General features: G+C 42.7%; 2 protein-coding genes and 1 non-coding gene across 6 annotated transcripts; 1 reads left to right on the forward strand and 2 right to left on the reverse strand.

Moving 5' to 3' along the window:
• The first annotated feature begins 52,082 nt into the window (after positions 1–52,082).
• trnav-uac (transfer RNA valine (anticodon UAC)) lies at positions 52,083–52,155 on the forward strand. The gene has a single exon. It is a non-coding gene; the product is annotated as a tRNA-Val (tRNA).
• An 11,909-nt stretch (positions 52,156–64,064) lies between these two features.
• LOC140192979 (BCLAF1 and THRAP3 family member 3-like) lies at positions 64,065–142,006 on the reverse strand. 4 transcript variants are annotated; one of them, XM_072250448.1, is made up of 11 exons: positions 141,774–142,006; positions 139,947–139,992; positions 101,769–102,494; positions 100,668–101,408; positions 95,684–95,862; positions 91,817–91,925; positions 91,671–91,731; positions 86,841–86,968; positions 75,131–75,239; positions 72,509–72,664; positions 64,065–64,699 (listed from the first exon to the last, which is right to left on the reverse strand). In XM_072250448.1, the coding sequence occupies exons 2-11, from the start codon at positions 139,988–139,990 to the stop codon at positions 64,670–64,672; spliced, it is 2,283 nt and encodes a 760-aa protein (XP_072106549.1). In that variant the 5' UTR covers positions 139,991–139,992; positions 141,774–142,006; the 3' UTR covers positions 64,065–64,669. The 4 variants fall into 4 exon arrangements, with proteins under 4 accessions (XP_072106549.1, XP_072106547.1, XP_072106548.1 ...); XM_072250446.1 differs by having other exon boundaries at positions 139,947–140,007; XM_072250447.1 differs by lacking the exon at positions 141,774–142,006 and adding an exon at positions 141,666–141,689 and having other exon boundaries at positions 139,947–140,007.
• A 21,534-nt stretch (positions 142,007–163,540) lies between these two features.
• On the reverse strand, positions 163,541–219,306 carry LOC140192980 (BCLAF1 and THRAP3 family member 3-like). Its single transcript, XM_072250451.1, has 11 exons — positions 219,194–219,306; positions 217,567–217,628; positions 199,184–199,909; positions 198,083–198,823; positions 193,101–193,279; positions 183,505–183,613; positions 183,359–183,419; positions 173,421–173,548; positions 170,066–170,189; positions 165,532–165,687; positions 163,541–163,800 (listed from the first exon to the last, which is right to left on the reverse strand). The coding sequence occupies exons 2-11, from the start codon at positions 217,608–217,610 to the stop codon at positions 163,771–163,773; spliced, it is 2,298 nt and encodes a 765-aa protein (XP_072106552.1). The 5' UTR covers positions 217,611–217,628; positions 219,194–219,306; the 3' UTR covers positions 163,541–163,770.
• Between the last annotated feature and the right edge of the window lie 42,118 nt (positions 219,307–261,424).

Here is a 261,424-nt window from a genome sequence, read left to right on the forward strand (position 1 = left end):
CAGCCTGGGGAATATTCCGTCAGGCCCGGGGGACTTATCCGTCCTAATGTATTTTAACAACTCCAACACTTTCTCTCCCTTAATATCAACATGCTCCAGAACATCATCCTCACTCATATTGTCCTCACCATCATCAAGTTCCCTCTCATTGGTGAATACTGAAGAGAAGTATTCATTGAGGACCTCGCTCACTTCCACAGCCTCCAGGCACATCTTCCCACCTTTATCTCTGATCGGTCCTACCTTCACTGCTGTCATCCTTTTGTTCTTCACATAATTGAAGAATGCCTTGGGGTTTTCCTTTACCCTACTCGCCAAGGCCTTCTCATGCCCCCTTCTTGCTCTTCTCAGCCCCTTCTTAAGCTCCTTTCTTGCTTCCCTATATTCCTCAATAGACCCAACTGATCCTTGCTTCCTAAACCTCACGTATGCTGCCTTCTTCCACCTGACTAGATTTTCCACCTCACTTGTCACCCACGGTTTCTTCACTCTACCATTCTTTACCTTCCTCACCGGGACAAATTTATCCCTCATATTCTGCAAGAGATCTCTAAACATCGACCACATGCCCATAGTACATTTCCCTGCAAAAACATCATCCCAATTCACACCCGCAAGTTCTAGCCTTATAACCTCATAATTTGCCCTTCCCCAATTAAAAACTTTCCTGTCCTCTCTGATTCTATCCTTTTCCATGATAATGCTAAAGACCAGGGAGCGGTGGTCACTGTCCCCTAGATGCTCACCCACTGAGAGATCTGTGACCTGACCCGGTTCATTACCTAGTACTAGATCTAGTGTGGCATTCCCGCTAGTCGGCCTGTCCACATACTGTGACAGGAATCCATCCTGGACACACTTAACAAACCTTGCCCCATCTAAACCCTTGGAACTAATCAGGTGCCAATCAATATTAGGGAAGTTAAAGTCACCCATGATAACAACCCTGTTACTTTTGCATCTTTCCAAAATCTGCCTCCCAATCTGCTCCTCTATCTCTGCTGCTACCAGGGGGCCTATAGAATACCCCCAGTAGAGTAACTGCTCCCTTCCTGTTCCTGACTTCCACCCATACTGACTCAAAAGAGGAACCTGCTGCATTACCCACCCTTTCTGTAGCTGTAATATTATCCCTGACCAGCAATGCCACCCCTCCTCCCCTCTTCCCCCCTACTATTCCTTTTAAAGCACTGAAATCCAGGAATATTGAGAATCCATTTCTGCCCTGGTGCCAGCCAAGTCTCTGTAATGGCCACTACATCATAATTCCATGTATGTATCCAAGCTCTCAGTTCATCACCTTTGTTCCTGATGCTTCTTGCATTGAGGTACACACATTTCAGCCCTTCTACCTTACTGTCTTTATACCATTTATTCTGCTTCTCTTTCCTCAAAGCCTCTCTGTTAGATCTGGCTGTACTCCGTGAGTGTGTGGAGCTCACATTCTGGGTGGTAGAGGCATTTAAAAACTCATCAACAGGCACGTGGATGATAGAAAAGTGCAGAGCTGTGCAGCAAGGAAGGGTTACAATATATTAAAAGGTCATTGTGGACTGAAGGGCCTGTACTGTACTGTTGTGTTCTATGTACAAGCCACATAGTTCAGAGTTCAGAGTTCAATTCCAATGTCATCTATAAGGAGTCTGTTTGCCCTCCCTGTGGAATGTGTGGGTTTCCTCTGGGTGCTCCAGTTTCCTCCCACACTCCAAAGCTGTAGCAGCTAGTAGTTAATTGTAAATTGTCCCGTAATGAGGGGTTACTGGGCAGTGCGGCTCGAGAGGACGCAGGGCCCACTCTGCACTGTTTCTCAATAATAAAGAGGCTCTTTGTGCTGCTAGTGTGACTGGGTGCAGGGTTTGTGGATGGGGGGAGTAAGGACCAGAAAGAAAATCGATTGCAGGGGGCATTGACTGGGCCAGCATCAGCTTTCCTGAGCAAAGACCAATCTGTTGGAGGAAGTCAGCTGCTCAGGCAGCTTTTGTGGAGGCAGAGAGATAGTTGATACAGGTTTATGGCCCTGTATCGTAACTGAGATGTGAAGGGGAGATAGTCAGCATAAAGAGGTGGGGTGGGGGGCTGGAGGGGGGGACATGATTAATGAACACAGGTAGAGAGTGGGATATAGGACAGATGGTGCCAGGAAGGGGTAGAGACAGTGAAAGGGACTGGTGGTAATTGGTGGAGACAGTGAAAGGGACTGGTGGTAATTGGTGGAGACAGTGAAAGGGGCTGGTGGTAATTGGTGGAGACAGTGAAAGGGGTGGTGGTAATTGGTAGAGACAGTGAAAGGGACTGGTGGTAATTGGTAGAGACAGTGAAAGGGGCTGGTGGTAATTGGTAGAGACAGTGAAAGGGACTGGTGGTAATTGGTGGAGACAGTGAAAGGGGCTGGTGGTAATTGGTGGAGACAGTGAAAGAGCTGGTGGTAATTGGTGGAGACAGTGAAAGGGACTGGTGGTAATTGGTAGAGACAGTGAAAGGGACTGGTGGTAATTGGTGGAGACAGTGAAAGGGGCTGGTGGTAATTGGTGGAGACAGTGAAAGAGCTGGTGGTAATTGGTGGAGACAGTGAAAGACCTGGTGGTAATTGGTGGAGACAGTGAAAGACCTGGTGGTAATTGGTAGAGACAGTGAAAGGGGCTGGTAGTAATCGGTGGAGACAGTGAAAGGGACTGGTGGTAATTGGTGGAGACAGTGAAAGGGGCTGTTGGTAATTGGTGGAGACAGTGAAAGACCTGCTGATAATTGGTAGAGACAGTGAAAGGGACTGGTAGTAATTGGTGGAGACAGTGAAAGGGACTGGTGGTAATTGGTGGAGACAGTGAAAGGGGCTGGTGGTAATTGGTGGAGACAGCGAAAGACCTGGTGGTAATTGGTAGAGACAGTGAAAGGGACTGGTAGTAATTGGTGGAGACAGTGAAAGGGGCTGGTGGTTATTGGTGGAGACAGTGAAAGGGGCTGGTAGTAATTGGTGGAGACAGTGAAAGGGCGGGTGGTAATTGGTAGAGACAGTGAAAGGGACTGGTGGTAATTGGTAGAGACAGTGAAAGGGGCTGGTAGTAATCGGTGGAGACAGTGAAAGGGACTGGTGGTAATTGGTGGAGACAGTGAAAGGGGCTGGTGGTAATTGGTGGAGACAGTGAAAGACCTGGTGGTAATTGGTAGAGACAGTGAAAGGGACTGGTAGTAATTGGTGGAGACAGTGAAAGGGGCTGGTGGTAATTGGTGGAGACAGTGAAAGGGGTGGTGGTAATTGGTAGAGACAGTGAAAGGGACTGGTGGTAATTGGTGGAGAGTGAAAGGGGCTGGTGGTAATTGGTAGAGACAGTGAAAGGGGCTGGTGGTAATTGGTGGAGACAGTGAAAGGGGCTGGTGGTAATTGGTGGAGACAGTGAAAGGGCGGGTGGTAATTGGTAGAGACAGTGAAAGGGACTGGTGGTAATTGGTAGAGACAGTGAAAGGGACTGGTGGTAATTGGTGGAGACAGTGAAAGGGGCTGGTGGTAATTGGTAGAGACAGTGAAAGGGGCTGGTGGTAATTGGTGGAGACAGTGAAAGGGGCTGGTGGTAATTGGTGGAGACAGTGAAAGGGCGGGTGGTAATTGGTGGAGACAGTGAAAGGGGCTGGTGGTAATTGGTAGAGACAGTGAAAGGGGCTGGTGGTAATTGGTAGAGACAGTGAAAGGGCTGGTGGTAATTGGTAGAGAAAGTGAAAGGGACTGGTGGTAATTGGTGGAGATAACAAGGGACTGCAGATGATGGAATCTGATGAGAAAGGAAGGCAGAGGTAAGGGGAAGGGAGAGGGGAGGGGAGGGGGGTCTGAGTAATAGGCAGGTGGGGGAAGGAAAAGGAAATAGCTAGGGTTGGAAATGAGGGTGAATATAAGCACCTGGTGGGGAGAGAAGGGATCAGAAGAGTTGTGGGTTCCCTGAAACTGGACAATTCAACATTCATAGATGGATGTAATGCCTCACTGGAGGAGCTGAGGACAGGTCAGTGTGGAAAGAGGGAGTGGAGTTGAAACAGCTCGTAATCCAGATGACCAAGGCAGCTGCTTGCCAAAGCAGTGCCCATTCTGCCCTTAGTCTCACTGATGTGGAGGAGCTGGAGAACCAATAAGACCGCCAATCTAGACAGACACTTATTTACAGTTCTGACTGAGCATTGTGTGTACTGTGGGATGATATGGTGTTAAAATCACAGTCTGCTTGGCAGACGTTAGCGATGTAGGTGTCCTGGCCATTACTTATCTCAATCAACATTGACAAAGACATTATTAAACATTATCACTTTGCTTCTCATAGATACACTAATGACCAATGATGGTATTTCTAAGTTTTAAGCTGCTTTTTAATTATCTATATGAAGAAGATGCTACATAGAAGGTACTATCCTTCCCTTTGAGAGAGAAGATATTACCAAAACTAAAATGGAGTCTACCAAGAACTTAATGGCTTAATTATGCTCAAAAGAAGCCAAGAAGGCTGGTACTCTTCACATGTGAGTGTCACTATTTTGGATTGGATGCTGAGGGAGGTAAAGGAAGAGAGTCACAATACTCCAATCCAGGCCTGGCTGGGTCACTTGAGCTCTGTGTCAAAGGCTACAGGTCTGTCTTACCGCAGTTGTGGGTCGTGTGACCCTCCGGCTATACTGCTGCTTGAGGAATCAATTCTCACTGCAGGCGTGGGCAGTGTGACCCTCCAGTTATACTGCTGCTCGGAAGGCCGATTCTCACTGCAGACACAAGTAGTGTGACCCTCCAGTTATACTGCTGCTCGGATGGCCAATTCTCACTGCAGGCGTGGGCAGTGTGACCCTTCAGTTATACTGTTGCTCGGATGGCCGATTCTCACTGCAGGCGTGGGCAGTGTGACCCTCCAGTTATACTGCTGCTCAGAGAGTCAGTGCTAGAGCTGGGAAACTCTGTTTTACTCTCGGGTGATCAGATGTACAGACTTGAACCTTCTTCCCATGCTGCTCCATCCACAATCTGACCTGTGGCTTGATCTTTTAGGATACAGAGGTAGCCAAGGCAAGGAGGTAAAAGATGAGAAGATGGGACAGCTTATAGTCAACTTGGGGTTCCCCTGGCACCTTCAAACTGCTTAAGCAAATGAAGTGTCTGAGGAACCCAACATATTATACCAAATGCAAACTGCTGAAGGAACTCAGTGGGCCAGCAGCAGCTGTGACGCCAAACGATGGGACTGCTGAGTTTCTCCAGAAGTTTGTTTTCTCACCAGATTACAGCAATCTCCTTTAAATAACATATCTGCCTTGAACAGTTTGCTTTGAAATCCTGTTTCTCATTGAGTGATAACAATCTCTGTTAGGCAAAAAAACAATTCTCAGTCTCCCTTAAAATGAGTGTGGCACAATCGGCAATTTTGTTCTGCTTTCACCACCAGACAATCTTTCTGTTGTATGTTGGATTTGGTATATTACGAAAGGCTGTGGCAAAGTTCTACAGATGTACCGTGGAGAGCATTCTGACTCATCTGGTGTGGAGGTTCTAATGCACAGGATTATAGACTCAGCCAGCTTCCTCACCATCCAGGACATCCTCACATGTTGCTGCCTCAGAAAGGCAGCATCCATCATTAAGGACCCTCACCAACCAGGACATCCCCCTTCTCATTATTACTATCGGGAAGGAGGTACAGGATCCCGAGGACCTAAACTCAATGCTCTAGAAACAGCTCCTTCCCCTCCTCCATCAGATATCTGAATGATCCATGAACCCATGAACTTTATCTCACTAGTTTGCTCCTGGTATGCACTATTATTTTTAAATATTTTTTATTGTAATTTACAGTAATTGCATGGTACTGCTGTCACAAAACCACAAATTACACCACATATATCAGTGATAGTAAACCTGATTTATGATTTGATTCCGAAAGGCTGGGGTGGATTTCATGGATTCCACAAAGACCACATTTTTACAATTATTGCAAAATCATTAAAAAATAGTCAATATTTAAAAGCTATGTTGCATCATTTCATTGTTGCTGTTCCTGCAGATAATTAATATATGCACTGCTTTGTTAATACGTGCATTCAATAGCCTCTCACCTTTAAAAAAAACAATCTGTTTTTGTATCCTTCTCACAACGATGATAATTGTACACATCTCACCATGACAGCACTTGTTCATGGGTGTTCATTAAACTGTGGCCTGGCCTGCTGGCTTGGAGGCATCGATGTCCAGACCCATCCAGCATTATTCAGTCAGCTGAAGTAATAAGCAGCAAAGAGCTCACCAAGGAATGTTCTTCATAGCAATGTTCTGATTATCTTCAGCAAGTCAATAATTCAATCAGTTCACCTCAGTGAGAGATGGAACAAAGAAATGAAATGAGCCCCCGTTGTTGAGACCAACAGGGTAGCTCTCCAGGTAAATAATCGTCACGATGTTTCTTCCATGCCTTTCGTTACAGTTCTGAGCCAGCTTGTGTAAGAAGGTACATCTTCTTGCCTTGAGTTCTATTTCATTCAATAAAGCTCACCCTTCCTCTTCAAGAAGGGTTTGGATGAACAACAAATGAAAATAATTCACAAGACAGCTCAAATCAAAGGAGACTATAATACCTGACTTGAACTGGTTGATCTAGTTGACTCACTGTAACATAACCTTGTAGAAATCAGATACATAGTCCACATAGAGAGTAACAGAAACCCCTCATCATATGCCTCCAATTTGAACAAGCAGATATTTTATTAAATAGCACAACTTCTGATCAGTCCAGGCATTACCCATCTTGGCAACTCCAGGGAGGTACACTTCTGCGCAGTATTTTTGGTTGCAAACCCTCACTTACAAACAAAGCATATTCTCAGTTGTCATTCATACAATATAATCACATACACACTTTAGATTCATCCTTAAATAAATAATGGGCTTAAAGATGTCACACATAATGCTAAATGTGATTAGGCGTTGGTAAACATATATGGCTAATATGTCATGATCCATGCAAACAGATGAGGGGCACTGGATTGGGTTTCAGCTTATAAGCAGGTCACTGAAAATGTTGTTTGACAAACTACATTTTAACTTCGACTATTACTGATGAATACGACGTTACTAATGGAAGTAGCAGAGACTACAGATGCTGGAATCCAAAGCAACAGACAATCTGCTGGAGGAATTCAAAGGGTAGAAGAGCATCTGCGAGGGAAAGGAATTGTCATTGGTTCAGGTCAAAATCTGCATCAGGGTTCTCAGGATGTCTCAAATTTTCTCAGTTAATAAAAGACATCTTGATGAGTAATTGTGATGTGGACAACTCAAACCCAGGAGATTCCCTCCCACAATAATAACCAGATGTCATGGTCCGGTCTGTGAAGTCTGTATTCTGGTTCACGGTCCGGTCCATCGATTCTTGATCCAGGTTTTCCTGTCTACCCTGTTTCTGTTCTTGTTGAACACTAATTGAGGCAGCTGATGCTCGTTGGGGCTGGCTGCATAAATACCTTCAGAGACCAGGGTGTGGCTGCTGGATTGTTCTTGTCCTTACTCCTTGTATCCCTTCCCCTGCCTTCTGTTTCCTCGCCTGAAGCCCTGCCTTGTCTTGCCAGTAACTCCCACCTCGCCTGAACTTCTGTCTTGCGTTGCATTGCCTGAAGCCTTGCCTTGTCTTGCCAGTAACTCTCGCCTTGTCTCGCCTGCTGTCTTGTCCTGGAGCCACCCTGTACCTAGCTCCCTTCCTGTCCCCTGCCTCCGCCCAGGTAAGCCAGGCCGTCTTGCCGTTACCTGTGGTTGGTTCTGTCCCTTCCTGTACCTTGCCTCCGTCGGGTAAGCCAGGCCGTCTTGCCATTACCTGCGGTTGGTTCTATCCCTTCCTGTCCCTTGCCTCCATTGGGTAAGCCAGGCCACCTTGCCATTACCTGCGGTGGGTTCTGTCCCTTCCTGGCCCATGCCTCTGTTGGGTGGTGATCCGCGTCCTGCCCAGGAGTACCGCGCCCTGCCCAGGTGAACCATGCCCTGCCCAGGAGGAGACTGCCTAGCCTCAAGCCTGGAGACTCCAGCCTCTTGCCTCCTGCTAAGTCTCTAGCCTCAAGTTTCTGGCCTCTAGCCTCTAGCCTCCTGCCAAGCTTCACCTCTAGCCTCAAGCCTGAAGACTCCAGCCTCCTGCCTCCTGCCAAGCCTTGCCTCTAGCCTCAAGCCTGAAGACTCCAGCCTTGTCCTGCCTGCCTGCCAAGCCTCGTCCTTGCCTAATTCTGGGGTCCAAGCCAGAGGCAAGACCCAGGTACTGGGTCCTTGTCCAGTCTCTGGCTCGGAGTCCAAGCCCGGGCTCCTAGCTCTCTTGTCCAGTCCTATTCCAGGTTCCCAGTTTTTGTGTCCATGTCCTTGCCCTCAGCCTGTATCCTAGTCCTGTCCCTAATCCTTCAGTGTCTGTGTCTTGCACTTGGGTCCGTTCCCAGCCACCACTTTATGACACCAGATCACTTTGGCTATGTTGCAATATGCTGAGTGAATAGATAAATTAAATGATGGCATTAGTTGAGCCAGTGCAGGGTTGAGTTAACAGAAGACTGACGAACAGGAGGAATGGGAAACAGGTTGGAACCAAGATTAGTCTAAATTATTGCATTTGAATCAAAAAACAGTGCAGCACGTGTCTCTTGGGAGAGAGAGAACATGATTGAGTTAAAAAAGGCAGAAAACAGAAGAATTCATGAGCTCATAAACAATGAGTTAATGATGATAATAATAATAATATATTTTTTAAAAAGCAGAAATGGCCAACTACATTGGGAAGATTGATGTGTTTGATTGCACAGAATATGCTGGAATATGTACACTGAGTGAATTGAGCAGTATTTTGAAGCAAATGAATTGTCAATGAGAAGCGAGTGCCAATTTTGTAGAGTGCATTGGGCTTAAAGGTAGACAGTTTGCTTAGAAGTTTAACTGCTTCAAACAAACCAGTTGAAATGAGCTTTGCTGATATCATGAAAGTGATGCAGGAACATTTGGAATGGAAATTGTAGAACCAATTAGGTTTAATAAGCAGAATCAAAAGGAAGGGGAGTCTATTTCAGCATACGTAGCTAAATTGAAGAGATTGCCTGAGTATTGTCAATTCAATGATGAGCTTAATGATGCTCTGAGAGATCGTTTATTTTGAGGAATCTTATAAGAAAGTGTTCAAAAGTAGCTCCTAACCGAAGCATAACTTACATTTGAAAGAGCAGTTGAAACAGCTGTATCACTGAAAACAGCAGAGATGCAATTGAAAACACAAAATACGCTGCAGATGCTGGGGTCAAAGCAACACTCACAACATGCTGGAGGAACTCAGCAGGTCGGGCAGCATCCGTGGAAACGATCAGTCAATGTCTCGGGCCATGATGAAGGGTTCTGGCCTGAAACATTGACTGATCGTTTCCATGGATGCTGCCCGACCTGCTGAGTTCCTCCAGCATGTTGTGAGTGTTGCAGAGATGCAATTGAGTTGCAGTCAGGAATCAAATTGCAAAGTCTAAACAGAAAACTTACTGGCTGAACAAATTGTATTACTGTTATGGCAGGGGCTCTCATACATCAGACCAACGCAGATTTAAAGGTGAAACTTGCAGAAAATGCAACAAAGTAGGACATGTACAAACAGCATGTCAAGCAGACTAAAATAAATGGACACAACATGGAAGAGAAAAAGATAAAAAGTCCATAAGACAATAAGACCATAAGATAGGGGAGCAGAATTAGGCCATTAGGCCCATCGAGTCTGCTCTGCCATTTCATCATGGCTGATTCAATTTTCCTCTCAGGCCCAATCTCTTGCTTTCTCCCTGTATCCCTTCATGCCCTGACCAAACAAGAATCTATCAACCTCTGCCTTAAATATACATAAAGACTTGGCCTCCACAGCTGCCTGTGGCAAAGAATTCCAGATTCACCACCCTCTGGCTAAAGAAATTCCTCCACATTACCATTCTGGAAGGGTGCCCCTCTATTCTGAGTCTATGTCCTCTGGTCTTAGACTCTCCCACCACAGGAAACATCCTCTCCACATCCACTCTATCAAGGCTTTCACCATTCAATAGGTTTCAATTAGATCACCCTTCATTCTTCTGAATTTCTGTGAATACAGGCCCAGAGCCATCAAACTCTCTTCATATGATAACTTATTCATCCTGGAATCATTTTTGTGAACTTCCTTTGAACCCTCTCCAGTTTCAGCACATCTTTTCTTAGATAAGGTACCAAAACTGCTCACAATACTCCAAGTGAGGCCTCACCGGTGCCTTATAAAGTTTCAACATTACATCCTTGCTTTTATATTCTAGTCCTCTTGAAATGAATGCTAACAATGCATTTGCCTTCCTCACCACAGACTCAACCTGCAAATTAACCTTTAGGGAATCCTGCACAAGGACTTTCAAATTCCTTTGCACTTCAGATTTTTTGTATTTTCTTTCCATTTAGACAATAGACATCCCTTTCATTTCTTCTACCAAAGTGCATGACCATACACTTCCCAACACTATATTCCATTTGCTATTCCTATGCTCATTATCCTAATCTGTCAAAGTCCTTCTGTATCCTCTCTACTTCCTCAAACTATCTACCCTCTATCTATCTTCATATCATCTGTAAACTGGCAAGAAAGCCATTAATTCCATCATCCAAATCATTGACATATAACATAAAAGCAACACAACTAGTCACCGGCAGCCAGTCAGAAAAGGTTACCTTTATTCCCAGTCTTTGCCTTGTGAGTATCTCGTGAATGTGATGTAATTGTCTTATGCTGTTGGAATGATGTAATTGTCTTGTGACAGTGGGGTGATGTGATGTCACGTGATGGCATGTTCCAACTGGTATATAAGGGGTTGTGCATAGTTCGTTTTGTTGGGAGTCCACCGTTGGTAGTTACGCCATCAGAGAAGAAGAAAGAGTGAGAGTGAAGAATCTACAGCTCTGAACGAACCCCAAAAGGATTGGGGTTAACCAGCAGCATTTGGTGCATTACGGGTGTGACTGACATTTGGAACCGTCCATACGTGACACGTACATTTTGTTAACCCTGATATGGTTTGGGTATTGTGTGATGATCACTTTGTTAAAAAGTCAGTTACTTTGAGAAATCGTATTCTGCGTCATAACTCTGGATAAGGCATTTTGGCTGGGAGCTGCATCAGCAGTGACGTCTTTACTGCGGGGACTGGTCCAAAGCTGGTTTGGGAAGTCTCTCCTCTTGATTATTTCAGGAATCATTTGGACTTATTAAATTACCACCTTAAGACTGTGCTTAAATAAAACCTGTTAAGAATTGTCTTTAAGTTCAACTGTTTGATAACTATAGATGCATAACGCTGTTAACATCGGTTTAAGTTAATCGTTTGTTTACTGTTCCATATTTATTTGAGTAGAGGTTAATAAATATCATTGTTTATTTTATAAAAACCTGACTCAAATTCGTCTCTATTGCTGCTGGTTCATAACAGCCTCCTGCCAATCAGCCACGACTTTATCAATGCTAGAAGCTTTCCTGTAATACCATGGGCTCATAGCTTGTTATTCAGCCTCAAGTGTGGCAACTTGTCAAAGACCTTCAGAAAGTCCAAGTACACAACATCTACTGATTCTCCTTTATTTGTCCTGCTTGTTATTTCTTCAAAGAACTCCAACAGATTTGTCAGGCAAGATTTTCCCTTGTGGAAACCATTCTGACTATAGCTTATTTTATCATGTACCTTCAAGTACTCTGAAACCTCATCCTTAATTATCGACTCCAACATCTTCCCAACCACTGAGGTCAGGCTAGCCTATAACTTCCTTTCTTCTTAAAGAGTGGAGTGACATTTGCAATTTTCTAGTCTTCCGGAACCATTCCAGAATCAAGTGATCATTACTACTGCCTTCACAATTTCTTCAGCCACCTCCTTCAGAACTCTAGGGTGTACACCATCTGGTCCAGGTGACTTATCTACCTTCAGACCTTTCAGTTTCCCAAGAATCTTCACTCTAGTTATGGTAACTTCACACACTCCATGCCCCCTGACTCTCAGAACTTCCACCATACTGCTAGCATCTTCCACAGTGAAGACTGATGCAAAACACTTCTTCAGTTCATCCACCATTTCATTGTCCCCCATTACTACCACTCCAGCATCATTTTCCCACAGTCCGGTATCTACTCTTGCCTCTCTTTTACATGGAATCTGAAGAACTTTTGATATCCTCTTTAATATTATTGGCAAGTTTACTCTTGTATTCCATCTTTACCTTCTTAATGAGTTTTTAGTTGCCTTCTGTTGGTTTTTAAAGGCTTCCCAATCCACTAACCTCCCACTTAGTTTTGCTCAATTATATGCCCCCTCTTTGGCTTTTATGTTGGCTTTGACTTCTCTTGTTAGCAATGCTTGTATCATCTTTCCTTTAGAATACTTCTTCCACTTTGGGATGTGCATCCCCTATACCTTCTGAATTACTTCCTGAAATTCCAGCCATTGCTGCTCTGTCATTATCCCTGCCTGTGTTCTTTTCCAATCGATTTTTGCCAATTCCTCTCTCATGCCTCTGTAATTCCCTTTACTCCACTGTATTACTGATATGTCTGACTTTAGCTTCACCTTCTCAAAGTTCAGGGTGAATTCAATCATATTATGATCACTTGTCCCCAAAGGGTTCTTTTACTTTAAGCTCTCCAGTCAATTCTGGTTCATTGCACAATACCCAATCCAGAATAAACGGTCCTCCAGTGGGCTCAACCACAAGCTGCCCTAAGAAGCCATCTCGTAGGCACTCTAGAAAATCTCCCTCCTATAATCCAGCACCAACTTGATTTCCCAATCTATCTGCACATTGACTGATGTAGTATTGCTCTTTCGGCATTCATTTTCTATCTCCCACTGTAATTTGCAGGCCACATCCTTACGACTGCTTGGGGGTCTGGATACAACTCTCATCAGGGTCTTTTTACCTTTGTAGTTTCTGAGGTCTATCTACAATGATTCAACACCTTCTGACCCTATGTCACCTTTTCTAATGATTTGATTTCATTTTTTGCCAACGTTTCACAATGTCCGTCCGGTTCATAGAAACATAGAAAACCTACAGCACAATACAGGCCCAAACAAGAGGAATTCTGCAGGTGCTGGAAATTCAAGCAACACACTTTATCAAAGTTGCTGGTGAACGCAGCAGGCCAGGCAGCATCTCTAGGAAGAGGTACAATTGACGTCTCGGGCCAAGACCCTTCGTCAGGACTAACTGAAAGAAGAGCTAGTAAGAGATTTGAAAGCGGGAGGGGGAGGGGGAGGTCTGAAATGATAGGAGAAGACAGGAGGGGGAGGGATGGAGCCAAGGGCTGGACAGGGTGATTGGCAAAAGGGATATGAGAGGATCATGGGACAGGAGGCCCAGGGAGAAGGAAAAGTGGGGTGGGGGGAAACCCAGAGGATGGGCAAGGGGTATAGTCAGAGGGGCAGAGGAAGAAAAAGGAGAGAGAGAGAAAGAATGTGTGTATACAAATACATAACAGATGGGGTACAAGGGGGAGGTGGGGCATTAGCGGAAGTTAGAGAAGTCAATGTTCATGCCATCAGGTTGGAGGCTACCCAGACGGAATATAAGGTGTTGTTACTCCAACCTGAGTGTGGCTGCATCTTTACAGTAGAGCAGGCCGTGGATAGACATGTCAGAATGGGAATGGGATGTGGAATTAAAATGTGTGGCCACTGGGAGATCCTGCTTTCTGCGGTGGACAGAGCGTAGGTGTTCAGCAAAGCGGTCTCCCAGTCTGCATCGGGTCTCGCCAATATATAGAAGGCCACATCGGGAGCTCCGGATGCAGTATATCACCCCAGCCGACTCACAGGTGAACTGTCGCCTCACCTGGAAGGACTGTCTGGGGCCCTGAATGGTGGTAAGGGAGGAAGTGTAAGGGCATGTGTAGCACTTGTTCCGCTTACACGGATAAGTGCCAGGAGGGAGATCAGTGGGGAGGGATGAGGGGGACGAATGGACAAGGGAGTCGTGTAGGGAGCGATCCCTGCGGAAAGCAGAGAGATGGGGGGAGGGAAAGATGTACTTAGAAAGCCCTCTTGTAGCAACCATTTTAGCCCTGGGAAAAAGCCTCTGACTATCCACACAATCAATGCCTCTTATCATCTTATACACCTCTATCAGGTCACCCCTCATCCTCCATCGCTCCAAGGAGAAAAGGCCAAGTTCATTCAACCTATTCTCATAAGGCATGCTCCCCAATCCAGGCAACATCCTTGCAAATCACCTCTGCACCCTTTCTATGGTTTCCACGCCCTTCCTTGCACCCTTTCTATGGTTTCCACACCCTTCCTATAGTGAAGCAACCAGAACTAAGCACAGTACTCCAACTGAGGTCTGACCAAGGTCCTATATAGCTGCAAAATTACCTCTCGGCTCCTAAATTCAATTCCACGATTGATGAAGGCCAATACACCGTACGCCTTCTTAACCACAGCGTCAACCTGTGCAGCTGCTTTAAGCATCCTATGGACTCAGACCCCAGGATCCCTCTGATCCTCCACACTGCTAACAGTCTTACCATTAATACTATATTCTGCCATCAGGATGGTTCCTTATACCTCTTGGATCGGGACTACTGAACGGTGTGGGAGCTGAATTCTGAAGGAAGGCAGTTTTTTAAAAAACCTCTTCGAGTGCAAGAAGGACGAGACTGCGCAGCCGCGTGACGTAACAGGACAGTGCAGAGAGTTTAAAAAGGAGACGATCCTATACAGCGGGCAGCGGAGTGAGTGGTAGCAGAGTGTAGGGCTTTGGCTTCAATGGGCTTAGGCGGTAAACATGAAGAGGCGAGAGCGAAGCACCAACTCTTTTTTTTCTCCCCTCCCCCTTTGCGAATCGGCCCAGACAGACAGGAGTAGCAGGGCTCTCACAACTAATGGTACGAGCTAAAGGTTTAAAAAGTTCATCTGTTTGGCGAGGTAAGTGGGTAAGTAGACTTATTTTTCCTGTTTCATTCAACGGACAGGAGATTCTGTGAGCCTGATAGAGATAACCGCATGGTGTGTTGCTCCCAGGTGCCAGGGTACGAGATGTCTCGGATCAGGTCCAGAATATTCTGAAGGTGGAGGGTGAGCAAGCCAGTTGTCTTGGTACATGTTGGTACCAATGACATAGATAGTACAAGGGAGGAGGTCCTGAAGAGTAATTTCCAGGAGTTAGGAAGGAAGCTGAGAAGCAGGACCTCCAGGGTAGTAATCTCGGGATTGCTACCTGTGCCACGTGCTAGCGAGGGCAAGAATAGTAGGATCAGGCAGATGAATGCGTGACTGAGAGATTGGTGCAGGGGGCAGGGCTTCAGATTCTTGGATAATTGGGATCTCTTCTGGGGGAAGTATGACTTGTTCAAAATGGACAGGTTACACCTGAACCCGAAGGGGACCAATATCCTGGCGGGAAGGTTTAATAGAGCTGTTAGGGAGGGTTTAAACTAATTTGGCAGGGGGATGGGAACCGGAATGATATAGCGGAGGAAGGAGAAAACAGAAATAAATCTAAGATAGTGAGCAGTAAAGATGTCAGGAAAGACAGGCAGGTGATGGGGCAAATTTGTAGCCATTGGGATGAGTTACAGTGCAATAAAGTTGCAGTGAACTCAAAGTGAAAAGTACCAAATACTGGTCTTAAGGTGTTATATTTAAAAGCACGCAACATAAGGAATAAGGTGGATGATCTTGTCGTACAGCTACAGATTGGCAGGTATGATATTGTGGCCATCACTGAGACGTGGCTAAAGGATACATGTCTCTGGGAGCTGAACGTCCAAGGATACACGGTGTATCGGAAGGATAGGAAGGTAGGCAGAGGGGGAGGCGTGGCTTTATTGGTAAGAAATGATATTAAATCATTAGAAAGAGGTGATATAGGATCGGAAGGTGCAGAATCTTTATGGGTTGAGCTAAGGAATAGCAGGGGTAAAAGGACCCTGATGGCAGTTATTTATAGGCCTCCAAACAGCTGCAGGGATGTGGACTACAAATTACAACTGGAAATAGAAAGGCTTGTCAGAAGGGCAGTGTTATGATAATTGTGGGGGATTTTAACATGCGAGTGGATTGGAGAAATCAGGTCGGCAATGGATCTCAAGAGAGAGAATTTGTAGAATGTCTGCGAGATGGCTTTTTAGAACAGCTTGTTGTTGAGCCCACCAGGGGATCGGCTGTACTGGATTGGGTATTGCGTAATGAACCAGAGGTGATTAGAGAGATTGAGGTGAAGGAACCCTTAGGAGGCAGTGATCATAACATGATCATAACTGTGAAATTTGAAAAAGAGAAGCCGAAATCTGATGTGTCGGTATTTCAGTGGAGTAAAGGAAATTACAGTGGCATGAGAGAGGAACTGGCCAAAGTTGACTGGAAAGGGACACTGGCGGGAAAGGTGGCAGAGCAGCAGTGGCTGGAGTTTATGTGAGAAGTGAGGAATGTGCAAGACAGGTATATTCCAAAAAAGAAGAAATTTTCGAATGGAAAAAGGATGCAACCGTGGCTGACAAGAGAAGTCAAAGCCAAAGTTAAAACAAAGGAGAGGGCATACAAGGAAGCAAAAATTAGTGGGATTGGGAAGTTTTTAAAAGCTTACAAAAGGAAACTAAGAAGGTCATTAAGAGGGAAAAGATTAACTATGAAAGGAAGCTAGCAAATAATACCAAAGAGGATACTAAAAGCTTTTTCAGGTATATAAAGAGTAAAAGACAGGTGAGAGTAGATATAGGACCGATAGAAAATGATGCTGGAGAAATTGTAATGGGAGATAAGGAGATGGCGGAGGAAGTGAACGAGTATTTTGCATCAGTCTTCACTGAGGAAGACATCAGCAGTATACCGGACACTCAAGGGTGGCAGGGAAGAGAAGTGTGCGCTGTCAAAATTACGACAGAGATAGTACTCAGGAAGCTGAATAGTCTAAAGGTAGATAAATCACCCGGACCAGATGGAATGCACCCTCATGTTCTGAAGGAAGTAGCCGTGGAGATTGCGGAGGCATTAGCGATGATCTTTCAAAAGTCGACAGATTCTGGCATGGTTCCGGACGACTGGAAGATTGCAAATGTCACTCCGCTATTTAAGAAGGGGGCAAGGAAGCAAAAAGGAAATTATAGACCTGTTAGCTTGACATCGGTGGTTGGGAATTTGTTGGAGTCAATTGTCAAGGATGAGGTTACAGAGTACCTGGAGGCATATGACAAGATAGGCAGAACTCAGTATGGATTCCTTAAAGGAAAATCCTGCCTGACAAACCTATTACAATTTTTTGAGGAAATTACAAGTAGGCTAGACAAGGGAGATGCAGTGGATGTTGTATATTTGGATTTTCAGAAGGCCTTTGACAAGGTGCCACACATGAGGCTACTTAACAAGATAAGAGCCCATTGAATTATGGGAAAGTTACATACATGGATAGAGCGTTGTCTGATTGGCAGGAAACAGAGAGTGGGAATAAAGGGATCCTATTCTGGTTGGCTGCCGGTTATCGGTGGTTTTACACAAGAGTCCGTGTTGTGGCCGCTTCTTTTTACATTGTACATCAATGATTTGGATTATGGAATAGATGGTTTTGTGGCTAAGTTTGCTGACGATATGAAGATAGGTGGAGGGGCCAGTAGTGCTGAGGAAACGGAGAGTCTGCAGAGAGATTTGGATAGATTGGAAGAATGGGCAAAGAAATGGCAAATGAAATACAATGTTGGAAAGTGTATGGTTATGCACTTTGGCAGAAGAAATAAACGGGCAGACTATTATTTAAATGGGGAGAAAATTCAAAGTTCTGAGATGCAATGGGAGTTGGGAGCCTTTGTGCAGGATACCCTTAAGGTTAACCTCCAGGTTGAGTTGGTGGTGAAGAAGGCGAATGCAGCAATGTTGGCATTCATTTCCAGAGGAATAGAGTCTAGGAGCAGGGTTGTGATGTTGAGGCTCTATAAGGCACTGGTGAGACCTCACTTGGAGTACTGTGGGCAGTTTTGGGCTCCTTATTTAAGAAAGGATGTGCTGATGTTGGAGAGGGTACAGAGAAGGTTCACTAGAATGATTCCGGGAATGAGAGGGTTAACATATGAGAAATGTTTGTCCGCTCTTGGACTGTATTTCTTGGAGTTTAGAAGAGTGAGGGGAGACCTCATAGAAACATTTTGAATGTTGAAAGGCATGGACAGAGTGGATGTGGCAAAGTTGTTTCCCATGATGGGGGAGTCTAGTACGAGAGGGCATGACTTAGATAGATAGATAGATAGATAGATAGATAGATAGATAGATATACCATATTAATCCCCAGGGAAATTTGGTTTTGTTACAGCCGCACCAACCAAGAAGAGTGTAAATATAGCAATACAAAAAACCTCAACAATCAAACAACAGAATGCAAACTATGCCAGATGGAAAATAAGTCCAGGACCAGTCTATTGGCTCAGGGTGTCTGACCCTCCATGGGAGGAGCTGAACGTTCGATGGCCACAGGCAGGAACGACCTCTCGTGCCGCCACGTGTTGTATCACGGCGGAATGTGGCCGAAGTCCAACAGTTAAAAAGTTCAGTATCCAGTCTGCAAACACATTCCTCGATCGTAATGTAGCCCGGATTGCACCATCCGTTGTTAGCCAGAACAGTAAGCACCGACCTCCTTTACGCTTACCGCTCTCAGTGCACTTCCGGTCAGCCAGAACGGTATTAACCACTGAACTCCTCTTCTCCAAAGGTCTCTGTTGTCTTGGCCCGGTCCTCTTTCCTTGGCTTTGTGACCCCCCTCTGCATCCTCTGTGTGTTTTCCTCCGGATTTCAGCAGGGGTGTCCGCCGCTCTGCTCGCTAAACCGGCCTGTATTTGCTGGTCCATGGAATACACAATGCGACCTTGCTTCTGTCCCGCGTGTCGGGATGTAACCATTTCCAGCGCTAAAGAAAACCCAAATAAAACTCTCTCTACCAGCATGTTAGAGAGGGTGCAGCTTCGACATGTTACCGTGAGAAAAAAAATAACGTAAATTAAAAAGTAAGAAGAAGAAAGTAAGAATAGATTGGAACGGCTGTACCAGGCTGCATGCACGACCGGCGCATGTGCACTAGTTATTGAAGGGCACCCATTCAGAACAGAAATGCAAATAAATTTTTTTAGTCAGAGGGTGGTGAATATATGGAATTTGTTGTCACTGGCAGCAGTGGAAGCCAAGTCATTGGGTGTATTTAAGGCAGAGATTGATAGGTATCTGAGTAGCCAGGGCATCGAAGGTTATGGTGAGAAGGCGGGGGAGTGGGACTAAATGGGAGAATGGATCAGCTCATGATAAAATGGCGGAGCAGACTCGATGGGCCGAATGGCTGACTTCTGCTCCTTTTTCTTATTGTCTTATGGTCTTATACCATCCATGATAAAGTAGCCAGTGAGTAGATTGCACGGAGGCTGAAGAGATTCTCTCTAAGGTTTAGTGAATCCATGTGCAGCATCAATGGTCCCAGTATCCAAGAAGGATGAGTCTGTCTGGATCTGTGATAATTTTAGAATCATCATCAACCCAGCACTAAAAGTAGATCAATACACTCTGCCCAGGGTAGAGGATACTATTACAAACCCTTCTGGAGGGAAACACTTCAGCAAAGTGGACTTAGCTGAACCCTGCCTACAGGTGGGGATGGAAGAAGGGTTTAAAGTTGTCCTCACCATAAACACTCACAGAGGGCTTTATCACTATAATAGGCTTATTTTTTGGAGGGGCATTTGCACCTGCACTCTAGCAGAAGGCAATCGACCAGGTGCTGCCAGGCTTCCCAGGCAACTCAGTGTTACTTGGAGGACATCATTGTTATTGGTGAAGATGGCAAGAAACAGCTCTAAAGTATCAAGATAGTCTTAAAAATTAGAAGATTATGAGCTCAGAGCACAATGCAACAAATGTGAATTTTTTAAATCAAACATCACTTACTGTGGTCACACCATTGATGCACAAGATTTACACAAGTGTGATGAGAAAATTCAAGCGGTGGTGGATGACCCAAGGTCAAAGGACGTGTCACAGTGGTGTTCCTTTTTATGATTTGTTGGTTACTATAACAGGTCCCTGCCAAACCTGGCTACTGTGCTCTACCCCTTGAATTCATTACTATAGAGTGGGAAGGAAAAGCAATGGACAAAGCAGTGTGAGGTGGCTTTCCAAAAAGAAAAGGAAATTGTGATGTCAGACACTGTACTCACACATTGTGATCTACATCATCCAGTGAAGCTTGCCATGTACTGTTTGGGATGCCAACATGTCCAAAAGCAAAGTGTCTAGAGCCATCAGAACCATATCCTGTAATGCCAGATCCAACTCCTACAACCACCATGGAGGGGACTCCAGAATCTAAGACTGTTTCACAGCCACAAGCCTTTCCTGCCAAGCAGAAGGACCCACCTTTTCAGGAAAGACATTATCCTACAAGAGTAAGAAATCCTCCACAGTGATTAAATCTTTAGGCCTGAATAGGACAACTTAAAATTTACTATGATGTGAATGTCTGTACATAGTAGGTATATTAAAAAGTATACTATGAGTTCTATGTAACTGTAAAATGTCATCACACCCTCATGTCATACGTGCACACCTCCCTTAAAGTAAAAATAAAGTTAGACTCATATTCCCGGTTCCCTTGATTTCCTTTCAATTAATTCTTATCTTGCAGAGTTACAAAGCATAACACCTACTATACCTTTGACACAACCTGCAAAGTAATCTTCAGGGAATCCTGCACAAGGATTCCCATGTCCCTTAGCAACTCTGAATTTTGAACTTTCACCCTTTTTAGAAAATAATTTTCACCTTTATCCCTTCTACCAAAGTGCATGACCATACACTTCCTGGCACTTCTTTACCTAATCTCCCAAACTGTCCAAGTCTTTCTGCAGACTCCTTGCCTATCCCTCCATCTTTCTTTGTTTCATCTGCAAAGTTGGCCACAAAGCCATCAATGCTATCATCCCAATTAGTGACATACAACGTGAAAAGAAGCGGCCCCAATAGTGATCACTTTGGAACACCACTTGTCACCAGCATTCAACCAAAATATTCCTTCTATTTCCATTCTTTGCCTCCTGCCATTCAGCCCATCTTCTATCCATGCTAGTACCTGTCCTACAATACCATGGGCTCTTATCTCATTAAGCAGCCTCATGTGTGGCATCTTGTCAAAGGCCTTCTAAAAATCCAAATGCATAACATCCATTGACTCTCCTTTGTCTATTTTGCCTGTTATTTCCACACAGAATTCCAGTCATAGAGTCATAGAAGAGTACAGCAGAGAAAAAAGGCCCTTCAGCCCATCAAGTCCATGCTGAACCATTTAAACTGCCCACTCCCATCGATCTGCAATGGTCCACATAGCCCTCCATACCCCTACCATCCATGTACCTATCCAAACTTCTCTTAAAGATTGGAATCAAGCTTGCATGCACCACTTGTGCTGGCAGTTCATTCCATACTTTCCTGACCCTCTGAGAAGAAGTTTCTCTTCATGTTCCCCTTAAATCTTTTACCTTTCTCCCTTAGCCCAGGACCTCTGCTTGTAGTCCCACCCAGCTTCAGTGGAAAGAGTCTGCTTGCATTTACCCAATCTATACCCCTCATCATTTGTATACCACTAACAACTCACCTTTCAGTCTTCTACATTCCGAGAAATACAGTCCTAACCTATCCAATCTTTCCTGTAGTTAGGTGACCAGAACTACACACAATGCCCCAAATTTGGCCTCACCAATGTCTTATACAACTTCAACATAACATCCCATATCCTGGACTCAATACATTGATTTATGAAAGCCAATGTGCCAAAAGCTTTCTTTATGACCCTGTCTATGACCCTGTCTACCTGTGATGCCACTGTCAATGAATTATGTACCAGTATTCCCAGATCCCTGTGCCCTACCACACTCCTCAGTGTCCTACTGCTCACTGTGTAAGACCTACCCTGACTGGTCCTACCGAAGTGCAAAACCTCGCACCTGTCTGCAGTAAATTCCATCTGCCACTTTTCTGCCCATTTTTCCAGCTGGTCCAGATTCCACTGTAAACCATGTTCCTCACAGTCACTGAACCCCCAAACTTGGCGTCATCCACAAATGTGCTGATCCAGCTAATCTCCTTATCATCCAGATGGTTGATATAGAAGACAAACAACAGACCTAGCACCGATCCCTGCAACACTCCACTAGTCACAGGCCTCCAGTCAGAGAGGCAACCATCTACTACCATTCTCTGGCTTTTCCACAAAACCATTGTCTCATCGAATTTACTACCTCATCTTGAATGCTGACTGAGTGAACCTTCTTGACCAACTTTCCATGCAGGACCTTGTTAAATGCCTTGCTAAAGTCCATATAGACAACATCCACTGCCTTGCCTTCATCCACTTTCCTGCTAACTTCCTCGTAAAACTCTATAAGATTGGTTAGACATGTCCTACCATGCAGGAAGCCATGCTGACCAACCTAAATCTGTCATGGTCCGGTCCGTGAAGTCTGCATTCCAGATCACGGACCGGTCCATCGATCCTTATTCCAGGTTTTCCGGTTTTCCCTTGTTCTGTTGCTGCCTTAATTGAAGACATGATTCTCATTTTGGGGCTGGCTACATAAACAGCTCCTGGGTTCAGCTTCAGTTGCTGGACTGTTCCCTTTCCTTCCCCTTGCTTGCTACCTTTCGCCTGAAGCCTCGCCTATTCTTGCCATCAAGTTCTACTGCCGGAGCAAGACCAGAGCCTTGCTGTGTCTAGATAAGGAACTGTCTTTTGTTGTTTGGAACTGTCTCTGTGTCCACGCCTTTGCTAGGTAGGTCTGGCCGTTTGCCACTACCTAGTGTTGGGAAACATCTCTGTGTCCACGCCTTTGTTAGGTAGGTCTGGCCGTTTGCCACTACCTAGTGTTGGGAATCGTCTCTGTGTCCATGCCTTCGCTAGGTAGGTCCGGCTGTTTGCTGCTACCTTGTGTTGGGAACTGTCTCATCGTGTTCATCATTCTGTGTATGAGTCCCAGCCCTACGTTCTGTTCCCAAGGAGGGGTCCCGGCTCTATGTTCTGCGTTTCTGTCTCCCAAGATTACCAAGGCTCTGTGTTCTGCATTCCTTTTCAAAGCTTGCACAGAGATTTAGACCAGTTAGAAGAGTGGGCTGAAAGATGGTAGATGGAGTTTAATACTGGAAAATGTGAGGTGCTACATTTTAGTAGAACTAATCAAAATAGGACATACATCGTAAATGGTAGGGCATTGAAGAATGCTATAGAACAGAGGGATCTAGGAATAATGGCGCATAGTTCCCTGAAGGTGGAATCTCATGTGGATAGGGTAGTGAAGAAAGCTTTTGGTATGCTGGCCTTTATCAATCAGAGCATTGAGTATCGGAGTTGGGATGTAATGTTGAAATTGTATAAGGCATTGGTAAGGCCAAATTTGGAGTATTGTGTACAGTTCTGGTCACCGAATTATAGGAAAGAAGTCAATAAAATTGAGAGAGTACAGAGGAGGTTTACTAAAATGTTGCCTGGGTTTCATCTCCTAAGTTACAGAGAAAGGTTGAACAAGTTGGGTCTTTATTCTTTGGAGCATAGAAGGTTGAGGGGGGACTTGATAGAGGTGTTTAAAATTATGAGGGGGATTGATAGAGTTGACATGGATAGGCTTTTCCCATTGAGAATCTCCCCCGATTCAAAAAAGAGGACATGAGTTGAGAATTAAGGGGCAAAAGTTTAGGGGTAACATGAGGGGGAATTTCCTTACTCAGAGAGTGGTAGCTGTGTGGAACGAGCTTCCAGCAGAAGTGGTTGAGGCAGGTTCGATGTTGTCGTTTAAAGTTAAATTGGATAGATATATGGACAGGAAAGGAATGGAGGGTTATGGGCTGAGTGCAGGTCGGTGGGACTAGGTGAGACTAAGAGTTCGGCACAGACTAGAAGGGCCGAGATGGCCTGTTTCCGTGCTGTAATTGTTATATGGTTATATGGTTATTCCTGTCTCCCAAGACTACCAAGGCTCTGTGTTCTGCGTTCCTGTCTCCCAAGTCCAAGTCTTAGCTTCGTGTTCTCATCCAGTTCTTGTCCCGCGTCCTGCCACCACGTCCAGTTCTGTTGCCTTGCCATGTCTTGTCTTCGCCTAGATCCAGAGTCCGAGCCCGATTCAAGACCCAGGTTCCAGGTCCCTGTCCAGTCTCTGGCTTCCTCGTCCAGGTCCCGCTTTCCTAGTCTAGTCCTAGCCCAGGCCCTGTATCCTAGTCTCCTCCAGGTCCTGTGTCTTGTCCAGCATCATTTCTTCCCTACTTCCCTTGCTTGCTTGACACACCTAGTCCTGTTCCTTGTACCTCAGTGTCTGTGTCTTGCATTTGGGTCTGCCTTCAGCACCCCCTTATGACAAAATCAGTCCATGTCTATCCAAATACCTGTATATCTGGCCCATCAGAATACCATCCAATAACTTTCCCATTCCTGATGTCAGGCTCACCAGCCTATAATTTCCTGGTTTATTTTTAGAGCCTTTCTTGAACAGTGGAACAACACTGGCCATCTTCCACTCCTCTGGTACCTCACCTGTCACTAAGGATTGTCACTAGGGCAATCTCTGCACTTGCCCCCCCGCAGGGTCCGAGGGAACACCTTGCCAGACTCTGGGGATTTATCCACTCTAATTTGCCTCAGGATAACAAGCACCCCCTCCTCTGTAATCTGTATAGGGTCCAAGAAGTTGATGTCACTTTGCTTCATTTCTATGGACTCTGTGTCCATCCCCTGAGACTGAAATAAATTATTTAAGATCTCTCCTGTCTCTTTTGGCTCGATACATGGATTACCACTCTGATCTTTCAGAGAAATAATTTTGTCCCTTGCGATCCTCTTGCTCTTAACATATCTGTAAAATCCCTTAGGATTCTCCTTCACCTTGTCTGCTAGGGCAACCATATGCTTTCTTTCCCTCTTGGTCTTCTTTCTTACCTAAATGTTCTCTTGCATTTCTTGGATTCCATAAGCACCTCATTTGTTCCCACCTGCCTGTACTGCTATGCACCTCCATTGTTTCTTAACCAGGACCTCAATATCTCTTGAAAACCAAGGTTCCCCACACCTTTGCCTTTTATTCTGACAGACACATATAAGCTTTGCAATCTCAAAATTTTAGTTTGAGAGAAGGGAATTTCACTCAAGCCTACTGCCCGAGTAGAAAAGGACAGCAGTGAGATGTGCAGTGAAATTGAGCTTTGACCAGCAACCTATCGGCGTTTGGGATTGATTAGCAAGAATAAATTAAAAGAAGTTACAGTGCAGGAGATTCTAATTAAAAGCTACTGCGAAAAGAAAAGTTTTATGCCTCGATTTAACAGAACACAAAATTGGGGCAGACTTCAGATCCTCAGGAAGGTTATTCTAGATATGTGGAGCAGTCCCACCCCAGATGACCTGAGCACTCAGAAGGTTCATAATGCAGCAAGAGATGGGAGATGTATTTTGACCCTCAACCATTCAGTGCTTTATAAACCAGTAATAATATTTTAAAGTCAGTCCTCTGATGGACAGGAAGCCAGTGTACTGATCTGAGAGCTGGAGTGATGTGTTCTACTTCCTTGGTCTTCGTGAGGATTCTAGCTGCAGTGTCCTGAATGAGCTGCAGCCTGTCTGAGGGATTTTTTTACAGAGACCTGTGAAAACGCCATTACAGTAGTCAAGCCCACTTAAATTAAATACATGGATGAGAGTTTCTAGATCTCGCTGAGACATACATAAGCCCTTTAACTCTCACCATATTTTTAAGGTGGTAGTAGGCTGACTTTGTAATTGTCTTGATGTGGCAGTTAAAATTTAAGTCAGAGTCCATCACAACACAAAGGATTCTAAGTGAGCACTGACTTCTAGCTTTCTGCTTTGTACGTAGAAGTCTCGACGAGAGAGTGCGATACTGGATCTGCTGTTAGGGAGTAAGACAGGGCAGGTGAATAATGAAGTTTGTGTAGGGGAACACTTTGCATATGGTGACCACAATGTCATTAGTTTCAAAGTAAATATGCGAAGAGACAGGTCTGGTCTGCATGTTGAGATTCTAAACTGGAGAAAAGCCAATTATGATGGTATCAGAAATGATCTGGCAAGTGTGGATTGGGACAGGCTGTTTTCTGGCAAAGGTGTACTTGGTAAATGGGAGGTCTTCAAAAATGAAATTTTGAGAATATGATGCTTGTATGTGTCTGTCAGAATAAAAGGTAAAGATAGCAGGTGTGGGGGACCTTGGTTTTCAAGAGATATTGAGGCCCTGGTTTAGAGAAAAAAGGAGATGCATAGCAGGTAGGAACAATGAGGTGCTTATGGAGTATAAGAAATGCAAGAGAACACTTCAGAAAGAAATCAGGAGGGCTAAGAGAAGGCATGAGGTTGCCCTGGCAGACAAGATAAAGGAGAATCCTAAGGGATTCTACAGATATGTTGACAGCAAAAGGATTGCAAGGGACAAAATTGGTCCTCTGGAAGATCAGAATGGTAATCCATGTGTGGAGCAAAAAGAGATGGGGGAGATCTTAAATGAATTCTTTGCATCTGTATTTACCTGGGAGACAGATACAGTGTCTATAGAAGTGAGGCAAAGTGGCATCAACTTCCCAGACTTTGTATGGATTACAGAAGAGGAGGTGTTTGCTACCCTCGGACATTACAAGGTGTTCCCTCAGACTCTACGGGGGGCAAGTGCGGAAATTGTTGAGACTGCAGATCGGGTAAAAAGTGGCTCAACATGAGACAAAGATATAAACCATATCTCCTGTCTATCATTATGCTGGCAAATAAAATGGAGGAACTGGCAGTGCTCACAAGGGCACAGAATGAATATCGGGAATGTAGTGTTATGTGTTTCACTGAAACATGGTTACATGAGCAAATCCTGGATTCCAACGTAACTGCGAATGGGTTTTCAATGGCTCAAGCAGACAGAGTTTACCACCAGTGTGGTAGCAGGAAGGGAGGTGGGCTCGCTGTGCTTGTGAACAACAGATGGTGTAATCTCGGTCATATTTCTGTGAAAGAACAAATCTGCAAACACCAGTTGGGTGCTAGTTAAGAAGGGCATCTCTGTTTAGTCTACCAGGGTGAACCGTGTGTCATAGAGATACAGCACACAAAGTTTGCACCAACTATCAAGCATCTATATTTCCAGCAGTCATAGAAACCATAGAAACTACAGCACAGAAACAGGCCTTTTGGCCCTTCTTGGCTGTGCCGAACCATTTTCTGCCTAGTCCCACTGACCTGCACACGGACCATATCCCTCCATACACCTCCCATCCATGTATCTGTCCAATTTATTCTTAAATGTTAAAAAAGAACCCGCATTTACCACCTCATCTGGCTGCTCATTCCATACTCCCACCACTCTCTGTGTGGAAAAAGCCCCCCCCTAATGTTCGCTTTAAACTTTTCCCCCCTCACCCTTAACTCATGTCCTCTGGTTTTTTTTCTCCCCTTGCCTCAGTGGAAAAAGCCTGCTTGCATTCATTCTATCTATACCCATCATAATTTTATATACCTCTATCAAATCTCCCCTTATTCTTCTACGCTCCAGGGAATAAAGTCCTAACCTATTCAACCTTTCTCTGTAACTGAGTTTCTCAAGTCCCGGCAACATCCTTCTAAACCTTCTCTGCACTCTTTCAACCTTATTAATATCCTTCCTGTAATTTGGTGACCAAAACTGAACACAATACTCCAGATTCGGCCTCACCAATGCCTTATACAACCTCATCATAACATTCCAGCTCTTATACTCAATACTTAGATTAATAAAGGCCAATGTAACAAAAGCTCTCTTTACGACCCTATCTACCTGTGATGCTACTCTTAGGGAATTTTGTATCTGTACTCCCAGATCCCTCTGTTCCACTGCACTCCTCAGTGCCTTACCATTAACCCTGGATGTTCAACCTTGGTTTGTCCTTCCAACGTGCAATACCTCACACTTGTCTGTATTAAACTCCATCTGCCATTTTTCAGCCCATTTTTCCAGCTGGTCCAAGTCCCTCTGCAGGCTCTGAAAACCTTCCTCACTGTCTACTACACCTCCAATCTTTGTATCATCAGCAAATTTGCTGATCCAATTTACCACATTATCATCCAGATCATTGATACAGATGACAAATAACAATGGACCCAGCACTGATCCCTCTAGCACACCACTAGTCACAGGCCTCCACTCGGAGAAGCAATTCTCTGCTACCACTCTTTGGCTTCTTCCATTGAGCCAATGTCTAATCCAATTTACCACCTCTCCATGTATAACTAGCAATTGAATTTTCCTAACTAACCTCCCATGCAGGACCTTGTCAAAGGCCTTACTGAAGTCCATGTAGACAATATCCACCGCATTCCCTTCATCCACTTTCCTGGTAACCTCCTCGAAAAACTCCAATAGATTGGTCAAACATGACCTACCACGCACAAAGCCATGTTGACTCTCCCTAATAAGTCCCTGTCTATCCAAATGCTTGTAGATTCTGTCTCTTAGTACTCCCTCCAATAACTTACCTACTACCAACGTTAAACTTACTGGCCTATAATTTCCCGGATTACTTTTCGATCCTTTTTTAAACAAGGGAACAACATGAGCCACTCTCCAATCCTCCAGCACCTCACCTGTAGAGAGCGACAATTTAAATATTTCTGCCAGGGCCCCTGCAATTTCAACACCAGTCTCCTTCAAGGTCCGAGGGAACACCCTGTCAGATCCCGGGGATTTATTATCTTTAATTTTCCTCAAGACAGAAAGCACCTCCTCCTTTTCGATCTGTACAGTTTCCATGATCTCACTACTTATTTCCCTTAATTCCATAGACTTCATGCCAGTTTCCTTAGTAAATATAGACGCAAAAAACCTATTTAAGATCTCCCCCATTTCCTTTGGTTCCACACATAGCCGACCACTCTGATCTTCAAGAGGACCAATTTTATCCCTTACAATCCTTTTGCGCTTAATATACCTGTAAAAGCTCTTTGGATTATCCTTCACTTTGACTGCCAAGGCTACCTCATGTCCTCTTTTAGCCCTCCTGATTTCTTTCTGAAGTATTTTCTTCCACTTCTTATACTCCTCAAGCACCTTATTTACTCCCTGCTTCCTATACATCTCATATAACTCCCTCTTCTTCTTTATCAGAGTTGCAATATCCCTTGAGAATCAAGGTTCCTTATTCCTATTCACTTTGCCTTTAATCCTGACAGGAACATACAAATTCTGCACTCTCAAAATTTCTCCTTTGAAGGCTTCCCACCTACCGATCACATCCTTGCCAGAGAACAATCTGTCCCAATCCATGCTTTTTAGATCCTTTCTCATTTCTTCAAATTTGGCCTTCTTCCAGTTAAGAACCTCAACCCTAGGACCAGATCTATCCTTGTCCATAATCAAATTGAAACTAATGGTGTTATGATCACTGGAACCAAAGTGCTCCCCTACACAGACTTCCGTCACTTGTCCTAACTTGTTTCCTAACAGGACATCCAATATTGCATCCCCTCTAGTTGGTCCCTCTATATATTGATTTAGAAAACTTTCCTGAACACATTTTACAAACTGTAAACCATCTAGAGCCCTAACAGCATGGGAGTCCCAATCAATATATGGAAAATTAAAATCCCCTACCACCACAACTTTATGTTTCCTGCAGTTGCCTGCTCTCTCTGCAGATTTGCTCTTCCAATTCTCATTGACTATTGGGTGGTCTGTAATACAATCCCACTAATGTGGCCATACCTTTCTTGTTTCTCAGCTCCACCCATAAGGACTCAGTAGACAAGCCCTCTAATCTGTCCTGCCTGAGCACTGCTGTAATATTTTCCCTAACAAGCAATGCTACTCTCCCACTTTTCATTCCTCTGCCTGGATCACATCTGAAACATTGGAACCCTGGAATATTAAGCTGCCAGTCCTGCCCCTCCTGTAGCCAATTCACTAATTGCTATAACGTCATAATTCCACGTGTCAATCCATGCCCTCAACTCATCCGCCTTCCCGCAATACTCCGAGCATTGAAATATATACACCTCAGAAGATTTTTACCACCACTCACAACCTTTCTATTAGCGGATTTGCTTGAACTTTTAACATCATTTATTTTCACCCCAGCCACACTGTCAGCTCTGGCACTCTGGTTCCCATCCACCTGCAAATCTAATTTAAAGCCTCCCCAATAGCACTAACAAACCTCCCTGAAAGGATATTGGTCCCCCTGTAGTTCAAGTGTAACCCGTCTCTCTTGTACAGGACCCACCTGCCCCAGAAGAAGTCCCAATTATCCTGAAATCTGAAACCCTGCTCCCTACACCAGTTCCTCAGCCACTTGTTCATCCTCCAGGGCATCCTATTCCTACCCTCACTGGTATGTAGCACAGGTAGCAATCCTGAGATTACCACCCTTGAGGTCCTGCTTTTCAACTTCCTACCAAGTTCCCTATACTCACTCTCCAGGACCTCCTCACTCTTCCTTGCTATGTCATTGGTACCGATGTGCACCACAACATCTGGCTGATCACCCTCCCACTTCAGAATGTCATGCAATCGATCAGAGACATCCTTGAACCTGGCATTCGGGAGGCAACAAACCATCCTGGATTCTCTGTCACGACCACAGATCCTCCTATCTGTACCTCTAACTATCGAGTCCCCTATCACTACTGCTCTCCTCTTTTCCCCCCTCCCTTCTGCACTGCAGAACCAGATTCAGTGCCAGAGATCCGGCTACTGCAGCTTGTCCCAGGTAAGTCATCCCCCCCAACAGTATCCAATGCGGTATACTTGTTGTTGAGGGGAATGGCCACAGGGGAACCCTGCTCTGCCTGCCCTTTCCTCTTCCCTCGCCTGACAGTGACCCAATTTCCTGTGCTCTGCTCCTTTGGCGTAACTACCTCCCTGTAGCTACTATCTATAATCTCCTCATTCTCCCGAATGATCCAGAGGTCATCCAGCTCCTGCTCCAGTTCCCTAACGCGGTTTGTTAGGAGCTGCAGCTGGATGCACTTCTTGCAGGTGTCATTGTCAGGGACACCGGAGGGCTCCCTGACTTCCCACATCCTGCAAGAGGAGCATTCCAACATCCTGCCTGGCATTCTCTCTACGCTAGACAATCTGAATAAACAACTTACCGGAACCTACCCTAGCCTCTGCCTGTTCTTGCCGAAGCCTGTTGAGCCAAAGCCGTCCCACTCTGACTCAGTCCACTCCGACGATGGCCGCTGTATATGGTGGTCTGTTTTTAAACCTTGGCGCGCTACATCACGCGCCTGCGCAGTGCAGACCCTTCTCCCCGAGCAGTGTTTAAAACAAAAATGACTTTTTCTACCCGATTTCTTCCACTCCCTTCTTCAGCTGCTTGCTCCGACTGAAACAAGAACCGTTGAAATTTTCTCTTTTTAAACCTTGGCGCGCTACGTTCACGCTACGTCGTGTTGAAACCTATTCATTCTTCCCACATACCCATCAATTACGCTCCACTCCAAATTCTACTAGTAATCTATGCACAAGAGGCAATTTACTGTGGTTGTTTAATCTATCAGCCCATGTACTATTTGGGTGTGGGAAGAAATTGGAGTACTAAGAAAGACAGTATGTCACTACTTCCTCAGAAGGCTGAAGGATATTCAGTAAGTCCCCGCTGACCCTCACCAATTTATCCAGATGTACCACAGACAGTATCCTATCTGGATGTATCACAGCTTGTTACAGCAAATGTACTGCAAGAAACTGCAAGAAAAAGACTGCAAGGAACTTCAAAGAGTTGTGAACTCAGAACAGACTATCACTTAAACCAGCCTCCCTTCTATCAACTCTGTCAACACTTCCTACTGCCTCTATAAAGCCACCAACATAATCAAAGATCCTCCCACTCTGGTCATTTTCTCTTCTCCCCTCTCCTGTTAGGAAGAAGACATAGACATTTGAGAATACATACCACCCAGGTTTAAGGATAGCCTCTACCCTGTCGTTAGACTCTTGAACTGACCTCTCATGTACCAAGAGATGAACTCTTGATCTCCAAATCTACCCGGTTGCGACCCTTGCACTTTATTTGTCTACCTGCACTGCATTTTCTCTATAAGCGTAAGACTATGCTCTGCATTCTGTTTTCCCTCTGTGCTACTGCAGTGTACTCAGTTCCAATGTAGGGAATGGTCTTAGAGGATAGCACACAAACAAAACCTTTTCATTGCTTCTCAGTACTTGTGATAAAAGTAAGCTGATTCCAGTCCCAGGGAAACGCAGTCATTGTGCAAACTGCACACAAGCAACAGCTGAGGTCTGGATCAAAGGTGAGTCCCTGGAGCTGTAAGTCAGCAGCTCTACCATTCCCTGTGCTTCTGGAGGTACAAAGGCAAGGCACCGTACGAGGACTGCAGTATGTGGGAGTTTACATAAAAACATAGAAAACCTACAGCACAATACAGGCCCTTCGGCCCACAATGCTGTGCCGAACATGTGCTTACTTCGGAAATTACCTAAAGTTACCCACAGCCCTCTGTTTATTACCAAGGAGGCTCTGTCCTGGATTCCCAAATTTGCAGGAAATCCTTCTACTTTCAGTTTCTCTGTGTTATTGAGTCCAAAATAAATTAGCAACACTTCAAAACATAATGGAAGGGGAGGAATTTCTAGATAATTTTATGTACAAACCCGGTCACATTCCATGGAGACCAAGGCATGGCCGTTACAGAGTTAAACAGCAGCCAACGATTGGAAGATGGATTTTCACCACAGACTCACCACCTGTAAAGCCAGGGGGGAAAGACTGAGAAATTGTTTCATTTTCCCATTCCACCCCTTCAACCATAGTCAAATATCACCATCATTGGTTGTCAGCTTGTAGTTTCTATGGAATTTTAACACATATATTGTGAATGATGATTGATCTCGCAAATAAGGAATTTGAACATATACAAGGTAACCATTTGGTCAACATCTATAACTGCTGGTGAATTCTGGATAAAAATGGCATTTCTCTGCTCAGACTTCAGAATAGTGTGGTGACACGGGCCACACTGTTCTCATTGTGCACAAGTAAACTAAAGTGTGGTTGAGAAACTAGTGTGAATTTTCAGAATCCAGTTGATACTCAACGGTACAGCAGTCTATTCAGATCCACTATGATTACATAGTTTCATAATGTCACACAATCCTACGTCAGAGAGACAGGGACTTCAACCTGCTGGCAACAAAGCATCTAATCCCACTAATTTGCAATTGGTCCATAGCTTTCAATGCCTTAGGAGGCATAGTGATCTGCATTCCTGCATATCTAACCGGAATGTCAATGAAACAGGAAAGTGGACTGAAGGTGGCTTATTCACTGCTCATCTGCTAACTGAACCACTGTCCATAGAAAGTTATACTTCTGGCTGTATCCGAAGGGAGCTGGTGCTCTTCTCCCCAGTTGAATGCCTATCACTGTGATCATGTGTGGCTATGTTTTCAGATGGTACAAAGATAGGTGGAGAGGCAGCTGGCGTTGAGGAAGCAGGGAGCCCGCAGAAGGACTTGGACAGGTTGGGAGAATGAGCAAAGAAGTGGCAGATAGAATATAATGTATGGAAGGGTGTGGTCATGCATTTTGGTAGAAGGAATAAAATCATAGACTATTTTCTAAACAGGGAGAAAATTCCAAAATTGTGCAGGATTTCCTAAAGGTTACCTTGTAGGATGAGTCAGTGGTAAGGAAGGGAAATACAATGTTAGCATTCATTTTGAGAGGACTAGAATATAAGAGCAAAGATGTGATGCTGAGGCTAAGGCGTCAATACCATCATCCAAGCCATTGACAGAATGCAAAAAGAAGCGGTCACTATAATGACTGCTGCAGAACACCACTGGTCACAAGCAGCCAACCAGGAGGTCCTTTTTATTCTCACTCTTTGCCTCCCTCCTGCCAGTCAGCCAATCTTCTACTCATGCTAGCATCTTCCTTGTAATTCCATGGGCACTTACCTTGTGAAGGAGCCTCATGTGTGGCACCTTGTCAAAGCCCTTCTGAAAATCCAAGTAAACAACATCCACTGACTCTCCTGTCTGTCTTCCCTGATATTTCCTCAAATAATTTATCAGACAAGATTTCCTCTTAAGGAAACCATGCTGACTTTGGCTTACTTTATCCAAGTACCCCGAAACCTCATCCTTAATAATGGACCCAACATCTTCGCAATCACTGATGTCAGGCTGACTGGCCTATAATTTTCCTTCTTCTGCCTCCCTCCCATCTTAAAGAGTGAAGTGACATTTGGTAATTTTCCAGTTCTCCAGAACCATTCCAGGATCTAGTGATTAATCAAAGATCATTACTAATACTTCCACAATCTCTTTAGCCCCCTTTTTCAAAACCCTGGTGTGTAGTCCATCAGGTCAGGTGATTTACCTGCCTTCAGACCTTTCAGCTTCCCAAGCACTTTCTCCTTAGTAATAGCAACTTCACTCACTTCTGCCCCCACCCACGACACTCTCAAAATTCTGGCATACTGCTCATTTCTTCCACATCAAAGACTGATGCAAAATAGTTATTAAGATCACCCACCATTTATTTGTCCCCCATTACTACCTCTCCAGCATCACTTTCCAGTGGTCCAATATCCACTCTTGCTTCGCTTTTACTCTTTGTATATCTGAATAAACTTATGGTATCCTCTTTTATAATATAAAAGTAGTTTTACTTTTAAGCTCTCCTTAGCTGCCTTCTGGTGGTTATTAAAAGCTTCCCAATCCTCTAACTTCCCACTAATTGTTACTCTATTATATGAACCCTCTTTTGCTTTTACACTGTTCTTAATGTCCGTTGTCAGTCACGGTTGTCTCACCCTCTCTTTATAATACTTCTTCATCTATTCTGTGCCTTCCGAGTTGCCCCAAAAACCAGAGCATTGTTACTCTGCTGTCATGTCTACTACTGGTCCCTTCCAATCAACTTTGGCCAGCTCCTCTCTCATGCCTCTGTAATTCCCTTTACTCCACTGTAATACTGATACATCTGACTTTATCTTCTCCCTCTCAAACTGCAGGGTGAATTCCATCATATTATGATCACTGTCTCCCAAGGGTTCCTTTACCTTAGGCTTCCTAATCAAATCTGGTTCATTAACAACACCCAGTCTAGATTTTCCTTTCCCCAAGTAAACTCAACAAGCTGCTCTAAAAGTCATCGCATAGGCATTCTGAAAATTCCCTCTCTAGGGATCTTTCACTTTTCAAAAGAGGTAATCAGTGAACTTTAAACGACATACACTGAAAGTTCAATATAAATGCAAATCATTGTTTCAATTCAACTTATGTGAATTGTTCTTGCTGTGTGTTTATTCCTTTCAACGTTTGTTAAATTACAAACCTTCCCTTACTAAACACATTCAGAAGCCATAGATTCCCTCTCTTGGTAAACAATACCACCCATTACCTGACAAGTGATGCCCAAACTGGGTCAGCAAGAGTTGATGTCCTGGCTGTGTTTATTACAACCTTTTCAGCTTCGTTCCAAGCAGCTTTCAAAACAACAGTAGCTGTAGCTGCAGCTGCTAACAACACATGTATGTTGCAATGCTGCCCACTGGTCAACCTCACAGGCAATTCCAAAGCAATGCATATTACTCTGGCCAACTGTACAATTGAAGCTGCTGTGGACTCAGTCCACAGGAGCTGGCTTCCGTGCTATGTGCAGCCTGCACCGATGTGCTCTTTATCTAGTTTCAGTATGCACTCACGTGACCAGGATTCAGCAGGCTGACGGTGGAAGCCTTCAAAGGAAATCCTATTTTCCTTTTCAGTGACAGATACAATAACTTAAGTAATATCAGATTCCTATTTTCCATAACTCCACCAACACAACTGCAGGGTGAGGTAGATTTGTTCGGAACACTGGGAGTATTGGTGAATGTCTCTTACGCAGAACATAAAACACAGGCCAGGAACACTCTCTTGGGCCACAATGTTGTGCTGAACTACTGAAGCTAATGACACATAATCCCTATGGTCCGTATCCCTCTCCTCTCTGCATAATCATATGCCTATCTAAGAACTTCTTAAATACCTCTGTCATATCTGCTTCCACCACTGGCTGTGCACCCACCACTCTCAGGAACCTGCCCCACACAAATCCTCTGAGCATTACCAACCAATACACCCACCAAATCCTTAAATGCATGCTCTCTAGTATTAGGCTTTTCGACATGAAGAAAACTCAACTCTATCTGTGCCTCTCAGAATTTTAAAACTTCTATTAGTCTCTGCTGCTGCAGAGAAAACAACCCTAATTTGTCCATCCTCTTCTGAAAGCACATACCCATTAGTCCAAGCAGCATCCTGATAAACCACTTCTAAACCCTCTCCAGAGCCTCCACATCCTTCCTGGCAGTACTCTGGATGGGCGCTAACCAGAGTTATAAAGCTACAACATAACTTCCAATAGCTTGACTAGTAAAGGATGCCTTCTTTGCCACCCTTTCCTATCAACTCGGAGCCTAAGATCACTCTCACAGAGCCCAAGATCCCTCTGTACATTAACACTGTTAAGGGTCCGCCTGACATTATACAAATGCTATTAGATTCAGTGAATGATCTTCGGGTTGTTGGAAGTCATTGCAGTTAAGTTTTATTTAGGAAAGGTGGAGAGCCATGCAGTAGCTTTTCATGGTTCCAGAATGCTGGAAAGCTCTTTAAGCATTTTGAACTTCGGTTAGCATATACCCATTACTGTAAATTTGTGCACGGCAAGACTCAGCAAAAATAATCCCTTTTTTTTGTTATGTCAATTGAAAGGTGAAATTCAAGTGTAAGTAAAACCAGAAAAGCCCTGAAAGACAGCCGGTCAGGCAGCATCTGTGTTAAGAGAATATTTAACACTGGTGCCAAGCTGTATGGGTCCTAATGCCCTTCCCTTGGACAACATTGGTGTCGTGGAGAGGGGAGACTTGCAGCATGAGCAACTGCTGGTCTTCCATACAAACTTGCCCAGGCCTGTGCCCTGGAGAGTGAAGACTTTCCAGGCACAGATCCATGGTCTCCCAAGACTAACGGATGCCTTTAACATTTCAGGTCCAGGCGCTTTGTCAGAGCAGAGAAGGAGAGAAACAAGATAGTTTTCGGAAGCAGAGAATTTGGAAGAGGAATGGCTAAAACAAAGAGAATTTCCCTGATGGGATGAGCAGGAATGGGAGCAGGCCAAGTGGCCTGTCAAGCATGTTCTGCCATTCATTAATAAGATGGTTGATCAGGCTGTGGGTTTGGTTCGAATCAGATTATACTCTCTGTTTGTGTTGCACATAACTAATAGCAGTCTGCAACAGATAAATTACTTCTTCTTGAACTTCCATGAGCAGAGTAGTATCATGGGATATCTGATGAAGCATATCTTTCAGCTGAATGCCACACCTTCAAGAGTATGGGATTGTCTGGTCAATTCTTAACATTGGGACTAGAAGCCACAATATCAACCCAGTGCAGTGGAAAGGAACAAATCCAGAGGCAAAGACAAAAGAATGCAGATGCTGGAATCTGGACCAACAAACACTGGTAAACACAAAATAATCTGCAGATGCTGGGGTCAAAGCAACACTCACAACACACTGGAGGAACTCAGCAGGTCAGGCAGCATCCGTGGAAAAGATCGGTCGACGTTTTGGGTCGGAACCTTTCATCAGGACTGTAGGGGGAAGGGGCAGAGGCCCTATAAAGAGGGTGGGGGGAGGGTGGGAAAGAGAAGGCTGGTAGGTTCCAGGTGAAAAACCAGTAAGGGGAAAGATAAAGGGGTGGGGGAGGGGAGGCAGGGAGGTGATAGGCAGGAAAGGTCAAGAAGGAATAGGGGAAATCACAATGGGTAGTAGAAGGAGGTGGAACCATGAGGGAGGTGATAGGCAGCTGGGGGAGGGGGCAGAGTGAAATAGGAATAGGGGAAGGGACGGGGAGGGAATTACCGAAAGTTGGAGAATTCTATGTTCATACCAAGGGGCTGGAGACTACAAACACTGGAGCGGCTCAGTGGGTCAGGCAGCATCAATGGAGGGAAAAGGACAGTCGAGTTGGACTTCACCTTGACTGAAAGATTAAAGAGGAGATGGCAAGTGTAAAGAGCTGAAGGGAAGAGTGGAGAAGGGGTATCAGGTGATAGGTGGATCCAGTGAGGGGGGAGGACAGGCAGATGGAAGAGGTGGGAGTGGAAATAATGAGAGAGGCTGAGAGATGACAGATGGAAAGCAGAAATGGCTGAATTTGATGGAATCAGAGAGGAGAGAAAGGCAGAGCACAGAAGCAAATGAGGAAAGTGGCCACTCAGATAATGGCATGGTCCCTGCCAAAATGCTAAAGTTAGGCTAAAATAGCTTTGAGCAAAAAATGAACCATCCTGCATGGCAATCAGAAAGTGAAACCAGAAGGGTTGGAAAATGAAGGCCATGTTGTCCACTTAAATCATTCTTTTCTGGTGGTGTGCCCAAAATAAGCAATTCAATTACTGGGTCATCCATAATTCATAGCAGCCATCAAAGTGTTTTTAGTCTTCACCCCAAGCTTTTTATAAGATGAAAAGTGAAATGGAAAGCTCTATTAAAGGCCAGCAAACAATAAAAGGTGGCGGCTCACAAAAGCAACAGAAGTGACATGATTAGCATTCTCTCTTCTATCTCATTTGCAAAGGCTTATTTTAATACATACTGCTCATGAAAATTAGGTACCTTAGCAACAATGCATGTTTTAATAAAATTATATGCATATTCCAAACAAGTCATTTTCTGCTCTGTTTGTTCAGTCGTCACATAACGATGCAGATATCAAGAGTAAGCTTTTTGAAATATTTCATTTTACTCAATTAAAAAAATAATTTTAAATGTAATCACTTTACAACACATTATAAAGAATATTTTAACTGCAGCATGCTTTGTTGGGAATATTTCTCTAATGTTTGAGAAACTAAATAACTTCAGTATTTTAACTTTAAATAACAAAATCTCTTCTAGAAAGCCACTTACAGACAGCATTTTCCTTTTGTGGCGAAAACAAAAGAACTTCTTTATAAATAGAACAGGAAATACTGCAAGTACCTGGCGGTTGGCATAGACATAGTGAACCAAATGAAATGTTCTGTATGACCCTAAATATAATGATTCTGAAAAACTGGGAGCTAACAATGTCACACTATTCCTTGATTCATAGCATAATCACTGTCTTGCAGGGTCATACAAAACTATCCCACTATGCTGAAAGTCCGATTTATTCATTTTTTGGGGTACGAGTGTTGCTGGCAAGACCAGGGTTTAATGCCCAATCCTGACTGCCCTGGAGGAGGCGGTAGAGAGCCATGTGAGTTAGCTAAATCAGTGGGTAAGTAGATCTAGTAAATGGGGTATTTTGTGGAAAAATGTAAGAAAGAATGAAAAATATATGCAGAGGATTACGGTTCATTGGAGCAGTACATTTTGGCCTAGTTAGGCAGTTTCTCCAATTAGCCGAAGTTTCATGGAAATAGTTAAAAGATATAAAAAAAGTAAAACAACCTTTAAGCCAAGTAATAATTTATGTATTTAAATGAAGCACAGACCAAATTAGAACACTACCAAATCCCCCTACAGTACTATGTATATTAGTCCTTATTAGTTATTGCCATGGTCTTCTGATTGACAGTACATGAACAAACCAAGTGCAGACTCCTAGTGCAGATATTGGATGGTCTTCATACAATGCTTTCCATCATTGCTTCCTGCAAGTTTTCATTTTCATTGTAAGACTCAAAGTGATTGTTGATACCTTCAAATTCCTAACTTGTTCAAGTAGTGAAGTAGTGCCATCTGCTTTCTGAATGGACATTGAACCCATGAACACTACCTCACTACTTTTTAATTTCCTATTTTCTGCACTACTTTTAACTATTTTTTGTATCTTTTTCTCTCACCCATTATGAGTGGTGTGTGTGTGTATTATTCCCTCAGTCTTGGGTGCTCTACCAGAGGCCTGGGATCTTGAGTGCTCTGCACAGTATCCTTGCTGTTCCGAGTAGTTCTCTCTTCTGGACCAAGATCTCAGATGCTGTTTCCGGGATTTGTTGGAGCCACTCTCCCTGTCCAGTTGTCACAGCTCCCAGTGCTCCTATCATCAGCAGGATTACTTTGGTTTTAATCTTCCACATCCTTTCTATCTGCTCTTTCAAGCCCTGCTATTTCTCCAGCTTCTCGTGTTCTTTGTTACTGTCTGTCATTTGGGATTGCCACATCTATTACTATTGCTTTCTTCTGTTCCTTGTCCATTATTCCTACATCTGGTTACTTAGACTGGACAACATGCATGGAATTAACAGTATATATATTGCATACATTTACTGTAATTCACAATTTTTTCTCTCTATTATCACTGAACTCCCACATGGCTTTCAACAAAAGGGAGGCCAGCACCCTGCCACCTCACATTCTCCACCATCTGAAGCCCTCTGGACCTTTTGTCGTAGATGTGGACACATCTGACATGGGGGGTGGTTCGGTCTTCTCCTAGCAAGCACCAGATGGGAAGACACACCCTCATGCCTTCCTCTTGTACAAGTTCAACTCCAGAGTCAAACGTACAACACAGAAACAGGCCCATTGGCCCATCTAGTTTGTGTCAAGCTATTTAAACTGCCTACTCTCATCGACCTGCACTAGGTCCATAGCCCTACTGACTATATACCGGAAGACCAGAAAAGATAAGACCATAAGACCATAAGACAAAGGAGCAGAAGTCGGCCATTTGGCCCATCGAGTCTGCTCCACCATTTTGTCATGAACTGATTCATTCTCCCATTTAGTCCCAATCCCCCGCCTTCTCACCATAACCTTTGATGTCCTGGCTACTCAGATACCTATCAATCTCTGCCTTAAATACACCCAATGACTTGGCCTCCACTGCTGCCCGTGGCATCAGATTCGACAGATTCACCACCCTCTGGCTAAAAAAATTTCTTCGCATCTCTGTTCTGAATGGGCGCCCTTCAATCCTTAAGTCATGCCCTCTCATACTAGACTCCCCCACCCTGGGAAACAACTTTGCCACATCAACCTTTCAACATTCAAAATGTTTCTATGAGGTCGCCCCTTATTCTTCTAAACTCCAAGGAATACAGTCCAAGAGCGGTCAAACGTTCCTTATATATTAACCCTCTCATTCCCGGAATCATTCTAGTGAATCTTCTCTGAACCCTCCCCTACGTCAGCACATCCTTCCTTAAATAAGGAGCCCAAAACTGCACACAGTACTCCAAGTGAGGTCTTACCAGCGCCTTATAGAGCCTCAACATCACATCCCTGCTCCTATACTCTATTCCTCTAGAAATGAATGCCAACATTGCATTCGCCTTCTTCACCACCGACTCAAACTGGAGGTTAAACTTAAGGGTATCCTGCACGAGGACTCCCAAGTCCCGTTGCATCTCAGAACTTTGAATTCTCTCCTCATTTAAATAATAATCTGCCCATTTATTATTTCTGCCAAAGTGCATAACCATACACTTTCCAACATTGTATTTCATTTGCCACTTCTTTGCCCATTCTTCCAATCTATCCAAGTCTCTCTGCGGACTCTCTGTTTCCTCAGCACTACCAGCCCCTCCACCTATCTTTGTATCATCAGTAAACTTAGCCACAAAGCCATCTATTCCATAATCCAAATCGTTGATGTACAATGTAAAAAGAAGCGGCCCCAACACGGACCCCTGTGGAATACCACTGGTAACCGGCAGCCAATCAGAATGGGATCCCTTTATTCCCACTCTCTGCTTCCTGCCAATCAGCCAACGCTCTATCCACGTATGTAACTTTCCCATAATTCCATGGGCTCTTATCTTGTTAAGCAGCCTCATGTGTGGCACCTTGTCAAAGGCCTTCTGAAAATCCAAATATACAACATCCACTGCATCTCCCTTATCTAGCCTACTTGTAATTTCCTCAAAAAATTGCAATAGGTTTGTCAGGCAGGATTTTCCTTTAAGGAAACCATGCTGAGTTCTGCCCAATTTGTCATATGCCTCCAGGTACTCTGTAACCTCATCCTTGACAATTGACTCCAACAACTTCCCAACCACCGATGTCAAGCTAACAGGTCTATAAATCCCTTTTTGTTTCCTTGCCCCCTTCTTAAATAGCGGAGTGACATTTGCAATCTTCCAGTCCCCTGGAACCATGCCAGAATCTATTGACTTTTGAAAGATCATTGCTAATGCCTCTGCAATCTCCACAGCTACTTCCTTCAGAACACAAGGGTGCATTCCATCTGGTCCAGGAGATTTATCTACCCTGAGACTATTCAGCTTCCTGAGTACTTGCTCTGTCGTAATTGTGACTGCGCACACTTCTCTTCGCTGACACCCAAGTGTCCGGTATACTGCTGATGTCTTCCTCAGTGAAGGCTGATGCAAAGTACTCGTTCAGTTCCTCCGCCATCTCCTTATCTCCCATTACAATTTCTCCAGCATCATTTTCTATTGGTCCTTTATCTACTCTCACCTATCTTTTACTCTTTATATACTTAAAAAAAGCTTTTAGTATCCTCTTTGATATTATTTGCTAGCTTCCTTTCATAGTTCATCTTTTCCCTCTTAATGACCTTCTTAGTTTCCTTTTGTAAGCTTTTAAGCATATAACCATATAACAATTACAGCACGGAAACAGGCCATCTCGGCACTTCTAGTCCGTGTTGAACTCTTACTCTCACCTAGTCCCACTGATCTGCACTCAGCCCATAACCGTCCATTCCTTTCTTGTCCACATATAGCTATCCAATTTAACTTTAAATGACAACATCGAACCTGCCTCAACCACTTCTGCTGGAAGCTCGTTCCACACAGCTACCACTCTCTGAGTAAAGAAGTTCCCCCTCATGTTACCCCTAAACTTTTGCCCCTTAACTCTCAACTCATGTAATCTTGTTTGAGTCTCCCCCACTCTCAATGGAAAAAGCCTATACATGTCAACTCTATCAATCCCCCTTCCTCTGCCTTCCCACTAATTTTTGCTTCCTTGTATGCCCTCTCCTTTGCTTTGACTTTGGCTTTGACTTCTCTTGTCAGCCACGGTTGCATCCTTTTTCCATTAGAAAATTTCTCCTTTTTTGGAATATATCTGTTTTGCACCTTCTTCCTTGCATAAATTCCAGCCACTGCTAGTGTCCCTTTCCAGTCAACTTTGGCCAGTTCCTCTTTCATGCCACTGTAATTTCCTTTACTCCACTGAAGTACCTATCTGAACTTCTCTTAAATGTTGAAATCGAGCTCACGTGCACCATTTGTGTTGGCAGCTCATTCCACACTCCCATGACCCTCTGAGTGAAGAAATTTCGCTCATGTTCCCCTTAAACTTTTCACCTTTCACCCTTAACCTGTGACCTCTAGCCTGTTTGCATTTATTCTATCTACACCCCTCATAATTTTGTATACCTCTATCAAATCTCCCCTTAATCTTTTATGTTCCAAAGAATAAAATCCTAACTTATTCAATCTCTCCTGATAGCTCTGGTCCTCCAGTCCCGGCGACATCCTTGTAAATTTTCTCTGTACTCTTTCAACCTTTTTTACATGTTTCCTGTAGATAGGTGACCAAAACTGCACACCATAGCCCAAATTAGGCCTCACCACTGTCTTAAAGAACTTCAACATAATATCCCATCTCCTGTACTCAATGTTTTGATTGATAAAGGTCAGTGTGTGAAAAGCATTCTTTATGACCCTATCTACCTGTGACGCCATTTCAAAGCATTATAGACCTGTACTCCCAGATCCCTTTGTTTGACAGCACTCCTCAGTGCTGTGTCAGACCTACCCTGGTTGGTCCTACCGAAGTGCAACACCTCACACTTAACTGCATTAAATTTTATCTACCAATTTCAGCCCATTTTTCCAACTAGTTCAGATCCCTTTGCAAGTCATGTTAGTCTTCCTCACTGTCCACTACACTCCCAATCTTGGTGTCATCTACAAATTTGCTGACCCAGTTATCCACATTATGACCTAGATTGTTGGTACAGATGACAAACAACAACGGATGCAGCACCAATCCCTACAGCATAGCGCCAGTGTGGAGTAGGAGACAAGGAGCCACAAACGGGCTATGGAGGAATGGAGATATTGACTGACGGGAAACATCGAGTCCTTCCTGAACCTGATCAGGACTGATCACCAGAACCTCACACCTATTCAACCATCCCGCCAATTCAACCTACCTCAGGCTCGTGGGGCCCTCTGCTTTCAGCAATTCCACTTCACCATCTCCTGCCAACCTGGCTCCCAAGAACACAAAGGCTTATGCCCTATCAGTACAGTTTACCCCAGCTGAAATGGGCTTGACTGACAGCCTTTCATTCCATTTCCCAGATTCTTGCCTGATCATCTGGGACATTGAGAACCAGATCCACCAGGCCATACATCTTGAGCCTGCTCTGGCTGACACAGCTGACAACCACATGGCCACGCACTCCGAAGTAATAATAATAATAATAATAAACAGATTTTTATTGATCCCGAGTGGGAAATTCTTTCATTACAGCAGCAACATTTAAAAACACACTTGTGCAGAGTGTGCAGACTTAACTAATAATACAGTATAGAATAATAATATACACAATAATAATTTCCCAATGTGCAATACTGTGCAATAATAATGTACAAAAATATAAAACAGAGACTATTGTACTAAGATGTGTGTTCTCCTGTTGCACAGAGATGAACTGTTGTATATGCTTATTGCATTTGATAGGAAAGATTTTCTATGATGATCCTTGTGACAGTGGAGCTGAATGAGCCTGTTTGAAAGGGTGCTCCACTGCTTATTCAGCAGGTCATGGAGAGGATGTGCCAGATTGTCCATAATGGATAACAGTTTGTTTAGTGACCTCCTCTCCACCACTATCTCAAGACAGCACTCCAGTGGGCCCACTCTTAATCCCTCTCCAGCCATCCAAGCAAACAATGGAATCTGGATTTTCTGCAACGGCAGATCCAGTGAGCCAGTGATCAAAAACGTACATCATTTCGTCGCTACCTGCGTTCAATGTGCTCAGTCCAATTCCTCCAACCAGCAGTGTCTGTCTCGATGCCCATGGTCCCACATTACTCAGGATTTCACCATGGGTTTGCCACCTTTCGATGGACCCATGATGATCATGACAGTGGTGTACTGGTTCTCCAAAGTGGTCTATTTCAATCACTTCCCCAAACTTCTGTCAGCTGCTGAGACAGCAGAACTGGTTCTCAACATCTATGTAGCTCATCTCCACAGGACATTTGTCAGAACAGGGCCCAGAATTTGTCTTCCACTTCAGGTGAGCCTTCTGCTCCCTTCTCTGCACCTCAGTGAGTTTGTCCTTAGGCTATCATCAGCAGACCACTGGACAGCCATTAAGCCAATCAGCAAGCGGAGAAGTTTCTGTGATTCTTGAACCCTTCCACATGGAAGAAATATCTGCTCTGGGACAAGCTGCCTGAACATCTCCTCAGCCACAGGTACGTCACCCTTTTAAGTGCTCCATGGCTACCAACCCTTGTTGGTTCGCACAGAGGAGATAACAGTGGAGGACCTTCCACCAAGGCTCTATTTCATTGCTGCTGGAATGCTTGAAAGAGAACACAGGAAACCATCCCAGCTGCCACCTGTGCCTACTGCCACTAGACCAACCACCAAATGCGCCCAGCTAGACCACTCCGGAGGACCATGTCTGGCTGTCCACCTGAGATCTGCCTCTGTGCACCAACTTCCGCAAGATCTTACCCCAGTTCATTGCTCCTTTCAAGATTACCCATCGTATCAATCCGGTCACTTACTGTCAGTAGCTGCTGCCACCATCCCTCTGGGTCATACCTAACTTCCAGGTATCCAGCCACAAGCCCATTATCTATGTAACCCTCAACCCACCGGATCCTGACCTCTGGAACCTAGAGTGCCAGAAGGATTTCCAGCGTATATGGTTCACCAGTTGTTCATCGTGGGCGGGGTGTTCAGACTTGGTCTGGGAAGAGCACAAACTGGAGGAGGGGTCTTCAGTGCTATCCAGTTTCATCTTGGATTTATCACACACCAAGGAGGTCCATCAGACCCATCGAGATCACCCAGGGCCATCTGCAGGAAGGGGGTCCTGTTAGGCCTGTACAGACAGGCACCTCCCAGTCTCCATCCAGCTAACAGGAGTCACCTGCCATTCATGACCTGCAGCCTATTTAAACCCAGTTCTCATGTACAATCCTTAATCACCCATATGAACCAGCTAGCCTCAAACTTTTGCCCCAGCATTCGGATACCTTCTTGACTTATTGTGTTTAGTATCTGTTCTCTCTGGGTTTGTAGTCCTTTGTGGCTTGTAACTTTGAAGTTTATTATTAAAGTTATTTCTTACCGCTATATCATCTCTGCTGCTCTGTGTTTGGGTCAAGCTTCCTGAAGGATGAGTGAACTAGCAATTGACCCAGCAGAGTTTGCTTGTCTAAAGGAAGACCCCTGTTGACAGGAGCACACAATCCAGAAACAGCAGGGAACCACTGACCATCTGCTTACCACTCTCAGCCAGCTTTCCATCTCGACAAGGCAACCCCAAGCCCGTCAACCTCCTCCCTTGGAGCCCCTGGAGGTCTGTGGAATTCCAGCAGAGTTTGAGCATATCCTTACAGCTTTTCACTTGTCTGACTGGTAACCTGTTCACCTGATAAAGCACAGAAGAAGAAGTCTGTTTCAGGAGTCTGATGTCTGGCATGTGAACAACGTGACTGGGGTTCCCAACCTGGGGTCCATGGCCCCCTTGGTTAATGGTCGAGGTCCATGGCTGTAGTGTAATGACTGGATGTATTTGAATCCTCAGTGCTGGGAGATATTAGCCTGGAAGAAGTTTGCTTATCCTTTCTGTGTGTTTAAAGGATCTTGTGGAGAAAATTCGAAATCAGAGGTGCAAAGGGACTTGGGAGTCCTTGTGAAGGATCTCCTGAAGGTTACCTTGCAGGTTGAGTCAGTGGTGAGGAAGGCAAATGTAATGTCAGCATTCATTTTGAGAGGACGAGAATATAAAAGCAAGGATGTAATGCTGAGGCTTTATAAGGCTTTCGTCACAACGCATTTGGAGTATCATGAGCAGTTTTGGACACCAAGTCCCTTTGCACCTCTGATTTTTGAATTTTCTCCCCATTTAGAAAAGAATCTACAACTTTATTTTTTCTACCAAAGTGCATGACCATACACTACACCTACACTATATTCCATTTGCCACTTCTTTGCCCATTCTCCCAATCTGTCCAAGTGCTCCTGTAGACTCCCTGCTTCCACAACACTACCTGCCCCTCCACTTATCTTCGTATCATCTGCAACAATGCCTTCAATCCCTTCGTCCAAATTATTGACACATAACGTGAAAAGAAGCAGTCCCAACACTGACCCCAGCAGAACATCACTCGTCACTGGCAGTCAATCAGAAAAGGCCCCCTTTTTTCCCACTCCCTGCCTCCTGCCAGTCAGCCAATTTTCTATCCCTGTAATACCATGGGCTCTTAACTTGTTAAGCAGCCTCATGTGTGATACCTTGTCAAAGATCATCTGAAAATCCAGATAAACAACATCCACTGACTCTCCTTTATCCACGCTGCCTGTTATTTCTTCAAAAAATTCCAACATATTTGTCAGGGAAGATTTTCATTTTAGAAAACCGTGCTGACTTTGGTCTATTTTATAATGTGCTTCCAAAATACCTGAAACCTCATCCTTCATAATAGACTCCAACAACTTCCTAACCACTCAAGTCAAAGTAATTGGCCTATAGATTTCTTTCTTCTGCTTCCCTCCCTTCTTAAAGAGTGAAGTGACATTTGCAATTTTCCAGTCCTGTGGAACCATTCCAGAACATAGTGATTCTTGAAAGATTACTACTACTAATAATAATAATAATAACTTGGATTTTTATTACATATTTCAAACATTCAAATACAGGCTCAATGACCTTTTTAAATCTTTCATCTCTTACCTTAAACCTATATCATCAAGTTATTAGTTCCCCTTAATTGGAATAGATACTGTGCTCACCCTACCCTCATGATTTTATACACCTCTATTAAACTCCTGAGTTTGCGATGTTCCCTAGCTTACCCAACCTCTCCCTGTAACTCAGTCCTTCAGTTCGTGGCAACATCCTTGTAAATCTTCTCTGGACCGTTTACAGGTTTGCGATTTCTTTCCTATAAAAGTGCAGAGCTGTATACAAGACTTCATTCAAGCGTAGTCTCAACAACATTTTGTACAACTGCAAAATGACATTCCAATTCCTATACTCAGTGCTGTGACTGAAGAAGGCCAGCATGCTAAATGCCTTCTTCACTGCCCTGCTTACCTGTGACACCACTTTCAGTAACGTTTCTCTGATCGACAACACTGCCAAGGCTCAAACATCCAGCGTACAAATCTTACCCAGTTTTGACTGTCTAAAATGCAACACTTTGTGCTTATCTGAATTGAACCCATTTGCCCGTGTACCTAGCTGATCAAGATCTCCCTGTTATTTTTATAACCTTCTTCTATTATTGCCAATAGCAACCCATGCAGCACACCACGAGTCGTCACAGGTCTCCAGCCCAAGAAACAACCCTCAACCATAAATTTCTGCTTTCTATCATCAAAGCAATTATGAATCCATTCCACTATCTCTTGATCCCATGTGACATAATCATCCAGACTAGCTTACCATGTGGGACCTTGTCAAAGGCCTTGGTAAAGTCCATACATATATCTGGGACACTGTCTTACCCTCATTTATCCTCTTGGTTACCTCTTCAAAAAACCTCCAAAAGATGTGTCAAGTACAACTTTCCATAGATACAAATGTATCCTCCTAATCAGGATTATTACCTGCACTCTGCCCAGCTGGAAGCACCAGGCCATTGTCTCTCACACCATCACCGACTTTATCTGCTCAGGGGATCTCCCATCCACTGCTACCAACCTTATAGTTCCCACACCTCGCAATTCCCGTTTCTACCTCCTACAAGATCCACAAACCTGCCTGTCCTGGCAGACCTATTGTCTCAGCTTGCTTCTGCCCCACTGAACTCGTTTCTGCTTACCTCGACACGGTTTTATCCCCCCCTTGTTCAATCCCTTCCTACCTATGCTCGTGACACTTCTCACGCTCTGAATTTTTTCGATGATTTTAAGTTCCCTGGCCCCCACTGCTTTATTTTCACCATGGATGTCCAGTACCTATATACTTCCATTCCCCCCCGCCCCCGAAGGTCTCAAAGCTTCCTGCTTCTTTTTGGATTCCAGACCTAACCAGTTCCCCTCTACCACTCCTCTTCTCCGTCTAGCGGAATTAGTCCTTACTCTTAATAATTTCTCCTTTGGCTCCTCCCACTTCCTCCAAACTGACTAAGTGGGTCCCAGCTATACCTGCCTTTTCATTGGCTTTGTGGAACAATCCATGTTCCAAGCCTATACTGGTATCTGTCCCCCACTTTTCCTTCGCTGCATCGACAATTGCATTGGTGCTGCTTCCTGCACGCACGCTGAGCTCGTTGACTTCATGAACTTTGCCTCCAACTTTCACCCTGCCCTCACGTTTACCTGGTCCATTTCCGACACCTCCCTCCCCTTTCTTGATCTTTCTGTCTCTGTCTCAGGAGACAGCTTATCTACTGATGTCTACTATAAGCCGACAGACTCTCACAGCTACCTGGACTATTCCTCTTTCCACCCTGTCTCTTGCAAAAATGCCCTCCCCTTCTCACAATTCCTCCGTCTCCGCTGCATCTGCTCTCAGGATGAGGCTTTTCATTCCAGGACGAAGGAGATGTCCTCCTTTTTTAAAGAAAGGGGCTTCCCTTTCTCCACTATCAACTCAGCTCTCAAACGCGTCTCCCCCATTTCACGCACATCTGCTCTCACTCCATCCTCCCGCTACCCCATTAGGAATACGGTTCCCCTGGTCCTCACCTACCACCCCACCAGCCTCCGGGTCCAACATGTAATTCTCCATAACTTCTGCCACCTCCAACGGATCCCACCACTAAGCACATCTTTCCCTCCCCTCTCTCTGCTTTCCACAGGGATCGCTCCCTACGCGACTCCCTTGTCCATTCGTCCCCCCCATCCCTCCCCACTGATCTCCTTCCTGGCACTTATCCTTGTAAGCGGAACAAGTGCTACACATGCCCTTACACTTCCTCCCTTACCACCATTCAGGGCCCCAGACAGTCCTTCCAGGTGAGGCAACACTTCACCTGTGAGTCGACTGGGGTGATATACTGCGTCCAGTGCTCCCGATGTGGCCTTCTATATATTGGCGAGACCCGACGCAGACTGGGAGACTGCTTTGCTGAACACCTACGCTCTGTCCGCCAGAGAAAGCAGGATCTCCCAGTGGCCACACATTTTAATTCCACGTCCCATTCCCATTCTGACATGTCTATCCACGGCCTCCTCTACTGTAAAGATGAAGCCACACTCAGGTTGGAGGAACAACACCTTATATTCCGTCTGGGTAGCCTCCAACCTGATGGCATGAACATCGACTTCTCAAACTTCCGCTAATGCCCCACCTCCCCATCGTACCCCATCCGTTATTTATTTATTTATATACACACATTCTTTTTCTTTCTCTCCTTTTTCTTCCTCTGTCCTTCTAACTATACCCTTGCCCATCCTCTGGGTTCCCCCCCCCCCGCCCCGTCTTTCTCCCCGGACCTCCTGTCCCATGACCCTCTCGTATCCCCTTTTGCCATCACCTGTCCAGCTCTTGGCTCCATCCCTCCCCCTCCTGTCTTCTCCTATCATTTTAGACGTGCTAGCTAGGAGGGAAATCACTCCTTTTGTAACTGAGTGGTGGAAGGATGAATGAGCCTGGGATAGGGAATAGTTACTGGGATATGAGTGGGGGAATGAGATTGAAGGGACTGCTAGACAGAGTGCAAAATACTTACAAGATGTTGCCAAGAATAAGGCCCAACTTGTCCTTGCCATCTGAATTGCCGACTTGAGCAAATCCGATTTCCCTGAATTTTGACCCATTTTCTTTTTCATCTTTCCCACCCATGTACTTGCCCAAATGTTTCTGAACATTGTAATTGTATCCATTTCTACCATTTCCTCTGGAAGCTCATAGTATATACCCACCCTCATCTTTGTAGAAGAAGTTGTTCCTCAGGTCTCCTTTAAATCTTTCCCCTCTCCACTTTAACCTTTAGCCACACACATCAAAGTTGCTGGTGAACGCAGCAGGCCAGGCAGCATCTCTAGGAAGAGGTACAGTCGACGTTTCAGGCCGAGACCCTTCGTCAGGACTAACTGAAGGAAGAAACTAACTGAAAGATGAGGCCACACTCAGATTGGAGGAACAACACCTTATATTCCGTCTGGGTAGCCTCCAACCTGATGGCATGAACATTGACTTCTCTAACTTCCGCTAATGCCCCACCTCCCCCTCGTACCCCATCCGTTATTTATTTTTATACACACATTCTTTCTCTCACTCTCCTTTTTCTCCCTCTGTCCCTCTGACTATACCCTCTTGCCCATCTTCTGGTTCCACCCCCCCCCGTCTTTTTCCCTAGGCCTCCTGTCCCATGATCCTCTCATATCCCCTTTGCCAATCACCTGTCCAGCTCTTGGCTCCATCCCTCCCCCTCCTGTCTTCTCCTATCATTTTGGATCTCCCCCTCCCCCTCCCACTTTCAAATCTCTTACTAGCTCTTCTTTCAGTTAGTCCTGACGAAGGGACTTGGCCTGAAACGTCGACTGTACCTCTTCCTGTAGATGCTGCCTGGCCTGCTGCGTTCACCAGCACTTTTTATGTGTGTTGGATGCCCCAGTTGCTAACCTTTTAAATTTTCCTCCCAATTGATACACGAATATGTATACCTCTGTCTATATCTGTCTGGAGCAACACACAACTCACACGCACAATGATCGAGGAAATCAATGATTCAGACAGCATCTCTGAAGGGGAATAAACAGTCGGGCTAAGACCCTTCATTAGTCCCGTACGAAGGATCTCTACCGAAAACATCAATGGGTAGATTTCAGCGCCGGGAGCATCGAACTCAGATGGTTGTATGTGTGGATTGCCGGCGACCCGTTGGTTCCGTATGGTTCCATAGTGTAGTGGTTATCACGTCTGCTTTACACGCAGAAGGTCCTGGGTTCGAGCCCCAGTGAAACCACTGTTTACTTCCCAGTCCTCATTTTCTCATTTCACATTCCTAATCGAAGTTTCAATTAATTGCTTAATTAATTTCAATCATGATAGTATTAAACACCAGCAATTGTACAAAATCTTATACTTTTAAACCATTCAAAGGGGCATGAGTTTAAGCAAAAAACAGTCCTGCTGAATTGTTCTTTTTTCCATAGATGCTGAGTTCCTCCAGCTTTGTGTGTGTTGCTTGGATTTCCAGCATCTGCAGACTTTCTCTTGTTTGCAAAAACAAGGGGTAAAGTGTTTCTGATCCTTTTAGCTCGGTTTTTGTGCGGGGTGAGGGATTTGGGGTTGATGATCCTGCTGCCTTTCATTTCTTTCTTGGTTTCGTTGCTACACGGAGAATTGAAGAATTTCAGAGTTGTATACTTTGATAATAAAATGAACCTTTGAATTCTTGTTCCCACCGATGAAATTGCATTACCAGCCGTAAGAGGGAGCAAAGAAATTAAACTGCCCGTAAGAATTTACTCCAACGAGTTGCTGTGCTGTTCCAGTTTTATTAAAGAGACTAATGCAGTGAGGTTGGCATTCTTCATTTCCCGTCAAGACGATGGCGACGATGAGCAAATGATAGGTACAAATCCCATGCAAATAACAAACTCAGGCAGCATCTGAGGGAGGGTCTGTCCATTTCATTCCACAGATTCCTCCAGCTGGTTGTTTTTCTTTCGCTCCAGTTCTTACAGGCACAGTATATACAATCTCTTGTCCTTTTGTGTGGCTGCTATGACAAATTAACTTCTTGACCATGTCTGTGGGCTGTTTTTTGCATTGGGTTGCTGCCATGATTGGCTGATGAGTTACTGAGCAGGTGTACCTAATAGAGTAGCTGCTGAGTGGATGTGTGGAGCCAGATGGAGTGGGTGTGGGTACTTCATAATAGTTTTCACAAAGGAGAAGTTCGTGGAGGAAAGTCAGATAATGGAAGGGTACGTTGGCATTCTAGGACAGGTCGATATTAAGGAATAAAAGGCATTGGGCATCTTCAAAAATATTAAGGAGATCGCTGGGGTCTTGACAAAAATCTTTGCATCGTCTTTAGTAATGGGCAAGGTGCCAGGAGACTGGAGAATAATCATTGTTGCTCCTTTGTTTGAGAAGGGCAATCGGGTAAAACCAAGAAATTTTAAGCTGGTGAGCCTTACATCAGAGATAGGGAAATAATTGATGATTCTTTGGGAGAGGGTGCACTTGTAAAAGCTTATTGAGGACATGATTTTTGATGTGGGAAGGACATGTCTCAAGTATGAATTAGTGTTTTGAGGCAGTGACAGATGATGGATGTGTATGACTATCTACATGGATTTGGTAAGGTTCCTCATGGTAGACTGGTCCCGAGGTTAAGACACATGGAATTCACACTGAGTTAGCAAATTGGACACAAAATTGACTTGGTCATTGAAGACAGCAGTAGTGGTAGAGGCATGTTTTCCTGACTTGAGTTCTGTGACCAGTAGTATTCATCAAGGATCAGTACTGGGATTCTTCTGTGTTGTAATATAAATCACCTGGATGAAAATATGCGTGTTGTGAATAGTGAGTTTGCAAATAACACTAAAAGTGGCAGAGCTGTGGATAGTGTGGAAGGTTGTCAAAAGACACAGCTAGATGTACATCACTTGGACATTTGGGCAGAAAAATAGCAGATGAAGTTTAGAGGCTTATACATTTCAATGAGAATGTAAAGCTTTAAAGATTTGCAGTGCTGAATGGAATCACACCATGAAATATTGACTGTCCAGATGTGCTGTCAAGATGGTGGTAGAGCACAACAACAAAGAAAAAGCTGGTCTCTGTAGGTCTGTTCATTACCTCAATTTTAATCATTCTACACTTTTAAATCTAAAATCTTTGTTGTTGTGCAATCACTCAAGAGAGTATGCTGTTCCCTTGAGGTGTTATTCCCTTAATGGAGAATGCCTCTACATGAATAATGGGGGAAGACTGATGCAAGTTCAACCAACACATAGTCCTTGACAGATCGGGGTCAGGGTGCAGACTGGAGACTCTTCACTGCTGTTGTGATGTGTCATCATCCACCAGCTCCACCGTTAAGGTCTTGGTTGGATCGCTCTTTGTATAGATTCACCCCTTTACCTTACCATCATGGGTGACCCCACCAAGCACTTAGCTCCAGCTGTCATCACTGTCAGGATCAGAGCAACTCAAAAGCCTCTTCATCACAAGGTGACAATCCTCAAAGGAGAATTCCCCTTGTACTACCTCAATGTACTTTTGTCAAAGTAATCTGTATGGGCAGCATGCAAAACAAAGTTTTCACTGCATCTTGGTGCATATGGCAATGATAAACCTATTTGCCAAATGTTTATTGACACTACAAGTAGAATCTATTGCCAGGGGATGTAGGGGAAGCAGATACAATAACATTTAAGAGAACTTTAGAAAGGCACATAAACAGACAGGGAATAGAGGGTTATGGCCATGTCCAGGTAGATAGAATTGGTTTGATTTGGCATCATGGTCATAGCAGGCATACAAATGGCCTGTCCTTGTCCTGTACTGTATTGTTTCATTCCACATGACTCCATCAACTTCTAAAGTTGAGCATACCATGCAACTACACTGCTTAATTGCCAACTGGCTACAGAATTTTCTTTTATTTCAGATTTCCAGCATCTGGCTTTTTTGAATCAGATTTTTTTTGAGCTACACTCTGCAAGGTTTTACAGGCCAATATTGAGTTGGTTCTTTCAGAAACTTTGTAAAACACTTTTATAAAAAATTGTATAAACTCTGAACATTGTTGTGCACTTCCATCATTTTGAAGTTGCCCACACTGATCTCTACCTGCAATTACACGAGAGAAAGGATCACAACAGGAGTCAACGTTACCAGAGGCCACATCTTAAAACAGAACATGCAACAAGACTGTTGATCTTCCAAATTCTTGTGACGTTCATAGGACCCTGTCCTCAAACATTCTTGAATCCACAGGTCAGGAAGGCACTGCTTTTGAGGCTGGATGACATAATCTTTACATCGGAAAAAATGTTAAAAAAACACTTTTGATGCCTTGACCTATGTGAAGATGACTTTAAAATGCAGTTACTACTGCAGTTGTCTACTGTGCAGTCCACAACATTGTGCATTAGTAATACGTAAACACAAAATACTCTGCAGATGCTGGGGTCAAAGCAACACTCACAACACACTGGAGGAACTCAGCAGGTCGGGCAGCATCTCTGGAAATGGTCAGTCAACGTTTCGGGCCGGAACCCTTCATCAGGACTGAAGAGGGAAGGGGCAGAGGCCCTATAAAGAAGGTGGGGGGAGGGTGGGAAGGAGAAGGCTGGGAGGTTCCAGGTGAAAAACCAGTAAGGGGTAAGATAAAGTGGAGGGGGTGGGGAGGCAGGGAGGGGATAGGCAGGAAAGGTGAAGAAGGAATAGGGGAAAACACAATGGGTAGTAGAAGGAGGCGGAACCATGAGGGAGGTGTTAGGCAGCTGGGGGGGGGGGCAGAGTGACATAGGGATAGGGGAAGGGAGGGGGAGGGAATTAGCGGAAGTTGGAGAATTCAATGTTCATACCAAGGGGCTGGAGACTACCTAGACGGTATATGGGGTGTTGCTCCTCCAAGCTGAGTTTAGCCTCATCATGACAGTTGAGGAGGCCATGTATGGGCATATCTGAATGGGAATGTGAAGCAGAGTTGAAGTGGGTGGCTACCGGGAGATCCTGTCTGTTGTGGCGGACGGAGCGGAGGTGCTCGACGAAGCGATCCCCCAATCTGCGTCGGGTTTCACCGATGTAGAGGAGGCCGCACCGGGAGCACCGGATGTAATAGATGACCCCAACAGACTCACAAGTGAAGTGTTGCCTCACCTGGATGGACTGTTTGGGGCCCTGAATGATGGCAAGAGAGGAGGTGTAGGGACAGGTGTAGCACTTACACTTACAGGGGTAAGTGCCGGGTGGGAGATCCGTGGGGAGGGACGTGTGGACCAGGGAGTCGCGGAGGGACCGATCCCTGCGGAAAGCGGAGAGGCGTGGAGAGGGAAAGATGTGCTCAGTAGTGGGGTCCTGTTGAAGGTGGCGGAAGTTGTGGAGGATAACGTGCTGAATCTGGAGGCTGGTGGGTTGGTAGGTGAGGACAAGGGGAACTCCGTCCCTGTTGTGGTGGCAGGAGGATGGGGTGAGGGCCGAAGTGTGAGAAATGGAGGAGATGCGGGTGAGGGCATCATTGATGTCAGCAGAAGGGAAACCACGATCCTTAAAGAAAGAGGACATTTGAGATGTCCTGGAACGGAAAGCCTCATCCTGGGAGCAGATGCGGCAGAGATGGAGGAACTGGGAGTGGCATTTTTTCATGTGGCAGGGTGGGAAGAGGTATAGTCGAGGTAGTTATGAGACTCAGTGGGCTTGTAGAAGATGTCAGCGGAAAGTCTGTCTCCAGAGATGGAGAACGAGAGATCAAGAAAGGGGAGAGAAGTGTCCGAGTTAGACCAAGTGAATTTGAGGGCTGGGTGGAAGTTTGAAGTAAAGTCGATGAAATTGAAGAGCTCAGCGTGGGTGCAAGAAGCAGCACCAATGTAGTCCTCAATGTAGCGAAGGAAAAGTTGGGGAGCAGTACCAGAATAGGTTTGGAGCACAGACTGTTCCACATAACTAACGAAGAGGCAAGCATAGCTAGGGCCCATGCGAGTGCCCATAGATACACCCTTGGTCTGAAGAAAGTAGGAAGAGCCAAAAGAGAAGTTATTAAGTGTGAGTACCAGTTCTGCCAACCGGAGGAGGGTAGTCCTGCCTGTCACCTCCCTGCTTCCCCTCCCCCACCCCCTTATCTTTCCCCTTACTGGTTTTTCACTTGGAACCTACCAGCCTTCTCCTTCCCACCCTCCCCATACCTTCTTTATAGGGCCTCTTCCCCTTAGCTCTTCAGTCCTGACGAAGGGTTCCGGCCCGAAACATTGACTGATTGTTTCCATGGATGCTGCCCGACCTGCTGAGTTCCTTCAGTGTGTTGTGAGTGGTGCATTAATAATGACTGCTTTGATTAAGCAACAAGAGAGCAAACGAGGATGCAGACTGGTAGAAAGAAGGACAGCAACTGCAGAGTTCAGAGTCTTTGTGTAATAGGGTTTGTGGGGGTGTAAAAGGGACAGAGGCAATGCAATATTAATGAGTCCATTCCTACAGCAATAAAATACGTCCCAGAAGGCTAGGATAAAACTCACAATGCCGCGGCTATATTAAAGAACTCCTAAAAGCAAGATAGAGGAGCAGTTATATGGTCAAACCAGAGTGGTTAGCAGTAGGGAGTTTTTAAGTCTTTCCCAATATTATGTGTTAATTGCTCAGAAGGGATAGTACTTGGCCTGACCTTCACAACAGAGCTGGACTGTCAAGAGGAACGATATTTTGTGTTAATGACCAGAACTAAGTTTCCAGGTAGTTATAAATAACAATGGTGCTGAATTGGGGAAAGTCCGGTTACAACATTGTGCGTCACGATCTGGTGTAACTCGACATGAATCACTTACATGCAGACAATTCTACATCCAATTACAACCGTCATGACTGATTTATTATCTCCCTCAATTCTATTCTCCTGCCTATTCCCCATAACCTTTGATGCCCTTATTAATCAAGAAACTATCAACTTCTGTTTTAAATATACCAAATCAGTTGGCCTCCACAGACATCTGTGGCAATAAATTCCACAAAACCATCAATTCCATCATCCAAACCACTGACAAACACTCCGTGGCCACTTCATTAGGTACACCTGCTTGTTAATGCAAATACCTAATCAGCCAATCATGCGGCAGCAGCTCAACACATGAAAGCACGAAGACATGGTCAAGGTATATGATTGTTTAATGCAAACATCAGAATAGGTGAATGTCATCTAAGTGATCTAAATAATTGTTGATGCCAGGCAATTTAAACATCTCAGAAATGGCAGATCCAGGATTTTCATGCACAAGACTCTAGAGTTTATATGGAATGGTGTGAAAAACAAAACATCCAGTGAGCAGCTGTTCTGTGGGTTAATGGAGAGGTTAGAGGAGAATGACCAGACTGGTTCAAGTTGACGGAAATGTTCAAACAACCACACATTATCACAGTGGTGTGCAGAAGAACATCTCTGAATGCCGAACGTCTCGAACCTTGAAGGAGATGGGCTAAAGCAGCGGAATATCATGAAAACACCCCATGCAAGGCTTATTGAGAAAGTAAGGAGGCATGGGATCCGAGGGTACCTTGCTTTGTGGATCCAGAATTGGCTTGCCCACAGAAGGCAAAGAGTGGTTGTAGATGGGTCATATTCTGCATGGAGGCCGGTGACCAGTGGTGTGCCTCAGGGATCTGTTCTAGGACCCTTACTCTTCGTGATTTTTATAAATGACCTGGATAAGGAAGTGGAGGGATGGGTTGGTAAATTTGTTGATGACACAAAGGTTGGGGGTGTTGTGGATAGTGTGGAGGGCTGTCAGAGGTTACATCAGGGCATCGATAAGATGCAAAACTGAGCTGAGAAGTGGCAGATGGAGTTCAACCCAGATAAGTGTGAGGTGGTTCATTTTGGTAAGGTCAAATATAATGGCAGAATATAGTATTAATGGTAAGACTCTTGACAGTGTGGAGGATCAGAGGGATCTTGGGGTCCGAGTCCACAGGACACTCAAAGCTGCTGCGCAGGTTGACTCTGTGGTTAAGACGACATATGATGCATTGGCTTTCATCAATCATAGGATTGAGTTCAAAAGCTGAGAGGTAATGTTACAGCTATATAGGACCTTGGTCAGACTCCACTTGGAGTACTGTGCTCAGTTCTAGTCACCTCACTATACGAAGATTGTGGAAACTATAGAAAGGGTGCAGAGAAGATTTACAAGGATGTTGCCTGGATTGGGGAGCTTCTGAGAATAGGTTGAGTGAACTTGGCCTTTTCTCCTTGGAGCGATGGAGGATGAGATGACCTGATAGAGGTGTATAAGATAATGAGAGACATTGATCGTGTGGATAGTCAGAGGCTTTATCCCAGGGCTGAAATGGCTAACATGAGAGGGCACAGTTTAAGGTGCTGGAAGTAGGTACAGAGGAGATGTCGGGGAAAATTATTTTATATAAACACAAAGTGGTGAGTGTGTGGAATGGGCCGCCAGTAACTGTAGAGGAGGCGGATATGATAGGGACTCCTGGATAGGTACATGGAGCTTAGAAAAATAGAGGGCTATGGGTAACCCTTTCTAAAGTACGTACATGTTTGGCACAGCATTGTGGGCTGAAGGGCCTGTATTGTGCTGTAGTTTTTCTGTTTCTAATACTTATTGCTTTTGTCTGCCATTATTTATTTTCCAGCAGTCTGATATCCACTTGCCTCACCTTTACTCTCTCTCTATATTAATATATACACAAATAAAAAAAATATAGTGCTGTCTTGGACTACAGTTCAGCATTCAACACCACAATTCCCTCCGGCTTGACAAGAAGCTCAGAGACTTGGCCTTCACCCTGCCTTGTGTAGCTGGATCCTGGACTTCCTGTCAGATCGCCAGCAGGTAGTAAGAGTGGGCTCCCTCACCTCCAAACCTCAGGAATGTGTACCAAGTCCCCTCCTTTACTCTCTGTATACCCATGACTGTATCGCCACCCACAGCTCCAATCTGCTAATTAAATTTGAAGATTTGCCTAATTTCAAATAATAATGAGGCAGCCTATAGAGCGGAAGTCATCACCCTGACACAGTGGTGTCAAGAAAGCAACCTCTTCCTCAATGTTGCAAAAGCAAGGGAGCTGGTTGTGGACTACAGGAGGAATGGAGACATACCAGCCCCTATTCCTCAGCATTAACATCACCGAGAACCTCATGTGGTCTGTAGACACCAGCTGTGTGGTGAAAAAGAAACAACAGCGCCTCTTCCACCTCAGACAGTTGAGGAAGTTTGGTATGGGCCCCCAGGTCACAAGAACTTTCTACGGGGACACAATTGAGAGCATCCTGTCTGCATCAGTGCCTGGTATGGGAACTGTACTTCCCTCAATCGCAAGACTCTGCAGAGAGTGGTGCAGACAGCCCAGCACATCTGTAGTTGTGAACTTCCCACTGTTCAGGACATTTACAAAGACAGCTGTGTAAAAAGGTACCCGAGTACTGATCACTGGGGACTCGAGTCATCCCAACCACAAACTGCTGCAGCCGCTACCATTCGGGAAGTGGTACCGCAGCATAACAGCCAGGACCAACAGGCTCCGGGACAGCTTCTTCCACCAGGCCATCAGACTGATGAAACTGTATTTCTGTTACAGTATCTATCCTGTAGTACATATTTATTATAAATTACCATAAGACATAACGTGAAGTTTTTATTCCTCATACATATGAAGGATGTGTAATAAAGTCAATTCAAAAAAATATATACACATACACACAAACTATTAGTATCCTCTTATGTTAACTTACCTTGGTATTTAATCTCTCTTGTTATTGCTTTTTTTTCCCTTAAGTGCCTTCTGTTGGTTTTTAAAAGCTTCCCAATCCTCCACCTTCCCACTAGATTTTGCTTTTATGCTTCCTTTGAGTTCTTTCATCAGTTATGGTTGGATCTTCCTCCCTTTCGTATGATTATTTGAGATGTATCTATCCTATCTACCCTATGTTCTCCCAAATTGTTCCCAGAAATTCCAACCAACAGGGTCTTTTTACCCTTGCAGTTTCTTAACTCTGCCCACAAAGAATCGACATTAGCCCTATCACTCCAGTTCCCAACCCCTCGCCAAATTAGTTCAAACTTTCCCCAACAGATCCAGCAAACCTGGCTGCAAGGTGCACTGGTCCTTTTCAGGTTCAGGTATAACCTGCTGCTCTCGTACAGGTCATACATTCCCCTGAAGACATCCAAATCATCCAGAAATCTGAAACCATATCCCATCCACCAGTTCCTCAGTCTCACATTCATCTGCCAAATTATCCTATTTATACACACTGGCCCATGGCACAGGCAACAATCCAGAGATCGCTACCCTGGAGGTCCTACTTTTTCTGTCTAGCTCCCTAAATATTCCTCAGGACCTCCTCCCTTATCCTACCCTAATCATTAATGCCAATATATACCAACACTTCAGGCTGCTCACCATCCCCCTTTAGAATGCTGTGGACCCAATCCAAGTTGTCCCCGACCCTGGCACCTGGGAGGCAACATAACATCCTGGAGTCTCCCATGCGTTCACAGTATCTCGTGTCTACTCCTCTAACCATGGAATCTGTTATCAATACCGTAGTCCTTTTCTCCCCCAACCCCTTCCCTACTGAGCTACAGTGCCAGAGACCTGGTCTGCAGTTCTTTCCCCACCACCCTCAAACCTGAAAGGTTGCCCCTCCCCCCCCAAAGTATCCAAAACTATATTTAGAACTGAGGGGAACAGCCACAGGGCTACCCATTTATCCACCTTCTGCAACTTAGGGGAAACTATCTCCCTGTAGTTCCTATCTATCATCTCCTCAGTTACCTCTATGAATCAAAGGTCATCAAGCTGCAGCTCAGCACAGATGTGGTTATCCGGGAGACTAGTGGTCTCTCAGAATTCCCACATCTCACACAAAGAACACAGCACAGCCCCTGGTGCCATTCTCACAATCCTATGTACTAACAGATGAAGAATGAATAATGAAGAAACTTAACAAAGCAATCAACTGGTACAAGTGGAAAATCTGATCCAAGGAACAATTCCTATTTCTCAGTTTTTTTTGCCTGAGCCCAAATGACTTGCCCTTTCATGATATTTGTTGCAATGTACACCAAACTTGTTGGATTAGCAGTCTTGTTTCTATCACTTTTTTGCTGTCTCCAATCTCATCATATTCTTGATTGAATTATTTGCTAATCCTACATACAGAGAGGACAATTCATGTTACAATAAAATGATAAATAGCTACAAAGTGCAAGTAACAATATCTCTTAAATAATTAAGTTTATTTGCACATGTGACACTGCATGATCAAATGAAAAGCCAACAAAACATTGTTTATCATTCTCACTGCCAACAAAAGCTAGCAAAGGAATATGCATAAAGAGATACAAGAAGTGATTCTCCCCAATAAGAGTCATGTATTAGCCAAATGGGTAGATTATGGTTGAAATTTCAGTGTCACTCACCTACTTATACACGTATGGAAAACAACTGAGCAGTTAGAATTTCTAAACTGCTTCACTGTTACATGACTATTTAAACTGTTGGGTAATCAACCAGTAAACTTTCTGAAGCCAATCCCAGCATATAGAAGAGCTTAAACAGACCTTTCATAAATGGTTTGATAAGTTTCAGCATCACCCAGAAGTATGAAGCTGATACTCTTGACACACAATCAATGTGTATTTTTTAAAAAAGGGGTTATGGATGAAAGGTCAGAACATTTCCAAAAAGGCCATATTGCAGTTTTCCCAAACAGGTTCCACAAATGGTTGCAATGCTTACTTAACAATTAAAATTAAAGCTAACAAAACCTAAAGCAGTTCATAAAATAGGTGGTTCAATCAACTGGTGGAAAAAACATAAGTGAAATCGTTCCAAGGACAAAATAGCAAATTCAAAGTATTGTATAGTCAGTCAAATTTTTAAAAAGGTTGTTTAATTCTGATATTTTAGTCTGTTGAAAAATGTATGTAATTTTAACATGAACAAGTGCTTTCAAGTGACTCATTACTGAACTTGTTGCCAACTATGTTTACGTAAACTTTAACAATGGTGTCCAAATAAAGAGATCAGAACCAATCTGAGAATGGGTACAAGAACTTAGATCACAAATATCTCCCGGTTTATATTCTCCCATAAATATTCTCGCCCTTTTATGATATTTGATGCAATTGTGACGAAAGAGGGTTACAAAAGTACACACAGACTAAGATGTTAACTGTCCTGTGCTAGCACCAGTGGGATCAACAGTTGATCTGCCACCTGTCTTCAGGAGAGAGAAATAAGTAGGACAATGGAGCAGCATTTGGAAATGTTAATGAAGAGACGAGAGAGTTTAACGGAAGGAGACACCGGTCTGAGTATTGCCAAGACCGGCTCCTTTTGAACCCTGAACTGTTTGAAGTGTGATGGACAAGCGATACCCCAGCAGGGGGATAAAAAGGGGCAGGTTCGCTAAGACAACACATACGACACCACGAGGTGACGAGACCCCGGAAGCGGTGCGCCCCCACAAGTCGGTGGGAGTTTTGGAGGTCTGATCGCGGGACCAGCCATAGACACACAGGGTGGAAGGGTACGGTCGGCGGGAACCTGGTGTGTGTCCGCCCTTGCCTGGGTGCCGGGTTCACTGCTGAAGAACAATCGTGTCTGGACGGAGGGGTCACAGTCGGTGACCTCAGAAGACATTACAAAAGGCTCGCCCGAAAGCTGACTGCAAGGAATATCGAAGGTCTGTTTGGAATCCAATTTGAATATTCATTCGTTCTCTCTCTCCCCCCCCCCCGCCCCCAACGGCACAACAGTGATTACTGTGAACTGAGCTGAACTCAATTGAACTAAACTTTGATAGAGCTTGATTGATCCTATTATCCTAGTTCTGTGTACATGTGTGTTTATCATTGCTGAACTGTTGCATTTATTATCCTTTTGATTAGAGTACTGTGTTGCTTATTTCTTTAATAAAACTTTCTTAGTTCCAGTAATCCAGACTCCGACTGAGTGGTCCATTTCTGCTGGTTTGGCAACCCAGTTACGGGGTACGTAACAATGTTTTTGCTGGATTAGCAGTCTTGTTTCGATCACTTTTTTGGCATCTCCAATCTCATCCAAATTTTTGATTGAATTATTTGCTAATTATGCATATAATTGTACTGAGAGGACAATTCCCATTTCAATAAAATAGGAAAGAACTGAAGTACAAGCAACAATATCTCAAATAAATATCAACAGTTTATTTGCACGTGAAACTGCATAATCAAATGAAAAGCACAACCATGAGAGCATAACCAGCCAAAAAAATTGATATAAAAAACTTTTATTCAGACAACTACATCAATAATCAACAAGCATTTTTATGTTCAGTCCACTGTAGCCAAGTGGAAAGTACACAAAGATCCACATTTAATTTTCAACTATGACCTGCAACTCCACACACCAATTATTGATTAGTTGTCGATCAACCCTAGCACTCCAAACACAAATGTAGCTATTTTTAACTCTTGATTACATTTGATTAAATTGATATTTCATCACAATATTTATTGTTTTTAAACAACGTGCAGCTCACACCAACTTAACCTGCAGCAGTGGGGGGAAATAATTAGAATACATTAACTCGTACTATTAAACTATTTTCACTAATGTCCAGATTACTCAGTGTACTTTAAGTGTTGTAAGTTCCACTAACTACTGTGAAATAAGATGAACAAATAGGATTCACAGCAAGCTGCTCGGGGCATCAGGATTTAATCTAACTGAAGTCAGCCCCTGGAGATTTTCTTCATAAGTGTAATTGAACTCCTCCACTTCCTGGTCAATTACTTGTCCGTGGTACTGCTGGGTAATTCCTGAGATCAAAAAGGAAACAAAAAATCAACAGTTAGTTAGAATCAAAAAGTCCTTCAATTTCTTGATGTCATTTTTTTGAGGGGGGGGGAGGAGGAGAGGGAAAGGATAGTAAGTGTTATCTTCCCTGCACTTTTGTGCAGAATTACAAAACGTCATTCTAGAACTTATGTGAAATAGAGGCTGACAGGCTGTTGGTGTCACTGCATTTACGTTTGTACACTGGTGAATATATGGACTGCATAGTTAGATATGGCCCTTGTGGCTACGGGGGTCAGGGGGTATGGAGGGAAGGCTGGGGCGGTGTTCTGAGTTGGATGATCAGCCATGATCATAATAAATGGCGATGCAGGCTCGAAGGGCTGAATGGCCTACTCCTGCACCTATTTTCTATGTTTCTATGTTTCTGTATGTGAAGACATACAGAATTTGTGTGTCAGTACACTATGAGGTTTTAGAAAAACATAAAACATAGAATAGCACTAGTACAGGCCCTTCAGCCCACAATGTTCTGCCGACCCTCAAATCCTGTCTCCCATATAACCCCCCACGTTAAATTCCTCCATTTATCTGTCTAGTAGTCTCTCAAATTTCACCAGTGTATCTGCCTCTGATAAAGTTCAAGGGAAAGGGGGATTCTCAAGATTCCTGTAAAACAATGGATTCAGTACTGACTACGTCTGTGACTGCAGTGTGTTTGAATAATGTCTCACAGCTGCCTTCTTTGGAGCAAGATAATTCAAGTTTGCCCAGATGCACATCAGATGTCTCTGGGCTTTTCACACCTTTTGATTTTGACAAAAAACAATACCTAATGGAAATTAGACAGAACATTCCTTTCTTAATTAAAGCATAAATTTGACGGATGTTATCATCTTTGTAATTAAGTTGTGGCTCCAGAAAACCAGGTAGGACATTCTTTCTTTAATTAAGATGGCTGGAGTGTCTAACAAATTGATTGTACTTTTGTATCAATAGTCCATTGACTTGACCGGCAAAGTTATCAAACTGATTGTTCTTCTGTATCGGTGGCCTTATAACTTCTGACAATTCTGACATCGGGCAGTGAACTTGTAAAACCGCCGGGGAGATGAGAAAGGTTCTTTCCCTGATGTCAGGTCCAAGTTCACTTGACAGCTGAGCTCAAAGAAATAAATGGGTGAAAGGATAAGTAACGATCTTTTTGTGCTGTCATTATTTGATCTAGCAAAGTTACGTTTACACCTCTACCACTGACTCAGGCAGTGCATTCCATGCACCAACCACTCTCTGAGTAAAAAGCCTTTCTCTAATATCCCCCTTGAACTTCCCACCTCTTACCTTAAAGCCATGTCCTCTTGTAATGAGCAGTGGTGCCCTAGGGAAGAGGCGCTGGCTGTCCATGCTATCTATTCCTCTCAATATCTTGTACACATCTATCACATCTCCTCTCATCCCCCTTCTCTCCAAAGAGAGAAGCCCTAGCTCCCTTAATCTCTGATCATAATGCATACTCTCTAAACCAGGCAGAATCCTGCTAAATCTCCTCTGTACCCTTTCCAATACTTGCACATCCTTCCTATAGTGAGGCGACCAGAACCGGACACAGTACTCCAAGTGTGGGCTCAACAGGGTTTTAGAGAGCTGCATCATTACCCTGTGACTCTTAAACTCTATCCCCCAACTTATGAAAGCTAACACTCCATAAGCTTTCTTAACTACCCTATCGACCTGTGAGGCAACTTTCAGGGATCTGTGGACATGTACCCCCAGATCCCTCTGCTCTTCCACACTAGCAAGTATCCTGCCATTTACTTTGTACTCTGCCTTGGAGTTTGTCCTTCCAAAGTGTACCATCTCACACTTCTCCAGGTTGAACTCCATCTGCCACTTCTCAGTCCACTTCTGCATCCTATTGCAATCTTCGACAATCCTCCACACTATCCACAACACCACCAACCTTTGTGTCCTCTGCAAACTTGCCAAGCCACCCTTCTACCCCCATTTTTATTCATTAATAAAAATCACGCGAAGTAGAGGTCCCAGAACTGATCCTGTGGGACACCACTAGTCACAACCCTCCAATCCGAATGTACTCTCTTCACCACCACCCCGTGCCTTCTGCAGGCAAGCCAATTCTGAATCCACCTGGCCAAACTTCCCTGGATCCCAAGCCTTCTGACTTTCTGAATAAGCATACCATGTGGAACCTTGTCAAATGCCTTACTAAGATCCAGAAAGATCACATCCACTACACTACCCTCATCTATATGCCTGGTCACCTCCTCGAAGAACTCTATCAGGCTTGTTAGACATGATCTGCCCTTCACAAAGCCATGCTGACTGTCCCTGATCAGACCATAATTCTCTAAATGCCCACAGATCCTATCTCTAAGAATCTTTTCCATCAGCTTTCCCACCACAGACGTAAGGCTCACTGGTCTATAATTGTCGAGGAACTAACTAGACAGCAGGCTATTCTAGACTGGGTATTGAGCAATGAGGAAGGGTTAATTAGCAATCTTGTCGTGAGAGGGCCCTTGGGTAAGAGTGACCATAATATGGTGGAATTCTTCATTAAGATGGAGAGTGACATAGTTAATTCAGAAACAAAGGTTCTGAACTTAAAGAAGGGTAACTTTGAAGGTATGACACGTGAATTAGCTAAGATAGACTGGCAAATGACACTTAAAGGGTTGACGGTGGATATGCAATGGCAAGTATTTAAAGATCGCATGGATGAACTACAACAATTGTTCATCCCAGTTTGGCAAAAGAATAAATCAAGGAAGGTAGTGCACCCATGGCTGACAAGGGAAATTAGGGATAGTATCAATTCCAAAGAAGAAGCATACAAATTACCCAGAAAAAATGGCTCACCTGAGGACTGAGAGAAATTCAGAGTTTAGCAGAGGAGGACAAAGGGCTTAATTAGGAAGGGGAAAAAAGATTATGAGAGAAAACTGGCAGGGAACATAAAAACTGACTGTAAAAGCTTTTATAGATATGTGAAAAGAAAGAGATTGATTAAGACAAATGTCGGTCCCCTACAGACAGAAACAGGTGAATTGATTATGGGGAGCAAGGACATGGCAGACCAATTGAATAATTACTTTGGTTCTGTCTTCACTGAGGAGGACATAAATAATCTTCCAGAAATAGTAGGGGACAGAGGGTCCAGTGAGATGGAGGAACTGAGGGAAATACATGTTAGCAGGGAAGTGGTGTTAGGTAAATTGAAGGGATTAAAGGCAGATAAATCCCCAGGGCCAGATGGTCTGCATCCCAGAGTGCTTAAGGAAGTAGCCCAAGAAATAATGGATGCATCAGTGATAATTTTTCAAAACGCTTTAGATTCTGGACTAGTTCCTGAGGATTGGAGGGTGGCTAATGTAACCCCACTTTTTAAAAAAGGAGGGAGAGAGAAACCAGGGAATTATAGACTGGTTAGCCTAACATCAGTGGTGGGAAAACTGCTAGAGTCAGTTATCAAAGATGTGATAACAGCACATTTGGAAAGCGGTGAAATCATTGGACAAAGTCAGCATGGATTTGTGAAAGGAAAATCATGTCTGACGAATTTCATAGAATTTTTTGAGGATGTAACTAGTAGTGTGTATAGGGGAGAACCAGTGGATGTGGTATATTTGGATTTTCAAAAGGCTTTTGACAAGGTCCCACACAGGAGATTAGTGTGCAAACTTAAAGCACACGGTATTGGGGGTAAGGTGTTGATGTGGATAGAGAATTGGTTGGCAGACAGGAAGCAAAGAGTGGGAATAAACGGGACCTTTTCAGAATGGCAGGCACTGACTAGTGGGGTACCGCAAGGCTCAGTGCTGGGACCCCAGTTGTTTACAATATATATTAATGACTTGGATGAGGGAATTAAATGCAGCATCTCCAAGTTTGCGGATGACACGAAGCTGGGCGGCAGTGTTAGCTGTGAGGAGGATGCAGGGTGACTTGGATAGGTTGGGTGAGTGGGCAAATTCATGGCAGATGCAATTTAATGTGGACAAATGTGAAGTTATCCACTTTGGTGGCAAAAACAGGAAAACATATTATTATCTGAATGGTGGCCGATTAGGAAAAGGGGAGGTGCAACGAGACCTGGGTGTCATTATACACCAGTCATTGAAAGTGGGCATGCAGGTACAGCAGGCGGTGAAAAAGGCGAATGGTATGCTGGCATTTATAGCAAGAGGATTCGAGTACAGGAGCAGGGAGGTACTACTGCAGTTGTACAAGGCCTTGGTGAGACCACACCTGGAGTATTGTGTGCAGTTTTGCTCCCCTAATCTGAGGAAAGACATCCTTGCCATAGAGGGAGGACAAAGAAGGTTCACCAGATTGATTCCTGGGATGGCAGGACTTTCATAAGATGAAAGACTGGATGAACTAGGCTTATACTCGTTGGAATTCAGAAGATTGAGGGAGGATCCGATTGAAACGTATAAAATCCTAAAGGGATTGGACAGGCTAGATGCAGGAAGCTTGTTCCCGATGTTGGGGAAGTCCAGAACGAGGGGTCACAGTTTGAGGATAAAGGGGAAGCCTTTTAGGACCAAGATTAGGAAAAACTTCTTCACACAGAGAGTGGTGAATCTGTGGAATTCTCTGCCACAGGAAACAGTTGAGGCCAGTTCATTGGCTATATTTAAGAGGGAGTTAGATATGGCCCTTGTGACTAAAGGGATCAGGGGGTATGGAGGGAAGGCTGGTGCAGGGTTCTGAGTTGATCAGCCATGATCATACTGAATGGCGGTGCAGGCTCAAAGGGCTGAATGGCCTACTCCTGCATCTATTTTCTATGTCTCTATGTTTCTATAATTACCTGGACTATCCCTACTACCTTTTTTGAACAAGGCGACAACATTCGACTCCCTCCAATCCTCCGGTACCATTCCCGTGGACAACCAGGACATAGAGATCCTAGCCAGAGGCTCAGCAATCTCTTCCCTTGCCTCGTGGAGCAGCCTGGGGAATACTCCGTCAGGCCCCGGGGACTTACCCGTCCTAATGTATTTTAACAACGCCAACACCTCCTCTCCCTTAATATCAACATGCTCCAGAACATCAATCTCACTCATATTGTCCTCACCTTCATCAAGTTCCCTCTTATTGGTGAATACCGAAGAGAAGTATTCATTGAGGACCTCGCTCACTTCCACAGCCTCCAGGCACATCTTCCCACCTTTATCTCTAATTGGTCCTACCTTCACTCCTGTCATCATTTTGTTCTTCACATAACTGAAGAATGCCTTGGGGTTTTCCTTTACCCTACTCGCCAAGGCCTTCTCATGCCACCTTCTTGCTCTCCTCAGCCCCTTCTTAAGCTCCTTTCTTGCTCCCCTATATTGCTCAATAGACCCATCTGATCCTTGCTTCTTAAACCTCATGTATGCTGCCTTCTTCCACCTGACTGGATTGTCCACCTCAATAGTCACCCATGGTTCCTTCACCCTACCATTCTTTATCTTCCTCACCGGGACAAATTTATCTCTAACATCCTGCAAGAGATCCCTAAACATTGACCACATGTCCATAGTACATTTCCCTGCAAAAACATCATCCCAATTCACACCCGCAAGTTCTAGCCTTACAGCCTCATAATTTGCCCTTCCCCAATTAAAAATTTCCATGATAATGTTAAAGGCCAGGGAGCAGTGGTTATTGCCCCCAGATGCTCACCCACTGAGAGATCTGTGACCTGACCCAGTTTGTTACTTAATACTAGATCTAGTATGGCATTCCCCCTAGTCGGCCTGTCAACATATTGTGACAGGAATCTGTACTGGACACATTTAATAAACTCTGCCCCGTCCACACCATTGGAACTAGTCAGGTTAAATAATTACAAAATAAATCCAGGACATTTAAACAATTCTGGAAATCACAGAAAAATTTCAAGCACAAGCAAATTAAACTGAACCCATCCTGAAGATATATCACAGGGAACAACTGCTCCATTTAAAACACACTTTAGAGGCAAGAAGTCAGTTAATGGTGCATGCAGCTCTCAATCCGAGCATCAACTAAAAATTAACACCATTACAGAGAAAGAAGAAAAAACATTTGACTGTCCTGCAAAGTTCTGAACATTTACAAGTCATCATTATTCTTGCCATTAGCCGTGGGCACAAAAGAGAAGGTAATTCACTAGTGTTACGCTGTTCAAACTGCTCCCTTCAGATACAACCAAAGATTCAAAGGATTGTGTTACTGACTTATCTCACAGAATTGAATAATATCCAAAATTAAAAGTTTCCATCAGTGCAGAAACCTCAAACCCACCAGATTATTACAAGTCTCAAATTCACTAGTTTTTTTGGGAAGGAAATCTGCTATCTGTATCTTGTGATCCCAGATCAATCAATGTTACTGTTTAATGCATGGTTAATTAGAAATGCACAGAAGGTGCCAATAATGTCCATATCCAGTGAATATATTTTTTCAAATCTAATTTTCATATTCTCAATTAAGTTTCACCAATATTCCAGTGATGGTCACAAGTAGTTGACCACCACATAACCAGACTGGATTTACCTACAAAAAAAAAGCACAGCAATACAGAGAAGCCCAAAAGGCTACCAGATACAGGAAAGTTATGAGAGAATGAAGCTGAAGTACTGAAATTTTAAAGGAGAAACATGTAAAACTTGTTCTCAACATTTGCGATTATATTCTGCATTATTTCTGCGGTCAAAATGCACTTGAAAGCTCATTTGTGCTTTGTTCTGAAGACACAAGTACTAAGAAATGACAAACACAAACACAAGAAAATCTGTAGATGCTGGAAATTCAAGCAACACACACAAAGTACTGGCGGAACGCAGCAGGCCAGGCAGCATCTATAGGAAGAAGTACAGTCGACGTTTCGGGCCGAGACCCTTCGTCCGGACTAACTGAAAGTAAGAGATTTGAAAGTGGGAGGGGGAAGGGGGAGATCTAAAATGATAGGAGAAGACAGGAGTGGTGGGAAGCTAAGAGCAGGGAGGTTGATTGGTAAAAGGGATACAGAGTTGGAGAAGGGGGAGGATCATGGGACAGGAGGCCTAGGGAGAAAGAAAGGGGGAGGGGAGCCCAGAGGAAGATGGAGAGCAGGCAAGGGGTGATTGTGAGAGGGACAGAGAGAAGGAAAAAAAAAAGGGGAGGGAATAAAAATAATTAAGGGGTGGGGTAAGAAGGGGAGGTGGGGTGTTAACGGAAGTTAGAGAAATCAATGTTCATGCCATCAGGATGGAGGCTACCCAGATGGAATATAAGGTGTTGTTCTCCAACCTGAGTGTGGCTTCATCTTGACAGTAGAGGAGGCCATGGATTGACATTATCAGAATGGGAATGAGACGTGGAATTAAAATGGGTGGCCACTGGGAGATCCTGCTTTCTCTGGCAGACAGAGCGTGGATATTCAGCGAAAAGGTCTCCCAGTCTGTATCAGGTCTCACCAATATATAGAAGGCCATACTGGGAGCACCGGCCACAGTATATCACACCAGCTGACTCACAGGTGAAGTATCGCCTCACCTGGAAGGACTGTCTAGGGCCCTGGATGGTAGTGAGGGAGGAAGTATAAGGAAGATGAGAAAGTACAGTCTAGATTCACTTGAACCTTATGGATCTTTAAAAACAAAACAAGCCCAATGAGAAATGGATTATTGATCCAAGATTTTATTTTGGGAAAGGTATGTCAAAAGATAGAAAAAAGAAATTAGTACACAAAGATATGAAAAGTATGTGGCAAATATATCAACAGATTGGAAATATCAATTAATTAGGAAACATTTTGATCAGGTTAAAAAAAATACAAAATCAGAAGAAATCCTTACTCTTTCATATCTTCTTTTTCTCAGTATCCCTTCTTTGAAGTGCTTGGTGAATACCCTTGGATTAGTACGTCCGAAACCAACACCATATAGACGTCGATACTTCGACTCAATATTGTAAAACTTCTTTCGCCCAGATGTATACTCCTTTGAGAAATTCTATATAAACCAATGATACTGTGAGCTCAACAAAATCAAATTGATACTATAAAGGAAACTGACAAAGGATAATCTAAACAAGTAAATATGTTTGAACAAGCTAATTACATGCCAACACTGAGAAAAATTATTTAATATGGTTTCAAAACATGGGAAATTTTGTTTTGTTTCCAATCTAACTGAATGCTTTTCAGAGGACTTCAACAAAAGGTCCTGGCTTTATTTCTCAAAGATCTTATGCAATTCCAGAATCATGCTTTAAAATTGTGAGGTAATGGTGAGAAATGAAATGTCACATAAATTATAGCTAAATCCTGAAGATTTAAAGTAAATTCAGGAAAGAATGAATTTCTGAAAGGTTTGAAGTTGTAGGTATGAAGTTGTATTCAAAATGTTTGTTGATGAAAATATTACAAATTAAATCAGAAACACAAATTATAATGCTGATTATTCCCAATGAATTTCAGCAAATTACCTAAAATTTCCAAAAAGGTCCAGATAAAGGTTGATCCATTAATATTAAATCTTTGTGGCTGTTTAAAATAATTGCTTTGGACATTTTGTAGTTAACTACCAAATGTTCTTTATAAAAAAGAATAAAAATGGTTCCTATTTATTCATTGAAAAATAGCACAGAACAGGCCCTTCCAGTCAGGCCACCCAGCAATCCCCCAGTTTAATCCTAGCCTAATTACAGGACAGTTAATTTACCAAACCGTACATCTTTGGACTGAGAGAGGAAACCGGAGCACCCAGTGGAAACCTACACAGTTACGGGGAGAAAGTACAAACTCCTTTCAGGCAGCAACGGGAATTGAACCTGAGTCACTGGTACTGTAAAGCATTGTCCTAATCACTGTTTAAGTTTCTTTTTGGTCATTTTTGAATATCTGATTTTTATCTTCTGTTTCCCTCATCCCATCTACAATTTTATACTGACCACACATTAACTTTTGATTCTGGAGTTGAAAGAGACTTGGTACTTGAAAAAGTATTGTTAATCTGCAAAAGGCACACTCCATTTACCATGTCCTTTGCTAGACAAATGACTTTGAAAATGCATAGGGAAAAAAAGCAGAAAATGTCATTTTTCTTAACATAATAGTACACCAAATGAGATTGGAGTTCAAATTACATGTTCTACACAAATCACTATTTAGTGATGACTACAAATTTATCCAAATGACCGAAATATCAAACAAGCAAAATTTGTGTTATGTAACTCAAGCAGAACTCAAAGGGATTGAACTCTCTCCCTCTCTCTCTCTGATCAGGATCTCAGGTTTATACCATGGCATTTCATTTGTAATGGTGTTCACAAGAAGAATGATGCAAGATTAAATGAGAAAATAAATCCTCTGAACCTTGCTAGAACAAGTCACAGGTTTTTATACTGTACGGAAACAAGCACTGATCCTACCATATCCATGCTGACTATTGTACTTAACTATACTTGTCCCATTTTGCTGCATTATATACATCACCTTCTTGTCTTTGATGATTAAAATGGTTATCAAGATTTTGAGAGAGGTCCTGCCACTTCAGCCAGTGAGTTCAAGGTTCTGAGTAAAATACTTCCTCCTGGTGCCCTTTAAAATGTTCTACCTGTCACCTTATACCTATGCCTTCTTATTTTAGACACCCACGACTTAGCAAAAAAGATCTAGCCCCCTCAACGTTCTGTATCCTTAGGTCTAGTCCCCTCATAGTTCTGTACCCCTCTATTAGGCCACCCTTCAGCTTCTCTACATATTCACTCTGTAAAACAAACCCAGCCTATCCAATCTCTCCTTAAAACAAAATATTCCAATATAGGCAACATCTCAATAGATCTCTTCTGGACCTTCTTTAATGAAAATATACCCTTTAATGTGGTGGCCAAACCTGTACACAATGCAACATCTAACCAATGCTCTATATAAAGTTGTGACATGATGTCCTTGCTCTTGTATTCAATACCATGGGATGCTTTCATTAGCCATATGCCTTTCTCATTACCCTATCTACCAGTACTACAACTTTTAAGGATCTATGAACTTGTACCCAAAAGACCCGCTGCTCATTAACACTCCCTTAGGGGCCACCAATTGACTGTTTTTGTGCTATTCTTAATTTTCCCAAATGCATCACTTTACACCTGACAGATGGAATTTAATTCTGACGTTGCTCTGCCCAACATTCCAGCTCATGCTGAGGCCTCAGGACAACCGTCCACACTACAATCAGGTTAGGTATAATGTTTTATCTAATTCCTCATTAGATCTAGGGCACATTAATAGGGCACAGGATGCATGTTAATTGAGCACAATTTATAGAAACATCATAAAGACTAAAGTTACAAGATGCTTTCAACTGTGCAGCAACAATACATGGAACATAGCTCTAATCTAATACCTTATGTTATCTGTCAATTGAACACAGAAACTACCAAATGGTTAATCCATTGGGAGAAAAAAAATTACTGACCGCAGTAGGCTTTCTTGTTACTCTCATTCGATGTTCCACAAACTCAGTTGTCGGCTTTCTTGATGTTTTTACTCGAGCGGAGGAGTGAGATTTTTCACTCCTTGCAGATCTGTATTTTAAATATAGAGTACTAAATTTTGGAAACTAATTCATATGTAAGTATTAGCATTAACTATACAATAAAACAAAAGGCCAAGTTTAAATTACTTACAGAAAACCGCATTAGTAAAAATAATGCTTAACAGTCCAAATAGATCAGTCTCTGGTTTTGAATATCAAAGTTACCTATTTCTAATGGAGACTCCCTCAGCCCCCAATGACCCTGTAATTTCAGTCTTTGAGGCCAATGTGAGAGCATCCTTCAGAAGGGTGAATCCACGGAAGTGTCTGACCCAGACAGAGTAACTGACAAAGTAACCTGTGCCAATCAACTGGTTGAAGTCTTCACTATATCTTTAACATCTCCTTTCAGCAGTCTGAGGTACCCACCTGCTTCAAAATCCAGGCCTCAATATCTCCTTGTGCAACTGGATGCTCAAATTCCCTTGCATGCAGACCCCAGCCAGTTCAGATTGGCTAAAACATCTCCTCCACAATCACTATCATGTGAAGGTGCACCAAAAGGTTTTGTGCATAGCCCCCTGCTCCACTCACTTCATACTTATGACTATGAGGCTAAGCACAGCTCCAATGCTATTATTTAAGTCTGTTGACTGAATCAAAGATGGCAACGAGTCAGCGTGCAGGAGAGATTGAAAATCTGGCCGAGTGGTGCCACAACAACAATCTCATTCAATTTCAGCAAATACAGGAAGCTAATTATTGGCTACAGGAGAAGGAAACCAGAGGACCATGAGCCAGTCCTCACCAAAGGTGAGCAACTCGGTGTTATAATTTCAGAGGATCTGGCCTGGGCCCAGCATGTATAGTTGCAAGAAAAAGTCTGTGAACCCTTTGCAATTACTCGGTTTTCTGCATTAATTACTCATAAAAAGTATCACCAAGTACAACAGGTAAAACCCTCCCCACCATTGAGCACATCTACAAGGAGTGCTGTTGCAGGAACAGCATCTATCAAGGACCCCCAGCATCTGGTTGAAGTGCTCTTCTCACTGCACCCATCACAGTGGTGGCACAGGAGCTTCAGGACCCACACCACCAGATTCAGGAATAGTTATTAGCCCTCAACTCTCAGGCTCTTTAAACAGAGGGGATAACAACTTCACTCACCCCATCAATGAGTTGTCCCACAACTTATAGACTTGCTTTCAAGCACTCTTCATTTCATGTTCTCAATATTTATTGCTTATTCACTATTATTACTTTCTGTATTTGGCAGTTTGCTTTCCCCCCCCCCCCCCCCCCCACACCTTGGTTGTTTATCCAGCTTGGTAGGTGTGGTCTTTCACTGGTTCTTTTATGTTTCTTTGACTTATGTGCACAAGTAAATGAATCTCAAGGTTGTATATGGTGGTATACAAGTGCTATGATATTAAATTTACATTGAAATTTGAACTAGTTGGTCACATGCACATAAAAAGAAGCGGTTCCAACAATGACCCCTGCGGAACAATACTAGTCACTGGCAGCCAAATGGAAAAGGATCCCTTTATTCCCACTCGCTGCCTCCTAATGCTCTAACCATGCTAGTAAATCTCATGTAATATCATGGGTTCTTAACTTGGTAAAAAAACTTCATCAGACTCCATTTTGCAGCGAATGGAGAGAGATGTGTTTTTCACCACGGCTCTACTTTTTATATCTTACTGATAGATCCGTTTTAAGTTTAAAGATTCACTATTTTTGTTGAAGGACTTATGACTTAACTACGATGGCAGGAAGTCGATCCGGTATTGAATTGAGAGGCGGCAAGACCCTTCCCGAAACGGAACAAACAAAGCAATCAGAGGAACTTTCTACTTTAGAAAGAATACTCTCTTCGATACAAGATATGAAACTTGAACTTGGTTCGCTTAACACTAAGATTGATAAACTGACGGATGCTAATGGAAAGCTTGAAAAATCCATCTCTACTGTTTGAAGAATCTTTGAAGAATTTGGATTTTCAATTTCAGACGCTCAAACAGACTACCCAACAAATTGAGAGGGAACAGGAGCTATTCAGGCAAACTATTAACGAGCAAGAATTGAAGATGTCATCTTTGGAAAAGAAAATTAATGGAGTTACTTTGGAAGTATCAAGAACAAAGAAAAAATGATTGATTTAGATAGCAGGATGCACAGGAGGAATTTACAGGAGGCTTGCCTGAAAATACTGAAACTGGTGACCTGTTAAAAGTTCTTTTCAGATATGCTGTATTCACTTTTTAGCGAGATTCTTAAAGCAAACCCTGTACTCGATAGAGCTCATGGAATCCAACAATCTAAGCCCTCACCCGAACTACGTCCACGACCATTGGTACTATGCCTGAACTAGTTTACAACCAAAGAAGCTATACTCTGAGAGGCAAGAGAAAAAGGGGTAAGCTAATCTCCAATGAAACAGAAATTCGTATAGTGGAGGACTTCGCTCCGGAGATTTTTGCCGAAATAAGGAAATACCAGGAACTGATGGTTGAATTATACAAAATAAAATGTCGCCCGTCGCTCCGTTATCTGGCATGTTTGATAATGTTTCTGCCTGACTCTCGGCCACAAAAGATTAACTCTCCAGATGAAAGTTGGGAATTTATTAAGGGGTTTAAGTCTATGTTGAATGCAACTTGAATAGGCAATCCCGGGCTGGGAGATGTTTATAGATGCCTTGAGGAAAGTCTGTTCTGTGTTTTATGGATGTCCGTACAGGACTTGGCTGATTTAATTTTTTTTTATTTGTTAATAGTGAATATATATCTATAGTTGCTTTGAAGAAAGCCTGTTCCACATTTTATGGATGTCCGCACAGGACCTGGTTCATTTAATTATTTTTCTTGTTTGCCTCAATATTAATATAGTTCTGGGTTAGAGATATATATTTACTTCTTTTTTATGATTTGTAAGTTTTTTTTTAATTTCAGTTGTAACTCAGTTATTTGCTTGGATTTATCCTTTTCTGAATACATGATTAATCTACTTTAGATGAATTTCAGATGGCCGTCGCCAACTACGTTTTAACTATTGTTAGACATAACATTACAATATTTGAAATTTGTTCATTTCATTTATTATGTCTACAATCAGTGGTGTAAACATATAACTTTGTTAATATAGCTACAAAATGGAGGTTGGGGTTAGAGTCACAGGTTAGCATGATATCCTTCTATTGGATGGCTTTTTGGTCTTTGGGGGAGAGAGGTGGGACTATTAGAGTAGTTTTTTTTCCCCTCGACTGGGTAGTTCTGAGAAGTTCTATCTTGTATCAATCATGTTGTCACTTCTGGTCAAGTCAGTGCTGTTTTCTTCCTTTGGATCTAGTTTGCACTTGTGCAATAGCTTTCTTTACAAAATTTTAAATTAAATCTTAAACATGGATGCTCATAAAATTAATACAATTTCTTGGAATTTGAACAGCATGAATCATCCTATTACTCGTAAAAAGATTTTTAAGAAATTAAAAACACTACATGCAGATATTATTTTCGCGCAAGAAACTCATGAACGGAGACCGGGAGAAAATCGCTTTTTTAAATTCTGGAAGGGACCTTTATATCATTCTTTATCAATAAATAAAATTAGAGGGGTATTTAGTTTTGTTACCTCTAAAATCCCTTTTGTACATTTTAATACTGTTACTGATTTGATTGAAAGATATTTAATTGTCACTGGTTTGCTATGTGGTCAAAAGATGGCTTTGGTGTGTGTTTATGCACCTAATCTAGACAGTCCTGAATTTTTTAAGAAGCTATTTTCCATGCTCCCAAATCTAAATAAATACAAGTTGACTATAGGCGGTGACTTTAACTGTCGTCTTAACCCATCGATTGACAGGTCATCAACCAATCAGTTGCTTCCTAATAAAGACCATAAGACAAAGGAGCAGAAGTTGGCCATTCGGCCCATCGAGTCTGCTCCACCATTTTGTCATGAGCTGATCCATTCTCCCATTTAGTCCCACTCCCCCGCCTTCTCACCATAACCTTTGATGCCCTGGCTACTCAGATACCTATCAATCTCTGCCTTAAATACACCCAATGACTTGGCCTCCACTGCTGCCCGTGGCAACAAATTCCATAGATTTACCACCCTCTGGCTAAAAAAATTGCTTCGCATCTCTGTTCTGAATGGGCGCCCTTCAATCATGCCCTCTCATACTAGACTCCCCCATCATGGGAAACAACTACTCTGTCCATGCCTTTCAACATTCGAAATGTTTCTATGAGGTCCCCCCTCATTCTTATAAACTCCAAGGAATACAGTCCAAGAGCGGACACACACTCCTCATATGTTAACCCTCTCATTCCCAGAATCATTTTAGTGAATCTTCTCTGTACCCTCTCCAATGTCAGCACATCCTTTCTTAAATAAGGAGCCCAAAACTGCCCACAGTACTCCAAGTGAGGTCTTACCAGCGCCTCAACATCAACATCCCTGCTCCTATACTCTATTCCTCCAGAAATGAATGCCAACATTGCATTCGCCTTCTTCACCACCGTCTCAACCTGGAGGTTAACCTTAAGGGTATCCTGCACAAGGACTCCCAAGTCCTGTTGCATCGACTTGTATTAATTATTTTCTATTAGAATATGGTTTGGTTGATATTTGGAGATATAAGCACCCTAATGATAAAGATTTTTCTTTTTTTTCCCCCATATGTACATCATAAATATTCAAGAATTGATTATTTTTTTCTTGATACACGATTGCTGTATTCTGTTGCTGATTGAGCGTATGACGTCATTGCGTTGTCGGATCATGCACCTATGAAATTAACCTTGAGGCTTTCTGATAATATTTTGAAAATGTCACAGTGGAGACTGAATACCATATTGTTACAAGATCCAACTTTTGTTAGTTTTATCAAGGAGCAAATTTATTTATTTTTTGAACTTAATATAACTGAAGGTATGTCAAATTTGGTCATATGGGATATGATGAAATCCTTTTTTGGGGGACAGATAATTTCATATTCAGCAGGTTTAAGAAGGAAAACCAAAGCAGAACTTTTAGTGCTTACTAATAAAATTAAAGAGATAGATAAAGCAGATTCAGTAAGACCTCGTGAAGATTTATATAAGGAAAGGGTTGAACTCCAAACACAGCATGATCTGCTTTTGACCTTCCCCATTCAGCAGCAACTTTTAAAATCCAAAAGTCAATTTTATATACATGGTGATAAATCAGGTAAATTCTGGCTGGTCAGTTGAAGGCAAATATGGTCAGAAGACAGATTTTGAAAATACATAGACCAGATAGAACTGAAACATTAGATCCTCATGAAATTAATAAGATATTTATGGATTTCTATTCTAATCTTTATAAATCTGAACTCTCTGATAATACTCTCTTTATGAATAGGTTTTTCCAAAAATTAAATATACCTAAAATTTCTATCCAAGATATTAACACATTAGATGCGCCTATTAAACAAGAGGAAATAGCTAGGGCTATATCCTCTATGCAACTAAAGAAAGCTCCGGGACCAGATGGATATACAGTGGAATTTTATAAGACTTTTACTGAAATGCTTACATCATATCTATGTCAAACTTCCACTGATTCTATATCCTCTGGGAATCTCCCGAAAACTTTTTATGAGGCATCAATCTCATTGATTCCTAAAAAAAAGGAAACGATCTATCTGAATGTGCCTCCTATAGGCCAATTTCCATATTGAATGTGGGCTTTAAAGTTCTCTCTAAGATTCTAGCTAATAGGCTTGAGAATATTTTGCCAACTGTTATTTCAAATGATCAAACTGGATTTATTAAAAATAGGTATTCACATTTTAATATTTGAAGATTGTTAAATATTATTTATTCTCTGTCAGTTAAAGAATCTGAATGTATTGTCTTTCTTGATGCAGAGAAAGCCTTCGATAGGGTGGAATGGCCTTATTTATTTCAGGTTTTGGAGAGATTTAATTTTGGGCCGGGATTTATTTCCTGGATCAAACTGATCTATCAAGCCTCGATGGCTGCAGTTATAACTAACAATCAAAAATCTCCTTATTTTAGACTATATAGAGGAACCCATCAGGGTTGTCCTCTTAGTCCTCTATTATTTAATTTGGCTTTAGAACCACTTGCTATCGCTCTCAGGGATTCCAACTCTGTTCAGGGTATTAAGAGAGGGGATAAAGTACATAAGGTTTTGTTATACGCAGATGATTCACTAGTTTACATTTCAGACCCTAGGAAATCTATTCCTTCTATGTTATCCGTATTTACTGAATTTAGTACTTTCTCTGAATACAAGTTAAATCTACATAAAAGTGAATTATTTCCTATTAATAATTATTTGGATCAATATGACCTTTTAATATTGCTAAAAATTATTTTACCTATCTTGGTATTAAAATTACTGAAAATTTTAAAGATTTATATAAATATAATTTTCCTTTAATTGGATATACACAACAAACACTTTCCAAACGGTCGCCTATGACGATGTCATTAATTGGTCAAATAAAACCTATAAAAATGACAATTTTACCGAAATTTTTATACACGTTTCAAGCTGTTCCATCCTTTGTCCTGAAAATGTTTTTTGATAGAATAGATTCTATGATCTTGTCATATATCTGGATTAATAAAAGCTCTGGAGTGAGTAAACCTTTATCGCAAAAATTAGAAAAAGATGTTGACTTGGCTTTACCAAACTTTAGATTCTATTACTGGGCAATTAATATTCATTATATTACTTTTCGGATTCACTGTATAGATATACAGGACTGTCCTTTATGGTTGGACTTTGAGGAGAACTCGGTAAAGGGGTTCTCTTTGGCTTCTTTACTGGGAGCTCCTCTTCCCTTTTTGTCTTCTAAGATTGGTAGACAAGATCTTAGTCCCATTGTTAAGACATACAATAAAAATTTGGTTTCAGTTTTGCAGATCTTTTGACTTAAGTAACTTTGTTCTTTCTAGTAATATACATTTTAACTATTTTTTTTAAACCATCAATTTTAGATAAGGCCTTTTTAACATGGAAAACTAAGGGAATAAAAACTTTTCCAGATTTGTTTTTAGAGGATTGTTTAATGTCTTTTTCGCAGCTAGTGGACAAACATGATTTATCTAGTGCACAAACAACAGGAATTCTGCAGATGCTGGAAATTCAAGCAACACACATCAAAGTTGCTGGTGAACGCAGCAGGCCAGGCAGCATCTCTAGGAAGAGGTACAGTCGATGTTTCAGGCTGAGACTCTTCGTCAGGACTAACTTCGTCGACTGTACCTCTTCCTGGAGATGCTGCCTGGCCTGCTGTGTTCACCAGCAACTTTGATGTGTGTTGCTTATCTAACGCACAATTTTTTTTAAAGATATTTACAAGTTAGGAACTTAGTTATCTTTTTTACGCGATTTGTTACCGAATTACCCATTTACTCATTTACCAAATATGATAGATGTTATCTTTCAGCTTAGACCATTCCAAAAACGATTGATAGCCATCATATATAAACGGCTACTGAATTTACTAATGATGTCTAACGATAAGGTTAAACGTGCTTGGGAATTGGAACTTCAAGAGTCACTTTCAGATAATCAATGGAATAAAATTTGTCATTTATTTAATAACTCATCTATCTGTGCCCGTCACTCCTTGATTTAGTTCAAGGTAGTGCACGTGTCAAAAGATAAACTAGCGCATAGTTTTTCTAATATAAATCCTACCTGTGACAGATGTAACACTGAGGTGGCCACTTTAACTCATACGTTTTGGTCCTGCATAAAGTTAAATAATTTTTGGAGAGATGTTTTTAGAACGTTATCAAAAGATATAGGTCTGGACCTACAACCTAATTCACTTACGGCAATCTTTGGGATTATTCCAACGGAAGCAGGAAACATTCCATTCCATGATAGCTTTCTCAACTTGATTGGCTAGGAGAGCTATTCTATTGTACTGGAAGGATCTCAATCCACCTACTGTTTTTTTTGGCTCTCCTTTATTATGTCTTGTTTAAGTTTGGAGAAAATAAGGAGTCAGACATTTGAGACATCTTTTAAACTTGAGCAAACTTGTAGGCGATCTTTTATTCAATATTTTCATATATCTAATTCTTTTTACTTTTCCAGTTATTTTTTTCTTCTCTGCTGTTTTAGATTTGACCAGAAGGATTTTCCCTTTTTTTAAAACTATCCTCAAAATGGCCTGCCCAGTCCCCTTTTTTTTGTTTTAGGTTAGTTTAGTGTTTTTTTTCTCTCAATAACAAGAAATCTTGAGTCTTTTTTTCTATGAAATGTTAAGAGGAGAAGTGGTTCTTTACTCTCTTTATATTAGCTTAATACTATATATGATTTTGACAGTGTATATTCCTTTGTTTGTACTATTATTGAAATATGTATTTGAGATAACCTCTCCTCTTGCTTGTATTTATCCTTATTCTTTTAAATCAATAAAAAAAGATTGGAAGAGAAAAAGCCTCATGTCTGACACCTTGTCAAAGGCCTTCTGATAGTCCAAATATACAACATCCACTGAATCCCCTTTATCTATCCTACTTGTAATCTCCTCAAAGAATTTCAACAGGTTTGTCAGGCAAGATTTTCCCTTAAGGAAACCATGCTGACTTTGTCCTATCCTGTCCTGGTCATCAAGTACTCCATAACCTCATCCTTAAAAATTGACTCCAACAACTTCCAAACTACTGAGGTCAGGCTAACTGGCCTATAATTTCCTTCCTGCTGCCTTCCTCCTTTCTTAAAGAGTGGAGTGACATTTGCACGATTAAAAATAGGCTGAAGGACTTACATTAGGAGCTATGTTCCCTCTAAGCTGTGTGCGCGCGCACACGTTTCTCAACCAGCGCACAAAGGAAATTAGTGTGCACATAAAAAGTTAGTTACCTAAATAATGTAGTAATTAATAATTATACTTATTGAAAATAATCTTTTAGCTGTTTCTGTTAACTAGTTAGTTGGTTTTTCAAATACCACAATGCACATCACTAACTTACGTCACCTCACCTTTCCTGTTCCGGTTTGTACAGCTGCATCACGGCGGCAGCCATGTTTGGCGGACAGTGTTCATATCATAAAGCAGCAGTCCCCAACCACCGGGCTGCGGACCCGTAACGGGCCGCAAGGAAACAATACGAGTCAGCTGCATCTTTCCTCGTTCCCTGTCACACACTGTTGAACTTGAACATAGGGTTGCCAACTGTCCCGTATTTGCCAGGACATCCCGTATATTGGGCTAAATTGGTTTGTCCCATACAGGACCGCCCTTGTCCTGTATTTCCCCTGCTAAGGTAAAGCGTTCCTATGAAACCTTTCACGCTGAAATGGCGTAAAGCACAGAAGCAATTACCATTAATATGTATGGGAAAAATTTCTGAGAGTTCCCAGACCCAAAAAATAACCTACCAAATCACAAATAAACCTAAAATAATACTAACATATAGTAAAAGCAGGAATGATATGATAAATACACAGCCTATATAAAGTAGAAATAACGTATGTACAGTATAGTCAGGAAGATTAAGCCAAAACCCATTTGTGGGGAAATAAAATCGTCACGCATGCGCACACTGGTGCCCACGCAAGGCTTCATGGTCATAGTAGTCTTTCCTGGGGTAAACACAAGTGTCCCAGGATTTGACTGATACTTTTGTCTCTTATTTGGGAGTGAGAAAGTTGGGAACCCTAACTGTAAAAGACACGTTGAGGTGAGCTTAACCCTATTTTAACAGCACCACCAACCCCCCCCCCCCCCCCCCGCGACCCTGGTCCGCAAGAATATTGTCAATATTAAACTGGTCCATGGTGCCAAAAAGGTTGGGGACCCCTGTTGTAAAGTTTACAAAGATCTGGGAGACAATGTTTCGTGGAGTGACAAAGTTAAAAGTTTTGCTAAGCCAACGTGAAGAAAATGTCACAGTAGGTAGAAGTTCGCTGTTGACCTTTATAAATGGTCTTTGTGTTCATTTGGAAGAAAGGGTTCCTGAAGATGAGGTACAAGAATGGTCAGCGTTTGATTTCTCCACAATTGCAGATTGTGACTTCACATTTGGCGATGAACAAGTTAATGCCTTATGTCTAAAATATCATGATTTTCTAGCTGAAAATACTGTAATAGTTACAGTTTAATGATTTCAAATTTTCCGTGCAAGAAAAAATTAAATCCAAACTGATTTCAAACTTTGCTCAAATGGTGGCATTTGTACTTCAAAATGAACAGTTTTGCAACCTTGCGCAGTTGATGGACATTGGGGGGACCTTTCTTGCGCCTAGTGTGGACTGTGAGCGAGGTTTTAGCCTAATCAATCAACTCAAAAACAATTTGAGAAACCGTTTAGGTGAATGTCATTTGGATGTGCTAATGAGAATCAAAAGCTATCAATTGGATAGAAGTTCTATTAGACTAAATAGAGTTTACAAAGAATGGGTAAATGCCAAAGACAGGAGAGAGGAAAAAAACTGAGTGACTTAAATATGTATGTTATTTTGTTGTTATTCCGTGCAGTTTTACGTCAAATATTTTGTAAACTGACATAAACTGTGCCATGTATGCATTCAATGCGCAAATATTTCTGACACAGGAAAAAATCTGCACAACATAAGATTTTTGCATACACTGACTACTAAAAATTAGAGGGAACATTGATTAGGAGAATGGGCAAGAAAGTGACAAATGAAATACAATGTTGGAAAAAGCATTGTCATGTACTTTGGTAGTAGAAATAAATGTGCAGACTATTTTCTAAAAAGGGGAGGAAATCCAAAAATCTGGGATGCAAAGGGATTTGGGAGTCCTCGTGCAGAGCAACCCAAAGTTTAACTTGCAGGTAGAGTCCGTGGTGAGGAAGACAAATGCAATGTTAGCATCTTTTTCAAGAGGTCTAGAATCCAAGAGCAGGGATGTGATGCTGAGGCTTTATAAGGCACTGGTGAGGCTTCACCTTGTGTATTGTGAACAGTTTTAGGCTCTTCGTCTAAGAAGAGGTGTGCTGGCATTGGAGAGGGTCCAGAGACAGTTAACAATGATGATTCTGGAAATGAAAGGGTTATCATATGAGGAAAGTTTGATAGCTCTGGGTTTGTACTCACTGGAATTTAGAAGAAGCTCTATGTCAAACCACTGAAATTTCCCAATACACAGACAGCAGGTTATCCAAGTTTTACCTTGCTGTTAATTCATGGCAGGGTTTGTGGGTGATAAAAGTCAGGAAATAGGCAAATACAAAATGCAGTGCAGCTGTTAAAAATCCTTAACGTGTCTGAGAAGGAAATATAGCATACCAGTTCTACCAAGTCGACCATTACCAAATTTAATAGAGCATACAGTTCAGGTCCTTCAACTCTGCTATCTTGTGCTGGCATGTTCCATGCTCATTGTCCCAAGTGTAGACAGTATCAGCTCTACCACTGGGGAGGCCCTGAAACTAAAAATGCACTATCTTTGGCATTTCAGGGGCAATTCACAGAATGACCTCAGACAGTACATTTCCACTGCAAGGCTAAGCCTTAACAGAGTAAATAACTATACTTGAATGGGAATTCACTAAAAACAAAAATCTGTACAGTAAATAGACTAAAAGGGAAATATTAAATTTCTGGCTTCAAGGGTGGAAGAGGAAATAAGTATCTGGAAAAGACTAATCCATGTCACCTGTGAGACAGCAACTTGTGCTCCACATTTTGAAAGGACTCCTCATACTTGCCACGTAACTTTTCCTTTCTCCTCCTCTCTATGTCATGGCGAAGATCATCTGGATTTACTGCGACCCATGTGCTTGTCTGAATATTAAAAGGCAAACACAAGTTAAAATACAATCAGCCACAGAAAACAATCATTCATAGGTATAAAGATTTTTTTAAACAGGCCCTTAAATTCTAAACTAGGATTTTCTAGGAAATGGACTAAAATTGTTGCAGACTATTTGGTTTAAAACCACAACAGCATCTAATTACTTAGCACAGGTGGTCTTTAAGGTCACAAATTGGTAGGACACAAACCACAAAAAGGAGCAGTTAAACAAAGTGAAGGGGTCAACATGAGGAGATTTTGGCAGCTTTGGGCCTGTACTCATTGGAATTTAGAAGAATGCAGGGAGTGATCTCATTGAAACATACTGAATGTTGAAAGGACTTGATAGGGTGGATGTTTCCTATGGTGGGTGTACTCAGACCTAGAGGACATAGCCTCAAAATTGAGGGGCGACCTTATGGAACAGAGGTAAACAAGGATTTTTTAAAGCCAGAGAATCCGTGGAATGCTCTACCATGACTGCGATGGAGGCCAAGTCCATGGGCCAAGGCCAAGTCTAAGACAGAAGTTGATCGTTTCCTGATCGGTCAGCGCATCAAAGGATAAGGTGAGAAGGCAGGTGCAAGGGGTTGAGTGGGATCCGGGATGAGCTATGATGGAATGGCGGAGCAGACTCGAAGGGCTGCATGGCCTAATTCTGCTCCTATGTCTTGTGGTCTAAAATGAAGGGAGAGGATCAGTGTTGTTAGGGAGGGAACGCAGCTTAGACCACAAGACTAAGAGCTTAGAAATAGCTAATTTCTTTACAAGGCATAGGCTTCTGAGAGGAGCAAAGGATGCATAACGTCTTGCTTTGTCCACTGCCTCAAGCACAGCAACATCAGGGTGGTAAGTAGGCGGTCCTAATGGTTCCTAAACAGGAAGCTCATAACCAAACATTGGGTTAAATTGCTGTGTTTTAAATTTACTGAACTCAAATTGTAAATATGTGCATATTTGATTGATCAGAATCAGATTATCAACAACATGACAAGAAACTTGTTGCATGGTAGCAGTACAATGCTTATAATAAAATATAAAAAAATAAAAATAAGTTACAAAAAAAAATAAATAGTGCGAAAGACTAATAGTGAGGTAGTGTTCGTGAACAATGAGAAATCTGTGGCAGAGTAAGAGGCGGTTCCTAAAAAGTTGAGTGTGCATCTTCAGCCTCCTGTACCAACTCCTCGATGGTGGCAATGAGAAGGCTACATGCCCTGGATAGTGAGGATGCTTAATAATGGATGCATCAAGGCATTGCCTTTTGACGATGCCCTCAATTATAGGGAGGCTTGTGACCATAATATGCCTGGCTGTGTCCACAACCTTCTGCTCAACTATGCTGCTGCATGATTTGTTATTTCTGGGCTATTGATAACTCTGTTTGGACAGTACTTACACAGCTTTCGCTCAACTTGAGCTGTTCTTTTAAAAATCGGAACATCCCAACGTTTCTGTTTCATTGAACCCCAAATCATACTGACCCAAGATGCATATTGCTTATGAGAGATGGCCTTTTCACCACTGAGTCACGTGGCTGTTAGCAGAGTTAGCTACCGAGCCAAGCTGATGTACAAGCACCGGCGAGAAAATTACAGTTACAATAAGAAATAAAATAATTAATGCAAATAGACTAACAGTGAGGTAGAGACCATTGAGAAATCTGCAGCAGAGGGGAAGAACTGTTCCTAAAATGTTGAGTGTACATCTTCAGGCTCCTGTACCTCCTCCTGGATGGTAGACTACATGCCCTGGATGGTGAGGATGTTTAATAATGTCCATAACCTTCTGCAGCCTTTTGCAATCCTGTGTACTGGAGAATCCATACAAGGCAGTCATGCAACCAGTCAGAACATTCTCTGTAGAATTTTAAGCTAGAGTTTTTGCTGATATACCAAATCTCCTCAAACTCCTAATAGAGTATATAGACTGGCGTGCCTTCTTTGTCACTAATTCAATATGTTGGTCCAGGACAGATCCTCTGAGATGTTGATACTCAACTACTTGAAACTGCTCATTCTTTCCACTGCTGAATGAGGTCTGGTGTAAGTTTTTTCACAACTTCCTTTCCTGAAGCCCACAATCAATTCCTTGATCTCACTGTCACTGAGAGTGCAAGGTTGTTATTGCAACAAACCTCAACCAACCAATCTACCCTACACCTGTATGCCTCCTTGTTGCCACTTGAGATTCTGTGGTGTTATCGGCAAATTTATAGATGGCATTTGACCACAGTCAAAAGTGTAGAGAGAGTAGAGCAGTGAGCTAAGCATGCATCCTTGAGGCACGCTTGTATTGACTATCAGTAAGGAAGAGGTGTTGTTACTGATTGGCACTGACTATGGTCTCCCAACGAGGAAGTCAAGGATTCAGTTGCAGGTGCAGCTACAAAGGACCAGGGTTTAAATCAAAGGTCAAGTGGAGAGGAAGTGAGATTTCATCTTCTGTAGGCCTATTACGGCAGTAGGCAAACTGCAGCAGGTTCAGGTCCTAGTTCAGGCAGAAGTTGATTCTAGCAACAAACACAAAATGCTGAAGGGACTCAGCAGGTCAGGAGGCATCTATGGAAATGAGTATACAGTCAACGTTTCAGGCCAAAACCCTGCATCAGGATTGCTATCAAGCACAGTCACTTAGGTAGCTCACCCTGCTCTTCTTGGGAACCAGTATATTCTAACTGATGCCCCCTTGAAGCGGTCAGTCTCCCTGTCACAGTTGTGCATCCGATTTGTGTCTAACTTCACAGTGTATTTTTGCTCTTATGATGCCCCTCCACAAAATGTACCCTGACTTCTTGTAGGGTTCTGGATCACTGCTCTTGAATGCCACAGATTTAGCTCTCAGTAGACTGACAAGCTCCTTCTTTCACCCATGACTTCTGGTTTCATTTTTCATCTCTGCCAAATTATTTGCAAATTCACTTCAGGAAACAACTCTGTAATGAAAGACTTAACGAACGTAGACTTGAGAAATTACTGGAAACCTCAACTGAGTAAAGGTCTTCAACTTGAAAAGTTAATGTGTGATGAGGAGTGATTTCAATTATCAATTTGACCTGACAGGAACACCAATAGTATTGTCAAGGATGCTAGCCAAGGGGCTCTTTTCCTTTTCTCTCTTTTACCTTCTGGGAGAATATACAAATTATTCCAGTATTGTCACTTCAGAATTTTTCTTTGTATCATTTTGAATTTTCTTTATTTTCTGCCATTTCACACTTGTCATAATATTACGGTGTTTTCTGTTTACTCCGTGTGCTTCATGCAAACAACACATTCATTGCCCCTCAGTGTATATGACAATAAACTACTCTAAGCCAATCCACAAATTTGTGCAACAGTAGAATAAAAACATTGTACTCAAAAGTCATTATTTGAGGTACAAAGATGACATTTTCATGGAATGGATCTTGGAGAAAACCAAGTGATAAAGAAAGATTCCCACTAACAAGAGAAAATCTACAGATGCTGGAAATCCAAGCGACACACACAAAATGCTCGAGGAACCCAGCAGGCTAAGCAGCATCTATGGGATAGAGTACAATTGACGTTTTGGGACAAGACCTTCAGCAGGACTAAAGGGATATCATGTTGGAACATTTAAAACATTTTCTTTTTGAAGTCACTTCTTTCACGACTTTAGCAGTCAAACAACAAAACAACAAAAAGAGAATCTTAATTTTGCTTATCTAATCTAACTAACAGATTTCTTGAATGCAATAGGTCCAGTGAATGGGATAATCACTCAATACTCTGCAATATTCATGTGAAGACTGCATTTTAATACAAAAGTTGTACCAAATTCTTCTTCAGGGGTAATGTATTGATTAGAGGCAATGGTAAAGAACCTAGTCATTAGAATAGTATTGCTAAAACCGACAGAGTATTGGCAGTATTGGTAGACTGCCAATAATAAAAATATTAAGCTTTGGACTGGAGTCAGCCAATTGAGCCACTTCTCACAATACAGAACACACTTCACCAGACTAACAACCCTAACGACGACATTTACTCAAAACCTGTTAACACACACGTCAGGTTCAAGCCTTCTGCAACCCCAAGCAGAACAACTGCTAAGGGACGATTCCAAGGGCACATGGAAACTTCCCTCTCTCAGGTGGATGAAAAGATTCCATAAATATTACTGGAAGAGATAGCATTATTTTATTGGCTTTCTTTTTTGGATTCAGATTTAGTTTGCCAGTTTTTCATGATTACTGCATAGGATCAGCTTTTAGACTTTTGCAAGATATCATTCTGTAAGTATGAAAGATACTGCAAAACCACTTACAGAAAATCATAACCTACTTTCTATACCCAAGTACTAAGAATTAAATTTCCAAAAATGTTTTTAAAGATACTTTTTGTTAGAAAATCCATTTGTCTCATGCTATTTTTTTTTCATACCACACATTACTGTCCTCGGTTTGTTAATGCTTAGATTTACTGTCCCAATTATTTTAAACTGCAAGGATTCCTGCCAAATTTTTTTTTTAAAAAGTTCATAAGGCATCCAAAGATGTACCTGGCTGCTTGGAGCCGGGCATAACTTTTGCCTAATCAAACTTGTGTAAGGTACAAAATTTGCACAATGGAAAAAAGTGTACACAATTGTATAACCTTACATCTTAATCAGAGAAATATAACGTCAGGTAAAGCTCAAATGGTTTAGAAGATAAATGATGCACAGTACCTTTCTTCCAATAGGTTTCCGTTCTTGGTTGTGCAAGTCTGCCAATGACATGTCAATCCGTCTTTTTTGAGAAACAAAAAATAAATCATGTCTCTGAGGAATAAAACAAATTTGTTTTACAAACTAAAATTGTTTCATGGCAATACCTGTGAATCTCGGGACCAAGATGTCTCCCCTCTTTTTGTGGACTTTGTGCATTTTGTAACTTTGAAAAGCGGTCATGTAAAGTTATCTCAGAAGACTTAAAATGATCTTCTGTAATAGAGATGAATCATTATAATCAATAAAAGTGGAAAACTCAAATTTTAGCATTAACAAGACATTTACATAAAATAATTAAGATCATGACATAGCTCAATCCTGCATTGTTTTACTTCATTAAAAAATTAATAATGCAAGGTTCTTACAATCAAGTTAACCATCTCCAAACAATACAAATATGAAATGAGTCTAATGTATATGCTTGCCAACAATGTAAAACCAGATAGGTAAGCAACTATTCAAATTCCATTTCATTCCCATCCCACGAACTCCTCTTCTGCCACAATCAGGCCACTCTCAGGTTGGAGAAGCACATCTCATATCCCGCCAAGGTAGCCTCCATCCTGATGGCATGAACATAAGATTTCTCCAACTTTGGGTAATTTTTTCTCCACTCCTGCTTCACTGGCACAGGATTGAAATAAACTGCAGAGTTGTAAACTTAGTCAGCTTCATCGTGGGCATCAGATTCTGTAGTATCCAGAACATCTTCTTGCCTCACAAAAGGCGGTGTCGATCATTAAGGATCCCCAATGCTACCATCTGGCAGGATGTACAACCTGAAAGTACTCACTCAACGATTCAGGAACAGTTTCTTCCCCTTTATCAATATATAGTGTAACTTACATTTTCTCTCTATTATAACGTATTGCATTGTGCTGCTGCCACAAAGATAACAAACTTCACGACATACAACTGTAATTCTGATTCTTCATTTCTCCACTCTGGCCTCTCACCTCATCTCCTCACCAGCCTATCACCTCGCCCAGTGCCCCTCCTCCTACACTTTCTCCCAAGATCCACTCTTCTCTCTCATCAAATTCCTTCTTCTCTAGCCCTTTGCCTTTTCTGCTAATCACCTCCCTGCTTCTAACATCACAATCCAACCTCCACCTACCTAGCTACACCCATCAGCTTCTAGCTGTCCTCTCCCTACTTCTTCCTCCTTTCTAATGAAGGATCTCAAGCTGAAACATCAGTTGTTTATTCTTTTCCATTCATTTGCCTGGCCTGCTGAGATCAGATAGCTTTTTGTGTGTTGCTCTGGATTTCCAGCATCTGCAGAACCTCTTGTGTTTATGATTTGCTGCTTCACTGTGAAGTCTCTTTGAGGGATACCTATCCTGAAAGAATTTACACCTTCTCTTCAACTGGAGTTGAGTGAGATACTAGTCAGTCAGTCACTACTCTTTGATCATGTGCTCACCCAGACTCACTACCACAGTTCAAAATGGACCATAAGTACATGTATAAATTGAGACCAAGATTCAGTGAAATATAGGAAAACTAGTCAGACCAAAAGGCAAAACAAACATGGGCACATGAAGACAGAGAGTGGGATTGGAAGGCTAAGTTGTGCCTGTTTTAATGCAAGAGAACTGATTGGAAAGGATGGTGAACTTAGAGCACTAATCAGCACATAGGAATATAATATTGCTGCAATAATGGTCAAAGGCACAGAATTGACGTTAGCATTCCACCATGGAGACCACTCCTGCAGTAACGAGGGAGGATATCTCAAAGGTGGCACGAATTCATGGGAATTAGCATTAGCAAAAGAGTGACCTAGGACAGGGGTCTCCATCCTTTTTTGTACTGCGGACTGGCTTAATATTGACAATATTCTTGCAGGCCGGCCGATGGGGGGGGGGGGGGGGGGAGGTGCCAATGGACAAGAGTAGCAGTCAAATACGTTGGGTTTACCCCAAGAAAGACTACAATGACCACTAAGCCTTGCGCATGTGCATACGTGCCGACTTTTTTCTACAAATCGTTTGTGGCGATTCTGTTCGGGGGGGGGTGTTAATCATGACTGGAATATCGGTGATAAGTGGCTAATACACTCAATTTCGTTTCTAAAAGGGTTTATCTAACTAATTTAATATTAAACACATAGCGCACATTTTCCTCGCATGAATATAGTGATAAGTCAATTATCAGGGGAAGACAGGGGAGCTTGAAGTAAGTGTTGAACGAACTTCTAGTAGAAGTGGTAGAGGCAGGTTCGATATTATCATTTAAAGAAAAATAGGATAGCTATATGAACAGGAAAGGAATGGAAGGTTATGGGCTGAGTGCAGGTCGGTGGGACTAGGTGAGAGTAGGTGAGACTAGAAGGGCCAAGATGGCCTGTTTCTGTGCTGTAATTGTTATATGATTATACAAGTCACTTATAAGTCAAAAGCATCATAACATTTTAAGTAACATTTGGATATTAACCACACAGCATGTATTTTCCCCATATGAACATATAAAATCATTGCAACACACCAATATCGCTGAATCAGTGGGAGCCCTGGGCTTGTTTCCCTGCAACAAGACGGGAGACAGCGATTCTCAAAGGGGGTTCCTTATGTCCAGTCTATTCTGCAATTTAGTTTTCGTTGCATTCATTGCAAAAAACTCTGCTTTGCAGCGATATGATGTTGGAAATGGAAGCAACGTTTTCAGTGCTTTCGTGGCTAGCTCAGGGTATTCAGCCTTGACTTTGATCCGGAAAGCCGGCAGAGATGTTATGTCAAACATACTTTTCAGCCCACCGTCATTTGCAAGCTCGAGGAGTTGATCTCCTTCCCGCGCTGACATGGATGACGCGCGGGTCATGACTTCGCGTGTGTTCAAACTCAACAGTGGGCGTGACAGGGAATGAGGAAAGGTGTGACTCACATCGTCAAATCATATTGTTTCCTCGTGGACCGGTAGCACATGCTTTGCGGCCCGGTGGTTGGGGACCGCTGACCTAGGAGAAGCAAATCGCAAGTAAACCCATATTTGTAGAGTCTTTCAAAAAGAAATTTGTGAGATTCCAGGGCCAATGGACACCTGTAAGGGTCAAAGTATACCCATGCAGTCCTGACATGCCAAGGGACAGAGGGTTTCCTTTCAAATAAAGAACATTCCGAAGGCCTTCATGAATATAGAGGGGTGGGTAGTGATGGAGTGATAAGGGAGTAGGCCTTCCAGAAATACTCACAAATGCTCAAGGCAGATAAAGAGAATTGAGAGCAAGGAATGGGGAATTGCCCTATTTGTTCTTAAAGACAGTGAAATGAGAATATTGGGCCAGAACAAGCACCTCAATAAAATAATTTTATTCTTCTATGTACTATTGCCATCCATTTACTAAATATTTGCAGCGTACAGAAAATATTACTTATTGTAGTCTGCAGTAGATTTTTTATAATGTAATGATTTGCAGGACTGTCAAGATAGGAGTCAAGACTTACATCTAAAATGTATGCTCAAACTGCAGTGTTTATTATTGGCAGAGCAACATTTAAATAAAATCACCATCATAATTTTGGTGAATCTCCTCTGCAGCCTTGACAGCGCAATGGACATAGACAGCATAGATCCAAAAGATTAGGCATTATTCACTTTACTCTCTACTCTTTGAACAAATCAATGAAAAAAAGATCCACCTAAAATCTGCCATTCAGAAATACACTTCAATTGCTCCAAGTTTCCGTTGGATTGGTGCCTACGGGAACGGGATTAAAGCGCCAGCTCTAATCTGTTTCACCTAGCAGTATTCAATCACCAACCAGGACCAAAACTAAAATGCAATTTTATAACAATTCTGAAGAACACACACATTATGATGAAAGAATAATTTCTATTATGCAGTATCTTAAGGATTTAATCAGTAATGCCATCAATTACCAACAGTTGTGCCACCATTAAATGGAACTGTCTCAATACCACTTCTTGCAAACAAATTTTTAAAAACGATGCAATAATGCATGTCCGACCTTTAATTTGGTGCACCAAAGTGATTATCTCCTGGGCAAATTCTCCTGAAGAGATATTCGGGTTAGCCTTCAATGATGAACCCATATGCTCAAACACATGATGAAACTCATCTCGTTTCTTGCCAACACTAACCAAATCCCGAGACATTAGTCTCTCTGAAGAATGGCTTGACGCAGGCCTGGAGGAATCCCAAATACAAATTCACAGCTAAATATTTACGACTGACCAAGGGCAGCCATACAAATATATATATACACACACACAAATATAAAAATTCATAATTAATTTATAAGTTTCAGGAGGTGCTACTTGTTTGAAGAATGCACATGACTATTTCAAACTTCAATATTTCTTAACCAAGTTAATCGCCTAGTTAAGGATTATTTCAGTAATCACTGACGGAGAAGAGCCACTAGCATGCGATCGAGGCCCTTAAATTTTACTCTATCAGTGTCTTCTACAGAGCAGCCCAGAAATTGCTTATTTCTGGAAAAAATAATGATTTACCAAGCAGCCTGGAGCTGACTCAGCTAAATCAGCTGCCTGGACCACCTTAACTTGTCTCTTCTTATTCCTACAGCTAGCATCGAGAAAAATGTTGTCAACAATAAAGGCTCAATAAAATTGGCAAGAAGTTAGTGCCAAAAGAAAAAGGATAAGTTAAGCAGCTAAAATACAGGCCAACCTGTGTAACATCCTTTTTATAGGATGCACAGGTAGAAAACCTTTACAATATTCTGCTTATTGCAAGTTTAAATTTCTCAACTTGATAGCTTTGGGATTCCAATTAAAATTCTTACCATCTCACTGATTAACTTAAATAAATTTAGTTTTTCTTTAATCAAGCACTTTGTGCAACTTCTTGCACAAAATCTATAATTTGTCAAACACTGTCACTCATTTATATTCAAAGCAAGTCAAAAAGTAGCAAATGCAAACTTTAAGAATCATTTTCGTACCTTGTATAGTGATCTGGACTTGGTTTCCTTAAAGTCTTCTTCTCAGACAACTCCTGCACATACTACATAATTTAACATGACTACACAAACAAGCCATTTAAAGAAGAGTTTCTACTTATTTTCAAATTGATTGTGCAAGAAAATAAGAACATTGATTTTATTAGTTTAGCCTGTTTCAGAAAATGCCACTATTTAATATGTAAAACTGAGGCTGAATATAAAGAAATTTCACACTGAATACTCCATTGAATAGGAATTAAAATTCAACTTTCATGTGCTACTAATGTTTTTGAATGTTCCTCAGAACAGCTTTGATTAATTCAGTAATCTTCCATTTTAAACTGGTGTTCATCTGCTTCTTTCCTCTGTAACAAAGTTAATGTGACAAAAATGCAGGCTCGTTTTCCATTAACTGGGTAGAATTTTCAGACGTTCACTTTGTATTTAACAATGAATCCTCCTGTAAACACTGACACATAGGCAGCTAGGATTAATGTATAACAGCTTTATCCAGATGACAGAATCCAACGGCATGATGTACAAGTGCAGAGAGGTCATCTGCTGAAACATTACTTCAGTATTTGACTGGTAAATCATTAAAACAGGCTTTAGGAAAGTTTGTTTGAATCATTCAAATGAAAAGTTGATTTCTTTTGGAATATTTTAAGATAAAATAGTATTTTGAAAAAAAAACTATTGCTGGCTTGGGAGAAACAGGTGACCTTAGATCCCATGTTATCCAAATTTCTCTACTGCTGGTGTTTTGATCAACCATGGTTGCACAAGGTAGGTTCATCTCGAAAATCAACAGGCATGCGATCCACGGAAGAATGGGTGCATAGATTCAGTGAAGGCCTGCCCGCAGAAGGCAGCGTCGCAGCAGATGAAGCTAATGCATGCTGAATGTTGGTGACTAGTAGTGGTGTTCCATAGGGATCTGTTCTGGGACGCCTCCTCTGAGTTTCAAAATGACTTGGATGAAGAAATGAAGAGCTGGGTTATTAAGTCTGCAAATTGTGCAGGAACAAGAGGCATCTTGGGGCCCAAGTACATATATCCCTCAAAGTTGCTGCACAAGTAGACAAGGTGGTTACATTATACGGCAAGTTCATTAGACAGAGGATTGTGTTCAAGACCTGCAAGGTAATGCTGCAAATCTATAAAAACCTCTGGTTAGACCATACCAAGAGGATTGTGTTCAGTTTTGATCACTTCGTTACAGCAAGGATGCAGAGCAATAATGAGGGTGTAGAGGAGATTTAGCAGGATGCTGCCTGGATTGGACAGCATACCTAATGGAGAAATGTTAAATGAGCTTTGTCTTTTGAGCGATGAAGGATGACCGACAACTTGATGGTGGTGTATGAGACTGTGGGAGAAACAGACAGAGTGAACAGCCAGCACTTTTTTCCTCAGGGCACCAATGGCCAATACCAGAGGATATTTGTTCAAGATGAATGGAGGAAAGTTCAGGAAAGATGTCAAAGGTAAGGTTTTCATTTTGAACAGAGAGTGGTAGGTGCCTGGAATGCATTGCTGAGGGTGATGGTAGAGGCTGATACAATAAGGATATTAGGTAACCAGATAGATATCAGAAAATGGAGGGTTGTGGGCTGTGTAGGAAGGAAGATTCGTTGTGGAGTAGGTTTATATTGCTTGGCACAAGTGGAAGGGTCCGTGCTGTGCTAAATTGTTCAATGTTTTATCATCACATACGAGTCCGGTGGTGGAAAGTTTGACATAAATGGCTAAGATTGATCAACAATTTAACTGTTATTCTGTGCACCCACCACAATGGTATCAGGAAGGCAAGTTGTTCTTTCACTGAATTCTTCTGGTGCATGCCCTTGCTGTGTAAGACATTTTAATTTTCTTCTTCAAAATGTTTTGCAATTCCATTAACAAGAGTACAGTACACAAATCTGATGAAGTAAGCGAGAGAATACGGAAGCGATAGCCAGAATTTCACTTCAGAGGTATAGCATAGCATGGGTAGTGGAACATATAAAGCCAACATTAGTTTCTTCATGTACAGTGCAAATCATATGCCTTCCACCTTCCTGCTTTTTTTTTTAAGTTCCAAAATCAGCTGGATACGTTCTTCAATTCGTCTGCCATTGTGCTTTACATCTGTACATTCAGCGGTGAACTGAAACTTCAGTTAAATATGATTCACCATTCTGAATTTGGAGGCTTCACTTTGAAATACCTAGCTCCTATCATCTTGCTTGCTTTGACAATACTTCAGTAAACGATAGCTTGAAATCTGGGTAAGGAGCAGACACCAGAAGTTATCTTTAAAGAAACAGGTTTCATGCTGTGATCCACATCAAGAGAAACAACTATGCAATCCTGACTCAAGGCATTGATGCTGAATATGAACTCTTGATCAGTAGTACGGTTTTGGATTTATTTTCTGAACTGCATAAAATACCAGTTGATTTACAAAGTCAAAGAAAAAATTTCCTCAATTTTCTCAATTGCTGGAGTCTTGAAGGTTGTTATTATGATGCGTCTGAGAAATGCAAGTTCCATTTAGTACTTCCGTTTGAATAAAACAATTCATAGGTTGCTCCTTTCTCTCACAAATAATTTCACAATATAAATTCTGGTTTAAGTAAAGAACTATTATTTGTTGAAAGTGCCATTTCGTTGGCAAAATTAAGGTTTATTAATTTTACTGTATCCTCGTACAAGTCCATTGTAATGCATGGCAAGGGGGATGTTGCACTAGACTGCTACACAAATTTGCTGTCTGTTCCAGAAGTTTTTCAAAATAGGCTTCCCCTTTGTAGCCTTCATTTGGATCATGACAAAACTAAATTTATCCAACATCACGCAGTTTCTTTGATAACCAATCCAACCAAAATAGATCACGAGGAGAAATAGAAAGATCAAACATAGAACGTAATTCAGGCAACATTAAAAATTCTTTGCTTTGAAGAGATTTGTCTCTTTACAGGCAGCCACAAAACAAAGAAACTCAAAAGAACCCACAAAAAGACCAACAAACACCCAATGTGCAAGAGAAAAAAAACGAACCATGCAGGCAATAAAGTAAGCAAGTAGCATTTAGAATGAAAATAAGCCCTCAGACACGAAGCCTGGAGCAGGCCACAGCCTCAGCTTAGCACACAGCGGAGTAAATGTTGTGGAGCCTGGGGCAGGCCACAGCCTCAGTGCAGTGAAGAGTGAAGTAAACATCACAGTAGAGTGTGCAGAACTGACCCGACCTTTGCCTCTGGTCTTGACACCCTGCTTTTTCAATCCATCTGGCACTATCTTCAGATTGTCCAAACATTTGGGTCGTTCCTCGTTCTGGGCCCAGTTGCATCGATATGCTCTGGACAGAGTATTTAGCTCGAAACCAAATATCTGCTATTTTAAGAGCACAGATTTTTGATTTATTTTGTAAGTTGGACAGAGCTGTTGCCCAATCTATCAAAATCTGTAGAAGCAAAACTGCTTGATATTCAAGAGATCTTCAGTTACTTTTTATAATGAGTTGGGCTTCTTTATCCAAAAGGGCTGCCATTATGCAAGGAGAGCCTGGAAGAAGCCAAATATATATCTTATCCTTTGGTGTTTTTCATTGCTTGATTGCACAACAATTATGTTTTCTGTATGCAAATAAAATTCTTAGTGCTTAGAATCCAACTGCTTGGTAAACATTCAGGAAAAGGCAACATGCTGATGTTCCTTATTATGCATGAATTTCTTCCGACTTTTCTCTTTTGCTGGAGAATAACGGCTTCTGTAGAACTTTTTTGGAATTAAAAAAATGAGAGTTTCTAGCGTCCCAATTAGAAAAATCAATTACGGTATGATAAGTTTTCCTGTATCAAGTACAGTCGAAGGCATAGTTTGCATTCTGATTTTCCATTTCAATTTTCACTTGCTAACAGTCTGCTTTCTGTGAGGAAAGAAAGGTACTTAGAAAAAATTCAAGCCATTAGACAGGTACTAAAAGGAGCATGAAATTTCTCTATTCAGCCTCATGTGATCAAAGAATGTAGAACAATACCTGTATTTGTTCACAGTCTTCTTCATGTCTAACTTGATGGTCAAGGATTCAGTTGTATGGTCTTTCTCATTATTAGCAACACAATGTGAAGCTTCCATGTGATAAGACCCATGGTTTGATCGCTTAGGAGTACGAGTATCATCACGCTGGTCCTTAGGACGGCTTCCAAACTCCTTTCTCCTTTCCACTCGCCCCCTGGTGGCCGAGGTTGCAGTATATCTAGGGCTCACTTCTTTCTTGCCTGCTCGTGGAAACCTGTCGGAGTAATGCTCAGGAACAAGATACTTGCTCGACGCAGAGTAGTGACCCTCTTTGTTTGCATCAGTACCCAACCTCCGGCTGCTACTGTGAAAACGACTCACCTCTTTAGCACTCAAGGAGCCAGTCGTATATTCTTTATCTTTACTTGAGTATCTTTGCTGTCTTTCACTAGAAAAGCTATGGTGGTGCTCAGAAGATGAGTGCATTTCAGGATACTTCTGTGAATGTGCAAACCCACTCTTTACTTGCACAAACTCTTCAAAGCGATCACTGTCACTATACCAGTTTCTTGACACATCTTTAATACGTGCATTTTCAGAGTCATTGTATAATGCAGAAGTGTAGGGTTTTTTATTATGAGGCATTTTCTCTCCTCTCCATTTTAAATCTTGCTCATGATCTACTGCCTCAAGCTTTCCTGGCACCCAGCCTCTTCCAGATGCTTCTCTGTACCCTTTGACATCATTATCCTCAGGATACCTGTGTTGACATAAAGCAGTTTACACTTGCAGTAGAGAAGAGAAGGAGAATTACATTCTGATTATTTGAAGTACATTTGGGAGCAATGGCTTGAAAGCAGTGAATTGCCAGGTTACAAGTTTAACCCTTTATCCTTCTGAAAGCCACACTGCGCTATGCCAAGGCATAGCTTGTAGCCACCAATTTGCTCTATTTCAAAACAACTAAAGAGTTGATCATTTATATAAACCTATGCTCTTACTTTCAGATTAGGACAAAGGGTTTTCCCAATTTCAAACCCTCAACTAAAAATGAAAAACAATTTATAACGTTGAAGCTCTATATCAAAACATAATATCCTTAATGGTTCAATCCCAATACCTCTTCTGGTAGGAGCTCCTTTCCAGAAACTCTTCAGACCGTCTTCCAAGAGACCGTAATGAACTTGAGTGCCTTTCCTCATGTAAACTGTGACTTCTAAAGCCTTCAGGGTCACGCCACTTTTCTGCACCGGCATAAGAGGTGGTACTAGGTCGATCATAACAATTGGATTGTGAATCACCTCTAACAGTCTTTGACTTTTCATCAGACAATTTGTAACGAGTCAAGATTTCTGCACTCTGATTATAATGCTGGTCGTCGTGGTCATTACGCCATACATCACGATCATGGTGACGTTCACTGTGGCCATGGTGACGATCGCTGTGACCATGATGCCATTCATGGTGCCAGTCACTGCTCTCATGACGCTCATCATGATCATGGTATGGATTTTCTTCAGCAGATCTTGAAAGAAGGGTATGAGATCGATTTTCTTCTCTCTCCTCTGGGTAAAAGTTTCTCCCTAACGCATGATCAGATTCCATTCTTCTTGTAATTGGGGAAGGCTGTCTATACTCAAAAACTTTATAGTGAATGTTACCATATTGTGCAACTTCTGATCTTGATTCTGCAGTGCCTGCTTCATTCCATTTATCCTGTTGTCCCCTCCACTGTGCAGGTCTTCCTGAGCTTTGACTGAATCCTCTTGACTCACTATTATGCGACGGATAAAATGGTCTCACAACATTGTATTCTTGGCTCCGTCCACAGTCTGGCGAGATTAACCTACAATGATTTGGAGAAGATGGGATATTTTGGTACAACTTAAAAATACAACAAAAATGAAGTCCCTCACTCCATTTTTAAGTTCTTTTTAGCAGAAAGATTAATTCTCACTTTTGGATTATACTATACAATCACATACCAAAAATGATAATGATGCAATTGAAATCCAGAAACATTAAAACAAGGTAATAGGTTTTATTGGAAATACCAACAGCACAAAATAATTTTAAGGACTATGATCCTTGACTTGGATTTGATAATTGGTCAAATGTCTGCAATTTTCATACCCAGATGGTTATTGTCAATCAAGTCTGCACATTTTTACTGGGCAGCATTACTTAACTTGATGTTGCAATCACTGGGAAGAATATATTCAATAATAATAGTTACTGCCATTAAAAGTGGAATAATCAAAACACTTTTTCTGCTCCACTCAAAAGAGAAAAATTCTAATGCTTCTTCTGAATACATGTCATGTGTTTAAACATATAATTCAAAGTTGGAGCCACCGGCTAACACACAAAATAAACTGCCACGACAGGAAATTAGAGCACATGATCAAAGGTGCCAAACTCTGAGGCTGAAATTTTTGTTTCACACCAACCACACAGACAAGATCCAAAAATATTGTCGCACTATTTCTTCAGAGAAAAATAACAGCTGAACCAACAAAGGATTTGCCATTGAATTTTAACACTTTCAATTTTGAGAGTTCTCAAACAGCAATTACAGAAACAAGCATGGAGATATCTACTTCACTTGCAACTTTCGAATTTGTGCAATGTTAGTGCAACTTAAATATAAAAGGTTGCCTTCATTTGAGGATGCAACTTCAAGTTGAAGTTTAATTGTTAATCAACCATGCACATGAACACAGCCAAACAGCCAACACAGCCTGTTCCTCCAGGGCCTAGGTGCAAACACAACACCAACAGTCACACGAAGCACATATAGTTACGATAGTAGTAAAACACAATCACAAAAAAATATCTTCCAAGTCCCTGAGTGTCATAGTGGTGCATGGGGTGCTGTCCCAGAACCTCAATTCTGCAAGTACACGTGATGTTAATGCAGCTGCAGACTAATGCAATCCAGTTTGTGTTCCACCAAGAGAACATTGGATGGTAGCACTGATGAGAAGGGCCAATCCCCACCTGCGCCACACTGCCTCTGGCATCTGCAATAGACGACGCTGCAGCAGGTGGGCCCAGTCAGTGCAATTCACGAACCCATGCCATTGCTCTCGCCAACAGACAGTGAACCAGACTTGCAATATTCTTCATTGATAATGTCCAACAGGGTCTTACATTTATAAGAATAACACCCAAGACAATTGTAACCCTCAGGTCCTCAGGTTCGGCCAGCCCGTGGTCATTTAGGGGAAAACAGCCTCTGACCCCGCTAAACTGAGAAATCCCATTTGTGTGGATGCTGTGTGATGTGTTGCCCAGTTACAAACCCGCACCGCAAAATATCAAACAGTACACAATATGCAATTAAACGACTGAGTTTTATAATTCTTAATTTGACTATATGGTTAGTAAAGAAACAAAAAAAAAAAGGGCCCATTCTCATGAAACAGTCTATTGCGCATCGTTGGAGCTCACTGTTCGTTCATTTGTTCCCATCGACCTCCAAGTGTAGCCGGCCCTCGGACCCTCGCTCCTCAGATTACTCTGCCCGGTAGACTACCAACTCTCTCCATTCGTGTCCTCTCTCTCTCTCCAGCGCTCCCCGACGAAAAACCATGAAATCCCGGCTCCCAGACACACAAGAAAGAACAACATCCCCTCATTGGCTAACGTGCCTCGTTATCTCTAGTCATAACCCAAAATTGCTGCTACAGAGAAACCATTACCTCAGCAGTGGAACATTACATAGAAGCCATTACATTAGCCTTAGCAGTGAAACCTTACAGCATGTTACACTTTGTTGGACAGCGCATCACTATCGCCACCACTACCACACACTGTGTGAAACCTTCCTCCTTGGGTGGATTAGCAGTCAATATGGTTCACAGCAAGTCTGGTTCTGCCACTATCCATCGGCTCACCGATGGGGTGGACGCTGTACCTGCTGTACCTGAAATCCAGCAGCATCTTGCAATCGCAAAAACCTTTGTTTGAGGAAGAAATGACAGCCAAGTCTCATATTTTCCCTTCATTTATGCTGTCTCTCCTGGGATTCCAGAAATAATCATCCCACAAAGTACCTATTATTTTATAGAGGAGTTGAATTAATGTGCCGGCTATTCAATCCTCAGAAAGCACAGGGAAGAGCATCTTATCCTTTAAATTTATCTTTGGAACATCTATTTTTGTCAATGAAATCATCATTCAGAGCCCTTGTGAAGATGCTGCTTTCTTGAACTGTGAATTTGTTCCTATATAGTGCAACAAGATGTATTCAATAACAAAGAAAGGAAGATGCATATCGCTAGCTGGGTGAATACTCCTTTTCCCATTTGTCCTTTGGTGTGGAAGACGACGCTGATTTAATCAAACATTGGAATCTTTCTGCAGTACATCTTCTAGTCCAGAACTTCAATGAAAGAGAAGGGACACATTTAGGTTTACACATTGTCCCACACCGATGCTTTGCACCTCAGATTTGCTTTGGCTACAGCCAATGAAACTAGCAGAGAGTATTCCATTCAAGGTATGAAGCATTAAGTCATTGGAGAGGTTTTTCAGAAACAGGAGGCAAATTTCATGCTGCTGAATGTGTTCTGGAAGCTGTGAAGTTGGTCCAGTTGAGTTTTTGATCTGTGACGGCCTCTACAATGGCACCAACTGTTGGGAAGAGGCTGATTGGGTTCTTTTGATTGCCATTTCCTGACACTTAAATCGCAGGTACACCTACCCAAATCTTAGAATAAAAAGGCACATCATGAGGTTTCAGTCTCACACTAGAGGGAAGTTTACTGACAAAGCAGTTGAAGAATGTAGAGCTGAAAAGTGTGTCTTGGAAAGTTTCACCAGCCCATCCAGAGAACCTGGAGGCAGAATGACTGCCTTTCAAAAGCACACAAGCCTCTGCTAACACCTGATAATCATGCAAAATCATTTCTCGTAATCAACAATGAGAACCTTGACCTATTTTCCTACCTCAAACTTAATCAAGTAGCAAAGTATATCTGCAACAAACCATCACCTAATACCACGTACGATGGAGATGAAAACTTGGGCCAATGTTTGCATTACTTGGCTACCTTCTGCACCCAGTGTTTCTTTAAAGATTACGGAATTTTATATGCAATCAAGCACAGACAACATGCAATACAGCTATGTAAATGTAGACTTGCAATACAGCTATGTAAATGTAGACTTACAATACTGTCAGGGACCAAACCTCAGACAAGCCCCAAAGGTAGATTCTTCAATCACAGGGGAAGATCAATTACATAACTAAGTGACTAAGGCAAGGCATTATATATTGATAAACGTCAATGACGATTGAGCTTTACAATAGCAAACTTGGTCCTCTTAACCTGCACCATCCTCTGAGACACCCCAGTAGCTATAACCTCAACAAAAAAATGAATTTTATTCCATCCATTATATTTGTCAATCTCAACGCAGAGAGAGGGCTGTAATGTTCAGATGTTAATGTTAAGAGAGAACAAAGTTAATGCCAGAGATTAAATGGAATTAGTAAATTCACAGTGGAAGTGGGAAATCAAAAAGAGAAAGGAAACATCACACACACGTAAAATTAAGTTAACTGACTCATGTTTATTCTTCATTAAGTAATTTACTGACCATTCTCTTATCTCCAGATGTGGTTCTACCAAGACCCAACTTAATTTTAGAGACATCGTCACCACAATTCTTCGGCAATATTGGGAAAGCAGCGCCTCACCAATTATTTGCTGCACTTACACACCAACTTTCTGAAATGCATGCGTTTGAATACCAGCATTTGACTTTTACAATATTGTTTTTTTCCCTCCTGCTTCTATAGCAGCAACAAAGCAGGTAGAGCTGCTGGCATACAGCTCTAGCAATGCAGGTTCAATCCTGGCTACCAGTGTCTGTATGGAGTTGCATGCTGTACAGTCAAAACAACTTCAGCCCACGACATGCATGCTGACATTTCCTTTTAAACCACTTAATAAGCTCAGGACTTCACCAGAAAGAACATGACCATTTGCTACAACTGTCAGGGAACCTGTCAACAACACACACAAAATGTTGGTGGAACGCAGCAGGCCAGGCAGCATCCCTAGGAAGAGGTACAGTCGATGTTTCGGGTCGAGACCCTTCGTCAGGACTAACGGAAAAAAGGGATAGTAAGAGATTTGAAAGTGGGAGGGGGAGGGGGAGACCCAAAATGATAGGAGAAGACAGGAGGGGGAGGGATGAAGCCAAGAGCTGGGAAGTTGACTGGCAAAAGGGATCCAAGGCTGGAGAAGGGTGAGTATCATGGGACGGAAGGCCTTAGAAGAAAGAAAGGGGGAGGGGAGCACCAGAGGAAGATGGAGAACAGGCAAGGAGTTATTGTGAGAGGGAAAGAAAGAAAGAAAAATAAATAAATTAGGGATGGGGTAAGAAGGGGAGGAGGGGCATTAACGGAAGTTGAGAAATCAATGTTCATGCCATCAGGTTGAAGGCTACCCAGACGGAATATAAGGTGCTGTTCCTCCATCCTGAGTGTGGCTTCGTCTTGACAGTAGAGGAGGCAGTGGATAGACATATCAGAATGGGAATGGGACGTGGAATTAAGATGTGTGGCCACTGGGAGATCCTCCTTCCTCTGGCGGACAGAGCATAGGTGTTCAGCGAAGCGGTCTCCCCAATATATAGAAGGCCGCACTGGGAGCACCGGACACAGTATATCACCCCAACCGACTCACAGGTGAAGTGTCGCCTCACCTGGAAGGACTGTCCGGGGCCCTGAATGGTGGTGATGAAGGAAGTGTAAGGGCATGTGTAGCACTTGTTCTGCTTACGAGGATAAGTGCCAGGAGGGAAATCGGTGGGAAGGGATGGGGGGGAAACGAATGCACAAGGAAATCACGTAGGGAGCGATCCCTGCAGAAAGCAGAAAGTGGGGGGGGGGGGGAAGAGGAGGAAGGAAAGATGTCCTTGGTGGTGGGATCCTGTTGCAGATGGCGGAAGTTACAGAAAATTATATGTTGGACACAGAGGCTGGTGGGGTGGTAGGTGAGGACAAGAGGAACCCTATCCCTAGCGGGGTGGTGGGAGGATGGGGTGAGAGCAGACATATGTGAAATGGGAAAGATGCATTTGAGGGAAGACATCTAAAAAAAGGAAGACATCTCCCTCATCCTGGAATGAAAAGGCTCATCCTGAGAGCAGATGCGGCGGAGACGGAGGAATTGAGAGAAGGGGATGGCATTTTTACAAGTAAAGGGTGGGAAGAGGAATAGTCCAGGTAGCTGTGAGAGTGAGAGCCTGTCGACAATTCAGGGATAGCTTCTACCCCATCATAGGACTTCTGAATACTCCATGAACACTACCTCATTATTCCTTTTCTTTTGCACTATTCATGATGTAATTTATAGCAGTTGTGTTTCTGCACTGTACTTCTGCGGCAAAATAACAATATTCACATCAGTATGGCCTCCACTACTTCAGAGAAACCAAATACAAATTGGTTAATTGCTTTGTGAAACACCTGGGGTTTGTCTGCAGGGCAACCCAGAACTTCTGTTGCCTGCCACTAATCCTACTCCCCCTCTGATCATTGGCTTCCTGCAATGTAGGAGCCCCAAAACAAGTTTGAGGAACAGCATCAAATCTACTGCCTGCATGTTGAAGTGTTCTGGACTTACTGAACGCACCAACTTCCTGAAATTGAATTTCAGTTTGTATCAGCCACCCATCTGTGATATTGGCTCAGCTTGTTTGTTAGGTCCTCCTCTCTCCCGTCTTCCCCTTATGGCAGCAATAAACCCAGCCTGATCACTGGGTTACGTTTGCCTACTCTGCATTTCACAACTCTTTACCATGTGTATTTTCATTCTCTTGGTGCTCCCAAACACTCAGTGGCCAGATAAATCTGGTTTACAGCTCATCCCTATAGGCAACCTGATTTTAGCCCATCAGAGACTGCCGCCTCCCCCACTTCCCTGTGCTTCTTTGAACAAACTGTTTTCTTACTAGCTCTGAAAAATGGTTTCTAAATCAAAAATGGCAGTTTTTTCTTTTACCATGTATGAAGCCAGACCTGCTCAATATTTTCAACTTTCTATTTTTATTTTACATTTCCACGTTCATACCTTTTTATCTGATTTAAGTTCACAAGACATAGGGGTAGAATTAGATCATCAAATCTACTCTACCATTCAATCACGGTTGATCCTTAACCCCCTCCTCAGCCCTACTCCCTGTCCCTGGCCACCTCCTCGAAACCTCTGATGCCATGTCCAATCAAGAACCTATCAACCTCTCCCTCAAATACACCCGTCAACCTGGTTCTATCCAGGAGCCTCTATCCTGAGGTTGTGCCCTCTTGTCCTAGACTCCCCCACTATGGGAAACATCCTTTCCACAGCTACTTTGTCTAGGTCATTCGAAAGGTTTCAATGAGATCTCCTCTCATCCTTATAATTTCCAGCAAGTAGACCCAGAGCCATCAAACGTTCCTCATATGATAAACCTTTCATTCCCAGAATCATCCTTGCGAGCCTCCTCTAAACCCTCTCCTGTAAACATAACTTTGCTGGATCAAATAACGACAGCACAAAAAGATCATTACTTATCTTTTCGCCCGTTTATTTCTTCGAGCTCAGCCGGCAAGCGAACTTGGACCCGACATCAGGGAAAGAACCTTTCTCATCTCCCCAGAGGTTCTACAAGTTCACTGCCCAATGTCAGAATTGTCAGAAGTTATAAGGCCACCAATACAAAAGAACGATCAGTTTGATAACCATTTTGGTCAAGTCAACGGACTATTGATACAAAAGTACAATCAATTTGTTAGACACTCCAGACATCTTAATTAAAGAAAAGAATGTCCTACCTGGTTTGCTGGAGCCACAACTTAATTACAAAGATAAGAACATCTGTCAAATTTATGCTTTAATTAAAAAAGGAATGTTCTGTCTAATTTCCATCAGGTACTGCTTTTTGTCAAAATCAAAAGGTGTGAAAAGCCCAGAGACATCTGATGTGGATCTGGGCAAACTATAATTATCTTGCTCCAAAGAAGGCAGCTGTGAGGAATTATTCAAACACACTGCAGTCACAGACATAATCAGTATAGGTTTCCCCCGCCATCCGAAGGTAGACCGTTCCTATGAAACAGTTCGTAAGCTGGAATGTTGTAAAGTGAAGAAGCAATTACCATTTATTTATATGGGAAAATTTTCAGAGCATTCGCAGACCCAAAAATAACCTACCAAATCATGCCAAATAACACATAAAACCTAAAATAACAGTAACATATAGTAAAAGCAGGAATGATATGATAAATACACAGCCTATATAAAGTAGAAATACTTTTCCACAATCATTGCCTGAACTGTTCTCTGTAGCGAAAATCTCACGCAAGCGCCATCAGCAAAAACACGCACAAGCGCTGTCCAGTAACCTTTAAGCTATGAAGCTGCCAAATCATACCAAATAACACGGAAAAATACACAGCCGCTATAAAGTAGAAATAATGTATGTACAATGTAGTATCACTTACTGGAATCGGGAAGACATGGAGCACGCTGATGATGGTGTGTTAGGCTGAGTCGTTGCAGGTTGGGGTGGTGCAGTGGCCCCACCTTCCAGGCAGCAAACCGATACCCATCCGCAAAGAATGCTGGGCTACAGTGGTAGCCGGGACACACCGAACACATCTTTAAGAAAAAAGCCCAAATAAACAAGCTAGTTAAATAGGTGCCACCCGATACATAAATGTCGACCCAGATCAGAGGCAACGCAATCAGCAATCGCCTCTGATCTGGGCCAACATTTACGTGCCAGGTGGCACCTAATTAATTAGCATGTTTATTTCGGCTTTTACCTTAAAGATATGCTGTGTGCCTCCCGGCTACCGCTGCATTCTCCGCGAATCGGTATCTGTCTGCGGCCTGGGGGTTGGGGTGGTGGGACACTGTGTTGTCATCTCATCATCGTCTGTTTCCATTAGGGTAGGCAGGTCACCTTCTCCTATGACTGCCTGCCTCGATGTCGAAGGTCGAGGTTCGTCGTCTGCTGTGGCTGATGTGGAAGGCTTGAAAAACGACACTATGCTTGACTGCTGAGCCTCATGCATTTTTCTATCATACAGTTCTTTGTAAGGACTCAAACCATCTTGCAAATTTGCCCTAAACCGACGTACCCTTTCAAAATTAAAGTCGTACTTTATCATTACTCATTCGGTTTCGATTGTTACCCTTTCCTCTTCATCTATCAGTTCTTGGTCATGGGATGCCAAAACCTCCAAAACATCATCTTCGTCAACTTCCACAAGTTGTCCTTACTTCGTTCACCACGATTGAAACGCTTCATTATGTCCAGTTTTACGCTAAGTGTAACACCTTTACCAGCTCTTTCAAGCTTTTCTGATACCTTAGAACTCATCTTGCAAACAGCTGCTCACAGGCATGTGTTTAAGCAATGCCGGCTAGAATGCCATTCCAAACCCGGGGGAGAGCGGCTGATTTTTTCGCGCGCTGCTTTAACAGTGAAAACACCTTCTGTTAGCGAAAACAGGGAACAAATGTAGGTCTTTCGTAACAGTGAGGTTTCGTAAAGCAAACGTTCGAAAAGCAGGGGACAGCTGTATTTAATTCATTGTTTACAGGGATCTTGAGAACCCCCCATTCCCTTAAACTTTATAAGACACTGTTGAGGCTTCGCCTTAAGTATTGTGAACACTTTTGGGCTCCTTGTCTAAGAAAAGATGTGCTAGCATTGGAGTGATAAAGCCTCAGCATCACATCCCTGCTCTTGTCTTCTAGAGCTCTTGAAATGAATGCTAACGTTTCTGTTGCCTTCCTCACCACTGACTCTACTTGCAAGGTAACCTTTAGGGCAGGGGTCCTCAACCTTTTTTGCACCATGGACCAGTTTAATATCGACGGGGGGGGGGGGGGGGAGTAGGGTTGCCCACTTTCTCACTGTGTTTACCCTGAGAAAGACTACAATGACCATGAAGCCTTGCGCGGGGCACCTGTGTGTGCATGCGTGACCGCGCATACATGCCGTACGCATGCGTGTGCGTGTATTTTTTTCTACAAATCGGTTTTGTCGATGCTGCTCCGTGAAACTACACTGTACATACATTATTTCTACTTTATATAAGCCGTGTATTTATCATATAATTCCTGCTTTTACTATATGTTAGTGTTATTTTAGGTTTTATGTGTTATTTGGTATGATCTGGTAGGTTAGTTTTTGGGTCTGGGAACGCTCAAAAAATTTTCCCCATATAAATTAATGGTAATTGCTTCTGGCACGAAAAGTTTCATAGGAATGCTCTACCTTAGTGGGGGAAGTACGGGACAAGGGCGGTCCCGCATGGGACAAACCAATTTAACCCAATATACGGGATGTCCCAGCTAATACAGGACAGCTGGCAACCCGGGGGGTGGGGGGGTTAATCACGACCGGAATATAGGTGATAAGTCAACTATAAGTCACTTATAAGTGGCTAATACACTCAATTTCCTTTCTAAAAGGGTTTATCTAACAAATTTAATAAACACACAGCGCATATTTTCCTTGCATGAATATAGTGATAAGTCAATAGCATCTTAATATTTTAAGTAACGTTTGGATATTAAACACACAGCACATATTTTCCTCGTATGAACATATAAAATCATTGCAACACACTAATATCGCTGAATCAGTGGGAGCCCTGGGCTTGTTTTCCTGCAACAACACGGTCCCATCGAGGGGTGATGGGAGACAGCGATACTCAAAGGGGGTTCCTTATGTCCAGTCTATTCCGCAATTTAGTTTTCGTTGCATTCATTGCAGAAAACCCTGCTTCGCAGAGATATGTTGGAAATGGAAGCAACGTTTTCAGTGCTTTCGTGGCTATCTCAGGATATTTAGCCTTGACTTTGATCCAGAATGCCAGCAGAGATGTTATGTCAAACATACTTTTCAGTCCACCACCATCTACAAGCTCGAGGAGTTGATTTTCTTCCCAACACGACATGGATGACGTGTACGTAATGACCTCGCGGGTGTCCAAGTTCAACAGCGGGTGTGACAGGGAATGAGGAAAGGTGCAGCTGACTCATATCATTTCATATCGCCAAATCATATCGTTTCCTCGCGGCCCGGTGGTTGCGGACCACTGTTTTAGGGTGTTTTGCATAAAGGCTCCCAAGTCCCCTTGCATTTGAGATTTTTGGATTTTCTCCCCACTTAGAAAATAGTCTGCACATTTATTTCTACTATCAAAGTGCATCACTATGGATTTTCCAACATTGTTTTCCATTTTCCACTTTCTTGCCCTTTCCCCTAATCTGTCTAAGTCCTTCTACAGCTTACCTGTTTCCTCAACACTACCTGCCCCTCCAACAATCTTCATATCATCTGCAAACTTGGCAACAAAGCCATCTATTCCATCATTTAAATCATTGATATAAAGCATAAAAAGCAGCCCCAACACCAACCCCTGCGGAACACCACTAGTCACTGGTAGCCAACCAGAAAAGATCCCTTTATTCCCACTCGCTGCCTCCTACCAATCAGTCAATGCGCTAACCATGCCAGTAACTTTCCTGTAATACCAAGGGCTCTTAACTTGGTAAGCAACCTCATGTGTGGCACCTTTTGACAAGCAGTTATGGAGGTTCATTATAGACTTGTAAACAAAAAAAATTGACCAAAAATTTCCACTTGAGAAACCTAACAGGAGTTTTAATAATTTCAAAAATTGTGGAACGTTTGAGAGTGAAAGAGGGGAGGTAGTAGATAACAATTTAAAACTGCTTCTGTTGTAGATGAGTTGGGTTCAGAAAATGCCTTTACATTGAGCTTCTTGGGAGTTTTGGTGTTTTCAAGTTACTGAAATATGATATGAATTTCGAGCAGCAGCCAATCTTAGATCCGAAGTGCGAGAAGATGTAGCTCACTCAGGTTTGTTGACTAAATACATAAGGCAAGAACTCACGACAGTTTGGTGTTTTGAAGTCAGCCAATCAGCGATCAAGATTGATTGTCAAGAACAAATTAAGACAGGGGTAAGTAGAGTAGCCATTGTGTAGCAGTGATTGTAAGGTTTTGGCAAGGTGAGGTTTCAGCGAAAAGCTGTAGTTAGATCTTCCACCCCACCCCCATAGTTTTTTTTTATTGATTTTCCTTCCTTACATTTGCTCACTTTGAACAGCAGGGATGCCGGGCAGGATAGTGGAATGCTCTTCTTGGGGGATGTTGGAAGGCAGGGAAATATCCAGTGTCCCTGATGACTTCACCTGCAACAAGTGTATCCAGCTGCAGCTTCTAACACTCCACATTAAGGAGTTGGAGCTAGAACTAGATGAGCTCCGGATCATTCGGGAGGCTGAAGGGCTGATAGATAGGACATATATAGAGGTAGTCACACCCAAGGTGCAGGACACAGTAGACTGGGTGATAACGGGAGAGTGGTTAAACAGCCAGTGCAAAGTACCCCTGTGGCCATCCCCCAAAACAACAAGATATACCAATTTGGATACTGTTGGTAGGATGACCTTGCAGAGGAAAGTCACAACAATCAGGCCTCTGGCACCGAGTCCAACTGCTGGTGAGTCAGTATCATGGCAAAAACTACACCATGAAGACAAAAGAAAACTCCAAGCAAATCCACGAAAAGGTTATTGAAAAGCACAAGACAAGAGATGGACAAGAAAATTTTAAAGTCCTTGGAGTACAGGCAAGTAAATAATCAACAAATGAAAAGAATATGGCACAGCTGTCAATCTACTTACAGCAGGCCATCCTCATAAACTGAGTGACAATGCAAGAAGGAAATTAGTGAAGGAGGCTACCAAGAGACCTATGACAACTCTGGAGGAGTTACAAGCTTCAGTGGCTAAGATGGGAGAGACTGCGCATACAACAACTGTTACCCAGGTGCTTCACCAGTCATGGCTTTTTGGGAGAGTGGCAAAGAGAAAGCCACTGTTGAAAAAAAACTCATATGAAATCTCGGCTAAAGTTAGCCAGAAGGCATGTGGGAGACTCTGAAATCAGCTGGAAGGTTCTATGGTCTGGTGAAACCAAAACTGAGCTTTTTGGCCATCAGACTAAATCCAATGTTTGGCACAAGTCAAACACCAGACATCATCAAGAACACATCATCCCTACCGTGAAGCATGGTGGCTGCATTATGCTGTGGGGATGCTTCACTGCAGCAGGCCCTGGAAGGCTTGTGAAGGTAGATGATAAAATGAATGCACCAAAATACATGGAATTCCAGGAGGAAAACCTGAGAAGTCTGCAAGAGAACTGTGAGTTGGGAGTTAGTTTTCCAACAAAACAATGACCCAAGCATAAAGCCAAAGCTACACAGCAATGGATTAATGTCCTGGAGTGGCCAAGTCAGAGTCAAGACCTCAATCCAATTGAGAATACGTGACTGGACTTGAAAAGGGCCGTTCACTCACATTCCCCATGCAATCTGACACAGCTTGAGCAGTTTTGTAAAGAAAAATAGGGAAAAATTGCAGTGTCCAGATGTGCAAAGCTTATAGAGACCTAACCACACAGACTCAAGACTGTAATTGCCGCCAAAGGCACAGTTACTAAATGCTGACTTCAAGGGGATGAGTGCTTATACAATTAATTAATTTATTTGTGTTTTATATTTGTAATTAATTTTGATCACTTTGTAGAGATCTGTTTTCACTTTGACACAGAAGAGTATTTTTCTGTTCAGCAATGTCAAAAAAAGCCAAATTAAATCCACTATGATTCAATGTTGTAAAATAATAAATCTTAAGAACTTCCAAAGGGTGTGAATACATTTTATAGGCACTGAACAGTTTAAGCATGATGCGACTAATGTCCTGAGCTGCATATTTTTCAGTGGAAGTAATGGAAGAAAGGCCGATCACCTCAGGGCATGGATCAACACATGGAATTATGATATTATAGCCATTAGTGAGACTTCGTTGCAGGACTGGCAGCTCAATATTTCAGGAGAGATTATATGAGGAGGGGTGGAGTTACTAGTCAGGGAATTTGTCACAGCAATACTCAGTCAGGACAGACTGAACAACTCATCTAGTAAGACGTTATGGGTAGAACTGAGGAATAAAGAATGTATGACCACCAAATAGTCTGCGGGATTTTGAGTAACAAATCTGTAGAGAGATCACAGACTGTTACAAGAAACACAGGGTTGCTGTAGTAGGTGATTTTAACTTTTCAGATATTGACTGAACTTCCATACCGTAAAAGGACTAGAAGAACTAGAATCAGTATGAAGAAATCCCGAGAGAGAGTGTGTGACACTCTCACGACTGGTCAGGACATGAAGGGATACAAGAAGACAGGAGACTGGAGGGTGAGAAAATTGGATCAGCCATGATAAAATGGCGGAGCTGACTGGATGAGCCAAATGGCCTAATTCTGCTCCTATATCTTATAGTCCTATGGATACTTGATCTGGTATTAGAGAATGAGAGAGGACAGTGACGGGAGTTTGTGTATGGGAACACTTTGTGTCTAGTGATCATAATGCCATTAGTTTCAAAGTAAATATGCTAGTTCATATGCCAGATACTAGTTCATCAATATTGTGATGTCTTGGAATCAGAATATTATTTGGTCTTCACAGTAGCGTAGAGGCTAGTGCGATACTATTACAGTCAGAGTTCGGAGTTCAAACCCAGTGTCCTCCCTATGGGTATTAGAACATAGAATAGTACAGCACAGTACAGGCCCTTCAGCCCACAGTGATGTGCCGACCCTTAAACCCTGCCTCTCATATAACCCTCCCACCTTAAATTCCTCCATGTACCTTCCTGTAGTCTCTTAAACGTCACTAGTGTATCTGCCTCTACCACTGACTCAGGCAGTGCATTCCACGCACCAACCACTCTCTGAGTAAAAAATCTTCCTCTAATATCCCCTTTGAACTTCCCACCCCTTACCTTAAAGCTATGTCCTCTTGTATTGAGCAGTGGTGCCCTGGGGAAGAGATGCTGGCTGTCCACTCTATCTATTCCTCTTAATACCTTGTATACCTCTATCATGTCTCCTCTCATCCACCTTCTCTCCAAAGAGTAAAGCCCTAGCTCCCTTAATCTCTGGTTTCCTCCCACAATCCAAAGACATACCAGCCAGCAGGTTAACTGGTCATTGCGATTTATCCCGTGATGAGGTTTGGGTTAAATCAGAGGTTGCTGGACAGCACAGCTTGAAAGGTGTTACATTATAACAAATATACTAGCAAACTTAGCAGGATTAAAAGTTGATATACACCCTAGAACTAATTCTCTACATTCAAGTTTTTTTTTTAAAATTGTACCAAGAAATATCAGATAAATGTTCTATACTGTAGAATGATCCTTGCAGATTCAAGGATAACTGCAGTGTTCTGTGAAAGGAAAGAGAAAATTGGGTTTTTAGCCCAAATCATTATTGGGAAGACATTACACTTCGTCTGAAATGCAGTTGAACTGCATTGTATTTTTTAAAAATACAATGGATTATTTTTGATATGAAGGTTAGAAAGTTTATATCCGAATATCTCCCAGACAATTCTTTAACTGTGCAACAAATCCACAGTTCTATACGACGCTTTCTGATTGCACGTGAATCATGCCAGAAATCTGTGTCTTTAAATTCCAAATCAAGCAGTGCACTTGCATGGCAAACCAAAAAATATTGCATTCTATATACAGGTGTCCCCAGTTTTTCGAACGTTCGCTTTATGAAACCTCACTGTTATGAAAGACCTACATTAGTACCATATTTTCGCTTTCAGAAGGTGTTTTCACTGTTACGAAAAAAAAATTCAGCGCGCGATAAAAGGCAGCTCTCCCCCAGATTCCGAACTGCATTGCTTTAACACGTGCCTGTGAGCAGCCGTTTGCAAGATGAGTTCTATGGTATCGGAAAAGCCTGAAAGAGCTTGTAAGGGTGTTATACTTACGGTAAAACTAGACAAAATTAAGCGTTTTGATCGTGGTGAACGAAGTAAGGACAACGTGAGTTTGGCTTGTGGAAGCTGATGAAGATGATGTTGAAGAGGTTTCGGCATCCCATCACCAAGAACTGACAGATGAAGAGCTGATGCAATTGGAAGAAAAAAGGATTAACAATCGAAACCAAATGAGTAATGATAAAGTATGACTTTAATTTTGAAAGGGTACGTCGGTTTAGGGAATATTTGCAGGATGGTTTGAGTCCTTATTAAAGAACTGTGTGATAGAAAAATGTGCGAGGCTCAGCAGCCACAGCAGACGACTAACCTCGACCTTCGACATCGAGGCGGGCAGAGATAGAAGAAGGTGAGCTGCCTGCCCTAATGGAAACAGGCGGCGGGATGACACCCCAGTGTCCCACCACCCCAACACCCAGGCCACGGAGAGATACTGTAACGATTCACGGAGAATGCAAAGGTAGCCGGGAGGCATGCAGCACATCTTTAAGAAAAAAGCCAAAATAAACATGCTAATTAATTAGGTGCCGCCAACACGTAATTGTCGGCCCAGATCAGAGACGACGCCATCAGAAATCAGCACTGATCTGGGCCGACAATTATGGGCAGCACCTAATTAATTAGCATGTTTCAGCTTTTTTCTTAAAGATGTGCTGTATACCTCCCGGCTACCGCTGGACCCCTGCGATCTTCGCAGCAATGTATCGCTCAGCGGCCTGGAGAGTGGAGGGCCACTGCACCAGCCGACCTGCGACGACTCAGTCTGACACACCATCATCAGTGTGCTCGGCGCTGTCCCGATTCCAGTAAGTGATACGACACTGTACATACATTATTTCTACTTTATATCGGTTGTGTATTTTTACATGTTATTTGGTATGATTTGGCAGCTTCATAGCTTAAAGGTTACTGGAGAGCGCTTGTGTGTGTTTTTGCCAACAGCGCTTGCGCGAGATTTTCGCTACGGAGATCTGTGCAGTAATGATTGTGGAAAAGTATTTCTACTTTATATAGGCTGTGTATTTATCACATCATTCCTGCTTTCACTATGTATTACTGTTATTTTAGGTTTTATGTGTTGTTTGGCATGATTTGGTAGGTTATTTTTGGGTCTGCGAACGCTCACAAAATTTTCCCATATAAATAAATGGTAATTGCTTCTTCGCTTTACGACATTTCGGCTTATGAACTGTTTCACAGGAACGCTTTTCCTTCGGATGGTGGGGGAAACCCGCACATGTAATTCAGGAGGGAAGTAAACCATAGGATAATAATACATAGGAACAGAATGAGGCCAATCAACCTATGGAATCTGCTCTGCCATTTGATTATGACTGATCTATTTCCCTCGCCACCTCATTCTCCTGTCTTCTCCCCATAATCTTTCACAACTTGACTTACCAAGAATCTATCAACCTCTACCCAATGCCATCTGTGGCAATAAATTCCACAGATTCATCCCCTTAAGCTTCCAAAACATCCGATCCCCATTCTAACTGGATGCCACTTTACATTGAGTTTGTGCCCTCTGGTCCTAGACTCCCCCACAATAGGAAACATTCTCTCCACATCCACTTTATCCAGTCTTTCAACATTCAACAGGTTTAAATGAGACTTCCAACCCCCCACACCCAACATTCTTCTAAATGCCAGCAAGTACAGGTCCAGAGCCATCAAACACTCCTCATATGATAAGTTTTTCATACCTGGAATCATTTTCGTGAACCTCCTTTGAACCCTCTCCAATGTCAGCATATCATTTCTTAGATAAGGGGTCCAAAACTGCTCCCAGTACTCTAAGTGAGGGATCACCAGTGCCTTGTAAGCCTTACATCCTTGGTTTAAGTTCTTGTCCTCTCAAGATGAGTGCTAATGTTGCATTTGCCTTCCTTGCAACTGACTCAACTTGCAAATTAATCTCCACAAGGATTACCAAGTCCCTTTGCACCTTCGATTTTTGAATTTTTTTCTACCAAAGTGCATGACTATACACTTCCTGATACTGTGTTACATCTGCCATTTTGTTGCCAATTCTCCTAATCTACCCAAGCCCTTCTGCAGCCTCCCTGCTTCTTCTACAGTACCTACCTATTGTCTGCAAACCTGGCCACAAAGTCATCAATTATGTCGCCCAAATCACTGACATACAATGTAAAAGCAAGTAGTCTCAACATGGCCCCTGCAGGACAACACTTGTCACCAGCAGCCACAATCAGAAAAGGCTCCCTTTATTTCCTCTCCTTGCCTCCTGCCAGTCAGCGAATGCTCTAACCATGCTAGTATCTTTCCTGAAATACCATGGGCTCATATCTTGTAGCAGCCTCCATATGCAACACCTTGTCAAAAGCCTTCTGAAAATCCAAGCACAGTACACAACATCCACTGACTCTCCTAAGTCTATCCTGCTTGTTATTTCCTCAAAGAATTCCAACAGATCTATCAGGCAAGATTTTCCCTTAAAGAAACCATGCTGACTTTGGCGTATTTTACCAAGTCCCTCCAGGGTCCCAAAACCTCATACTTTGACTCCAACATCTTACCAGCCTTTCTTCAGTCTTCCTTTCTTCTTGAAGAGTTAACTGACATTTGCAATTTTTACTCCTCGGGAACCATGCCAGAATCCGTTGATTCTTGAAAGATCATTACTGATGTCTCCACAGTATCTTCAGCCACCTCTTTCAGAACCATTTGGTTTAGCCCATCTGGTCCAGGTGACTTATCTACCATCAGACCTTTCAGCTTCCCAAGCACCTTCTCCCTAGTAATAGCAACTGCACTCATCTCTGCCCCCAGGACATTCTCAAACTTCTGGTATACTGCTGGGGTCTTCCACATTGCAGACTGATGCAAAATATTTATTCAGTCTGTCCACCATTTCCTTGTTCCCCCATAACTACTTCTCCACCATCATTTTTAAGTAGTCCGATATCTACTCATGCCTTCTACTCTTCATATAGTTGAAAAACCTTGTTGTATCCTCTTTGATATTACTGGCTTCAGGTTTCATCTTTTCCCCCCTTATGGCTTTTTCAGTTGTCTTCAGTTGGTTTTTAGAAGATTCCCAATCCTCTAACTTCCGCTAGCTTCTGCTCTATTATGCCACCTCCCCACCTCCCAATCATACCACATCCGTTATTTATTTATATACACACATTTTCTCTCTCTCTCTCCCTTTTCTCCCTCTGTCCCTCTGACTATACCCCTTGCCCATCCTCTGGGCCGCCCCCCCCCCACCTTTTCCTTCTCCCTAGGCCTCCTGTCCCATGATCCTCTCATATCCCTTTTGCCAAACACCTGCCCAGCTCTTGGCTCTATCCCTCCCCCTCCTGTCTTCTCTTATCATTTTGGATCTCCCCTTCCCCCTCCCACTTTCAAATCTCTTACTAGCTCTTCCTTCAGTTAGTCCTGACGAAGGGTCTCAGCCCGAAACATCGACTGTACCTCTTCCTAGAGATGCTGCCTGGCCTGCTGCATTCACCAGCAACTTTGATGTGTGTTGCTTGAATTTCCAGCATCGACAGAATTCCTCGTGTTTGCTCTATTATGCCCTCGCTTTTGCTTTTATATTGGCTTTCATTTCCCTTGTGTCATCCTGGCTTTAGAATATTACATCTTCTTTGGGATGTATCTATCCTGTACCTTCCAAGTTGCACCCAGAAACCACAGCCATTGTTGCTCTGCCATCATCCTTACTAACATCCCCTTGCAATCAACTTTGGCCAGCTCCTCTCTCATACTTCTGTAATTCCGTTTACTCTACTGTAATACATTTGACGTTAGCTTCTCCCTCTAAAATTACAGGGTGATTTCTGTCATATTATTATCATGCTAAGTGTTCCTTTATCTTAAGCTTTCTAACCAAATCTGGTTAATTACACAACACCCAATCCCCGAGTGGGCTCAACCACAAGCTGCTCCAAAAAGCCATTTCATAGGCATTCTACAAATTCTCTCTCAATTTTACCCTTTTATTCCCAACAGTCCAAGCAAATCTGCCCACAAGCATATGGGTCCCCCTCGGGTTCAGGTGAACCCATCCCTTTTGTACAGGTTACACTTTCCCCTGAAGAGACCCAATGTTCCAGAAATTTGAAAATCCTGCTCCCTGCACCAGTTCCTCAGCCTTAGATTCACCTGCCAAATCATCTTGTTCTTACCCTCACTGGCCTGTGGGACAAGGAGCAATCCAGAGAGTACCACCCTAGAGGTCCTGTTTTTCAGTTCCCTAAATTGTCTCTTCAGTACCTCCTCCCTTTTCCTGCCTTTTTGCCAATATGTACAAGACTTCTGGCTGTGCACCCACCACTTTAGAATGCTATGGACCTAATCTGAGATGTCCCTGACTCTGGCATCTTGCAGGCAATTTGCTATCTGGGTGTCTCTATCGCATCCACTGTATATTTCATGTCCACTCCTCTATGAAATCCCCTGACATTACTGCAGTCCTCTTCTCCCTCTTCCTTACCTCCAGAGATCCAATTGCTGAGGCTTCCCTAGGTAGCTACCCCGCCCCCCCAAAAGTATCCAAAACAGTATGTTTACTGTTAACGGTAACAACTACAGGGGTAATCTGTACTGGCTGCCCATTTCTTTTCCCTCTCCTGACAGTCACTCAGCAATTCAAGGCAACTCCCTCCCTGTAGCTGCCATCTCAGCTCCTCAGTTTCCCATATGAGCCAAAGTTCATCGAGCTGCAGCAGCAGTTCTCGTAATCTCGTATCCAATGATGATAAGGTGATTTTTAAACAAGCAAAATGAATACAGGAAGGAAATAGCGGGCTTAATAACATGGTGTCATGATAACCTTTCCCTCAAAGTCAGTGAGCAAAATAAAGTAGCTGGTCAGTAACTTCAGGAAAGGGGGGGGAGGGGGGCGGAGAGGGTTGTGCATAAATCAAGTGTTGAGGTTGAGAAGGTTGAGAGCTTCAGTTCCGAGGAGTGAACATCACAGACAGCCCATCCTGATTCAGCCACAGAGACACTAAGGCCAAGAAAGCTCACGTCTACTTCTACTTCCTCCAGAAGCTAAATAAATCTGGCACACCCCACTGAAACTTCCTATTGAGAGTATCCTACCTGGCAACTGTACGTGACCACAAGAATCTGCACATCACAGAAAGCAGTCTCCCCTCCAATGGACTCTCAATACTTCTCACTGCCTCAATAAAACAGGAAGCATAATTAGAGACCCCATCCATCCTGTACATTCTCCCTTCATCTTCAGGCCTGAAAGCACATGCTCAAGGATAATTCTACCCACTAGTATAAGACTATTGAATGGTTCCCTGGTATGGCAAAATGGACTCTTGACTTCACAATCTAGGTTGTAATCACTTTGCACTTTGTTCTTTATCTGTACTGCACTTCGCTGCTGTTACATGTTAATTGTTTTACCTTGTTCTACTAGTGTTCAATACACTGCTTGATCTGTATGAACAAGATTTTCATCTGTAGGACAAGATTTTCACTGCACCTTGGTACATGTGACAATAATAAACCAATTCCAATCAGCTACAATATTGATGATTTAGTATCCGGAAATACAGTAACCAAAGGAGTTTCTACTTCTGATATAGTAATTGACGTGTGAAAGACATACCATGGAAGTTAAAATATTCATGAAATTCATTTCATATTTCAGGAAGAGGTAAACACCAAACTCAACAATTTCAGTGTAAAGGCATTTTCTAAACGCCATTTATCTACAAAGGCAATCTCCCCTCTTTTACTGTCAAATATTTTACAATTTTTTAAATCATTAACCTCCTCTTGAGTGGAAACAGTTCCAGTGACTTTTCATTGGTATCATTTTGGAAGCCTTTAGTTTAAATGACTTAAATTAGATGGTCCAAATTATATGACATTTTGCCTATTCAACAGCTTATATAAACTATATTTCTATTTTCAAATGCATTAATATAATTTGTGTTATGACTTTACCAACAATCAGAAATATAGCAAAATACCTTTCAGAGTCCTTATTCACCAATACCAGAATCTTGTTCATGACTGTTTGTTTCCATTTATTATTAATTTTTTTTTACAAAATCCATCACTGAAATGCCCAATGTAATTTGACCCCAATGCCCAAGCCTGTAACATAAATAATAATAGGACAGTCAACATGACAGCTGAATGCAGTACCAGAATATCAAAACACACTGAAATTTATGAGTGGTTGATGATGAAACACAAACACAAGCTCAACAGAAACATTTTTTTAAAAAGGTGTATAACACAGAGCTAGCTGTTGCCTGTACACAACTATTTTGTAAAAGGTTTACACTGACTACATCCTTTTAATGAGTTTTTTTTTTAAAAACTGCAGATACTAGAAAACTGAAATAAAAACAGATAATGCTGAAAGTCATCAGCAATTCAGACTGCACCTGGAAAGAGAAACATTTAACATTTTAGACAGCAATTCTCTCATCAGGTTATTCTGGTGAGTGGTCATAGCAGGAGTTATTTTGCTTTTTCCACAGTGGCTGCATGACCTAATAAGTGTTCCAGCATTTGCCAATTTTATTCCATATGCTATTGGATAATATAACTCAATGGTACAGAGGTTGAATTTTCCAGTTTCAGTTAACCTTTGCCTCTCATGTCCCCCTCCACTTCCAATTCTCCCATCCTTGTTCCTTTTCTCATATCACTTATCACCCACTAGCATCTGCATCTACCATTGAGTAAAAGAAAATTTCCTCTGACACCACCCCTATACCTTCCTCCAAACACCTTAAAGTTATGTCAACAGCAGGAATTCTGCAGATGCTGGAAATTCAAGCAACACACATCAAAGTTGCTGGTGAACGCAGCAGGCCAGGCAGCATCTCTAGGAAGAGGTGCAGTCGATGTTTCAGGCCGAGACCCTTCGTCAGGACTAACTAAAGGAAGAGTGAGTAAGGGATTTGAAAGTGGGAGGGGGAGGGGGAGATCCAAAATGATAGGAGAAGACAGGAGGGGGAGGGATAGAGCCAAGAGCTGGACATGTGATAGGCAAAAGGGGATACGAGAGGATCATGGGACAGGAGGTCCGGGAAGAAAGACAAGGCGGCGGGGGTGGGACCCAGAGGATGGGCAAGAGGTATATTCAGAGGGACAGAGGGAGAAAAAGGAGAGTGAGAGAAAGAATGTGTGCATAAAAATAAGTAACAGATGGGGTACGAGGGGGAGGTGGGGCCTTAGCGGAAGTTAGAGAAGTCGATGTTCATGCCATCAGGTTGGAGGCTACCCAGACGGAATATAAGGTGTTGTTCCTCCAACCTGAGTGTGGCTTCATCTTTACAGTAGAGGAGGCCGTGGATAAACATGTCAGAATGGGAATGGGATGTGGAATTAAAATGTGTGGCCGCTGGGAGATCCTGCTTTCTCTGGCGGACAGAGCGTAGATGTTCAGCAAAGCAGTCTCCCAGTCTGCGTCGGGTCTCGCCAATATATAAAGGGCCACATCGGGAGCACCGGACGCCGTATATCACCCCAGTCGACTCACAGGTGAAGTGTTGCCTCACCTGGAAGGACTGTTTGGGGCCCTGAATGGTGGTAAGGGAGGAAGCGTAAGGGCATGTGTAGCACTTGTTCCGCTTACACGGATAAGTGCCAGGAGGGAGATCAGTGGGGAGGGATGGGGGGGACGAATGGACAAGGGAGTTGCGTAGGGAGCGATCCCTGCGGAATGCAGAGAGAGGGGGGGAGGGAAAGATGTGCTTAGTGGTGGGATCCCGTTGGAGGTGGTGGAAGTTACAGAAAATAATATGTTGGACCCGGAGGCTGGTGGGGTGGTAGGTGAGGACCTGGGGAACCCTATTCCTCGTGGGGTGGCGGGAGGATGGAGTGAGAGCAGATGTACGTGAAATGGGGGAGATGCATTTAAGAGTAGAGTTGATAGTGGAGGAAGGGAAGCCCCTTTCTTTAAAAAGGAAGACATCTCCCTCGTCCTAGAATGAAAAGCCTCATCCTGAGAGCAGATGCGGCGGAGACGGAGGAATTGCGAGAAGGGGATGGCGTTTTTGCAAGAGACAGGGTGAGAAGAGGAATAGTCCAGATAGCTGTGAGAGTCAGTAGGCTTATAGTAGACATCAGTGGATAAGCTGTCTCCAGAGATAGAGACAGAAAGATCTAGAAAGGGGAGGGAGGTGTCAGAAATGGACCAGGTAAACTTGAGGGCGAAGGGGTCATCGGTGGGGGTGGAAGAGTCCATGCGAGTTCCGTGTTCGCCATGATGCGGAACTTTTCTTCCGCCGTCTCCGAGCCTACTTCTTCGGCAAGGACTCTTCCACCCCCACCGATGACCCCTTCTCCCGTCTTCAACCCTCCTCTTCTTCATGGACACCCCGCTCTGGTCTTCTGCCTGCTCTGGATCTCGATATCGCAAATTGCCGACGGGACATCAACCGTCTCGACTTCACCGCACCTTGTCCCCATTCCAACCTCACTCCTTCGGAACGCTCTGCTCTCCACTCCCTCTGCACTAATCCCAACCTTATTATTAAACCCGCCGATAAGGGGGTTGCCATTGTAGTCTGGCACACTGACCTCTACCCTGCCAAGGCACAGCCACAACTTGCGGATACCTCCTCTTATTTACCCCTCGATCGTGACCCCACTAAGGAGCACCAGGCCATTGTCTCCCACACCAGCACCGACTTTATCCGCTCAGGAGATCTCCCAGCCTTATAGTTCCCACACCCCGCACTTCCCGTTTCTACCTCCTACCCAAGATCCACAAACCTGCCTGTCCTGGCCGACCTATTGTCTCAGCTTGCTCCTGCCCCACCGAACTCGTTTCTGCATACCTCGACACGGTTTAATCCCCCCTTGTTCAATCCCTTCCGACCTATGTTCGTGACACTTCTCACGCTCTTAAACTTTTCGATGATTTTAAGTTCCCTGGCCCCCACCGCTTTATTTTCACCATGGATGTCCAGTCCTTATATACTTTCATCCCCCATCAGGGTGGTCTCAAAACTCTACGCTTCTTTTTGGATTCCAGACCTAATCAGTTCCCCTCTACCACCACTCTGCTCCATCTAGCGGAATTAGTCCTTACTCTTAATAATTTCTCCTTTGGCTCCTCCCACTTCCTCCAAACTAAAGGTGTAGCTATGGGTACCCGTATGGGTCCTAGCTATGCCTGCCTTTTTGTTGGGTTTGTGGAACAATCTATGTTCCGTGCCTATTCTGGTATCTGTCCCCCACTTTTCCTTCGCTACATCGACGACTGCATTGGTGCTGCTTCCTGCACGCATGCAGAACTCGTTGACTTTATTAACTTTGCGTCCAACTTTCACCCTGCCCTCAAGTTTACCTGGTCCATTTCTGACACCTCCCTCCCCTTTCTAGATCTTTCTGTCTCTGTCTCTGGAGACAGCTCATCCACTGATGTCTACTATAAGCCTACTGACTCTCACAGCTATCTGGACTATTCCTCTTCTCACCCTGTCTCTTGAAAAAACGCCATCCCCTTCTCGCAATTCCTCCGTCTCTGCCGCATCTGCTCTCAGGATGAGGCTTTTCATTCTAGGACGAGGGAGATGTCTTCCTTTTTTAAAGAAAGGGGCTAACCTTCCTCCACTATCAACTCTGCTCTTAAACGCATCTCTCCCATTTCACGTACATCTGCTCTCACTCCATCCTCCCGCCACCCCACGAGGAATAGGGTTCCCCTGGTCCTCACCTACCACCCCACCAGCCTCCGGGTCCAACATATTATTCTCCGTAACTTCCGCCACCTCCAACGGGATCCCACCACTAAGCACATCTTTCCCTCCCCCGCCCCCTCTGCATTCCGCAGGGAACGCTCCCTACGCAACTCCCTTGTCCATTCGTCCCCCGCATCCCTCCCCACTGATCTCCCTCCTGGCACTTATCCATGTAAGCGGAACAAGTGCTACAACTGCGCTCTTTTGGCGCAGGCGTGACCTGTACAAAAAGGACGGGTTACACTTGAATCCTAGGGGGACCAATATCCTGGCAGGGAGATTAGCGAGGGCTGCTGAGGTGACTTTAAACTAGAATGGTTGGGGGGTGGGAATCAAATTAAAGAGGCTAGGCGAGAGGAGGTTAGTTCACAACAGGGGGATGGGAACCAGTGTAGAGAGACAGAGGGGTGTAAAGTGAGGGTAGAAGCGAAAAGTACTAAGGAGAAAAGTAAAAGTGGCAGGCCGACAAATCCAGGGCAAGCATTAAAAAGGGCCACTTTTCAACATAATTGTATAAGGGCTAAGAGAGTTGTAAAAGAGCACCTGAAGGCTTTGTGTGTCAATACAAGGTGCATTCGTAATAAGGTGGATGAATTGAAAGTACAGATTGTTATTAATGATTATGATATAGTTGGGATCACAGAGACATGGCTCCAGAGTGACCAGGGATGGGAGCTCAACGTTCAGGGATATTCAATATTCAGGAGGGATAGACATGAAGGAAGGGGTGGTGGGGTGGCGTTGCTGCTTAAAGAAGAGATTAACGCAATAGAAAGGAAGGACATAAACCGGGAAGATGTGGAATCGATATGGGTAGAGCTGCGTAACACTAAGGGGCAGAAAACGCTGGTGGGAGTTGTGTACAGGCCACCTAACAGTGGTAGTGAGGTCGGAGATGGTATTAAACAGGAAATTAGAAATCTGTGCAATAAAGGAACAGCAGTTATAATGAGTGACTTCAATCTACATGTAGATTGGGTGAACCAAATTGGTAAAGGTGCTGAGGAAGAGGATTTCTTGGAATGTATGCAGGATGGTTTTTTGAACCAACATGTCGAGGAACCAACTAGAGAGCGGGCTATTCTAGACTGGGTATTGAGCAATGAGGAAGGGTTAATTAGCAATCTTGTTGTGAGAGGTCCCTTGGGTAAGAGTGACCATAATATGGTGGAATTCTTCATTAAGATGGAGAGTGACATAGTTAATTCAGAAACAAAGGTTCTGAACTTAAAGAGGGGTAACTTTGAAGGTATAAGACGTGAATTAGCTAAGATAGACTGGCAAATGACACTTAAAGGATTGACGGTGGATATGCAATGGCAAGCATTTAAAGATCGCATGGATGAACTACAACAATTGTTCATCCCAGTTTGGCAAAAGAATAAATCAAGGAAGGTAGTGCACCCGTGGCTGACAAGAGAAATTAGGGATAGTATCAATTCCAAAGAAGAAGCATACAAATTAGCCAGAAAAAGTGGCTCACCTGAGGACTGGGAGAAATTCACAGTTCAGCAGAGGAGGACAAAGGGCTTAATTAGGAAGGGGAAAAAAGATTATGAGAGAAAACTGGCAGGGAACATAAAAACTGACTGTAAAAGCTTTTATAGATATGTAAAAAGGAAAAGACTGGTAAAGACAAATGTAGGTCCCCTGCAGACAGAAACAGGTGAATTGATTATGGGGAGCAAGGACATGGCAGACCAATTGAATAATTACTTTGGTTCTGTCTTCACTAAGGAGGACATAAATAATATTCCAGAAATAGTAGGGGACAGAGGGCCCAGTGAGATGGAGGAACTGAGCGAAATACATGTTAGTAGGGAAGTGGTGTTAGGTAAATTGAAGGGATTGAAGGCTGATAAATCCCCAGGACCAGATGGTCTACATCCTAGAGTGCTTAAGGAAGTAGCCCAAGAAATAGTGGATGCATTAGTGATAATTTTTCAAAACTCGTTAGATTCTGGACTAGTTCCTGAGGATTGGAGGGTGGCTAATGTAACCCCACTTTTTAAAAAAGGAGGGAGAGAGAAACCGGGGAATTATAGACCGGTTAGCCTAACATCGGTGGTGGGGAAACTGCTGGAGTCAGTTATCAAAGATGTGATAACAGCACATTTGGAAAGCGGTGAAATCATCGGACAAAGTCAGCATGGATTTGTGAAAGCAAAATCATGTCTGACGAACCTCATAGAATTTTTTGAGGATGTAACTAGTAGAGTGGATAGGGGAGAACCAGTGGATGTGGTATATTTGGATTTTCAAAAGGCTTTTGACAAGGTCCCACACAGGAGATTAGTGTGCAAACTTAAAGCACACGGTATTGGGGGTAAGGTATTGATGTGGATGGAGAATTGGTTAGCAGACAGGAAGCAAAGAGTGGGAATAAACGGGACCTTTTCAGAATGGCAGGCGGTGACTAGTGGGGTACCGCAAGGCTTAGTGCTGGGACTCCAGTTGTTTACAATATATATTAATGACTTGGATGAGGGAATTAAATGCAGCATCTCCAAGTTTGCGGATGACACGAAGCTGGGTGGCAGTGTTAGCTGTGAGGAGGATGCTAAGAGGATGCAGGGTGACTTGGATAGGTTGGGTGAGTGGGCAAATTCATGGCAGATGCAATTTAATGTGGATAAATGTGAAGTTATCCACTTTGGTGGCAAAAATAGGAAAACAGATTATTATCTGAATGGTGGCCGATTAGGAAAAGGGGAGGTGCAACGAGACCTGGGTGTCATTATACACCAGTCATTGAAAGTGGGCATGCAGGTACAGCAGGCGGTGAAAAAGGCAAATGGTATGCTGGAATTTACAGCGAGAGGATTCGAGTACAAGAGTAGGGAGGTACTACTGCAGTTGTACAAGGCCTTGGTGAGACCACACCTGGAGTATTGTGTGCAGTTTTGGTCCCCTAATCTGAGGAAAGACATCCTTGCCGTAGAGGGAGTACAAAGAAGGTTCACCAGATTGATTCCTGGGATGGCAGGACTTTCATATGAAGAAAGACTGGATGAACTGGGCTTGTACTCGTTGGAATTTAGAAGATTGAGGGGGGATCTGATTGAAACTTATAAAATCCTAAAGGGATTGGACAGGCTAGATGCAGGAAGATTGTTCCTGATGTTGGGGAGGTCCAGAACAAGGGGTCACAGTTTGAGGATAAAGGGGAAGCCTTTTAGGACCGAGATTAGGAAAAACTTCTTCACACAGGGAGTGGTGAATCTGTGGAATTCTCTGCCACAGGAAACAGTTGAGGCCAGTTCACTGGCTATATTTAAGAGGGAGTTAGATATGGCCCTTGTGGCTACGGGGATCAGGGGGTATGGAGGGAAGGCTGGGGCGGGGTTCTGAGTTGGATGATCAGCCATGATCATTATAAATGGCGGTGCAGGCTCGAAGGGCCGAATGGCCTACTCCTGCACCTATTTTCTATGTTACATGCCCTTACACTTCCTCCCTTACCACCATTCAGGGCCCCAAACAGTCCTTCCAGGTGAGGCAACACTTCACCTGTGAGTCGACTGGGGTGATATACTGCGTCCGGTGCTCCTGATGTGGCCTTTTATATATTGGCGAGACCCGACGCAGACTGGGAGACCGCTTTGCTGAACATCTACACTCTGTCCGCCAGAGAAAGCAGGATCTCCCAGCGGCCACACATTTTAATTCCACATGTCTATCCACGGCCTCCTCTACTGTAAAGATGAAGCCACACTCAGGTTGGAGGAACAACACCTTATATTCCGTCTGGGTAGCCTCCAACCTGATGGCATGAACATCGACTTCTCTGACTTCCGCTAAGGCCCCACCTCCCCCTCGTACCGCATCTGTTACTTATTTTTATGCACATTCTTTCTCTCACTCTCCTTTTTCTCCCTCTGTCCCTCTGAATATACCTCTTGCTCATCCTCTGGGTACCCCCCCATCTTTCTTCCCAGACCTCCTGTCCCATGATCCTCTCATATCCCCTTTTGCCTATCATCTGTCCAGCTCTTGGCTCTATCCCTCCCCCTCCTGTCTTCTCCTATCATTTTGGATCTCCCCCTCCCCCTCCAACTTTCATATCCCTTACTCACTCTTCCTTCAGTTAGTCCTGACGAAGGGTCTCGGCCTGAAACATCGACTGTACCTCTTCCTAGAGATGCTGCCTGGCCTGCTGCGTTCACCAGCAACTTTTATGTGTGTTGCTTAAAGTTATGTCCCCTTGTATTAACCAATTCCATCCTGGGAAAAAGTCTCCAGCTGTTCACTTGATTTATGCCTCATCTTCTACATGCTATGACGTCACCTCACGGCCCTCCTTCGCTCCAAACAGATGCGCACTCAATCAATGCTGTCTAATCCAGACAGCATGGTGGTAAACCATTTCTGTGCCCTCTCTACAGCTTCGTAAAATGAGGCAAGCAGAGAGAGGGGAACGTTGACTCAGACCACGAGAGGCCTGTGTCGGACATTTTCATGCCTTACAAGGCACAGATTGGAAGTCTGTGTGGGGCGCCACTCCTCGCACAGACTGGAGCAATGTGTGATTAAGTGCCTTGCTCAAGGGCACAAACACACTGCCACAGCTGAGGCTCGAACTAGCAACCTTGAGATAACTAGACGAACGCCTTAACCACTTGGCCACGTGCAAGCAGAACCATTTAAATATTCTATCTGGGCTAAACAGAATTTTATAGATCTGCAATATTACATCATGGTTCTTGAAATCAATCCTCCAACTAATGAAGGCCAGTGCATGATATACCTTAACCACCTTATCAACTTGTACAGTAATTTTGAAAGATCAATGGACATGAAACGTGATCCCTCTGTTCCTCCAGAATCCTGTCACTATGTTGCCTTCAAGTTTGACCTTCCAAAGTGCAGCACTACACACTTTTCCAGATTGATATCCATCTGCCACTTCTCAACACAGTTCTGCACCCTATCAATGTACATTTGTAAACAACCTTCAACACTATAGATAGCATCGCAAACCTTCACATCATCTGCAGACTTCGAATCCACCCATCAACTTCCTAAACAGATCACTTGCTAAGACAAAAAGAGCGGGGGAAGGCGGAGGGCAGAACAGATCCCTGTGGAACACCATTGGTCATTGACCTCTTGGCAGATTGCACTCTATCTTCTGTAGGCAAGCCAATTCTGTACCCATACAGCAAAGTTTCTCCGGATCCCATCTCCTGACTTTCTGAATGAACCTACCATGAGGAACCTTGTCAAATGCTTTATTAAAATCCACGTACTCCACATCAACTGCTCTGCCTTCAATGTTTTTTCAATTCCAAAGAATTCAATCAAGCTAGTGAAACACAAACCTGCCTCTCACAAAGCCATGTTGACTATCCCTAACCATAGTATCCTTCTCCAAATGCTCGCAAACCCCGTCCCTAAGGGTATGTCCACACTATGCCGGATAATTTTGAAAACAAAGCTTTTTTTCTTCGTTTTGACCTTCTGTCCACACTGAAACGGTGTTTTCATTCCCCGAAAACAGAGATTTTCAGAAACTGTCTCCAGAGTGAATAAATATGAAAACGCCTAATATCCATTGTAGTGTGCACGGGGTAAACGGAGAGATTTAAAAACGCTGTCATGACAACACCACAACAACAATGCTTTTTCTGCTTCTGCTTGGTACTGTGCAAGCTGTTATAACGCGCAGTGTGAACGGCATGAGAGTTAAATTGTAAAGTGAGCTTTTTTGACTATTTAAAAACGCTGTCATGACATGCCGGAACAGATGTTCGTTGTTTTCTTGAACGCAACCACCTAACAATTTCAGAACAGACGGCAACGAGACTGAAGCCAGAAGGGTTAGAAATGTACTCACCAAATACTTCGATCCATAGCTCACTTTGCCCTGTTTTCTGTCCTTGCTTGTATGAAGGTGGTTCACCTATTTATGCAAGTAATTCTCTGACAATAGATGTGTAACAGCTTAATGTAACATTGTATGGAAATACAAGATAACACTGATGCAGATATTTTATACATTTAACAAGGTGCTTTATTACTGCAACAGAGTTAGTCAGTTTTTCAATGTTCATTGTCAGCTGGGTCATACTGCCTGTGAACTCCCTGTCATGTTGCCTCCATACGCTCCAGTATTTGTTTTTTTTAGTTTTAAGTCCTCCTGCACGAGAGCCAAGAGCAATTCCTTTTTAAGTTTTTCTACTCTGTAACTGGACAAACGCGCACCAAGTATATAGTTTCCTCTTCGCTTGTTTTCTGTGTGTCCTGCGCATGCCCAGCAGGAGATTCGCCCAAATATCCGTCTAATGTGGACAGAGATATTTTGAAAAATGCTTAGTGTGGACGCCTGTTGTTTTCACTCGAAACCGGCGTTTTCAAAATTATCAGGCGTAGTGTGGACGTAGCCTAAGAATCCTCTCCAATGGTTTGCCCACTACTGACAAACGACTGGTCTATAGTTCCCTGGATTATCACCATTACCTTGTTGAACAAAGGAATAACATTTGCTACCCTCCAACCCTTTGTCACTACACTTACAGCCAGTGAGGATGCAAAGTTCATACCAAATGCGCAGCAATCTCTTCCCTCGCTTCCTGGGATATACAGCACATCTTCTTTCTTAAGATCGATATGGTTCAGTATATCAGCCCATTCAATGCTGACGTCACATTCGTCGTGGTCCCTTTCACTGGTGAGTACTGAGGTAGTCATTAAGAACTGCCCCTACCTCTAACACCTGATTGATAATAGAAGTTTAGGGGAGACATCAGGGGTAATTTTTTTTTTTCTTTCTTTCTTTACACAGAGGGTTGTGGGTGCCTGGAATGACATGCCAGGGATGGTGGTGGAGGCTAAAACATTAGGGGTATTTAAGAGCCTCTTGGAAAGGCACATGGATGAAAGAAAATTGGAGGGTTATGGGGTAGTGTGGGTTTAGTACTTTTTTTAGGAATATATGGGTCGGCACAACATCGAGGGCCGAAGGGCCTATACTGTGCTGTAGTATTCTAGTGTCTAGTCATCCACTTGTTCTTCACTTATGTGTAGAACGCCATGGAGTTTTTCTTAACCCTACTCGACAAAGCCTTCTCATGCCCCCTTCTAGCTCTTCTAAGACCATTCTTCAGCTCCTTCCTAGCTACGTTGTAATTTTCAATGAGCACTGTCTGATCCTTGATTCCTAAACCTCAAGTAAGCTTCTTTCTTCCTCTTGACAAGATGTTCCACATCGCTTGTCAAACCTGGGTACTTCATCCTACCATTCTTTCCCTACTTCAATGGAAAAAAAAACCTATCCAAAACCCCATGCAAGTGTTAACAGCTTTCACATTCCTGTTGTGCACCTCCCTGAGTACATCTGGTCTCAATTTATGCTCCCAAGTACCTGTCTAATAGCACCACCATTTGCCTTCCCCAATTAAATATTTTATCTTACTATCCCTCTCCAAGGCTGTGGTAGAGCTTAGAGTTGTGGTCAGTGTCTCTAAAATGCTAACCTGCTGAGACATCTGTCACCAGCCTGGGTTCATTGCCCAGCATGGGCTCTCCTGGTAGTCAGACCATAGAGCATGGGCTCTGCTGTGTCAGGAATCCTTCCTGGGCACACAGAACAAATTCCACCCCATCTGATCCTTTGTACTGAGGAGGTATCAATCAATATTAGGGAAGTTAAAGTCACCCATGAAAATAACCCTGTTAATTTTGCACATTTCCAAAACTTGCCTCCCGAACTGCTCCTCAGTGTCTGTGTTATTGCGGGGGGGGGGGGGGGGGGGGGAGAGAGTGGAGGATGAGTAGATAGAATATTCCCAATAGCGATGCTCCCTTCCTGTTTCAGACTTCCAGCCACACCAGCCACACTGACTTAGTAGATAATCCCTTCAGCATGTCCTCAATTTCTAGAGCTGCAATACTGCAATGCCACGACCCCCCTCCCTCCCACCACATATACTTCTCTGCTTATCCCTTTTGAAACAGCTAAACCTGGAATATCCAGCAGCTATTGCCCTGTAATGGCCACCACACTGTAGTTCCATGTCTGGATTCGTAGTACAGGTGACCCCCGCTTTTCGAACGTTCGCTTTATGAAACCTCACTGTTACAAAAGACCTACATTAGTAACACACATCAAAGTTGCTGGTGAACGCAGCAGGCCAAGCAGCATCTGTAGGAAGAGGTGCAGTCGACGTTTCAGGCCGAGACGAAGGGTCTCTGCCTACAGATGCTGCTTGGCCTGCTGCGTTCACCAGCAACTTTGATGTGTGTTGCTTGAATTTCCAGCATCTGCAGAATTCCTGTTGTTACCTACATTAGTACCCTGTTTTCACTTTCAGAGGGTGTTTTCACTGTTACGAAGAAAAATCAGCGCGTGAAAAAAATCAGCACGCGCCCTGAGCAGCCGCTCTCCTCGGATTCGGAACGGCATTCTCACCAGCACTGCTTAAACATGAGCCTGTGAGCAGTCCTTTGCAAGATGAGTTCTATGGTGTCGGAAAAGCCTGAAAGAGCTCGTAAGGGTGTAACACTTAGTGTAAAACTAGGCATAATTAAGCATTTCGATCGTGGTGAACGAACCAAGGACAAAATGAGTTTGGCTTGTGGAAGCTGATGAAGATGATGTTGAAGAGATTTTGGCATCCCATGACCAAGAACTGATAGATGAAGAGCTGATGCAATTGGAAGAGGAAAGGGTAACAATCAAAACCGAATGAGTAATGATAAAGTACGACTTTAATTTTGAAAGGGTACGTAGGTTTAGGGGATATTTGCAAGACTCTTTGAGTCCTTACAAAGAACTGTATGATAGAAAAATGCGCGAGGCTCAGCAGTCAAGCAAGCCTTCCACATCAGCCACAGCAGACGATGAACCTCGACCTTCGACATCAAGGCGGGCAGTCATAGGAGAAGATGAGCTGCCAGCCCTGGTCCACCATGAGATGACACCCCCGTGTCCCACCACCCCAACACCCGGGCCCCAGACAGATACTGTACCAATTCGCGGAGAATGCAGCAGTAGCCCAGAGGCACACAGCACATCCTTAAGTAAAAAGCCGAAATAAACATGCTAATCAATTAGGTGCCGCCCCACACGTAATTGTCGGCCCAGATCAGAGGCGATGCAATTGGTACTGATCTGGGCCAACAATTACATGTCAGTTACATGTCAATTACATGTCAGTGTGCTCTGCGCTGTCCCGATTCCAGTAAGTGATACTACGCTGTACATACATTATTTCTACTTTATATCGGCTGTGTATTTTTACGTGTTATTTGGTATGATTTGGCAGCTTCATAGCTTAAAGATTACCGGAGAGCACTTGTGCGTGTTTTTGCTGACAGCACTTGTGTGAGATTTTCTGCCGACGGCGCTTGCACGAGATTTTCGCTACGGAGATCTGTGCAGTAATGATTGTGGAAAAGTATTTCTACTTTATATAGGCTGTGTATTTATCACATCATTCCTGCTTTTACTATGTGTTACTGTTATTTTAGGTTTTGTGTTATTTGGCATGATTTGGTAGGTTATTTTTGGGTCTGCGAACGCTCACAAAATTTTCCCATATAAATAAATGGTAATTGCTTCTTCGCTTTACGACATTTCGGCTTACGAACCGTTTCATAGGAACATTCTACCTTCAGATGGCGGGGGAAACCTGTGTAATTACATCACCCTTGATTCTGATACTATTTGCATTAAAACACACACACACACACACACACACTTTAGCCCGTGCAACTGACAGCAAATATGCCCTATCCCCTTCCTTTCTCAATGTCTCGCTATACACTGTATCTACCTTTAAACCAACTGCCCTATCCTTCTGGTTCTCATCCCCTTCTTACTAGTTTAAACCCTCCCCAACAACTCTAGCGAACCTACCCCCAAGGATATTGGTCACTCTCGAGTTCAAGTTTGTATAGGTCATACCTTTCCCAGAAGAGATCCCAATGACCCACAAATCTAAAACCCTGCCCCTTACACCAGTTCTTCAGCCACACATGCCAAATCACCAACTCTTACCCTCACTGCATATAGCACAGGCAGTAATCCAGAGATCTACCACCTTTGAGATCCTGCTTTAGTACCAAACTCCCTAAATTCTCTCTTTGGGACCTCATTCCTTTTCCTATCTATCCCGTGTCATTGGCACCATTATGTACCATACAACTTCACCCACCGCTTAAGAACACTGTGGGCCCAAGCTGAAACATTACAGGCACTGCACATGGGAGGCTACATACTATCTAGTATTTCACATCCACAAAATTGCTTGTCTGCTCCCGTAACTATCGAATCCCTATCACCATCGCTGTCTTTTCCCCACTTCCCTTATGAACCATAGAGCCAAGCTCAGTGCCAGAGACCTGGTAGTTGCTGTGGCTTTTCCCTGTCAGGCCGTCCCCACCAACAGTATCCAATGTGGTATGCCTTTTATTGAGGGGAAATGGCAACAAAATACTGTGCACTATCTACCTATTCCCTTTCCCTCTCCTGACAGTCACCCAGCTACCTTCCTCCTGCAGCTCCAATATGACTATCATCCTGTAGCTCTTATCTATCACCTCCTTATGCTCCTGCATGAGCTGAAGGTCATCCAGCTAGAGCTGAAATTGACTAAACATTTTCCCCCCACCTTCCCTCCCTCCAGAAATTTTGCATCTCATGTTTTTAGTCCTGGCTTTCTTTCCACATACGTGGCCAGTCCTGCTGCTTTTCCAGCATTTTTTGCTTTTACTTGTTCTTAAACACAATGCTGAAAACTTTACCCATGAGCATCATTCTGGAGTTGGTTAATTTCAAATCTTGAGCCAGCAGTGTTTGTTACTGACATCAGGTGAAGGAATACTACTTATCCTCCCATTTTCAGAAGTACATAACAATATTTATCCACTTCTTAGAAACGCAAAGCAGCTAGTTCCTTTAAATGCAGACATTTCAATCTAATTTCCATCATACCTCCCAACAGACCACTACCCACCCTCTGGCACTCTCCCCTACAAACACAAGAGTTGCAACACCTATCCCAACCCTGTTTATTAAATTCATTGTTCATGACGTAGCCTCTTCTACCTCACCAAGGCCAAGTGTAGGCTGGGGGCCAACCCGTTACTGAGCATCTTAACAAGCCACCATGATATACGAGTTGCACACCATTTCAACTTCTCCTCCCATGCTGACCTACCTATCCTCAGCCATCTCCATTGTTGGGGTCTGGTCAAATGCAAACCAGAACTGTCTTCAAACCCCATAGGCATTGAACTTTCCAATTACAGCTAACACCTTCCCCCAACATGTTTCTTTCTCTCTCTCAATTTGCCTCAAACCTCTCTTCCTTAAACAGTGCCCCCCTCCTTCATCTGGTTCCAGAATCTGCAGCCTTTTATCTCAACTTATCTTCCTGCCTGTCTCTACATCCACCAACTCTTCTCCCATCATGCCTCCTCATCCGCTTCCATCAACCCTCCTACTCATTTCTTTACACCAACTATCACCACTCTACCACAGTACACTAGTCCTGATGCTAAACATTGGCTAACACTGTCTTCACAAGTTCTGCCTGACCTGCTGAGTACCACCTACAGATTTTTTTAGTCCAGATAACAGCATCAGTAGTCCCTTATGTTTCCATTTGAATCAAATTTATTGACGTGTAAATAAAGTTGGATAATTCACCAGTTTTTGTGGTTTATTATACTGTACTGTCACTTGCATCCTTAATCATCTTAGATCAAATCCATGCTGCCTAATTTACTTCTGCATTGGATCTCCACTCTGTTCTCAACATGCAGTATGATGTCCTACATCAACCATGTACTTCCAAAACAAATCTGTTATCACAATGAAAATGAGATGAATTATTTGTTTTCCCCTAGGCCTTCCCTGAACTGAATAGCTGACACACTTTGAAAAACTGACAGTTGTATAGAAAGATCTGAAATTCCATGTAGCGTTAACAAGAAGCAACCTTGATCCAGCTTGAACCCTCTCCCAGGAATTCAGGCAACTAGTAGAAAGATTATGGTTTTAGACAGATGGAATAGTGAATGGAAAATGACCCAAGAATCCACAAGGTCTCCTGCCATTTATATTTTCTGCTCCTTCGTGATAAAATCCCCAAATCAAAGTAACAAATGCGTCCAACATACTTGATAGAACAAAAATATTCAGAAACATACAAATTACCAAACTGATATTAAAAATAAAATGTAAATGGGGAGCACAAATGTATGACATCCAATATCACTTTACTTCAACTTCCTATTAATACAACAGTTTCTAAGAAGCTACAGTTTAGATGAAGTTATACCCTCAAAGAATTAGCCAAATATCACTGGGTTCATTGCTGTTTAAATAGTACAGCTATAAAAGGGGCAATGCAAAAAATACACTTGATCAGCAGGTTCAGTCATCCCTAGAAACAATAGCTATCTTTTCATTATTTTATTAAAGAACACTGCTCAATACTCCTGCTGCCATTTCCCCTCAATACCATCTATACCACATTGGATACTGTTGGCAGGGACGGCCTAACAGGGAAGTACGCTGCACACAGTACTTTTGAAAATGGGAGGATAAGGCATTATTTTATTGAAAAGTAATAATAAGAATTGCTGTACTCAATTTTATATTAAATTCCATCGTCAGTTTTGCTCTTTGAGAAGGGTAGAACAACTGCATTTTCAAAATGCTTAAATCTCTTACCTGTGCTTCCATCTTGGGGATCTTGACCTTGAGCGAACCATCATGCCTGGCAACAAGGAACCTTGTGATTAAAATAAAATATATGATGCTCCACATTATAATCAAACAAATATTTAGCAACCTTTGGAAATCAAGTTTGCTAAGTACTTACTATTTTATGCTATCACAAAAATGAGTTTCGTAACAGAAAGGAATAGGAATTTTGTTGATATTTGCAACTACATGTGATTTTTTCCTTTAGGGTGATAATTAAAATCATTTCACACATCCAAAATTCAATAAAAATTATTGGAAATGATAGACTAATGCCATGCCCAACACACAAGCACACGTGTACCCAGAGATGATATTGTCTATAAGGTTCTTCAGAAAGTCAAGAATGATACACAAATCTTATGGTTACAGTTATTTTATTGAATATTCAAAGTGCAGGATAAGCATTTTGAACAAGGACAGTCTTGATTTACAGTGTTATGGCCTATCAAGCTTATAAACAAAAAATTAAAATTCAACAAAAATTTACAAACAAGTTATTGTATATGAAGATAAACTACAAGAAAAATAACAATTTAAAATGGTTGTCATAGGAGAGCCCAACTTTAAATGTATGGATGGAAATTACAATGGACATTTACAAAATGGAGAAGATAACAGCATGTCAATCATAAGTTGGAACAATTTGATTCATACTGGGAAAAATGCTTTAACTACATAACACCTCATAGGCCTGATTTTATTCTCACAAATTAATGAGTATGTTGTAAAAAAAAAGATCACTCCCTACTTGTACATAGTTTTTCCTTTTGCTTGCTTCTCTCTTTCCTCTCTTTTCTATAGTGTATACCTCAGATAATTATTATGTGGAGATTTGTGGCAAATGCAATATATATATATATATAAATACAATATCTGAAATACATTTTATGGAAATGTTTGTTTGACGATGAACTTCAATAAAACATAAATTAAAAAAAATAACAATTTAAATTGCATTTTAAAGCCTAATCCAAAATATGGTTGATTCATTTTACTGTCTGTTCCTCAATGGATAACCCTTTCCACATGCCTTGATGACGGCCTTGGCTGACAATCCCACTGAACCCAACGGATGAACCCTACTGAACCCTCAGTAAGTGGTCCCAAAAAGCACAAAATAGGACCACTAACTTCTCAACATCCATTTTCAAACGCAGTTGACCACCCTGCCCTAATCCACCAGGAGAATAACCAATACTTGTAGCCCCAGCAACCCTAACTATTGACCTACTTTACAGAAGCAATGAAGAATCAAACCACCCAACACCACAGGAAATCATTTCATCCTTTACCCCTGATCTCAACCCTACATTTACCCCTACAACCACTGAGAAAACCCGATCCCATTCAATACACCACCGCCACCACTCTCCAGTCTCAACCCTTCATTCAACTGGTAGGTGGTGCCAAGCCCCGATTCTCCAGCCCAACCTGATCCCTCCCAACCACTGGAGGGTCCCTGATCCCACTCTACACCTCTCCATTCCAGAGAACCCATTCCATCCATGGAGCAACCCCTGATACTATTATCCACTTCGCCAACCCACGCGGCAATTCAAGGTTCAATCACCAACCCGTACCCTGGCTCCAGATTGCGCCTCCATGCCCACAGTACGAACACCCCCCCCCCCACTCCATGCGCCTAATGGCGGTAAACTCCATAACACGCATGCGCGCTCTCACCGCCGCTGGACGGGCCTGCCGCACCGTCGTACAACGTAACGGGCGCCTGGCCTGGCCTTCAGCGACAGATTCCCATATCACGGTCGCTTTCAAATCAGGTTAACGTACCGAGCGGCTGCCGGATTCAAACGGGCCCCGATGTCTTCTTTAGACTGGCTCGGATCCGCCGGCACTCTGAAATACAGTTAAGGTGAGGGATACCTGCTCTTGTACCCACGGTTCCACCTTTTGCTGCAAAGCGTCTACCCGCTTCCCTCACTGCACTGAGGTCCTGGAAAACCTTACAACCGCAGTAGGGTGGCGACCAATTCCCTTCTGCGCTACCGATGCGCGCATGCGCGGGATATCCCCCCCCCCGGCCGCTGGCGCATGCGCGGTGAACTACCTGTGTTCTTTTGTGCGTTCCCGTCGTGTACTGAATGCAGCCTTATTTTTACTCGTCTTCCCACAGAGTTGCTTTATAATTTTCAGTCAGAAACACCTGCCAACTGTATCAGCAGCTCTCAGTGTAGCATCTTCTACATCGGTGAAACCTGACGTCGATTCGGGCGATTTCTCGGTAGCCACACAATTCAAATCGACTTCGTATCCTGGCTTCCTCTACTGTCAGGTCAGAGGGACAGCACCTCATTTCCCCTCTGGGTAGTCTGCATCCTAATCTCATGAATATCGGTTTCTCCCCTCCTTTTCTCTTTTTTCCCCATTCCCCATAGAGGGACAGCACCTCATTTCCCGTCTGCATCCTAATCTCATGAATATCGATTTCTCCCCTCCCTTTCCCTTTTTCCCCATTCCCCAGTGTGATTCACCTCTCATCCCTTCTCTTCACCTGTCCATCATCACCCTCCAGCGTCCCTCTTCCTTTCTCCCATGGTCCACTGTCCTCACCTATTGACTTCCTTCATTTTCATTTTTTTGTACTGATTTAGCTTGCACCAACAAAGAATAAAACTAAAACCACAGAAGTTTAAAGTATGTATATTTTATATAACCTTAAGATTCGTCTCCTTACAGGCAGCCACAAAACAACGAACCCCAGCAGATCCCATTAAAAACAAATCATAAGAACAATAAAAGCAAGCAAACGTCATTCAGAGCTGAAGTTCACAGCACCGGGGTTCACTGCAGCGGATCCAGAAGACCATTAGTTGCTTTAGTTCCGATGGAAGTTCACCAGTAAATTTCAGCTTCAGGATTGTTTAGACACAGTATGAAAACTGCAAATGCTATTAAAATCTGAAACACAAACAGAAAATCTCAGTAAGTTGAGCAATATCCAGTCAATAAATTAGCAGAGATGCAGACTCAATGCTGACTGTTTCTTTTACCATATGTGTTTGAAACTTGCAGCATTTCAGCTTCTCCAACATTTTCTGCTTTTATTTAGTGTCAATTTTGTTTTAACAAATCCCATGCTAGCTTTTGCTATCAATCCAGCCAATTATCCAAGAAGAGCTGATCATATTCGAAGCTTTAGCTGTAAAGCTTTCGTGGAGTGATGCAGACAACATTTTACCTCCATGATGTCTCTCAGAATGGATTTTGTATTTTTGCTGCTTCATGTCTATATTCAATGGCTTTAATTTGGAGATAACTTTTCACCCTCAACTCATGACCTCTGGTTGTAGTCCCACCCCACCTCAGTGGAAAAAGCCTTATTTAACCTTATTTATACCCCTCATAACTTTCTATACCTCTCATAACTTTAAGCCTTATTTAACCTTATTTATACCCCTCATAACTTTATATACCTCTCATAATTTTTTATACCGCTATCAAATCTCTCCTCAGTCCAAGCAATGAAGTCCCAATTATTCAATCTTATCTTATAAAGCAAGTCCTCCAGTCCCAGCAACATCTTTGTAAATTTTCTGGATATTCTTTCAACCTTATTTACAACTTTCCTGTAAGTAGGTGACCAAAACTGCACTCAGTACTCCAAATTAGGCATCAGCAATATTAAATACAACTTCAACCTCCCATCTCCTGTAGTCAATACTTTTATTTATAAAGGCCAAGGTGCCAGAAGCTTTCTATCTACCTGTGCCACCACTTCCAATGACTTATGGACCAGTATTCCCAGCTCCCTTTGTTCGACCACACTCCTCTGTGTCGTACCGTTTACTGTGGAAAACCCTACCAAAGTGCAACACCTCTCTCTTATATGCAATAAGTTCAATTTGCCATTTTTCCAACTGGTCCATATCCCACTGCAAGCCATGATAGACATTCTTTCTATCCAGTGGATGTGGTATATTTGGATTTTCAGAAGGCTTTTGACAAGGTCCCACACAGGAGATTAGTGTGCAAACTTAAAGCACATGGTATTGGGGGTGAGGTATTGATATGGATAGAGAATTGGTTGGCAGACAGGAAGCAAAGAGTGGGAATAAACGGGACCTTTTCAGAATGGCAGGCAGTGACTAGTGGGGTACTGCAAGGCTCAGTGCTGGGACCCCAGTTGTTTACAATATAAATGACTTCGATGAGGGAAGTAAATGCAGCAACTCCAAGTTTGCGGTTGGCACGAAGCTGGGCGGCAGTGTTAGCTGTGAGGAGGATGCTAAGAGGATGCAGGGTGACTTGGATAGGTTAGGTGAGTGGGCAAATTCATGGCAGATGCAATTTAATGTGGATAAATGTGAGGTTATCCACTTCGGTGGCAAAAACAGGAAAACATATTATTATCTGAATAACAACAGGAATTCTGCAGATGCTGGAAATTCAAGCAACACACATCAAAGTTGCTGGTGAACGCAGCCGGCCAGGCAGCATCTCTAGGAAGAGGTACAGTCGACGTTTCAGGCCCAGACCCTTCGTCAGGACTAACTGAAGGAAGAGTTAGTAAGAGATTTGAAAGTGGGAGGGGAGGGGGAGATCCAAAATGATAGGAGAAGGCAGGAGGGGGAGGAATGGAGCCAAGAGCTGGACAGGTGATTGGCAAAAGGGATATGAGAGGATCATGGGACAGGAGGCCCGGGGAGAAAGGCAAGGGGGGTGGGGGAAACCCAGAGGATGGGCAAGGGGTATAGTCAGAGGGTAGAGGGACAGAGGGAGAAAAGGGAGAGTGAGAGAAAGAATGTGTGTATAAAAATAAATAACGGATGGGGTACAAGGGGGAGGTGGGGCATTAGCGGAAGTTAGAGAAGTCGATGTTCATGCCATCAGGTTGGAGGCTACCCAGACGGAATATAAGGTGTTGTTCCTCCAACCTGAGTGTGGCTTCATCTTTACAGTAGAGGAGGCCGTGGATAGACATGTCAGAATGGGAATGGGATGTGGAATTAAAATGTGTGGCCACTGGGAGATCCTGAGTTAAGATTGACACAAAATATTCATTGAGTTTGTCTGCCATTTCTTTGTCCCCCATTACCACTTCTGCAGCGTCATTTTCCAGTGGTATTATCCACTGTCGCCTCTCTTTTAAACTTTACATATATATGAAAAATATCTTTTTGTATCCTGTATTATTGGCTTTCTTTTCTTTCGTTATTGCTTTTTTAGTTGTCTTCTGCTGGTTTTTAAAAGCTCCCAAATTCCCTACCTTCCCACTAAATTCCTAAATTTTGCTTTTATGCTGTAATTGAGTTACCTTGTTTGCCACGGTTGGCTCATCCTCCGTTTCGAATACCTCTTTGGGATGAATCTATCTTACACCTTCTGAATTGCTCCAGACATTGCTGTTTTCCCATTATCCCTGCTCAGGTCCCCTTCCAATCCATTTTGGCCAGCTTCTCTCTCATGCCTCTGTAGTTCCCTTTACTCTGCTTGACTAATGATACCCATCTGACTTTAGCATCTCCCTCTCACACTACAGGGTAAATTCTATCATATTATGATCTGCGCCTCCTAAGGGATCCTTTACCTTAAGCTTCCTAATCAAATCTGGTTCATTACACAGCAGCCAATCCTGAATTGCCCTTCTCCTACCTCAACCATAAGCTCCTCTAAAAAGCCATCTCATAGGCATTCTACAAATTCTCTCTCTTGGAATCCAATACCTACTTGATTTTCCCATCTACCTGCATATTGATATCACCCACGACTATCATAACATTGCCCTTTTCACATGCCTTTTCTATCTCCCTTTGTAATTTGTACCTCCATTCCTGGCTACCATTCAGAGACCTGTGTATAAATCCCATCAGGGTCTTTTTATCCTTGCAGTTTCTTAACTCTACGTACAAGGATTCTACATCTTCTGATCCTATGTCATCTCTTTCTGACGATTTGATTTCTCTTTTTTTTAACCAACAAAGCCAACCCCTTCCCCGTCTATCTGCTTGTCTTTTTGATACACTGTGTAATCTTGGATTTAAGCTCCCAACTTTCAGCCATGACTCAGTGATGCCCGCATAGTCATACCTCCCAACCCTAACCCCTGGAACAGGACCCCACCAAAAAACATCAAACCATTGTCTCCCGTACCATCACCATCCTTATCAACTCCGGAGACCTTCCATCCTCAGCTGCTAAACTCATAATTCCCACACCCCGTACCGCTCGGTTTTACCGCCTCCCCAAGATCCACGAGCCTGACTGTCCCGGTAGACCCATAGTTTCTGCCTGCTCCTGTTCCACCGAACTTATATCTGCCTACCTGGACTCCATTTTGTCACCCGTAGTTCAGTCCTCCCCACCTACATCCGGGATACATCCCATGCCCTCCACCCCTTCAATAACTTCCAGTTCCCCGGTTCCGACCGCTTCATTTTCACTATGGATGTCCAATCTCTATACACCTCCATTCCCCATCAAGAAGGCCTCAAAGTCCTCTGCTACCTTCTGGATAATAGACCCCACCAGTTCCCCACCACCACTACCCGCCTTCTGTTGGCGGAACTGGTTCTCACACTCAATAACTTCTCTTTTGGCTCTTCCCACTTTCTTCATACTAGTTATGGGAACTCGCATGGGCCCTAGCTATGCCTGCCTCTTCGTTGGTTATGTGGAATAGTCTGTGCTCCAAACCTATTCTGGTACTGCTCCCCAACTTTTCTTTCAGTACATTGACGACTACATTGGTGCTGCTTCCTGCACCCATGCTGAGCTCGTCAATTTCATCAACTTTACTTCAAACTTCCACCCAGCCCTCAAATTCACTTGGTCTATCTTGGACACTTCCCTCCCCTTTCTCGATCTCTCGGTCTCCATCTCTGTAGACAGACTGTCCACTGACATCTTCTACAAGCCCACTAACTCTCATAACTACCTCGACTATACCTCTTCCCACCCCGCCATATGCAAAAATGCCACTCCCAGTTCCTCCGTCTCCGCCGGATCTGCTCCCAGGATGAGGTTTTCCATTCCAGGACATCTCAAATGTCCTCTTTCTTTAAGGATTGTGGTTTCCCTTCTGCCAGCATCAATGATGCCCTCACCCGCATCTCCTCCATTTCTCACACTTCGGCCCTCACCCCATCCTCCTGCCACCACAACAGGGACAGAGTTCCCCTTGTCCTTACCTACCAGCCCACCAGCCTCCAGATCCAGCACATTATCCTCCGCAACTTCCGCCACCTTCAACAGGACCCCACCACTAAGCACATCTTTCCCTCTCCACCCCTGTCCGCTTTCCACAGGGATCAGTCCCTCCACGACTCCCTGGTCCACACGTCCCTCCCCACGGATCTCCCACCCGGCACTTATCCCTGTAATCGCAAGTGCTACACCTGTCCCTACACCTCCTCTCTTGCCACCATTCAGGGCCCCAAACAGTCCTTCCAGGTGAGGCAACACTTCACTTGTGAGTCTGTTGGGGTCATCTATTGCATCCAGTGCTCCTGGTGCAGCCTCCTCTACATTGGTGAAACCCGACGCAGATTGGGGGACCGCTTCGTCGAGCACCTCCGCTCCGTCCGCCACAACAGACAGGATCTCCCGGTAGCCACCCACTTCAACTCTGCTTCCCATTCCCATTCGGATATGTCCATACGTGGCCTCCTCTACTGCCATGATGAGGCTAAACTCAGGTTAGAGGAGCAACACCTCATATGCCGCCTAGGTAGTCTCCAGCCCCTTGGTATGAACATAGAATTCTCTAACTTCCGGTAATTCCCTCCCCCTCCCTTCCCCTGTCCCTATGTCACTCTGCCCCCTCCCCCAGCTGCCTACCACCTCCCTCATGGTTCTGCCTCCTTCTACCACCCATTATGTTTTCCCCCATTTCTTCTTCACCTTTCCTGCCTATCACCTCCCTGCTTCTCCTCCCTCACCCCTTTATCTTTCCCCTTACCGGTTTTTCACCTGGAACCTACCAGCCTTCTCCTTCCCACCCTCCCCCCACCTTCTTTATAGGGCCTCTGCCCCTTCCCTCTACAGTCCTGATGAAGGGTTCCAGCCTGAAACGTTGACTCATCGTTTCCACGGATGCTGCCCCACCTGCTGAGTTCTTCCAGCGTGTTGTGAGTGTTCCCTCTAAATGAATGCTACTATTCCTCAGTACTGACTCAAACTGCAAGGTAACCTTTAGGGAATCCTTTACTAGGGTCCCAAGTGATTTTGCACATCTGGTTTCTGAATTTGCTCCCCATTTAGGTATAGTCTATAAGGGTATAATAAAGGTATAGTCTGTACCTTTATACCTTCTCACCAAAGTGCATGACCATACACTTCCCTACACTGTATTCCATCTGCTACTTCTATGCCCATCCTCCCAATCTATCCCAATCCTTTTGTAGATTCCCTGCTTTTCAAATACTACTTACCCCTTCACCTATTTTTGTATTATCCACAAACCTGGAAACAAAGCCATATAACATGAAAAGTAGCAGTTCCCTGTAGTGAGTCCCACTCACTAGTCACTGGTAGCCCACCAGAAAAGGCCCCCTTTATTCTCACTTGTTGCCTTTTCCAGTCAGTCAATCTTCTGTCCATGCTAATATCTTTCCATGGGCTGTTATCTTCTTTAGCAGCATCATGTGTGGCATCACAATATTTAAAAAAATTAACTCCTGTACCAAATAAAGTGGCCAATGAATGATCGTGGTCTTCTGCTGCTGTAACCCATCCACTCTAAGGATTGACATGTGGTGCATTCAGAGGCACTGTTCTGCACACCACTGTTATAACGTGTGGTTATTTGAGTTACTGTGCTTTCCTGTCAGCTTGAACTTTTCTGGCCATTTTCCTCTAACCGCTCTCATTAACTAGGGTTTTTTTGCCCACAGCACTGCCACTCACTGGATTTTTTTTTGGGTCGAGCACTCTTTTCTGTAAACTTGAGACTGTGCATGGAGATCTCAGACCAGCAGCTTCTGAAATACACAAACCACAAGCATTCCAGAGTAAAAGTCATTTAGACCAGATTTCTTCCCCCACTCTGATGTTTGGTCTAAACAACAACTGAACCTCTTGACGATGTGTGTGCATTGAGTTGCTGCGACATGGTTGACTGATTATATAGTTGCATTAAAAACCAGGTGTGCAGATGCACCTAATAAAGTGGCCACTGAGTGTATACTAAACATTAAATGTATTAATTTCTGCTGTTGTTAAAGTCGAATCTGAATAAAACTCGGGAGGCCAGCTTCTTATAGTTACAACAGTTTATTGTGCACCCTCCTGCAGGAGTTTGAGACCCAGTTGTCAAAGGGAAGGCGCGTAAGTACTGCCACCATCCGACAAGTGAGCCCACTCTCTCTGGTTACAGCTGTATATTTATACGTAGTAAGCCCCATACATTACTATTGTAAGATGTCATTTGAACTGGTACACCCACCAAGTCTGTTGGTGCAAAACTTAGTTACAGATAAGAGAGTCTGCTAGATCAAGGCTTAATTATAGATGGATGTGCTATCCAGTCCTTATCAGTTCTTCCTTTTGCTAGGCCCTGACTTAATTACAGATGGATGTTCATTCCTGTCCTTATTGGTGAGTCCTCCTCTCCCTACCCAAACAATGTTTGTGCAGTGGTGTGCAGAAGAGCACCTCTGAATGCACAACATGTCAATCCTTGAAGTGGATGGGCTACAATGTTATCAAACTCACAATGTCTCTCTGCAAGCTGAGGAGAACTGGTAATGAGCCTGTTTTAGCTAATTGCTGAAGACAGAGTTTATTTCAGTTCAAAAATTCCTATTCAGTCCCTATTATTCTTTTAGCCAGAGGTTACATAGGTTCAAAATGATTTTTTTATATCCCCAGTTCCTTATTCCCTCCTTTTTATCATTTTATGGTAACTCTCAGGTCCCAAAGGTTACAATCGGCTCCCACGGCTGAAGCAGCTAGCCACCAGTGGCCACAAGCATCGCAATACAGGAATGACAGCAATTACAATAAGTACGATACTTCCATAATGCAATAGCCTAGCGTACCACCGATATCTCCGAAGAAGCTCCCAATCGACCACCATCCTGTCCTGCTGCCAAACCCATGCAACCTCTGTCCTACGGTCTTACGTTATGAATCTTTTGTATTTCCTGGGTTATATGCTCAGGCTCAGAAAGGGACAACATGTTACTAGATTCGTCGGGTATGTAGGTACAGCATTCTTTCCCTATAATGGCACATGTTCCTCCTGTTTCTGCCAGAATGAAATCAAGGGCCATCTGGTTCTGTAGATTGCAATCATTTCAGTGGATATTTCAGTTACTTGGGCCTGTGTTTCTGTCAGGGCCCCTGCAGTATTGTTGGCCAGCTCCTCAAGTGCTGCAGCCAAACTGATCATCTCTCGTGAATTCCTGGCTACTCCATAGGAGGGAAAAGGGATCATCTAAAGTTGCTCAGTCTCAGTTATACCTCTCCACTGCCTGTTTCAATGGGGGTGATCCTGCAGCTGGGCCATGACTCTCAGATGGGGTACTAAATATGCTCGGCAACAACAGCCGGTCCACCCTTTGCTGGGACTTTGCGGATTCTTTCTGCTGGCAGTTTCCCTTGGGAGTCATATATAGGCCCAATTTCCACACACCCAGTGGGTGCTATTTACTGGTTGGGGAGGGTCTGCAGTGGTATAGGTGGTACAGCTGCTATTTCCCAGAAAAAAATGCATCTTCCCCTCTCTGGACGTTACAGTAACAGGTGGCATTTACTATTCCGCTGCTGGGGTCCTGCAGGTATGGCCAGGATGCATGTTTCCCAGTATATGAGGTTCCTTTTGGTGGGGGCCTAAGATACCATCCCTCAAAATGCTGACAGCCACAGTCACCTCTGACTGGACTACAGTTCCGCGCCTCACTTCCCTGGGTGTTATTTGAGAAAGCCCAGGCTGAGAGTTCCTCACTCTGGTTGAGCGGGATTACTGACATGGGAATCATAGTTCTACCATGCTGCGGAATTTCGGCACAAACCCAGCAGGCCCCTACTTCTACTTGTTTGACAGAGAGACAGAAAGGTGTTGACATGGGGGCTCCCAGATGCTGGGGTGAACCCTCTCAAAGGCATAAGCATGGACACCACTATCAGCCAATACATTTTCCTTTAGTCTGAGAGAGTCCTTCTCAGTTCCTTCAGTAACACATTTGCAGTCTGTTCGATGTATTCACCGAGATTGCCCCTTCAGTTTCACAGCTGTGCGAGTTGTCAGTAACACTGATATGGTCCTCTCCACGGAGGTCCAAGTTTCCCTCAATCCCAGTTCTTGACCAGGACAAAATCCCCAGGTTCTAGGGTGGGATAGTCACTCCTCTCTGCGGGGTAGTTCTCTTCCTTGTAAGCCTGCTGTACCTGTGAATGTAATGCTTGGAGAATTTTGGTTGGTAGGGATATATATTTCCCCATCTCTTCCCTAGGGGATGCATATCTATTTTTGCTGGTAGACTTTCTGGGAGCGATGGTACACAAGATCTTGGTCCTCAGGATGTCCTCATGGGCCGTCCATAAATGATTTCAGCTGGTGACAGCCCTGTTTTCCCCTGTGGAGTAACCCTCATGTGGAATAGGGCTAGCGGTAGGACCTTCAAACAAGTGAGTCCAGTCTCCGCCATTAGTTGGCCAGTTTATACTTATACTTTATTATTGCCAAACTCTTCAGAGTGCCATTGGCTCTCTCTTCTATGCCAGCAGCCCGTGGGTGGTGTACACAGTGGAATTGTTGCTTGATAGCTAGTTTGTTACATACCCCTTCATTTACTTTTGCCACAAACTATGGGCCATTGTCAGAGCTCAGCATCTCTGGCAGGCTGTGCCTGCGATTTAGTTCCCGTAATAATACTTTCACAACAGTCGTAGCAGTATCATTGGTAGTTGGAATACCTTCAATCCATCTACTGAACACATCTATAATAACTAAGCAGTATCTATAGCAATGTACTCGAGGCAATTCAATAAAATCAACTTGTAGACACAAAAAAGGTCCACCTGGCAAGGGAGTCGTACTCAGTGTGCAGGGTACAGGTTACCAACCATTCCCTCCTTTCCCAGGTGTGTACAATTATGTATATAATCGACCAACATTGGTAAAACCTGTGTAGGAACACTAACCTGTCCCGCTGGGGTGATCCAAAAACCTAGGTCGGGGTCTTCCTGGCACCCCATCTGGGACCACAGTTTGCGCTCCTCCTCAGAGGCGTCCCCCTGAAGGTACGTACCTCTCGCACGTCTGGCAAACCCGTTCTCCTTGAGTTACAGAGGTTTCCTTGACGGGAACCCAAGAGGACTACAACTAACCAAGATTGTACCGCACTCTTTGCTGTCTCATCCGCTGAAGCATTGCCTTTAGTGACCCGGTCAGACATGCGGGTGTGGGCTGCACAGTTAATAATAGCCAAAACTGGAGGTAGCTGTAGAGTGGTGAGTAAGTTGTTTACAAAGGTGGCATTATTAATGGCGTGGCCAGAGGAAGTCAGGAATCCCCGATGTTCCCAAAGAGCCCTGTAGCCATGTACAATTCCAAATGCATAATGGGAGTCTGTGTAAATGGTCACACTTTTGTCTGTTGCTAGGATACAGGCATGAGTCAGAACTCAGCCTTCTGGGCTGAGACAGCTGCTTCCAAAGAGGCCCGCTCAACTATTTCACTGTCGGTCACTATCGCACAGCCAGAACACTGTTTCCCCGCTGGATCCACAAAAGAGATCCCATCCTCATAAAATGTTGCCTCGGGCTTAAGGGGGTATTGCAGAATGGATGGGAGAGTCTGACCTTCTTTCACGATGATCTGGACAGGGGGGCAGTTGGTGCGGCTGACTTCATGGCCTGAAATTGCCCAGAGATGGGGTACAACGTCTTGGATTCGGTCAATATTAAAAGAGTGTCTTACCAGATGTCCCGTCTTCACCTCAGAGTCCTTTCAGTATCGGAGTTGGCCCGTGAGCAAGTCTTGCCAGTCTCCCTTGGTGCTGGAGGCTTGCTTCATCAGGGTGTAGGCAAGGAACCCTAGGCTTTTTGGCTTGAACCCAGAGCAAACCCTAACAGTGATATGGGGAGCCACCAGTCCTGTCTGTTGCCAAAGGAAATCTGGAACTTTGGCCGGTAATACACTGCCCTCTTTTCCTTTAACCTCTCAATCACCGTGACTGGAAACTTCTGTCCCTCAAGGGGTGCATAATATTAGCTTTCCTCAGTGGCGCACCCCGTAGGGTCATAGCACAGGGTCACATGGGGGTCGACCGCTGGCAGAGGGGGTTCAAATGAAGTGGAGTCCAGATTAAGTGCCTACCACTGGGCGGTCGGAAACTGGGGAAGCTGTCGGTTGTTCACTAGTCCCAGGGTGATACCCTTGTCTGTGCATAGAATCTTGACTTCCAACGGACAGAGCAAGTCTCTCCCTGCTAGATTACACCCCAGACTGGTGGTGACTGTAACTGAAACCTCACACTGGTTCCCCTGGAATTCCACCTGCAGTGGCTGAGTATGTGAATACGTACATTCCGTGCCTTTGAACCCAGACAGAGTGATTGTAGCGTACGATAGCTGGAATCTGTTCCGATACTATTTCCTGATCGGGAGCGCATGTGGTTGCCCCCGTATCAATCATAAACGGAACTGGAATTCCAGCAACTTGCAATATTACATTGGGCTCTTCCTGAGGAGTGGTACTCATGGTAGGGAGCATCCTTGCTTGTCAATTTCTAAACAGGTTGTTGTCCCCACCTGTCCCTTGGTAGGTTTTTGTTCCCATGGGCACCTCGTCCTCCAATGCCCAGGGCACCCACAATTGAAGCACACCCCACTTGGTCCAGGGTTGGGTCCCCAATACCCATTGCCTGTCTGTGATAGCAGTCGGCACGGTGGATCAGGCCAACCATTCCTAGAATCCTGACGGTTGGGTGGAAGCCATTGGGCTAGCGTTCTGTTGGGTCCTGTCCAATAAGGGTCCGGGTTATCAGGGTACGGCCAGTCGGGAAAATGATCCCAGTTCTGATCCCGAGATATAACCGGCTTGCGTCTTTCTCCCCGCCGAACATATTCACCTTTAATATTAGTTCCCTTTGGGGTTGATCGGGATTCGAAAGCCGGGTCCCAATAATATGTCAAAGCTCGTTGAATTCGATTTCGGTCATTATCAGACCAATCCATATTATTTGTTTTAATCATGTTGGCTAACTTAGCTGGTAAGCATTGGAGCAGTACAGCATTAACTGGGGGGGATGAATTCCCATTATTAAAGGCCTGGTCTCCTGCGAAAGTGCCGTAGCAGACCACAAATCGCTCCCAAAAGTCTGGTCCCGATTCCCCAGGCTTAGGTTTGCATTCAAGTACTTTAGTGATGTTTACAGGTTGCTGGAGAGCCCTTTCCAAGGCTTGAATAATCTGGTCTCCCTGTTCATTCTCATTATGGTTTCCCGCCTGTAACTCCTGATGGGTTTGGTATCTTAATTCTGCTTTCCATTTCTGTCCCTCATCAGATGAGAGAATCATGCAGCAGAGACCGAATAAATCTTGTGGGGTCGCATTATACATTTGTATAGAACTGCGGACATACTGAGCAAACTGTGCTGGTTTCTTTTCTATCTGGGGCCTGATTCATGATCATTATCATTTCTTGAGGCTTCCAGGGTGCATACACAGGAATCACAGTCCCTCCTCCGCTGCTCGTGGACTGGGCAGCATTCGGGTGGGCAATTGTCTTGGTGGAGCCATTAATTCTGGGGTTTTATTGCATTCTTCCCTCCCTGTCTCGGAATAATCCTCAGTATTCCCTTTATGGATCTCAGGGTATAGGGACCTCCACGTCCCTGCCACCGCTGTTTCACCCGGGCGGCCACCATATCTGAATACCGGGAGGATTGGGGTTCGGGAGCACTGGGTGATCTTGGCCCCTGGTAAGGTGGGGGGGGGGTTACGATGGGTGCCCACTCCTCATCGCAGTCACTGTCCTCAAACAGGGTCGGTATGCCAGACATGTGTTCGGGATCCCTTGTTTCCCGATTAGTTCGAACTCTAGACTGACATTCCTGCCCTTCTCTCCTATCTAGGTCAGCCTTGGTTTGCTTACGTTGTTTTCCCTGCTCTCGCTTTCGGTGCCCATCCACCCATTCATGCTCCGCCTTCAGCGTCTCCCAACTTTTTGGCATTCCTTCTGCAGTACATACATTACTTTGTCACACGCATTATTCCTCCAACTTGCTAATAATGTATTGTACCACTTTACATCTGGATTTTCCTTCCATTCCTTTATCAACAATTTCCACTTCTTTCCACAGTTCTTTTTCCATATCAAATTTACTGCTTGTTGTCATGAGGTAATATCCCAGGATCCACCCCCCCCCCCCCGCCCAGTGGCCACATTTTGTTCCCCAATTTCCCATTCAGCACTGCACTCAACATTTGCAAATCTTTTTCCTTGTCTGGAAAACTCTCACACATATTGTGAAATTGTTATGGGGAACAAGGAAATGGCAGACAAGCTGAACAGGTACTTTGGATCTGTCTTCACTAGGGAAGACACAAACAATCTCCCAGATGTAATAGTGGCCAGAGGACCTAGGGTAACAGAGGAACTGAAGGAAATTCACATCAGGTACAAAATGGTGTTGGGTAAACTGATGGGACTGAAGGTTGGTAAATCCCCAGGGCCTGATGGTCTGCAACCCAGGGTACTTAAGGAGGAGGCTCTAGAAATTGTGGAAGCATTGGTAATCATTCTCCAATGTTCTATAGATTCAGGATCAGTTCCTGCGGATTGGAGGGTAGCTAATGTTATCCCACTTTTTAAGAAAGGAGGGAGAGAGAAAACAGGCAATTATAGACCAGTTAGTCTGACATCAGTGGTGGGGAAGATGCTGGAATCAATTATAAAAGATGTAATAGCGGCATATTTGGATAGCAGTGGCAGGATAGGTCCGAATCAGCATGGATTTACGAAGGGGAAATCATGCTTGATTAATCTTCTGGAATTTTTTTGAGAATGTGACTATGAAAATGGATATGGGAAAACCAGTAGATGTCGTGTACCTGGACTTTCAGAAAGCCTTTGATAAGGTCCCACATAGGAGGTTAGCGTGCAAAATTAGAGCAAATGGTATTGGGGGTAGGGTACTGACATGGATAGAAAATTGGTTGGCAGACAGGAAACAAAGAGTAGGGATTAATGTGTCCTTTTCAGAATGGCAGGCAGTGACTAGTGGGGTACCGCAGGGCTCGGTGCCGGGACCACAGCTATTTACAATATACATTAATGATTTAGATGAAGGGATTGAAAGTAACATTAGCAAATTTGCAGATGACACAAAGCTGGGTGGCAGTGTGAAATGTGAGGAGGATGTTATGAGAATGCAGGGTGACTTGGACAGGTTGGGTGAGTGGGCAGATGCAGTTTAATGTGGATAAATGTGAAGTTATCCACTTTGGTGGCAAGAACAGGAAGGCAGATTACTATCTGAATGGTGTCAAGTTAGGAAAAGGGGAAGTACAACGAAATCTAGGTGTCCTTGTTCATTAGTCACTGAAAGTAAGCATGCAGGTACAGCAGGCAGTGAAGAAAGCTAATGGCATGCTGGCCTTCATAACAAGGGGTATTGAGTATAGGAGCAAAGAGGTCCTTCTGCAGCTGTACAGGGCCCTGGTGAGACCACACCTGGAGTATTGTGTACAGTTTTGGTCTCCAAATTTGAGGAAGGACATTCTAGCTATTGAGGGAGTGCAGTATAGGTTAACGAGGTTAATTCCCGGGATGGCGGGACTGTCATATATTGAAAGATTGGAGCCACTGGGGTTGTATACACTGGAATTTAGAAGGATGAGAGGGGATCTGATTGAAACATATAAGATTATTAAGGGATTGGACACTCTAGAGGCAGGAAACATGTTCCCGATGTTGCGGGGAGTCCAGAACCAGAGGCCACTGTTTAAGAATAAAGGGTAGACAATTTAGAATGGAGTTGAGGAAAAACTTTTTCACACAGAGGGTTGTGGTTCTGTGGAATGCTCTGCCTCAGAAGGCAGTGGAGGCCAATTGTCTGGATTCTCTCAAAAAAGAGTTAGATAAAGCTCTTAAAGATAGCGGAGTGAAGGGATATGGGGAGAAGGCAGGAAAAGGGTACTGATTGTGGATGATCAGCCATGGTCATCATCAGTGAATGGTGGTGCTGGCTCAAAGGGCTGCATGGCCTACTCCTGCACCTATTGTCTATTGCTCCTGGCCCACTCGTTTCAATCGACTGCAATTGTTCTCTAAGTAATTTACCCGCACAAAACCTCCTGCTCAATTAATAAATCAGATAAATTTACCTGGCTTGGCACCTCCTGCTCAAATAATAAATTGATCCAGCACGAATGCCTGCTGCCCTCTTAGTAAAATTTACCCGGTACTGCCTCCTGCTCAATTAATAAAATTTGCCTATCTTATACGAGTCTCCCAGCAGATTCGTTCCCAATCCCGTCAAGTTATGTGATCAGCCTTGGGCGAGGGACCATGCCTCCAAAGGAACTAACGGAGAGCAACAAAAGGTAAAATACCTATTGGGTGCCCAGTTGGTCTCTGCAATCTCCAGAGTGGTCCAGCCGCTTACTCAGCCCATCTATTGGGATCCTGTTCGTGACGCCAAATGTTAAATTTGAATCTGAATAAAACTCGGGAGACCAGCTTCTTATAGTTACAACAGTTTATTGCACACCCTCCTGCAGGAGTTGAGAGCCAGTTGTCAAAGGGAAGACACATAAGTACTGCCACCATCCGACAAGTGGGCCCATGGTCTCTGGTTACAGCCGTATATTTATACGTACATAGTAAGCCCCATACATTACTGTTGCAAGATGTCATTTGACAAGTCTGTTGGTGTGAAACTTAGTTACAGATAAGGCTTAAGTCTGCTAGATCAAGGCTTAATTACAGATGGATGTGCTGTCCAGTCCTTATCACTTATTCCCTTTGCTAAGCCCTGACTTAATTACAGATAGATGTTCATTCCTGTCCTTATCAGTGAGTCCTCCTTCCCTACTCAAACAAGGGTACAATGTACAATGTTAACAAACTCTCAATGTCTCTCTGCAAGCCAAGGAGAACTGGTAATGAGCCTGTCTTAGCTAACTGCTGAAGACACAGTTTACTTCAGTTCAAAAATTCCTCTTCAGTCCCAATTATTCTTTTAGCCAGAGGTTACATAGGTTCAAAATGTTTTTTTTTATATATATCTCCAAGTCCTCACTGTGACTAAACACTATTTGAAAGTCACACTTCAACTTAAGCTTGAACTAGAGCTGCAACTTGATGACCTTTAGCCCATACAGGAGAGTGAGGAAGTGAGCTACAGGTTGGTAGTCACCCCTAGGTCGCAGGAGACAGGTAACTGGATGACTGTCAACAGGAGAAAGGGAAATAGACAGCCAGTACAGAGTACCCCTGTGGCCATTCCCTCTATCATAAGTAGATTAATTTGGATACTGTTGAGGGGGATGACCTACAGGGAAGCTGCAGCGAATGGATCTCTGGCAGAGTCTGGATCTGTGGCTCAGAAGAGCAGATATATGAAGAGTATTGCAGTAGTGGGAGGAATAGACAAGATTCTGTGGGTGCAATAGAGATGCCTGGATGGCAAGTTGCCAGGATCAGGGAGATCTCAGATCGGGTCCATAGCATTCTAAAGGGCATGGGTGAGCAGCCAGAAGTCTTGGTACATATTGGCACTAATGACATAAGCAGGCAAAGGGAGGAGGTTCTAAAGAGAGATTTTAAAGAGCTAGGTAGAAAAGCAGGATGCCAGAGTAGTAATCTCTGGATTGTTGTTTCTACCACGTGCCAGTGAAGGTAAGACTAGAAGCATTTGGCAGATAAATGCATGGCTGAGGAACTGGTGCAGTGGTTCAGATTTCCGGATCATTAGGATCTCTTCTGGTGAAGGTACAGCCTATACAAAAGGGATGGGTTATATCTGAACCCGAGGGGGGGGGGGGTGAGAGGGGCAATATCCTTGCAAGCATGTTTGCTAAGAGGTGTCTGGGAGGATTTAAACTAATTTGGCAGGGGATGGGGAATTTGGTTTAGAGACTGCTTGCAATGACAGGCTGATGATAGGGCAAAATTGCAGTCTGTGGGATGATTTGCAATGTAAAAGGGAGATGAAGATGAATACAGTACTAAGGGTTTTATATTTGAATGCAAGCAATATACCAAATAAGGTAGTTGAACTTGTAGCAGTTAGAGATTGCCAGGTTTGATGCTGTGGGCATCACTGAATTATGGCTAGGAGCTTAGCATACACTTTGTATCAAAAGGACAGGCAGGTGGGCAGAAGGTGGAGTGGCTCTGTTGGTTAAAACAAATGAAATCAAATCCTTCAAAAGAATGGACATAGGATCATAAGGTGTAGAATCATTGTGGATAGAGTTAAGAAACTGCAAGGGTAAAAAGTACCTAATGGGAGTAATATTCAGATCTCTGAACAGCAGCTATGATGTGGGGTACAAATTACAATAGGATATAGAAAATGCATGTCTAAAATTCAATGATACGATAGTCATGGGGATTTCAATATGCAGGCAGTTTGGGAAAATCAGGTTGGTGGTAGATCCCAAGGGGGAGATTTGTAGAATGCCTACAAGATGGCTTTTTAAGAGCAGCTATTCTGGATTGGATGTTGTGCAATTAACCAGAATTAATTGGAGCTTAAGATAAAGGAACCTATAGGAGACAGTGATCATAATTTGATAGAATTCACCCTACAATCTGAGAGGGAGCAATTAAATTCAGATGTATCAATATTACAGAGAAGTAAAGAGAATTACAGAGGTATTAGAGTAGCTGGCCAAGGTTGAGTGGAAGGGAACACCAGCAGGGCTGACGGCAGAGCAGCAACAGCTGGTTTCTAGGAGGATTTCGAAAGCTGCAGGACAGATACAAAGAATTATTCTAAAGGCACGACAATGAAACCGTGGCTGACAAGGGAAGTCAAAGCCAAAGACATGGCATATAATAGAGCAAAAATTAGTGGGAAGCTATTGAATATCAGAAGGAAACTAAAAAAGTCCTAAAGAAAAGATGGAATAAGTTAGGCAATAATATTAAAGAGGATACCAAAAGTTTCTCCAGATATATAAAGAGTAAAAGAGAGGCTACAATCGGTATCAGACTGCTGGAAAATGATGCTGGAGAGGTAGTGATGGGGACAAGGATATGACGGAGAAACCGAGTAAGTATTTTGCATCGTCATGGTGAAAGATGCTAACAGTATGCTGGAAGTTCAAGCAGTCAGGGGGCAAAAGTGAGTAAAGTTGTAATTACTAGGCAGAAGGTGCTTGGGGAGAAGGGAAGGTCTGAAGGTAGATAAATCACCTGGATCAGATGAATTACAGCCTAGGCTTCTGAAAGAGGTGACTGAAGAGATTGTGGAGGTATTTGTAATGATCTTTCAAGAATCAATAGATTATGCATGTACTGAAAAATTATTGGTCAGTTAGTCTGACCTCAGTGCTTGGAAAGACGTTGGATTTGATTATTAAGGATGTGGTTTTGGGGTACTTGGAGGCACATGATAAAATAGGCCTAAGTCATCCTGGTTTGCTCAAGGGAAAGTCTTCCCAGACAAATCTGTTGGAATTCTTTGACGAAGCAACAAGGAGGATAGCCAAAGGAGAATCAATGGATGTTGTGTACTTGGATTTTCAGAAGGCCTTTGACAAGGTGCCACACAAGTTAACAGTCCATGGTATTACAGGAAAGATACTTGCATGGGTAGAGAATTGGCTGATTGGGAGGAAGCAAAGAGCAGGAATAAAGGGAGTCTTTTTGATTGGCTGTCAGTGACTGGTAGTGTTCCTTCGGAGTCCATGTTGGGATCGTTTCTTTTTTACATTATATATCAATGATGTGGATAACAGGATTGATGGCTTTGTGGTCATGTTTGCAGATGATATGAAGATAGGTGGAGGGGCAGATAGTGCCGAAGTAGCAGGGAGTCCACAGGAGGACTTGAACAGATTACAAGAATGGGCAAAGCAGTGGCAGATGCAATAGTGTTAGGATGTGTGTGGTCATTGTGTTTGGTATCAGAAATAAAAGCATTAACTATTTTCCAAATGGAGAGAAAATCCAAAAATCTGAGGTGCAAAGGGACTTGTGGAGTACTTGTGCATGATTCCCTAAAAGTTAATTTGCAGTTTGAGTCAGTGGTGAGAAATACAAATGAAATGTTAGTCCTCTTGAAATCAATGTTATCATTTAAAAGGATATAATGTCAAGACTTTATAAGGGACCAGTGAGGCCTCATTTGGAACAATATGAGCAGTTCAGGGTCTCTTATCTAAGGCAGCTGTGCTTACATTGGAGAGGGTTGAAAGGAGGTTCACAAAAACGATTCAGGGATTGAAAGACTTGCATGAGGTGTTTGATGGCTTTGGGCCTATACTTACTGGAATTCAGAAGAATGGGGGGGGGCAGGGAGGACTCATTGAAACCTACCAAATGTTGAAAGGCCTCAATAGAGTGGATGAGGAGAGGATACTTCCTATGGTGGGAGAACCAAGGTCCAGAGGGCTTAGCCTCAGAATAGAGATGTCCATTTCCAACACAGAAGCGGAGTAATTTCTCTAGCCAGATAGTGGTGAATCTGCAGACTTTGTTGCTACAGCCAGCTGTGAAGGCCAAGTCATTAGGTATATTTCAGGCAAAGGCTGATATATTCCCAATTAGTCACGGCATCAAGGGATACGGAAAGAAGGCAGAAGAATGAGACAAGAGTTAAATGGACCAGCCATGATGAAATGGTGGATCAGAGTTGATGGACCAAATAGCCTAATTCTGCTTCTGTATCTAATAGACTTAATGAAGCAGTAATAAATGCATGAATGGAAAATTAAATAATGCAAAGACATATTTATGCAACAAAGAACTTTAATGCAATGAATCTGGGTTAAATAACACATACGTATGTTTGTAAAAGCAACAGAACTAATAGCAGTGATAATAAATGTGGCTGTTCTAGTGAAATAAAAGGTAATATTTCAGTAATTTAAATCAGCTCTTGACATGTTCTGCAATTAACAGTGTTCAATGCTAAAACAATTTACAGTAAAACTTTACCATGCCTAGTCAACTGTTAGAAAGCAATTAACAAAATTACATTTACATGAAAGGAAACAGACTTGAAATGATAACCTACAAAAGCTAGCAAAGGAATATGCATAAAGAGATACAAGAAGTGATTCTCCCCAATAAGAGTCATGTATTAGCCAAATGGGTAGATTATTAAATAGGATCATGTGGTTGAAATCTGAGAGTCACTCACCTACTTATACAAGTATGGAAAACAACAAAGTAGTTAGAATTTCTAAACTGCTTCTATGTTACATGACTATTTAAAACGCTGGGTAATCCACCAGTAAACTTTTGAAGCCAATCCCACCATATAGAAGAGCTTACACAGACTTTTCATAAATGTTTTGACAAGTTTCAGCATTGCCCAGAAGTATAAAGCTGACAGCCTTGACAGACAATTAATGGTTTTTAAGAGGTTATGGATGAAAGGTCAGAACATCTCCAAAAAGGCCACAATGCAGTTTTCCCAAACAGGTTCCACAAATGGCTGCAATGCTTACTTAACAATTAAAATTAAAGCTAACAAAACCTAAAGCAATTCATAAAATAGGTGGTTCAATCAGTTGACATGCAAAAGTTCCAAGGGTGGTAAAAATATAAGTAAAATTCTTCCAAGCACAAAATAGTAAATTCAAAGTAGTCAAATTATATAACAATTAAGTATTATATAGATGGTCAAATTTTTAAAATTATTCTTGATATTTTAGTCAGTTGAAGAACATATGTAAGTTTAACATGAACAAGTCCTTCCAAATGACTCATTACTGAACTTGTTGCCAACTATGTTTCAGTTTAACAATGGTGTCCAAATAAAGAGATCAGAACCAATCTGAGAATGGGACTTAAGATCATAAAGATCTGCCAGTTTATTTTTTCCTATAAATATTCTTGCCCTTTTATGATATTTGTTGCAATGCACAATGTTTTGCTAGATTAGCAGTCTTGTTTTGATCACTTTTTTGGCATCTCCAATTTCAAATTTTTGCTTGAATTACTTGCTAATCATGCATACAATTGTACAGAGAGGACAATTCCCATTTCAATAAAATGGGAAAGAACCTAAATACAAGCAACAATATTTCAAATAAATATCAACAGTTTATTTGCACATGTGAAACTGCATGCTCAAATGAAGAGCACAACCATGAGAGCATAACCAGCCAAAAAAATTGATATAAAAAAACTTTTATTCAGACAACTACATCAATAATCAACAAGCATTTTTATGGTCAGTCCACTGTAGCCAAGTGAAAAGTATACAAAGATCCACATTTAATTTTCAACTATGACCTACAACAACTCCACACACCAATTATTGATTAGTTGTCGATCAACCCTAGCACTCCAAATGTACCTATTTTCAACTCTTGATTACATTTGAGTAAATTGATATTTCATCATAATATTTATCGTTTTTAAACAACGTGCAGCTCACACCAACTTAACCTGCAGCAGTGGGGGGAAATAATTAGAATACATTAAACTATTTAATGTACTATTAAACTATTTTCACTAATGTCCAGATTACTCAGTGTACTTTAAGTGTTGTAAGTTCCACTAACTACTGTGAAATAAGATGAACAAATAGGATTCACAGCAAGCTGCTCGGGGTATCAGGATTTATTCTAACTGAAGTTAGCCTCTGGAGATTTTCTTCATAAATAGAATTGAACTCCTTCACTTCCTGGTCAATTACTTGTCTGTGGTACTGCTGGGTAATTCCTGATCAAAAAGGAAACAAAAAATCAACAGTTAGTTAGAATCAAAAAGTCCTTCATTTATTGATGTCATTTTTTTGAGGGAGGGGGACGAGGAGAGGGAAGAGGAGAGGGAAAGGATAGTAAGTGTTATCTTCTCTGCACTTCTGTGCAGAATTTCAAAACGTCATTCTAGAATTTATTTGAAATAGAGGCTGACAGGCTGTTGGTGTCACTGCATTTACATTGGTGAATATATGGACTGCATATGTGAAGACATTGTTCTGAATTTGTGTGTCAGTACACTATGAGGTTTTAGAAAAAGATTAAATAATTACAAGATAAATCCAGGACTACACTTAAGCAATCCTGGAAATCACTAAGAAAAAATTCAAGCTTCTCCATTTTGTAAATGTCCATTGTAATTTCCATCCATGGGAAAAATGGTTTAACTACATAACACCTCATAGGCCTGATTTTATTCTCACAAATCAATGAATATTGTTGTAAAAAAAAATCACTCCCTACTTGTACATAGTTTTGTCCTTTTGCTTGTTCCTTCTTTCCTCTCTTTTCTATAAGTGTATACCTCAGATAAATATGTGGAGATTTGTGGCAAATATGAATACATTACATATATGTACAGTATCTGAAACATCTTATGGAAATGTTTGTTTGATGATGAACTTCAATAAAAAGTAAATTACACAAAAAGAAAAATTTCAAGCACAAGCTAAATTTAACTGAACCCATCCTGAAGATATATCACAGGGAACAACTGCTCCATTTAAAACACACTTTAGAGGCAAGAAGTCAGTTAATGTTGCATGCAGCTCTCAATCCTAGCATCAACTAAAAATGAACACCATTACAGAGAAAGAAGAAAAAACATTGACTGTCCTGCAAAGTTCTGAACATTTACAAGTCATCATTATTCTTGCCATTAGCCGTGGGCACAAAAGAGAAGGTAATTCACTAGTGTTACGCTGTTCAAACTGTTCCCTTCAGATACAACCAAAGATTCAAAGGATTGTGTTACTGACTTATCTCACAGAATTGAATAATATCCAAAATTAAAAGTTTCCATCAGTGCAGAAACCTCAAACCCACCAGATTATTACAAGTCTCAAATTCACTAGTTTTTCTGGGAAGGAAATCTGCTATCTGTATCTTGTGATCCCAGATCAATCAATGTTACTGTTTAATTAGGAATGAACAGAAAATGCCAATAATATCCATATCCAGTGAACATACTTTTGCAAACCTAATTTTCATATTCTCAATTAAGTTTCACCAATACACCAATGATGGTCACAAGTAGTTGACCACCACATAACCAGACACAGGAAAGTTATGAGAGAATGAAGCTGAAGCACTGAAATTTTAAAGGAGAAACTTGTAAAACTTGTTCTCAACATTGGGATTATATTTTGCATTATTTCTGCAGTCAAAATGCACTTGAAAGCTCATTTGTGCTTCGTTCTGAAGACACAAGTACTAAGAAATGAGAAAGTACAGTCTAAATTGATTGAACCTTAGGGATCTTTAAGAACCAAACAAGCCAAACGAGAAATAGATTAGTGATCTAAGATTTTATTTTGGGAAAGGTATGCCAAAAGATAGAAAAAAGAAATTAGTACACAAAGATATGAAAAGTATGTAGCAAATATTAATATCAACAGCTTGCAAATAAAATTAATTAGGTAACATTTTGATCGGGTTAAAAAAAAAAAACAAAATAAGAAGAAATCCTTACTCTTTCATATCTTCTTTTTCTCAGTATCCCTTCTTTGAAATGTTTGGTGTATACCCTTGGATTACTACGTCCGAAACCAACACCATATAGATGTCGATACTTCGACTCAATATTGTAAAACTTCTTTCGCCCAGATGTATATTCCTTTGAGAAATTCTATATAAATCAATGATATTGTGAGCTCAACAAAATTGATACCATGAAGGAAGCTGACACGTGAATAACTTAAATAATTAAAATCATTAGATTATATATCTAAGTCTGCCTGTACCAGCTACATGCATGCGAATAACAAAAAAAAAATTTAATATGGTTTCAGAAATTGAAGAACAGTCAGAAAATAGAGGCACACAAGAACTTTCTGATTTCTCAGTAAATGAAAGGAAAATTGGAAGCAAAACATAATTTTCAAAGGACTTCCACAAAAGACTCTCCAATAGTTCCCTTACTCTGCACTGCCGACTTCTGCCTCCTATCCAAGATCCACCAACCAGACTGTCTGCGTAGGCTTAATGTTGCTGTCCTCTCCTGCCCCACTGAACTTGTGACCTCATACCTCGACTCTATTCTATTCCCTTGGTTCAGTCCCTTCCCAACTGCACCCATGTCATTTCTGATGCTCTCAATCTCCTCATTAACTTTTAACTCCCTAACCCTGACTGCCTCATTTTCACCATGCATGTCCACTCCCTATAACACTTCTATCCAACATCATGAAGGCCATATTGAGCTGGTCAATTTCATCAACTTTCCCTTCAACTTCCACCCTACCCTTAACTTCACTTGGTCCACTTCTGGCACCTCCCCCCCTCCTTTTTTGATCTTTCTGGAGACAAACTGTCACCTGACATCTTTTATAAACCTACCGAATCCCATGATTACCTTCACTCTTCCCATGTCTCCCGTAAAAACGCTACTCCTTTTTTCAGTTCCTTTCCCTTTGCTGCACTTGTTCCTGGGATGCGACTTTCCTTTCCAGGATTATAGGTCACATATCCTGGAAAGGCCTTGATAGAGTAGTTGTGGAAAGGATGTTTTCTATGGTAGTCCCCTCTAAGACCAGAGGAGACAGCCTCAAAATAGAGGGCATCCTTTTAAGAATGGAGATGACGAGAAATTTCTTTAGCTGGAGTGGTGAATCTGTAGAATTTGTCGTCACAGCAGTTTTGGAGGCCAAGTCTTTATGTATATTTAAGGCAAAGTTTGATAATTTCTTGATTGGTCAGGGCATGAAGAGATACAGCTGGATGGGAGGGAAGGCAGGAGATTGAGGGGAAAAATGGATCAGCCATGATGAAATGGCAGAGCAGACTCGATGAGCCAAATGGTCTAAATTTACTCCTATATCTTATGGTCTTATGGACATCAGAGATGTCCTCCTTCAAATAAGGGGGCTTCCTTCCTCCACCATTGATGCTGCCCTCATCCACATCTCCATTTCTTGCACATCTACGTTCACCCCATCTTCCCACTGCCTTAACAGTGATAGTATTCCTCTTGTCCTTACTTACCACCCCATGAGCTTCCGCATCCAACACATTATCCTCTGCAACTTCCGCCATCTCCATGGATCCAACCACCAAACATATTTACCTCACCCCCCGACCACAGGGATTGCACTCTCCGCAATTCCCTTGTCCATTTGTCCTTCCCCACTAATAACCCTCCCGGCACTTATGCCCAGAAGCAGCCAACATGCTACACCAGACCATTCACCTCCTTCCTCCTTTCCATTAAGGGCCCCAAAAGTGCTTCCAGGTGAGACAACACTTCACCTGAAAATCTGCAGGGGTCATCTATTGTGTGCGGTGCTACCAATGTGACCTCCTCCATATTGGAGAAAACCCATTGTAAATTGGAGACCACTTTCTCAATCATCTCTGCTCCATCCACCTAAAGTGGAATGTCCCGGTGGCCCAACATTTTAATTGCGATTTCCATTCCCTTTCGAACATGTCGGCCCATGGCTTCCTCTTGTGCCAAGGTGAGGCTACCCTCATCTTGAGCAACAACTTGGGTAGCCTCCAATCTGATGTCATGAGAATTGATTTCTCCTTCTGATGGAAAAAAACCCCTCCCCCTTATTCTATTCCCCACTCTGGCAACTCTTCTCATCTGCTTATCACCTCCCTCTGGGTCCTCTCCTCATTCACTTTCTCCAATGGTCCACTCTCCTCTCCCGTCAGATTCCTTCCTCTCCAGCCCTTCATTGTTCCAACTCACCTGGCTTCATAATCGCCTTCAAGCTATCTTCCATCCCCGCCCCCAACCTTTATATTCTGGCACTTTCACTTTACTTTCCAGTCCCAAACAAGGGTCTCAAAACTTCAACTGTTTATTCATTTGATGGCGGCGTGACGCAGCGTGCGCAGTCGTTCCGAATGATATCAATGTGTTAACTAGGGGGCTGTGCACAATCCAGATTTGATGGAGACAGCCGTGAGAAGCACGGAGGAACACCTGGAGAAACTTCTGAAGTGCCTGCTTCGCTGCCGCTGCTACTGTGCAATCGAGAATCTCCGGAGGGAAGGCCCCAAATCCTCAGCTTTGCCTATTGCCTGTTGCTGAGATCGAAGCGCTCAGCAGAGATGGTACTCAGTGTCGGAGAGCTGGTCGGAGGCTCAGAGTTTTCGGACGGACTCGGAGTCGGACTGTGGTCGGATACTTCCAGGATGCTGCATCGGCAAATTTGCGGCACCGGAGGTTCACCGTCTGCGTGAGATGATGGGACTTTCGAGAGACTTTGAGACTTTTACCGTGCCCATGGTCTGTTCTTATCAAATTACGGTATTGCTTTGCACTGTTGTAACTATATGTTATAATTATGTGATTTTCGTCAGTTTTTAAGTCGGATTTGTCATGTGCTTCTGTGATATCATTCTGGAAAAACATTGTATCATTTCTTAATGCATGCATTACCAAATGAAAATAAAAGAGGACTGCGTGTCGTCATAATCTAATCAAATCTAATTTCCATAGATACTGCCTGATCTAGTGAGTTCCTCTAGAATTTTGTATATTGCTTTGGATTTCCAGCATCTGCAGAATTTCTTGTGTTAACAAAAGACCCTGGCTTTATTTCTCAAAAATCTTATGCAATCCCAGAACTGTGCATTAAAATTGTGAGGTAATGATGAGGAATGAAATACCAAATAAATTAAAACTGTCCTGAAGATTTTAAGTAAATTCAGGGAGGATAGAATTGTTGAAAAGTTTGAAACTGTAGGTACTTGAATTGTATTCAAAACATTTGTTGATGAAAAAAACTACACATTAAGCTATAAAGACAAATCAGTGCTGGTTGTTCCCAAACAATTTCAGCTAATTACCTACCATTTTTGAAAAGAGGTCCAGATAAAGGTTGATACTAATCGTATTAATGCTTTGTGGTTGTTAAGATAATTGCTTTGAACATTTTGCAGTTAACTACCAATTCTTCTTTTTATAAAGAATAAAAACTCCAGAATGTCATAAATACAAAGGCTGAATAAATTAGGGTTTAAACTTTCAATTATTACTTCTAACAACACACACAAAATGATGGAACTCAGCAGGCCAGGCAGCATCTATGAAGAGTATAGTTGGCATTTCGGGCCAAGACCCTTCAGCAGTCCGATTAAAATGCTTATCAAGATTTTGAGAGATTCAAGGTTTCAGTAAAATACCTCTTCTTGATGCCCTTTAAAATGTCACCTTATACCTATGCCTTCTTATTTTAGATACCCATGACTTAGCAAAAAAGATCTAGCCCCCTCATCGTTCTGTATCCTTAGGTCCAGTTCCCTCATAGTTCTGTACCCCTCTATTAGGCCAGCCTTCAGCTTCTCTACATTCACTCTGTAAAACAAACCCAACCTATCCAATCTCTCCTTAAAACAAAATGTTCCAATATAGGCAACATTTCAATAGATCTCTTCTGGACCTTCTTTAATGAAAATACACCCTTTAATGTGGTGGCCAAACCTGTACACAATGCAACATCTAACCAATGCTCTATATAAAGTTGTGACAAGATGTCCTTGCTCTTGTATTCAATGCCATGGGATGATTTCATTAGCCATATGCCTTTCTCATTACCCTATCTACCAGTACTACAACTTTTAAGGATCTATGAACTTATACCCAAAAGTCCCGCTGCTCATTAACACTCCCTTAGGGGCCAGCCATCAACTGTTTTTGTCCTATTCTTAATCTTCCCAAATGCATCACTTTACACCTGGCAGATGGAATTTAATTCTGACATTGTTCTGCCCAAAGTTCCAGCTGATCATTATCATGCTGAGGCCTCAAGACAACCCTCCACACTACAATCAGGTTTGTTATAATGTTTTATCTAATTCCTCATTAGATCTAGGGCACAGGATGCATGCTAAATGAGCACAATTTATAGAAACATCACAAAGACTAAAGTTTCAAAATACTTTCAACTGTGCAGCACCAATACATGGGGCATAGCTCTAATCTCTTATGTTATCGGTCAATTGAAGACAGAAATCACTAAATGGTTAATCCATTGGGGAAAAAAAATACTGACCGCGATGGGCTTTCTTGCTACTCTCATTCGATGCTCCACAAACCCAGTTGTTGGCTCCTTAAAATGCGGATTTCTTGATGTTTTCACTTGAGTAGATGAACGAGGTTTCTCACTCCTTGCAGATCTATTTTAAAATAAAGTCGTAAATTTTGGGAACTGAAATTCATATTAGCAACACAACTATACAATAAAACATGATGATGGCCCAGTTTTATTTATTTTAAAAAAAAATTAGTAAACATACAGTTTAACTGTTCAAATAAATCAGACAGTCTCTGGTTTTGAACATAAAAGTTCAATGGAGGCTTGCAGTTGGTCATATTTTGGAAACAACCTCACAGGATGAATACAGATTCCAGAAACAAGCTATGGTAATAACTGTTAATTCACTACATGCAGGTCTCTAGTAGTGTCAGATCAGCACATTTTGCAGACAGTTGAATTGTTATAAGTAGATAGTTTTTGATACTGTTTGGGGGGGGTGGGGGGGAAGGAGAGAGAAGATCTACCAGGGGAAGCCACAGTCATTCTCTGGCATCAAGTCTGAGCTGTGGCTCAGAGGGGAAGGAGGGAGACGCAAGATACTGTGGACATGATAGAGATATCCAGATAGTATGTTTCCTCCCAGATGCCAGGGTCAGGGACACCTCAGATTGGGTCCATGGCATTCTAAAGAGGGAGGGTGAGCAGCCAGGTGTCTTAGTACATATTGGCTTTAATGACAGAGGTAGGAAAGGGAGGTAGTACTGAAAAGAGAGTTTAGGGAGCCAGGTAGAAAGCTGAAAATTTGGACCTCTCTGGTTTGCTGCCCGTGTCATGTGTCAGTGAGAATAAGAATAGAATGATTCGGTAGATGAATGGGTGGCCGATGAGCAAGGGGCAGGGTTTCAAATTTCTGGATCATTCAGATCTCTTTGGGGAAGGTGACCTGTACAAAAGGGACAGGTTCACCTGGAACAAGAAAAAGACCAATATCCTCGTGAGCAGGTTTGCTGGAACTGTTGAGGAGGTTTTAAACCAATTTGGCAGGAAACTGAGTGACGGGGCAGTTGATATACGTGCAGAAAAAATTTATCCTGAAATTTGAGAGGGAGAAGCCAAGGTCAAATGTATCAGTATTACAGTGGAGTAACAGGAACTACAGAGGCACGAGAGGGGAGTTGGCCAAAGTTGATTGAAAGGGACACTAGCAGGGATGACAGCAGAACAGGAGTGTCTGGAGTTTCTGGGAGCAATTTGGAAGGTACAGGATAGGTACATCCAAAAGAAGTACTCTAAAGGTAGGATGTCACAATTATGGCTGACAAGGGAAATCAAAGCCAACATAAAAGCAAAAAAGAGGGGATTTAATAGAGCAAAATGTAATGGGAAATTAGAGGATTGGGAAGCTTTTTAAGAAACAACAGAAGGCAACTAAAAGAGCCATAAGGAGGGAAAGATGAAATATGAAGATAAGCTAGCCAATAGTATCAGAAGTGTTTTCACATACATAAAAAGTAAAAGAGAGGCGAGTGTTGCTATCAGACCACTTGAATAATGATGCTGAAGAGGTAGTTATGGGGGACAAGTACACGGCAGACTAAGTATTTTGCATCAGGCTTCATTGTAGAAGCACTAACAATATCCCAAAAGTTTGAGTGTCACAGGGCAGAGGTGAATGCAGTTGCCATTACTAGGGAGATGTTGCTTGGGTAACTGAAAAGACTGGAGGTAGACAAGTCACTTGGACCAGGTGAACTACACCCCAGGGTTCTGAAAGAGGTGGCTGAAGAGATTGTGGAGGCATTAATTATGATCTTTTAAGAATCACTAGATACTTGCATTGGTCTGGAGGATTGGAAAATATAGGCCAGTTAACATGACCTCAGTGCTTGGTAAGGCGTTGGAATCGATTGTTATGGATGAGGTTTTGGGGTACTTACAGGCACAAGGCAAAATAGGGCAAAATCAGCATGGTTTTCTTAAGGGAAAATCCCGTCTTGACAAATCTGTTGGAATTTCTTTTTTTCAAGCAGGATAGACAAAAGGAAATTGGTGGATGTTGTGCACTTGGATTTTGAGAAGGCCTTTGGCAAGGTGCCACACACGAGGCTACTTAGCAAAATAAGAGCCCATGGTACACTAGCATGGATAGAGAGAGCATTGGCTGATTGGTAGGAGGCAAAAAGTGGGAATAAAGGGAACTTTTCCGGTTGGCTGCCAGTGGCTAGTGGTGTTCCATAGGGGCCAGTGTTGGTACTACTGCTTTTTATGTTGTTTGTGAATGATTTGGATGACAGAATTGGTGGCCTTATGGCCAAGTTTGTGGACGATACGAAGACAGGTGGAGGGGCAGGCAGTGTTGAGGAAGCAGGGAGACTCAAGAGAGAATAGGATGTTGGGCAAAGAAGTAGCAAATGGAATAGTGTTGGGAAGTGCACTTTGGTAGAAGGAATTCTTTTACCTTTTAGGATTCCCTAAAGGTTAACTGCAGGTTAAGATGGCGGTGAAGAAGGCAAATGCAATGTTACCATCGATTAGGATATAGATGAGCAGGAATTCCTTTAGCCAGAGTTTGGTGAGTCTGTGGAATTAATTGCCACAGGCAGCAGAGGAGGACAGAGCAGACTCAATGGGCCAAATGGCCTAATTCTGCTCCTATGTCTTATGGTTATTCTATTATTAACTCAAAACACTTTTTTAAGTTAACTGTGTGTGCACATGTGTGTGACAGAAGAATAAATTTTCTAGTGAATCCAATAAGCTTCAGGGACGGCAGAACCTTGGTCCTAGTGAGAAGGGAGACTGAAAATCAGTACCTTTGTTAAAGTTAAGCTCTACGTCAAACCATTGAAATTTCCCAATACACAGACAGCAGGTTATCCAAGTTTTACCTTGCTGTTAATTCATGGCAGTGTTTGTGGGTGATAAAAGTCAGGAAATTGGCAAATTCAAAATACAGTGCAGCTGTCAAAAGTCCTTAATGTGTTTGAGAAGGAAATACAGCATACCAGTTCTACCAAGTCTACCATTACCAAATTTAATAGAGCATATAGTTCAGGTCCTTCAACTTTGCTATCTTGTGCTGGCATGTTCCATGCTCATTGTCCCAAGTGTCGACAGTATCAGCTCTACCACTGGGGAGGCCCAGAAACTAAAAAAAACTCTGCACTGTCTTTGTGCATTTCAGGGGCAATTCACAGAATGACCTCAGACAGTACATTTCCACTGCAAGGCTAAGTCTTAACTATACTTAATTTAGAATTCACTGAAAACAAAAATCTGTACAGTGAATAGACTCAAAGGGAAATATTAAATTTCTGGCTTCAAGGGTGGAAGAGGAAATAAGTATCTGGAAAAGACTAATCCATGTCACCTGTGAGACAGCAACTTGTGCTCCACATTTTGAAAGGACTCCTCATACTTGCCACGTAACCTTTCCTTTCTCCTCCTCTCTATGTCATGGCGAAGATCATCTGGATTTACTGCAACCCATGTGCTTGTCTGAATATTAAAAGGCAAGCACAAGTTAAAATACAATCAGCCACAGAAAACAATCCTTCATTGTTATCATAAAGATTTTTAAACAGACCTTTAAATTCCAAACCAGGATTTTCTAGGAAAAGAACTAATATTGTTGCAGACTTTTCAGTTTAAAACTGCAGGAGCATCCAATTACTTACAAGACCACAAGACTTTAAGAGGCTATTCAGCCATCTGAGTGTACTCCACCATTTGATAATGGCTGATCCATTCTCCCTCAATCCCATCCTTTTGCCTTCTACCCATAACCTTTCATGCCCCAATTAATCAAGAACCCATCAACCTTTGCCTTAAATGCAGCCAGTGACCTGGCCTTCACAGTCGCCTGTGGCAACAAATTCTACAGATTTGCGACCCCCTAAGAAATTTCCTCCTTATCTCTGTTCTATATGGAGAACCCTCTATTTTGAGGCTGTGCACTCTGGTCCTAGATTCCCCCACCAAAGAAAACATCCTCTTCAACATCCACTCTATCTAGGCTAGAAACATTCTCTTGAATGTCTTCTGAACCCTCTCCAACTTCAGCACATCCTTTCTTAAATAAGCGACCAAAAACTGCTTATAATATCCCAAGTGATGCCTAACCACAGCCTTGCTTTTATATTCTAGTCCTTATGAAATGAATGCTAACGTTGCATTCGCCTTCCTCACCACTCATTCAACCTGCAAATTACCTTTAGGGAATGCTACATGAGGACTCCCAATCCCTTTGCACCTCAGAGTCTTGAATTTTCTCCCCATTTAGAAAATAGACTATGCTTTTATTCCTTCAAGCAAAGTGCATGACCATACACTCCCCGACCCCTTCACCTCTATGCCCAGTTGGGTTGTCCTTCTGTAGCCTCTTTGCTTCTTCAATAGTACTTGTTCCTCCACCTAGCTTCATATACTCTGCAATGCCATTAATTTCACCACCCAAATTGCTGACATACAACATAAAATGAAGCAGTCCCAACACAGTCCTCTGTGGATCACCACTAGTCACTGGCAGCCAATCCAAAAAGTATCCCATTATTCCCACTCTTTGCTTCCTGTCAATCAGCGAATACTCCATCCATGCTATTACTGTTCCTATAATACCCCAGGCTCATCTTTTTTTAGTAGCCTCATAGTGGCACCTTTTCAAAAGCCTTCTGAAAATCGAAGTACACAACATCCACTGATTATCCTTTGTCTATCCTGCTTGTTATTTCTTCAAAGAATTCCAAAAGATTTGACAGGCAAGATTTTCTTCTCTTAAAGATTCCATGTTGATTTTGGTCTATTTTGTCATGTGCTTCCAAGAAACCCGAAACTACATCCTTAACGATCGGCTCTAACATCTTTCCAACCACTGAGGTCAAGCTAACTGGCCTACAATTTCCTTTCATCTACTTGCCACCATTCTTGAATAATGAATGGAACGTCAGAATCTATTGATTCTTGAAAAATTATTACAATCTCTTCAGCTACGTCATTTAGAACCTTGGTGTGCAAGCCACCTGGTCTAGGTGATTTATCTACCTTTGGACCTTTCAGCTTCTCAAGCACCTTCTCCCTAGTAATCTGCACTCACCTCTGTCTGTTGGAGGAGGAGGAGAAGATGGCGGCGCAACGCAGCGCAAGTGGCCGCTCCAGAATGATATCTGTATTTGTTAAGTAGGGTACTGTGCACAATTCTGATTTGATGGAGACAGACATGACAGCGCGGAGGAAATTTCCGGAGAAATTTCTGAAATGCCCGCTTCACTGCCGCTGGTACTGAGGTCCAGAGTCTCCAGAGGAGTAGGCCTCTGAGTCCTCGGCTTTGCTTGCTTTGGCGGCCGGGACAAGGTCGAAGGCACTCGGCAGAGGATGGTGCTCAGGAGGCTGTATCGGAGGGGCTGGTCAGAGGCTTGAAGTTTTCGGATGGACTCAGTTGGCTGTGGTTGGGTGCCTCCAATGCATTGGCAGGAGTTAGTTGTTGGTGCCTGGAGGTTTATGGCAGGGGAGTTTCTCCCTTTTTGCTGCCTGCTATCGGGGACTATAGGAGTCGATTGGGACTTGAGACTTTTTTTTACTGTGCCCATGGTCTGTTTTTTATCAAATTATGGTATTGTTTTGCACTGCTGTAACTATATGTTATAATTATGTTGTTTTGTCAGTGTTAAGTCTTTGGTTTGTCCTGTTTTTGTGTGATATCACTCTGGAGCAACATTGCATCATTTCTTAATGAATGCATGCATTTCTAAATGACAATGAACCGGGACTGAGTGTCCTCATAATCTAATCTAATCTATTGACACTCTCAACGCCGCCATTCCAAATGATATGTGTCAACTAGGGGGCCGTGCACAATCCTGATTTGATGGAGACAGCCGTGAGAAGAACGGAGGAACACCTGGAGAAACTTCTGAAATGCCCGCTTTGCTGCCGCTGCTACTGTACGGTCACGAATCTCAGGAGGGGAAGGCCCCAAATCCTTGGCTTTGCATATTGCCAGGGCTGGAATCGAAGCGTTCGGCAGAGATGATGCTCGGTGTCAGAGAGCTGGTCGGAGGCTTGGAGTTTTCAGACGGACTTGGAGTTGGACTGTGGTTGGATGCTTCCAGGATGCTGCATCGGCAAGTTTGCGGCATTAGAGGTTCACCGTCTGCGTGAGATGACGGGACTTTCGAGAGACTTTGAGACTTTTACCGTGTCCATGGTCTGTTCTTATCAAATTACAGTATTGCTTTGTACTGTTTTAACTATTATGTTATAATTATATGGTTTTTGTCAGTTTTTCAGTCGGTTTGTCATGTGTTTCTGTGATATCATTCTGAAGAAACATTGTATCATTTCTTAATGCATGCAATATTAAATGACAATAAAAGAGGACTGTGTGTCCTCATAATCTAATCTAATCTCGAACTTCTGGCATATTACAAATGTTTTCCACAGTGAAGACTGATGCAAAACACTCATTCAGTTCATCCCTGTCCCGTTACTCTTTTTTTTCCAGCGGTCCAATATCTACTCTCACCTCTCTTTTACTCTTTATATATCCGAAAAAACTTTACATATTATTTTTGATATTATTAGCTAGCTTACGTTCATATTTCATCTTTTCCCTCCTTGAGGTTTTTTAAAAAAATTGTCTTCTGTTGGTTTAAAAAAAATTACGAATCCTCTAACTTCCCAATAATTTTTGCTCTACTATCCGCCCCCTCTTTTGCTTTAATGTTGTCTTTGATTTCCCTTGTCAGCCAGAGTTGCATCATCCTGCCTTTAGAATACTTTCTCTTCTTTGGCATGCAGTGATCCTGTGCCTTCCAAATTGCTCCCAGAAACTCCAGCCGTTGCTGTTCTGCCGTCATCCCCAGTAGTAGCCCCTTCCTTCCAATAAACTTTGGCCAGCTCCTCTCTCATACATATGTAACGCCCTGGGAAAGGTTTCTTTCAGTAGAAGCACTGCTAATGTAATGGTTTTTCTGTAGAAGCAGTATGTGGGTTATGGCTAGAGATAACATGGGCTTTGGAATGCGTGCCATCCAGTGGAGCATTTTTCTCTTATTGTGTGCCTGAGACCGAGGTGATCTGGGTCTGTTGTTCAGCGGAAAATGGGGAGAGAAGGTGCCTGAAAGGAGAAGTCGTAGACACCAGAAAGAAATGAATTTAGAGTGGGGCCGGGCGTCGGCGAAGCCCGGGGAAATAAATGGAACCAGTGGAAGGAAACGGTGAGCTCCAACTTGAGCACGTTAGACGTTTCATTAAAATGGGCCCTTTTCTTTTTGTATTACTTCACTAACCCTTTAGTCAAATTAAGAATTATAAAGCTAAACTGTTTAATTGCATATGGTGTACCGTCTGTTCTTTCATGGTACTGATTTGTAACAGGGTAACACATCACCTAGCATCCATCCAAACAAGAAGTTTTGCACCTCAATCTCATATGTTTGGTGGGGCTAGAGATAAGTCTTCCCTAGACTTATGCAGCTAACAGAACCTGAGGCAAACTGAAAGGTCTTAAGGTGGAAGAATGCAAATGTTACTCCACTCTTTAATGAGGGAGGAAGGTAGAAGAAAGGAAATTATAGGCCAGTTAGCCTAACCACAGTGGTTGGGAAAGTGTTGGAGTCGATTATTAAGAATGAGGTTTTGGGGTACTTGGAGACTAATGATAAAATAAGTCAAAGTCAGCATGGTTTCTGTAAAGGGAAATCTTACCTGACAAACCTGTTAAGAGTTATTTGAGCCAGTAACAAGCAGGGTGAACAAAGGAGAGGCAGTGGATGTCATTTACTTGGATTTTCAGAAGGCATTTGATAAGGTGATATTGCTTGAGGTTGCTTAACAAGATAAAATCCTATGGTGTTACTGTAAGATACCGGCACGGATAGAGGGATGGCTAATAGGCAGAAGGCAGCGTGGGAATAAAAGGGGCATTTTCTGGTTGGCTGCCTGTGCCTAGTGGTTTTCCTCGGGGGCCAGTATTGGGACTGCTAAATTTCACATTGTTTGTCAATGATTTGGATAATGGAATTCATGGCTTTGTGGCAAAGATTGCGGATGATAGGTGGAGGGATAGGTAGTGCTGAGGAAGTAATTGCAACAGGACTTAAGACAAATTGGAAGAATGGCAAAAATGTGGCAGATAGAATACAGTGTTGGGAAATGTATGATAATGCATTTTAGTAAAAGGAACAATAATGCACACTACTATCTAAATAGGGAGAAGGTTCACACATCAGAGGTGCAGAGGGACTTGGGAGTCCTTGTGCAAGACTCCCAGAAGGTTAATGTACAGAGTGAGTCTATGGTAAAGAAGACAAATGCAATGTTGGCATTTATTTCAAAGGGAATAGAATATAAAAGCAAGGAGATATTGCTGAGGCTTTATAAGACACTAGTCAGTTCGCACTTGAGTATTGTCAAATTTTGGACCCCATATCCCAGAAAGGATGTGTTGTCATTGGAGAGATCCAGAGGTGGTTTTCAAGGATGATTCTGGGAATGAAGGGTTTATGTGAGGAGCATTTAGCAGCTTTGGGTCTGTACTCACTGGAAGTCAGGGGAGCGCAGGGGATCTCACTGAAACCTACCGAATATTGAAAAGACTAGATAGGGTGGATGTGGAGAGGATGTTTCCTATAGTGGGGGTATCCAGAACTAGAGGGTACAGTCTCAAAACTGAAGGGTGACCTTTTAGAACAGAGGTAAGGAGGAATATTTTTAGCCAGAGAGTAGTGAATTGTGTTGGCACATGGCCAAGTGGTTAAGGTGTTTGTCTAGTGATTTGAAGGTTGCTAGTTTGAGCCTTGGCTGAGGCAGCGTGTTGTGTCCTTGAGCAAGGCACTTAACCACACATTGCTCTGTGACGACACCGGTGCCAAGCTGTATGGGTCCTAATGCCCTCCCCTTGGACAACATTGGTGGCGCGGAGAGGAAGGCTTGCAGCATGAGCAACTGCTGGTCTTCCATACAACCTTGCCCAGGCCTGCGCCCTGGAAACTTTCCAAGGCGCAAATCCATGGTCTCATGAGACTAACGGATGCGTATTAAGAGAATCTATGGAATGTTCTGCCATAGACTGCACTGGAGGCCAAGTATGTGGGTACGTTCAAGGCAGAAATTGATAGTTTCCTCATTGGTCTGGGTATCAAAGGATATGTCGAGAAGGCAGCTGTATGAGGTTGAGTGGGATCCGGGATCAGTCAAGATGGAACAGTGATGCAGATGATGGGCTGAATTGCCTAACTTTGCTGCTATATCAAGAAACTCGTAGTGGCAGCTGTACAATACACAGGATAAGAGAAGTCATAAGCTATGTCTGGAGGAATTTTATTTTAGCAGTTTTCTATAAAAGCAGTGTCCGGCTGTTAAGAGTTTTCTGAAGTACAATATTCTGGTTTGTGGTTAATTGGCGTTAGGTGCGGAGAAAAGCACCAGGGAAGATATCTGGAGTATCTCTCCGAAAAGGACACCTGATTGCAAGGAACAGAAATTCTGCAGATGCTGGAAATTCAAGCAACACACATCAAAGTTGCTGGTGAACGCAGCAGGCCAGGCAGCATCTCTAGGAAGAGGTACAGTCGACGTTTCAGGCCCAGACCCTTCGTCAGGACTAACTGAAGGAAGAGTTAGTAAGAGATTTGAAAGTGGGAGGGGGAGGGGGAGATCCAAAATGATAGGAGAAGACAGGCGGGGGAGGGATGGAGCCAAAAGCTGGACAGGTGATTGGCAAAGGGGATACGAGAGGATCATGGGACAGGAGGTCCGGGGAGAAAGACCGGGGGGGGGGGGACGGACCCAGAGGATGGGCAAGGGGTCTAGTCAGAGGGACAGAGAGAGAAAAAGGAGAGTGAGAGAAAGAATGTGTATAAAAATAAATAACAGATGGGGTACGAGGGCATCTGTTATTTATTTTTATACACACATTCTTTCTCTCACTCTCCTTTTTCTCCCTCTGTCCCTCTGACTAGACCCCTTGCCCATCCTCTGGGTCCCCCTCCCTCCCCCCCACCGTCTTTCTCCCCGGACCTCCTGTCCCATGATTCTCTCGTATCCCCTTTGCCAATCACCTGTCCAGCTTTTGGCTCCATCCCTCCCCCTCCTGTCTTCTCCTATCATTTTGGATCTCCCCTTCCCCCTCCCACTTCCAAATCTCTTACTAACTCTTCCTTCAGTTAGTCCTGACGAAGGGTCTCGGCCTGAAAAGTCAACTGTACCTCTTCCAAGAGATGCTGCCTGGCCTGCTGAGTTCACCAGCAACTTTGATGTGTGTTGCCTGATTGCAAGGGGTGCTTTGTGAGGCAGAGGATTCAAAAGGAAGTGCTATCTGTGGTTGATAATGGAAATTCAGTGCCATGAGTGAAGTGATACACCCAGCTACAACAGAAAGGAGCTCCAATGTTTTGTGCACATTTAGAGTGGTCTAACTGTAATGGGCCCTTTTATTTTTCTTTCTCTTTCTCTGTAAATTGTTTGATAAAGTTGAAAATTGGTAAATACACTGTCTTATAATTTTATACTGCTGTACGATCTTATTTCTGGGCATCGATAATGCTGTTTGGACAGTATTTACACAGCTTTCGCTCAACTCGAGGTGTTTTTTTAAAACATCGGAACATCCCAACGTTTCTGTTTCATTGAACCCCAAATCATACTGACCCAAGATGCATATTGCTTTTGAAAGATGGCCTTCTCACCGCTGATTTACGTGGCTGTTAGCAGAGTTAGCTACCGAGCCAAGTCTATGTACAAGCAGCGGTGAGAGAATTACAGTTACAATAAGAAATAAAATAATTAATGCAAAGAGACTAATAGTAAGATAGTGTTCATGGACCATTGAGAAACCTGTGGCATAGGGAAAGAACTGTTCTAAAATGTTGTGTACATCTTCAGGCTCCTGTACCTCCTCCTGGATGGTAGACTACATGTCCTGCATGGTGAGGATGCTTAATAATGTCCATAACCTTCTGCAGCCTTTTGCAATCCTGTGTACTGGAGAATTCATACAAGGCAGTCATGCAATCCGTCAGAACATCCTCTGTAGAATTTTAAGCTAGAGTCTTTGCTGATATACCAAATCTCCTTAAACTCCTAATAGAGTATATAGACTGGCGTGCCTTCTTTGTCACTGCTTCAATATGTTGGTCCAGGACAGATCCTCTGAGATGTTGATGCTCAACTACTTGAAACTGCTCATTCTTTCCACTGCTGAATGAGGTCTGGTGTAAGTTTTTTCACAACTTCCTTTCCTGAAGCCCGCAATCAATTCCTTGATCTCACTGTCACTGAGAGTGCAAGGTTGTTATTGCAACAACACTCAACCAACCAATCTACCCTACACCTGGTATGCCTCCTTGTGCCACTTGAGATTCTGTGGTGTTATCGGCAAATTTATAGATGGCATTTGACCACAGTCAAAAGTGTAGAGAAAGTAGAGCAGTGGGCTAAGCATGCATCCTTGAAGTGTGTTTGTATTGATAATCAGTGAGAAAGAGATGTTGTTATTGATCAGCACTGAAGTCAAGGATTCGGTTGCAGACACAGCTACAAAGGACCAGGGTTTAAATCAAAGGCCAAATGGAGAGGTAGTGAGATTTCATTTGCTGTGGCACCTCTCAAAGCACTCAGTACACATGTTATCAAGCAACAGTTGCTTAGGTAGCTCACCCTGCTCTTCTTGGGAGCTAGTGTAATGAATGCCCTTCTGAAGTGGGTGGGAACATCCAACTGCAGCAAACCTTGCCACAGTTGTTGTGCATATGATTGTGTCTCCAACTGCACACACAATTGCCTTTTACCACTTATGATGATTCACTATGGGTTGTACTTAATGTCTTGTAGGGGTCTGGATCATTAGTCCTGAATACCACAGATTTAGCCCTCAGCAGTCTGCAAATCTCCTCGTTCATTCATGGCCTCTGGTTTAATTTTTGAACTAGGTTAAATTATTTGCAAACTCATTTCAGGAAACAAACCTGTAATGAAATACTTAACGAACGTAGACTTGCGTAATTGCTGGAAACCTGAACTGAGTAAAGGTCTTCAACCTGAAAGATGTATTGAGAAGTGATGCATATTATCAATTTGACCTGACAGGAAGGGCAATAATACTGTCAAGGATGCTAGTCAACCCGTCCTTTTCCTTTCCTCCCGTCTGCCTTCTGGGTAGAAGATAAAGGAGCTTGAAAGCCAAGAACAGCTTTGCCACAACTGCTATCAGATTTCCAAACCAATCATTTTTTTTTACATCCTTTCCCAGTGGTGTTTCATAATCTTGCTCATCTCAGTAATCGATTGTTTAAATGCAGTATTGGGAAAGGGTGTAAAAGGAAATACCTCACCTGGTTATTCTATAATTGTCACCCTTAATTTCTTTTTACACCATTTCACACTTAGCATATTATTACGGTGTTTTCTGTTTACTCCGTGTGCTTCATGCAAACAAAACATTCATTGTCTCCCAGTGTATATGACAATAAACTACTCCAAGCCGATACAAATTAGTGCAACAGTGGAATGACAACATTGTACACAAAAGGCATTATTTGAGGTACAAATATGAAATTTTCATGGAATGGATCCCGGAGAAAACCAAATGATAGAGGGACATAATAATTTTGGAATATTTAAGATTTTTAAAAAGTCACCTCTTTCATTATTTTAGCAGTGAATCAATGAAACAAAAAGGGAATCTTAATCTTGCTTATCTAATCTAAATAGATTACTTGAATGCAATACCCAATTCAAAGTAAATTTATTATCAAAGTATATTTATCTCACCATATACTACCCAGAGATTAATTTTCTTGCAGGCATTCATAGTTTTGGACTGGAATCAGCCAATGGAGAAGCTTCTCACAATACAGGATGCACTTGAATTATCATCATCAGGTGCCATACCCAGTTTGAGCTTTGACTGCCATGTGCCACACACTCCTGTTTCGGAGTGGATCAATTCATTGGTATTCATTTCCAATTCTCTAGCTGCTGTCTCCATCATCATTCGTCTGTCTTCCTCTTGCTTTCTTCCCTTCAATCTTTCCCATAATTACCGTGCATTCTAACTCCTCTTTCCTAATCACATGGCCAATGAAGTTACATTGCCTTTTCATGATCTCATATATTTCTCTTTTTGTGTTTGCTCTGTTCATGACATCCTCGTTAGATATTCATTTCGTCCATGATATTCTTTGCATCCTCCTCAAAAACTACATCTCTGCTGCTACACTTCGTTTCCTCATGTTATTAGATATTGTCCAACATTCTGAGCCATATAATATAACTGGAATTATAGGGATCACATTAAATAAAGCACAATACCTTTCTTCCAATAGGTTTCCTTTCTTGGTTGTGCAAGTCTGCCAATGACATGTCAATCCGTCTTTTTTAGAAAGGAAAAAACAAAAACATGTCTTTAAGGAATAAAACAAATTTGTTTAATTCATGAAATTTTCTCATGGCAGTACCTGTGAATCTTGGGAACCAGATGATGCCCCTCTTTTTGTGGACTTTGTGCATTTTGTAACTTTGAAAAGCGGTCATGTAATGTTATCTCGGAAGACTTAAAATGATCTTCTGTAAAAGAAATCAATCATTTATAGTCATCATTTAGGCTCAGTGGGAAAAGTCAAATTTTAAGCTTTAATCTGTCCACGGGACATTTACACAAGATAATTAAGATCATAATATACCTCAATCCTGCATTGCCTTAACGGAAATGCTTCATTAAAAATTTAATAATGCAAAGTTCTATCCTGAAATGAAGCGAACCATCTCCCAACAACAATAAATGAAATGAGTGTAATATTTATGTTTGCCAACAATGCAAAGTCAGGTGGCAATAGGAAGTGGAGGTGACATTTGGAAAATGCACAATTATCCATTATGATGCAAATAGAAAAGATTAGATTAGATTCAACTTTATTATCATTGTGCCAAGTACAGATACAAAGCCAATGAAATGCAGTTAGCATCTAACCAGAAGTGCAAAGTTATTTACAAAATAACTGCGAATAAAAAGTGTTACAGCACACAAATATAAAAGTACTGAGACAGTACAATATGGGTGCAATACTGCTTAGCGTTGTGATGTGAGGTTCAGCAGGGTCACAGCCTCAGGGAAGAAGCTCTTCCTGTGCTTGCTGGTGCGGGAGCGGAGGCTCCTGTAGCGCCTACCGGATGGGAGGAGAGTAAAAAGCCCATAGTTAGGGTGAGATGCATCCCTGATAATGTTTTTCGCCCTGCCCAGGCAGCATTTATGGTACATGTTCTCAATGGTGGGCAATTGGGTACCGATAATCCACTGGGCAGTTTTTAACCACACGCTGGACTTGTTTTCATATTAAAAAAAGAGGACTAGTAAATGCATTCAAACAGATTTGCACAAACCAGTACATGAATCTCAGAAAATCATGCAAGTACAGAAAATGACTAGAAATCTTTATTACGGGATGAAATAATACAACTTTTACTGCAATGTTTTGCAGTAGTCCAGCAATCTGGTGTCAAAAAGGAAAATTCAATTAAGGTATACCGTCTGGATTAGAAGTACCTGAGATGAAAACTAAAAGCCAAAGCAAAAAACAATACTTGCAGAGTGGATTTTGACAAAGTGCAGTGGTCTCAAATTGCAGGCTTTGGTGACTGAGGAGGTGTTAATGAGCAGATGATCAGCAGTTGGGTATACGCTATTCCTCAGAAGCAACATGATTATAGCAGGACTTGAGACAAATTGAAAAGGATGGGCAAAAAATTGGCAGTTGGAAGACAGTTTTGGGAAATGTATGTTAATGCATTTTGGTAAAGGGAACAATTGTGTGGACTATTAACTAAATGAGGAGAAAATTCAAACATCAGTGGTGCAGAGGGACTTGGGAGTCCTCGTGCAAGACTCCCAGAAGGCTAATTTACAGTTTGAGACGACAGATACAATATTTGCATTATTTTCAAGGGGAGTAGAATATACGAGGGGTGATTGATAAGTTCATGGCCTACAGTAGGAGTCAATTTTAGAAAACCTAGCACATTTACTTTTCAACATAATCCCCTCCTACATTTACAAACTTAGTCCAGCGGTTGTGGAGCATACGGATCCCTTCTTTGTAGAAGTCGGCGTCTTGGACCTCCAGAAAGTGGTCCATAGCAGGGGTGATTGGCAAGTTTGTGGTCCCCCATTTCCCGCACTTCGGCCCTCACCCCATCCTCCTGCCACCACAACAGGGACAGAGTTCCCCTTGTCCTCACCTACCAACCCACCAGCTTCCGGATCCAGCACATCATCCTCCGCAACTTCCACCACCTTCAACAGGACCCCACCACTGAGCACATCTTTCCCTCTCCACTCCCCTCCGCTTTCCGCAGGGATCGATCCCTCCGCGACTCACTTATCCCTGTAATCGCAAGTGCTACACCTGTCCCTACACCTCCTCTCTTGCCACCATTAAGGGCCCCAAACAGTCCTTCCAGGTGAGGCAACACTTCACTTGTGAGTCTGTTGGGGTCATCTATTGCATCCGGTGCTCCCGGTGCGGCCTCTTCTACATCGGTGAAACCTGACGCAGATTGGGGGACCACTTCGTCGAGCACCTCCACTCCATTCGCCACAACAGACAGGATCTCCCGGTAGCCACCCACTTCAACTCTGCTTCCCATTCCCATTCAGATATGTCCATACATGGCCTCCTCTACTGCCATGATGAGGCTAAACTCAGGATGGAGGAGCAACACCTCATATACCGTTTAGGTAGTCTCCAGCCCCTTGGTATGAACATAGAATTCTCCAACTTCCGGTAATTCCCTCCCCCTCCCTTCCTCTATCCCTATTTCGCATCACCTCCCTCATAGTTCCGCCTCCTTCTACTATTGTTCTCCAGCCAATCACCTCCCTGCTTCCCCTCCCCCACCCCTTTGTCTTAAAAATTACTGTTTTTTTCAACTACCAGCATTCTTCAAACCCTCCCCAAAGTTCTTCCTTCAGTCCTGACAAAGGGTTTTGGCCCGAAACGTCAACTAATCTTTTCAACTGATGCTGACTGACCTGCTGAGTTCCTCTAGCGCATTGTGAGTGTTACTTTGACAACAGCATCTGCAGATTATTTTGTGTTTAGGAGATGAGTTATACAACTCTCGTTACATGCACATGCAGTTCAACTCTTTGAGTGATTATGCAGAAAGTTTGAAGTTAATAACTCATCTCCCTCTACCTTAGGCCACGAAATTACCAATCACCCCTGCTGTGGTCCACTTTCTGGAGGTCCAAGACGTTGACTTCTACAAAGAAGGGATCTGTCTGCTCTACGACCGCTGGACTATGTGTGTAAATGTAGGAGGGGACTATGTTGAAAAATAAATGTGCTAGGTTTTCTAAAATTGACTCCTTCTACCTTAGGCTACGAACTTATCACTCACCCCTCGTAAAAGCAGGAGAGGCTTTATAAGACATAGGAGCAGAATTAGGCCATCAAGTCTGCTCCATCATTTCATCGTGGCTGATCCCAAGTCCCATTTGACTCCCATACACCTGCCCTCAAACCATATCCCTTGATACCCCAACCAATCAGGAATCTTATCAATTTCCTTTTAAATATAAGCATGGACCTGGCCTGCATTGCAGTCTGAGACAGAGCATTCCACAGATTCACCGCTCTTGGCTAAAAAAATTCCTCCTTACTTCTGTTCTCAAAGATCGGCTCTCAGTTTTGAGGCTGGATACACCTACCATAAGAAACATCCTCTCCACATCTACCCTATCTAGCCCTTTCAACATTTGGTAGGTTTCAATGAGATCCGCCTGCATTCTTCTAAATTCCAGTGAGTTCAAGCCCAAAGCTGCCAAATGCTCCTGTTAACCCTTTCATTCCCAGGAAAGTCCTCATGAACCTCCTCTGGACTCTCTCCAATGGAAATACATCCTTTCCGAGATAAGTGGCCCAAAACTGTTGACACCAAATGCTGCCTGACTAGTGTCTTGTAAAGGCTCAGCATTATCTCCTTGTTTTTATATTCTATTCCCCTTGAAATAAATGGTAACATTGCATTTGTCTTCTTTACCACAGTCTTATCCTGAGAATTAATCTTCTGGGAGTCATGCACGAGGGCTCCCAAGTCCCTTTGCATCTCCGATGTGTGAATTTTCTTCCCATTTAGATAGTCTGCATTTAAGATAATAGCTCTTCCTTTTACCAAAATGCATTATCATACATTTCCCGACACTGTATTTCATCTGCCACTTTTTTGCCCATTCTTCCAATTTGTCCAAGTCCTGCCGTAATTGTATTGCTTCCTCAGCACTACCTACCCCTCCATCCACAAACTTGGCCACAAAGCCATCAATGTCACTATCTAAATCATTGACAAACAAGGTGAAATGCAGCTGTCACAATACTGACCTCTCAGGAACACGAGTCACTAGCAGCCAACCAGAAAAGGCCCCCTTTATTCCCACTCACTGCCTCCTGCCTACTAGCCATTCCTCTACCCATGCCAATATATTTCCTGTAACAACACAAAATTTTATTTTATTAAGCAGCCTCAAGTGAGGCTAACTGGCCTATAATTTCCTTTCTTGTCTTCCTTCCTTCTTGAAGAGTGGAGTGACATTTGCAATCTTCACAGACCTCCTGCACGCAGCTAGTATCTTCCACAGTAAAGACTGAATCAAAGTACTTATCAAGTTCAGCTGTCATTTCATTGTTACCCATTACTACACCTCACCAGCATCATTTTCCATGGTCCAATATTAACTCTCACCTCTCTTTTATCCTTTACATAACTGAAAAACACTTTTAAGACATTAGTCAAGTCGCACTTGGAATACTACCAACAGTTTTGGGTCCCATATCTCAGAAAGGATGTGCTGTCATTGGAGTGTGTCCAGAGAAGGTTCACAAGGATGATTCCAGGAAATGAAGGGGTTAACATATCAGAAGTTGTTGGCAGCTTTGGGCATTTACTCACTGGAATTTAGAAGAATGCACAGAGGTGGGGTGGGGTGGGGTGGGGTGGGGTGGGGTGGGGTGGGGAGGGGAGGGATCTCATTGAATGTTGAAAGGACTAGATAAGGCGGACGTGGAGAGGATGTTTCCAATGACGAGGGTATCCAAAACTGAGAGGTAAGGAGGAATTTTTTTAGTCAGAGAGTAGTGAATCTGCGGAATGCTCTGCCATAGACAGTGGTGGAGGCCAAGTCTGGGGGTATAATTAAGATGGAAGTTGATAGTTTCCTGATCGGTCACAGATTCATGGCGAGAAGGCAGATGTATGGGGTTGAGTGGGATCCAGGATCAGCCATGATGGAATGGCAGAGCAGATGTTGGGCTGAATGGCCTAATTCTGCTCCTGTGTCTTATGGTCTATTTTCATTCACAAAGTAAAAGCAAAGAGCAGAAATGGAGAGCAGAAAAAGAGCAGAGATTGAAGAGTTCCATCAGCTGTGAAGTTTCCACTTTTATTCAGCTATTTTAGGAGCTTTGTATTGCAGTAGTTTCTGTTTAAATTGGAATATCCCCAGCCAATTCAATACTCCCAAGTTCGAGAACACAACAGGACATCTTGGACTTGTGACGTGACCCTCCTGCACCAAGTGGCAAATTATCGCGACTTCCAGTATTCAGAACCATTTGTACAGATAATGTAGATGCTCCCTGTGCAGCATTCACAAAGCTGAGGACATTGCAAGTTTAGCAAAGCATTACGAAGGCAGTGCAAGAGACTCAACCCCTCTCAAACAGATGCAACATGTTGGATGGTGCTGGAGGGGACGACTTCTCAGCAGAAAGCAATAGTCAAGTTTGTGGTATCACAAGTTGTCTCTGCTGCACAACAGGGATGGAGAAAGGGTACAGGAGTTATAGTAATAAGAGACTTGATTGTAGGAAGTGCAGGCATTTCCATAGTCATGAACAAGACTCTTGAAGTGGTCAAGGTCATAAATGTCTGAGTGGTCACAGGATACTGAGCAAGCAGTGTTTATAGCCAGTGATTGATGATTTAGACCATTGCTACTAGAACATTAGGAAGTTTTTGACAAGAACCGGCTCTTTAGCCCAACAAAACTTACCCAGCTCCATTCACATAATGTGTCAACATAACCAGAGTTTAGATTTGAAAGTCTCTGAGGTACTACTCTGAACTACACAACTAAGTGGTTTGTTCCATGTGTCCACAACTCGCTGTGTGAAGAAATGCTGCCTGATGTTAGTCTGAAATCTCCCCTTAACCAATTTCCACCTATGGGTCTATGTCTTCAATGATGGATTAATTTTGAAGCAGCAGCTGGCACTCATTTTACTTATACCCCTAGCAACACACAAAATACTGGAGGAACTCAGCAGGCCAGGCAACATCTATGGGAAAAAAGCACAGTCAATGTCTTGGGCTGAGATCATTCGGCAGGACCAGAGAAAAAAAGATGAGTAGTAGAATTAAAAGGTTGGGGGGGGGGGGGGGAGAGATAAGGTGAGAGGGGGTAAAGGGGATGGGGAATGGTGAAGGGGAAGGCATTCCCACAAGATTTTCTCTAGATTGTGATTGGATTACTTCTGATTTTGAACACTTCTATCATGTCTCCTCTCATTCTATGTCTACTTAGGCTAAAAAGATTTAATTTTTTCAATTTTTCTTCACAGCTCATACCCTGCAGACCTGCATCAATCGCTTCTCTGGACACTCTCCAGTGCCTTCACATCCCTCACACAAAATGGAGACCAAAATTATACAAGTGCATTATATTGCTGAAGGAGAGCATCTCTTGACTTGAACTCCACAATGTATTATATAGCACAACATTCTATTAGCCTTCCGAATCACTGCTGTGTATTGTCTAGATGTTGATAGCAATGAGTCTACCAGGCGGCCCAAATCCTTCTCATTCAGTGTACTTTCTAACTCAAGACCCGCCACTGTATATTTATATCTAATATTTCTACTTCCTATATGTAATACTTTACATTTACTTACTTTAAATTTCACTTGCCACTTAACTGCTCACATCTGAATTTTGTTTAGATCTAAATGTACTGATTTTGCTAACTGTATTGATTCTTCAGCTTGTCCTCAAATTTTGTGTCGTCAAACTTCACCATTTATTTGTAACCCAAATCATTAATGTAAATTAAAAACAGCAGCTGCCTCAAAACTGAGCCCTCCTGAACCACTTTTAACATCTTCTAGGTGTGAAAATGATCCTCTCACCATAACTTGTATTTTAGTTTTTGAGCCAATTCTGCACCCACTACACACCTTACCCTGAATCCCTACCTACTGTAATTTGATTATTATCCTCTCATGGGGTACCTTGTCAAGAGCCTTCTGAAAGTCTGAGTAAATTATATAAAGTACTCTATTGTTTTCATAATTTTTAGTTGCCTCATCATAGAACTTCAGCATATTAGTAAAACACAATTTTCCTCTCTGAACCCATGCAGGCTTTCTGCTAACATGCCTGTTCTTATCAACTATTTTGCCAGCTCATTCTTTATTACTGTTTCCATTATCTTGCCTGCAATACACATTAAGCTCACTGGTTACCAAGGTCAGTTACCAAGGTCAGTGCAGTCACCCTTCTAATATACTGGGACAACATTAGCCCATTTCCAGTCCTTAGGGATTTCACCAGTCTTCAGTGACTTTTGAAAAATACCTATTAGGTGTTTGTATATATAACCACAGACCTCTTTTAAGTACCCTTGGACACAAGTTGCCTGGCCTTGGAGATTTACTAACTTTCAGCCTTTTCAGCTGAAGGAGGACCTCACTTTCTAAGAACTCCAAGTCATTTAAAACCTTTATTTTTCTCTACACTTACTGACATATTGCTAACATCTTCATAGGCAAATACTTCAGCAAAATATGAGTTAAGTATATCCGCCATGTTCTTTTCTGCATAACTTAACACTCTACCATTATTATTCCTAATACCCTTAACTTCCTCTTTGACTTTTTACCCTCACTACTAACGCATTGAAAATATCCCTCAGGATCAATCATAGTCATACTTTATTAATCCTGGGGGAAATTGGTTTTTCATTACAGTTGCTCCATAAATAACAATTAGTAATAGAACCATAAATAGTTAAATAGTAATACGTAAATTATGCCAGTAAATTATGAAATAAGTCCAGGACCAGCCTATTGGCTCAGGATGTCTGACCCTCCAATGGAGGAGTTGTAAAGTTTGATGGCCACAGGCAGGAATGACTTCCTATGACGCTCAGTGCTGCATCTCGGTGGAATGGGTCTCTGGCTGAATGTACTCCTGTGCCCACCCAGCACATTATGTAGTGGATGGGAGACATTGACCAAGATGGCATGCAACTTGGACAGCATTCTCTTTTCAGACACCACCGTGAGAGAGGCCAGTTCCATCCCCACAACATCACTGGCCTTACAAATGAGTTTGTTGATTCTGTTGGTGTCTGCCACCCTCAGCCTGCTGCCCCAGCACACAACAGCAAACATGACAGCACTGGCCACCACAGACTCGTAGAACATCCTCAGCATTGTCCAGCAGATGTTAAAGGACCTCAGTCTCCTCAGGAAATAGAGACGGCTCTGACCCTTAGCATTATCAGCAATATCCTTCTCAACCTGCCTTTTGGCAATCCAAATTTCCCTCCTGATGATAGCTTTCATATATTCATATGTCCTATGGTTAACATCATTACTATTTTTTCTGTATTCCTTATATAGCTGTCTTTTTTTCAATAATTTTTATGAATATCTTTATTCATCCATGTAGTTGATTTATGGGTTTTTATTGCTTCTCCTGACCTTGGGTATGCACATTTCCTGAAGTGCATGAATTAACTGTTTAAATTGATCCCATTGTTCCTCAATTGACTCAATGTCAAGCAGTTCCTTCCAGTTTACCTTCTGAAGTTTTTGTAGACAAAGAATTTCGAACTTTGCCTTTTTGAAATTCAATTTAATGGCTTAGTTTTTTTATTGATATACTCTCCCAAAAAACTTCAAGACTAACAATGTTATCATCACTTGTTCCTAAAGGCTCAACAACTTCTGAATTTAAAATTCTATCCCGATTGGTACAGAAAATCAAATCTAGATAGGCCTCCCTTCTTATTGGTGTATTAACAGGCTGGGTCAAAAAACAATCATTCAACAACTCGATGAATTCACTTTACTATAATCTACTGGGTTCTCCCACTCAATACTTGAGAAATTAAAGTCAACCAAAACTATAACATCACCCAAAGAAATTGCTTTTTCCATATTCTGAAGGAGTATTTACTAAACTATCAGCATTGAGTGTGTGTGTGTGTGTGTGTGTGGGGGGGGGGTCTATAACATACATCCAATGTTATTCCTTTATCCTTATAGCTTTCAACTCTCACCCAGATATCTTCACTGAGTCTCAATTCACCTGTCATTAGCAACCTCACATTTAAATTTTTCTACGTACTATTGCCATCCACTTACTAAATATTTGCAGCGTACAGAAAATATTACTTATTGTAGTCTGCAGTAGATTTTTTATAATGTAATGATTTGCAGGACTGTCAAGATAGGAGTCAAGACTTACATCTAAAATGTATGCTCAAACTGCAGTGTTTATTATTGGCAGAGCAACATTTAAATAAAATCACCATCATAATTTTGGTGAATCTCCTCTGCAGCCTTGACAGCGCAATGGACATAGACAGCATAGATCCAAAAGATTACGCATTATTCACTTTACTCTCTACTCTTTGAACAAATCAATGAAAAAAAGATCCACCTAAAATCTGCCATTCAGAAATACACTTCAATTGCTCCAAGTTTCCGTTGGATTGGTGCCTACGGGAACGGGATTAAAGCGCCAGCTCTGATCTGTTTCACCTAGCAGTATTCAATCACCAACCAGGACCAAAACTAAAATGCAATTTTATAACAATTCTGAAGAACACACACATTATGATGAAAGAATAATTTCTATTATGCAGTATCTTAAGGATTTAATCAGTAATGCCATCAATTACCAACAGTTGTGCCACCATTAAATGGAACTGTCTCAATACCACTTCTTGCAAACAAATTTTTAAAAACGATGCAATAATGCATGTCCGACCTTTAATTTGGTGCACCAAAGTGATTATCTCCTGGGCAAATTCTCCTGAAGAGATATTCGGGTTAGCCTTCAATGATGAACCCATATGCTCAAACACATGATGAAACTCATCTCGTTTCTTGCCAACACTAACCAAATCCCGAGACATTAGTCTCTCTGAAGAATGGCTTGACGCAGGCCTGGAGGAATCCCAAATACAAATTCACAGCTAAATATTTACGACTGACCAAGGGCAGCCATACAAATATATATATACACACACACAAATATAAAAATTCATAATTAATTTATAAGTTTCAGGAGGTGCTACTTGTTTGAAGAATGCACATGACTATTTCAAACTTCAATATTTCTTAACCAAGTTAATCGCCTAGTTAAGGATTATTTCAGTAATCACTGACGGAGAAGAGCCACTAGCATGCGATCGAGGCCCTTAAATTTTACTCTATCAGTGTCTTCTACAGAGCAGCCCAGAAATTGCTTATTTCTGGAAAAAAATAATGATTTACCAAGCAGCCTGGGGCTGACTCAGCTAAATCAGCTGCCTGGACCACCTTAACTTGTCTCTTCTTATTCCTACAGCTAGCATCGAGAAAAATGTTGTCAACAATAAAGGCTCAATAAAATTGGCAAGAAGTTAGTGCCAAAAGAAAAAGGATAAGTTAAGCAGCTAAAATACAGGCCAACCTGTGTAACATCCTTTTTATAGGATGCACAGGTAGAAAACCTTTACAATATTCTGCTTATTGCAAGTTTAAATTTCTCAACTTGATAGCTTTGGGATTCCAATTAAAATTCTTACCATCTCACTGATTAACTTAAATAAATTTAGTTTTTCTTTAATCAAGCACTTTGTGCAACTTGCACAAAATCTATAATTTGTCAAACACTGTCACTCATTTACATTCAAAGCAAGTCAAAAAGTAGCAAATGCAAACTTTAAGAATCATTTTCGTACCTTGTATAGTGATCTGGACTTGGTTTCCTTAAAGTCTTCTTCTCAGACAACTCCTGCACATACTACATAATTTAACATGACTACACAAACAAGCCATTTAAAGAAGAGTTTCTACTTATTTTCAAATTGATTGTGCAAGAAAATAAGAACATTGATTTTATTAGTTTAGCCTGTTTCAGAAAATGCCACTATTTAATATGTAAAACTGAGGCTGAATATAAAGAAATTTCACACTGAATACTCCATTGAATAGGAATTAAAATTCAACTTTCATGTGCTACTAATGTTTTTGAATGTTCCTCAGAACAGCTTTGATTAATTCAGTAATCTTCCATTTTAAACTGGTGTTCATCTGCTTCTTTCCTCTGTAACAAAGTTAATGTGACAAAAATGCAGGCTCGTTTTCCATCAACTGGGTAGAATTTTCAGACGTTCACTTTGTATTTAACAATGAATCCTCCTGTAAACACTGACACATAGGCAGCTAGGATTAATGTATAACAGCTTTATCCAGATGACAGAATCCAACGGCATGATGTACAAGTGCAGAGAGGTCATCTGCTGAAACATTACTTCAGTATTTGACTGGTAAATCATTAAAACAGGCTTTAGGAAAGTTTGTTTGAATCATTCAAATGAAAAGTTGATTTCTTTTGGAATATTTTAAGATAAAATAGTATTTTGAAAAAAAAACTATTGCTGGCTTGGGAGAAACAGGTGACCTTAGATCCCATGTTATCCAAATTTCTCTACTGCTGGTGTTTTGATCAACCATGGTTGCACAAGGTAGGTTCATCTCGAAAATCAACAGGCATGCGATCCACGGAAGAATGGGTGCATAGATTCAGTGAAGGCCTGCCCGCAGAAGGCAGCGTCGCAGCAGATGAAGCTAATGCATGCTGAATGTTGGTGACTAGTAGTGGTGTTCCATAGGGATCTGTTCTGGGACGCCTCCTCTGAGTTTCAAAATGACTTGGATGAAGAAATGAAGAGCTGGGTTATTAAGTCTGCAAATTGTGCAGGAACAAGAGGCATCTTGGGGCCCAAGTACATATATCCCTCAAAGTTGCTGCACAAGTAGACAAGGTGGTTACATTATACGGCAAGTTCATTAGACAGAGGATTGTGTTCAAGACCTGCAAGGTAATGCTGCAAATCTATAAAAACCTCTGGTTAGACCATACCAAGAGGATTGTGTTCAGTTTTGATCACTTCGTTACAGCAAGGATGCAGAGCAATAATGAGGGTGTAGAGGAGATTTAGCAGGATGCTGCCTGGATTGGACAGCATACCTAATGGAGAAATGTTAAATGAGCTTTGTCTTTTGAGCGATGAAGGATGACCGACAACTTGATGGTGGTGTATGAGACTGTGGGAGAAACAGACAGAGTGAACAGCCAGCACTTTTTTCCTCAGGGCACCAATGGCCAATACCAGAGGATATTTGTTCAAGATGAATGGAGGAAAGTTCAGGAAAGATGTCAAAGGTAAGGTTTTCATTTTGAACAGAGAGTGGTAGGTGCCTGGAATGCATTGCTGAGGGTGATGGTAGAGGCTGATACAATAAGGATATTAGGTAACCAGATAGATATCAGAAAATGGAGGGTTGTGGGCTGTGTAGGAAGGAAGATTCGTTGTGGAGTAGGTTTATATTGCTTGGCACAAGTGGAAGGGTCCGTGCTGTGCTAAATTGTTCAATGTTTTATCATCACATACGAGCCCGGTGGTGGAAAGTTTGACATAAATGGCTAAGATTGATCAACAATTTAACTGTTATTCTGTGCACCCACCACAATGGTATCAGGAAGGCAAGTTGTTCTTTCACTGAATTCTTCTGGTGCATGCCCTTGCTGTGTAAGACATTTTAATTTTCTTCTTCAAAATGTTTTGCAATTCCATTAACAAGAGTACAGTACACAAATCTGATGAAGTAAGCGAGAGAATACGGAAGCGATAGCCAGAATTTCACTTCAGAGGTATAGCATAGCATGGGTAGTGGAACATATAAAGCCAACATTAGTTTCTTCATGTACAGTGCAAATCATATGCCTTCCACCTTCCTGCTTTTTTTTTTAAGTTCCAAAATCAGCTGGATACGTTCTTCAATTCGTCTGCCATTGTGCTTTACATCTGTACATTCAGCGGTGAACTGAAACTTCAGTTAAATATGATTCACCATTCTGAATTTGGAGGCTTCACTTTGAAATACCTAGCTCCTATCATCTTGCTTGCTTTGACAATACTTCAGTAAACGATAGCTTGAAATCTGGGTAAGGAGCAGACACCAGAAGTTATCTTTAAAGAAACAGGTTTCATGCTGTGATCCACATCAAGAGAAACAACTATGCAATCCTGACTCAAGGCATTGATGCTGAATATGAACTCTTGATCAGTAGTACGGTTTTGGATTTATTTTCTGAACTGCATAAAATACCAGTTGATTTACAAAGTCAAAGAAAAAATTTCCTCAATTTTCTCAATTGCTGGAGTCTTGAAGGTTGTTATTATGATGCGTCTGAGAAATGCAAGTTCCATTTAGTACTTCCGTTTGAATAAAACAATTCATAGGTTGCTCCTTTCTCTCACAAATAATTTCACAATATAAATTCTGGTTTAAGTAAAGAACTATTATTTGTTGAAAGTGCCATTTCGTTGGCAAAATTAAGGTTTATTAATTTTACTGTATCCTCGTACAAGTCCATTGTAATGCATGGCAAGGGGGATGTTGCACTAGACTGCTACACAAATTTGCTGTCTGTTCCAGAAGTTTTTCAAAATAGGCTTCCCCTTTGTAGCCTTCATTTGGATCATGACAAAACTAAATTTATCCAACATCACGCAGTTTCTTTGATAACCAATCCAACCAAAATAGATCACGAGGAGAAATAGAAAGATCAAACATAGAACGTAATTCAGGCAACATTAAAAATTCTTTGCTTTGAAGAGATTTGTCTCTTTACAGGCAGCCACAAAACAAAGAAACTCAAAAGAACCCACAAAAAGACCAACAAACACCCAATGTGCAAGAGAAAAAAAACGAACCATGCAGGCAATAAAGTAAGCAAGTAGCATTTAGAATGAAAATAAGCCCTCAGACACGAAGCCTGGAGCAGGCCACAGCCTCAGCTTAGCACACAGCGGAGTAAATGTTGTGGAGCCTGGGGCAGGCCACAGCCTCAGTGCAGTGAAGAGTGAAGTAAACATCACAGTAGAGTGTGCAGAACTGACCCGACCTTTGCCTCTGGTCTTGACACCCTGCTTTTTCAATCCATCTGGCACTATCTTCAGATTGTCCAAACATTTGGGTCGTTCCTCGTTCTGGGCCCAGTTGCATCGATATGCTCTGGACAGAGTATTTAGCTCGAAACCAAATATCTGCTATTTTAAGAGCACAGATTTTTGATTTATTTTGTAAGTTGGACAGAGCTGTTGCCCAATCTATCAAAATCTGTAGAAGCAAAACTGCTTGATATTCAAGAGATCTTCAGTTACTTTTTATAATGAGTTGGGCTTCTTTATCCAAAAGGGCTGCCATTATGCAAGGAGAGCCTGGAAGAAGCCAAATATATATCTTATCCTTTGGTGTTTTTCATTGCTTGATTGCACAACAATTATGTTTTCTGTATGCAAATAAAATTCTTAGTGCTTAGAATCCAACTGCTTGGTAAACATTCAGGAAAAGGCAACATGCTGATGTTCCTTATTATGCATGAATTTCTTCCGACTTTTCTCTTTTGCTGGAGAATAACGGCTTCTGTAGAACTTTTTTGGAATTAAAAAAATGAGAGTTTCTAGCGTCCCAATTAGAAAAATCAATTACGGTATGATAAGTTTTCCTGTATCAAGTACAGTCGAAGGCATAGTTTGCATTCTGATTTTCCATTTCAATTTTCACTTGCTAACAGTCTGCTTTCTGTGAGGAAAGAAAGGTACTTAGAAAAAATTCAAGCCATTAGACAGGTACTAAAAGGAGCATGAAATTTCTCTATTCAGCCTCATGTGATCAAAGAATGTAGAACAATACCTGTATTTGTTCACAGTCTTCTTCATGTCTAACTTGATGGTCAAGGATTCAGTTGTATGGTCTTTCTCATTATTAGCAACACAATGTGAAGCTTCCATGTGATAAGACCCATGGTTTGATCGCTTAGGAGTACGAGTATCATCACGCTGGTCCTTAGGACGGCTTCCAAACTCCTTTCTCCTTTCCACTCGCCCCCTGGTGGCCGAGGTTGCAGTATATCTAGGGCTCACTTCTTTCTTGCCTGCTCGTGGAAACCTGTCGGAGTAATGCTCAGGAACAAGATACTTGCTCGACGCAGAGTAGTGACCCTCTTTGTTTGCATCAGTACCCAACCTCCGGCTGCTACTGTGAAAACGACTCACCTCTTTAGCACTCAAGGAGCCAGTCGTATATTCTTTATCTTTACTTGAGTATCTTTGCTGTCTTTCACTAGAAAAGCTATGGTGGTGCTCAGAAGATGAGTGCATTTCAGGATACTTCTGTGAATGTGCAAACCCACTCTTTACTTGCACAAACTCTTCAAAGCGATCACTGTCACTATACCAGTTTCTTGACACATCTTTAATACGTGCATTTTCAGAGTCATTGTATAATGCAGAAGTGTAGGGTTTTTTATTATGAGGCATTTTCTCTCCTCTCCATTTTAAATCTTGCTCATGATCTACTGCCTCAAGCTTTCCTGGCACCCAGCCTCTTCCAGATGCTTCTCTGTACCCTTTGACATCATTATCCTCAGGATACCTGTGTTGACATAAAGCAGTTTACACTTGCAGTAGAGAAGAGAAGGAGAATTACATTCTGATTATTTGAAGTACATTTGGGAGCAATGGCTTGAAAGCAGTGAATTGCCAGGTTACAAGTTTAACCCTTTATCCTTCTGAAAGCCACACTGCGCTATGCCAAGGCATAGCTTGTAGCCACCAATTTGCTCTATTTCAAAACAACTAAAGAGTTGATCATTTATATAAACCTATGCTCTTACTTTCAGATTAGGACAAAGGGTTTTCCCAATTTCAAACCCTCAACTAAAAATGAAAAACAATTTATAACGTTGAAGCTCTATATCAAAACATAATATCCTTAATGGTTCAATCCCAATACCTCTTCTGGTAGGAGCTCCTTTCCAGAAACTCTTCAGACCGTCTTCCAAGAGACCGTAATGAACTTGAGTGCCTTTCCTCATGTAAACTGTGACTTCTAAAGCCTTCAGGGTCACGCCACTTTTCTGCACCGGCATAAGAGGTGGTACTAGGTCGATCATAACAATTGGATTGTGAATCACCTCTAACAGTCTTTGACTTTTCATCAGACAATTTGTAACGAGTCAAGATTTCTGCACTCTGATTATAATGCTGGTCGTCGTGGTCATTACGCCATACATCACGATCATGGTGACGTTCACTGTGGCCATGGTGACGATCGCTGTGACCATGATGCCATTCATGGTGCCAGTCACTGCTCTCATGACGCTCATCATGATCATGGTATGGATTTTCTTCAGCAGATCTTGAAAGAAGGGTATGAGATCGATTTTCTTCTCTCTCCTCTGGGTAAAAGTTTCTCCCTAACGCATGATCAGATTCCATTCTTCTTGTAATTGGGGAAGGCTGTCTATACTCAAAAACTTTATAGTGAATGTTACCATATTGTGCAACTTCTGATCTTGATTCTGCAGTGCCTGCTTCATTCCATTTATCCTGTTGTCCCCTCCACTGTGCAGGTCTTCCTGAGCTTTGACTGAATCCTCTTGACTCACTATTATGCGACGGATAAAATGGTCTCACAACATTGTATTCTTGGCTCCGTCCACAGTCTGGCGAGATTAACCTACAATGATTTGGAGAAGATGGGATATTTTGGTACAACTTAAAAATACAACAAAAATGAAGTCTCTCACTCCATTTTTAAGTTCTTTTTAGCAGAAAGATTAATTCTCACTTTTGGATTATACTATACAATCACATACCAAAAATGATAATGATGCAATTGAAATCCAGAAACATTAAAACAAGGTAATAGGTTTTATTGGAAATACCAACAGCACAAAATAATTTTAAGGACTATGATCCTTGACTTGGATTTGATAATTGGTCAAATGTCTGCAATTTTCATACCCAGATGGTTATTGTCAATCAAGTCCGCACATTTTTACTGGGCAGCATTACTTAACTTGATGTTGCAATCACTGGGAAGAATATATTCAATAATAATAGTTACTGCCATATAAAAGTGGAATAATCAAAACACTTTTTCTGCTCCACTCAAAAGAGAAAAACTCTAATGCTTCTTCTGAATACATGTCATGTGTTTAAACATATAATTCAAAGTTGGAGCCACCGGCTAACACACAAAATAAACTGCCACGACAGGAAATTAGAGCACATGATCAAAGGTGCCAAACTCTGAGGCTGAAATTTTTGTTTTACACCAACCACACAGACAAGATCCAAAAATATTGTCGCACTATTTCTTCAGAGAAAAATAACATCTAAACCAACAAAGGATTTGCCATTGAATTTTAACACTTTCAATTTTGAGAGTTCTCAAACAGCAATTACAGAAACAAGCATGGAGATATCTATTTCAGTTGCAACTTTCAAATTTGTGCAATTTAAGTGCAACTTAAATATAAAAGATTGCCTTCGTTTGAGGAATGCAACTTCACGTTCAAGTTTAATTATTATTCAATCATGCACATGAACACAGCCAAACGAAACTGTCCCTCCTACAGTCGCACGAAGCACATACAATTACGATAGCAATAAAACACAATCACAAAAAAAAAATCTTCCAAGTCCCTGAGTGTCATGGTGGGGCTGTCTCAGAACCACGATTCTGCAAGTACACGTGATGTTAATGCAGTTGCAGACTAATGCAATCCAGCTCGTCTTTCACCGAGAGAACATTGGATGGTAGCACTGGACCAATCCCCAACCCACCTACGCCACACTGCCTCTGGCATCTGCACGTGGGCCCAGAGCAATTCACGAACCCATGCACTCACCCGCCATTGTTCTCACCAACAGACAGTGAACCAGACTTGCCATTTTCTTCATTACTAATGTCCAACAGGGTCTTGCATTTATAAGAATAACATCCAAGACAGTGACTTACACTCTATGTTGGACAGCGCATCTCTTTCGTGCATTGAGTCTGACACCTTCCTCCTTGGGTGGATTAGCAGACAATATGGTTCACAGCAAGTCCGGTTCCGTCACTATCCAGCGACTCGCTGATGGGGTGGACCTGCTGTACCTGATGTTCTTAAAATCCAACAGCATCTTGCAATTGCATTTTGTCAATGAAATCATCATTCAGAGCCCTTGTGAAGATGCTGCTTTCTTGAACTGTGAATTTGTTCCTATATAGTGCAACAAGATGTATTCAATAACAAAGAAAGGAAGATGCATATCGCTAGCTGGGTGAATACTCCTTTTCCCATTTGTCCTTTGGTGTGGAAGACGACGCTGATTTAATCAAACATTGGAATCTTTCTGCAGTACATCTTCTAGTCCAGAACTTCAATGAAAGAGAAGGGACACATTTAGGTTTACACATTGTCCCACACCGATGCTTTGCACCTCAGATTTGCTTTGGCTACAGCCAATGAAACTAGCAGAGAGTATTCCATTCAAGGTATGAAGCATTAAGTCATTGGAGAGGCTTTTCAAAAATAGGAGGCAAATTTCATGCTGCTGAATGTGTTCTGGAAGCTGTGAAGTTGGTCCAGTTGAGTTTTTGATCTGTGATGGCCTCTACAATGGCACAAACTGTTGGGAAGAGGCTGATTGGGTTCTTTTGATTGCCCTTTCCTGACACTTAAATCGCAGGTACACCTACCCAAATCTTAGCATAAAAAGGCACATCATGAGGTTTTAGTCTCACACTAGAGGGAAGTTTACTGACAAAACAGTTGAGGAATGTAGAGCTGAAAAGTGTGTCTTGGAAAGTTTCATCAGCCCATCCAGAGAACCTGGAGGCAGAATGACTGCCTTTCAAAAGCACACAAGCCTCTGCTAACACCTGATAATCATGCAAAATTATTTCTCGTAATCAACAATAAAGAAGTATATCTGCCACAAACCATCACCTAATGTTATGTATGATGGAGATGAAAACTTAGGCCAATGTTTGCATTACTTGGCTACCTTCCGCACCCAGTGTTTCTTTAAAGATTACAAAATTTTACATGCAATCAAGCACAGGCAATATGCAATACTGCTATGTAAATGTAGACTTACAATACTGTCAGGGGCAGACCTCAGACAAGCCTCAAAAGTAAATTATTCAATCATGGAAGAAAATCAATTACATGACTAAGTGAACCATGATATAGATGAAGGCAAGGCATGATATATTGATAAACTTCAATGACTATTGAGCTTTACATTAGCAAACTTGGTCCTCTTAACCTGCACCATCCTCTGAGACACCCCAGTAGCTATAACCTCATAACACAAAAGTGAACTTTATTCCATCTATTAACTCAATCTCTGTGGGCACGTGGCCAAGTGGTTAAGGCATTGGACTAGCAACCTGAAGGTTGTGAGTTCGAGCCCCAGCCGAGGCAACATGTGTTGTGTCCTTGAGAAAGGCACTTAATCACACATTGCTCTGCGACGACACTGGTGCCAAGCTGTATGGGTCCTAATGCCTTTCCCTTGGACAACACTGGTGTCGTGGAGAGGGGAAACTTGCAGTATGGGCAACTGCTGGTCTTCCATACAACCTTGCCCAGGCCTGCGCCCTGGAGAGTGAAGACTTTCCAGGCGCAGATCCATGGTCTCGTAAGACTAATGGATGCCTTAAATAACTCAGTCTCAACCCAGAGGGCTCTAATATTTAGATGTTAATATTAGGAGAGAACAATCTTCCTCTTTGGTGGCTCAGGCGCAGTGTCTGTGTCAGAGCCCTACTGAAGGTTGGGAGAGACAGAATACGAAAGGAGCAGCTTCAGGGAAGGCAGGTCTTCTTTCAGATGTGCAGGCATGGTAAGTGTCAGTGTCAGAGGCCGAGGCCTACGCTCAGCAGCAAACAAAAGTAGGGTAGGGTCAAGCAGAGTGCGCCAGTGTTAAGAGTGAGAAGGCTTTGCCTTAACAGGTTTCAGTGAGAACAGGCACAGGCAAGCTTTATTTTCTTGTTGACTGTAAAGTTTTTTTTGTTGTTGTTTTTTCTGAAGTATAGCATAGTCAGGGTGGAATGCTCCTCATGTGGTGCACCCAACTACAGCTCCTGACTGACCAGGTCAAGGTGTTGGAGTTGGATGTACTCGGGATCATCCGGGAGGCTAAGGACATTATAGTTGAGACTCTTGACTGGGTGGCCACCAGGAGAGATTAACCAGTCGGTGCAGGGAGAGTCAGCATGGCCTTGTGCGGGGCAAGTCGGGTCTTACCAACTTGATTGAATTATTTTTGACAAGGTGAAGGTAAAGCAGTGAATGTTGTCTACATGGATTTTAGTAAGATGTCTGACAAATTCCTTCATGGAAGGCTAAACCAGAAGATTAAAAGGCATGGGGTCTGCAGCGAATTGGGTATTTGAATTCATAACAGGCTTACACATAGAAGACAGAGGGTAATTGCTGAAGGGACTTGTTCAAGTTGGAGGTCTGTAATTAGTGATTAGGGATCTGTGCTGGAACCTCTGCTGTACTGTAATGACCCGGATGAAAATGTAGATGGATGAGCCAGCAAGTTTGCAGACGATTCCAAGATTGGTGGATTTGTAGATAGTATACACGAGCAAAGAATACAGCGCAATATATATCAGTTGCAGATATGAACAGAGATATGAGTTTTACCTATATAAATGTGAGATGTTGCACCTTGGTAGGGCAAATGCAAGGAGACAGTACACTATTAAGAGCAAGACCCATAACAGTGCTGCTGAACAGAACAATCTTGGGGTCTTTGAAAGTGGCTACACAGGTCGATAAAGTGGTTAAGAAGGCTAATGGAATGTTTGCTTTTATTAGTCAAGGCACTGAGTTCTAAAGTCAGGAGGTTATGTTGCCACTTTTTAGAACTCTGGTTAGGCCATGTCTGAGTACTGCATACAGTTCTGATCACCCCACTACAGGAATTATGTTAAGGCTTTGGAGAGGCAAAGAAGGTTCACCAGGATGCTGCCTGGCTTGGAGAGCTTGTGCTATAATGAAAGGCTGGACAAACTTAGGTTGTTTTCTCTGGAGCTGCGGGGGTTGAGGGGAGATCGGATAGAGGCTTATAAGATTATGAGAGACATCAACAGAGTTGACAGGGAGTATATTTTTCCCACGGCAGAAATATCTAATACCAGAGGGCCTGAATTGAAGATGAGAGGGGTAGGTTCAAAGCAGATGTGAGGGGCAAGTTTTTTAACTCAGAGAATGGTGGTTGCCTGGAATGCACTGCCTGGTATGGCGGTACAGGCAAATACATTAAGAGGCTTTTAAGAGACGTTTACATAGGAACATGAATACGAAGATGATAGAAGGATATAGACATTGGGTAGGTAGGAGGTATTAATTTTTAGGGTTTATTTGATTTTCTTTTATACCTGGTTCAGCACAACATTGAGGGCCAAAGGGCCTGTTGCTGGGCTGTACTGTTCCATATTATTGAAAGGAATTAATAAATTTAGAGTGAAATTGGAAAATCAAAAAGAACCAGCACACAGTATAAAGTTAAGGTTATCTGACTCACGTTTACTCTTCATTAAGTCATCTATTGACCAATCACTTTTCTCCAGATGTGGTTTGCACCAAGACCCAACTTAACATTAGAGACATTTTCTCTATAATTCTTCGGCACTATTGGGAAAGCAGTATCTTGTCAATTGTTTGCTGAACTTGTACACCAACTTTCTACAATGCATGCGTTTGGATTCTAGCTTTTCTCGGTCCCTTGACTTTTACAATATTGTTTTTTTCTCCTGCTTGTATAGCAGCAACAAAGCAGGTAGAGCTGCTAACACACAGCTCTAGCAATGCAGGTTCAATCCTGGCTACCAGTGTCTGTATGGAGTTGCATGCTGTACAATCAAAACAACTTCAGCCCACTACATCCACACTAAATTTCACCAGACAGAACATGACAATTAGTTAAACTGTCAGGAAGGAGAAAAAGAGCCTGTAAGCACATACTCAACAATTCAAGAACAGCTTCTACCTTATCATAAAACTTCACTATTATAGCTTATTTGAATTGGAACTGGCTGATCATTTCAACACCGTGGTAGCATAGTGGGTAGTTTGATACTATTACAGCTCGGGGCATCAGAGTTCGGAGTTCAATTCTGGTGTCCTCCCAGCGGAATGCGTGGGTTTGTCTATGGGTGCTGTGGTTTCATCCCCATCCTAAGACATACCAGTTAGGTTAATTGGTCATTGTAAATTGTTCTATGATTAGATTAGGGTTAAATCAGGGTTGGGTGCTGAGCGGTGTAGTTCACAGGGCTTGAAGGGCCTCTTCCATGCTGTACCTCTCAACAGGTAAATTATTGTCACACGTACCAAGATACAGTGAAAAGCTTGTCTTGCATACTGTTCATACAGATCATTGAGATAGAACAAGGTAAAACAATAACGGAAAACAAAATTAAACCTGGCAAACTGAGGCAATTTTAATGGGAAGAAAGAAAATTGCAAAGGGAATTTGTGGATACTCTGTCCACTTTACAGTAGTCACAAAAAACATGGAAATCGTAGGAAAACAAGGGATTAGAAAGGAGTAAGAAATACATTTTTGAATATACAGTATAACAAACATCAGACAAAATTAATGGGATTAATAAATTCCCCCCATAACCCAAGGTTTTAAAAAAATGATGCCAAAATGTGAGATCGCATTTTGCGGGAAGGCAGAGAGACCTCCAGTGTCCTGACAACTACAATATCGAGAAGTGCATCCAGTTACAGCTTCTAACCCACTGCATTAAAGAGTTGCAGCTGGAACTGGATGAACTCCAGAGCATTCAGGAGGCTGAGAGACATATAGAGGTAGTTACACATAAGGTGCAGGACACAGAAAACAGACAGCAAGAGGAAAGGGGTTAAATAGCCAGTCCAGAGTACCTTTGTGGCCATCCGCCTCACTTTAGATACTGTTGACAGGGGATGACCTCAGAGGAAAGTCACAGCAGTCGGGTCTCTGGCAATGAAACTGACTCTGTAACTCAGAAAGGTAGGGGGAGAGGTGGCAAGCTGTGGTGATACGGGATTTGTTAGGTAGGGTAACAGAAATGAGGCTCTTTGGATGAAAATGAGATTCCTGGATGCATGTTCCCTCCTGGGTGCCAGGGTCCAGGAGATTTCAGATTAAGTCCTCAGCATTTTTAAGTGGTAGGGTGAACAGCCAGAAGTCATAATCCATGTAGCTAGCAATGACATAGGTAGGAAGCATGATGAGATTCTGCAAAGGAAGTTCGGTGCTAAGTTACCTCCAGGGTTGTGACCTCAGGGTTGCTACTCTTGCACATGCTAGTGAGGCCAAAAATACGAAGATTATTCAGTTTAACATATGATTAAAGAGTTGGTATAGGAGGGAGGGCATAAGATTTTTGGATCATTGGGCTCTCTTCCAGGGAAGGTGGCACCTGTACAGAGAGACAGTTTGCACCTGAACTGGAAGGGGACTAATATCCTAGCAGAAAGGTGTGCTAGTGCTGCATGATGGGGTTCAAACTAGAGTTGTAGGAGAATGAGAACCAGAGTGCCAGAACAGTTGGTGGAGGTTGCGGGGACAGATATTGTAAGACCTCAGACAATGCCAGGAACCAAAAGGTTGAGCATGGTCTGATTAATGTCCTGAGCTGTGCATATTCCAATGCAAGAAATATTGCACGAAAGGCAGATGAGCCCAGGGCATTAATCAACACTTGATATTATGATATTGTAGCCATTAGTGAGGTTTGGTTGCAGGACGGCAATTAGAGATTGGTTGGTATGACGTGGACACCACTGAGTTGTGGCTGAAAGAAAGCCATCGATGGGAGCTTAACATCAATGGATATACTTTGTATCGAAAGGACAGGTCAGAAACGTAGGTAGTGGTGTGCCTCTGTTGGTAAGAGATGGAACTGCATCTTTAGAAAGAGGTGACATAGGGTCAGAGAATGTTGAACCTTTACGGGTGGAGTTAAGAAATTGCAAGGGTAAAAAAAAATATGGGAATCACATATAGGTGTAGGATTGAGATTGCAAAGGGAGTTGGAAAAGGCACATAATAAGGGTAATGACACAATTGCAATGGAGGACTTCAACATGCAAGGGGATTGGGAAAATCTGGCCAGTGTCGGATCACAAGAGAGGGAACTTGTTGAATGCCTACTTGATTCTGGCATGGTCTTGGAGGACTAGAAGATTACAAATATCATTCCGCTCTTTAAGAAGTGAAAGAAACAAAATTATAGACCAGTTAGCCTAACCTCAGTGGTTCGGAAAGCATTGGAGTTGATTATTCAGGATGAGGTTTTGGGGTACTTGGAGACTAATGATAAAATAAGTCAAAGTTAGTATGATTTTTGTAAAGGGAAATCTTGCCTGACAAATCTATTAGTGTTATTTGAGGAAGTAACAAGCAGGGTGGACAAAGGAAATGCAGTGAATGTCATTTACTTAGATTTCCAGTAGGCATTTGATAAGGTGCTGCACATGAGGCTGCTGAACCACATAAAATCCTATGGTGTTACAGGAAAGGTACTGGCTTGCACAGAGGAATGGCTGATAGGCAGGAGGCAACGTAGGACTAAAAGGGCATTTTTCTGATTGGCTGCCAGTGCCTAGTGGTTTTCCTCAGGCACCAGTATTGGGACTGCTACTTTTCACATTGTTTGTCAATGATTTGCATAATAGAATTGATGGCTTTGTGGCAAAGACTGCGGATGATAGGTGGAGGGATAGGTAGTGCTGAGGAAGCAATGCAATTGCAGCAGGACTTAGACAAATTGGAAGAGTGGGCAAAAGTGTGGCAGATAGAATATAGTACTGGGAAATATATGATAATGTATTTTAGTAAAATGAACAACAATGCACGCTAATACCTAAATGGGGAAAAGGTTCACACATCAGAGGTGCCGAGAGACTTGGGAGTCCTTGTGCAAGACTTCCAGCTGGTTAATTTACAGGTTGTCTGTGGTAAAGAAGGCAAATACAATGTTTGTATTTATTTCAAAGGGAATAGAATATAAAAGCAAGGAATAATGCTGAGCCTTTATAAGATACTAGTCAGGCCATACACAGAGTACAGTCAACAGTTTTAGGCCTCATATCTCAGAAAGGATGTGTTGTCATTGTAAAGAGTCCAGAGCAGGTTCATGAGGATGATTCCTGGAATAAAGAGGTTACCATATGAAAAGCATTTGGCAGCTTTGGACCTGTACTCACTGGAACTTAGAAGAATATGGGGGGTGGGGGAGGGTCTCATTGAAACCTACCGAATGTTGAAAGGACTAGATGGGTGGATATGGAGGGGATGTTTCCTGTGGTGGGAGTATCCAGAACTAGAGGGCACAGCCTCCAAATTGAGATGTACCGTTTTAGAACAGAGGTAAGGGGGATTTTTTTTTTTAGCCAGGGTAATGAATCTGCAGAATGCTCTGCCACAGACAGTGGTAAAGGTCAAGTCCGGGGGTATATTTAAGGCAGAAGTTGATAGTTTCCCCATCAGTCAGGGCAATAAAGATATGATGAGAAGAAAGTGTATTGGTTTGAGTGGGATCCGGGATCAGGGATCAGCCATAATAGAATGAGTGGATGGTTTGATGGGCTAAATGGCCTAATTCTGCTCCTGAGTCTTATGGTTTTATTTAGAGGAACAAATCTGTAGGGAGATCACAGACTGTTGCAAAAAAAAACACAAACAAAAGGTTGCTCTACGAGGTGATTTTTACTTTTCACGGATTGACTGTGAATTCCATACTGAAAAGGACTGGATAGGATGGAGTTTGTCAAATGTGTTCAGGAAAGTTTTTCTTCATCAGTAGGTAGAAGTAACAATGAGTGTGCAATACTGGAGCTGTTATTAGGGAATGAGACAGGGCAGGTGACAGAAGTTTGTGTAGAGGAACACTTGTCATCTAGTGATCACAATGTCTTTAGTTTTAAAGTAATTAAGCAAAACAATAGATCTGGTCAGCAGACAGAGATTCTACATTGAAGAAAGGCCAATTTTGATGGAATCAGAAAGGATCTGGAAAGTGTAGATTGGTACAGCTGTTTTCTGGCAAAAGTGTACTTCGTAAGTAGGAGAACTTTAAAAATGAAATTTTGTGAAACAAAGCTTGTATGTGCCTGTCAGAATAAAAGGTAAAGATAACATGTGTGGGGAACCTTGGTTTCAAGAGATATTGAGGCCCTGTTTAAGTTTAAAAAAAAGGAGATGCATAGCAGGTATAGGCATGTAGGAGCAAATGAGGTGCTTAATGAGTGTAAGAAATGCAAGAGAACTCTTAAGAAAGAAATCGGGATGGCTAAAAGAAGGCATGAAGTTGCCCTTGCAGGCAAGATGAAGGAGAATCCTAAGGGATTCTACAGATATGTTGAAAGCAAAGGACTGCAAGGGGCAAAATTGGTCCTCTGGAAGATCAGAACGGTAATCCAAGTATGGAACCAAAAGAGATGGGAGGAGATCTTAAATAAATGTTTTGCATCTGCATTTACTCAACAGATGAACACAGTGTCTATAGAAGTGAAGCAAATTGTCATCAACTTCATGGACCCTATACAAATTACAGAGGAGGAGGTGTTTACTGCCCTGAGGCAAATTAGGGCAGAATAATCGCAAGGGCCTGACACGCACTCCCTCAGTCCCTGCGCAAGGCAAGTGCAGAAACTTCCAGGGCCTTAGCAGAGATACTTAAATCCTCTTAGTGACAGTTGAGGTACCAGAGGCTTGGAGGATAGACAATGTTGTTCCGCTGCTCAAGACTGACTAAAAATAAACCAGGAAATTATAGACTGATGAGCCTGACATCAGTGTTGGGAAAGTTATTGGGAGGTATTCTGAGGGACTGGATATACAAGTATTTGGATAGAAATAGATTGATTAATGATAGTCAGCATGGCTTCATGCGTGGTATGGCATGTCTAACCAAGGTCATGGTTTTCAGAGGAAGTTACCAGGAAAGTGGATGAAAACAAGGCACTGGATATTGTCTATATGGACTTCAACAAAGCATTTAACAAGGTCCCGCATGGGAGGTTGATCAAGAAGGTTCAGTTACTCAGTATTCAAGATAAGCTAGTAAATTGGATTAGACATTGGCTATGTGGGTGAAGCCAAAGTATGATAGTAGATGGTTACCTCTTCAACTGGAGGCCTTTGACTAGTGGAGTGCTGTAGGGATCAGTACTGGGTCTGTTGTGATTTGTTATCTATATTAAGATCTGGATGATAAAATGGTTAACTGGATCAGCAAATCTGCAGATAACAACAAAATTGGGGGTGTGGTAGACAGCGAGGAAAGTCTATCATGGCTTGCAGTGGGATCTAGACCAGCTGGAAAATGGCAGATGGAACTTAATCCAGACAAGTGCAAAGTATTGCACTTCGGAGTGCTGTAGAACTAAGAGATCTGTGAATACAGGTCCATAATTTATTGAAAGTGGCATCACAGGCAGATAAGGTCATAAAGAAAGGGTTCAAAAAGGGTATGTCCTGTTTGACAAACTTACTGGAGTTTTTTTTGAGGATGTAATGAGTGCAGTGGATAGAGAGGAACAGATGGATGTTGTATACTTGGATTTCTAGAAGGCATTCGATAAGGTGCAGCACAAGAGACATAAATAAGATATGGATGCATGGAGTCGGAGGAAGTGTATTGACATGGAAAGTGGATTGGTTAACCAATAGAAGGCAGAGTTGGTATAAATGGGTGTTTCTCCCATTGGCAGTGAGTGATAAGTGGGGCTGGTGCTGTTTACAATTTACATTGATGATTTGGAAGAGGGGACTAAGTGTAGCATAGCAAAATTTGCTGATGACACTAAACTGAGTGGAAAAGCAAATTGTACAGAGGATGTGGAGAGTCTGCAGAGAGATATAGATAGGTTAAGTGAGTGGGCCAAGGTCTGGCAGATGGAATACAAAATGTGAGATCATCCACTTTGGAAGGAACAATAGAAGAGCAGATTATTATTTAAATGGTGAAAGACTGCAGCATGCCGTTGTGCAGAAGGATTTGAGAGTGCTTGTGCATGAATCACAATAAGTTGGCTTGCAGGTACAACAGGCAAATGGAATGTTGGCCTTCATTGCTGGAGGGATTGAATTCAAGAGCAGGGAGGTCATGCTGCAACTATACAGGGTACTGGTGAGGCTGTACCTGGAGTACTGTGTGCAGTTCTGGTCTCCATATTTAAGGAAGGATATACTGGCTTTACAGGCAGTGCAGAGGAGGTTCACCAGGTTGATTCCAGAGATGAAGGGGTTAACCCATGAGGAGAGATTGAGTCGCCTGGGACTATACTCTCTGGAAATCAGAAGAATGAGAGGGGATCTTATAGAAACATACAAAATTTTGAAAGGGATAGATAATATAGAAGTAGGAAAGTTGTTTCCATTGGTAGGTGAGACTAGATCCAGGGGACATTGCCTCAAGATTCAAGGGAAAAAATTTACAATGAAGATGAGGAGAAACAGTTTTTCCCAGAGAGTGGTGAATCTGTGGAATTCTCCACCCAGGGAAGCAGCTGAGGCTTCTTCACTAAATATATTTAAGATACAGTTAGATAAGGATAGATCTGGTCCTAGGGTTGAGGTTCTTAACTGGAAGGCGGCCAAATTTGAAGAAATGAGGAAGGATCTAAAAAGCGTGGATTGGGACAGGTTGTTCTTTGGCAAAGATGTGATCGGTAGGTGGGAAGCCTTCAAAGGAGAAATTTTGAGAGTGCAGAATTTGTATGTTCCTATCAGGATTAAAGGCAAAGTGAATAGGAATAAGGAACTTTGGTTCTCAAGGGATATTGCAACTCTGATAAAGAAGAAGAGGGAGTTGTATGACATGTATAGGAAGCAGGGAGTAAATAAGGTGCTTGAGGAGTATAAGAAGTGCAAGAAAATACTTAAGAAAGAAATCAGGAGTGCTAAAAGACATGAGGTTGCCTTGGCAGTCAAAGTGAAGGATAATCCAAAGAGCTTTTACAAGTATATTAAGAGCAAAAGGATTGTAAGGGATAAAATTGGTCCTCTTGAAGATCAGAGTGGTCGGCTATGTGTGGAACCAAAGGAAATGGGGGAGATCTTAAATAGGTTTTTTGCGTCTGTATTTACTAAGGAAACTGGCATGAAGTCTATGGAATTAGGGGAAACAAGTAGTGAGATCATGGAAACTGTACAGATCGAAAAGGAGGAGGTCCTTACTGTCTTGAGGAAAATTAAAGTGGATAAATCCCCAGGACCTGACAGGTTTTTCCCTCGGACCTTGAAGGAAACTGGTGTTGAAATTCCAGGGGCCCTGGCAGAAATATTTAAAATGTCGCTGTCTACAGGTGAGGTGCCGGAGGATTGGAGAGTGGCTCATGTTGTTCCGTTGTTTAAAAAAGGATCAAAAAGTAATCCGGGAAATTATAGGCCGGTAAGTTTAACGTCGGTAGTAGGTAAGTTATTGGAGGAAGTACTAAGAGACAGAATCTACAAGCATTTAGATAGACAGGGACTTATTAGGGAGAGTCAACATGGCTTTGTGCGTGGCAGGTCATGTTTGACCAATCTATTGGAGTTTTTCGAGGAGGTTACCAAGAAAGTGGATGAAGGGAAGGCAGTGGATATTGTCTACATGGACTTCAGTAAGGCCTTTGACAAGGTCCCGCAAGGGAGGTTAGTTAGGAAAATTCAGTCGCTAGGTGTACATGGAGAGGTGGTAAATTGGATCAGACATTGGCTCAATGGAAGAAGCCAAAGAGTGGTAGTAGAGAATTGCTTCTCCGAGTGGAGGCCTGTGACGAGTGGTGTGCCACAGGGATCAGTGCTGGGTCCATTGTTATTTGTCATCTATATCAATGATCTGGATGATAATGTGGTAAATTGGATCAGCAAATTTGCTGATGATACAAAGATTGGAGGTGTAGTAGACAGTGAGGAAGGTTTTCAGAGCCTGCAGAGGGACTTGGACCAGCTGGAAAAATGGGCTGAAAAATAGCAGATGGAGTTTAATGCAGACAAGTCTGAGGTATTGCACGTTGGAAAGACAAACCAAGATAGAACATACAGGGTTAATGGTAAGGCACTGAAGGGTGCAGTGGAACAGAGGGATCTGGGAATACAGATATAAACTTCCCTAAAAGTGGCGTCACAGTTAGATAGGGTCGTAAAGAGAGCTTTTGGTACATTGGTCTTTATTAATCGAAGTACTGAGTATAAGAGCTGGAATGTTATGATGAGGTTGTATAAGGCATTGGTGAGGACGAATCTGGAGTATTGTGTTCAGTTTTGGTCACCAAATTACAGGAAGGATATAAATAAGGTTGAAGGAGTGCAGAGAAGGTTTACAAGGATGTTGCCGGGACTTGAGAAACTCAGTTACAGAGAAAGGTTGAACAGGTTAGGACTTTATTCCCTGCAGCGTAGAAGAATGAGGGGAGATTTGATAGAGGTATATAAAATTATGACGGGTATAGATAGAGTGAATGCAAGCAGACTTTTTCCACTTAGGCAAGGGGAGAAAAAACCAGAGGACATGGGTTAAGGGTGAGGGGGGAAAAGTTTAAAGGGAACATTGGGGGGGCTTCTTCACACAGAGAGTGGTGGGAGTATGGAATGAGCTGCCAGACGAGGTGGTAAATGCGGGTCCTTTTTTAACATTTAAGAATAAATTGGACAGATACATGAATGGGAGGTGTATGGAGGGATATGGTCCGTGTGCAGGTCAGTGGGACTAGGCAGAAAATGGTTTGGCACAGCCAAGAAGGGCCAAAAGGCCTGTTTCTGTGCTGTAGTTTCTATGGTTCTATGGTTAGATAGATTTTTACATAGTAGGGGAATTAAGGGTTATGGGGAAAAGGCAGGTAGATGGAGCTGAGTTTACGGAGAAATCAGGCATGATCTTATTGAATGGTGGGGCAGGTTCGATGGGCCGGATGGCCTACTCCTATTTCTTATGTTCTTATGTAAAGAAAGCTTTTTGCACATTGGCCTTCATAAATCAAAAGTATTGAGTACAGGAGATAGGATGTTATGTTGAAACTGTACAAGATATTGGTGAGGCCTAATTTGGAATATTGTGTGCAGTTTCAGCCACCTATCTACAGGAAAGATGTAAATAATATTGTAAGCGTACAGAAAAAATTTATAAGGATGTGGTTAGGTCTGAAGGACCCAAGTTAAAGTAAAGACTGGAACAATTAGAACTTTATTTAATGGAACACAGAAGTTTGAGGGAAGATTTCAGTGGTACAAAAAATTATGAGTGCTATATATAAGCTAAATGCAAGCAGTCTTTTTCCACTGAGGTTGGGTGGGACTACAGCAAGAAGTCATGAGTTAAAGGTAAAGGTGAAAAGTTTAAGGGGAAAATGAGGGGACACTTCTTCACTCAAGAGGGTCATGACAGTGCGGAACGAACTGCCACACAAATGGTGCATGAGAGCTCAATTTCAATGATTAAGGGTAGTTTAGATAGGTACATGGATGGTAGGGGTTTGGAGGGCTGTGGTCTCAGTGCAGGTCAAAGGAAGCAAGCAGTTTAAATGGGTTGGCATATACTAGGTGGGCTGAAGGGCCTGTTTCCGCATTGTACTTTTCTATGGCTCTATGACTAAATAATGGATGAGTTTTCTATACTGTAGAATGGTCCTTGCAGATTCCAAGATAACAAGTGTTCTGTGAAAGGGAAGAGAAAAGTGGGTCTTTTAGCCCAAATCATTACTAGGAAGATGTTACACTTCATCTGAAATACAGCAATAGAACATTTCACTTAAAAAACACAACTTATTGTTTTTGATATGAAGGTTAGAAAGTTTGAACCCAAATATACCACAGACAACTGTTCAACTGTGCAACAAATCCACAGTTCTATATGAAAAGCTAATGCACACCAACATGACATTTTCTGATTGCATGTGAATCATGCCAGAAATTTGTGTTTTTAAATTCCAAAGCAAGCAGTGCACTTGAACGGCAAACCAAACAATATTGCATGACATCATGTAATTCAGAAGGGAAGAAGACCATATGACAATAACACACAGGAGGAGAACCAGGCCATTCAGAGTCTGCTCTGCCATTTGATCATGGCTGATCCATTTTCCTCTCCACCTCATTCGTTGCCACAGGCTGTTATGGAGGCCATGTCTTTGGGTGTATTTAAGCAGAGATTGATAGATTATTGTTAAGTCATGGGGGAGAGGGGCAGGGAGGTTATGAAGAGAATCTCCTTCACTGGCTCCCTTCATTCCCACTCTTTGCCTCCTGCCAATCAGCCGGTCCTCTATCCACCAGTATCTTTCCTTCAATACCATAGGCTCTTATCTTGCTAAGCAACCTCATGTGTGGCATCTTGTCAAAAGCCATCCTTAAGATCCAGGTGCACAACATCCACCAATTTCCTTGTCTATCCTGCTTGTGATTTTCTCAAAGAATTCCAACAGATCTGTTGGTCAAGATTTTCCCTTAAGGAAACCATGCTAACTCTTACCATGCATCTCCAAATACCCCGAAACCTCATCCTCAACAATCACCTCCAAAATCTCCTCAACCATTGAGGTCAAGCTAACTGGCCTATAATTTCCTTTCTTCTGCCTCCCTCTCTTCTTGAAGAGTGGCAAGGCATTTGCAATTTTCCACTCCTCTGGAACCACTCCAGAATCTAGTGATTCTTGAAAGATCTTTAGGAAAGCCTCCACAATCTCCAGCCACCTATTTCAGAACCCTGGGGTATAGTTCATCTGATCCAACTGACTTATCTACCTTCAGACCTTTCAGTTTCCCAAACACCTTCTCCCTCAAAGTTCAAAGTAAAAGTTACTATCAGAGTACACGTCACCAGATACAACCCTGAAATTCTTTTTGTGGGTATACTTAGCAGTCCTATAGAACAGTAACTGTAAACAAACTATATAAATGTCAATATACATAAATAGCAATAAATAACAAGCCTGAAATAACAATATAACTGAGTCCTTAAATAAGTGTAGCTATCCCCTTTTGTTCAAGAGCCTGCTTGCTGAGGGGTAGTACCCTGTTTTTGAAAGTGGTGATACGAGTCCTGAGGCACCTGTTCCTTCTACCTGATGGTAGCAGTGAGCAAAAAGCATGGCCTGGGTGGTGAGGACCTTTGATGATTGAGGCTGCTTTCCTCCGCCAATGTTTCACGTAGATGTATTAGCAACTGCAGTCACACTCTGACATACTGCTGGGGTCTTCCACAGTAAAGTGATCCAATATCTACCCTCGCCTCTTTTGCTCTTCATATATTTGAAAAAGCTTCTTGTATCCTCTTTGATATCATTGGCATGTTTACCGTATTTCATCCTTTCCTCCTTATGGCATTTTTTTTTTTAAATTGTCCTGTTGGTTTTTACAAGCTTCCCAATCCTCCAACTTCCCACTATTTTTTTGCTTTATTATATGTCCTCTCTTTACTTTCATGATAGATTTGACTTCCATTGTCAGCCACAGTTGCATCATTCCACCTTAAAATATGTCCTCTCTTTCACTTTCATGATGGCTTTGACTTCCATTGTCAGCCACAGTTGCATCATTCTGCCTTTAAAATATCTATTTTGCACCTTCTGAATTTCTCCCAGAAACTCCAGACATTGCTGTTCTGCCATCATCCCGGCTAGTGTCTCCTTCCAATCAACTTTGACATCAATCTCATGCCTCCCTTTACTCCACTCTGATACTGATACATTTGACTTTAGCTTCTCCCATTCAAATTGCAGGGTGAATTCTATCATATTACAATTACTGATTCCCAAGCGTTCCTTTACTTTAAGCTTCCTCATAAAATCTGGTTCATTAAACACTCAATCCAGGATAGCTGATCCCCTAGTGGCTCACCCACAAGCTGATCTTAAAAAGGCCATTACATTTCATAGGCATTCTACAAATTGTACCACACCTCCGTCAAAATAGTTTAAAACCTCCCCAACAGTTCTAGAAAAACGGCCCACAAGGATATTGGTCCCCCCCCCCCCCCCGGGTTCAGGTATAATTGGAAGCCTATGTACAGGTCATATGTTACGCAGAAGAGATCCCAATGATCCAGAAATATGAAACCATGTCCCCTGTACCCATTCTTCAACCACACATTTATCAGTCAAATCATCCAATTCTTACCCTCACTGGTGCATGTCTCACATTCCTGACTCTGGCACTTGGAAGGTAATTTACCATCCATACGTCTCTATCACGACCATATTTTTTTTAAAAAAGTAAGGCAGTAATTTACTGAAAAGTAATAATGAGAATTGCTGTACTCAATTTTATATTAAATTCCATCGTCAGTTTTGCTCTTTGAGAAGGGTAGAACAACTGCATTTTCAAAATGCTTAAATCTCTTACCTGTGCTTCCATCTTGGAGATCTTGACCTTGAGCGAACCATCATGCCTGGCAACAAGGAACCCTGTGATTAAGATAAAACATATGATGCTCCACATTATAATCAAATATTTAACCAACTCTGGAAATCAAGTTTACTAAGAAGTACTTATTACTTTATGGTATCACAAAAATGAATTTAACAGAAAGGAATAGGAGTTTTATTGACATTTGCAACTGCATGTAATTTTTTTTCCCTTTGGGTGATAATTAAAATAATATCCCACATTCAAAATTCAATAAAAATTATTGGAAATGATAGCAATAATGCCATGCCCAACACACACAAGCACACGTGTTGGATCTAGAGACGATATTGTCTATAAGGTTCTTCAGAAAGTCAAGAATGATACACAAATCTTATGGTTACAGTTATTTTATTGAATATTCAAAGTGCAGGATAAGCATTTTGAACAAGGACAGTCTTGATTTACAGTGTTATGGCCTATCAAGCTTATAAACAAGAATTTAAAATTCCACCAAAATTTACAAACAAGTGATTGTACAAACATATAGGAAGATAAACTGTAAGAAAAATAACAATTTAAATTGCATTTTAAAGCCTAATCCAAAATATGGTTGATTCATTTTACCGCCTGTTCCTCAATGGATAACCCTTTCCACATGCCTTGATGACGGCCTTGGCTGACAATCCCACTGAACCCAACGGATGAACCCTACTGAACCCTCAGTAAGTAGTCCCAAAAAGCACAAAATAGGACCACTAACTTCCCAACATCCATTTTCAAACACAGTTTACCACCCTGCCCTAATCCACCAGGAGAAAAACCAAAACTTGTAACCCCAGCAGCCCTCATCGCCAACTACCCCATAACTATTGGCCTACTTTAGAGAAGCAATGAAGAATCAAACCACTCAACACCACAGGAAATCAAGATTCACTTCACCCCTGATCTCAACCCTACATTTACCCCTACAACCACTGAGAAAACCCGATCCCATTCAATACACCACCGCCACCACTCTCCAGTCTCAACCCTTCATTCAACTGGTAGGTGGTGACAAGCCCCGATTCTCCAGCCCAACCTGATCCCTCCCAACCACTGGAGGGTCCCTGATCCCACTCTACACCTCTCCTGGCCTGTCCATTCATGTGAGAACCTTTGATTCGCTTAATACATTGCCAACCCATTCATCTATGGGAGAACCTATGAAGCAGACACACAGTGATTCAGGAACAGCTTTTTCCCCTCCGCCATCCAATTTCCAAATGAACATTGACCCCATGAACACCATCTCAATGATTTTTGTACATTTAAGACACATATATACCTATTGTAATTCAGTTATTTTCTCTCTATTTATCAGGTACCGTTGCTGTAAAGTTAGCAAAGTTGACAACATCAGCCGATGATACTGAACCTGACGGGCTCTCTCTCTCCGCCCCCTCCCCTCCCCTCCCCCCCACTGGAAGCGCCTACCACGCATGCGCGTCCACAACGCCGTTCAGAAGGGCTCGCGCACCGACGGAACGGGTGTCTGGCGGTTAGCGACAGATTCCGATACTACAAAAGCTGTCCCCTCCGAATGAAACCAGTTAATTTACCAACATGTGTCACACTAACGTACCAAGTGCCGGCTGAATTGAAAGAGTTGCCGAAGGGGAGAATCCGGATCCAATCCTGAGAGGAATCCCGCCGCCAGCACGGCGATAACTTCTGTTCTCTTCTGCGTCACGTCACGTCACGTCACGGCTATGCGCACGCGCGGCGAGCGGTTGGCGCATGCTCGTCCTGAGTGGCCGGCGCCTGCGCGCTGTCGCTCACGCCGCTCCTCTACTGAGCTTTTGTGTCGCCAGGAACGTTCCTGCAGTGCGTTGTCCCGGGGTTTAAACAGTGATTCATGCAAATTAATTTTCCCACAGAAGAATCAACATATAATCACCGCTTTTCAGTCAGAAAGGGGTATACGAGTCACCTGCCAACTGTATCAGCAGCTCTCAGTGTAGCATCCTTGACATCGGTGAAACCTGACGTCGATTCGGGCGATTTCTCGGTAGCCACACAATTCAAATCGACTTCGTATCCTGGCTTCCTCTACTGTCAGGTCAGAGGGACAGCACCTCATTTCCCCTCTGGGTAGTCTGCATCCTAATCTCATGAATATCGGTTTCTCCCCTCCTTTTCTCTTTTTTCCCCATTCCCCATAGAGGGACAGCACCTCATTTCCCGTCTGCATCCTAATCTCATGAATATCGATTTCTCCCCTCCCTTTCCCTTTTTCCCCATTCCCCAGTGTGATTCACCTCTCATCCCTTCTCTTCACCTGTCCATCATCACCCTCCAGCGTCCCTCTTCCTTTCTCCCATGGTCCACTGTCCTCGCCTATTGACTTCCTTCATTTTCATACCTTCTTCCACCTATCACCTCCCAGTTTCTTACTTCATTCCCCCTTCCCCCTCACCTGGTTTCACTTATCGTCTAGGTTCTTCTCTGCCTTCCACGTCTTCTTATTCTGGCTTCCTTTCCAGTCCCGATGAGGGGTCATAGCTTGAAATGTTTGGTTACAAAGTAAATTTATTATCGAAGTACATGTATGTTATCATATACCACCCTGAGATTCATTTTATTCACAGTAAATACAAAGAAACACAATAGAACCAATTAAAAGCTGCTTACAACAAAGGTAGATGTAGATGTACCTGTTCTGCTGAGTTGTTCCAGCATTTTGTGTGTGTTGCTCTGGATTTCCAACATCTGTGGAATCTGTTGTGCATGTAAGTCATGATCTTGCTTGCAATATCACAGAACTGAAGATTGCAAAAGTTTGTGTAAGGATCAAAAGAGTTGAACTAATTAAACAGAAAATCTATACAAAAGTCCCACTATGACTTTTCAGTATTCTAGTGTCCAGTGACATCAGTTTAACAAAATAAATTGGAATTATTAGATGCTACAAATAAAAGTAATTTGGATTGTTGCAAAGGTTTGTAAATGAAAACCTGAATATTCATTATTCTATGTTTGAACAATTACCTTTAATGTTTTTAAACTGGTTTAGCAGACATCTACAAATAATGAAACTAAAACCACACAGATTGATCAGTTCCGATGGAAGTCAGTTTACAAAACCACCAGTAAATTTCAGCTTCACCATTGTTTAGACGCAGTTAAAGAAAAACTGTAGACTCTATAGAAATCTGAAACACAAACAGAAAATGCTTGGAAATTTGGGCCATTAGGCTCAAATTGATCATGGCTGATTTATTTTCCTTTCAATCCCTGCCTTCTCCCCGTATCCTTTAACTCCTATTAATGAAGAGCCCATCAAACTCTGTTTTAAATATATCCAGTAACTTCACCTCTATGGCAATGAATCCCACATACTTACCATCCTCTAGCTAAAGAAATTCATCCTTGTCTCTGTACTAATGGGCATGCTTCTGGTCCTAAACCTCCCCAATATAGGAAACATTGTCTCCACTTCCACTCTACCCAGGCCTTTTAATATTCGGTAGGTGTAGGCTGACGGAATTACTTCGTTGGGAACTGGGATAGACCTGATGGACCAGTTGGTCCTTATGGGTCAAGTGCAGGCAAATGGGATTAACTCAGCAATGCATTTTGGTCAGCACGGAGATGTTGGGCTCTAGAAAAACATGCAAATTCCACACACCACAACCCATTGGCCCATTCCTCGGGATTGCAAATGAGAAAAGGGTTGCACTCACTGTCTTCCCTGCTCCTGAACAGATTAACAATTTGATTATCTGTCCAAATCACTTGCAGCATTGCATGAAGAGGTAGATAAATGGTTAAAAGAACAGCTTAAGTGCCTTGTGGACCTGCCACAGGGGAGGGAGATATCCTAGTGCACAGATCATTTGTGATCATACTGAATGGTGGGGCAGGCTTGAGGGGCCAAGTGGCTTATGTGTCATTTGGAAAGTACCACAAAGCATGAAGCCCTTCAGCCCGTCAAATGTTGACATTCTACATTGGAGTCTTTTCTCCCTATCCAAGCTTTCGCTATAAAAATATTAATACAATTTATGTTACATTAAAAATATAGATTTCTAATACTACAGCAATAAAATTAATTCTACACGTGACCAAAATACAGTTAGCAGTTCCAGGGTTGGAGGATGGTGCTGATTCTGCCCAGGCATTTACCACGTTAGTTGCACTGGAGCCCTTGCTAAAGTCCTGAAATCTGTACGAAGGTTGCCATGGAAATGGAGCGTTAAGAGTCCGCAATGGCTTTGATGAACATTGTGTTGTCGGACATTTAGACGCACCAGCGGAGAAGAGGTGTGCAAGGGGCAGAAACCACAGGCAATTGCTGGCCATGTTTATGGTGTGGATGGGCCTCCAAATGGAGGCAGAGCTGATGTGCTGCTTGAAGGCTGAGACCACCTGTTGGATTCTGTTCTGTGCCAGGAGTTTACAGTCACCTTCTTGCTGAATGGCTATGTTGGGCAATATCAGTTGAGTACTGATCAATAAATTGGCGGTGCTACAGACTCAAAATGCGAACCACTTCTTTACCAGATGCTGTGAAACTTGAAGCATTTCAGCTTCTTCAACATTTTCTGTTCTTATTTAGTGTCAATTTTGTTTTAACAAATCCCATGCTAGCTTTTGCTATCAATCCAGCTCTTAGCCAGTTATCCAAGAAGAGCTGATCATATTCGAAGCTTTAGCTGTAAGGCTCTCCTGGAGTGATGCAAACAACAACATTTTACCTGCAGGAGAGTCTGATTTGTTTTGCTTTGATGTTTTGATGTCTCTCAGAATGGATTTTGTATTTTTGCTGCTTCATGTCTATATTCAATGGATTTAATTGGAGATCAATGGTGTCAGTAGTCAGCATAATATAACATGGACCTTGATTTCCAGGATCATTGGGTATCTGTGCTCGTGGGTATGAATCATAATCATAGCAATCCACAGGTAATGCTGGGAAATTCACAGTAGCTGAGATGCCACTTAATACCAATAAAAGCAGATATTAAAAAAATGAGTTCTTCATGAGCAAAATGCCTGTATGTTCCTTTGCAATGAGCAGCCAGTTGGAAAATATGACAGAGCTGCTCTAGCCACTAGAAAAGGTTCTCTGCTGAGCATATCTTTATTCGGCAGCTCAGGCGAGAACCCTGTGTCTTAGTGTTGGAGCTCTGTGGAAGTTAGGAGAGAGGATAAAAGGAGCAAATTCGGGCAAGACTTGCATAGGTGCGGAAAATGTTGGCATCAGAGGCCTAACCTCAGCTGCAAATAAAAGAAGGGTAGGCTCAAGTAGAACAGCCATTGTCAGAGTGTGCCAGTAATAGAGTGTGAAGGTTTTGGCTTAACAGGCTGCGGCGTGAACAAGTGAAGGCAAAGTAAAGAGGCAGGGTTTTTTCTTTTTTGGTATAGAGTAGTCAGGATGGAATGCTCCTCCTGTCAGAAATGGGAATTTGGGATACCTAGCAGTTTTCCTGATGACTACATCTATGGGAAGTGCACCCAACTACAGCTTCTGACTGACCAGGTCAAGGAGTTGGATGTACTCAGGATCATTTGGGAGGCTGAAGATATTATAGTGAGACTGTTGAAGGGGTGGTCACACCCAGAGTACAGACTTTGGACAGAAGATTGGTGACCACCAGGAGAAGTAAGGGGATTAAGAAGTCAGTGCAGGTTTCCCCTGTGACCATCCCCCTCAGCAACAATTATACCCCTTTGGATACTGCTGGGGGTAATGACCCGTCAGATCACAGCAGCAGCTACCAGGCTAGTGGCAATGTGGCCAGCTCTGAGCCTCAGCAGGGAAGGGTAAGGTTAGGCAGTGCAGTAGTTATGGGGCACTTGATAGTTAAGGGACAGAAGAAAGTTTTGTGGCTGTGAAAGAGACACCAGGCTAGTGTGTTGCCTCCCAGATGCAAGAGTAAATTCTCAAGGTGGAAAGGGAGCAGGCAGAGGTCACGGTGCCTATTGGCACAATGACATAGGCAGAAAAGGTGATAGGTCCTATGTAGTGAGTATATAGAGTTAGGGGAGTTTCACAGGGATCTGTGCTGGGAGTCTCTGATGTTTGTAATGTATATAAATGACCTGGATGAAATATAGATGGGCGGATTAGTAAATTTGCAGATGATACCAAGATTGGTGGAGTTGTGGATAGTGTAGAAGACTGGCAAAGAATACAACATGATATAGACCAGTTGCAGATATGAGCTGAGAAATGGCAGTTGGAGTTTAACCCAGACAAATCTGAGTTGTTGCACCTCGGTAGTGCAAATGTAAGGGCAGGATCCTTAACAGTGTTGCTGAGCAGAGAGATCTTGGGATCCAAGTTCATAGCTCCTTCACAATGGCTACGCAGATCGATAACGTGGTTAAGGGATATGGAATGCTTTGTTTTATTAGTTGAGGCATTGAGTTTAAAAGCCAGGAGGTTACGTTGCAACTTTTTTAAACTGGTTAGGCCACACCTGAAGTATTGCGTACAGTATTACACCACTACACTACAGGAAGGATGTTGATTTGAGGCTTTGCGGAGGGTGCAGAAAAGGTTCACTGGGATGCTGCGTGGTCTAGAGAACATGTGCTTTCATGGGAGGCAGTATAAACCTGAGTTGTTTTCTCTGAAGCATTGGAGGCTGAGGGGAGATCGGATAGAGGTTTATAAGATTATGAGAGGCGTAGACAGAGTAGACAGTGAGTGTCTGTTTCCCAAGGTTGAAATATCTAATACCAGAGGGCATGCATTGAAGGTGAGAGGGGGTAGGTTCAAAGTGGATGTGAGGGGAAGTATTTTACTCAGTGGGGATGCCTAGAATGTGCTGTCTGTATGGTGCTAGAGGCAAATACATTAGAGGCTTTTAAGAGATGTTTGGATAGGCACTTGGATGTGAGGAAGATGGTGGCATATGGATATGGTGTAGGTAAGAGGGATTAGTGTTTGGGTGTTTTTGATCTGCTTTTTAGCTGTTTCAACACAATCTTGTGAGCCAAATGGCCTGTTCCTGTGCTGTACTTTTCGATGTTCTGTGATTAAAGTGATTTTAATTCCATCAGCGAAATAGTCCAGGGAGGAGTTGAGAAAGAAAATAAATCAGCCATGGTTGAATGGTGGAGCAGACTCAATCGACTGAATTGGCTGATTCTGTTCCTATGTTTAATAGGCTGAAGGTCTTCCTTTAGAATAATATTTATTTCTATGGTTACAGTCCTAGGAACACCTGAATATGCAAATATGTTGTTCATCAGAGATGTTCTGGTAGAAAAGGATGTCTTTGAACACTGCAGGAGGAGGCTGTTCACGAATGTTTTGATTTTTTGCCTTGTCCTGAGGGCCTCAACCCAACCTATGCAGTCAGCGATGCCATAACCACCCCTCCAGTGTGGGGTGCTGCTAGCGGTGTAACAATGTGCATCTTGGCCAGGAAATGCTGGAAAAAAAGCACTCTTTTAAGATACTGCACTGTGGATTTTCCAACAATAAAGCAAAGTGGCAAGATGTGCTCTTCGTTTGTACTGAATCTAAAGCTCCAATTTAATTAGAAAAGAAGGAAATAGACCTGTAATGAACAGAGCCTTAATTAAGTATGTGGCTGGTGTTAGAAAATCATTAGATTTAACTAATACATTCCATTGCCTGGTCCAATTTCAAATTGGTTATGATTTCTCAAGAAAACTGGCTGATGTGTTCTATGCTTGTTTCTGCACACTAAAATGGGTGCTAATGCTTACAGTTTCTAGGCAGAGTAATGCAGATGCCATAATCTCAGTAGATATTCAGGAGGATGAACGTGCCCCATATACGATAGTGGATCATCATTGGACATGGTCAGCAGCTTTATATTCCTGGTCATTAAAATATCAGACGACCTATCCTGGCCCTAGCACATTGGTGCGATTCCAACGAAGGTGTGCCAGCATCTTTACTTAAGGAAGTTTGGTTTGTAACCGAATACTGAAAAAAAAACTTGTACAGATCTACTGTTGGAAGTATCCTGACTGGTGGCATCATTGTTTGATGCAGAAATTCAAATGCATGGGAACATAAACTGTAGAGAGAGTTATGGATTCAACACAGTACATTACGTGCACATCCCTCCGTACCAACTGCGGTATCAGGGAAAGCAAGATCTGTCATCAAAAATCCCCACCTTCTGTCATCTGTTTCTAATGCCATCTTCTCTCAGCTATGATTAAGTAGGAGGTACAGAAGCCCACACCACCAAGTTCAAGAACAGCTGCATATAAAGCATATTAATTCCTGCCTGAAAAGCAACTTAGATCCACTCCAATTTGTCTACTGAAGCAACAGGTCCACAGCAGATGCCATCTCACTGGCTCTTCGCTCAAACATGGAATATCTGTACAGCAAAGATGCATACATCAGGATGCTCTTTACTGACTTCAGCTCTGCATTCAATACCATCATCCTCTCAAAACTAATCAATAAACTCCAAGACTTTGGCCTCAATACCTCGTTGTGCAATTGGATCCTCAAATTGCCTCACTTGCAGACCCCAGTCAGTTGGGATCGGCAACGACATCTCCATGATCTTCATCAGCACAGGTGCACCAAAACGCCGTGTGCTTTGCCCCTGCTCTTCTCGCTTTACACTTACCACCGGCTAAGCACAGCTTCAATGCCATATTCAAATTTGCTGATGATATCACTGTAGCAGGCCAAATCAAAGGGGGTGATGAATCAGAATATAGGAGGGAGATTACAAATCTGACTGAGTGGTGTCATAACAAGGACCTCTCACTCAGGGCCAGCAAGAGTAAGGAACTGATTAGACTTCAGGAGAAGGAAACTAGAAGTCCATGAGCCAGTCCTCATTGGAGGATCAGAGGCGGAGAGGGTCAGCAACTTTAAATTCCTGACTGTTACTATTTCAGAGGACCTGTCCTGGTCCCAGCACACAGTGCAATTACGAAGAAAGCATGGCAACGCCTCTAATTCCTCAAGAGTTTGCGAAGATTTGGCATGATATCTAAAACATTGACAAACTGTTGTAGATGTGTAGTGGCGAGTATATTGACTGGCTGCATCACAGCCTGGTATGGAAGCACCAATACCCTTGAACGGAAAGTTCTACAAAAGGTAGCAGATACAGCCCAGTCCATCATAGCTAAAGCCCTCCCCACCATTGAGCACATCGACATGAAACACTGTTGTAGGAAAGTAGCATCCGTCATCAGAGACACCCACCACCGAGATCATGGTCTTTCTCACTGTTGCCATCAGGAAGAAGGTGCAAGAGCATTAGGACTCGCATCACCAGTTTTAGGAAACAGTTACTACTTGACAAACATCAGGCTCTTGAACAAAGGGGATAACTTCACTCAAATTCACTTGTCCCATCGTTGAAATGTCAGTGACTCTTCATTTCATGTTCTTGATATTTGTTGCATATCTATTTATAATATTGTTTCTTCTTTTTGCATTTGCAGTTTGTCATCTCCTGTACTCTAGTTCATTGATTATGCTAAGATTATTATTCTAAAGATTTATTGAGAAACCACAAGAAAATGAATCTCAGAGTTGTAAATATGTACAATAAATTTACTTTGTACTTTCCCTTCCAGAATTCAGTTCTTGAACCAATTTGCATAATTTATTACTATCTCAATATAGCAACACTATGACTACTTTGTACTACAACACTCAGGCTTTGTTTCTTTTTGGTTCTAATAGCATTCTTTTGTGTAATTTATGTTTCATTTGTTCTTGTTAATTGTGTGTCTGATGCTATGCGCTATGGTACTGTTGCAAGTAACATTTTCATTATGTTGTGACTGAACTAAAACTGAGTCACGTGGAATCTGTAAATGAGAAATGCATAAGTCTTTATTCACACAGCGAGCCTTCAGGAGAAAGAGTCCTAGGGAATCTCACTCTCCTGACACAGTGTTTTATACTTCTTCAACACAAAGATAACCGTTTCATTTTAACCTTTTGAATATAGTCAGGTAAATTTACAGAATTACATATTTACCATGTCCCAACTAGCAGAATCCCTTTGAATATTCATTACTGGTGCCTGCTGCAAAAGCCAGCACCCAAAATATACAAACAACAGGAATTCTGCAGATGCTGGAAATTCAAGCAACACGCATCAAAGTTGCTGGTGAACGCAGCAGGCCAGGCAGCATCTCTAGGAAGAGGTACAGTCGACGTTTCAGGCCGAGACCCTTCGTCAGGACTAACTGAAGGAAGAGTGAGTAAGGGGTTTGAAAGTTGGAGGGGGAGGGGGAGATCCAAAATGATAGGAGAAGACAGGAAGGGGAGGGATGGAGCCAAGAGCTGGACAGGTGATTGGCAAAAGGGGATACGAGAGGATCATGGGACAGGAGGTCCGGGAAGAAAGACAAGGCGGCGGGGGGGGGGGGTACCCAGAGGATGGGCAAGAGGTATATTCAGAGGGACAGAGGGAGAAAAAGGAGAGTGACAGAAAGAATGTGTGCATAAAAATAAGTAACAGATGGGGTACGAGGGGGAGGTGGGGCCTAGCGGAAGTTAGAGAAGTTGATGTTCATGCCATCAGGCTGGAGGCTCCCCAGACGGAATATAAGGTGTTGTTCCTCCAACCTGAGTGTGGCTTCATCTTTACAGTAGAGGAGGCCGTGGATAGACATGTCAGAATGGGAATGGGATGTGGAATTAAAATGTGTGGCCACTGGGAGATCCTGCTTTCTCTGGCGGACAGAGCGTAGATGTTCAGCAAAGCGGTCTCCCAGTCTGCGTCGGGTCACGCCAATATATAAAAGGCCACATCGGGAGCACCGGACGCAGTATATCACCCCAGTCGACTCACAGGTGAAGTGTTGCCTCACCTGGAAGGACTGTTTGGGGCCCTGAATGGTGGTAAGGGAGGAAGTGTAAGGGTATGTGTAGCACTTGTTCCGCTTACACGGATAAGTGCCAGGAGGGAGATCAGTGGGGAGGGATGGGGGGGACGAATGGACAAGGGAGTTGTGTAGGGAGCGATCCCTGCGGAATGCAGAGAGAGGGGGGGAGGGAAAGATGTGCTTAGTGTTGGGATCCCGTTGGAGGTGGCAGAAGTTACGGAGAATAATATGTTGGACCCGGAGGCTGGTGGGGTGGTAGGTGAGGACCAGGGGAACCCTATTCTTAGTCGGGTGGCGGGAGGATAGAGTGAGAGCAGATGTACGTGAAATGGGGGAGATGCGTTTAAGAGCAGAGTTGATAGTGGAGGAAGGAAAGCCCCTTTCTTTAAAAAATGAAGACATCTCCCTCGTCCTAGAATGAAAAGCCTCATCCTGAGAGCAGATGCGGCGGAGACGGAGGAATTGCGAGAAGGGGATGGCGTTTTTGCAAGAGACAGGGTGAGAAGAGGGATAGTCCAGATAGCTGTGAGAGTCAGTAGGCTTATAGTAGACATCAGTGGATAAGCTGTCTCCAGAGACAGAGACAGAAAGATCTAGAAAGGGGAGGGAGGTGTCGGAAATGGACCAGGTAAATTTGAGGGCAGGGTGAAAGTTGGAGGCAAAGTTAATAAAGTCAACGAGTTTTGCATGCGTGCAGGAAGCAGCGCCAATGCAGTCGTCGATGTAGCGAAGGAAAAGTGGGGGACAGATACCAGAATAGGCACGGAACATAGATTGTTCCACAAACCCAACAAAAAGGCAGGCATAGCTAGGACCCATACGGGTGCCCATAGCTACACCTTTAGTTTGGAGGAAGTGGGAGGAGCCAAAGGAGAAATTATTAAGAGTAAGGACTAATTCCGCTAGATGGAGCAGAGTGGTGGTTGAGGGGAACTGATTAGGTCTGGAATCCAAAAAGAAGCGTAGAGCTTTGAGACCTTCCTGATGGGGGATGGAAGTATATAAGGACTGGACATCCATGGTGAAAATAAAGCGGTGAGGGCCAGGGAACTTAAAATCATCAAAAAGTTTAAGAGCGTGAGAAGTGTCACGAACATAGGTCGGAAGGGATTGAACAAGGGGTGATAAAACAGTGTCGAGGTATGCAGAAATGAGTTCGGTGGGGCAGGAGCAAGCTGAGACAATAGGTCGGCCAGGACAGGCAGGTTTGTGGATCTTGGGTAGGAGGTAGAAATGGGAAGTGCGGGGTGTGGGAATTATAAGGTTGGTAGCAGTGGATGGGAGATCCCCTGAGCGGATAAGGTCGGTGATGGTGTGGGAGACAATGGCCTGGTGCTCCTTAGTGGGGTCACGATCGAGGGGTAAATAAGAGGAGGTATCCGCGAGTTGTCGCTGTGCCTCGGCAAGGTAGAGGTCAGTACGTCAGACTACAACAGCACCCCCCTTATCGGCGGGTTTAATAATAAGGTTAGGATTAATGCGGAGGGAGTGGAGAGCAGAGCGTTCGGAAGGAGTGAAGTTGGAATGGGGACAAGGTGCGGTGAAGTCGAGACGGTTGATGTCCCGTCGGCAATTAGCGATAAAGAGATCCAGAGCAGGCAGAAGACCAGAGTGGGGTGTCCATGAAGAAGAGGAGGGTTGAAGACGGGAGAAGGGGTCATCGGTGGGGGTGGAAGAGTCCTTGCCGAAGAAGTAGGCTGGGAGACGGAGACGGCGGAAGAAAAGTTCCGCATCATGGCGAACACGGAACTCGCTGAGGTGTGGGCGAAGGGGGACAAAGGTGAGGCCCTTACTGAGGACAGAGCGTTCTGCCTCCGACAGTTGAAGGTCGGAGGGGATGGTAAAGACCCGGCACGGATGAGAGCTGGGATCAGAGGGGGGAGGGAGGAGGCTGGGGGTGTCAATGGAGAGGGGAGGGTTGGGGTGAGAGGAAGATGGAGCCTCCGAGGGCCCAGGAGTTGACGGTGGGATCTGAGGAAGACGGGGCTGCGGGTTGGTGGTGGGGGAAGGGGAGACGGGAGTCACAACAGCAGCACATAAAGACCCGGCCGGGAGTTCAAGATATACCCCTTTTGTTACAGTGTTGAAGAATGGCTCCATGAAAATACAACTAACCAGATAAAACAGATCTGTCCTGCACTATCCTGGTTTGGAAACACCAATAGCCTTAAATGAAAAAGCCTACAAAAAGTAGTGCATACCCCCCAGCCCATTATTGAGCACATCACCATGGAGTGCTGTTGCAGGAAAGTAGCATCCATCATCAAGGACCCCCATCATCCAAGCCATCCTCTCTTCTTGCTGCGCCATCAGGAGGAAGGTACAGGAGCCTCAGCACTCACACCATCAGGTTCAGGACCAGTTATTATCCCTCAGCCATCAGGCTCTTGAACCAAAGGGGATAACTTTATTCACCCCAACAGTGTTCAGTGTTCACAACTGATGGACTCACTTTCAAGGACTCTTTATCTCAGTTTCTTGATATTTATTGCTTATTTATTATTTTTTTCTATGAACTATGAACCTCATAGTCTCTCTGATATCCACATCTGTGGAAAGTCAGCTGCAGCTCCTGATAATCAAGGAACTGCATATACTCAGGATGATCTGAGATGCTGAGAGCAGTCGTAGATGAGACTTTTACTAAGGTGGTGCAGGTTTCAGTTTTCAATTTTATTCCCAATATATGATGTTGCAAGAATCATAAGAGAAATTAAAAATGTTGCAGCTGTAGAAAGACTAGGAAGTGGCACTGCCAGTGCCTTCCAGAAAACAAAAGAATATTTGAGTGTATAGGCTGGATGTCTTCCCTTGGCAGAGGAGATTAAGGATTAATTTTTATCTGAGTTCTTCAAAAGATTAACGCACACATAATGTTGGAGGAACTCAGCAAGTTAGACAAAGAACATAGAATAGTACAGCACCATACAGGCCCTTCGGCCCACAATGTTGTGCCGACCATCAAACCCTGCCTCCCATATAAGCCCCCACCTTAGATTCCTCCATATACCTGTCTAGTAGTCTCTTAAACTTCACTAGTGTATCTGCCTCCACCACTGACTCAGGCAGTGCATTCCACACACCAACCACTCTCTGTGTAAAAAACCTTCCTCTAATATCCCCCTTGAACTTAACGCCCCTTACCTCTTGTATTGAGCAGTGGTGCCCTGGGGAAGAGGCGCTGGCTATCCACTCTATCTATTCCTCTTATTATCTTGTACACCTCTATCATGTCTCCTCTTATCCTCCTTCTCTCCAAAGAGTAAAGCCCTAGCTCCCTTAATCTCTGATCATAATGCATACTTTCTAAACCAGGCAGCATCCTGGTAAATCTCCTCTGTACCCTTTCCAATGCTTCCACATCCTTCCTATAGTGAGGTGACCAGAACTGGACATAATACTCCAAGTGTGGCCTAACCAGAGTTTTATAGAGCTGCATCATTACATCGTGACTCTTAAACTCTGTCCCTCGACTTATGAAAGCTAACACCCCATAGGCTTTCTTAACTACCCTATCCACCTGTGAGGCAACTTTCAGGGATCTGTGGACATGTACCCCGAGATCCCTCTGCTCCTCCACACTACCAATTATCCTACCATTTACTTTGTACTCTGCCTTGGAGTTTGTCCTTCCAAAGTATACCACCTCACACTTCTGCAGGTTGAACTCCATTTGCCACTTCTCAGCCCACTTCTGCATCCTATCGATGTCTCTCTGCAATCTTTGACAATCCTCTACACTATCTACAACACCACCAACCTTTGTGTCGTCTGCAAACTTGCCAACCCACCCTTCTACCCCACATCCAGGTTGTTAATAAAAATCACGAAAAGTAGAGGTCCCAGAACAGATCCTTGTGGGACACCACTAGTCACAATCCTCCAATCTGAATGTACTCCCTCCACCACCACTCTCTGCCTTCTGCAGGCAAGCCAATTCTGAATCCAGCTGGCCAAACTTCCCTGGATCCCATGCCTTCTAACTTTCTGAATAAGCCTACCATGTGGAACCTTGTCAAATGCCTTACTAAAATCCATATAGATCACATCCACTGCACTACCCTCATCTATATGCCTGGTCACCTCCTCAAAGAACTCTATCAGGCTTGTTAGACACGATCTGCCCTTCACAAAGCCATGCTGACTGTCCCTGATCAGACCATGATTCTCTAAATGCCTATAGATCCTATCTCTAAGAATCTTTTCCAACAGCTTTCTCACCACAGACGTAAGGCTTACTGGTCTATAATTACTCGGACTATCCCTACTACCTATTTTGAACAAGGGAATAACATTCGCCTCCCTCCAATCCTCCGGTACCATTCCCGTGGACAACGAGGACATAAAGATCCTAGCCAGAGGCTCAGCAATCTCTTCTCTCGCCTCGTGGAGCAGCCTGGGGAATATTCCGTCAGGCCCCGGGGACTTATCTGTCCTAATGTATTTTAACAACTTCAACACCTCCTCTCCCTTAATATCAGCATGCTCCAGAACAGCAACCTCACTCATATTGTCCTCACCATCATCAAGTTCCCTCTCATTGGTGAATACCGAAGAGAAGTATTCATTGAGAACCTCGCTCACTTCCACAGCCTCCAGGCACATTTTCCCACCTTTATCTCTAATCGGCCCTACCTTCACTCCTGTCATCTTTTTTTTCTTCACATAATTGAAGAATGCCTTGGGGTTTTCCTTTACCCTACTCACCAGGGCCTTCTCATGCCCCCTTCTTGCTCTTCTCAGCCCCTTCTTAAGCTCCTTTCTTGCTTCCCTATATTCCTCAATAGACCCATCTGATCCTTGCTTCCTAAACCTCATGTATGCTGCCTTCTTCCTCCTGACTAGATTTTCCACCTCACTTGTCACCCATGGTTCCTTCACCCTACCATTCTTTATCTTCCTCACCGGGACAAATTTATCCCTTACATCCCACAAGAGATCGCTAAACATCGACCACATGTCCATAGTACATTTCCCTGCAAAAACATCATCCCAATTCACACCTGCAAGTTCTAGCCTTATAGCCTCATAATTTGCCTTTCCCCAATTAAAAATGTTCCTGTCCTCTTTGATTCTATCCTTTTCCATGATAATTATAAAGGCCAGGGAGCAGTGGTCACTGTCCCCCAGATGCTCACCCACTGAGAGATCTGTGACCTGACCCGGTTCATTACCTAGTACTAGATCTAGTATGGCATTCCCCCTGGTCGGCCTGTCCACATACTGTGACAGGAATCCATCCTGGACACACTTAACAAATTCTGCCCCATCTAAACCCTTGGAACTAATCAAGTGCCAATCAATATTAGGGAAGTTAAAGTCACCCATGATAACAACCCTGTTATTTTTGCACCTTTCCAAAATCTGCCTCCCAATCTGCTCCTCTGTATCTCTGCTACTACCAGGGGGCCTATAGAATACCCCCAGTAGAGTAACTGCTCCCTTCCTGTTCCTGACTTCCACCCATATTGACTCAAAAGAGGATCCTGCTACATTACCCACCCTTTCTGTAGCTGTAATAGTATCCCTGACCAGTAATGCCACCCCTCCTCCCCTTTTTGCACCCTCTCTATCCCTTTTAAAGCACTGAAATCCAGGGATATTGAGAATCCATCTATGGAGGGGAATAAAACAGCAATGTTTCTTTCAGTCAGAGACTCCTCATCAGGACCCTTCATCTTCAAAGGATTTGTTAGGCAAGACATAAATTATTTCTTTTGACGAACAAGTAAACTTATTTATGCCAAAGTGAAGTGCCTAAAAATTAGATTACTTTGCACAGTATTAACTTGCTACAAGAATAAAATTAAACAAAGAGATGGTAAAACAAATTAAAGCAAACACAATGTAAGTTCCATGGTTTGGGATTTTGTTCAAAGTCCGTGTAGTCACTATTCTGAGTCTATCTTGGATAAAGTTTTGACCATAAGACATAGGAGCAGAATTAGGTCACTGGGCCCATCAAGTCTGCTCCACCATTCTATCACAGCTGATATATTATCCCTCTCAACCCCTTTCTCCTGCCTTCTTAACATAACCTTTGATGCCCTGACTATTCAAGAACCTATCACCCTCTATTTTAAATATACTCAATGACTTGGCCTACACAGCTGCCTGTAGCAATGAATTCAACCGATTCATTATCCTCGGGCTAGAGAAATTCCTTCTCATTTCTGTTCTAAATGGATGTCACTCTATTATAAGGCTGTGCCCTCTGTTCTTAGACTCACCTACTATAGAAAATATCCTCTCCACATCCACTTCATCTAGGCTTTTCAATATTTGATACAGTAAGTTTCAATGAGATTCTTCCTCATTTGTCTAAACTCCAGTGAGTACACGCCCATTCCATCAAACGCTCCTCATACGTTAATCCTTTCATTCCTGGAATCATTCTTGGACCCTCTCCAATGCCAGCACATCTTTTTTTAAATAAGGGACATAAAACTGCTCACAATACTCAAAGTGCAGTGTGACCAATGCCTTATAAAGCTTCAGCACCACATCCTTGCTCTTATATTCTAGTCCTCTCAAAATGAATGTTAGCATTGCATTTGCCTTCCTCACCACTAACTCGACTTACAAGGTAACCTTTAGGGAAAGATTATCAAGTCCCTTTATACCTCTGGTTATGGATTTTTCTCCCCATTTAGAAAATAGTCTATGACTTTATTCCTTCTACCAAAGTAAATGACCATACGCCAGGCATCTCCTCTGTACCTACTTCCAAGCACCCTCAAACTGTGCCCTCTCATGCTAGCCATTTCAGCCCAGGGGAGAAGTCTCTGACTATCCACACGATCAATGCCTCTCATCATCTTATACACCTCTGTTAGGTCACCTCTCATCCTCTGTCGCTCCAAGGGAAAAAGACAGAGTTCACTCAACCTTTTCTCATAAGGCATGCTCCCCAATCCAGGCAGCGTCCTTGTAAATCTCCTCTGCACCCTTTCTATGGTTTCCACGTCCTTCCTGTAGTGAGGCGACCAGAACTGAGCACAGTACTCCAAGTGGGGTCTGACCGGTGCAACATTATCTGTCGGCTCCTAAACTCAATCCCACAATTGATGAAGGCCAGTGCACCATATGCTTTCTTAACCACAGATTCAACCTGTGCAGCAGATTTGAGTGTCCTATGGTCTCAAACACCGAGATCCCGCTGATCCTCCACACTGCCAAGAGTCTTACAATTAATACTATTTTTGGCCATCATATTTGACCTACCAAAATAAACCGCCTCACACTTATCTGGGTGGAATACCATCTGCCACTTCTCAACCCAATTTTGTATCCTATTAATGTCCCACTGTAATCTCTGACAGCCCTCCACACTATCCACGACACCCCCAACCTTTATGTCATCAGCAAATTTACTAACGCACCCACCACTTCCTCATCCAGATCACCTATAAAAATCATGAAGAGTAGGAGTCCCAGAACAGATCCCTGAGGTACACCACTGGTCACCGACCTCATGCAGGACATGACCTGTCTACACTATTGCCTTCTTTGGGCAAGCCAGTTCTGAATCCACAAAGCAATATCCCCTTGCTCATGTCCCCATGCCTCTTTACTTTCTCAATAAGCCTTGCATGGGGTACCTTATCAAATGCCTTGTTGAAATCCATACACACTACGTCTACTGCTCTACCTTCATCAATGTGTTTAGTCACATCCTCAAAAAATTCAATCAGGCTCATAAGGCACAACCTGCCTTTGACAAAGCCATGCTGACTATTCCTGATCATATTATGCCTCTCCTAATGTTCATAAATCCTGCCTCTCAGGATCTTCTCCATCAACTTACTAATCAGTGAAGTAAGATTCACAGGTCTGTAATTTCCTGGGCTATCTCTACTCCCTTTCTTGAATAATGGAACAACATCTGCAACCCTCCAATCCTTCGGAACTTCTCCTGTCCCCATTGATGATGCAAAGATCATTGCCAGAGGCTCAGCAATCTCCTCCCTCTCCTCCCACAGTAGCCTGGGGTACATCTCGTCTGGTCCTGGTGACTTATCCAACTGATGCTTTCACAAAGCTCCAACACATCCTCTTTCTTAATATCTATATGCTCAAGCTTTTCAGTTCGCTGTAAGTTATCCCTACAATCACCAAGATCCTTTTTTGTAGTGAATACTGAAGCAAAGTACTCATTAAGTACCTCTGCTATATCCTCCGTTCCGTACACACTTTTCCACTGTCACACTTGATTGGTCCTATTTTCTCACGTCTTATCCTCTTGCTCTTTACATATTTGTAGAATGCCTTGGGGTTTTCCTTAATCCTGTCTGCCAAGGCCTTCTCATGGCCCCTTCTAGCTTTCCTAATCTCTTTCTTAAACTCTTTCCTGCTTGCCTTAGGTCTCCATCGTTACCTAGTTTTTTTGAATCTTTCATAAGCTCTTCTTCTTGACTAGATTTACAACAGTCTTTGTACACCACGGTTCCAGTACCCTACCATCCTTTCCCTGTCTCATTGGGACATAATAGACTGAAATGCAGCTAGTCAATACACTGATTTTTATGCTGCGGTACCGTTTCCCTGATGGTAGCAGCTGGAACAGTTTGTGGTTGGGGTGACTTGGGTCCCTAATGAACCCTTGGGCCCTTTTTACACAATTCACATCTACAGATGCACTGTGCTGTCCGCACCGCTCTGCAGAGTCCTGCGATTGATGGAAATTCAGTTCTCGTACCAGGCAGTGATGCAGCCAGTCAGGATGCTCTTAATTGTGCCCCTGTAGAAAATTCTTAGGATTTAGGGGCCCATAACTAGAATGGTTGGGGGGAGGGAATCAAATTAAGGAGACTAGGAGAGAGGAGGTTGGTTCACAAATGGAGAAGGCAGGTAGGCGGTGTGTGTGGCAGGGGGCAGAGATCAGGAGCTATCAGACCAAGGATGTCGGGGAAAAGGAAGAAAAAGGTAACAAAGTTGTTTGCTCCATTAAGGATAAACAGAGAGTGGGAGGTGGAGAGTTTCTAAAATGCATCTATTTTAATGCTAGGAGCATTGTAAGAAAGGTGGATGAGCTTAGAGCATGGATTGATACCTGGAAATATGATGTTGTAGCTATTAGTGAAACATGGTTGCAGGAGGGGTGTGATTGGCAACTAAATATTCCAGGATTTTGTTGCTTCAGGTGTGATAGAATAGGAGGCGCAAGAGGGGAAGGTGTTGCATTGCTTGTCAGAGAAAATATAACAGCGGTGCTCTGGCAGGATAGATTAGTGGACTCGTCTAGGGAGGCTATTTGGGTGGAATTGAGGAATAGGAAAGGTGTTGTGACCCTTATAGGGGTGTATTATAGACCACATAATGGGGACCGAGAACTGGAGGAGCAAATTTGTAAGCAGATAGCAGATATTTGTAGTAAGCACAAGGTTGTGATTGTGGGAGATTTTAATTTTCCACACATAGACTGGGAAGCCCATTCTGTAAAAAGGCTGGATGGTTTGGAGTTTGTCAAATGTGTGCAAGATAGTTTTTTGGAGCCATACATAGAGGTACCAACTAGAGAAGGGGCAGTGTTGGATCTCCTGTTAGGGAATGAGATAGGGCAGGTGACGGAAGTATGTGTTGGGGAGCACTTCGGGTCCAGTGATCACAGTACCATTAGTTTCAGTGTAATTATGGAGAAGGATAGGACTGGACCTAGGATTGAGATTTTTGATTGGGGAAAGGCTAACTTTGAGGAGATGCGAAAGGATTTAGAAGGAGTGGATTGGGACAATTTGTTTTATGGGAAGGATGTAATAGAGAAATGGAGGTCAATTAAAGGTGAAATTTTGAGGGTACAGGATCTTTATGTTCCTGTTAGGTTGAAAGGAAAGGTTAAAAGTTTGAGAGAGCCATGGTTTTCAAGGGATATTGGAAACTTGGTTCAGAAAAAGAGAGGGATCTTCAATAAATATAGGTAGCTTGGAGTTAATGAGGTGCTCGAGGAATATAAAGAATGTAAAAAGAATCTTAAGAAAGAAATTAGAAAAGCTAAAAGAAGATACGAGGCTGCTTTAGAAAGTAAGGTGAAAATAAATCCAAAGGGTTTCTACAGTTATGTTAGTGGCAAAAGGATAGTGAGGGATAAAATTGGTCCCTTGGAGAATCAGAGTGGAGGGCTATGTGCAGAGCCAAAAGAGATGGGGGAGATTTTGAACAATTTCTTTTCTTCAGTATTCACTAAGGAGAAGGATATTGAATTGTGTAAGGTAAAGGAAACAAGAAGGGAAGTTATGGAAAGGATGACGATTAAAGAAGAGGAAGTATTGGCGCTTTTAAGGAATATAAAAGTGGATAAGTCTCCGGGTCCAGACAAGATATTCCCTAGGACTTTGAGGGAAGTTAGTGTGGAAATAGCAGGGGCTCTGACAGAAATATTTGAAATGTCATTAGAAACAGGGATGGTGCCGGAGGATTGGCGTATTGCTCATGTGGTTCCATTGTTTAAAAAGGGTTCTAAGAGTAAACCTGGCAATTATCGGCCTGTGAGTTTGACGTCAGTGGTGGGTGAATTGATGGAAAGTATTCTTAGAGATGGTATATATAATTATCTGGATAGACAGGGTCTGATTAGGAACAGTCAACATGGATTTGTGCGTGGAAGGTCATGTTTGACAAATCTTATTGAATTTTTTGATGAGGTTACTAAGAAAGTTGACGAGGGTAAAGCGGTGGATGTTGTCTATGTGGACTTCAGTAAGGCTTTTGACAAGGTTTCACATGGAAGGTTAGTTTGGAAGGTTCAATTGTTAGGCATTAATATCGAAGTAGTAAAATGGATTCAGCAGTGGCTGGATGGGAGACGCCAGACAGTAGTGGTGGATAACTGTGTGTCAGATTGGAGGATGGTGTGTAGCGGTGTGCCTCAGGGATCTGTACTGGGTCCAATGTTGTTTGTCATATATATTAATGATCTGGATGATGGGGTGGTAAATTAGATTAGTAAGTATGCAGATGATACTAAGTTAGGTGCCGTTGTGGATGATGAAGTAGGTTTTCAAAGCTTGCAGAGAGATTTAGGCCAGTTAGAAGGGTGGGCTGAAAGATGGCAGATGGAGTTTAATGCTGAAAAATCTGAGGTGCTACATTTTGGTAGGACTAATCAAAATAGGACATACATGGTACATTGAAGAATGCTGTAGAACAGAGGGATCTAGGAATAATGGTGCATAGTTCCCTGAAGGTGGAATCTCATGTGGATAGGGTGGTGAAGAAAGCTTTTGGTATGCTGGCCTTTATTAATCAGAGCATTGAGTATAGGAGTTGGGATGTAATGTTGAAATTGTATGAAGCATTGGTAAGGCCAAATTTGGAGTATCGTGTATAGTTCTGGTCACTGAATTATAGGAAAGATGTCAATAAAATTGAGAGAGTACAGAGGAGGTTTACTAAAATGTTGCCTGGGTTTCATCTCCTAAGTTACAGACAAGGGTTGAAGAGATTAGGTCTTTATTCTTTGGAGCGTAGAAGGTTGAGGGGGGACTTGATAGAGGTGTTTAAAATTATGAGGGGGATTGATAGAGTTGACGTGGGTAGGCTTTTTCCATTGAGAGTGGGGGAGGTTTGAACAAGAGGACATGAGTTGAGAGTTAAAGGGCAAAAGTTTAGGGGTAACATGAGGGGGAACTTCTTCACTCAGAGAGTGGTAGCTGTGTGGAACGAGCTTCCAGCAGAAGTGGTTGAGGCAGGTTCAATGTTGTCGTTTAAAGTTAAATTGGATAGATATATGGACAGGAAAGGAATGGAGTGTTATGGGCTGAGTGCAGGTCGGTGGGACTAGGTGAGAGTAAGAGTTCGGCACGGACTAGAAGGACCGAGATGGCCTGTTTCCGTGCTGTAATTGTTCTATGGTTATAACAAACTTCTTCTTTTTTGTGCCTTTTTCACCACAAGCTGGTATGTACACACCACATGAGATCGTAGGTGATGTGTATGCTGAGGAATTTACAGCTGTTCACCCTCTCAAACCCAGATCCATTGATGTTTTGATGATCCATTGAGAGGTTGTTTTCTTGACACCGCTGTGCCAGGGTGATGATTTCTTCTCTGTAGGCTGCTTCATTATTATTTGTGATTAGGCCAATCAGTGTAATGTCATCAGCAAATTTAATTAGCAGATTGGAGCTGTGGGTGGCAACACAGTCATGGGTATACAGGGAGTAAAGGAGGGGGCTTAGGACACAGCCCTGTGGGGCACCTGTGTTGAGAGTCAGAGGGATGGAGATGACCTTACTACCTGCTGGGGATCTGATAGGAAGCCCAGGATCCAGCTACACAAGATAGGGTGAAGGCCGAGGTCTCTGAGCTTCTTGTTGAGCCTGGAGTTAATTATTGTGTTGAATGCTGAACTATAGTCCAAGAACAGCATTCTCACATAAGCACCCCTCTTTGAATAGATCAAATCAAAGCTTGGAGGTGGGGTTTCTTGATATTCTGGTTTACAATGTTCATTATCATAGTTTACATCTTATTTACTTGTATAAGGGCCATCATTAATAAAGCTGCTCAAACTCAAACTCACCTACTCATAAGGATAATCCATCTATATGATTATTGTGTGAATACCCTTTGAAGTTTGCTGTAAATTTTTGATTGTTTTCTACTCAATGCAGGTACCAGAAGTTTCACTACCTTTGATTTTTAGATGTAATGATTCTAAATGGGTGATTTAGAATCGAGAGGGGGGTGGTGGGAATGTTGATCAGAGTCCAAAATTGTTGTTTTTCTTGTAGTTTAACTTTATTTATGCTTGCTTATATTTTTATACTGTATAATCATGCTTTGTGTAATTGGTCAGGGAGATTTCAGTAACTCGTATAACTAGTTATGTATTTTTTAATAAATTTCTCTGCAGCCCGTGTCACACCACTAAATGTGACTATTTTATAGGTGATTTTTTTATCAATGGAAGGTCCTTTATCAATCTAATCTGAGACAGTTTTAAGTATAGGATAGCCACTAGTTCTTTGTTATTTTTCTTTCTTTGTTCTTTCTCTTTACAGTAGAGTGAGTTCTCACTGTTACTCTGTGTTATGAACACCTAATAAAATGGCCAGAACTGCAAGTTTTATGCCTCAATCTTGACTTCTGAACAACCTTTGGATCCTATCATCTCCAGATCCAACACAAGCAAGATTAAGGGAAATCCCAAAAAATTCTGTAGTTAAATTAAGAGTAAAAGGATACAGTAGGTTCCCTTAGATATCTGCAGGGCTGTTTATGTCCCGAGCTAGAGGAGATGGATGAAATTCTTAACAAATATTTCTTTTTGGTGTTTACAGGGGAGAAATTGCTCAAATGATAAGGGAAATAAGTGGGAGATGCTTTGCAGAACATTCCTGTTATCAAGTAGGATGTATTTGTAGCCTTATAGTGCTTTACTGAGTGCATCCTTAGACCTTGCAGAAGGCTAGAGAAGAAATTGCAGAGGCCCTTGTGGAGATATTTGCCTTATCACTAGCCACTAGTGAAATTCTTGAAGACTGGCAGGTGACTAATGTTCTGTTGTTTAAGAGTGTAGGAAAGACAAGCCAGAGAACTACAGGTTGGTCAGCCTGACATCACTGCAAGGGTTTCTGGAGGAAATTCTGAGATGCAGTATCTACCAGCATTTCGATAGATACAATCTGATTAGGAGTCAGCATAGCTACGTATGTGTCTGGGAAGTCATGTTTAACAAATCACTTAGAGTTTTTTTGTTTGAAGAGTTAACCAAAAAGTTAGTTGAGGATAGAGTACTGTATGTTATTTCTACGGACTTTATCAAGATCGTTGAAAAGATCCTGCATAGTAAGACTGGTCTGAAAGGTTAGATCCCATGGAATCCAGGGAGAGCTAGATTCAAAATTGGTTCCTGACAGGAAAAAGAATATGGTGGTTATGGGTTGTTGCTTAGAATGGAGGCTGATGACTACTGGTGTGCTGTAAAGGTCAGTACTGGACCTTTGTTATCCATTATTTATTCAAATGATTTGGATACAAATGAACATGGCTTGATTAGTAAGTTTGTGGATGACATGAGATTAGGAGGTGTTCATGGTGAGGTTTATTGTAGATTGCAGGGGGATCTTGATCAGTTAGGGAAGTGTGTTGAGGAGTGGAAAATTGAAATAGATTTCAAGACAGATCAGTGTGAGGGGATGCAACATGGAAAGTCAAACCAGCACAGATCTTTGATAATACATAACTTACGCTATGAATGTTACTAGGGAGCATACTTGAACTGAGGGACCTAGGAGTACAATGATATAACACATTGAAAGCAGTGTCACAGGTATTCAAGGTGGTGAAAAAGGTGTTTAGGATTCTGGCCTTCATCATTCAGGGCACTGAATAGAGGAATTGGGATATTACAGAACAGATGAATGTGTGGACAAGTTGTTGGTGAGGCTGCACTTGAATTACTGTGTACAGCTTTTTTCTAGGAAAGATGTGTTTGAAGGTGGCACCAGCAAACAATGTGACTAAAGGTGACATCCTTCAGACAGTTCACAAAACTACTTCTTTTACTACTACTTCTTTCAAATGCAATTCTATTACTAAGGTGAGTGCAATTAGAACCTGTGATTTACATTTTGATGGTGTGTTTTTTGGGCCAATTGAGCGATCTGGCACTTTGCTGTCTCTGAAAGAGTTCGGTGAGGTTTGGAGGGAGTTTGGTAGCCTAGAGAGGGGGTGCAAGTCCATGAACAACTTCATTTCTCACCGATTAATGTGTAGAGCAAGATTGAAATCAATGAGGATGAGAGTAGAAGGCGAGCAGGTGTTCAGCACCATCTGCCTGTGTTTGTCTGTTCTCTCTCTCCCTTATGCTCACTGCTGCCAGAGGAAGGTGCTAGAGTCTTGGGTCTTGGCGATGTTTAATTGATGCAAATTGTAGATTACACTCTGCAGTTCATGTTACATGTGTTTCTAGTTTCTGGTTACTCCTTTTTTTTAATGCTACTTTGTGTGATTTTGATCGGGCGGACTGGCTCTGCGGCCTGCACTCAGTAAATGAACTGGCATTAAATTGAACTGAACTGAATGTCCCTAGACTGTTTCCAGGTGCCTGTGGTTTGTCATTATTTATTCTGTGTGTTTTTCACTTGTTTTTTTTGCCATTTGTGCACTTTGGGTGTTTGATGTTTTCTTTAAATGGTTTCCATAGCGTTTCTAGGGAGAGAGTAGGACCACTGAAAGATAAAGGAGGAAACATGCTTGGAGACGGAAGATGTGGGCGTAATCTTAAATCAGTACTTTGTGTCAGTATTTACCATGAAGAAGTACTTGGAGGAGAGTGAGATCTGTGTGGAGAGTGCTAATGCTCTGGGACATTTTGATACAAAGAAAAGGCCAGTGTTATGTCTCTTAAAGAAATTAAGTCCCCCAGGGACTGATGATATGCACCCCAGGTTATTGAGACAGGCAAGAGATGAGATTGCTGGGGCCTTCACCAATTATCTTCATGTCCTGTTAGCTATAGACAAGTAGTTACTATTGTTCCATTACTTAACAGGAAATAAAGATAATAGGGGTCAGTGATAGGGAAGCAGTTAGAGAGGATTCTAGGAATAGGATTTATAAGGATTTGGAAAACCACAACCTAGTTAGGGACCATCTGCATAGCTTTGTGCAAAACAATTTGTGACTTACTAACTTGCCTTTTTTAAGGAGATAAGGAAGGTGATAGTCCCTGGGGATTTCAAAATGCAGGTAGATTGGGAAAATCAGGTTGGTGCAGGATCCCAAGACAAGGAAATGGGGCTGAGAGAGAAAATAGATCAACCATGATGGAATGACCTTATATCTTATGGCTTTATTGAAGGCTGAGCAATGAATGCCGACTACATGGATTGTAGGTGGATAAGGTCTGTCATGAGTGACTCATCCAGAAAATTAAGATACAAGGGATCCATGGGGTTAACAGTGGTGATGTGCAAAGGTTTGCCAGGATTCTTCCCTGAATTAAAGGGCATATGCTATGAAGAGAGCTTAAAAATAGGTTGTTTTTTCTGGAGCATCGGAGGCTGAGGGGAGACCCGATAGAAATCTATAAGATTTGCGAGGTATAGACAGACAGCCTGGATCATTTTTTTTCCAGAAGTCTGTGCCATTACTTTTCTGTTCTTGGGCCTGCCACTCAAAATTTTACATGCAGAAGACAATCAATAAAACAGAGCTTGTGAGTGTAACATGTTTAAAGGTCAGTTCTAAGGAAATGTAATCAGTGGATCCTACTCAAGATAAAGGTACTTTTGTGGAGTAGGAACAAAAAGAAACAGGGGATCTTTGTGTTTTGATCTGTGGGGATTTTGCCAACAACAGGAGGCTAAAAGGAGGAGTTGAAGGTTCTGAAGAACACTGTAACAAGAGGTAAGCTTTCTTTAAATCAAGAGGATACGACCCATAGTAGTTCTGATAGGAGACTCCACAGGCTAGGACTTGCTCAAGTAGATTTGCTTTCAGTTTTGCAAAAGCAGGCTTCATATTTGCATGGTTGGCAACTCAATAGCCTCATCCCAAGAATGAGGTGAAACAATATGTCTGATTTAAAAAAAAAGACTTTCATTGTATTCATTTGAAAATTGGTTGTCAGAAATTTTCACCATCAGCTCATCTCCTATTTCTGTTTAAAGAATATAATTTTTGAGTTATATTATCCAAGTTTTCTTTCACTAAAGGCATCAAATTGTGAACAGGTATTTTAAACATGGCAGCATTTACAATAAAAATTTATTGATGCTTTACACATACATGCTCAAAATTATGAGATTTATTACATCAGCAGCTACATAACAATTATTGAATATTGGCCAAAGATACTGAATTAATAGTGAGTTGTTACAGAAGCAGAAATCGTCAATGGATGTGCTAGATATTGCGGCATCCTCAAATGAGATCATTTGAACAGATTAATGTGGCATGCAGACCATTATGTTGACAGTCCATTGACAGAATGGACCCATTAGTGCAATTAAACAATAGGCCATATATATGTGTGTAATGTCACACACAATAACATTAGTTCTTTAGTTAATAAGCACCAGAAAATACATTTTACAATCTAACAGAAGCTGATATACAGCTGATTTTGAGATTTTAAGCCAGCAATTCAAATCGACCACATACACATTTTAATTTTCTAAAAGAAATGTACTGCTTTTCTTGGCAACAAGCAATCGTAGTCTTTGCAGAGATCATAATCAGAGTTTGATATTGTGCAACACAGTCTTTCCAAATGGAAATGTGACTAAATGTGAGGCAGGTGATCAAGCTTGTTTCCCAAGGCTGCAAACTAGTCTTGCACAGTAATTATGCCCACTGACACAATCCAGGACACTACCCTTAAATATGCAAATAATTTTCAATTCTATTACCATATGGCTGTCAGCTACATGTTTACAAATCCTTTTGTTTTAAACTGCAAAAGTTCAGTTTTGCTATCCTTGTTTTTCACCTGTAATCAATCATCCACATCAGGTAGTTCTCGCAGCAAAACATCAAGATCAATAAAAATAAATAATTGACTTTGGTGTGAACCTAGCACTCAGCTGCAATATACCAGTAGGAGTTGTTTTTAGCACTCGCCTGAGTTTAAGCTGATGACTGATTTGTGAAGGCTTTGTGAATCTAGTGTTAGACTGATTGAAGCCAATCAGTAAGTTCTGCTGGATGTTTTAGATCCAGTAGGTCTGACAACTCTGATTGGAGACGCTCCAGGAGTTTACATAATATGACAATTTACTTCCAACCATCCTGCTGAGTCAAAGTTCAAGCATTATCTCTTTAGCAACTAATGATTGGGGAAAAGTCATAAGTAAATGAATATATAATTTTAATAGTTTTATGTGCATGCAACAGTTCTCAATGTTTGCTTGCAGCAACCCCCAAGGTATTAATCTTTAATTTCGTAAGATTCTGGGACAAGCCTGGAAGCTTTCCAATCCTATCTAGATCTTTAAGCATTTAGCCTTTGTGAGAATTTCTTTGTCGGTCAAAACTCAGAAGGCTGAAAGTGCTGTCTACAATAATAATCTCGAATAGACTAACAGAATCATTTTCTGGTTTCTGTCAACGAAGTGTTTGGTATTACTCTGCCAAAAGGTGTAAAGAACGCAAGTTACAAGTGAAGCTTCAAACAAAAAGAGAACATTATGATGTACATTTAATGAGAAATTACTTGTTTATTTTTGAGCCAATTATGATATTGTGGGTGATAATGCTGTATTTAAATACAATGTTAGTTAGCAACTGAAGAGAAGAGTTGCACAAATCTTTTTGTAAAAGACCGTGGTTGTGCAGAAAATTCATTTATAAAATCCATTAAATATGCTGCAAAATGCTTAGTGAATCAGACTAAAACATATTTAACATTCTAAAATTAACATTCAGTTACCACTGAAGAATACCTGAGTTTTCTAAATACACATTACAATTACCTTAATCTTATCTTTGCTTTGCAACAAGTATCATTCATACTGCAATTAAATCACTCTCCTGATGCAAATTCAGTCAATAGGCTTGAATATTAAGAGGTCTGCAGAAGCTCAATAAATAACAATGATATTCATAATCATCTGAAACTATGGGTAGTATTTCATCTAATAGGAGGCATATTTGACAATGAATCATATTCGTGAGTTTTTACTTTCAATTTATTTGCGGGATGAATAGCACCCAAGGGTATGTTTAAACTGACTGCTATGACCAGAGTCAACATTTATAGAATGCTGTTTTTTTTTCCTAAATTAAAAAGAGCATTTAATACAGATGATTGAAGTGCTGCATGAAGGATTGCTGTTGGTTAACGAAGGCTGCATTAATCTTCGTAAAGAGACACAGTAGTCTTGGGCTGATCAAGCCCATGCTCCATGTGTTCAAAGCTCTGAAAAAGAACAAAATCACATCATCAGCTATAAGGATATCTTTCCTGCACTAAATTAAAAATACTCAACTTTAAAACGTCCCTTAAGTTATTCGAAGTTCAATTCCATAATGTTCAATATAAAATTTAATATAAATGAACTATTCAATTATAAATTTACATTTTAGAAACGTGGAAGGACGCCTATTGCACCAGGAATGAGAATATTTTCAACGTTCAAGGTAAATTTATTATCAAAATACAGTTTAGGAGGTTTTCTTTCTCTATCTTTATTAATATCTTTTTCATGGTCAATTTCTATGAGATTGGGAGGTTAAACTATATTTGCTACTTGGAATTTGTGCTTGTACATGTTAACTTATTATTGTAATCCCGATCTCTATGTATCATTACTATTATTGTTATGTTTAATTTTGAAACCTAATAAAAAGATTGAAAAAGAAAATACAGTGCCTATAAAAAGTACTCACCCCCTTATAAGTTTTCATGTTTTATTGTTTTACGATATTGTATCACAGTGGATTTAATTTGGCTTTTTTGACACTCATAACAGAAAGACTTTTGCATGTCAAAGTGAAAACAAATTTCTACAAATTGGTCTAAATTTATTATTATTATTAAACACAATAATTGATTGCATTACTCAACCCCTCCAAGCCATTATTTAGTAGATGCACCTTTGGCAGCAATTACAACCTTGAGTCTGTGTGGAGAGGACTCTTATCAGCTTTGCACACTTTTTCCCCATTTTTTTTTTACAAAACTGCTCAGTCTCTGTAATATTGTGTGGGGATCATGAGTGAACATCCCTTTTCAAGTCCAGTCACAAATTCTCAATTGGATTGAGGTCTGGATTCTGACTTGGCCACTCCAGAAAATTAACTTTATTTTTCTTTAAGCCATTCCTGTGCACCTTTGGCTATATGGTTGGGGACAAATCACAACCCAAGTCACAGTTATCCTGCAGGCTGCATCAGGTTTTCCTCCAGGATTTCCCTGCATTTTGCTCCATTCATTTTACCCTTTACCTTCACAAGCTTTCCACGGCCTACCGCAGTGAAAAATCCCCACAGCATGATGCAGCCACCACTATGCTTCACAGTAGGGATGGTGTGTTTTTGATGATGTGCTGTGTTTGGCTGGGTTAACAGTGGCTGTATGAGCAGGCTCTTCCATCTCAGCCAGTGAAGCTTGTAACCCTTCCAGAGTTCTCATAGGTCTCTTGATGGCCTCCCTCAGTAGACCCATCTTGCACGGTCACTCAGTTTTTGAGGACAGCCTGCTCTAGGCAGGTTTACAGCTGTGCCATATTCTTTCCACTTCTTGATGATTGACTAAACTGTACTCCAAGGGATATTCAGTGACTTGGAAATTTTCTTGTATCCATCTCCTGACATGCTTTTTAATAATCTTTTCACAGAGTTGCTTGGAGTGTTCTTTTGTTGTCATGGTGTAGGTTTTGCCAGGATACTGACTTACCAGGACCTTCCAGATACAGGTGTATTTTTACGACAATCGATTGAAACACTTTGACTGCACACAGGTCTCCAAAAGTAGATCTCCATTTAACAAATTATGTGATTTCTAAAACCAATTGGCTGCACCAGTGAAGATTTGGTGTGTCATATTAAAGGAGAGCAGACCACCATATACAGCGGCCATCATTGTAGCGGCCATTGTCGGAGTGAGAGGGAGCAGAGTGGGACGGCTTTGGCTCAACAGGCTTCGGCGAGAACAGGCAGAGGCCAGGATAGGTTCTGGTAAGTTGTTTATTCAGATTGTCTAGCGTAGAGAGAATGCCAGGCAGGATGTTGGAATGCTTCTCTTGCAGGATGTGGGAAGTCAGGGAGCCCTCCGGTGTCCCTGACAACGACACCTGCAAGAAGTGCATCCAGCTGCAGCTCCTGACAAACCGCGTTAGGGAACTGGAGCAGGAGCTGGATGACCTGCGGATCATTCGGGAGAATGAGGAGATTATAGATCGTAGCTACAGGGAGGTAGTTACGCCAAAGGAGCAGAGGACAGGAAATTGGGTTACTGTCAGGCGAGGGAAGAGGAAAGGGCAGGCACAGCAGGGTTCCCCTGTGGCCATTCCCCTCAACAACAAGTATACCGCATTGGATACTGTTGGGGGGATGACTTACCTGGGACAAGCTGCAGTAGCCGGATCTCTGGCACTGAATCTGGTTCTGCAGTGCAGAAGGGAGAGTGGAAAAAGAGGAGAGCGGTAGTGATAGGGGACTCGATAGTTAGGGGTACAGATAGGAGGATCTGTGGTTGTGACAGAGAATCCAGGATGGTTTGTTGCCTCCCGGGTGCCAGGGTCAAGGATGTCTCTGATCGATTGCATGACATTCTGAAGTGGGAGGGTGATCAGCCAGATGTCGTGGTGCACATCGGTACCAATGACATAGCAAGGAAGAGTGAGGAGGTCCTGGAGAGTGAGTATAGAGAGCTTGGTAGGAAGTTGAAAAGCAGGACCTCGAGGGTGGTAATCTTAGGATTGCTACCTGTGCTACGTGCCAGTGAGGGTAGGAATAGGATGGTCTGGAGGATGAACAAGTGGCTGAGGAACTGGTGTAGGGGGCAGGGTTTCAGATTTCAGGATCATTGGGACCTCTTCTGGGGCAGGTGGGACCTGTACAAGAGAGACGGGTTACACTTGAACTACAGGGGGACCACTCAGGGAGGTTTGTTAGTGCTATTGGGGAGGCTTTAAACTAGATTTGCAGTGGGATGGGAACCAGAGTGCCAGAGCTGACAGTGTGGCTGGGGTGAAAATAAATGATGTTAAAAGTTCAAGCAAATCCGCTAATAGAAAGGTTGTGAGTGGTGGTAAAAATCTTCTGAGGTGTATATATTTCAATACTAGGAGTATTGCGGGAAGGCGGATGAGTTGAGGGCATGGATTGACACGTGGAATTATGACGTTATAGCAATTAGTGAAACTTGGCTACAGGAGGGGCAGGACTGGCAGCTTAATATTCCAGGGTTCCGATGTTTCAGATGTGATCGAGGCAGAGGAATGAAAGGTTGGGGAGTAGCATTGCTTGTTAGGGAAAATATTACAGCAGTGCTCAGGCAGGACAGATTAGAGGGCTTGTCGACTGAGTCCTTGTGGGTGGAGCTGAGAAACAGGAAAAGTATGGCCACATTAGTGGGATTGTATTACAGACCACCCAATAGTCAACGAGAATTGGAAGAGCAAATCTGCAGAGAGATAGCAGGCAACTGCAGGAAACATAAACTTGCGGTGGTAGGTGATTTTAATTTTCCATATATTGATTGGGACTCTCATACTGTTAGGGGTCTAGATGGTTTAGAGTTTGTAAAATGTGTTCAGGAAAGTTTTCTAAATCAATATATAGAGGGACCAACTAGAGGGGATGCAATATTGGATGTCCTGTTAGGAAACGAGTTAGGACAAGTGACAGAAGTCTGTGTAGGGGAGCACTTTGGTTCCAGTGATCATAACACCATTAGTTTCAATTTGATCATGGACAAGGATAGATCTGGTCCTAGGGTTGAGGTTCTGAACTGGAAGAAGGCCAAATTTGAAGAAATGAGAAAGGATCTAAAAAGCGTGGATTGGGACAGATTGTTCTCTGGCAAGGATGTGATCGGTAGGTGGGAAGCCTTCAAAGGAGAAATTTTGAGAGTGCAGAGTTTGTATGTTCCTGTCAGGATTAAAGGCAAGGTGAATAGGAATAAGGAACCTTGGTTCTCAAGGGATATTGCAACTCTGATAAAGAAGAAGAGGGAGTTGTATGAGATGTATAGGAAGCAGGGAGTAAATAAGGTGCTTGAGGAGTATAAGAAGTGCAAGAAAATACTTAAGAAAGAAATCAGGAGGGCTAAAAGAAGACATGAGGTTGCCTTGGCAGTCAAAGTGAAGGATAATCCAAAGAGCTTTTACGGGTATATTAAGAACAAAAGGATTGTAAGGGATAAAATTGGTCCTCTTGAAGATCAGAGTGGTCGGCTATGTGCGGAACCAAAGGAAATGGGGGAGATCTTAAATAGGTTTTTTGCGTCTGTATTTACTAAGGAAACTGGCATGAAGTCTATGGAATTAAGGGAAACAAAGTAGTCAGATCATGGAAACTGTACAGATCGAAAAGGAGGAGGTGCTTGCTGTCTTGAGGAAAATGAAAGTGGATAAATCCCCGGGACCTGACAGGGTGTTCCCTCAGACCTTGAAGGAGACTAGTGTTGAAATTGCAGGGGCCCTGGCAGAAATATTTAAAATGTCGCTGTCTACAGGTGAGGTGCCAGAGGATTGGAGAGTGGCTCATGTTGTTCCGTTGTTTAAAAAAGGATCGAAAAGTAATCCGGGAAATTATAGGCCGGTAAGTTTAACGTCGGTAGTAGGTAAGTTATTGGAGGGAGTACTAAGAGACAGAATCTACAAGCATTTGGATAGACAGGGACTTATTAGGGAGAGTCAACATGGCTTTGTGCATGGTAGGTCATGTTTGACCAATCTGTTGGAGTTTTTCGAGGAGGTTACCAGGAAAGTGGATGAAGGGAAGGCAGTAGATATTGTCCACATGGACTTCAGTAAGGCCTTTGACAAGGTCCCGCATGGGAGGTTAATTAGGAAAATTCAGTCGCTAGGTATACATGGAGAGGTGGTAAATTGGATTAGACATTGGCTCAATGGAAGAAGCCAAAGAGTGGTAGTAGAGAATTGCTTCTCCGAGTGGAGGCCTGTGATTAGTGGTGTGCCACAGGGATCAGTGCTGGGTCCATTGTTATTTGTCATCTATATCAATGATCTGGATGATAATGTGGTAAAATGGATCAGCAAATTTGCTGATAATACAAAGAGTGGAGGTGTAGTAGACAGTGAGGAAGGTTTTCAGAGCCTGCAGAGGGACTTGGACCAGCTGGAAAAGTGGGCTGAAAAATGGCAGATGGAGTTTAATACAGACAAGTGTGAGGTATTACATGTTGGAAGGACAAACCAAGGTAGAATATACAGGGTTAATGATAAGGCACTGAGGAGTGCAGTAGAACAGAGGGATCTGGGTATACAGATACAAAATTCCCTAAAAGTGGCGTCACAGGTAGATAGGGTCGTAAAGAGAGCTTTTGGTACATTGGCCTTTATTAATCAAAGTATTGAGTATAAGAGCTGGAATGTTATGATGAGGTTGTATAAGGCATTGATGAGGCTGAATATGGAGTATTGTGTTCAGTTTTGGTCACCAAATTACAGGAAAGATATAAATAAGGTTGAAAGAGTGCAGAGAAGGTTTACAAGGATGTTGCCAGGACTTGAGAAACTCAGTTACAGAGAAGGGTTGAATAGGTTAGGATTTTATTCCCTGGAGCGTAGAAGAATGAGGGGAGATTTGATAGAGGTATATAAAATTATGACGGGTATAGATAGAGTGAATGCAAGCAGGCTTTTTCCACTGAGGCAAGGGGAGAAAAAAACCAGAGGACATGGGTTAAGGGTGAGGGGGGAAAAGTTTAAAGGGAACATTGGGGGGGCTTCTTCACACAGCGAGTGGTGGGAGTATGGAATGAGCTGCCAACTGAGGTGGTAAATGTGGGATCTTTTTTAACATTTAAGAATTAATTGGACAGATACGTGGATGGGAGGTGTATGGAGGGATATGGTCCGTGTGCAGGTCAGTGGGACTAGGCAGAAAATGGTTCGGCACAGCCAAGAAGGGCCAAAAGGCCTGTTTCTGTGCTGTAGTTTCTATGGTTTCTAATTATTTTGTGTTTTATATTTGCAATTAATTTAGATCACTTTGTAGAGATCTGTTTTCACTTTAACATGAAAGTGTCGTTTTCTGTTGATCAGTGTTAAAAAGCCAAATTAAATTCACTGTGATTCAATGTTGTAAAACAATAAAACATGAAAATAGTGGATTGAGAACCCCTCAGGCTGAAGTGGCATTTCTGGAGTGTTGGGGGTGAACCAAGTCTCAGTGAAACAGAGAATAGAACAATCTGGTCTTCAGGTCCTCAGTCTTGCTCTCCGGTGACTGTACATTGGCTTGGAGTAAGCTAGGGAGAGGGACTCATGTACCTCATCGCTTTAGTCTAGATTGAAGTCCTCCATTGCGCACTGTCTTACGGCAATGGCCGACCTTCGTCCGCTGTAAGGTACCTGACTCTCAAGTTCCTGAGAGTTGTTTGCTGAGTCCTTCAGATGTTAAAATTACTAGTGTATTTCGACAGTTCAAAAGTGTGTTTCTTAAAGGGAAATTACAGGCTGCAGATTGCAGTGATAGCAGTTCAGAAAATGTATATCTAGTAGTTACGTGAGATACCTGTATATTTCCAGTGCCATCTTGGAACCTTTTAATGTTCTCTTTGGAGCTGGTTGCAAAATGCTGCCACTCTTTAGTGTTATCACAGCAGAGATGTCAACATGACAAACAGGCATTCTACTGAAAACCCTCTGAGTAGAGTTCTTGATATCTCCCTCAATTTGCCCTAATGTCATTGTCTTTATTTTTGGTTATTTTGTCATGTAAGCTACATATAATTTGATAATTTAATTGTAAGTAATTTATCTTTGCTGTGTACGTACATCTATTGATGCTTCTGGACACATCTTCAGTGATGTTCCTGGAATCATCGGGTGTTTCGGGTCTTTCAACATCATACAACCTCCTCCAGGTGACCCAGCTGGGGCTGATCAGACCCCAGCTTGTGTCCAGATGGCTAGCTACTTATGACTCCATGGCTCCCCTCTTTTGAGGCACAGCCACCTTGATGTCCTCTCTGCCGCATCGGTGGTACTGCGGATGGCTCTCCTCTGCCTCTCTCCCTCGATGCCCAAAATGCTGAAGGCTCTAACTAAGGAACGGGCTGCGAATCCCCTACAACCAACCTCCACTGGGAGACACCTCGCTCTCCATCCAGCCTGCTGACAGTTGCTGACCAGTCCTGCATACTTGGAGAGCTTCCTTTCAAAGGCCTCTTCCATGCTATCTTCCCACGGGACTTGTACTGTGCTGCATTGTGCTCATTTTCATGGCATTTATGTATTCACATGACAATAATGTTGAATTGGAGCTTGACAATAAGATTCTGTTAGTGGGACAGCTAGAGACTGGAAAACAATGAAAATGATGTGGATGTGTCAGAATCAAGCGAGGAAAGGACAGAAAAAGTATTAATGTGGAAGGGGGTAAATGAAGACAGAGGGAGGTGAGTGAACATATTGAAGGCATTAGGGGAAAGGAGTCAAAGGTCACTGACAGGGGAACTGGGTGGAGAGAAATGGCAGATGAGTAGAAGAGTGGGAAATAATGAGTTTTGCATTCATGATGAGTGGTAGTCAAAGGGTATATGCAGAGAAGAGCCTCTTGTCTCTGATTGTCATGGACCTCCTTGCCATTTAACCAAGATCTTGCCCCATCAACACTGTGGGTTTGCACAAGAAAATATCAGAAGTAGGCAGCTAGGCCCCTTACATCTTTCTCTGTCATTCAATAAGATGATAATATAGATTAACACATGGCTGAGGAGATGGTGCAGATGAGTGGGCTTCAGAGTTTTGGATCATTGGGCTCTCTTCCAGGGAAGGTGGGACCTGTACAGATGGACCAAACTGAGGGTGGGGGGAACTAATATCCTTGCTGGAAGGTTTGTGGTTTGCTAGTGCTGCTCCAGGGGCAGGTTTAAGTAGAGTTGGATGGGAATCAGAGTGCCAGAACAGTTAGTGGACTGGTAGTGGGGAAAGATGTTAAGCTGATATAAAATGAAAAGAATTGAAAGGTTGAACACAGTGGAAATAATATCCTAAGTTGTGTCTGTTTCAGTGCGAGGAGAATTGTAGGCAAGGTGGATGAGCTTAGAGCATGGATCAGCACAACCAGTTATGACATTGCAGCCTTTCATGAGACTTGGTTGCAGGAGGAGCAGAACTGGTAATGTTCTGGGGTTGAAGCAACATACACAGAATGCTGGAGGAACTCAGCAGGCCAGGCAGCATCTGTGGAAGAGTACAGATGATGTTTCCAGCCAAGACCCTTCACGTTGACTGTGCTCATTTCCATAGATGCTGCCTGTCCTGCTGAGTTCCTCCAGCATTTTGTGCGCGCGTGCTTGGATGTCCAGCATCTGTAGATTTTCTCTTGTTTATGTTCCGAGGTTCTGTTGTTTTAGATATGATAGAGTGGGAGGGATTAAAGGGGGAAGGGTGGCATTATTAGTGCTCAGAGCTCACCTACTAAAACTATATGGGTGGAAATGAGGAATAAGAAAGTGATGACCCCATTAATGGGATTATATTATAGACCACCCCGTAGTCAGTGGGATTTAAAGGAGCAAATGTGTAAAGAGATCGCAGGCTGTTGGAAGAGACATAAGGTTGTGATAGTAGGTTGTTTTAACTTTCCATATAATGACTGGAACTCCCATACTGTGAACAGGCTGGATAGGATAGAGTTTGTCAAATAGGTTCAGGAAAGTTTCCTTAATTAATATACAGAGGTCCCAACTAGAGAGAGTGTGATATGATCATCTATTAGAAGAGAGAGCATAAGATAAGAACATATATGAGCAGAATTGGGCAATTTGGCTCATCAAGTCTGCTCTATCATAGCCGATTTATCATCCCTATCAACCCCAGTCTCCTGCCTTCTCCCCATAACCTTGGTGATGACACAAAGATTGGAGGTGTTGTGGATAGTGTGGAGGGCTGTCAGAGATTACAGCGGGACATTGATAGGATGTAAAACTGGGCTGAGAAGTGGCAGATGGAGTTCAACCCAGATAATGGTGAGGTGGTTCATTTTGGTAGATCAAATATGATGACAGAATATAGTATTAATGGTAAGTCTCTTGGCAGTGTGGAGGATCAGAGGGATCTTGGGGTCTGAGTCCATAGGATGCTCAAAGCAGCTGCGCAGGTTGACTCTGTGGTTAAGAAGGCGTACGGTGTATTGGCCTTCATCAATCGTGGAATTGAATTTAGGAGCCGAGAGGTACTGTTGCAGCTATATAGGACCCTGGTCAGACCCCACTTGGAGTACTGTGCTCAGTTCTGGTCGCCTCACGACAGGAATGATGTGGAAACCATATAAAGAATGCAGAAGAGATTAACAAGGATGTTGCCTGGATTGGGGAGCATGCCTTATGAAAACAAGTTGAGTGAGCTCGGCCTTTTCTCCTTGGAGCGACGGAGGATGAGAGGTGACCTGATAGAGGTGTATAAGATGATAAGAGGCATTGATTGTGTGGATAGTCAGAGGCTTTTTCCCAGGGCTGAAATGGTTGCCACAAGAGGACACAGGTTTAAGGTGCTTGGGAGTAGGTACAGACGAGATGTCAGGGGTAAGTTTTTTTACGCAGAGAGTGATGAGTGCGTGGAATGGGCTGCCGGCAACGGTAGTGGAGGCGGATATGATAGGGTCTTTTAAGAGACTTTTGGATAGGTACATGGAGCTTAGAAAAATAGAGGGCTATGGGTAACGTAGGGACATGTTCGGCACAACTTTGTGGGCCGAAGAGCCCGTATTGTGCTGTAGGTTTTCTATGTTTCTATGATTCTAAATCAGGGACAGGAAGGATGGAACTAAAACTGGGACTAGCATCTCAACCAAGAGATTCATGAATGTGGTCAGGGAGGGTTTATACAAAAATTGCAGGAATATGGACAACAAAAGTTTCAAGGGTGTTTGACAAAGAAGTAGCACAACGTTAGATGGGTTCAGACTAAAAGCTGATTCATACTTGTGTGTCAAATGTATACTGTAGGTACGGCGTAGCGGCATACCCTATGCTGTACTCTACGCCGAACTCTACGCTGTAGCCTAACGCGCACCTCTCCCAAAATGTAACTACATGTCGCGGCGACGCAGACCAAACAACTGTGACTGGTCCACTTGGTAGCATCGCATTTCCTCCTACGCTGCGATAGCTTGCCATTTGGGCGACTGAAGGGTAGGGAAGGAACTCTGGCTGCAATGCTTCCCATAAAGCTTTACAGACCTCTGAAATTATGGAGGACCCTGTGCTTGACGCCAGTTTGTAGCTAGCTGCTACAGCCTGTTGACTTCCACCTGAAGCTAAAACTCGAATGGTGATTGCCAGTCTCTGAGTACACTGTGCGTACACTGATGCGAAATAAGTGGTTGGAGACGATGAACCAAATCGTCAAATCTACCTGCTGACATCCGAAAATATTTGAAATACATTTCCTTGTCCATGTCTCTCAGTGGCCGGACAAGCACAGAAAATTCACCCTCCTTCAGTTTCAGTCACCATTGTTTGAAGTTTGAGTTTTTTCGTGTTGAGTCTCAAATGAGATAAAGTTTCAAAAAATGGTTGCCACAAGAGGACACGGTTTTAAGGTGCTGGGGAGTAAGTACAGAGGAGATGTCAGGGGTAAGGTTTTTACTCAGAGAGTGGTAAGTGCGTGGAATGGGCTGCCGGCAATGGTGGTGGAGGTGCATTTGATAGGGTCTTTTAAGAGACTTTTGGATAGGTACATGGAGCTTAGAAAAATAGAGGGCTATAGGTAAGCCTAGTAATTTCTAAGGTAGGGACATGTTCGGCACAACTTTGTGGGCCGAAGGGCCTGTATTGTGCTGTAGGTTTCTATGTTTCTTAACCTTTGACACTTGGAATAATCAAGAACCTATCAACCCCTGCATTAAATATACTCAATAACTTGACGTCCACAGCCATCTGTAACAACGATTTCCACAGATTCACTACTCTCTGGCTAAAAATAATTCCTTCCCATCTCTGTTCTAAATGGACAACCATCTATTCTGGGGCTGTGCCCTCTGGACACAGCCTCGCCTTCTATAGGAAACATCCTCTCCACACTCATTCTATCTAGGCCTTTCAATATTTGATAGGTTTTAATGAAATCCCTGCTCATTCTTCCTAACTCCAGCAAGTACAGGCCCAGAGCCATCATGTGTTCATTATACAGTAACAGACATCCCACCCTGCAAAAACTTATTTCAGGGGGGTAGCACCGCCCCCCCCCCCCCCCCCGGTCGACCTCCAAGGGAGCATATATACGGGATATTTGATTATGAAATAACACAATAATTTATTTGACACAATATATATATATATATATATATATTCCTTGTTGAGTATTTTGTTGGTAATCTCAATACTAATGCAAATAGCTTTCCTGTTTCTTTTGCAAACTTTCCTTGTACCGTGATGTGGCTCTGCTGAAAAGAACTGTGAAATACTTGAGCAGCCTTCCCTGCTTATATACATACTTAAGCCTCATCCTTGTTATACTTCATGGAGTCGTTTTTAATTCTATTACAACTTCAAGCACATCTACAGGGAGTTTGGCCTTATCACGTAGGACATCAATAGAGTAGCTCCTTAGCAGCCAGCCAGCTAGTTTAAATAACGTTAGCTATGCTAATGAATGAATGACACATGTTAAACTCACCTCAACATGGCTTTTACAGTCCTAACCCACCATGGGCAATAGAAAAGTCACTGTTGCAAACAGAGCAAAACTGTCATTATTTTTGACCACTATTAGGCAGGGGTACACTTTAGTGTAGTCTGTGGTGAAGTGCGTTTTATATTTTCCTTTTTTGAAACACTCTGCCATGGCAGTGCAGGACATGAAATTGAACTGATGGAGAGACAGAGGTCGACTGTAAAGCCCGCCCACAGAGAAAACTAATAGGTCTACTTAGCACAAAGAGAGACCAATGAGGATGCTCACTCTCGCTCTCCCTCTCATCTCCGGGATATTGTATATAATTTGCGGGCGTCAGGGAGCTGCTATTAATATGTGGGAGTCTCCTGGAACTTCCGGGAGAGGTGGGATGTCTGCATTAACCTTTTTATTCCAGGGATCATTCTCATGAACTTCGTCTGCCAACACATCCCTTCTTAGATAAGGGGCCCAAAACTGCTCACAATACTCCAAATGAGGCCTCACCAGTGCCTTAAAAAGCCTCATTCTTGTTTTTATATTCTAGTTCTGTCAAAACAAATTGCATTTGCCTTCCTTACCACCAACTCAACCTTCAAGTTGAAGGCAGGTGACAGAAGTGTGAGCAGGGATCCAGTGATTGTCATTCCAATAGTTGCAAGATAATTATGGAAAAGGACGGGATTGCTCATTGAGTTAAGATTCTAAATTGGAGAAAGGCTGTTTTCTGGTAAAGGTATGTTTGTGAGGCCTTCAAAAGTGAAATTTTGTGAGTACAGAGTGTGTATATTCCTGTCAGAATAAAAAATAAGGCTAACAGGTTTAGGGAACATTTGTTTTTGAGAAATATTGTGGCCCAGGTTATGAGGGAGGTGCATAGCAGGTATAAGCAGGTAGGAACAAATGAGGTACTTGAGTATAAGAATGTTTAAACTTGGAAAAAATTAGAAGTGGTACTATTGATCCTTCAGTTAAACTTGGAGGCCATTTATTCAACATTTTCATATGATGTAAGCTGACGTTTTCCGAATCTTTTTCAGTAACTTTTTATTTGTGTATAGAGGAGCGGAGTTAATGACAAATAATGATTTTAACTGATGAACCATGGCAGCCCAGCCTTTGTTTTGTTTTGTTTTTTTGTGTTTTTTTTTTAGTGTAGGGGGACTTTTTCTTTGTATAAAATTTTTTGAATCTTTTTTCATGTTCAGTTATTAAGAGATTGGGAGGCTTAAATTACGTATGTTACTCAGAGTCTGTGTCTGTGTACATTAACTGTTATTAATGTAATCTCAATCTCTTTGTATCATTATCATTGTTATGTTTATCAATTCAAAACTTAATAAAAAAGATTGAGAAAGAAATGCAAGAGAGCACTTAAGAGGACTAAAAGAAGGTATGAGGTTGCTCTAGCAGACAAGGTGAAAGAGAATCTCAAGGGCTGCTACAGATATATTAAAAGCAAAATGATATCAAGGGACAAAATAGGTCCTCTTGAAGATCAGCATGATCATCAATGCATGGAGCTGAAAGAGATGTGGAATATCTTAAATGGATTTTCTGTATTTACTTGAGAGATGGACAAAGAGTCCATAGAAGTGAGACAAAACAGCATTGAGATCATGGACCACATTCAGATACAGGGGTTGAGGTGCTTGCTATCTTGAGGCAAATTAGGGTGGATTAATTTTAATGACTAGTGGTGTGCCACAGAGATTGCCACTGGGTCTGTTGTTTGTCATCTATATTAATGATCTGGATGATGATGTGGTTGACTGGATCAGCAAATTTACAGAAGCCACCAAGATTTGGGAGTAATGGACAGCGGGATCTGGACAGGCTGGAAAAATAGCAGACGGAATTTAATGCAGACAAGTGTGATGTGTTGCACTTTGGGAGGACAAACAGCAGGAGAATGAGGAATGCAGAAGAACAGAGATCCATAATTCCTTGAAAGTAGTGTCACAGGTAGTTAGGGTCACAAAGAGACCTTTGTGTACATTGGCCTTCATAAATCTAAGTTTTGAGTACAGGAGTTGGGATGTTACACAGAAGTTACATAAGACATTGGTGAGGCCTAATTTGGAGCATTGTGTGCAGTTCCAGTCCCCTACCTACAGTAAAGCTATCAATGAGCTTGAAAGAGTACAGAGAAAATTTAGAATAACGTAGGGAAAGGTTGAATAGGTTGGGGCCTTGTTTCCTGGAGTACAGGAGAATGAGGACAGATTTGTTACAAAACTATGAGGGGTATTGACAGGATAAGTTCAAGCAGACATTTTCCACTGATGTTGAGTGAGACTAGAACTAGAGGTCATAGATTAAGAGTGAAAAGTGAAATATTTAAGGGGAACATGAGGGGAAACTTCTTCACTAAGAGGGTAATGAAAGTGTGGAACGAGCTACCAGTGGAGGTAGTTGATGCTGGTTTCATTTCAAAATTTAAAAGAAGTTTGGACAAGTACAGTACTGTACGAAAGTCTGAGGCACATATATATATAGCTAGAGTGTCTAAGACCTTTGCACAGTACTGTATTTGTCAACATGAAATGGAGAGCGAGTTTGTAAATCTGGCAGGAGCAAGGTATGTTGGGAGTGGTAATAGTGGAGCGATGCTAGAGGGATGTGGGATCTGTGGCAGAGAGGGATAGCCGGGTGGGCAGGGGCATTGAAGCAGGTGCAGGCACACTTAGTCCTGAGACACCAGGCAAGGTAATTTAATTCCAAACAGTTGGTTTATTGATCATTAC

Source organism: Mobula birostris, unplaced genomic scaffold, assembly GCF_030028105.1.
Source record: "Mobula birostris isolate sMobBir1 unplaced genomic scaffold, sMobBir1.hap1 scaffold_328, whole genome shotgun sequence".
In the NCBI taxonomy this organism is placed as follows: Eukaryota; Metazoa; Chordata; class Chondrichthyes; order Myliobatiformes; family Myliobatidae; genus Mobula; species Mobula birostris.

Bases quoted from the DNA above. Each gene is read 5' to 3' on its own strand.
- LOC140192979 (XM_072250448.1), bottom strand. From the start codon at position 139,990: ATGATGGTTCGCTCAAGGTCAAGATCCCCAAGATGGAAGCACAG. The intron at 101,409-101,768 runs GTATTGGGATTG...ATGTCAACACAG, and splicing joins AGGAGCTCCTACCAGAAGAG to GTATCCTGAGGATAATGATG. The intron at 86,969-91,670 runs GTACTGTGCATC...TTTAATATTCAG, and splicing joins GGAAACCTATTGGAAGAAAG to ACAAGCACATGGGTCGCAGT.
- LOC140192980 (XM_072250451.1), bottom strand. From the start codon at position 217,610: ATGATGGTTCGCTCAAGGTCAAGATCTCCAAGATGGAAGCACAG. The intron at 173,549-183,358 runs GTATTGTGCTTT...TTTAATATTCAG, and splicing joins GGAAACCTATTGGAAGAAAG to ACAAGCACATGGGTTGCAGT. The intron at 165,688-170,065 runs GTCAGTATTTTT...TGATTTATATAG, and splicing joins TAGCAAGAAAGCCCATCGCG to AATTTCTCAAAGGAATATAC.